Consider the following 288358-nt stretch of genomic DNA (forward strand, 5'->3'; position numbering starts at 1 on the left):
GCAGGCCCAATGCGGATTGGCAGACTTTACACACGCATTACATTAGAAATTTTCTGGTGTGCAGGTTATTGTTCACGATGTTTTTCTTCACCCGACACAAGATATTTAATTTCTTAAAATGCTCACAACTGAAAAGTTGGACATGCCCCGGACCGGATTCGAACCCACACCCTCGGGTCTTAATTGACAGGCTGGTCACTCGCATTTAGGCGATAAGGTAGTTTTCCCATGAATACGCTCAGATTGGCGATTAATCTAGCTACCCAGATTAATGATCTAACGAGAAGAAATAATTAGAACAATAATTATTTACAATGGAATCAGTTCCTAGAACAGATTCCAGTGTTTATATTAGTCAATTTTTAATTAATCATTATTTACATAACAAAGAGTGTCGTCCCTCTGTAGGAAAAAAAATTAAAATTCGATAGTTTCTCAAAATTAGGAAGATATTTAAGCAGTTTACATAATTGAATAATTTTCAAAAATACACTGAGACCAAACCCTTCAGAAGCAACTGAGAAAAATGAAGCTTAAAACCCTTGTACGTTGAGTAGACTCGCAATTAAAAGTCTATAATGATATTATATTAAATATATTTAATAAAAATTTAAAGATTTCAATTCGATATTAAATACATTAAAAACTCATATTCGAGGGCATGGACGCTATATCTTCAGAGGGGCTTTGGCTCGAGCTAAAGGAGCTCAAAGTTTCCCGCGTCTCCTCTTTGATCTTCAAATGTTCTGTGCTGGAGGGAGGCCGGGGCGGAAGCGATTTGTCCTTGTCTTTGTGCTCTTTAGATTTGTCTTTGTTGCTGTGTTTGTGTTTGTGCTTGTGTTTGTGTTTCTTCTTGTCCTTCTTCTTCTTCTTTGCCTGAATGAAAAGACGTAATATTTTTGAAATTCAAATCTATACTAATATTATAAAGCTGAAGAGTTTGTTTGTTTGTTTGTTTGATTGAACGCGCTAATCTCAGGAGCTACTGGTCCGATTTGAAAAATTCTTTCAGGGTTAGATAGCCCATTTATCGAGGAAGGCTATAGGCTATATTTTATCCCGCTATTCCTACGGGAACGGGAACCACGAGGGTGAAACCGCGCGCCGTCTGCTAGTTTTGAAATAATGCTTAATGAACTTTTGCAAAGTAACGCTTCATTCTAATAAATATCGAAAATTACCAAGATAAAATAAACTAAGTAATTGAAAAGTGTGTTTCATGGAATTTCGTTTCCTTATTATAAGATCTTTGGGTTGAATTAAGATTTTATACTTCAAACCTTTTAGCTCAGACAAATTAAATGTTAACGTGTAGAGGAAAAGTACAAGGAAAATTACCTGATCTACAATTTCAAACAAAGCCATTTTATTGTAAAAATAACCGTTTGGGAAAAAAATCCAAAAAACCATGCTTTCGACTTATGACCTTGAATAATTTTTTTGCACGCACGGGATCAATGGGGACTTTTAGGATTTCATTAGAATCCCTTAAGCGCCTGTAAATTTTCAGCTTGTTGTGAATGAATACAACCCTTTTCTTAATGAGTACCCCTATTTTTTGGGCTAAATTGATCCGGATATTTATATTTCTTAGATAATAAATCGGCAAAACCACTTTCCAATCCAGTGATAGATTCGACTCCCTTCGTCCTTTTAAAAGTTCTTGGTACAAAAGCCTAATTGTAATTAATGAATTAGATTTTGATGTTTAAAACACAATGTTCTCACCTTAGGAGCTCCCAAGTCGTCTTTATCGTGTCTAAACATGCCGGGCTCGAAGCCGACCGGACCCAGAGACCCTGACATGCCGGGCAGGGGCACCGCGTTGTCTGACACGAACTCGCGTTTTGAGTAATCCTACAATAAATAAACATAATTATTCACCATCATCACCATTAACAGCCAATGAACGTCCCCTGCTAGACATAGGCCTCTTGCATGGACTTCCAAACAATAGGGTCTCAAGACGACATCATCCAGCAGCTCTCTGCAACCCGCATGATGTCCTTAGTCTACCTATTGAGGGTTGACCAATACTGCGCTTTCCGGTGCGGGGTCGCCATTCCAGCACCTTGGGACCCCAACGTCCATCGGCTCTTCGAACTATGTGCCCCACCCATTGCCATTTCAGCTTTGCGACTCATTGAGCTAATATGTCGTCGAATTTTGTTCTTCTGCGTATCTCCTCATATCTGATTCGATCACGCAGAGATACTGTGAGCATAGCTCGTTCCATCCAATTCCAATTTACCGTTAGCTCACTAATATGCAAAATATAACAAAGAAATGCCATATCGACAATGAAGATTGTTTTTTTTTTTCAGATAACTGTTCCTTTAACTGCAACGTTTCTGTATAATATAATTTTGTCTAATCTTAAACTGCATGAAAATTGCGTATCCCATGTAACAAACAAGACGAAAAGATAAAAATAAAAAGAAAGTTATTTTGTGTATCGCCAACTTAATTTTAATTCTCTTCTTTATAGAAAAACTGGCGGACGCCAGTGACTCGCGGAATTGGAGAATGGAATTCAGTTTTTCACAAATCCCGCGGGAACCATGGATCTTCTGGCATAAAAAGTAGTCTATGTGAAATCTAGAGTTAAATCTATTTCCATTCCAAATTTTAGCCAAATCGCTTCAGTAGTAGTGGCGTTAAAGAATAACAAACATCCAAACAAACATACATCCATAGAAACTTTCGCGTTTATAATATTAGTAGGACATATGTTTAAACTTTAGAATTACTTTGTATATAATTATTAAGCAACAACAACACTTCGAATAAAGTTTCTTTATAGACACGGTAGGACCACTACCACTAACATGCCTGGGCAAAAGGCATGGATGGTTGAAGAAAAAAAAATTGTTGAATAAAACTCACACTGCTATATACTCTGACAGGCAAATCAGGTACAGTAGTGACATCAACATTGTCCTCCTCCTTAATACTGGCTATCGGTATGGGCAGGTTGTCATCCCGGGGCACTTCGGGTTTGGGCAGCGGCTCCATAGGAGCTACGTCCATCTCATACTTCACGGATACCTGTAATAGATCAATAGGATTTTACTGATATGCAGTTACAGGACAATTGAATGATTTTTAAAAAAATATTGTTACGGGGAACCCTAATACTAGAAACATAGGGTTCATGATCGCTCGCCCTTTCGAGTTGATTTGATTGCTTATCTACTGTTATTGGTTTGATTGAGCGAACTCAGTTTTAAATTTCAGCCAAATACGTTCACTAGTTGCGGCAGTTAAAAGTATAAACATCCATAAAAACAATATTAGTAGGATTATACATACTTCATCTATCTCTTGTTTGATTACAGGTTTCGCTTCCAATTCCCTCTCGCGATCCCTCTTTTCTCTGTCCCTCTCCATCCGCTCTCTTTCCCTCTCCAGCCTCTCCCTCTCCTTGTTGTGCATCTGCTTCATCATCGCCTGTATCTCCGGCAGAGGCACGCAGATCGGCCGCTTTAGTCCGTACAGAGTATAGTACAAGTCTACGAGATCGCACCTCAGTCTTGCGTCATTTGACAATTGGCTATTTATTTGGTTCCATAGTCTAAAAGAGAACAAAACAGATATATTTATCGCGTTATGAACAAAATGCTATAACCGCTACTTTTTCGTATTTTACTGTTTCTTTAGCAAACCCCTTGACAGCATTGCAGGTCTAAACCAAGCTAACATTTTACTCCGCAACTATTTAGTCACGGGCACCAGTTCCAGGCTACCTCTTTAAATTGTAAATGGATAGAGCATACGTCCGGACGTCATGCGTGGGACGCGATAGTCACGCACAAAAGCAGCTAAGGATACGACCGGTCGTAACTCTGTAAACCAAGTGGTTTAAGGTAAATTGCTTTTCGGTCATTACTATGTTTATTTAAATGTATAGGGTACATTTTGTGAAAGAGATTTTTAAAAAGTCCTACAGGAATCACAGACATAGAATGAACACGAAAAGAATGAGATTATACTCGGTCTTGTAAGTAAAATCCTAACTGATAACTATTTGAATATTTGAAACCTTTACACTTTTAAGACTATAATTGTTTTCAACATTCTCTGCAAGTTTAAAAGAGCAAGATAAATGTCGATGAAATTTCGTGAGTTTGAATGGTAAATTGGATGATTTAAATTTCCATTAAGTCCTGTAAGTGGGGTTGCCAACAAAGGTTCCCTTTAAAGTTCACGCGGGAGGCAAATCGTACTACGCACTGCCCTGCGTCCTGATCTTATGATGGCGTGGCGAACGAACTTTTTCCATCGCCCACTTTAGATTTGGCCATCTACGTTCACATTCCATATTTATTTCATATTTAGAATGCTGTAAAACGCGCATGCGTGGATAGATTGTTTTGCCCATTCATTACACGATTATCAATTCACCATTCCACTCCGCATCACCTTTTTGATAAACCTTTTATTTTATATCCTTATACAATTATTATAATCAGTGCAGTTTATAAATAAATCAGTTTACAACATCGCCTCATTCCTTTATATCAATATAACAAATATGGCAATAATACATTTTGTTACACTGCATGTGCCTGTGAACATCTTACCTATGAACAACAGCCTCGGTGTCTAGTCTATGCCTCTGAGCACGTTCGAACGGTGGCATAGACACAAGTAGACGAGCCAACCCGTGCCGTACTCCCGGGTCAGGGTCATTCTCCACCGCAGTCAGTAAGGAGGACAAGTCTTCAGGTTTGCCGTCCACCCGCACAAAGTCTACTAAGCACTCAAAAGCCGCCAGTCTTACGTCTAGAACAAAGGTAGGATTCTTTTAATTTAATAATTAACTCTGAATAGATAAAATACTCTACAACGTGCATTGCAGATAAGTTGTTTGAAATTGTCTAGGACCTGTCTCGCTAGACGTTACTTTTCTGTCAAAGTATATGATCAACGATCTAATGCGAATATAAAAACTGTCACTATAGTATCGATGTTTCATAGTTGTAATCGTGTTCGTCGGTTAAAGTGATCCGTAAAAATACCTTTTAGTGTCGTTGAATGGTGTAAAAGACAGGCAAAACTTTTAGTTTAATAAAAGATATATACCAAATTTAAGCTCGTTTTTAGGTAGACAATTTTGTTCGTAAATTTGGGTGTCATACTGGTCCTTCTATAGAATGAGAGGGATTAGGCCAATAGGCGGATTAGCAGACTCCACACAGAGAGAATTAAGAAAATTTGTTGAGCTTTCCTCACGATGTTTTACTTCACCGTTTGAGACACGTGATATTTAATTTCTTAAACACACACACAACTGAAAATTTACAGGTGCATGCTCCAGACCGGATTCGGACCCACACTCTCCGAAATCGCAGGCAGAGATCATAACACGGCACGGATAATGATGGTGAATGATGATAATATGATAGTTACCAATATACTGTCCGTACTGCGCGTACGCTCTGAACACGGCGGGTATGCTGGGCAGGTGCCCGCACTGCTGCAGGCGGCGGATGGCGCGCAGGCAGCTCACCGTCACCGTGTTCTTGTAGCAAGGGAGCACCTTCTCCAGGTTGAGCACGCGAGTGATCTCCTCGAGTACCAGCTTTGTATCCGCTGACAAGGAGTCCGCTGTTATTGGTGCACCCTGAATAATGGACATGCATTACTGTTGTAGGCACATGACGATAATCTGGTAAAAGCTGGAAAGGAAATACCACAGCACTTCGATCATTTCACAAGATTATTGCAATGTCGAGTGTACTGTCTAAACAGTAAGGTTGACAATTAACGTTCAGTCAGATAGTCATTTCAGTCAAGTCTTACAGCTTCGACTAAAAATTAAAAAAAAATCCCTTGGCTGTCAGATCAAGAGTCATATACAGAAGATATAGGTGATTGAGACGCTTACTGTAAGGCAGTTCTTCATACTGAACCCTGACTACTATACTGGGCAACGAATTCCTGAAAGATTTACTAAAGCTCCCGTACTAAGTCATAACTACTAAATACGAAAGGTATTAAGTTAACCCCGTTTTATTCCAAAAATCGAATATGAATGGGTTTTCGACTTTTTAAGTCCCTAGGAAGCGTTTGCGTGTGAGTGTGTGCGTGCGTACTAACGCAATGCGCACAATTAAACTAGACTGTAGGTAGTTTGAAAAAGTTAACCATTCTGATTTATACAATATTTTCTAATTTTAACATATATGTATACTTTTTGTTTTAATTTACAAAAAGATAAGTTGGTAGTTGTAATAGTCTAGTGGCAGTTTACTATCCTATTGTATACTCCTAAAATATTTAATTATTACATTATACTCACCGGCTGTAAAACTGATATAACAGGCGTGATTGTGGCAGCCAGTGCATCCACTAGAGCAGCTTTATAGTAGTTGTCTGAGAAATGGTTCTTTGAGTTGTCGTTATACTTGAAGAGGTCTAGGAGGAACCTGACAACTTCCGGTGGACAGATGCCGTGAATATTCCTTAAACCTAAACAAAAAATACTAATCTTTTAGCGTTCCATAGATAGGTACTAGGTCTATTGTGTAACAGAGGGGAAAACTCCAAGAACAACCCGGGACTTTAGACCCGGGTGTTGGGTTAAGTGTGTAAAGCTTTGGATATCGTCCAAAACACCTGTGTCTGAAGAATAAAATCTTCGCGGAGTGTTGCCAGTGATGCCTTACGGATCTGAGACTCGGTCGCTAAGTATTAAAACAGTGTTGTTGAAAGAAAATTGAAAGAAAGTTTAGTGTATAAAGCTTTGGATATCTATTCAAATACAATTCCAGGAAGACCAAGGTCTTTAAGCAGGTTATAGAGAGATTTTGCTATCATATTTTCTTTAAGCTATGTAATCAGTTCTAGTTAATGCATAACTGACACTTTGGTCCAGTGTATGAGGCTATGGATATTGTCCTGAGACCAAGTATTTTAAGACAGTTTCAGTAACAGTCACCTTATGCCCGTCATCCCACATTTGAGTAGAATGGCAAGTCTAAAAAGCTCCAAATCTCTTTATCCTTTTTATCTTTTGGAATTTGCTGGTTATTATGATGAATTACTTGATAGTAATGATTTTGTGTTAATGTCTTTTATTTCATAATGTATTTCTATTCAAAGTATATTTCACAATATTTTGTTAATTTATATTACTCAACCATACTCCCACAATATAATATGTATTGATTTGTGTTGTGCAATAGATAATACCTGCGTGTTATTCCATGGAATTCGGTTATTATTAGATAATTAATTGATGTCTACATTCTTTTAGAGTTGATTGTTGTTGATTGACATGAAAAAAAATCAATTCAAACCAATAGTTCGAGATTAGCAGTTCATATTATAATCTTGTTAATATATATAAATTTCGTGTCACGTTGTTTGTCCACGACTCCTAAACTACTTAACCGATTTTAATTAAATTTCCACACTGTGTGCAGTTTGATCTGACCTGAAAAATAGGATAACTTACATATCCAGGGTAGGGTAGGGGAAGGATAGCGTTAGGGTAGAAGTAAAGTAAACCTAAATTTTGACCCCTTTAACATAAGCCCCTATTTTTAATAAAGAAATTAAATATCACGTGTTTCAAACGGTGAAGGAAAAAAATCGTGAGGAAACCTGCATACCAGAGAATTTCCTTAATTCTCTATGTGTGTCAAGTCCGCATTGGGCCAGCGTGGTGGACTATTGTCTAACCCCTCTCATTCTGAGAGGAGACTCTTAACAGTGAGCCGATCATGGGTTGATAATAATGAAATGAAGTCAAAACAACGTTTGCCGGGTCACCTAGTATTACTATATATCTATACTAATATTATAAAGCTGAAGAGTTTGTTCGTTTGAACGCGCTAATCTCAGGCACTTCTGGTCCGATTTAAAAAAATTCTTTCAGTGTTAGATAGCCCATTTATCGAGGAAGGCTATAGGCTATATATTATCCCCGTATTCCTACGGGAACGGGAACCACGCGGGTGAAACCGCGCGGCGTCAGCTAGTTGTCATATAAACTCACCAGCCATGGCCACAGGAATAGTCTTCTGCAGGAAGTAATGCTGCAGATTGTCGAAGTTGTTCTGTTTGATGATGTGCGGCGCGGCGAAGGAGCCGAACATTTTGCGGAATATCGTCAACATGGCGGGCGGACCCGCCCATGAGCTTATCATGGCGTTTGCCACCTGCCGACGGAAAACTTTGAAGACCAAATACATAGTAGTAAGTAAATAGAGAGCCATGATAGCCCAGTGGATTCCTCTGCCTCCGATTCCAGAGGGTGTTGGTTCGAATCCGGTCCGGGGCATGCACCTCCCAACTTTTCAGTTGTGTGCATTTTAAGAAATTAAATATCACGTGTCTCAAACGGTGAAGGAACACATCGTGAGGAAACATACGTGCATACCAGAGAAATTTCTTAATTCTCTGCGTGTGTGAAGTGTGTGGGTATGACCACAATATTTAATTAGAGTATCATAAAATTAATTAATGCATTTCGTTCCAATTTCAATTTTTTATCAATAAATCACGGCCTTACATACATTCTCGTACCCTAAATCGAAAAAAACTTTAAACTTTAGCCCCTAGAGGCTAAAATTCTTGTTTAGCCCCGCTGTAGAGCTTAAATATGATATGACAGTGTTATTTATAATATGATAGTATTAATAATATGACAGTGTTTTTGAGCAAGAGTAGCGAAAAATATATTATGGCTTAACTGTCCATTCAAACATTGGAGCAATAAATGCCCTGCGATATGTGGCATAACTTAGAAAAGGGCCCTAACACAGCATTTTGCCACATATTTTTTTTTATTTGGGTCGATAAGATTACATTAAAAAAAATCAATTACTTACATAGAAACTAAATCGCCAACCTATACCGTTAACCAAAGAATATTTCTAATATAGGAAAGAATACCTTCGTCAAACAATGAGCGGCTCTGCATCTGATCTTATAATACGTCTGCTCGTTCTCTATGGTGTCAGTCAAGGCCTTCCTCGTAGCGGGCTCGGGGTAGTTGTGCAGCGCGTCTATGGCCTCGCTCTGCGCGGTGACGTCACGCTCGTGACGTAGCTGGTACTGCCACTGGTAGTCCGGCTGGGATATCACGGTGCTCCTTAGTAAGGACATCTCTGGGTCTAGGCGTATCCAGAGCACTGGGGAGTCACTGGAAAAGGATATTTATTATTCAGCAGTCGAAGTCAAAATTAATTTATTTAAAGTAGTTACAAGCATTTAAGTCAATTTGTTATGAATAGTAAAGTCGAAAATTTGAAATGAAATCACGAGACATAATAACGAATTTTATAAAAACAGCTAGAAACATTCCTTACTTTTAAAACCTACTTTTAGGCCCTGGATAATAATTTTGGTTATGGCTACCCTTTTCTTTATTTTTTATCAGATATTAGTAATCAAGAACGTTGGGTCGCTCTCTGAAATACAGCAATAAGTATTCATCAACTTTCAAAGAATTAAATAAAAGAATCAAAAAATAAAACACATTCATAACTTTAAAAATACGACCATATAGTAAAAATTGACGAAATACGGAGAGAAGGTTATCAATTCGAGAAGTAAGTATATTTTTTACGCGTAACTTTTTACTGAATAGTCCAATATTGATGAATGATTGATTGTATACCCATTAATTCAGGCAAGTCTCTTTTAAAGTGATGGGTAAGTAGAAAATATTACAATGTTATTTTTCGCTTTTTAGCTTCGTTGTTTTAAATATACTAAGTAATTAAAGTCCTTTTCATGAAAGAAGTCCCCCCAGACGCGGCGTTAATGTCCTAATGGCGCTCCACTTGGTAACGTCGGTCTTACTGTCATTTGTGTAAGTTAATTTAAATTCAGGTTTTAGCCGCGAGACTTCTTTCATGAAAAGGACTCTACATTGTTTCTTTCGTTTTGTTATTTGCGTAAAGTAGGCTCGGCCATTCTTATTTGATGTAAATTAAATAAACAAATAAATACTCACTCCATAGCAGATAGGTCCATATCCACTTCCTCCCCAGTACACAAAGGAATCTTCTTCTTCTTATTCCTTCTGCTCTTGCTGTGGCACGTGATGTCAGCCTTCACCACTGTGTTCTCAATTTGCAGCGTGTGTTTGAATGTGCCGTCTAACTCCTGAAGTTGCACCAATAGAGGGCCCACATACTTCCTGATGCCGCGCTCGTGGACAGAGTCTTGACGGATCTCCAATTCTATTGTATTTCTGCATAGAATTTATTACTGACGTTTAGAACTCAAAAACAATTGTTATGAGCAAATTAAAATTACCATAATGGGCAAATGAACAAAAAACCCTAAAATATCATATCATACTCTGCGAGTATTCATAGTTACTATAGATATTTTCGTAATTTTTGATTCTAAGGTTTTTATTACCATAATTGAAAAATCCTCGGTATGCCACTGGTTGTACAAAAACAAAATAACATAAAATTTTGAAATCCCTGAATGTCATGAAATTAATAATTACACTCTCGATCAAGTCATCAATATTATCTTTCAGTGTGCTTTAATTTGAGACCACGCTCGATTATATTTGCAGGCATTCGGTTATTCTTCCCCACTTTCACCCCCACAAGTTTTAAACGGCTCAACCGATTTTCATCAAACATGTCTAAGAACACTCCTTTAATACAAAAAAAAGTGAATTGAAATCGCTTTATCCGTTCGGGAGCTGTGATGCCACAGACAGACTGACAGACAGACAGACATACAAACAGACACGTCAAACACCTCTCTTTGCGTCGGGGTTTAAAAATATTAACTATCTATTAGAAATAAGCAAGGTTTGTTTAGCAAAAATCTATTTCTTTTAAAATAGAACACTAGCACAGTATGCAGGGTATTGAAAAACTAACAAAAATAAATTAATGTGAATAGTTAAAAATTAAAAAAAAAAATCAATATCACGCCGCAAGTATCGGAAGAATGTGTGTATTTTTTAAATCGTTAATTTTAATCGTTTTAAACAAATATTCATGTTTGAACTTTGAGGAAATATTTATATAATATTTTTTTCTGAGAATTCTTTTCAGTGTCGAATATGGTAACAGTATAGTTTTTTTTGCTCATCTCGAAAAAAATGCCTAATACATCTTAAGGAGTTTTAAAATTTATATTAAATAAATTGTATTGTATTTATTTATTACCTAGTAATTAAATGAAATTAATTTACGTACCTTTTCCTATTAAATACAGAAGTCAGTTGAAACTTGGCGTGTCCCCCAGTCCGTACCCACTGATCGACAAAGACGGCCATGTCTTTCCCGGTGACAGTAAATATTGCTTTCACGAACAAGTTGGTGGACAGCAACAGCTGGCCCCAGAATCCACTGCCAATCTTAGTGTTTGCTGCATTGGTGGCCAAAGAGAGCTGTTTGTTGAACACTTGCAAGAGCAGCTCTTGGCCTATCCTCTGTTCTAACATTCGAAGCACTAGGTGAGATTTCTTTCGCATCACCTGGTCAAAAAAGATATAGTTTTAATAATTTCAAATCATTAAGGAAAATATCTGAATTTTAAATTAAATATCACGTGTCTCAAATGGTAAAGGAAAAACATAGTGAGGAAACCTGCATACCTGAGAATTTTCTTAATTCTCTACATGTGTGAAGTCTGCCAATCCGCTTTGGGCTAGCGTGGTGAACTAAGGCCTAACCCCTCTCATTCTGAGAGGAGACTCAACAGTGAGCCGAAAATGGGTTGCTAATGATGAAGGGAAATATCAGGACTGTCAAAGTGTTATCAAAATGCAAGTGCAGGACAAGGCTACGATTAGGATCCGCCGTATTCGTCCCTGTGGAGGTAAATATCGTTTTCACCAAAAAATGGTGAACAACAGAAACCACTGCCAATCTTGGTGTTCGCATTGGTGGCCAAAGAGAGCTGTTTGTTGAACACTTGCAAGAGCAGCTCTTGGCCTATCCTCTGTTCTATGCAGAAGAAGGCAAAGATTGTGACCACCCATATCCTTTAGGTGGAGACACATATTATTTTCACGAACAAATTAATAGACCACAGCAGAGTTGGACAAAGAAACCACTCTTACCTAAAATTAATCAATATAATCTAAATTCTTATCCATACCAAAAACAATCATATTGTTCGTCGCGTTCGTTGTCAAAGAGAGCGAGCGAACAAGAGAGAGAGAGAGTTACGGAGATATTTTTTGAATTATGTGATTAAATATGATTATATTTAATAATCAGTTCATTTTGGTAAGTCATTTCTCCCAAATATCTTCCAAGTGTAAAGGAAAGATAAAAATCAAGATCTAAAGGTTGAGCGCTCAGGTTTATAAAGCCTTCTATGACGACTCCGGGAAAGTTCTAGTTAGTTTATTTATGTCGCCAAACATTGTCTGATATGGTTGCAGATATATTTGCAGGCACCTAAGGCTTATTACCTACACCTCAGATTTCTGGCCGTAGGGCAGTATTTTGTAACCTAGAAAGTATTAAATACTGCCCTGTGTACTAATTGTAGAAAGTATTTCATTTGCTCGCTCTGTCAAAATAAATAGATTTTTCGGCCAAAAGTGAGTCTTAAATAAAAATGGACAAATTTGAAGAAAAGTACCTATTAAAATTCAATCAATCTTACCTCAACATACCTCGGCGACATAGTATGAACATTCCGAACAGGGAAATAATAAACATCTTTGGACTCCACTCGAGCTCCGCTGGCTGGAGGCTGCCACGGATCTAGTACCATCCCACCATACTGTTCCTCATAAGCCACTACCTACAAATATTTATCTGGTTAACTAAGTATATATGTTTAAAGCAACCCAAAAAAAACAGCTCACTCAATCAGAACGTCAGAGAAACATAAGAAAGAGGCATAAGCCAAGAATATAAGAGGATTACAAAGTTACAAAATAAATTTGTTGTATATCAGTTCTCAAGTTAATTTTTTAAAAGGCATAACCAAAAAAAATCCTGAATACCCAAAAAAAAAAAGATTTTCAGACTGTAAGCTGAAATAATAAAAATTGTCTTTAAAATCATCATCATCATCATCATCATCATCATATCAGCCGATGGACGTTCACTGCAGGACATAGGCCTTTTGTAGGGACTTCCAAACATCACGATACTGAGCCACCTGCATCCAGCGAATCCCTTCGACTCGCTTGATGTCGTCAATCCACCTGGTGGGGGGTCGACCAACACTGCACTTAATAGTGCGGGGTCGCCATACCAGCACTTTGGGACCCCAACGTCCATCGGCTCTTCGAACTATGTGCACCGCCCATTGCCACGTAAGCTTCGTAACTCGTTGAGCTATGTCAGTGACTTAGGTTCTTCTGCGGATCTGCTCTTTTTGATTCGATCACGCAGAGATACTCCTAACATAGCTCGTTCCATCGATCGCTGTGTGACTCTGAGCCTTCTTACGAGGCCCATAGTTAGCGAACAAGTCTTTAAAATATTAAGTCTTTTTTCTTTTTCCCCATCACTGAAAGTGGAAATATCATAGAACTATTTATTCTTCTTATCATCTAATCTGTCGAATCTAATAGGTCTCCGCGACGCTTGAGTAAATTAACTCTGCTACCATGCTTTTAAAATAGAATACTACTCACTTCTTGCAACTCCTGGTGTACCAAATACCTGTACTCATTATTACCGAAACATTTCTTAGAATACAGTCCACATAAATACTCAGGTATTCCTTTGGCCAACCACAAGTCTGACCAATTCTGCATAGTTATGAAACAGCCAAAGAATTGCTCGGCCACTGCTTGGGCCATTGCTTTTCTGCTTATGTATGTTTGGTCAATTATAGCTATTGAATGTAGTAAATGAGTGCTTAGTATCGACATCGTGGTGTACGCAGTTGAGTCGTCTTCAGTCTAAAAGGAAAATCCTATTAAGTACACAAGAGATGATAATTAAAAAAAATATTTCTGCTTTGCTGTCGCTCTGTCAGTTTTACACCATAATATGTCTTACTTACAAACTTACATTAATTTGAATGAAAACGTTGTCATAAATATAAGGAGTTGTATTGATAATACTCAGAAAAAAACGTTAATACAAAGAAAAATGTAAAAACAGTTGGGAGTTTTGTTCTAGAGCTCTCCTTGGAATGGACTACTGATATTATAACTACTGCCAAGCAGTGTTTTAATTATTTTACATAAATAATTACTTTTTAAAAACAATCTTCTAAAGTATTTTAAATTTGCGTTATTAAGAAAAATAATCATATTATAATTAAACTAACCGTGTTTACTTTTCAGCTACTATTAAAAATTGCATTTCAAGATTTGATCTTAACAAACAAGTATTGCGTGTCTAAGCGATGCCTTATTAGTGCAGTGTTACGTTGCAATTTCACATCGTCGATACTGCATTGATTTCCATATATTTTACACTAGCGGACACCCGCAACTTCATCCGCGTGGATATCAATGAAAACTTTCGAGCCATATTTCACTACTTCAGACAAGAAATCGAAAAAAAATATTTTTAGCTTCAGTATCTATACTAATATTATAAAGCTGAAGTGTTTGTTTGTTTGTTTGTTTGCTTGTTTGTTTGATTGAACGTGTTAATCTCAGGAACTACTGGTCCGATTTGAAAAATTCTTTCAGTGTTAGATAGCCCATTTATCGAGGAAGGCTATAGGCTATATATTATTCCCGTATTTCTACGGGAACGGAAACCACGCGGGTGAAACCGCGCGACGTCAGCTAGTCGATTATATAATGTAACAACAAACAAAAATTTTCAAAATATCTTTAATGTACAGAATGTACAAAATGTACAGAATTCGTATTATTAGTATAGATTCTAGATGGCGCTGGCGTCCTTTATGCCACGGTAACGTTTGGTGTTACAAATGGTATAAGTAAAATCTCAAATTCAGAAGTATTGTATAGAGTTTGACCAGTTTTATTATATGTATAGATGTCATGCCAAACTAAACGGACAACAGATAACTCATTGATTTTAAATGAATACGTTACAACGACGCAATGCACCAATAAGGCATTGCCTTCAAGTAAAAGCCTTTAATAATGTTTAGAACTCACTTCATCCACAAACACTTGTTTGTAACAAGGATAAGGGTATCTAGTGGACAGTGTCTCCTCATAGAACTCAAACGCCTCGTGTAGATATCGCACTGTGTTCTTCAGTATTTGCATGAGATTCGGCAAACAGTAATGTGTCACCTCGTTCATGTGTGGATCCACATATGTTTCAAATGGTCTGAAAAATATTTTGTTTAATTGTTATTACCATTACATCAAGAAAAAGTCAAATCGCTGGATGCATGAAGAGCCTATATGCGCCGGCTATACTTAGCAGTGGATGTCGAATAGCTGAAGTGAAAATGAAATTTCATTTGAATGACCACGTGACGGGTAGCAGCTACAGTAATTGTACCATCATTTTGTGGTAGAGGAAACACCTCGTGCAGGTCCCAGGACAAATTAACGCCTGTTTTTTATTTTTTACAAGCTAGCCCTTGACTACAATCTCACCTGATGGAAAGTGATGATGCAATCTAAGATGGAAGCGGGCTAACTTGTCGGGAGGAGGATGAAAACTCACACTCCTTTCGGTTTCTACACAACATCGTTGTGACCTTGGATGTAGGTTTAAGGGAATTTTTAAAATGCATTAACACTCACCTCCCCTGCCCGACATGTCCTGCATGCCCACACTAAATAATAATTTATAATCAATAAAACATTATTAATAATTACAATACAATACCTTATTACTTTTATTTTTTTTTTAATTTTTAAACAAAATCACCAATGCGACTAGCTGCGTGACGGTGTTCACACTGTCTAACAAAGAACTACCCAAGCCATTTATACCACTACTGTTGCAAAAACTTTATAGAAATACCTCCATTTTTAACCGAGTTCCAAAAAGGAGGAGGTTCTACGTTCGGCTGTATGTATGTTTTTTTTTTATGTATGTCCAGCGATAATTCCATCATTTATTGACCTATTTTGAAAATTCTTTTTTTGTGTTGAAGGGTTTGATTCCATTTTATATAAAAATACAAATAATGAATGTTAATACCTCCCATATTTAAGGAACTTGTAACACAAGCTGCTCTAATGCAGGTTGGCAGGCTTCCTATAAACAACACACAACTCATGCCTGTAATGGTGTTCCTAATGATTATATTTTATTCTTAAAATGGAATCTATTTATCAAAATTAACTCAGTAAGTCATATAATATTACCCAATAGCCACAGCAATATTCGGCGCACACGCAGGTGTATTAACAACGTAATGGAAAGTCTTCCGTCTGTGGTCTGGCGTGTACACTACGTCCAACATTTCCCCACAAGACACAGCGGTGAGGGCCTCATCCACTGTGAACTCCAGCTTCCAAGTACAAGGCTCAGCAAAACTGTCCACGCATGGAAACCACAGACGAGCTGAGTGACCATATGTGAACATGTGAGCTGACTTCTAAAATATAAATAGTATTTCTTTTAGTAACAGTTAATGGAACAAGGAGTGCCTATGAGCTCTGTCTTCTACTACTTATTACTTTAAATAATCCTTTAAGTTTAAATTAAAGAAACACAACAGTAATCTATCTATATATAAAATGAATTGCTGTTCGTTAGTCTCACTTGAGAATGGCTGAACAGATTTATCTTATCTTGGTCTTGAAATGTTTGTGGTGGTATAGGGAAGGTTTAAAAGGTGAGAAAAATTAGAATCAATAGGGTAGGGTAGGGTAGGGTAGGGTAGGGTAGGCTAGGGGTAGGGTAGTGGTAGGGTAGAGGTAGCGTAGGGGTAGCGTAGGGTAGAGATAGGGTTAGGGATAGGGAAGAATTGCACGAGTCAAAGCGAAGCTTGACTGGGTCCGCTAGTTCAAAATAAAAATGGTTAACAAAGGTATAAATGCAATGTATTCAAATGCCATCTCAATATTTAAATTTTTCCTGTATAAGATGTCTATATGCTCATACATAGCCATAAGGTGTACTGCTTATGACACATAATAATAATCAAGAGTATCAAGTATCAACTTACCTCAGTCAAAGTCCCCTCTCCCTCAGGCACTACAAAATGCATGCCTCCTTGAGGTGACTCTAACGAGAACTCAATTCCTATCCTGAGACCTCTCCCCTCCCCCACCAGATGGGCAGCATCATCTGGCACTTGTATGTGAAGTTCCCCAGAGTTATGGTCAGGGTCAATTTTCTGTGCAGCAGACAGATGGTACTGAGAGAACACCTCAAGGGATCTCCTGTAAGATAATTTAATGAGTAGGAGTATTGCTATTTATTATAGTGTTGCAAAATTTCTTCTGTTCAATATCAAACAACATACATTTGGCATAAAAGTGAAAGTATTTGTATTTGAGGATTTAAACTATTGTGAGTGTTATTCATAATAATTAATTATAAAACGAGGCTAAAACTCACATGACTAAAAAAACAAAGTCAGCTAGAACCAGCTCATGACTAGGGGCCTAATATGGGTTCGAAACAGTGAGTTTTAGGTGTGTTTCATAAGAAATTAGTATTTATATTACTTAAGAAACTAATATTTATATACATACTAGTGGACGCTCGAGACTTTCTTTTTAGTCTTTCAACTACCTCTACCCTACCCCTACCCTACCCGTACTCTACGTTAAAATTTTTCCTGAATTTTCTTTGCTTTAAACCTCACGGAGCCCGAGACCTTTCCGACGAATGCAAAACCGTGGAAATCGGTTCGTGCGTTTTGGAGTTATAGCGTCAGGAAGGAAAACTCGACTTATTTTTATTATATACATATTTACAAATTAACTATTACTATTTTTTGATAATGTACTTTACAGATGGATAAATATTTATGATTTGGTTAATTGAGATTAAGCCAGGGAATAAAACATATACTAAATACTCACGTGTTGGGATCACTTTGGCATATATCCAAGAACGGGTCAAAATATTGAAAGTTAGCTTCATACTGGTCATTTAGACAGACACGATAAATGCGACACTGTTTGGCATTAAGCCTGATGTACCGCAAGTTGTCTGTCAGTGGCACTATAGTCAACTCCACAAAGCCCTAGAAACAAACAAACAAACAAATTTAAAATTCTAGCAAAATAGCAATAATTCCTTTTTAATCTATACTAATATTATAAAGAGACTACTGACTGTGACTGCCACTAGAATGCTACATTATTTGTGATTGTTATAGGCATATATATTCTCAAATGAACTAGAACTACCCGGGTGAAACAATGAGGCGTTGGCTAGTCATTTATAAATCAAACACTAAATTGCTTGACGGTTCATGGCTTTGTACACTTGAACATTTATTTGTTCAGATAATTGATTCTTGCTTCTCGCTGGTAAGTTAAATTACAAAAATTCAATAACACTGTGTTGGCTAAGTGGTAAACCTATGTGGTGAGTCTAGGTTCAAATCATACATCGAGTACTGAATTCTCTTTCAAAAAGCCCACATACCCACTTTCACACATAAGTGTGACCTGACCCTGCAGAAGACCTTTAAAATTAGGCTGCTTGTTAACATGAGTTTTAAGTCAAAGAGATACAATCTTTATCAACACTGAAAATTAGTAGTAGGTAAAACTTCAAATAAAATATATTTGTGATTCATAGAGAAATCTTACTTACAATAACACTTCTTCTCTCAAAACTAATGCCCGTTAAACTGAGAATCTGATGAGCTGTAAAGAAAATTAATAAAAACATGAATTTGATTATTTAGCAAAACAAATTGCTAACATCATATTTGTTTGCTATGATACTTATAATTTGAATGGGCGACAATTGTCGCCTGTGCGCTCCTTTTTCATTGTATTATTAATAACACACTCATTAATTAAATAATCTATAACATGATTTAAAAAATCTAAATTTCAATTTTCAGTAGATCAGCATTTAGCAACAAAACAAAACCACAGATAAAATTACGGAATGGAAACGAAATATTTTGACGTTTTATACTTTTAAATTCTTTGTAGCAATGGAATCTAGGTTTATTATGTTGAGATTTGGAGTTTACAATGGCTTTGGCTTTGGCGAGCTTGTTCTGAAAAAGCTAGAATCCAGAGCGAAGAGCCGTGAAGCGAATTACAAAAATAAATTTCGTTTCATGTGTCAAAATAAATAGGAAAAGAAGTCGGAGATTACGATTTAAATTCGTAGCTTTGGGATTATTGTGCCCCAAATTATTTATTTAATGTGAAAGTTTCAGTCGAATAACAGAACTTGAAATAATTTTCATGTTTACTTTTGACTTTACCAATCAATATGTGGGACTCTCCATACATAACTTGTTTGGTTTTGTATATATTTTCTTTTCAAATTATCGCGACTAATTCTCGCACTTCAAATTTTTGGAAACTGGACGTTGAAGAAGGGCAAATCGTCGACGGTAACACATTGCCACAGGTCAGTTCTGTGCTCTCTGTTTCATAGTTTTATATAATCAGTGTGCAATGGATATCCAATAATGTGGTACATTCTGTCACAGGTCTATTTAACATTTTTGTTAGTAAACTCGTTAGCCTTGAATAGAATGAGTTTCTTATGGAATAAAATACCGTGCAACATCTTAATATTCTAATTCTTTACAAGAAGTCATACTTTCACTTTCAAAGCACAAAAGTTAATACTTAATTTAGTAAATACCTTGCAACATCTTATTATTCTAATCCTCTAAAGAAACAAGAGTAAATTTTAAATTTAGTAGGATGTATTAGATTAAAACCACAGATTATACTTTTGAGATAAATCAAAAAGATGTTATTTCAATTTAATAGCATAGTATAAGTATAAAAAAAAAATATATTAAACTATGACCATATCAACCGATCCAATTATATACTATTATACTCCTTGATTTTGTTCTACATCATTCATAGTTATTTAACCCTAATATAGATAAAGTAATTAACATAATATTATTCATAAATTAAAACACTTGTAAGCTTAATACCCCCTGACTAATTAATGATTAAGTCTCCATTGCTCAAAGGTAAAGGGGTCAGACTCATAACCGAGAGGTTGTAGATTTGATCACCATCCACTGGACTATTGTTGTGCACACTCCTGACATAGTATTTTCTCACTAGTTTGAGAGGAATAAAAATGTTGGTCATATATAAAAAGATATGACAAAAAAAAACATTAATAATGAATACATAAAAATTGGTTCAATATTTTCAAGTGCTGATTAATTGATCTTTTTTAGGATGACAGTGATAAAACCCAGACCAGTGAGGAGGATGCAATATTCAACATAATAACATCAACAGTATACTACGGCAACACTTGGACTAAACATGGCTTTGACATGTTTTGTACTGATTGCCAGATGTATGAACAGCAAAGGTAAAATAATATAGTCTGTTGTTTAAAAAATAAAACAGGAACGAACTAAATGGCTAGAGTGTAAAGTGCTGATTATAATAACATTCAATGATTTACATAGGAGCTGTCTATATTAGCCAAAAATTATACATTATTCTTCTAGTTATTACTTATTTATACTTTTTCTTCTTAATTATTCACTATTGGCAGAGGTTTTGGGTACAGCAATGAGCAACATCTCCTGTGCAATGTTCCTCCTCTATTCTACAAAACAATTTAATCAGATTGGCAGTACTGGAAAAAATCAGTAATGCTGATTTGCATTTGATTTGGTATTTGGTTACACTGTGAGATGAAAAAAGATTATTAGTAAAAGTTCTCTGGTAGATACTGGTTTATAATAGCAATAGAATACACAAAAGTGTGCAAAGGCAGCGTCTTTGCACACTTTTGTGTATTCTAATCCTTGTAGTTTTTTTTATTTTCTTGTCAATGTGCAATAAAGAATAAATAAATAAATAAAAATACTTTTTAGGGCTAATGGAGAAAATGGTGAAGACTCTGCGACAAGAGAAACAAATGGCAGTGATATGGAAGACGAATATTTGGACTGTGGCAAATCTGTCAATTTTACATACTATGACAACTTGGTGGGTGTGCAACGACGACACAGACATCCTAATGTACCTGAACCTCAGGTAACATTATCATTTACTAGCTCACGCCTTGCGGCTTATCCTGCCTAGTTCCTATTCCTGTGGGAATCATGGGGATAAAGCCTATGACACTCACAAAAAATTGCTTGTTTGAGTTGGTAACACCTAGTTAATGCTTTTCTTGTCCCAAACAAATGGCAGTATAGATTTTGTTCTTTAATTGATCCAACATAAGAAACAAATCCAAATCTCCTAATAATAGAGAATAGTGATACATTTGCACCTATGGTGAATTTGGATGATAACTTATCCGGGTGGCAAGTCTGTGATGTACTTATAATAAATTCAGTCCAATTTGTTGTTTGACTCAGTCAGAGGCACTTACTAACTTACACCATTGATTGTCTATAACAAAACAATAACAGTTAAGCCATTTTAACTTATATACAAATTTTAATCTAAGAAATTAATGTAGTAAACAAGTTTTTATTAAAATTGAAAATGTTTTTTTTTAGGTTGCCCTTATATTCACAAAGAAGAAATCATTTAAAAATGGTGTAACAGAATTGGACATCAATGCATTAGAGAAACGGCTGAAGAAGGCCAAAAGGGAGAAACCTAAGTCAGTGCAGCTTTACAACCAAATTGGCAACTTCTGGAGGATCAAGGGTGACACCAGACAATCCATTGAGTGCTTCCGGCGAGCGCTGGCAGTGTCACCATATAACTCTGAAGTAAGTCACTTTAATAACAATTTCATTGAAGACTCAAAGTCATTCAGCGGGTCATGGAGCAAGCTTGGAGTTTCTCTGCGAGATTTAATCAGGAACGAGGAGTCTGCAGAAGAACCAAAGTCACTGGTATTCAGCGAATCGCGAAGCTAAAGTGGCGGGCAGGGCAAATAGCTTAAAGAGCGAATGGATGTTGGGGTCCGAGGATGCTGGAATGGCAATACCGCACCGGAAAGCACAGTGTTGGTTGACTCCTTTTTAAATGAACTGAGGACATCAAGTCATTTTCAAGTCCAAGGAGGCCTATGTCCAGCAGTGGACATACTAAATAAACTAATGTTTTGTTGATTGATAAATTTGCCTTTACTCTTCGGAGTGTTGAATTTCCCACAGTTACACACTGGGATGTCACATGAAGTGGGCGAAAAAGATGTTACTACACATATTAACAACACACAATGAATACAAAATTTATTGTTTACTATTTATAACATTTATTACTTTTTATTCTAAGGTGCTACTAAACCTAGCGCGAGTTCTGTTCACACTACAATACCTTGACGACGCGATCTTCCTGACGCGGCGCTCGTTGGAAGTTCAGCCGCCGGACCGCAGCGCGTGGCAGCAGTACTTCACTCTCGGCGAGATATTCAAGGCGTACGGACACTATCAGGTACTTGCGTCCACGCTACAACACCTAGACATCTTCTAGACGCGGCGCTCGTTGGAAGTGCAGCCGCCGGACCGCAGCGCGTGGCACTGGCAGCAGTACTTCATTCTCAGCGAGATATTTAAGGCGTACGGACACTATCAGGTACTTGCGTCCACGCTACAACACCTCGACATCTTCCTGACGCGGCGCTCGTTGGAAGTGCAGCCGCCGGACCGCAGCGCGTGGCAGCAGTACTTCACTCTCGGCGAGATATTCAAGGCGTACGGACACTATCAGGTACTTGCGTCCACGCTACAACACCTAGACATCTTCTAGACGCGGCGCTCGTTGGAAGTGCAGCCGCCGGACCGCAGCGCGTGGCACTGGCAGCAGTACTTCATTCTCAGCGAGATATTTAAGGCGTACGGACACTATCAGGTACTTGCGTCCACGCTACAACACCTCGACATCTTCCTGACGCGGCGCTCGTTGGAAGTGCAGCCGCCGGACCGCAGCGCGTGGCAGCAGTACTTCACTCTCGGCGAGATATTCAAGGCGTACGGACACTATCAGGTACTTGCGTCCACGCTACAACACCTAGACATCTTCTAGACGCGGCGCTCGTTGGAAGTGCAGCCGCCGGACCGCAGCGCGTGGCACTGGCAGCAGTACTTCATTCTCAGCGAGATATTTAAGGCGTACGGACACTATCAGGTACTTGCGTCCACGCTACAACACCTCGACATCTTCCTGACGCGGCGCTCGTTGGAAGTGCAGCCGCTGGACCGCAGCGCGTGGCAGCAGTACTTCACTCTCGGCGAAATATTAAAGGCATACGGACACTATCAGGTACTTGCGTCCACGCTACAACACCTAGACACCTTCCAGACGCGGCGCTCGTTGGAAGTGCAGCCGCCTGACCGCAGCGCGTGGCAGCAGCACTTCACTCTCGGCGAAATATTAAAAGCATACGGACACTATCAGGTACTTGCGTCCACGCTACAATACCTCGACATCTTCCTGACGCGGCGCTCGTTGGATGTGCAGCCGCCTGACCGCAGCGCGTGGCAGCAGTACTTCACTCTCGGCGAAATATTAAAGGCATACGGACACTATCAGGTACTTGCGTCCACGCTACAACACCTAGACACCTTCCAGACGCGGCGCTCGTTGGAAGTGCAGCCGCTGGACCGCAGCGCGTGGCAGCAGTACTTCACTCTCGGCGAAATATTAAAGGCATACGGACACTATCAGGTACTTGCGTCCACGCTACAACACCTAGACACCTTCCAGACGCGGCGCTCGTTGGAAGTGCAGCCGCCTGACCGCAGCGCGTGGCAGCAGCACTTCACTCTCGGCGAAATATTAAAAGCATACGGACACTATCAGGTACTTGCGTCCACGCTACAATACCTCGACATCTTCCTGACGCGGCGCTCGTTGGATGTGCAGCCGCCTGACCGCAGCGCGTGGCAGCAGTACTTCACTCTCGGCGAAATATTAAAAGCATACGGAATTTATCAGGTACTTGCGTCCACGCTACAATACCTCGACATCTTCCTGACGCGGCGCTCGTTGGAAGTGCAGCCGCCGGACCGCAGCGCGTGGCAACAGTACTTCACTCGACGAAATATTAAAGGCATACGGACACTATCAGGTACTTGCGTCCACGCTACAACACCACGACATCTTCCTGACGTGGCGCTCGTTGAACGTGCAGCTGGCGGACCGCAGCGCGTGGCAGCAGTGCTTCACTCTCGGCGAGATATTCAAGGCGTACGGACACTATCAGGTACTTGCGTCCACGCTACAACACCTAGACATCTTCTAGACGCGGCACTCGTTGGACGTGCAGCCGCCGGACCGCAGCGCGTGGCAGCAGTGCTTCACTCTCGGCGAGATATTCAAGGCGTACGGACACTATCAGGTACTTGCGTCCACGCTACAACACCTAGACATCTTCTAGACGCGGCACTCGTTGGACGTGCAGCCGCCGGACCGTAGCGCGTGGCAACAGTACTTCACTCTCGGCGAGATATTAAAGGCATACGCACTATCAGATACTTACGTTGACGCTACAAATCTTTACAGCCATACTCAACCTTTTTTATCAGGCTCAAATTTTTGGGGGGACGACATCGCTCGCGTCCGTAGGACTACCACCTTTACTTCTTAAAAGGCCCACCCTACACGTGTCCCCCGGGTGGTGCTAAACGAGCGACAACGCCGAGTCACAGGCGGCGGTTAACTAACCTGTTCAAGGTTACCACAAGCCCTGAGGACTTAAATACCCTCAAAAAGTGTGGCAGTAGTACCTTGGGAAAGTGCTACTGGTGATTTTCCCAACCCCTTTTAAAATGAAATGTCGTATAACAAGGAAAGTGATTTGTCATGCAATCCGGCCAACCCCCGGCGCTCTCTGGTACCCGGGCTAGAGAGTGTGAAATCTGTTACCGAAGACACCACTGGAGTGAGTAACCAGGCTCCAGTGCCTGTTAATGTTACTGGAAAGAAACTAATTCAGCAGGCTTTTCATCCCAGCCTATTTGTGAGAACAAGGAGCATGTCTACAGGTAGTGCACCATGCTCTAGTAGTAATAAACCACCTACAGATCTCACGGAACGCAACAACGATCCAAAACCACATAAATCTGTTCATCATCCTGAGTGGCAGAGGGTACCTACAATCAGAAACCCAAAAAGAAAGAAAATGTCTGGCACACCATCACCAGAAGGGAATACTGTGATGTCAAATCAATTCGGATCATTGGACATTGATGTAGATGATGCAGAAACTCTCCAATCTAACAATAAACAACATGTATTCAAACCACCACCCATCATGCTATACGGTATTGAAGATGTTGCGAAACTGACAGAACTAATCAGATTAAAATTAGATAAAGAAGAGTTTACAATCAAAGTTGTTACCCGAAACCAACTAAGACTTAGTTGCCCGACAATAGAGGCATACCACATACTTATGAAAATCGTAAGAGAAAACAATCTTATTGGTCACACTTTTTCTAGAAAGGACACAAGGCCTTATAGAATTGTTATAAAGAAGCTCCATCCGAGTACACCTATAGAGGCAATAAGGGAAGCTATTGAAGAGTCCGGAAACACAGTCTGTGGTGAAATAATAAATGCCCGATATGGACCAAATAAAATACCGCTTTCAACCTTCTTTGTCAATTTAGACCCACATCCAAACAATCCACAGGCTAAGAAAATTTCTCATATATTTAATACAAAAGTTATTATTGAAGATCCAATAAAGAGAACAAATGTGCCCCAATGCAAAAGGTGTCAGCAATATGGCCACACTAAAAATAACTGCCTTAGGCCATATAGATGTGTGAAATGTGCAGAGAGCCATAATACAACAGACTGCCCCAAAAAAGATCGAAATACCCCAGCTAAGTGCTGTCTATGTTTAGGTAATCACCCTGCAAACTATAAAGGCTGTGAAGTCTATGTTGAAATCAACAAAAGAAAAACTTCACGGAGAGATCATACGAAACAAAGAAAACTAACAGCGCACAAAGATCAACAACAGAGTACTGTAATACAAGAAAATGGTCAAAAATCCGATCCACCTTTAGGAGCAAAGGAGAAGGAACATTCATACACTAGACAGCACTCCTCAAACCAATTTAAAACTAGAACATATGCAGAAGCTACTAAAAATCAGAACAAAGATGAAATTTCAACAGATACTAAATTAGAAATACTACTCACAAAACAAGCCGAAAAGCTAGACAAATTAATAGACCAAATGTCAATAATGATGAACTTATTGACCACAGTAATACAAAAGATCATCTAATGGCTACCCTAAGAGTGGCAACGTGGAATGTAAATGGTTTGATTTTACATAAGAGTGAAGTCGAACTATTATTGAACATTCACAACATAGATGTGCTGCTGGTGTCAGAGTCTCATCTTACTTCCAACCACAACTTTACCATAAAAGGCTACATTACATATGCAACACCACATCCTGACGGAACTGCCCATGCTGGAGCGGCCGTAATTGTAAGGAAAAGTTTGAAGCATGAAATCCTCGAGGATTATAAAACACCTTACTTACAAGCCACAACCATTATGTTGTATGATAAACACGGGTCACTTACTCTTTCGGCTGTTTACTGTCCCCCTAAACCAAACCCTAAGGAAACCCAATTCACTGAATATTTTAAAACTCTTGGACATAGATACATTTGTGGTGGTGACTGGAATGCCAAAAACGTGCATTGGGGATCGCGCCTGACACTACCTCGAGGCAGAGAACTTAACTCAAGTTTAATTAAAAATAACCTCAATATACTAAGCACTGGTGAACCAACTTACTGGCCCACAGATCCCAACAAATTACCGGACCTCCTAGACTTCTTTGTATATAAAGGGTTATCAAATTTGTATGTAAGTGTAGACAGTTGCTATGACAGTTGCTCAGACCATACACCAGTACTAGGTACGATTAGTACATCAATAATTTCAAGGCCGACAAAAGAATATCTATATAACAAACAAACAGATTGGCCAGCCTTCAGAAAGTATATTGATACTAATCTATCACTAAAAGTTCCACTCAAAACAAATGACGACATTGACGAAGCAGCCAAAACCATAACAAACATAATACAAACTGCTGCATGGATCTCTACTCCAGATTTAAACTTCACGCCAGGTAGTAACAACTTACCTATGGACATTAAAAATAAGGTGTTAGAGAAAAGAAGGCTCAGAAGAGTTTGGCACAATAGTCGTCATCCGTCGGATAAAAAAGCGCTTAAGCTGGCAGCAGTCAATCTGACATTGTATTTGAAAGAGGTAGAGAACGACACCTTAAAATATAAACTAGTAAACCTGTCTGCAACGAAAAGCAATGAATACTCACTCTATAGAGCTGTTAAAACAAGCAAAGCTGCACCCATAACCACAAAACACCCACTAAAACTGGAGAATGATACCTGGGCTAGAAAAGATGGTGAACGTGCAGAAGCCTTTGCCAAATTTCTAGGTGAAGTTTTTACTCCAAACAACGGTAACCCAGACACTGATAGAGAAGTCGACGAGTTTTTGGATTGTGATCTTCAACTAAGCTTACCAATAAAAAGCTGCACTCCTAGAGAAGTCTGTAGAGTAATAAAAGAACTTGAACTTCACAAAGCACCGGGATACTGTTTAATAACGGCTGAAGTACTACTACAACTTCCAAGGAAAGCGATTGTGTTTTTGACTCAACTTTTTAATGGAATCTTGAGAACATCCCACTACCCGTCTATTTGGAAAATTTCCGAAATCATTATGATTCCAAAACCGGGGAAGCCACCGCATCTAGTTACATCCTATAGACCCATAAGCCTACTACCAACATTATCCAAATTATTTGAAAAATTAACTCTGTCCAGGCTTAAAACTATTATGCATGAAAGGGAAATTATTCCTCAGCATCAATTCGGATTCAGAAGCCAACATTCCACTGTGGAACAAGTACACAGAGTAGCAAAAAAAATTCGAGAAGCTTTGGAAAATAAACAATACTGCTCTGCAGTGTTTTTGGATGTGCAACAGGCTTTTGACAAAGTCTGGCATGATGGATTGCTATTTAAAGCCAAGCATTGTCTCCCACACAACTTTTTTACATTATTGAAATCATATGTAAAACAAAGAATATTCAGAGTAAAAATTAATGACGCGTACTCGAACTTTCATGATATCAAAGCAGGTGTTCCTCAGGGTTCCGTTTTGGGACCCACAATCTATCTATTATACACTGCTGATATTCCCGTCTCAAAAAATGTACTTACCGCTACATTCGCTGATGATACAGCGGTATTGTGTAACAACAAAGACGCACACATGGCTTCAAATATCTTGCAAGAACACCTGAATAAGATAAACTCATGGATGACTAAATGGCGTATCAAAGCTAGTTCTACCAAGTCAACACATGTGACCTTTACTTTGCGAGCGGACGAGTGTACTCCTGTAAAATTGGGACTAGATATCATCCCCCATAGCGACACTGCAAAATATCTTGGGATCCACTTGGACAAAAAACAAACATGGAGAACACACATAGTAAAAAAACGCGATGAATTAAATCAAAGCTTTAGAAAACTCAACTGGCTTATGGGAAGACATTCGCATGTCTCGCTCAGTAATAAATTGCTCATTTACAAAACAGTAATAAAACCAGTATGGACCTATGGCATTGAGCTATGGGGCACAGCAAAAAACTCAAACCTGGAAATATTACAAAGATTCCAAAATAAAGTTCTAAAAACCATCACAAATGCTCCATGGTTCACCAAGATATCGGAATTGCATGAGTATCTAGACATAAAAACAATCAAAGAAGAGGTTGAACTCAGATCAATGAGCTATAAAAATCGCATCATTATCCATGAAAACAAACTTGCTACCGCCCTCAGTGTCCCAATGGATGTTCGAAGGCTAAAGCGCGCATACATATGGGATTTCCTAAAAAAATAAATATCAAAAAATCAATAACAAAGTAAATTAGCCAGCATGACCCTCAATGGAAGGTCAGCTGCACATGCCATAAAGTACTCTCAAGCAATTTGCTTATAGCTGATGCAGCTGATTGCACAATAGAAATTAAATAAAAAAAAAAAAAAAAAAAAAAAGGCTCAAATTTTTTCAGTTATGTTTTACTTTTTGGCTTTTATTACATGACAATAGTGTCGTCATTAGAAATCCAATATGGCCGACTCAAATATATCAACCCAGATATGCACTGCTACGATAAGGATATCTCTCATAACAATTGACGACATAACGGTTTCCAGGAAGCAGCGGTGCACCTCAAACACGCGCTGGACCTGCGGCCGGACTTCGAGCCGGCGCTGGCCGCGCTCAAAGACATCGAGAACACGCCCGAGGCCACCGTGCACGTCTACACGCTGCTCATCATCATTTGTTTGGTATGCTGGCGCCTTCATATGTGCAAGATTTCAACCCCTTTTCATTTGCATTATATTTTACATTTTAACCATAGTAAATGTAATAAATTACTTTTAACATAACTACAAACATGACTTTCACAAAAAAAATTGCATGCTTTGACCACAAAACTGAAATACAATTTCTTTACCTTTTCCTCTCAATGTATTATCGCCTCATACAATTACACTTTTTGTAACACATTCACAAGCTTACAAGTGTGCGCAAAGAAGTCTTACAACAAAAATTTCAACCCCTTTTGTAGCCCCATAGGGAAAAAATTGTCGAAGTTATTTGAAATATTATATTACGATTTATGATGTTCAATCGATCGCCACCTATATACCATATTTCAAATATAGGTACAGGTAACCAATAATGTTCTGTAGAATTCCGAGTCGAGCAAATGAGACATTCGTATTGCACAGACAAAAAATATCGAGCGTCAAGGGACTAGATGGTGTAAAAGAAGCTCAGACCAATGACCTTCTATAGGTACTGCCTCGCTAGAGGTTACCTCTCTGACAGAACTGAACACATATTATGATCATAATCTAATGTGTTCATACAAACTGCGTCTATAGCATCGATGTTTCATTGTGTTAAAATTTTACGTGTGTCTATAACGATTTAAAATTTATAGTTGTGTAAGTGTAAGGGCACAGGATATATTTATTGGTGTTGAATATTTTCAATGTGTGAGTTTACCTCCTCCCTCTCAAAAACAGACAATAAGATAGTTGATTCATATCAAATTAAATATAAACAAAAAGAAGGTAACTTGGTCTGAGCAAATAAGTGATCAAATATGGCTAATCCATGCAGGTGATGGGCGTGCTACTGGTGATACTGTCATCCATAGACTGTGGCAGCGACGCCGACGAACACAAGACACAGCGTCACTTCAACCGCGCAATGGCGATGCGTTCGTTGCGCGGTGTGGCGTTGCCCGGCGCGCGCGGACGAAAGAAGGGCGGCTCCTAAACCCACACCCACTGACCCCCCGAGTTTACAACCTCTGCAAGTATCAAGCAACCATGTTTTTTTTTTGTTAAACTGTCTTTACAGATCTGAGTTCTAGCCCTTTTGAGCCTTCATTATACACCGTGCTAGTTTCACCGTCTGTAAGCCGCCCCGACGTTTATTAGTCCAACACAAGAAACCCCTTAACAATATTAAAAATGACCTCGAGCTAATTCGGTTTAAGACGAAGAAAACTTCAAGGTGTATATTATTTATATTGAAAATCGTGGCAATGGATGTTATGTTGTAATAGACTGTAACAACAGAACAAGAAATTGATTTTTTTTATTCTGGGAGTATTTATAACAAACGACAATTGTAGAAGTTCTGACTCAAATGCTGCGAGGATGATGCATATACAATAAACATTATACATGCTGTTAGCGTTTCGTAATAATTATTTTGATTTTGATATAAAACGTGGTAATGGGTGTTATGTTATATTTTTTTAATTAGCTAAAGACAGTTAACAATCAAGGAATTTCTAAAACCAATGCTCTCTAATGCTGCAAGACCTAACACATCCATTTCGACTATTTGGAAGGGTCCCTTAACAGATATTAAGTTCTAATGGTAAAACAAGTAATATTTAATGACGTTAATCTATACCTTTTTTAAAATTTAGTATTAAAAAAAGGAAAGATTTGATTGTTTGTTTGAACTACTGAACCAATTTGAAAATCCCCGAATATTATATGGCTATATTTTATCCCTACGAGAGTTTAAAAAAAATATAGCGTTATGGTCTATTATTACTTAACATAGCCGTCTACAGTTAGGTACAAAGAACAAAAAGCTAATTTAGAAGACAACATAAGCTCACTGTTGGTTATAGTCTGATGCAATCTATATGACATCTTGAAAATAAGCTGCAGTGGTCGCTACATAATTATAGTACTTTATGTATCTTAATATATAAATGCGAAAGGTCATTCATTTGGCAGGGAGGTAGTTCATAGGGAGTAGACGTCTACTAAGAATTTTGCGGTAGGGCCTAATTAAAGAGGTCTGAGGACGGACGAAGTCCGCTAGTATATACATAAAATCAAGACGCGTGATGCCCTGCCCCTACGTTACCGCTGATATCTAAAATATTGATAAAGATTGCATCTGACAATACACGTTTTAATTGTTTAATTTAATAGTTCCTATCAACGCAACGCCTTGAATATATTGTTTTATTTAAATTAACAAGTTTTTTTTTTATTTATTTTTTTAAGTAAAATAAACCAAAATAATTTATTAAATACATTAATTACTCATCTAATTGTAAAATAATAATCTTACAGTAAATTTATTAGATATACTGGATTTGTAACAAACAATTTTATACTTGGAATCGGAAATTAGTATTTATAGTACTTACTGATTAATGCTCAAATTATGTATTATTATTGTTTATGGCCAATTTAGTTTAATAAGTTTGTGCGCTTATATTTTTCTAGTAAATTAAAATTGTTTATAGTTATGTCTCAAATTATAAGTAGTGTTGCCATTACTAAAATATAACATCTACACGAACACCAGATTTTTAAGCTATTTTAAGCTTGGCTTAGCTTTATTTTTAGTTTAATTAAAAAAAACATCGTAACTAATATAAAAATTAAATTTGTATTTATTTTTATAATTTTTTTATTCAATCTTAGAAACAATAAATTTATAAGCAAAAGCATTTATAAACAAAGAAGGATATGTCCGGTTAACCCGTAAGAATGGCAACACTAATTATAACACGTACCTAACACCAAAAGAAACCTCTATCCAGTTAAACAAAAATGATCCCTTAAAAATAAAAAGGGCGATTTGTTAAGTCCATACTTAATATTGTTATGCCAGTTTGTCATTTGACAAATTTATTCTAGATATTTTTCAAAAAGAAGTACAAAAATGCATTGTTCTGTGTTCCTCTAGTGCCTATTTAACTGAACCAACATTCACAGAATCAATTTGGAATTTGAAAAATTTTGGATTTTGAAAAATAATACAATGTACCTATACTTTGTTCGCTTCAAAATATTGTCTGTGACAGAATTTGTGCTTTAATTTTAGTTTATACTCTTTTGAGGATAAATACTCATTGGCCTCTTATCGAAACAGATTATAAAAATTGTCTATGGACACATATGTACAGGATGTTTCTATTTCAAAGATTTAAAACCTTTCTCGTGTGAAATACAACATTGTATATGATAAACAATAAATAGAACTAGTTCAATATTGATTAGTCTTTTGTCAAAATTACAAAGGGCAATTTATATTGGCTTGACAATGGACTTTAGAACATTCTGTATACTTATGTATTTGTAATCAATTGAGATTCCTAAAGTCCGGTCGCTCAGAGATTGCGTTTCTGACACCTATCAATGAGATATTTAAATATATTTTAATGACCTTAATAAACAGTAATAACATTAAAAATTAAATAATTATGCTAACTTACAATAAACGCATAAATCGTCAACTTAAATTAATAACTAAATTAATTAAATAACAATTATAAAAAGGTGACATTGACAGGTGTCAGTAACGCAATCTCTGAGCGGCCGGACTTTAGGTTTAATTTTCCAAATATGTTGTATTTTTGCTCATTGACTTTTTTTTTGTAATTATGTTAAGGTTGTGACTTCCAAAAGATTTGTTGTTTTATATTTTTACTTGTAAGAGATTTTAAACTCGGGCCATTGATCTAACAACGTACAATGTTTTTATTCGCTCGTTTTAAGCGTTATTATGAGTGGGTTAACGTTACCTACTATGGTATTTATCGCTATTAATAATAACCTATTGGCGAGAACCGAAAGTTTTAGTACTGTTCTGTTAAGTTTTATATTTTACCTTTGTAGAATAACTTCATACGTCAATTTCATGTACTTACCTCTGTTTTGAGCAAGGTTTCACTCTAGAAATAAGCAATTTCAGCTATTCCAAGTCAGTTTGGATGAAAATATTTAAGTCCGTTATAAAATCACACTTTATTACAGAAGTATAAAGACACTAACTCTGGGCTGCTATTGAAAATTTCCGAAAAACAAAAACCTAAACAAAAAGAAAACTCATACACGTGGTATGCGTGGTGGATATACAAGACGGAGGTCCTGGATTCGATTCCCGGCTGGGCCGATTGAGATTTTCTTAATTGGTCCAGGTATGGGAGAGAGGCTTCGGCCGTGGCTAGTTAACCGGCAAATTACCGCTAAGCGATTTAGTGTTCCGGTACGATGTCGTGTAGAAACCGAAAGGGGTGGATTTTCAACGTACTCCTAACAAGTTAGCCCGCTTCCATCTTAGATTGCATCTTCACTTACCATCAGGTGAATTTTAGTCAAGGGCTAACTTGTAAAGAATAAAAAAAAAAATATGAAAGTTGTTTTTTTTTTTTTTTCAAAAAACACACTCCGTCTATAATTTTTTGTAATGTCATTTTCAATCACTAAAGTTGCCCAAATAATAATCCAAGTAAATACATTAAATCAATTCAGACTTTTTCTTGTTACTTTTTAGTTCTTAACATGCATTTTGAATGATATATATTATGTTACTTAACATAATGTTGGTTGTGTTATATTTTATCTGTTATTTAACAGAACAGTACTAGTAAACAGAGGCTAAATGGCTTAATTGTACAAAATAATCTTAAATATGGAATCTACGACCTGAATGGTCTTGCCATGTCTGATTTGATCTCCACTTTTGTAGTCTTCACCATCGTATGATAGCGTGTACCGGTTGTACCTATCTAATTGTGTCCCTTTTAGCAGTTTATAGAACCGATATGTTCATTTCAATGCGAGGTCTCGATGTTCGTTTGTATATAGATTAGACTATAGTGAACTGTTTTATGTCATTGTAAAATTGTAAATGCCGTTAGTTTATAATCTATCTCGCGAGATTGTGAACTGATGATAGGTTGTGAACGTACAAATAAAAAAAAAAACATCCTTACAATCTATCGACAGTTCACGATATCCATCGATCTCCTAAAAGTGGATGCAAAATCAGCGACCAAAAAACGTCCCCACTTAATGAGTGCCAAACACAACTTCTTGGCACTCAATTCAAGTACCTAGTCGCATTTGCAAAATCAACCTTAAACTCAATCCTCAAAGTTAAATTTGGGGTTTTATTGAATGTTGGACTATATTTAAAAGCCTTTACGTATAATTTTCTTTACCAATAATTCTAAAACTATCAAAGCAAAATTGGCCAGTTTTTATGTCAAATTTTCTACTTGATTGTACGTCCTATTATTATAAGAGGTCCATGATAATATCGCGAGATATAGCTTGGCAAATTCGTTAGTAACACTCGATGATCGATGGGAGGAGGGTAGCGATGCCCTGCGTGCTCGACTTTACACCGCGCAATCCTTCCCTCTGCTCCGCACGCACGACTTCACACACGCGCAGTCCTGTCCCCCCGTCGCCCGCATATTATGGAAGTGTCATCTACGAACTTGCCAAGCTATAGATTATAAACTAAGGGTATTTACAATTTTCGGTGACATATACATACTTACAAATCAATTTGTATTGCCGTGCGTGAAATACTAGTCGTAACAACTTAAGCTATTCCCAAGAAATCCACATGAACTACATAATGAATAGAGCGAAAATATGTGACCTGACATTCCGGCGCCATGATTTCAAAGGGACTGGAATACACAACCTTCAGTAACGAAGAGTACAAAGAAAAGAACTTAAGCTAACGTTAGAGGTCTGGCAATTACCTGATGACGCCGTTTGCTAATTTTAAATTCAATTGGCTTTCTTATTTTTGTCTATGGTAATTGTTAACGCTGAAATGACGTCGAAAAAAAATTGACACAAAATGTAAAAAATAATTGTTTTCCTGCAGTAACCCTTCGCTGCGTCAGGCGAACGTCAGCTCTTGTAGTATATTTTCGCAATGTGCTATTCTAAATACATTTTTTGTAAAATGTTTTGATATTACCAACCAAAATACAATACTGTTGGTATGTTAGTCGATATTTCTACCATAGGACAGTAAGGAATTGTTGGGATATTAGGACGAAATCAGTTGGTAGATATTGTGTGGAAATATCGACAAATATCTGTATGTCACACTACCATACGATTGTGCATACGGAGTGCATTTTTTTGACGTGACGCATTTCCCACAAATCAAATATAAATCGTGCGCATTAACTTGAGTACAAACATCAATCGAGCCAGGTGTCAAATTAATCTGCACGAGCTGTTCATAGCTATTACCAATATCGACTAAATATTTGAAATGAATTTTAATCTCTGTTCACTACCGTCAAAGTACCTAATATTGTAGTCTATTGTAAGAGTACATACCTTATTATTGAAAGCTTCTGGCAAGCGTTAGATTACATATCTATTTGTAAGATAATTTCGAAAGCAATATCGGATACTTATCTAAAAACAAACTGCTAATGAATAAAGGAAATGAAACTTATGTATAGGAAGACTCGAAACAGTTTTTGGCTCACACAAGTCTTGCAATTTGCAACTGAGCGTTAATATATTGCAACCTAGTCATTCACTTAAGCAAATGAAGGACATGAGGCGATCAATCTTCCTGCTCAAAAGTGTGGAAGCAAGTAATTCTTCGATGAGGGTGATGGATGCCTACTGTATTCCTTCTTTGACAAGTTCTATTACGCTATTCTGATAGGCCAATCAACATCTGGGAAACAGTTTTAAATACTGATACCGCGAACAAAAATACGTGTGGCTCATACGAATCGCCATGACGTTTAGAAAAATGTGCAAAAATTTCATATCATCACTTATTCATTCCATTCAGTGGTCATTTATTCTTTTGAGTGTCAAGATTATATGTTATTTCTTTTGAGTGTCAATATTATGTTATTTCTTTAAATTTTTTTAAACTTATATTTATTTTAATACACGAAAAAAAATATTACTGGAACCGTCCGCTTTCCTGCGATAACGCGGTCACGTTTAGCGGCCGCACGTATATTTTATTTAATTTATGTTTAAACATAAAATAAAAATTTATTATCAATTGAGATCCAGGTATGTTAATATTATCATTACAAAATTTCCTCTTCTTTAAGAATGTTATTCAATTAGATTTCAATTTTAATTAGATAATATAAATTCTCTAACACCAATAGTTAAGAGTAATTTTCATTAATACCCCCATTTTTTTAAAATCTTTGATTGTTTATAACTTTTGCGATTGTTTATGTGCGGATCTGAAATTTTTGCACATATTTCTAAACGTTATGACTAGTCGAATGAGCTACAAGCATTTTTATTAGCGGTTTCAGTATTTACCACTGTTTCCGAGATGTTGATTGGCCTATATAGATGTTTTTACAAATCAACAGTGTGTCTCTATCTAACACAATACTGTTGATAGAGATAGACAAATTGGAAACTCACACTGTAGAGTTATAAAAAAGGTTACAGAATAGCGTTACTGGTCTAAAACCGGTGTGTATTTTCATGTAGTGCATGCAAAAGTAACTTGTTAAGTGTTCGTAGCGTAAGGATTTTAAAAGTTGCAAGTCTTAAAATTGGAGATTGGTAAAATATGTACCTGTTTTCAATCGTTCTTTTGTTAATTTTTGACTATTTATTACTTAAAACTTAAATACATGATTGTCTTAGCATCTATGTTTGTTTCATTTTTAGTTACCCACCATTATACGATGGTATTTCAGAAAGATGGACTCGTTTTACATTAGCTTGTCTTTGTTAGTACATACATTTTTTAACCTACTTAAAAAAATAGAGGGAGGTTCTCAATTCGAGGCGTTTTTTTTTTCTTATGTTTGTTACTTCATAACTTCGTAATTTTTTAACCAATTTTGAAAATCCTCTTTTGATAGTGTATATTTTCATATCGGTGCCATTTAATTTTCATGAAAATCAGTTCAGTAATTTTATGTTAAAACGAAAAAAACGAAATTACCCGTACTGTGACGCTTTCGTTCACTATGCTAGGACACACTAAAAACAGAAAAATAAAATCTATTTAATAAAAAAATTTAATCGACTTCAAAATCACAAAAATAAACTAAAAAGCGAAAAATAACATCTTAAGTGCTACCTTCTGATCACTTTGAAGGCGGTGTCAACACAGTGATGCATTAACTAAAGCCGATTAAATCATAAAGTTTTTAGTTCTTTCCCGTGGTTCTATTAGAAACGGCTTTTTGTGATTAAATATTTCAAAGTTTGCGCTCCGAGACTCACCAAATCTCACAGAAGTGGGTTATTAGGTATACAAAATGAAGCAGCCAAATAAAAAAGTATGTATTTATTATAAAAAGTACGTGTAACTGATAAAAATGCCGTTACATTTGACTAAAGCCACTGACAATTCATCTAAGCCAAAACGACGGTAAAGTACGTTTGAAATATATTTAATGTGAAACAATTTACAGGTTGCATTTTAACGTGCAGTGATGTTCATACTAGCTTACAACTAGATAACTGAAACGAATTGCATTAATCGCGAGAAGAAACCAATGAATTGTTCGTAATACGATAAAGAATATGTTTAGGAATAGTTTAGGCGACGTCGTGGATGCCCAGGCGGAAAATGTCGTGCTGGACAAAGAATGATTCTCCGAGTGGTTTCAATACGAATGTCTGTATGTATGGATGCGGAGGGTCGTCGTCACACTGAAATGTAAACAAAATATTAGCAATTGCAAAAGGTTTATAATCAGGTGAATGGCTGGTGGGAGGCTTCAGCCGTGTCTAGTTACCACCCTACCGTCAAAGACGTACCGCCAAGCGCTTTAGCTTTCCGGTACGATGTCGTGTCAAGTTAGCCCGCATCCATCTTAGTTTGCAACATCACTTACCATCAGGTACCAATACCAAATTGTAGTAGCTAAGGGCTAACCTGTAAAGAATAAAAAAAAAACAACATTTTGATACATATTATCTTTGTCCACCAAAAACTGTTATTGAAACGAAACGTTATGTAGGTGTAATCTCAATGATGCTTAGTCATTAACTTCCAGTGATGTGGTTCAGGTCCCATTAAGGAGCCTACGAAATTTACACAATCAGAAAGAAAAAATGCAATTCTAGAAAACAAAATGATGTAGCAATCTGAGACCTATATAAATAAAATATTATAGGTCAATATGTCGGTGGTCAAAGTGAAGAAAAAAATCATATGTGCCGTAGACAATGTGAAGTAAAACTTTTTTAAAACGACAAAGCGCCATCAAAGTGTCCAAGAAAAGACTGTTTCAAAGTTCTCTCGTTATCTGAGTTCGAGTCTCCTCTCAGAATGAGAGGAGTTAATGCCAATAGTCCACCACGGAGTCCCAATGTGGAGGGAATTAAGAAAATATTGTGGTATGCAGGTTTCCTCATATTGGTTTTCTTCACAGTTTAAGACACGTGATATTTAATTTATTAAAATGCACATAACTGAAAAGTTAGAGGTGCATGCCCCAGACCTGATTCGAGCCCTTACCCTCCGGAATTTGAGGCAGAGGTCATATCCACTGGACTATCTATTCTATAAGAATCTACATTTACATCTATAATAAACAATTTCACTATGCCTCTAGATGGCAGCACGCATCGCTCGATTACAATTTTCGTAAAGCATTGAGAATTCACCATGTCAAGTGTGTGTAAAGAAGTTTTACTTCAACACAAAAAAAATCAAAACAGTCCGCAAGTACTGGTGGACTATTTAAATTTTATTGATGACAAGTATAATAGATTCCGCGCCACGAAACAAGTCCCGTAGACGCGGCGCTAATATCTTAATGGCGCTCACTGTCATTTGATAAAGTTTACTTCGGACTACTTTATTACCTTAGTCGAGTACGAATGATTTTTGGGATCCAAAAATTGTTCGTACTCGACTAAAATACTAAAGTAGTCTGTACGGTCTATAATACTCAAATGCCATCATGCATTTGTGTAACGCGCTGCCAATTTTAGTTCAGGTTTTAGCTACGGGACTTCTTTCGTGGCTCTGAGTCTACATTTGATTTTAGTGATGCTTCCATAACGCTGCTCTTACAGCTGTTATTTTTGTTTAATATTGTGATGCTACTACAATAATAGGATCAGAGAGCAAGCCTATCTTTTATTTTTGAGCTTCTCAATCTAGATTATAGTTAGCACAAAATACATATCTTAACACCTAAATATAAATGTGAGTTTGCATATAACATTTATTTTAAGAATTAGTATAAGTAAATAAGTTTATGAAATTTTGAATACTCTTCTTTATCAAGGGTACTGATAATATTATAGATATCAGTAGGGTTATTTTTATCTGGATGAATGATCGAGGTATCTCCTATGTTAAAACAAAAGACTATTGCTAGTAGGTATGGTTTGATAGGCAGTTTTGTGGAAAATGTGCAATGGGTAAACTCAATAGAGACAAGGCTTTGTTATTTACAAGCGAGCAAGTAAAGTATTTACAAATGAGTAAATATAAGTCCAGCAAAAGTTAAGGTTTTAATGATTTTCGTTTTATAGTCAAGAAATCTTTTTAGCAAGCAATTGTGAATTTACGCTTAGTAATGAAATTTATTATCAAATTATTTTGTCCCTATTGTTCTATTAAATAATTATTTATACACTTAATTTCGTTATAACTATATATACACTTTGATTTCGTTTAAATTTTAATTATTAAATAAAAATAGCTTTATCATAATTTACATGCATACTATAATTAAACAAAAAAATAATAATTAAAGCATAAAGAGGTAATAAAATACCTTTTTTTATTATTATCAACTCTGGTGCTTGCTTTACTTTTAACAATCAGGCATGATTTTAGTCAAGCGTGAGCTTAGTTTTCATTATCCACATACAATTTATAAATTTTGACAGCATCAAATTTTAGTAAGTATGTGTAACACTTACTAAAAGTTGACAGGAGCAAATTTCAATAAGTAACGATTTCTACAAAATCAACCCCTTTCAGAATGAAAATTGCAATTGTGACCGAAGTTTTTGAAAATAATGTACAAATATCTAACAGTTTTGGAATCCTTATTAAATGAACATGCTTTTAAGCTAGATGTACAACTTTGCGTAGTACATTTGTTTTTCACTGTGACCGCTACAATTTTATACAAAAAAAATCGTTTGACATAAAAAATATAATTAGGCTCCATTTTTGGAAAATAAATTCTTTGTAGCGAAAAAAAATTAAATTTTCTGTAGTTGAAACAACTATTCAAAAATAATTATCAAGTATAAAACCAACGCTTAAGTAATTTTTAGGACATGGCAAGACAAAATTTCACTGAATGTAGGGATTTCTGAATTTTGGAGAAAAGTGAATATAACATGATAACCCTACAGCTAACACATTTCACAATTATTTGAGTAGGCTTTGATGCCAGCTAATACCCTGCAAAGTATGTTGTGCCTGTACGTACGGGACACCCTGTATTCTTTTTTGTTGTATTAGAATTATACAGTAGAATTTATGTTTGAAAGTTCATAGACCTGACGTGATTTACAAAGAGAGACACAGGATAATAATTTTTTTACAGTATTTAAATGTATTTTAAAAAAAAATTTACTAGTGATTTCTTTACTATAAAAACACTGTAAGTGCATAAACAAGACATGCTTCAAACCTTGCATGTATTAGGATTACGTTACCCTTAAACATCATGTAGTGCCAGCCTGAACATGTCATGTTCAACATAGAACGATGTTCCAATGGGCTTCAGTACAAAAGTTTGAAAGTATGCATGTGGCTGGTCTTCATCTGTCTGTGCATTATGTTTTAAGTGAGTTAGTTTGTTTTAATAAACTCTATTAATGTCAACAAATAATATCATTGTAGCTTTTTATTTTTTATTCGTAACACTCCTGATGGTCCTCGCGGGCAAAACCCACGACTGACACACTTTACTTCCCCGCATGCACGATTTCACACCCGCGCAGTCTTTCCCCCCCATCGCCCGCGTATCATGGGAGTGTCATCAACTAACTTGCCAGACTAAAGTTACAGTTTGATTTGAAAAAAATCTCAAGATACTGAATCACAAATGTAGAATCACTTTAAAATAATCTATCTATATTAAATATAATAAAATAAAGATAGATAAATGTGTAACAAGAAATTGTATAAATTATAATGTCATTTCAGTAATTTATGTACTTTTTTTTTTTTTTTTATTTATGTACCTACTTAAAAGTATTTTTTTAATATTTAATATAATAAATAAACCAAGAAAATAGTTACATTACAAATAACCTACCTGCAGTCTACCAAGGACATTGATTAAAACTCCACCGTCATACATTGGTTGGGAATCAACTGATGTTATTAGCCTACCAATCTTTTGAAATGACAGCCCCTGAAAAAAAATTATTCTTTTTAACCATCGTAACATTGTGTAAAATTTTATCTACACTCTTTTATATTGGTGGCTCTCTTATATATTATATATTGGGCAGTGGAAGCAGTTGGAGGAGGCCTAAGTCGAGGTTACTCAATTCCATTACTTTTTTAATGTGTGTTCACGGATAACGTTCATTTATCAACCGATTTTGATGATTCTTTTTTTTGTTGCAAAGATAGTACAATGATAAAGGAAACCTGGATTTGATGATGAACTCCAGAGAAAACGAGGGGAACTTTCGAAAATCGTTTTCAGTATTTTAAAGCACGTTTATGTAAACAACGCTACGAACAGCGGGACATACTGTAAATATAACTCATAACTCATGTAACAAAGGCTGTTTGAAATAAAAGGCTATTTAAATACTTTTATTCAATATTTCAATTTTTAAATTCAACTAACTGTCTTGTTAGTTGAGTTGTCAGTCTTTGTCTAAACCAGGCTTTAGATGTACAGTAAAAATTCTCAGCACAGATTGAGGAAGGATGCCTCTCATTAAACCAGTCTCAGCTCATGAACATCAGTGTGCCTAGTGGGAGTTTTCAATGTTTTCATACTGTTACTATCGCGTTAACGTAGACGCGAATTCATACGGAATTGAAACAGTTGTGCAGTAATGCCACTAGATGGCGCTGTTTCAATTCCTTAGATATTCGCGTTTACGTTAACGTGATTGTCACTGATAGTGATTGGAAAAGAGTCCATCACCTTAATGGCAGGTCTCCACAGATCTACATCATAGGTATTGGACACATCACATTAAACATTTTTTTTAACTTTACTGTACATTTGTGCCGTGCAGATCAGGGGTTACACTTGTATGACATTCTATACAATGAATACTTCAATCCATTTGTTGTGATGCATGCGATATGTATGACGCAGATCTGTGGACGCCTACCAACCCACATTGCAGCAGCGACGTGGATCTAATCCCTTATTGTTACTGTTTGTGAAATCATTGATCAGTCTTATACCAGAACATTAATACAAAATTAATGTAAATTTTATATTTTTACTACACAGTTGGCAGCTGACTTTAAGTCTGGCAAAAGAAGTCCTTTGAAGCTTATTTTAACAGCTCATTATAGGGCCTCGCACCTGATAGGAGGAGATATGGAGCATAGACCCACCAAGCTGCTTCAGTGCGGGTTGGTCGTTTTTATCAACCCATATTCAGCTCACTGCTGAGCTCGAGTCTCCTCTCAGAATGAGAGAGGTTAGGCCAATAGTCCTCCACGCTGGCCCAATGCGGATTGGCAGACTTCACACACAGAGAACTAAGAAAATTCTCTGGTATGCAGTTTTCCTCTCAATGTTTTCCTTCTCCGTTTGAGACATGTGACATTTATTTTTCTTAAAATGCACACAACAGAAAAGTTGGAGGTGCGTGCCCTGGACCGGATTCAAACCCACAACCCTGCGGAATCGAAGGCAGAGGTCATATCCACTGGGCTATAGATAGATAAAGTAGTATATAAATAAATAAAATATATATTAGGCTGCCTTTATATATCACCATTATGTTTCATGTCAAAAGTGATACTTACATTGAGTTTTTCCATTATTTTAACAGCACCTTGAAGTTGTACACCCTCAAAAGTCATAAATGAAGTTTCAACCTGAAATTATGACATCATAGGTTTTTAATCCTCAATATGAAATTCGAAACATATCATTGTAGTAATAAAATATACTTTAATTTAAATATTTTTAGTTACAAATCTTCATAAATACTTAATAGCACATCACAATATTTAAAAAAAAAGTATAATTTTGCCAAAATAATAAACTTTTTTGACAACTTCGGCGGGAGGTTTTTGGATAACCTAAAAATGTTTCAAACTGTCTGCGAACAGCAAAACAATAGCAAAATTAGCGCGAAAGACCTTTTTGCGCCTTTTCGTCGATTTTTAATACTTACATTGTACATATTAGCCAGATTTGGTCGCTGTGCCGGATCATCAAACAACGTATAATATTGCTGTACGAAACCTTTACCAATTGCATCGTACTGTGCGTTTAGCGCCATTTGACCAATTTATTTGTACCAAATATCAAACAAGAGGCTAATGATGGTATTAATGTGAAAATTTAGGCCTTTTGAGGGCCTTCTGCATTACCTTTTTACACCACAGAAAAATTAATTAAAATTTAAATCCTATCACAGATGAAACTTTCGTTCCTCGACCAAAGAATATATACTTGACATACTCCAAGTTGCTCGACCAAAGAACATATTACTTCTTTAAGAGACCTAGACCATGAAGTACATGGACTCGACTCGTAGATAGATGTCATGGAGATTTATGAACTACAGTTTTTTTATAGGGTTTTTAATAAAGCGGGAAATACTCTACCTACACCCGACACCACCCGACGTGACCCGACGCGTGTTGGACTATTTCAAATCGTACTATTTTATATGGCCAGAAAAAAAACATCGAAGGGTTCATATATGAGCGGCAACTCTACCGACGACTGCAGTCGCTGCGGTTGTCAGTAGAGTAGTAATAGCCGCTCGTGTAAAATAGAGATGAGTCCCTCACTCATGAGGCGCCTCGTTTGAGGTACTCGTGATTGCAAAATGAAAGAGTTCCTCAAATTTCAACATTGAACCACCTCACTTCACTCTTCAGTCCTCACTTGAAAATTGACATTGACAAATTGAGTATTGACTTAATACGCGATGTATAGACGCGAGTACGAGTGAGTATTGAGTCGAGCGATTGAATGCACTAAGTGAGCGAGTGACAGTGAATCGCCATTGTTCATATTTCTATTTATCTTATGAACAACCACCTGCTTATTTATTGCGTAGTACATTTCTCTATGTAATAATAAAAATGTTTCTAAAATAAAATAAAATATATAATAAAATAAAATTCTCAAGTAATAATTTATATACAACATTTTTTAATTATTTAATATTATTTCTGTAAGCATTCATAATTTAATTTGACGTATGATATTGAATTATGAACCCTAAAAACATGAGTATTAGATTTGTAATCTGGTGTCATTGATTCGAATTTCCTTTATTTTTGCAGTCAAAAAATAATAACTGAAAGAAAAGATGTGTGGGAGAGAGACGAAAAAATCCTTATCGCAAGTTATAGGAATTGACGCCCCCGTCCGCCCCTCGCCTCGCCTCCGACATTCCACTGAATATCGGCCGTCGGCGAGTTCGGCGCGTCGCGATGCATTGCGTACGACTCCTCGCCTCAAATGAGGGGTCCTCACGAGGTCCTCGCGAGCACCTCACCTCGTCCTCCCTCAACCTCATGTAAAAATAATGAGTTACCCATCTCTAGTGTAAAAGAACACTAGCACCCGATGCAACGTGACGCAGACACACGCCACGCGATCCAGCCGTTCCAGATTTGCGTGTTACCGATAGTGGAGGTAAACACCACTGGAAGTTTAGATACACAATAGGTGTCAAAGACTGGAAGCATGTCACGCAGTGTGGACATGGCAAGGAAGCATGTCCCTAAACAACACGCGCTATCAGAATAGAGAAATTCCGGCAAGGGAATATTTCTCTATGATCTGTGATGTGAAATGACGTGCAGTCTTGAATATTGTTTGTTTCTTTGACACCTAAGGTTTGTTTCTTTTAGGTTTTTTAGGACAACACTACATAAAATATGCATGCGGTTTACTTCAAAGAGTAAAACATGAATCATAATTTACTCTTTGAACATAGAATATGCCATAGAAATGTCGGAAATGTCAAATATTTCATAAGATAAGTTTGACATTTCTATCAAAGATTACAGTGTATTATTGGAAATAGATAGGCTACTCGAACTTTTTTCGGAACGAATGTGATAGCGCCATCTAGTGACTAGATACGGTATTTTTAGTATAGTAAAAAGTATAAAAATAGTAATGCATATTTTTTGTAAAGGAGAGACATTTTTGGTTTTGTAATAGTTGAAGAAACCAATTGAGAAAAAACAAAAATAAAAATACAAAAAGTTTTCCATTGTTACCCCCGGGTTCGAACTCAGGTTTATTAGATCGAACCTTTGTTATGCACCACTAGGCCAAATGACTATGAGAAACATCGTTGAAATTAATGTACACTTACTGTCTTTCTTTGATAATCCCTTTGCTTTAGAAATATAAACACATTCTTCCTATTACGCGTAAAAATTAAAAGGATAAATGATTTTTTTTCGGTTTTTTTTCCATACTTACACGGTTTAAATTTCTAAAAACATTTTAATACATACACACCCTTAGACCATTAATAACTGGACGTGGTTCGCTAACCGTTACCCCTCTGGCAAATATCAAAAATCTATGATCTAATGCGTTTATAAAAACTGTTGCTACAGAATCGATGTTTCATTGTTGTAATCGTTTTCGTCGTGTAAGGAGCTCCGAAAAAATGCCGGTTTGTATAGTTAAATGGCATAAAAAACGGCCAAAAACTTGTAGTTTAGTAAAAGATGGAGTAACGTTTCATTTGAAAGTATTTAAAAATTAATTTTATCAATTTTTTAATAAAAAAAATTTATAAAAAGAATTGATTCTTTTGACGAAACAGCCAAACATCGATCAGTAATCGAATATTCTATGTATTTAATCTGTGGATAGTCTAAGCAATGTCACAGTAAATATGCAAGCAGTAGTTTGACTTTATACTAGAGGTCGAAATGCGAGCTATATCTCAATTTCAATTTCAACTTCTAGTTAAATAGATTTTATTAATTAGAAATAAGACTAACTCACTAACATACTAAACTTAAAACAGTACTTAGTGTATCACTAACAATATACTAACATAGAAAAAAAAAATTAAAACTGTTACTCTTATTAATTGAAAAACTTGTTTAATGTAATAATGTAAGGAATAATAAAGGCTTTGAAATTGAGAAAAACATAAGGGATTAAAGGGCTAACATAATCTACGGAACCCTACACTGCGCGTGGCCCGACACGCACTTGACCGGTTTTTTAATACTTGGTCACGTAGTGTGGAGGTAATACCTAGATGGCATCACCAAAATAAACAAATGAATACGACCTATCCTTCAAGGTCGTATCAGCCTTATTTAAATCTACCAATCAAAAAACAACACGCATTTTATTGATCACTTCCTATTTTACTACAATTTACAAAATATTTTATTTGTTTACATAAAAAAAGTATATTTACAATCACAAAACTAAATGGAAATACAAAGTTGGCAAATGTAATTAAAATGCTGGAGTCAGGCAGCCCTATCACATGTTTACGTACCGCGCACTGTAAGTATTTATTTCAAAAATACGGCCGAGTATACTGCTTGTATATATTTTTACTGTGCACAACGTGTTTGTTAGTGTGTGTAAAAATTACGCGTGTGTGTATTGCGAGTCAAATTTATAGTTGTGTGTAGTGTATGGACACAGAATATACTTAATGGTGTTAAATGTTTTCGATGTGTGAGTTTACCTCGTCCCCCTCAAAAAATGACAGACTTTTTTGTTGGTGAATTTGGGTGCGAACCGCGTCCAGTAATGGTCTAAGTACACACTATATGTAATTGAATTTACTATCCTGGAATCTTAAATCTAGGATGTAGATGGCGCTGCTTCATAAAGATTTCACGTTCTTCTAAGTTCCCATGGCATGATTTCTATTACGGTATTCAATGTACTCTATGGTCAAGAGTCTATAACTCTATAGTGATCTGTGGGTCCTTGGGCCTAATTGTCTAACGCAAACGATTGAATTTGACAATTGAAATCGTACGTTTTTACTTGTCAAACGGCTATTTCGGATTGTGTAAGCCAATGGAAAGCCATCGGTTGGGCATAGTTTGTTCATTACGATTAGATCGTTATTTTTATACGAAGAGTGAATGATTTGATATGTTTTAACAGTTATTTGCGATTGTCTTCGAATTGTGTAAAGTTTTATGGTCATGGCTTATGTCAAAAACTTACGATGGGTCTTGAGTCACCTTTGATCGTAAAACGGACAAATTGTGGATGTCCAAAATTCCAAAATAATAATTTATATTTTGTTAAATATCTAAAATTAATATTTTTTTCCATTCTAAATCTCTCAATTCAGTCTCCCCGTCCACAGTTAGCATTTTTAGGACGAAACTTTGCGAAGTGTTTTGTTTGTAAACAATGAACTCTGTTAAAAAGAGTAATAAATAATATATTCTTTGCAATGAACCTATAAAGTCAAAACAATGAAGTTAATTGAGTGCTATTAATCGATTTATATAGGATGCTGAGACTTGGACTCTGAGAGAAAGTGAGAAAAAGAATATACACGCTCTAGAAATATGTTGAAGAAGAATGCTTGAATATCCTGGACACAGTCTCACTCCTCCAAGAACTGGGGATCAAACAGCATCTTTCTTCCAGCATCCAATGTCTTCTTACACACACTTTCTTTGGACGTACCAGAGAAAGAGACGATAAGTCCATAGAGCGACATAAACTCAATACCTACGATATTTAATACCATACCATGTTTTAGATTTCTGCGACATCTTGCATGTTGTTGTATCCAATGTGTTGGGATCTGTGTTCCAGGGCTTACCTATGTGTGTGGTTTAGTTAAGTTTGCTGGTTATTAAGCAAAAAGGAATCGAATTTCATTTTTAAAATTATGATTATGGTGAACGAACTCTTTCGTCATCGCTCATAGGTACATTTACATTTTCCATTGGTGCATGCCCACCCTAGGAATCCTAGGATTCTGAGCTACCGAATAGGAATAGGAAATAATAGTAGATAAGCCAATGGGTGGGATTAGAATAGGATAGGAATAGGGAATGAGTCAAAGCGAAGCTTGTCTGTCTGCTATATTATCTTAGTACACAAACTACACTTACATTGAGACTAAATGTTGATGTGTGTATTTTATAATATGCTCAATATTAACAATTTTGCTTTACAGGATATTTGGAATATGCCCTATAACTGCAGACTCCAATATTACAAAAAGCACCTGCAATACAATAGAATAACATATTGGTGTGCTGAAGAAAAGATAGCAAAGGCTTTTAGCTGATAGGACATTGTACTGATGACCCTGTTATCTGGTCAAATCATAAATGTGTGTGTATTATCAAAATATTTGCATAGATTGTGAAATGCTGATGATATTTGAAAATAAAAGAATACTTACTTCGCTGAGTTTGTTTTTTGTAGTCTTTTCCAAAACTAAAGCTTTCAGTTTAACATTTTACTATTAATATTTTTTTTACCATTACAATAATTAAATAAATTATTCAAAAAAGTGTAGTTGTAAAAAATACATTTATAATACCTGTGTATGTTCACCCCCGTGCAGTTTCACCCACATAATTCCTGTTCCCGTGGGAAGGAATACATGGCCTATAATACTCAAATGTGGATTTTTATTGGTAAAATAATCCTACAACACCCTAACCCTAACCCTACAATCTCACAAACTGTATCTTTTTATTACAGTATCTTGACTACTAGTATTCTAAGAATTATGAAAATGACACCTCTGAGGGTGAAATAGGGGTTGGAAGTTTATAAAAAAAAGATTTTTTAAGTTTATTTATTATAATAATAATAAATACAGTAAACATAGACTTTCAGTTAGACATTTTTTAAACCCTGAAACCACAAAGCTTAAAAAAAAATCAAATATATACTTCTCATCCAAACAGTAGGCCTGTACAGTACTTGCAGACACTGTTTTGATGATTAGTATATTTTCTTAAATCAGAAAAACGAGTTTTACCAAATTAGAATATAAATCTGCTAAAGCCTAACTAGCTACTCCATAAAGGGGCCAGACTAGACACTGAGGGATCATGGATTCAGCCCTGCCCACTGTACTTGACAACATATTGGCCATACTTAAATGTTAAAGCATGTTTATTTATAAATATGTTTTACCGTAAATAAATTATTACAGATGCTATCTTTCTAACAGCTAGCAGGATAGGTACAATGAAGTTACATACTAAATAATCAAATTTATTTTATAATTAACAAAAATGAGTAAGAATATAGATGGATGGCTGACATAGAGAGCTCCTGGAATTAGACACACACACACACCACATTTTTCTTAAACTGGCTCAGCTAGTCAGTCTTGTTGTCAAAGCACTCATCTTCATGTCTTTGAGTCAATATCAGTGGATCATCATAATGGTCTGTTCATAATAATCAATTTAGTCTGAAATTAAAAAAAACAATTAACATTTCATACTAAAAGTTAGATAGAATCTTTGAGAGGAAAACATTAGCAGTGGTGTCCTGGGTTTGATCCCTGGCTGGGCCGATTGAGGTTTTCTCAATTAGTCTAGGTCTGGCTGGTGGAAGGCTTCGGCCAGTTACCACCTCACTGGCAAAGACCTACCACTAAGCGATTTAGCATTCCGGTACGATGCCATGTAGAAACCAAAAGGGGTGTGGATTGTTTTATTACTCCTAACAAGTTAGCCCGTTACCATCTTAGATTACATCATCACTTACCATCAGGTGAGATTCGTAGTCAAGGGCTAACTTGTAAAGAATAAAAAAAAAACCTGCTCCAATGTGGATTGGTAGTTATGGTGTTAATATACCACTATCAGATGTTAATGATAATTAATGTTCCGAAGGTCCTGTGTCTGATCCCCGGCTGGACCAATTGAGACATACTGCCAAGCGATTTAGCATTCCGGTGTGATGACATGTAGCAACTGAAAGGGTTGTGGATTTTCAGTTTAACTTGTAAAGAATAAAAAATAAAATAAAACAGTAACATTTTGCTCTCAGTAGAGGATTTTGAATGGTATATCTAAATGCCTAGATAAACTAACTCTGCGAACCCATTGTAATTATGACACTGTTGTTGGTTGGTGAAGGAATAAAACACCCTAAAGAGCTAGAGAACTGTTCAAATCCTTTAATAATAAGTCTGTTTGTGAAGTCACTCATCACACACTTAGGTAAACCTATGTATATTAGTGCCGATTCATACGAGACTTAGAGATTAACACTGGGATAAAAATAACATGCGGACTTTTCTAAAAGACAGAGGAAATGCCCACCCTCTCCTTTTGCGCAGCCCGGATGTGCTAAATACTTCCCAACAAAGAAATTACTGCTATAACTAGTGCAGGGACATGTAGTAGACAAGCAGCGCGATCACTTATTAACCCTTAATCAAATGGATTTTTTTTTTAAATAAAATTATGAATTAAACATGGTTTCTAAGTAAAAGAACTTTGTAGATTTCGAAAAAAACATAATTTTTTTTATAAAAAGAGGGGAAATGGGGGTTTTACGGTGGGAAATTATTTCCCATTATCCAGTATGGAAAAGCAAAATATAATTAAGTGGGAAATTATTTCCCATCATCCGGAATGGTTACATTTTTTTGGGACATTTTTACTACAAATTCTATACATATTACTTACTCCTACTTTACTTGTTTATTTTTTTTATATAAAAAATTCAATATAACATGATTGAGTGATTGAATAAAATTATAAAAATAAAATGAAACTAGAATGTTACAAATAATATTTTATTAAGAACTTTTCAAATACTATATGAAAATAACATTACTGAGTAAGAACTGTGTGAAAGGTTTTAAAACAGTTTTTTTGTACCACCTCTTCTAATAGTTTCTTGGCGAGCACTTTACGTTCCTTTCTTGCGTCCATATTTGAATAGCTGAAAGTAAATTATAAAAAGTTGGCAATTATGTAGTTTTATCAGCATATTGCACAAATAGTTACAAAAGTCCTAAAACTTATAAGTGGCTTCGTTTGGAATAAAGCATAGAAATCACATAAACGCAGTCACAATTTTGCAAAAAGCCACTAATTTGACTTACTCGCTATCGTATTACAAGTTCCTATACCGTTATTATTACAGCTGACAAACAATTTTATATATATATAAAGACACTGATGTTTATCAAAGCAGGAACGAACATTGGGAAATTATTTCCCACCTAATTAAACCTAATAAAATCCAAGAAATATCAGTGCAAAAAGCACAGAAACCGTAAAAAGCATTCAGAAAATAAGTCTAGTTTACATCAATATATTGTTTATGTACTTACCAGATTTTTTTTCTACAAAAATTTTCGAAAGTCCTGCGAGAACCGGTTTTGTGCACCAAAAAATTCAAATTGTGACTTTGACATTGATATACGATGACATTACGCAATTTTGTCCAAAATGTTGCCAAGTAAAATATTTAAAAAGTGTGTAAAATTATTTTGTTCCTGGATTGGTACTGATTAGAGTTACCAGTAAAGAAATAAGAAAGAAATATTACGGTACTGTCAAGTGGGAAATAATTTCCCAATATTTGAATAAGGGTTAATCGGGCATTGTTGATTGTTCTTCAGTTGGCTAACTGTAAGTTAACCACTTGTAGTTACGCTAATCACCTTAGCCCTGCCTTGCCTGAGTTAAGGGTTGTTTTAATGAGAAACTTCATAAGAAATGGACATCGACAAAATTAGATAGAGGTAGTTTTCTTTTTTGTTTACTTATATATTTTTGATTAACAATAACACAAACGAAGTAAACTTTGCTCCTAAGATCACTATAATTTAGTAAAACTTTGCTCAATTTCTAAATTCTCTTTAAAACCTGAAAAATAAAAATTTTGTTTTGTTTTGTTAAATTAAAATTTCCAATCCACAGGTTATTAATATGCTATGTTTCACCACAGACTAATAGGATACCCCGTTATTTTGACACTAGCCTACACAGACAACAGGGAGATTACCAAATAGTCCAAATAGCCCTTGGTTAAATTCGTTAATTGCGTTTTGTTACTTAAGTTGCATGTACCATTTTCTCACGCTATTTTCTTCAATAGTAGATATTTTCGTGAAATTTAATGCTTCTTTAATGTTTTAAACAAAAGACATAAAACTTTGTTAAAATATACGCATTATTATGGAGTTTGACTTAAATTTGATAATATTATTAACGATAGTTTCACTATCGTTTTGCATAAACAATACGCAATCTTCATGAATGATTTCAGTTCATCGTTCACCATCCGGTCTTCATATAATGAACTAAATTAGACAATACCAATGTAAAGTTACGATTGATCGTTGATCGTAGCCGATCGTATGAACTTTACGATCAATGAACTCCGTTAGACAATTAGGCCCGGTGTCCAGATATTTTATTTATCTCGATTATCGATTATTTTTATCATTAAATCCTGCTATTCAATATTTTTCTAGTTTAAAGTGATCTGTGGTATTAAATAGTGAAGTTTACAATTTAATAATTTAATTTTTGTTTGAGTCATTGATAAAAAAAAACCATTACTAAATTGTTTTCGCAAATCGCATCTAAACAAAACTATAAAGCGATAAATAATGTCTCTAGCTGATGAATTATTGGCCGACTTGGAAGAAAATGACGATGGGGAACTTGAAGCTATAGTTGAGAATAAAACATCAACTGATCATGAATTCGCTGTGCCTTTCCCGGTTGTTCCAAACGAGGAAGAAATAAAAAACATCTCTATTAGAGAATTGGCTAAATTAAGGCATTCGGATCGCTTGCAAAGGGTATTTTTAATTTTCATATAATAGCTTACCATAACTAATAACTAATAACAAATAAAAAGATCAATTATTCTATGTATTGTATTTTAAAATGTAGAATGTAGACAAAGTATTTAGAGAAGCTGAAAATCATGTGGATATTAAACATTGAATCATCATCCTATAAACCTAGGACTTTTATTTGTAATGTATCCTGGTATGTTACTATACCAGAGTTGTTAGCATTGTCAGTTCATAAAATCCTGAAAAGTTGAAATGTTTTAAATAATTTGTAATTCTGTCTATAAATGCAAAATAATATTAAGTACTACAGTTATGTTTTATTTCATTATAATTTCAGGTTATGACATCAATTGAGCAAAATGTTGGCAATGACAGGAAAAAAATTGAGGTGACTGGTTTGATGGAGTCTGACCCTGAATATCAGCTCATTGTGGAGGCAAACAACATAGCCGTTGAGATTGATGGCGAAATAGGTGCATTATTTATTAAACTTTTACTATTTTTTTTAAATTTTACTATAGATTTACTTAAATTTTTAAGCTTTAGCATAGCTTGTATCGCGGGCCTTGATCGCGGGGACCGAATCCAGAAATTCCGTAACGAAAAAACCTTACGCTCCCCACTCCGACGGGCAACAAATACAATTTACAAGATTCAGTTACGAGACAAACCAATGTGTTACTTCTTACCGAAACTAGCATGACACATTATAATCCGATTGAAATACCTAATTTTAATTGTATTGTTCAGTTCAAACGAGATACTGTTTCAAAAGGTGGGGTAGCTATTTACCAAAATGAAAATGATATTACTAATATTATGACTCCGAATATTGAAATAAATATTGCACACGTTAGCTATGTTAATGTTAGGCGCTCAGTTGTTGGAGATTTTTGTGTGTGCTTATGCAAACTTAGAAATGGCCTACAAATAGTTATGGTAGCAATTTACATTTCTCCGAATCCAAAATTGGACGAGGTAGAGCATTTTATTCATCGCACTTTACTGGAGTACACTGAAGAAGGGTCAAAAATACTTGATACAAATGGTAATAATATTCCACATATCTTGGCTGGCGATGTCAACATTAACTTTGCTGATAATCAGCGGTTGACAACTTTTCTATCTAATTTCTATCAAAAACATTGAATATGAAAATGAATAATGATCCACAAGAGTCCACAACATAATATGGGACCACCATTGATGCAGTATTTTCTAGATATTTAGAGGATATTAAGACGCAAACTTATGTTTCTTATTTCAGTTATCATAAACCTATAGTTTCAATGATAAATATTCCTGAATACCAAACCAACCTACGAAATAATATAGTTTGTAATAATAATATCAACACTGATTTTTCTCTTTTTTATGTGATGTCTTTAAAACAGTTACTGACTACTGGAGTATATACATTTTTATGAATTAGGTAATCCTTGACCTACTAAATGTAGGTTAACTTTAAACAACAAATTTCATTTTCCAGCTATTATCCACAGATTTGTTCGGGATAAATATCAGAAGCGGTTCCCTGAACTGGAGTCATTGATCATAACCCCATTGGAGTACATCCGCACTGTAAAAGAGCTTGGGAATGATTTGGACAGAGCTAAGAATAATGAGACACTGCAGAGCTTTTTGACACAAGCTACTATTATGATTGTATCAGTCACTGCATCCACAACTCAGGGGTATGTATCATGAAGATTACATGATTAGGTATACTTTTTTAATTGGTAGATCTGATAAGTTAAGTTAGTACTAAAATAAAAAATTGTAAATAAAAATCACCCATATGTGAGCCAGACTTGTGCTGTGGACGTCCATCAGCTGTTAATGATGGTTTTTTTTTTCTATACAAGTTAGCCCTTGACTACAATCTCACCTGATGGTAAGTGATGATGCAATCTAAGATGGAAGCGGGCTAACTTGTTAGGAGGAGGATGAAAATCCACACTTTTTCCGGTTTCTACACGACATTGTACTGGAACAGTAAATCGCTTGGCGGTACGTCTTTGTCGGTAGGGTGGTAACTAGCCACGGCCAAAGCCAGACCTCGACCAATTAAGAAAACCTTAATCGGCCTAGCTGGGAATGGAACCCAGGACCTCCGTCATTAAATCCTTCACGCATACCACTGCGCCACGGAGGCCGCCGAGGAGGTGATGATGATCTTATGTTTTTGAGTTGCCGCAATTTTATTTCTCTGAATTGTTGTGTGAAAAAGATTTTCAAAATGAATGGTGTAATACGAGTGTATTTCTTGCAGGAAATTGCTATCTGACTATGAATTGAGTGAGATTTTTGAGGGGTGCGATATGGCAACAGAGTTGAACAATTTTAAATCAAAAATTTATGAATATGTAGAGAGCAGAATGACATTTATTGCACCAAATATAACTGCTATTGTTGGTAAGAGCTCATTTTGAAAATATACAGTTAGACTTAAAGACTATCAACAAATATTATTTAGATTTTAATATAATAATCAGGTTCAGGTCTGCTTTTTTATGTTTTGAAGTCACTAGAAGCCAAACTTACATGGAATGTTTATCAATTACCAAATTAAATATAAAGGTAGGAAACACATGTAATTTCATACCTAATTTAATTAAAATTAAATTATAAATTAAATTTTACACTTCTTAATAATCAAAATTATTATTAAGTGTAAAATAACTAGCAATATATACCCTCATTTTCAGTTTGTTTTTTCATAAACATTTCACAGTTTGTTTTTAGTATAGCTGTATTGGACATGGAATTTTTGTAGGGATTGCTATGATGCTATGATGATCATACAAAATGATGATGATGGATATTTAGATTTTTTCTTTCATAACTAGGTGCATCAACAGCAGCGAAGATCCTGGGTGTAGCAGGTGGGTTGTCCAAGTTGTCAAAAATGCCGGCCTGCAATGTGCTGCCACTGGGGCAGCAGAAGCGGACTTTGTCGGGATTCTCTCAGGCCGCGTCGCTGCCTCACACTGGCTTTATATACTTCTCCCAGATTGTCCAGGATGCTACTCCAGTGAGTGTAAAAATCCATTCAAATTGTTAATCTTTTGTCTAAAATTAATTAGCTTGGATGTTATAAATGTGTTTTAGTATAGCGCCAAGTCTTCATTCTTTAGGAGAAGGGATAACTCTTTAATTCAAAAAATTTCATTTATCTGTTGCTTTTTATCTCTTTATTATACATACATAGGGTTGCCAGGTCGCCAAACCTAATAGCCGGACAGACCAGCCAGTTTGGCCGGACATTTGGGTAGAAAGGCCACCCTACATTATTGAGGATTGAGGATATAGGAGTACATTTTATATGGACGCCAGGCAACACTATATCTGTAACAAGTAGATTATAAAGCACTTCCTTCCACAGGAGCTACGATATAAAGCGGCAAAACTGGTGTCAACCAAATTGACTCTAGCCGCGAGAGTGGACGCGTGCCATGAGAGCACAGACGGGGCCATCGGAAGACAACTCAGAGAGAATATTGAAAAGAAACTTGACAAACTACAGGTATCTTAACTACAACCTCTTTTCTGTTTTAAAACTCGACTTGATGGCATGGATCTTTCTGCGGACTTAGGACATGACCCAGGGTTGAGCAGAGTTGAGCTTTGAATTATCGAGATGCTATTGGCTGCTACTTGGCACTCCATTTTACTTCTGGGTACTTGCTACTTGCTTCCAAGTAGTAGCCCAGTGCCCGGAAGTCCGAGTGTAACACTAATGATTTCCCTTCACTCAGCTTCACTTCACTTATTAACAACTGTAGATTGTAATGATGTTTGGTTTTGTCTCTATCTCTCTCTGTAGAACACAGTACTATAGATAGAGAGCGATAGACAGGAATTCAAAGCTCACACTATCGAGTTCTATCGAGTGAAATTTAATCTGGTAACCAGCATGAGGCACTGGTTTTTCTAAACTCCAAATCTTTTTTCCTGAAACCAAAATGCCAGTGCTTTTCAATTGGCCATTCAAAATAGACTGCTGTTGATGATGAAAGTAAAAAAATATTTTTTTTTTAATTTCTCACCTAGGAACCACCGCCCGTGAAGTTCGTGAAACCCCTGCCGAAGCCTATCGAGCAGAGTCGCAAGAAGCGCGGCGGCAAACGCGTGCGCAAGATGAAGGAGCGCTACGCCATGACCGAGTTCCGCAAGAACGCCAACCGGCTCAACTTCGCTGACGTGAGTGTAGCGTGCACTACTGCTGTTATTATTTTTGCTAGACATCGAGCAGAGTCGCAAGCTGAGGGAGCGCTCCGCCATAACGGAGTTCCGCAAGAACGCCAACCGGCTCAACTTCGCCGATGTGAGTGTAGCGTGCACTTCTGCTGTTATTATTATTAGTAGTCATCGAGCAGCGCCGCAAGATGAGGGAGCGCCTCGCCATGACGGAGTTCGCAAGAATGCCAACCGGCTCAACTTCGCCGATGTGAGTGTAGCGTGCACTACTGTTGTTATTATTATTGCTAGACATCGAGCAGCGCCGCAAGATGAACGAGCGCTACGCTGTGACGGAGTTCCGCAAGAACGCCAACCGGCTCAACTTCGCTGACGTGAGTGTAGCGTGCACTACTGCTGTTATTATTTTTGCTAGACATCGAGCAGAGTCGCAAGCTGAGGGAGCGCTCCGCCATAACGGAGTTCCGCAAGAACGCCAACCGGCTCAACTTCGCCGATGTGAGTGTAGCGTGCACTTCTGCTGTTATTATTATTAGTAGTCATCGAGCAGCGCCGCAAGATGAGGGAGCGCCTCGCCATGACGGAGTTCGCAAGAATGCCAACCGGCTCAACTTCGCCGATGTGAGTGTAGCGTGCACTACTGTTGTTATTATTATTGCTAGACATCGAGCAGCGCCGCAAGATGAACGAGCGCTACGCTGTGACGGAGTTCCGCAAGAACGCCAACCGGCTCAACTTCGCCGACGTGAGTGTAGCGTGCACTTCTGCTGTTATTATTATTAGTAGTCATCGAGCAGCGCCGCAAGATGAGGGAGCGCCTCGCCATGACGGAGTTCGCAAGAATGCCAACCGGCTCAACTTCGCCGATGTGAGTGTAGCGTGCACTACTGTTGTTATTATTATTGCTAGACATCGAGCAGCGCCGCAAGATGAGGGAGCGCCTCGCCATGACGGAGTTCGCAAGAATGCCAACCGGCTCAACTTCGCCGATGTGAGTGTAGCGTGCACTACTGTTGTTATTATTATTGCTAGACATCGAGCAGCGCCGCAAGATGAACGAGCGCTACGCTGTGACGGAGTTCCGCAAGAACGCCAACCGGCTCAACTTCGCCGACGTGAGTGTAGCGTGCACTTCTGCTGTTATTATTATTAGTAGTCATCGAGCAGCGCCGCAAGATGAGGGAGCGCCTCGCCATGACGGAGTTCGCAAGAATGCCAACCGGCTCAACTTCGCCGATGTGAGTGTAGCGTGCACTACTGTTGTTATTATTATTGCTAGACATCGAGCAGCGCCGCAAGATGAACGAGCGCTACGCTGTGACGGAGTTCCGCAAGAACGCCAACCGGCTCAACTTCGCCGACGTGAGTGTAGCGTGCACTTCTGCTGTTATTATTATTAGTAGTCATCGAGCAGCGCCGCAAGATGAGGGAGCGCCTCGCCATGACGGAGTTCGCAAGAATGCCAACCGGCTCAACTTCGCCGATGTGAGTGTAGCGTGCACTACTGTTGTTATTATTATTGCTAGACATCGAACAGCGTCGCAAGATGAGGGAACTCTGCGCCATGAGGGAGTTCCTCAAGAACGCCAACCGGCTCAACTTCGCCGACGTGAGTGTAGCGTGCACTACTGTTGTTATTATTTTTGCTAGACTTCGAGCAGCTAGGCTATTCTGTAACGATATTTTTATAGCTCGCAAGTGGGGGTTCGAATTCACCCCTATCTCTCTATGTTTAACACGATACTATAGAATGGGAAAGATAGCGGTGAATTCGAAACTCGCACTTGCGAATTACACAAAACATCGTTAGAGAATAGCCGTGCAGAGCCGCAAGATGATGGAGCGCCATGACTATTGCTGTTATTTTAACTTTTAAAAAAAATATAGAACTTCATAGTGCTTATGCCAAAAATTAAATAAATCCTGGGCCCCAGTATACTTAGTTTTATGTGTGCAGTACATTCTCCGATCTGTATTAACCATTGGCGACTTTGTTTTGTTTTATTCATTTTACTGCTTCGCCTTAGACATAAAAAAGTAATGGTTTTGTGTTTGGACGTAAGACTTGCCACCATTAAAAGTTTCATCGTAGCTTCGTAAAACACAGACAACTAGGATTGCTGTAAATCCTTTTAAGCACAAATTGGATCGTCGGTTTATATTGTGTACGTAATTAGCATTTATAAAAATATATATTTTCAGGGTTTGGGTAAACCTGACCAGTAATGTCGTTAATAGATTGATTGATACTGTCACATCCATATAATTAACTTACAAATTTGGAGTTTTGATTCCTCCCCTTCCAATGTCCAATTTGTCTCTTCATTCAAATCGGTTCAGCGGATTAGATGTTAAAAAAATTTTAATAAAAAAAATTCAACCGACTTCCAACTCAAAAATTAACCTAAACTAAAAAGCAAAAAATAACATCTTACCTATGTGCTACCTTCTGATCAGTTTGAAGGCGGTGCCAAGCCAGTGATGTTTTAATTCAAGCCGTTTAAATTACACAATTTCTGTGGTTCTTTCAGAAACAGCTTTAATTAAAACATGACACTGGATTGGCACCGCCTTTAAACTGATCAGAAGGTAGCACATAGGTAAGATGTTATTTTTTGCTTTTTAGTTTAGGTTAATTTTTGAGTTGGAAGTCGGTTGAATTTTTTTTATTAAAATTTTTATTTTTTAATTTTTAGTATTAGCACACCTACTGAGTGTGAACTGACTGTCCTCCGTCTTCATCACCAGACCCCCTATGCAGTCACAATCCATATGGGTGGAAAGTTCTCATCAATATAAAATTTATCAAGTCCAAACACAAGGTAGCTACTGTGAACCGTCGAGGAGTTCCCTTAACTCTCCTTCATCTTCATCACCAGACCTCTAATACAGTCATAACTATCCAGGTGGAAAGTTCTCATCAATACAAAAGCTACTGTGAACCGTCGAGGAGTTCCCTTAACTATCCTTCGTTTTCTTCACCAGACCCCTAATACAGTCACAACCCATCTAGGTGGAAAGTTCTCATCAATACAAATTGATCATGTCCAAACACAAGGTAGCTACTGTGAACCGTCGAGGAGTTCTCTTCACTGTCCTTCGTCTTCATCATCAGACCATTAATACAGTCACAACCCATCTAGGTGGAAAGTTCTCATCAATACAAATAAATTAAGCCCAAACAAAAGGTACCTGCTGTAAATCGTTGACGAGTTCCATCGTCTGTGTATCGGCTCCATCATCAGACCAACTCCAGACCTTCATAAAATTGTAGTGGTTTAAAATACCTCATGGAAACACTAACAAACGCACTAGCCGTCTCTACGATTTTCAAAAGTTCCCCTCAATTTCTCCAGGATGCCATCATCAGATCCTGACATGAAAAAAATGGGACCACCCTGGAATCAAACCCTTCACAACAAAAAAATAATTTTCAAAATCGGTCCACAAATGACGGAATTATTGCTGGACATACATAAAAAAAAAAAAAAAAAAAACATACATACAGCCGAACGTAGAACCTCCTCCTTTTTGGAAGTCGGTTAAAAAGTAACAAATGGACTTATAGAGAGACTTACTGTCGCATTTATAATATTAGTATGGATTAGCGCGAATAAACAGGCAGTCAGGCAGACGAATGTAAATGAAAATTTAATAAATTATACATACATCTATATCCTGTTACTCCTCCTTCCTCCTTTATTTCTAATCTGATATTATAGTACGTATAGATCCAGTAGTAGATACTATAGTGTGTAATAACTATTATTAGCTAAACATAACCCACATTTCTACACCAAGCTACCATACATAGCGTGTTCACGTAGACGGAATCACATAAATAATTAAATCGATCCAACTATCGCAGACACGATACAGAGTTATACGCTTTGCTGTAACAAACCAGTAACATGCAAATATTTGTACACATTACTGTAATAATTACCGATATTCGCGGATTCCTCATACATTATAAGCGGGGTTTACATTAGCGCAATGAACGCAGCAGATATTGTTAATGTTTCTTGATATTTGTAATTAGGTACACAGTATTACAAAATATCAAACTTACATTAACTGATTGGAAACGAATATCTATATACAACTTTAATGAAATAGTTAACTGATTGGCATCATATAAGATTTCTTGTTATAAGTCGTTTTTCTAACGTAAAATAATCTTAACCTAAAGTGAAAGGTAATTTTTGATATATTCACACTGCAATAATCTTGAAAGCTCAGTTAGAACTGAGCGTTTATCGTAGTTTCCAAGTCAAGATAGCAGTTGGGTATTGCCCAATTTTTAATTTGTCCAAAGATACTCGTAATTTAAAGAGCATTTCTTTACGTCAATTATTGTTCGAGCGTATTGTAAGAATTGCGCGTCACAATTCTTTAACGCGTTTTACATGCAAACCCTTGTCGGGCGGAACTTACGTTTGTCTGCTTTTTATATAATGATGTGTCCTTATTTTATTTTACTAACACAATATACGTATTTATTATACAATTTTCTTTACGAAATAAATATTTTTTCTCCTTTTACGTAATCGAGACGAGTAAAATATTTTATAATTATTTTCATTTTAATTTATTATTTATCTTAATTAATTATCTCTTTTATACTAATATATTCACTTACGTAACATGCGGTTAGTCGGTACTGTATAGTCCCACTGTTGTAACCCCGGCCTTACGTTACGCTCCGCGAGCCGCAGAAGTTTGCAGATGAGCAGAATTTCAAATAGTGGATTTTTTTGCCGCGTTCAAATAGACCGGAACTCTAACTGGTGAAGCACGGACGTATGGCCTCGTTATCCGAAGCGCCATCTGCATTCATACAACATGGACGTTTAGAAAATATGTCTGTCGTTTGAGAACACGACAGGTGCAAATCGAATTAGCACCTGCATTCAAATGCGGCTTTAAACTCCGTGAGGATTTAAACACTTTAAAGCTAAACTAATGAGGAGAATACAACGTAGATACTATCTCGTTTCACTTGCAACTTTAGATCACATTGTCAGGCTAAATGGTATTTATTTGAGTGTAAAGTAATTTGAATTTAAATTCCAACTTAAATTTCACTTATTCTTGGTGCCATATCTTTTTCCTAAAATTGTCGAATTCGTTAATTTCCAATAGACATACATCCATACTAATAATATAAAAAGTTCGTGGTAAGGGGGTAATCTCTATCCAGAGATTACTATATTATTATAAGTAGATCCCTACTGATCCGATTTTGAAAATTCTTTTACCACTAGAAAGCCACGTTATTTGTGAGTGTCATGACACGCAAACGGGAACTACGCGGGTGAAAATGTAAAGACTGACTGTTTTAATTGCTAACGGATCATAAACCAGATTCTTTTGAGAAGATGTGACAGTAAACTCAACCCTTGTTTTTTTAATGATTATGATTTACGGTATTTACGGATTATATCAGTTACTAATTTTTTTAAACAATGTCTTTATAAAAGCATAAAAACACCCGTAGTGGAGCTATTTCTAGTTTATTTTATTTATATTATACATTATATATATATATTAATCTCATATTGCGTACCTACCAAAAATATTAACTTCAACTTATTATAATTATAAGTATATTTTCGTAATAATTATTAATCTTATTTGTCTTTATTATTCCTTAACAAGTAAATTACATGTTTGGATAGAGACAATTGAAGTTATTTGATTAATTATCTTTTGGCTGACATTTGATTATAACAAAATTATTGTTAGCTGAGAAAGGTGTTTGAAACTTAATTATCTTAACTTAAACAATCGTGATCAAGTATTTTCTAATCGTGAGAAGGGTTATTTATTGCATCTATAGGTGAAGCCTCTATTTCAGACTAATTGCATAAGGACCTTCCGCCCTAGACGTTACTTTTCTGTCAAAGTAACGTCTAGGGATCAACGATCTAATGCGATCATAGAAACTGTCTCTATAGAATCGATGTTTCTTAGTTGGAATCGTGTACGTCGGCTAAAAAGCTTCGTAAAAATACCTTTTTGTGTAGTTCAATGGTGTAAAAAAGGGTCAACAACTTCTAATTATTTAGTACGTATAAGATATAATATATACTTAATCTAAGCTCGTTTTCCTGAAAAAAAATACAGGCAATTTTGTTCGTGAATTTGAGCGCGATACTATAGCTTGGCAAATTAGGTCCGCGGGAGCCGGGAAAGGGGGACCGATGCCCCGCGCGCACGACTTCATACCCGCGCAGTCCTTCCCTCCGCTCCGCGCGCCCGACTTCCTACTCGCGCAGTCATTGCTCTTGAACTTGCCAAGCTATAGTCCTTATGTAATTAGTCTGAGGCCTCAATAGCTCAGCGGTGAAGGGGCCATGAAAGGTCATGGAGTCGATCCCAGATCGCTGGTCTTTTGTCCACTCCGCATACACATTGTTTACGATTCATTGAAGGCGAACGGGATAGTTGGTTATATTTGAAGGTGGAGTTTCTTTATTTTTATTAGAAAAGAAAGAAAAGTTTGGAAATTAAAGGCACTTATATTAAGAAGAAGAAGAAGAAGAAATACTTTATTGCACACAAAAATACAATTATAAATTGAAACATTAAAAACATAAATTAAACTTAGCATGCAAAGGCGGCCTTATTACTATAAGTAATCTCTACCAGGCAACCCCTGACGAGAGAACTTGCGAAGATTATATTATTTACTAATACATATAATATTATGTACGTTTTTATTATGATTACATTATTCTGATATAATATTACATTGAAATAATTATTTTAAAATGACGTCGATGACAGTTATTCTGCTTTTTTTTATCTTTAACGTATAATTTCAGGATCTTACTTTTGTGTGTTAATTAAAACAATTACGTTTTATAAGTTAATTAGAGTCGGAACGAAAAGGAGAACATTTTTACGACATTTCAGCAATAAAAATAATATTAACAAATCTCAAAATTTTATCTACCAAGTTTTTTGATTACCTTTTTGTTTTTTAATAATCACACTTATAAAAACGTGAAAGTGGGTTGTTTCTTGTTTAGTTCGTTACCTATTTTTAGCTTAGCGGCTAAATCGATGTTGATGAAATTATGCTCATATATTTCATCATCATCATCATCATCATGTCAGCCGATGGACGTCCACTGCAGGACATAGGCCTTTTGTAGGGACTTCCAAACATCACGATACTGAGCCACCTGCATCCAGCGAATACCTGCGACTCGCTTGATGTCGTCATTCCACCTGGCGGGGGGTCGCCTTTCCAGCACCTTGGGACCCCAACGGCCATCGGCTCTTCGAACTATGTGCCCCGCCCTTTGCCACTTCAGCTTCGCGACACGTTGAGCTATGTCGGTGACTTTTATTTCTTCGGATCTCCTCATTTCTGATTCGATCACACAAAGATACTCCTAGCATAGTTAGTTCGTTCCATCGCCCGCTATGTGACTCTGAGTTTTCTTATGAGGCCCAAAGCATATTAAATAATAAATATAAATATACTTAAACAATACACATCACTATCTAGCCCCAAAGTAAGCATACAGAGTAGCTTGTGTTATGGGTATTAATATACAATTATATACTACATATAAATATATACTTATATAATGTATAAATACACACAGACACTGGAAAACACTCATGCTCATCACACAAATATTTTCCAGTTGTGGGAATCGAACCCACGGCCGTGGATGCAGAAAGCAGGGTCACTACCCACTGCTCCACGCGGACGTCAATATTATTAAAATTATCTGAAAAATAAGAATTCTAGCAATTTGATTTTCTAATAAAAAAAAACTAAACCGATTCTGTTAAAACTGTATATAAAAAATTTTTTCGTTCAAACAGATTGAAGACGACGCTTACCAAGAAGACTTGGGCTACACGCGCGGCACTATCGGCAAGTCGAGGACTGGTCGCGTGCGGTTGCCTCAGATAGACGAGAAGACCAAAGTGCGCATCAGCAAGACGCTGCAGAAGAACCTGCAGAAGCAGAACCAGCAGTACGGCGGCGCCACCAGCATACGGAGACAGGTCTCGGGTACCGCCTCCTCGGTCGCCTTCACGCCTCTGCAGGTTAGTAAAAAATCAAAATCAAAAATCATTTATTTCAAGTAGGCTCACTTTACAAGCACTTTTGACACGTCAGTTGACTATTTGTAAAGATTCTACCACCGGTTCGGAAGGCAGGTTCTGCTGAGAAGAAACTGGCAAGAAACTCAACAGTTGCTCTTTTTAAAAAATCATACAGTATTATAATTTACAACTGATGATAACAGTAACATTGAATTACTACCGAGCCTTGATATTCCTGTGATATGATCTCTGTCTTCGATTCGTAAGGTGGAGAGTCAAATCCAGGGCACCTACAACTTTTCAGTTATGTGCAAAAAAACAATAAATAGCACGTATGTCAAACGGTGAATAAAAAAACATCATGAGGAAACTTGCATACCTTTAAAATATTATTCTCTATGTGTGTGAAGTCTGCCAATCAAGTCGCATTGGACCAGCATGGTGGACTATTCCCTCTCATTTTCAGAGGAGACCCGTACCCGTACGTAAATATTCTCCACATAGTTTTAAGGTTTAACTCCTGTATACCTTCTCTACATCATTTGAAAGAGTTATTTTGTATATCTTCTCATTCCAAGATCTAATGCCATTTAAAATAAAGTGAAACCAGCTTTGAGGAGGAAATATACGCGTTGAATGGACGTCGGTAAAAACAATAGGTATCTTAACAATAAAATATTATGATTAAAATTATCTAACCCTTTTAAACTTCGGCTTCTATTACGATATACACATAAAACAGTCCTCCGTCGCGTCTGTGCGTCCGCGATGAACTTCAAAACTACTGAAAGTAAGTTTTCACCAATTTATGAAGTGATTCATAAGGAAGCTTTAGATTTAAATTTTGTTAAGGTTCTGTGAAAATTGGTTGAAATATGACAATGATTGTTGGAAGAACTTTTGTTTAAAAAAGCTGCATAAATCCTTTAAGATAAAACATTACTAGTGAGTGTCTAGTGATAGTTTTCAATGATTTTATACTGTGATGATCGCGTAAACGTAAACGGGAATTTCTAACGAAATGGAACACCGCAACCCAGTGGCATTACTGCTCAACTGTTTCAATTCCTGATGGGGATATTCTGCTTTTATAGATGGATTCCACATCGACGAAATCATTGGCATTTGCTAGTGGTTGTTCAGTATAATATATCTAAAATTACACAAGTTTAACATTAAAGATTACCTATCCTTATTAGATAAATCAAAGCAAAGGTTGACTTGTAAAAGTGAATGGTTATAAATTTTATAAGCCCTTACGACCTCGGGTGAAATTAATGCCGATTAAAATCACTGTATTCCCGTAATCACAAACTCGAGCAGAGAATGGGCACGATACCATAATAAAGCCATTCGATAGCATCGTTTATAGAACGAGAGCTTGCGACAGCTAGACTTACCTCATTTTATGTAAGCTGAAAGTTTGTCAGGTCATGCTCCTACCATAGTTAAGTATGCCAATAGAGTAAGTTATACATAGGTATAAATGTAATATATATAAAGAAAAATAAATAATAAAGAAACTGAAAGGCGAAAACTAGTAAACAAAATGTGCTTGAACTTTGCACAGATAAATTAAAGAAGTTTAATCAAAAGTATAATTTAAAATTCAAACTTGGAAGTATTTAAGTGACAAAAATCTTAATAATATTTTTTACGATCTAATAATGAAATATTTAAGAGAGCTTTAAAAAAAGTGTCAACTAGCCTAATTATGGAGCTTAGACTGTGGTATGGTATGTAATGGTATGTGGTATGGTTTGTGGTATGCTTTGGAAGGTAGCAGATATTATGTACAGGATATCATGAGGAATAATTACTTTTGAAAAATCTTTAACGGTGTTTTTATAAAAAATCGCTACAAAAATGGAGGGTTGAGGGACTGGACCCTTGAGACCTGCTTACTTTCATAGGCTGACAAAGAAGAAAGACCATTTTTCACATAATGTGGGCTCAGATTTGATGAATGAACCGTTACAATGTCCAAATTAGCATCATTTATTAAATAATAATATCAGTTCTATAAGACTGGTTATATTTCTTGTTGTTTGACGGTTGCATAATCAAGATATGAGCAAGTACACATTATAAAATGCACGATTTAAACTAATTACACACATTTCAAAAACAACAACAACTCTATTTATATTTGGTGATTCTGATTTGTTATAAAGTCGGATTAAAAAAGGATTTTTCGTATTTTTTTTTGTAACGTGTTGAGTCCAAAATGAGCCATTTCCTTATTCCGCCATAAAATGAGGCATATCTGACCATAGCAGGCTCTCAGTCCATTAGTGGATGTGGATACAACGTGAAACGTTTGCCCTGCATAGTCTGCCGATAAACTCTAACTTTCAGGTATTGTTTTCTCGGCAGTAGACATAAGTACTTAAGGGAGGAGAAGTTAGGTTTATGGAAAAGCTGATTTATCGATTACAGTGATCAGAAGTTTACCGTGTGTCCGTATTTCTGATTGTGTCATAATAATAATAAAAAAAATAAATTATGTTAGTAATATTTGTTACTATCTTCTTTTTAAATATATCTTCTTCCCAGTCTTTGCCAGATTTCATCCATTTGTTCCCGGCTATCTGAGTGATATCATCGGCCCACCGTCTGATTGATCTTTGGATTTGGTTTGTGTCATCCGTGTATCAAAATATAGACAAATTTGTACTAATTTTTGTATATAAATGCTAATTGTAGGGATGAAATTCTTAGTTCTTAGCATTTGTATGATAAAAATCAAATCAGTCAATCCGCAAGGAATTTTCAACACAAAATCGTGCTCCTAGCTAAATGGATTACTAAATGTTTAGAATTTAGAGTGGAGACTCGTGCTCAACTTGGATCCCTAACGTCCATCGGCTTTTCGAACCACGAGTATAGACGAAAAAAAAAATTACTGAATTTGAGTGTTACGCGTTCGTCCGACGAAGCGCCGTGCGCGCGGTGAAGTAATAAGCAATTAATATTATTATCTTATGATATTTATTCTTTATTTAAGAAATTAATAAACAGAATATAATACTCTTTACAATAAACGTACATTGCTCTCAAAAGTTATATGCACAAAATTTGCAGGGAGTGCAAACAAATATTGCTGGCGTCAAAATAAAAAAAAAACATTAATACGAACAATTAATAACCGAGAGGCGACGAGAGCATAATTAGTATATGCCGATATTCGACAAAACCAAAGGCGAATTCGTCGTTCGTCAGGTGAACGTTGGCCCTAAAGCAGACAAACCTATTGCGGGTCTCCGACAGTCTCCCATAAAAGGTTCGGTACATGAAAATGAAGAAGATAATAAACCTCATTCGTATGTTAATATGCAAATATATAAACTATGAAGCAACGTTTTCTTTAATAATGCATAAGTTTAGAAATTTCAAGTGCTAATTACCAAACAAATAAAAAGTTTATACTGTTCGTGAGAAAGACGCGGCCAGTGTTAAGGGGATTATAAATTGCGTATATACAGTTAATTACTGACTCATGAACCGTAACTAGATATCAATGATGTGTAGTGTTAAAAATGCATTGCATAATCCAGGGATAGGCAACCTTTTCAGAGAGAAACGGTACTAAAAACTTAATAAAATTTTGGCTGGTGGGAGCTTTGGGTGGCTTCGGCCGTGGCTAGTTACCACTCTACCGGAAAAAATGCGTACCGCCTAGCGATTTAGCGTTCCGGTACGTTGCCGTGTAGAAACCGAAAAGGGTGTGGATTTTCATCCTTCTCCTAACAAGTTAGCCCGCTTCCATCTTAGACGGCATTGCACTTACCATCAGGTGAGATTGTGGTCAAGGGCTAACTTGTAAAGAATAAAAAAAATCTCGTTTGTAATTTTTTGTAAATTTGTAAAAAAGCGATGTTAAAGTTTTCGTTGCCTTATTTTGTATATTAATTACTAGTAAAACAAACTTAGGCTTCACTTAACTACATTGGATGAGTTGAGGCTATTTATTTTTAAAGATTTTGATAATAAATATTAATAAAATTTTGCGTATGGAACTAAGTGGAACGTAAGTGTTGTTTAGATCAAAACAACCACAGGTTGCCGACCCCTGACATAAACCCATCAACTATCGTTAGAAACTGTGCCGGTGTAGTCGTCTAGCTAATCCCATTGTCGTCAGAACTCCATAATGGAATTTGCATTATCTCATGCATTCTCAACATGCATATACGAGTGTTTTACACAAATGATACGCGAGTTCTTGTCGCGGCAATTTTTCTTTTTGTGAACAATTGCGATTGATCAATTATGACACCGTCTTATGTACGAGTAAAGTGTTTCTTGTGTAAACACGACATTGTAATTTTCATAGGCACGCGCACAAAAACCGTCTGTGTGTCTAGAAAATCTGACACGAAGGACTATCAAACGAATCATCCATCAATATAGTTATTACTTACACGACTTGATATTGCTTGATTTTTGTTGAGTTACAAATTAGTTTTCATCATCATCATCATCATCATATCAGCCGATGGACGTCCACTGCAGGACATAGGCCTTTTGTAGGGACTTCCAAACATCACGATACTGAGCCACCTGCATCCACCGAGTTTCTTTTTTCATTTATTCGCTGGAATTAGTTTTATGCCAAAGATATTCCAAATGTGAATAAAAAAGTGACAATACTATTATGGAATACCTATTTCAAAAAGCTTTAGATAAAGTCAAAGTCAAAGTCAAAGTCAAAATTCATTTATATCAAAATAGGCTTAGTTTATAAGCTCTTTCGAAATCAGTCAGGTAATAATATTAAACTTAAGATAAAGGTGATAATAATTATTCCAAAACTTAAAATTAAAGTTACGAGGGTTCCAAACGCTCCTTGGTCCGAGAAGAGCCCACAACAAACTCAGCCAGGGTTATCTTTTTTTAGTTTATCACCATTTAACAATGGATATAAAAGTAGCCTGTCATGTAATACATTTCATTTCCAAGCAATTTTGTCATTTACGTAATCATTGACACTATAATACGACTTTTCTATACGTACACGTTTAATAAAAACTTTGATACCTATTAGTAAAGTTAGATTAACGTATCTTTATACTTTCGTACTTTATAAAGCAGAAGAGTTGGTTTGGTTGAACGCACTAACCTCAAAAACTAGGTTAGTCCATTTAATGAGGAAGGCTAGGTTAAATAGCCCATATAACATATGGACTATATAGGCTTTACTTCAAGGAAATCTTGTGGTACATTTAGTATTTTATGAGATACAAAGTAACATGGTCTTCAACAGATTGCTATCTTTTAAAACTTTTTTTGTTGCTTGGCAACATGCATGGCCATGCTGCCTGCTGCCAAACAGCATTGCTGCGTTTCGGTAACCGATATAATTACAGACATGAGGTGAGCGATGATTTTCAAAATCAGGTTAACCTTTTGCTTGTTCCGTCAACTATCACTATAAAAAAAATACATTATAAAAGTACTTGACCAATATTTTCGAAACGAGAAGGGCAGACTTTCATGTGTTCATTAAATTTAATTAACTGTTAGTTGTAAACACTACGAAATTGCTCTTGAATTTATACAATATAGCTTATTTAATTGATATTAATTGCTCTATGAGCGGGATTATTAAAATGCACTTTTTCTTTCTTGGGGAAAGTTTAATGACTAAGATACAAAGACAGCGCGCCTTGCAAAGAGATATAAAAATTTGACTATACATCTACATTTTACATGTTAGTTAATTTGTTTAAAATTTTGAATAAAATTATGAAAGGCGCGAGAGCGAGAGCGAGAGCTCGTAGTAATTAATGCGCGCGCGTTCTTGACACAATGCGTTATAATATTATTACAGTATAAGTAATTATAATAATACGTTGAACTCCGTAACAATCCATATTTAGAAACAAGCCACTTCCAGAGGGGTCAAGGTGTTCATAATTTCTCACTGGGCTTCCAAAGAGAATAGTCATCTTTAGGGTTCCGTTCATCAAAAGGAAAATGGAACCCATTTACGATAGTATCACTCTGTTGTCAGTCTGTTTGTGGAGACTTTCAGTCGTAATGGTGGACAAAATACCCTTTTTGCAAGTATATTTATCAAGTTGAAGTTATTAAATCCACAGATCTGTAGTGCATTAGAGCAGTGAAAAATTAATCATCTAAGTCTGCCTAAGTCAATCTTGAAAGATACTACCATTAATGTTGTATTTTTGGAAAACATTCGAAAACAGCAGGCTTTTTTACATCACAAAACATGTCGATAACTGTATAATCGCAACCTATGTCGATGTAATAAAGGGACCAAAACAAATGTCAAAAGTAAATAAGGTTGTCCGTCAATCAATCGAACTTTTCATTCGAGAGACTTTTCATATTTTATAAAAATCAGTAATGTTGTAGTGATTGTGTCTAGAACCCTTGTCGCGAAAGCCTGGCTTGCGCTTGGCCAGTTTTTTCATAATACGTTACGCTGCAATGAAAATGTGTGCGATGCAAACGGCTAAGCCACTTGCGGCTATAATAAATATATGGAAATAACATTAATCTTTTTAGATTCGTAAACAAATTTCATAGAAATAAAGAAATAGACTTTCATACAAAGTTTCCCCACGATAAACCCTTCTCCACCTTCCTCCTCCCCCTTTTAAAGTAATATTTCGACCCGCATCCTCGCCCATATGTCAATCGATATCGACCTCGATCGATCGATATTATCGATATTACGAGTATATGCAGAAAGAATTTTTACAATCTGACTGGGAGTTCAAGAGATTAGCATGCCTAAACTAACAAACATTTTTTTATCCTTTATGTATACCAGAAAGTCCAAAGGAGGCTTTGATAGGAACTTTCGTACTCAATAAAGTAAATATAATCAGTTCATGTTTTAAACACTTGAGCGTACAAATGAATCACTCTCTCAGACAGCCACGTTACTGAAATGAAAATTTATAGACCGTAAGATATAGTCGTAACGATGCTTTCTTCAATGTGGATGGGTCGTATCGTTAATACCATCTTACGCGTACTTCTGGAGCGAATGTAATATTTCAAGTTCATTGAGAAAGTAGAAATCCGGCATTCGGCGGCTCGGTATCTCTATTTCTGTTAACCCCCTACGAAACAAGGGGTGTTATAACTATTCCTTGTATATTGAAGGTGTTAGTGTATCTATGTCAATGACTTTGGTATCGTAACTCCCATCATCATCATCTCCTTACCCTTATCCCACTTAAGAAAAATGTCAATCTTTTCCATTCGTCTCAATTACTCGTCAACTCATCATCCACTGATTTTACACACATGTCCTCTTTCACACAATCCAACCATCTCTTCTTTGGCCTTCCTCTCCTCTTATGACCTTCCACTTGCACATTCAACATTTTTCTAGTAATATGACTTTCCTCTCTACGCATTATGGCTATACCAAGCTGGTATCGTAACTCCCATATGAATAGAAAAGATAAATACGCTCACCCGAAACCTAAAAAAGACTAATTTTAGGATTTTTTAGCTATTTCCATTATAGTCTGAATAGCAATCCATAGATTTTAATATAAATTTCGATTGTAATCATTAAACGATTTTAATTTACAAAGACTTGCAAAAATATAATAAAATGTAATACAAAGAATGTACAAAGGAATTGGATAAAGGGTTATAACTTAACCAAATAGGAAATATACTAAGATAAGTGTTTATGTATCTATATTACAGACGATCTGGTTAGGACTTTCACCATTTAGTTTTCGCTGTTGGTATTTATGTTATGGAAATGACGCCCTTTGCTGGTTAAACGGCTGACATTCTATTAGATGTAGTCGTTAGATGTTATTGGGCTGTATGCAAAATGCAAATGTACTTTAGTTCCATTGTTGATAGAAAATGTAATGTGATACCGAACCTTGTAACTATGAAATCTTTGGATCTGCACTTTCTACTTGTTCTAATAAGCTTGATGCCTTGAAATTGTTCATTACATTTACAACAGTCGTGCGGTTCTGTTGCTATTGATCTAAGATTTGTATTATCTATGTTGTGTACCGAAAAGTTTGTTTATATCGGTTTAATGGGGGAAAATGCTATGTGTCTGTTGACTGTAATCCTTTGAGGCAGAACCTGCCTTCCGAACCGGTGGTAGAACCTTTTCAAATAGTCAACTGACGTGTCAAAAGTGCTATTAAACTGAGCCTACTTGAAATAAATGATTTTTGATTTTGATTATTAGATTTGAGGGGTTTGTTTATGAGCCCTTTAAAACACCATTAGAAGAAAGACAGTAATGAGAATTTACCTAATTCCACTAATTGCATCTGCCATATTTAATTCGGTTGCTTACTTTAAATACTTAAAATTTGTCTACGAAGTTTAGTAACGGTTTATCAATCAAAGGTCAATCTTATAAAATAGTGTTCTCTTTAAAGTTTACAGACATTCCTAATGTAATTTGATTCTCTTAATGGTTTGAATTATTTGAAAAACATGATTAGAAGTTGCGATTGAACTTTACTAATTAACAATTTACGATAGAAAGTGTTTGTATACGGTTAACTTAATTAAAACAATTGATATCTTTAAACAAAACCAAATGTGTAACTTGACGTTGATTTCCATTCATTTGTCACACCCACGTTTATTGATTTATATATGAATCTAAAACGTAATACTCTGCAATAAAGAAAAGTTTCTACTAAGAAACGCTTAGAGCAAAAACCAAAATAAGCCCACACGCCGCGCAGCGCTGTGATCTGCTCAATGAACCGCAACGCGTAAAGTAGCCAGCTGTAGTCTAGCCTAGTTCGAGTTTGCAGTTCTCGAAAACTGTGGTGTTTTTGGGCGTTTCGATATTTTAAATAGTTTGAAAAATAGCATCTAAAGCTTCTCGTCTTGAAGTTTTTTTCTGCCATTGTGTTTTTTGCTATTTTGAGATGAATTTTCGTAGCCCAACAGTATTTTTTTCTTTTTTAATTGATTACGTATTCATCATTTGGTTTATGGTACTACTATTGGGAGAGCCGTCTCTCAGTTCTCCGATGAGTCAAAAAAAGATAGCTAATTGTGAATGTAGTCGTATGTATTTAAACAAAAATTAGCATTTCCCCTCTAAGTGGCTTAGTCTGTTTTAAGTTATTTATATCCATGGGGTATTATTGAATGATTTAGTTTTTTTTGATAATGTGACATCTTTTGTCTTTGCTCTTGTTAAACAGAGGATTCAGACATTTATCTACCTTAGTTATATTTTTGTTACAGTTTGTACTATTAATTAGAAACTAAACAACAAGAACTCGTGCTGAGGGAATTTGTTTATTGGATGTTGGCGTGGGTAGCGAAATTTTAATACACTATATTTTCGTCTGCCTGCACTTAGGACGTGTCTGTTATCTAGATTACACAGAACTTGTAGAAGCAAGTAAACTCAATATACATTAGACATTCTAGGTGCATGAGTATTGAGTAGGAATGGTTGAGAGAAATGCTTGAATGAGACGTTGAATTCTGTCAATTTGTCAAAAGACTTTGTCTTGGTGAGTTTAATGAGGGTTTCGTTAACATTAAAATTAAGCTAAAACTAAAATAAAGCTTACTCAAAAATAGCTGTTCCAATGACGACATTCTTGTTGTATCTTATACAATAATATAATCTTATCACAGCCGTTATGCATGTCTAACAATGGTAGGTTGCAACAAGTCTAGTTTTCACCTTTGTTGCTACCTGTATATCCTTTATAATACTATTAGTTCTCAGTTCCTCATACCTGCGGTTTCCAATAGTATTATTCAGCTAAAGGCACTATTCTTAAGTGCTAACGACCTAAGAGAACTGGGCGCCATTACCGCGTACGCTCGCGACCATAGCCACTTTGCACGGAATCCCGGAATCTTTGAGTGCAACAGGATTACGTTCGATGGTCGCTTTTAATGCATATGGCCATGCATTGGCCAACTAATTGGTTACATCATTGGACACCTGTAAATTATGTTCAGTGTGTACAGTGCATATTAAATATCTTGTAAATCCAGTATCATAGTACACAAATCGTTAAAATAGTGGAATATCTCAAGTTTAGCTCATATTTTTCAGAAATGTGGCTTTATTTATTTTAGTTAATTTTTTTGCTTTGCCTAAAATTGTTAATAATAGCCATTTTTATTTATTTTTCGTCGCTACACTCTTGACACAGTGATCGTGGTCGTCGTTTTAGGGGTGGTGGCAAGCTTTATGATCCGTCTAGCTCTTCTAGTACATTCGTAACGTGGAGTAAACAATTCAGAGGCGGTTTTGAATTGTCAATGTCAGTGTCAGTCCAGCACATTGGTGACCTGCATCGCGGTCTTGTGCTTTCGACCTTTTCCTGCACTACAAGTATTTTTATTGACGTGCCGTCTCGTCGTAAATTCGTATGTCCAAAGAAAGTGAGAATATTATGACTTTGGACGATGGACGGAAGTAAGACGTTGTTTGATGCATAGTTCTTGAACGATTGAGTTGAGACGTTGGTTCGAAACTGTGACCAGGATATAGCAAGCATTCTTCTCCAGCACCAGCATCTTGTTCTTCTTCTTTTATATGTCGCATTTTACATAAATTTTTTTGAAGATTTTAAGTTACACAGTCGTGGCAAAATCTTACCCCTATTTTATTTCACGAAGTTATTTGTGGAATTTGTTGTCCAAAGCTTTGGACAAATATTTGCGCCAATGTCATAGGTGCTCTAGCTAGTTGCTAGAGTAGGTACCTATCACCGTTAGGTAGATGGCAATCAGCTTAGATTATGCGCTTGCGCCGCCTCGGGATATTATGCGGTTCTTACTAGTGTTTATGACCATGCGTGAATAAAGACAAATGTTTCATACATCTGAATTTCAAATTTTAATGTTCACAATGTCTATTGACGTATAATCCCTTTGTTGTGTTACGTAGAATACCTATTGTTGTCTCTTATTTATGCAAGTGAATAAATATAAACTCTAAATGAAATGTAAAATTATGCTTAGTTTTTAACCGACTTCCAAATAGGAGGAGGTTCTACGTTCGGCTGTATGTATGTTTTTTTTTAAGTTAGAGTTTTATTTATCTCTCTCTTATCATACTCGTTTACATGCTGTATATGAAGTAGATATTGGAGTTTAAACTGATTTTTCTGTTTTAAAACCAGGATAATTGGGAAGATTAAGCTTTGCCTTCTGAACCGAGCATAACATTAGCTAATTAGATTGCTTGAATTAAGCTAATTTGACTATGAATTTACATTATCTTCTTACTAATCTATAATCCAATCTACTTTGTATATGTATGATTAATTCAATTTTTATCTGTAACTAGCGGACGCCCGCGACTTCGTCCGCGTGGAATTCAGTTTTTCACAAATCCCGCGGGATGGATCGAATTCATGGATTTTTCCGGGATGAAAAGTAGCCTATGTGTTAATCCAGAGTAAAACCTATTTCCATTCCAAATTTCAGTTAAATCGCTTGAGTAGCCGCATCGTAAAAGAGGAACAAACATCCTTACACACTTACACACACACAAACGTTATATTAGTGTGATGATGTGATAGTGTGATTACTCTCTCTTTTATAATCGCTTTTTTATTTATTATGTTTAATGTTTAATACGTCGAGTGATCTGTTGTCTTGTCCGCCTCCACATTGCTTTTTTGTACACTCCCGCACATGTGGATATGAATGTCACCCTATCAATTTCTTTCTACCAGTTCCAACTATACCACATTCTATCGTAACTCGCTCGTTATTAGATTAGTATGAGTTAAATCAATGATACTTTGTGTAAAATTGTTTAGGGTTAAACAATTTTCACACAAAGTTTCATTGATTGATTGATCGCTTAAACGATGAAGCAGAAAAATCTTTCTTTAGCAAAAAAAACACGTTTTGTCTTTAAATATTATAGGATAGAAACAGGCGTTACTTTGCGGAAGTTCATCATGAATATATAAAAATTTATTTATTTTGCTATCATCCGTGAAAAGCCGACAACGTCACCCAGGTCCGACAAAATACTCTCTACATACGTTTCACCCCGAAACCGGAGCATTCTCAGATGTTGACTCTACAACGTGCATTGGCAAAAATAGTTTTTTCTTCTCTTTTTATATTATATAACAATAAATCTTGAAATAATCTTGCTTTGTTGTTATTATTTTATTAGATTATTCATGTATCATAATCATTTTGAATTTATTAATGATTTAAAACGATTGGTTATCGTTTTATGTAATTTGCCAGATTTCCCCGATTTGTTGACTTTACCTAAGTGAGATTTATCAAAATATGTAAATCACCAATTTACATGTTAAAGGCTATTAAAATTAATGTTTGTTGAGTTAATTATGTTTTAATTGATTTTATAAATGCTGAATTTATATCTAGAAGCTGACAGTAGAACGCTTACCATCTATGTTTAGTTTAATAAGCATTATAATTAAGAACCGTAAATTAATAAAAACAAGGTATTTACTAAATTTATGTCATTTATTGCTTATCAACCTTATAATAAATAGTTGATTTATTACGATTATGTCGTTATCAACCCATATACGGCTCACTGCTGAGCTCGAGTCTCCTCTCAGAATGAGAGGGGTTAGGTCAATAGTCCACCACGCTGGCCCAATGCGGATTGGCAGATTTCACACACGAAGAGAATTAAGAAAATTCTCTGGTATGCAGGTTTTCTCACGATGTTTTTCCTTCACCGAACACGAGACACGTGAAATTTAATTTCTTAAAATGCTCACAACTGAAAAGTTGGAGGTGCATGCCCCAACCGGATTCGAACCCACATCCTCTGGAATCGGAGGCAGTTGTTATAACCACTGGGCTATCACGCTGGATTAATACATAGTCTTCTTTTATAGGATAATCCATTGTTCCCGCGGGATTTATGGAAAACAGTATTTCAAAAAAGCGCAGTTAAATCATAAAATACGAGTTATTTGAACTTATGCATTTTGTCATCATTGTTTCAAAGACGTCGCGTGTTTATAAGACAATGTAGGTTACAAATAACTCGAGTCAAGGCAGAATCATCGTTATTAGATATACTCGCAACGCCCAATCATGCGCCCGCACCGTCCAACGAATGGCACTCTTACGACTTTTACGAACAAATGAAACGTCATTGCCTTACTTATCTACCTGTGTATGACGGAGCTGAAACACCGCGTCTAGCAATCACAGATATGGACGATAATAGCCAGAAATGGCGGGCGCTGAGCGCGGCTTCGCGTATTGCTATCAAATTGTATCGGGTTTGCAATTTTATCGCTAATGTCGTGTACTTCTTTCTCGTGACTGCGGCTACAATCATCATTAAAGTCACCCACAATGGAATGACTTGAGTCAACTGAACATGAGTGTCCTAAAATAAACACAATCTTGACTCTCAGTAGATCTAGTATTTATTGCTTGCTTGGTGTAAATAACCTCTGTGACGCAGTCGTACATCGCGCATGTACAACTTAAAGCTTCCTCATTATATCACTCCTGCGATCGATGAAAACGGCATAAAAATTCGTTCAGTAATTTTCAGATTCTTGCATTCAGTGGTCTGGGTTTTTTATGTAGCGACCTTGATAGGCCCATAGACTTGAGATTTGAAAATAGAAGGAAATTTATTTGACTACGGCGAAGCCAAATAGAAGGGTTCTTCGTGTTATTCTTTCCGACTGACTGGACTTTTTCTGTACTCAGTCATGATGCTCCATTGTGGTCCGCTGTTACTGGTCTAAACCGACTCCAGAAGCCTTAAGAAGGCAACCAAGACGAGTTATTAACATATATTTTTGTTACAGGGTCTTGAAATTGTGAATCCCCAAGCCGCCGAGACGCGAATTAATGAAGCTAACGCCAAATACTTCTCGAACACGTCCGGATTCTTGTCGGTCGGCAAAAAGACAACGTGATATAATAAATTCATTACAAAAAGTCTGAAGAAACAGTAATCTGCTATGACATTATACTGCATCTTAAGGTAATGTTGTGGTAACACTTATAAATGAGTTGTTTAAACACTGGAATTAAAATCTATATAAGGACTTAAAAATACTGAGAAATACATTAATAATGTAAACTATATCTTTAGGCCTCATTCGCACGAGAGTTTTTTAGCGGACGTTAAAAAAACGTTCAAATACATTCCCAAGTATATGTTCACACGACAGCGTTTTTAAAACACGACGCTTTTTTTCGAGCAGTGTTGCATTTACAATTTTGAGCGTTGGAAATAGACCTTCATTTAACTTCATACTATATTTGAATGCTTTTTTAACGTCTGTTAAAAAAACTCTCGCGGGAATGAGGGCTTACTGGTTCTATTTAGTCTAAAAACGAAGTACTGCAATCTTTCGAAAATTACGTTTTTATTTTCAACCGATTTCAAAAAAAGACGGAGGTTTTTAATTGGACGATTATGTTTTTTTAATGTTTGTTACCTTCGTCCTTTATTAACCAATTTTGGTAATTCTTTTTTTGTTTGGAAGAGTATACTTTCAGATTGATCCCATTTCATTTTCATGAAAATCGATTTATCGATTCGAAAAGTATTTCGCGTTAAAATCAAAAATAACTGAAATACGTCTTTGAAGTCGGTTCCATTTTTATGTAAAAAAAGATCATTTAGATACAGTGTTTTGTCATGGCACGGCAGTGGTAAATCATGCGATACAACATAAGTGCATAATTTTGTTAGTGCCTAATTATCGTATAATACCAACATTCTATTTGACAATTGTGTGACGTAAACTGAATTCATTATCAATAAATGCATTATCACTAAATCTACGTTGTTTTTATTGCGCCTGGATTAATCGATTTTTTTTATGCATGTTATCTTAATATATAATTACGAAAGGTCATTCATCACGAAATCTCGAAAACCGCTTGATGTACAAAGATGAAAATTGGCAGGGAGGTAGTTCATAGGTAGAAGACGTCCGCTAAGAACGATTTTGAGATAAGGCCGGATTAAGGAGATCTAAGGGCGGACAGTCACTGGCGCACACTCCGCTAGATAATAATAAATACATTTGAACAGTCTCAGTAAAGCGTTATATAGTGGATTACGGGTTCAATTCCCGTCTGATTTTAGCTTTTAAATTGGCATCTTTACAAAGAGTAAAAGGAAAGTAGTCTTCACACTTCACATGTAGATTATCCATCATTCACAAATCAGATTGTAAGACAGTCGGTCTTCCTCAAATTCTTTGATTCAACTTTTATAACATTAGTCTGTTATTCAAGAGAGCTTTTTCAATCAAACACTAATATCAATGATGTACTCCTACCCTATTTCTTTTTTTTTATTAACTCGACAAGTTAGCCCTTGACTACAATCTCACGTAATGGTAAATGTTATAGAAGGTGGGAGAAGTAAAATAATATTTTCACTGTACACAAATTTATTCGATAACAATTTCAGCATAGCTTCCGCTATAATGTTAATATTACACGCTGATGGTAGTATATCAATGAATCTGCTAAACAACCCTCTATTTTATAATATTTGCAAAGTTAGTGTCTACTCTACTGTTGGTAGCACTAATATGTTAACAATACAAGTACGTTTTAATAATAGTTCCGGAGTATTATTATACAAACCAAACGTTATAATTCTATCTAAAACACATTAATAATTAAAAGATATTTATAACGATCGTAAAATAATATTAAAATATCGAAACACAAAGTTGAGAAATTAAATACAAACTAAATCATAACGTGACGTCATAGTTGTCAAGAGTAAAATAACCAATGATGAATTTATATCATGTAAAATAAATAATTATATTTATATCAATAATTAATAATAACCTCTCCACTGTTCGGATTGATAATCATTGTTACTTAATTAAATTTAACTATAATAACCGGAAGTCATAAAAGTATGAAATGGAATGACGCTACTATACGCTAGGCGGCGGCCGGCGACACTTATCTATACGAAATAGGCGGGAAGCAGGTACTATTTGTAACATAAATCATGATCCAATCGAAGATGGAAGTGAGCTAACTTATTAGGAGTAGGATGAAATCCACACCCCTTTCGGTTTCTACACGACATTGAACCTGAACGCTAAATCGCTTCGCGACACGTCTTTTTCGATTGGGTGGTAACTAGCCACGGCTGAAGTCTTCCACAAGCCAGACCTGAACCAATTAAGAAAACCTCAATCGGTCCAGCCGGGGATCGAACCCAGGACCTCCGTCGTGTAAATCCACATACCACTGCGCCACGGAGGCCGTCAAAAACCTACCCTACCCCTACCCTACCCTACCCCTACCCCTACCCTACTCCGATCCGACCGTATTTGTTGCAGTCGTTCGAAAGTTATGCGGTCACACATTTCGGAGATCCAATTTTATTTATATAGATAGATAAAGCTATAGGTAATGTAGCACCACATCATCTATTACCTTATACCTAGTAGGTTAAATAGCCTATGTTTTTGTCGTCGAAAGAAATTCTCGTTTCACAGGAAATATCTGTATAAGGTATGCGATTAGTATACCCCATAATTTCCTCGAGATTCTCAGATTTCCTCACGCATGTTTCTTTTCAAAGTTGCATTCTCTGATTTGTGTCATTTCCCCGCATTCATCTTCCCATTAAAGCAAACCCCACATTGAATGCTCTGTATGAATGAGTGTTACTTCAATAAACAAATAAATCGTCTATAGGAAGTGTATATACTTTTTATTATTATACATTGTTTACTGAATAATTGAGGCATGATAGCCCAGTGGATACGACCTATGCATTCGGTTCGGAGGGCGTATGTTTGAATCCGATCAGGGGCATGCATCTCTAACTTTCAAGGTATGTGCATTTAAGAAAATAAATATCACGTGTCTTAGACGATGAAGAAAAAACATCGTGAGGAAACCTGCATATCTGCTTTTTTTAAATCTTTAGGTGTGTAAAGTCTGCCAATCCACATTTGACCAGCGTGGTGGACTAAGACCTAACCCCTTTCATACTGAGAGGAGACTCGTGCTCAACAGTGTGTCAAATATGTTAATGATGAGACAATCTTTATAACGCGTCTGAAAGCGTTATTAATGTATTTGGCTGTCAATTGTTAACCAATTTACATTTTTTTCATTTGGCTAATTAATTAGTCCGATTTATACCTATAAAATGTTCGGAATCTTTCATAAAAAATTCCAAAAATTACATTTTATTTCCAAAAAATCTGTACGTCGAGGTAAAACGAGCTTAACAAAAATGTTTGCATGTTTCAATAGTTTTTGTGTAATTTGATAATAATAATGTCATCCTTTTAAAAGTTTACATAATATATACCAAGAAATACATAAAGAGGTTCATAATGCACTATAAATTACTCTGCTATAGGTATACCCAGACTTAGAAAATTTAAATCTAGATCCGGCAAAATACGTATCTTCAACACACGTGTCACCGGCGCGTGGCGTGACAAACAATAGTTAGTACTCGTATGAATATGCACGCAAATGAATGAAACATTGTGATAGAGTATGTTCAAGACGTAGATACGTTAAAGGTAAACGCAGACTTATCGGAGCCGAGCCGAAATTAAGAATTCTGTCTATGAGTCTCATGATAACCTCGCACAATTCCCCACGTCGAATCGTCCGTATCTGCGTTCACTTTTCATGTTCATAATCCTACATATAATGATGAAATTGAAAATTTTGAAAAACTCTCGGTCATGAAGTTATTAACTACACTCTCGATCAAATCAATATTCTCTTTCAGTGGTCTTTCATTTGAGACTCAAGTATTTTTGCCGACATTCGGTTATTCTTCTCCATTTTAACCCCCAGAACTTTTAAGCGGCTCAACGGATTTTCATCAAACATGTCTATGAACACTCGCACGTAAATCACCTTTCATACAAAACAAACTAAATTGAAATCGTTTCATCCGTTCTATAGTGCCACAGACAGACAGACGTGCAGACATACAGAAAGACAGACACGTCAAACTTATTACTTCGGTGGGGTCAACTTAAAATGGACATAATGCACGATAACATTCTCGGTAACAATGTTGTATCGAATCTGAAGACCACGAACGTGATAATTTGTCTCTCGTTAACGAGAAACATGAGACGGCATGCCCTATTTACCACGAGCACACATAATTACGTGCAAATATTGTAGATATAAATGTGTAAGTATGTATTCTGTAAAATTGTGCAGCTCTGATTTTCATTAATTAAGTAGGTAATCGTAAATGACTAATACTTAGAAAGACCGTGGTGTTTCGACTTCTTTACAAGATACCTAGGCAGGTATGTCTAGAAATGGATGTCTGTTTCTATGAATCATCATCATCACCATGATGGCCTATGTCTAGTATAGTATATATGGTAGACGTCCGTCGGTATAATGATGATTATGATTATGATGTGATGATGATGATGATGAAGATGATAGAATGATTTTCTGAACCGGAGGGACACAAGAAAGAAGAATATAAAAGAAGCTACCAACTATTTCATTCCTGGAGTGGGTAGATACTTTAACTTATTTTAGTAGTACGATAGATTCAAAATGCGCTCTCCATAGATAAAAGATGAACTGCCTACTATGAGGATTTATAACGAACCTGAATTACTACAATTCAGGTTCCTTAGAATAAAAATAATAATACTGAATAAAATATAAAATTACGTGCATACCTATATCTTTTCCCCGTGGCCGCCCTAAATAGCGCTGGACTGACATCGTCAACGCAGACATGAGAGCCAACAAAATCCAAAGTCGGATGCCCAACATGCAAAGTGAGTTAGTTTACCAGGCTTGACGCCAAGTAGTAGGCCAAAGCTAAACAAAAGAAGAAGATAATGATCAAGCTAAATAATTTCCTAGTGCTGCACTAAAATCTCCTCTTTCTTAGTGTTACAATAAGAACTAGTCCATCCAATGCAGTTGGTAATAAATTAGTATCGAATATAAACTTTCCGTCTTTCCACTGTATTACGTGATATTACATACTGAACGATATGTGTGCTACCTTAGTTCAAGGACGATACTCTTTTTAACTGTAAATTAAAATTATAGCATAATTACCGTCTTGTCTTTCGCTTTCACAACTTTTTACTTCTACGAGTTATGTAAGGCGGTGTGAATTTTTAATGTATCTACGTAGGTATCCATTATAAAAGACTCTTGTGAATTATCATTCTTTTTCTAGTACATTTAGTTAGCTGAGTACATTTAGTTAGCGAATTTTTAAAGAGGGAGTAATAAAATGTTTTACAATGTTATTTTAGCCATATTATGTAAAAACTTACTGCCTTTCTGCTCTGTAAAAATTTCGTAGCTATTGATTTAGACACACAGCATAGCATTTGACGATATTTGATAATAATTAATTGTAGATTATCTGTCAAGTAAGGACGTGCATTGATAATTGAGTCATAGGATTAAACTTAGTAAATGTAAAAGTATGTGTACAAACAGGTGCGTTCGCTATTCTTTCACTACAGTAGTACATAGATATTGTATTGTAATGTCCAACACGATCGGAAATAACTAAAGCTCTAAACCTATTAGATACTTCACGGGCCCTAGATACTTTATATATTATATTATTGATATTTTGTATATCCGACATATAACATGGACGACGATGGACGATAGACGATGGATAATAACGATTGAGACCTAATTGAAAACAGCAGCTCCTTTTGTTATTAAATGTATTATAGGACTCAAAAAGTGATTACAAATATATAAGAAAACTAATGTCGAACAAAGGTTATGATTCACAACACTTGTCAGGACAACTTAATTAGCAAATCAAACTGTAACCAAAATAAGACCCTAGAATGGCAGAAAATGACCTTGAGTGGAGTCACGTACTTGTGAACGATGTGTGTAGGGTTAAAGGTACCTTTGACTGTATACAAACACTCCCCTTTTCCACTCAAGTCACTCTCCCCGCCTATCCTAAGTAACTCATAAAGAATTACACACAAGAGATGTGGACGGCTCGAACGCCACGAGCACACTGAAGCCAACACGAGATCGAGCGACGTCATATCCGTCACAGACTACTATTTCTAACACTAAACGGCGATAACATTCGGCCATCCTGGTGGCGCATCCGTCCCTGGATCGCGTCCGTGTCTGGTGCAGTTGCGTTTACACTGACAACTTGAGCGTGTACAAACCACTATTGAAGGTCGTGTATGACTCATTTTTAATCGAATGAGTGTGTATGGGCCTTGTGTATCTAGGGTTATGTACCTATAGTTCAAGTCACCATTATGTAAGGTCGTGTATGATTTATTATTATCGAAAAATGGCAGTAGGGTTACTTAATACGGTAACCAAAATTCACAAATTTCAAACAGTTATAGGTAAGTTGCAATTGTTAACACAAAATCTATACGGCAACATTTCGCGTCTTGTCATAATACTAAAATGCAAAATTTCACCGAGAACACCGTGAAACACAATTTCTAAACAATTTCTGTCAATACCGTCAATACTAAAGTTATACCGTCAATACTTAAAATTTGGAATCACGATTCACACACTATTGATATTCGAATTTAACTTTACCGTTATGTGAAACTCATCGGTGTACTTTACTCAATTAATTTATTACCCTCTTTTTATGAAAAATTATTCTCATACCAGATTTAACAATTAAATGAAAAACGATTGGCCTGATTTAGGGTACTTTAAAACTTCTTCGTTATCTTTGTTTACTTTGTGGGCACAAGTTCTTTATCCCACTTCTGATATTATAGGACTCAAAAAGTGATTACAAATATATAAGAAAACTAATGTCGAACAAAGGTTATGATTCACAACACTTGTCAGGACAACTTAATTAGCAAATCAAACTGTAACCAAAATAAGACCCTAGAATGGCAGAAAATGACCTTGAGTGGAGTCACGTACTTGTGAACGATGTGTGTAGGGTTAAAGGTACCTTTGACTGTATACAAACACTCCCCTTTTCCACTCAAGTCACTCTCCCCGCCTATCCTAAGTAACTCATAAAGAATTACACACAAGAGATGTGGACGGCTCGAACGCCACGAGCACACTGAAGCCAACACGAGATCGAGCGACGTCATATCCGTCACAGACTACTATTTCTAACACTAAACGGCGATAACAAATGAATCATAGCCATTAATAAATTATGGTCAGCATCTGTTTAAATTTGAATAACAAGAAAAAACTGGAAATACTCACAATACCATCCAGATGTAAGTATTACGATACATAAATATAAAAGAGCAAAATAATTATGGCAAAGGTACATTTTATGATACTGTTTTGCATTTGAAATTGCCTGGGCGTATATAAGGACAACCACTTTTAACGGCCATTCTGTTGACCGGAATTCATAACCAAGGCAATGTTGATAACTCACTGCTATTTAATCAACGAGCATTTATCAGAAAACCAACAAAAAATACACCGCTAATCGGAAACAACAAGCTAAGCGAAAACAGGTGGAAACTTTTATTTGAAACTAGCTGAAGCCGCGCGGTTTCACCCGCGTGGTTCCCGTTCTCGTGAGAACACGGGGATAATATATAGCCTATAGCCTTCCTTGATAAATGGGCTATCTAACACCTTTTTTAGAATTTTTTCAAATCGGACCAGTAGTTTCTTAGATTAGCGCGTTCAATCAAACAAACTCTTCAGCTTTATAATATTAGTAAAGATTATTAACCAACATAAAGATGATAACTTATTGCTCCACGTTAAACAACAAAAACATGGCTTATCGGAAACAGGTAAAACTTGGGTAAAAAGGAATAACAAAGTGTTAACAGTCGGTCTATTGATCGGAATTCATAACCAAAGTACCCAGGTAATGTTTATAAGTCACTGCTACGTTAATATACTTGCAACTATCTGAAAATAAACAAAAAAATACATCGCTAATCGGGAGCAGGTTACAGGTGTTGATAAAGACGCATCCACAGGAGTATGCGTTAACGGTTCATTGAAATCGAAAGAGTTGAGCGTTGCCAGTACAAATTGCATTATACGTATAGCCACATGGTATAGCTGCTGAGACTTGAGTCCGAGAATGTAGAAACAGGTTTGGGGCGAGCGACACATCCCGAGCGAGCGAGGTTGTCGCGGCTTGCGTCGCGCAGTGTTCGCCCGGCCGCTAATGCTAGCGCGCGTACGCACGCCACGCGCCAAGGATTCCACACCTGCGCATGACAACATATCATTATATGATTTTACAAGTGCTAATAACGTTATAAATTCGTAGAGCTTTTCGCAAGGATTTACGGACGAGAACAGTGTTGTGTGTATGTGCTATAGCATGTTTCTTGTGGACTTGTAAGAAGCCATTGCCATGGCTAGTTTCGAGGACCTATCCTTCGACTGGTCGACGCTGTGCCAGGAGTGCCCGGAATGCTGGACAGCATCAGGTCAGTGACCCATAATTTTACAATCAATCCTAATGTTTCTTGAATCGTTTATACGCTAATTACATGTAAATTTAATTTGAATTTTGACCGGTAAAATTTCGCCGACTACCCGCGATTTCGCCGGGCGCACCTTTCATATTTAATTGTGTGTTTCGAGAAGATCTTTTTTATGGCTTTCACGTGAATCTTAATAATTCACACTAAATACTGTAATAGCTAGTAATTACTGTATTTGCTGACCGTTACGTTACTCTCGAATGATGGCACTCTTATTGACTCACTCGCACATATTGTAACACACTCGTATTTGTAATAGTGTTGAGATTTTTAATTAGTATGCGGTGCCATTGAAATTATTTTCTCACAATATACGCGAATAATATTAAAATAAATAAAGAAATAGAATATGTTTATTTCAGGCCTTGCCCCATACTTGTTATACTAATAGCATTAACAACTGAGTCTTAGGGCCATAAATCATTTCTCTATATCTATCTCGCTTGCACTTATGGGTCTTATGGAGCCGTCTAGTGAAGGGTGTAACAATGAAAGACATATTATCGATAAGTAAAGTTTATTATCGTATCTTGTTCACAAAATTAAAAAAATTAACAATATTTTATTTAATATAATACATATTTCATATTATATAATTATTAACTAAATAAAATTAATCTTCATCTGAGTCTTCATCATCAGAATCTTCGTCTTCTGCCAAATTTATTATATATTAGTATCCATAGTGCGCAACGAGTAACACATGAATGTATTTATTTAATTGCAGTAAACACATTTATAGCAAAAAAAATACGCAATGCAATTACATTAGAAACCGACCAATCAGAATCGTCCAAATCATTATTGACTCATCATTAGCACGTGCGCAGGTAGCCGTTTATCGATAATTAGGGTGCGCAGGTAGGCGCGCTGCACATTCCTATCTTTTTTGACTTTTATGACCGGACGACTCAGATGATAATGCGCATACTATAGTGTACAAAAACAGCCATAACTTATAATGTATGTTAGTAATGTAAATACAAACACAAAAAAATTATAAAATAAAAAGAGAAATGATAAAAATAAATGTTTACGGATAATATTTACTTAATATTATGGTTAGGTATATAATAAATATAAGATTTTTAACGTGATTTGAAAATAGACAAATAAGTGGGTAGGTACCTATCAGTATTTATGGTCGGTCGATTAGTTGGTAAAAAGGTGTCATTATTATACCGAAGTATATCTAGTTAGGTATATAATAATTGTGAATTATTTTTAATGTAAAAACTAGACATTTTATAAAGTTGAGTTTCGCCGTACAGCTTTGCACTCGTTGAATTCTTTTTCATTAATCTAATAACATTAGATTTGTAATATACTCCACGGTAAAGTACTATTCAGGGAGCTACGGGCCATGAGTTTCTGGATCCAATTACCTATGTACCTATTGTTTTTTTGTTAATGTTATTCAAAATATATTAACTATGTATATGTATATCTAATTGTCCTAAGCTTAATCATCAAAGTTATTTTCATTAATGTAAGAACAAGTAATTTATAATTATTATTAGTTGTGAAATGACGATTTATACCTACATTTTTAATTTGTTTGTTAATAAATAGGGGGCATCGTGCTATGGCTTTAGTATAGAGTTGAAAACTCGGTGGGGTTACGACCCCGGATTTCGAAACGCACGATGTTCAGTCACATATTGGTAAAATATTATAGAAACACAAACATCCTTGTAATCTGTCGAAGGACTAACCCATCTACCTGCATTGGAGTTACTTGGTGGGTCTACACTCTTATCTCTTACTCTCTTATAGGAGAGAGACTTGTGTCCTCTAAAATCTCATTAAGGAATTGCCTGAATATGATGACTCAGTATTATTAAAACAGATGTTTACATTACAGTTTTTTTCACATACTAGATCACGTACAGTGTAGGCCATAAATGTTAGTCTTATAAAAATCACGTCCTTTTAACAATCTTATAAAAACCGTTTGTTCGCCGTTTTTTTTTTTGAACTTATTTTAGCTTTTTTAACTTTTTTTAGCTTTTTAAGATATTTTCAGCGTAATGATGATATTATTTACACATTCAACATGATCTTCTATAATCTTAATTATCTAGAATCAGCCCAATTATCTATCACACATACCCAATACTAGTGTGCATTGTGCAACTAAATTACTAATTATATAATTATAAAAAGCGTAATAAGATTTCTTAAATTAAATTCTGATTTAAGAAATAATCTTTATTTTTTATTTGTTTAAATGGTGGATTTTGAATTACATAAAATTATTTTAATAATTATGCACACAATTGCGGCAGAGTGGTCGTTAAGCTCGTCAATTCGTAAAAAGTGTTAAATGTCAAAATTCCACTTTCATTCAAAAGAAATTCCACGTGATAACAATGCACTTAAGTTGCGTAACGTAAAGCCGATTGTTTTGCAAATACGCAGATCATTGTGTGTGTTTGTTAAATATTTGTTCCATCACTTAGCGCGGTGCAGTCACGCTTTCGTATGGACACGAAGTCGTTCAGAGTACTATATTACTCCGAACTACTGTACTAGACTCCGCGCCACGAAACAAGTCCCCCAGATGCGGCGCTCATGGTCATTTGGTAATGGCGGTCTTATTGTCAATTTTAGTTCAGGTTTTAGCCGCGAGACTTCTTTCGTGGAGTACACTTGTAATATATTACTGGTAATTTGAATAGAGACAAAATAAAAACCGCTTATAAGCAGCATTTTGAGTCCGAGCTTTGAAGGTGTTTATATTGTAAGAGGCCGGAAACAGACGATTGAAACCATAAGCAAGAACAGCAAAAAACCTAAATAAATCAAAATTGCATTTTCCAGTCTACATCTCATCACGATATACCTACTCACGATATTCAGTTATTATTTGTTTAAATAACGTTTGTTGTTTAATAAGCGACTGAATGAAATTAAGTCAAATTTCCATACTTTATCCGCGTCAGTTTTGATGCGCTAGTGTGCCATCTGTAATATAAAATATCATTGGTACCACCTACTCTTACATAACAAACATCGATTCAAGAATTGTTTGACCAGATGAAGTTACGGTGTACTAAAGTGTTCATAAAATTGCTCTCAAATAAATGATACACCATTAAAATAAAGAGCGCGTGGGTCTGCACCCGTTTTATTATTCATTGAAACTGTTATTTTATACGGTCTAACTCCATTGCTAATGGTATAAAAAAGTATCGTTAGCGTTTGATAATAAGCATCTCAATAGCTATTCAAACCGTTAATGTGTAATTGTGTAATATTAATCTATATTTTACACGAACTAAGTATTTGAGCTTTTTGCTGGAATTCTTCTTATATAATATGTATTTGCTGAGAGAAAACAGAAAACCTGAGGTTTCTAAAGTGCTTGTTAACTAATCCTCAGTATGTCCCGGTTATTGGACTGATCTAAATCAGAGAGGTTATATGACCCTAGCCGTTAAAAATATAGAACTTAAACGAATCAAAGATTTGATAAGTGACAAGATTGAATACGTTTGACCATTGTAATGTACTTCAGACCACGGTGTAGGTCGACCTAGAATAATTAATTATAGATTCGATAAAATATATATCTATACTAAGCCTTTCTTCATGAGTACTGTTTACCAACAAACAAATTAAAAACGAAGGTTTAAATCTCTATTTCACACCTATCATATATCTATATATATCATAAACCTATATATATATATATATATATATATATATCATAAACAAAGCGATACAAACTATCGAATACTTGTTATATAAGTTTTTATTTTAAAAAATTCCAATTAACCACATAAGTTGGCTAGATCGCATTTATTATGAAAATAACTATTGAACACACTTCGGAGATGGAGTGAATGAAATGTGGGTATTTTGGCAAAAAAAGTGGTTAATAAGTGTAAGTGACAAGTGAGAAGTGCAGAGTTTACTCATTGGTATTAGAAAACAGCATTAGTGTAACGACATCCGTTCTAAATATCACTTCTTCGTGACTAAAGCCTACCGTTGTTTTACTTCTCATCAAACAATATAGTTTCCTTAGCGGGTCAACTGCTTAATAACATAAATCTTGATATTTATATGCGAATATAGTCATCCATCACGAAATCGCGAAAATCGCTTGACGTACAAAGATGAAATTTGGCAGGGAGGTACTCTATAGTTAGTAGTTTTATGATAGGGCCGGATTAAAGACGAAGTCGCGGGCATCCGCTAGTAGTTTTCGACTAACAACGATATATTTCCATGTCGCTATGTAAAAAGCAATTCTAAATGACGGCCGTGTGGCCCAGTGGGTAGTGACCCTGCTCTCTGCATCCACGGTCCTGGGTTCGATTCCCAAAACTTTAAATATTTGAGTGATGAGCATGGATGTCTTCTAGTGTCTTATATGTAGTTTAAAAATATCTATGATAAATTTTGCTATTTTAGTACCCTTTAACACAGGCTATACCATACTTTGGAGCCAAGTAGTGATGCGTGTATTGTGTAAGTATATTTATTTATAATAATAGTAATAATTAGTTAATAAACACAAAGTCACTCACAGATAGCCCAGTGATAGTGACAGTATAGTGGATATGACCTCTGCCTACGATTCGGAGGGAGTAGGTTCGAATCCGATCAGGGGCATGCACCTTTAACTTTTCAGTTATGTGAACTGTTTACCAACAAACAAATTAGAAATTAAGGTAGAAAACGCATGTCATTTCATAACTTATTTATTTTAAATTATGTATTGTTTATTTATAAAATATATTAACTATATCTAATTATTCTAAACTTATTAATCGAATTTATAATCATTAATTTAAGAACAAATTAATTATGATTATTGTTAGGTGTGAAATGACTAGTGATTAATACCCTCAATTTTAATTGTTAGTAAACAGTACACATCGAGTATTTATATATTTCCATGGTATACTCACGTTACTTGAAAATGTAGTTCAAGTAGGTTTGTATTGTATTTAACTGTGCACGTATTTCTGTTTAGTATTTTCTATTTGACTAAGGTCCGACTTCACAAGAGACTATTATATTCTGCACGGACCCTTGACTGGCTGAAAGAGTTTGTAGTTTTGAATAATTAAGGTTACTGAAACCTTATCGAAGTAGGTCAAAAGTTATTGTAATGTTTGACAAGTGTTGTTGCAAATAGGTCTTACCTTTCATCAGCCAATTGACCTAGACGAGCTAGAGGTTATATAATAATATAATATTTCTATTAAATATGCTGGTACTTGACTACAAACATGCAGAAATTAATTATGAGATCTAATAGATTGTAGTGCGCCGACCTGGAAGCTGCCTATCACTCTTGTCTTGAAGGTGTACAAATCATACGTGACAGAAAGCATTGACGAATTGAATTATTATTTATCTACTTGTTAAAGTCTTATACTCGTGTAAGATTACATCTAGAGACCTAAGTGGTATGTAACTGTACGTTAAATCACAAGGGTAGTAATACACCTTTGCCGGGAAGACCTACTACTACTGGCTAACTAAATAGCCATGGCCCACCCAGACCAACACTAATCTAGTTTTATAAATTCTGCAAACTCAAAATTTTAGAAGGTAGTGAACGTAGGATGCCTTTAATGCATACCAATATTATTTAAATGAAATCGTCTTAGGAACAGACACAGAAAACATGGACTTATAGTGCTTTTCAGATAGCATGGGTACAGTGACAGTTCGTTTCACTCTTGAAAGTTTTCCGCGATTCACGATAATAGTACGTATTATGAACGTCATAAGATAACTGTCACCGTACCTATGCTATATGAAAAACACTTTAGGCAAGAAATAGCATGCCAAAAATTGAGAAATTGTCAGGTCCAAAATAAAAACAGCTATTTCCATTTTTTCGACCGTCGCTTTGGGGTTTTCATAGTTTTCTCTTTCATCCATTCAAGAATTTATTTTTAGTCTTAAAAATTCCAGAACAATAATTCTTAATAAGCTTAATTCTACATATTACAGTAGTAGTAGGCATTTCTCAAAAGAATTCGCGGGAATATTCATAGGCAAAGCATGACCGAAGTCATCATTTACGTTGAAGGGAGTCGCAGTCGTTCGTCTTGAATGTTAACGAGTATGACATGGCCGAACAACCGTTAAAACTTTACTGTAGCCGAATTCTATGGCGCCACTTTTCTGCTAGGTATTAGGGCCACCCAAATGTTTCGGCCTTCTTCTTTTCTTTTATGACTTGTGTCATGTATGTCATTTAACTACAAGTTTGTGCGCAGCATGATGCGGGTGACAGTTTGTTTTACTCTTGAAAGTTTGCCGTGATTCACGATAATAGTACGTATTACGAACGTCATACAGGCAATTTTCACCCGCACCATGCTACAGCGCACGAACTGTAGTCAATCTACAATGTTACAAGATTATGATAACTTACGAAAATTCCATTGGACTCTCATAGGTTTTGAAGAATAATAATAATAATCGTCTTCGTCTGTGTTTGAGTTAGGAATCTAAATATATATTATATGTTTTCTTTCACATCATTAAATCATTAGAGTAACGTTAAGCGCAAAATGCTTTAAATATGTAAATTAAATAATAAAAGAACTCAACAAAGCAATTAAAAAAAATATTAGCACTAACCTACTGAATTCATACAATTAGCGTCATACAATACCTATAGGCTTTGTTTTATAGTTCATTGATGTCGAATGAAGAAAATAAAATCATACGAAAAAACGAATTAACTTTTCATCTTCTATTAATTAAATAAATTGAACGCATCCAACCAAATGGCGCTATTATACTATCAAATTAATTTGATTTACGACGCAGAGGCAGATTTCACTAAGATGTATGAGCACATGAATATGCAAATGTAGTTTTCATAAGATCCGTATTTTTTAACTATTCTCTGAAGGTCGAGTTGCACAGCACTTGTTAAATGGTATCATCTAATTTTTACGATGATTGGCAAACAAAAAATCGGCCGAGACGAATAGGCTACTTGCCTCTTTTGTAAACAGTGTTTAAAACTGAATTATGTATTTTAAGCTATAACTGAAGTATTTTAACTGAAGCATTTTAAGCTATATTTTATTTTGTCCCGTCAATAATAACCAGTAAAAAATTTTGATATATATAAAAAATATCTACGTAAAATTTTTGCCGCGGAAACACAACACATTAGCAAGTAACGTCATTCATAGAGATAACAGCGTGATGGGCGTTTGTATCACGTTTGTTGTGATACAAACGCCAAATTTGTTTCGGTGACGTGATATTATATCACGTCACCGCAAGCGCCAATCACAAACGAATGCCTTGTAGCGAATGACGTCACATTTATGATTGGCGTTTGCGGTGACGTGAAAAAACTACAATTTTGTTTTATAAAAATATCACAACGAGATTATTTTCACAAATAAAAATGTGATTAGAGTTTCTAGGCATCTAAACTGCCTATATGCAAAAAATCTTCTTAGTTTTGTACACCAGGTCAGTAGCCTATTAAAACTGCGGACCGACCGTTTTATTTAGAGGGTTTTTTACCTTTTATACATTGTAAGCGCGGATTTATCGTTGTAGGCACGATGGGCATTTTATTATTCTTTACAAGTTAGTCCTTGACTACAAACTCACCAGCCTCCCTAGCTAAGTTGCACGTCGATTCTCTTTCTACGATTGCTAACGCTTCGAAAACTAGAAAGATGTATGGGAATGACATTTGCTATCGACAGGTCACATAATCAAGGTCTGCCATTCCTTTCATTTTTTCTAGTTTTCGAAGCGATCGTAGAAAGAGAACAAACGTGCCACTTGGCTAGGGAGGCTGATGGTAAGTAATGATGCAATCTAAGATGAAATCGGGCTAACTTTTTAGGAGGAGAATGAAAATTCACACCCCTTTCGTTTTCTACACGACATCATATCGTACCGGAAAGCTAAATCGTTCGGCGGTACGTCTTTGCCGATAAGAAAACCTCAATCGGCCCAGCCGTGAGCGAATCCAGGACCTCCGTTTTATAAATCCACCGCGCATACCACTGCGCCACGGAGGCCGTCAAGTATGTATAAACTTTAACTATGTAATATTGTTAGTGTTATTGAAGCAGGTCAGAAGTGTTTTTCCATACATTACAAGTTTAAGAAGAAAGATTACAATAACATCCGTTCAATGTATGTATCCCAGACTGTAGCGTAGCGTGCCTTAGAAGGGTCCCGACTCCTGTATCAAAATAAGTTGGGGGGCCCCATAGACGATCGGCAAATCCCGAATAATCTCTTTAGTTTTAGATTTACTTATTGCTTTTTTACTTTCATTATTTTTGCAGTTTTTTTTTTGTTTTTTTTTTTGCCGGAATGCACCATCAGATTAAGTAATATTGTAAATTACTTTTTACTATTTTTTATAAATTAGTGCTTTTACAAATAAGGGGCCCCTGTATTCCTGGGGCCCCGTATAATTAATACGGCTGATACGGCTAGTAGCTACGCCCCTGATCTCATGGTTTGTATTATTTCAAGTCTACAATTCAATTGAATCAGACAACTGTTCACATTAATATGTATATGTCATTGGTAAAACAGTGGACATCTCATCGTACCGTAAATAGCATAAAACCAAGTGCGAGTGGAAGTATGTGCCGTGTAAAATGTAAAAACATTACACTGTGATGAAGTTGATTTTCTTATGCTTACAAGACTCTGTAGAACTATTTGACTTGCAAAACGGTTTGAAGTGGTTTCATATACGATAAACGAGACATTTACGTTTTGTTAAAGCTGTGAATTCAACTCAATCGACAATAATATGTTCTCGATAGACGTATGATGTCAATAATATTTTTATTGCAACTTTTTAATGAAGATACTTACTAATATACCAATTGGCCTAGATGTGATTAGTTTCTTTAAAAGCTGTAGTATCCGGATATAAGGCATATTTAAAGGGTTTCGAAGTTTAGTGTCATATTTTAAAAAGGTAGGTAGGTATTTATCGAAGTGTTCAAATATATGAAAATGAAAGCAAAAATAAAATTTTTACTTTTACTTCGCCATAATATCTACCGATGCGGGCTGACAACGTATTGAACTTTACATTATGAATAAATAAATAATTAAATGAAAAATAATTCATGCATTCCTTACCTTCATACGGTAACAACCTAAAGGTAAATACATATTTAAAACATAAATATTAAATATTAATTTTCTTAAAGGGTACTTATTTTATATAGGAGGTACTAGGTACATACCTATTATAAATAGAACAACCAGCCTAATTATATAACCTAGTGGTAAACGTCTACCAATAATTAAAAACACTTCGTTTTGAAAACGTCGTTAAATTAACCCAACTTCTACTATACAAGTGTTAGGCCTCACGTACCCGTGACACCTAATTATTAACTTAAAGTTTTAATTTAAATCGTAGAAATTTAGTTTAGAGGTTTCAAGGTAGTTTCTTTTTAAAGCCTGATTCGTATATTAGAGAATTTGAATGCACAAACAAACGCCGTATTGCAATCCGAGGGGTCACTCCACCAAGGTTATTCCGTGAAAGAGATAAAAATTTCTAAACACAATTTGTATACTTTATACCTAGAAAACGTGATAATCTCATTGTAGCCTATCATTAAATATCGCAACATTATAACAAGTAAAATACTATGAAATGTAAAAATCGGCAACTTTCAATAGCCTATCGACTTTGTTCCGTTAACAATTTATATAAAAAGGAAATCTTCTGCAATTCTGTCATGACTATCTTAGGTAATTGAATATCACAAATTACCTTGTTATTATTTCGTATCTAAAGATTATAAGGAGTGAAAATTGCAATGCAATAGCATATTAAATCGGAACTGGCTAGTTTGCCACCTTACTATTTCAAAACCTCGTTAGAACAGATTATTCCACTCTCGCCTTGAGTTTCTAGTTATGGAGGTTTCGTACCTTTTATTTGTACAATTCTTTAAAGGCAATTTCTACGCTTTAGGAGCTTTGTATAAACAGATGTGTCAGCGCATTGTTTGTTCATTTCACAATACTTGGTCTCGATTACTAACCGAATTAAGAATTGGATATTTCTATAATTAGAGACGTGATTAATTTTGCTATTACACAACCGTCTAAAAATGTGTAATATAAATGATATATGGGCTATTGCCATAGAATTCTAACATGAACTCAATGGTAGTGCATCTCACTCCTTGCTCACACATTCGTTGTCTATATGAGAATAAATATAAATTTTACGAGATCTATACGAGTATGTCAAGTGAATCCATAGTGTACAAGTAATGTATGTCATTACACTATAGATTGACATAAATAGATCTCGTAATGTTTTACAATACCTCCTATTTAAAACGTAAATACTTATATAAATCAAAGTTAGATTAGAAACACCATTTAAAACACTAAACAGCTCAGAGATAGAATGATACTTTCGGCTACGTATTTTATTTTAATTGGTTACTTGTTAACAACCCATAGTTAGCTCACTGCTGAACATGAGTCTCCTCTCAGAATGAGAGGGTTTAGGCGAGTAGTCCATCACGCTGGCTCAATGCGAATTGGCAGAGAATTCTCACGTATGCAGATTTCCTCACGATGTTTTTCCTTCACCGTTTGAGACACGTGATATTTAATTTCTTAAAATACAAATAACTGAAAAGTTGGAAGTGCATGCCCTGGACCGGATTCTAATCTACGCCCTCCTGAATCGGAGGCAGAGGTCATGTCCATTGGACAATAAACTTCCTTACAGATTCCTTAAAGGTGTGAAAATAGCTATCGATACAAAAATATGTAAAATATATAATAGTCACGCAATATCAATATGAGAAGATTATAACAACCGAGTATATTATAGTTTTAAATAGGAACGTTGACCGCAGGAGCCGATACTAGCTCGACCGGAAGGAAAATAGATAACGAGATTTACCGGTTGTGTAAATAACTCGCGGATAGTAAAAAGCCTCAGCAATGTGCAAAATGAAATGTAATACGCGATCTATACAATTTTCCCGAGCCGTGGACAGGATGTAATTACACTAATGAATATTTACGTGTTGTTTAGGTATATTCTCGACTTTCGTTATTTACTATTATTTTTTTTAAAGAATATTTGCCATATTTTTTATAATATGACCAATATTCCCATTCCCCTCCAACTAGTCGGGTAAGACTGTGCTATGAGTGGGTACGACAATAGACCAACGACGCGGGGTTCGAATCACCATCCCTCGGTGATGAGTCCGACCGCTCTTACCTTTGAGCTATTGAGGCTTCAAGCTATTGAGGCTTCAAGCTATTGAATTAGGCTGTTTAACTAAAATTATAGTCAGAACGAAGTCTTATGTATTTTTCTACATATTCGACGGCCTCCGCATTATGCATTTACAAGACGGAGGTCCTTGGTTCGATCCCCGGCTTAAGGTTCTCTAAATTGATCTGGCTGGTGGGATGCTTCGGCCGTGGCTAGTTACTACCGTACCGGCAAAGACGTACAGCCAAGCGATTTAGCGTTCCGGTACGATGTCGTGTAGAAACCGAAAGGGGTGTGGATTTCAATCCTCCTTCTTAACAAGTCAGCCCACTTCCATCTTAAGATTGCATCATAACTTACCATTTGATGAGATTGTAGTCAACTTTTAAAGAATAATAATAAAAAAACGTACCGTAATCGTCAATCTAAGTATGACTAAATGAGTTTAATGCCAAGCGCCTATTTGCTAAGCTTCTTCTTTAAAGTGCATCGAATTTTAGTTTTTCAATAAATTATATCTAAGGGCTTAATACCTTCTGTGTTAAGAAGCCTCTCTTACTTAAACCCAAATATCTTGATGCTCATATCGTACTGACTCCTAGAATATTATTCATGTTAAAAATATTGCTTTTTAAACGAAATTTCAAGATTGATTGATTAAAGTATCTACCATCTCTATTGCGATTGTAATATTTTCATTTATTTCTAATTATCATTATATAAGTTTTATGAAATGACAAATATTTCATACTATTCTAATCGTATTAGCGGCGTCTAGCCACAGAAAACAAATGTATAAGTAAAGTAGCTAAATATAAATCCATTAGGGTACTGTTGAGCGAAAGACTAAGAATTTTCAGTAAAATCTTTTAGTTGGAAGTTTATTGTGTTCACAAAGCGCAGGCATACAATACATCCTTAACTTAATCTATGCATTAAACCGTTTATAATTATTGTTATTATGAAACTTGGCCTAACAATTAGGAATCAAACCTTGATTAGTTGCAAGGCGAACAATTGCTCCGCTGCGCAGCTGAGGTCAACGAGAAAGTTTTCGTTAAAGAGCTCATTTTAATAATTTATAAATTAAATTACTTTTTTTTATTGCATATGCTCAGGCGATGTATATTTATGTTGGTATTTGGCTATACTTGCTCAGACATCATATTCTACCGTGTTGAAATAACTTTTATTCAAGAGCCCGCCCGAGAAATTTTACCCGCCTGGTTCCCGTCCCCGTTGGAATTCGGGAATAAAATATAGCCTATAGCACTCGAGAGTAGAATAGCTTAACAACAGTGAAAAAAAATTTAAAATCAGTTCAATAGTTTTAGAACCTATTCAATGCAAACAAACAAACAATCAAATCTTTTTTCTTTATAATATTTAGTATAGATAATTTTATTTAATATTATAGGATTGTCCTCCGTTGCTAATCGGGTGCTTACCACATGGTCGATATATTGGCTTACAGAATTAAGCCACTATACGCAATCTTAATCACCTTACGAGTACTTAGAGATAAAAGACAAGAAGTCTTTTAATTACGTAAAATATACAGTCAAAATATAATAATTAATATTAAAATCTTCATTAAAAATGTTAACTTTCCATGAAACTCGTATTCACGTACGATTTTTGTTTAGATTAAAATTAAAAGAGGTTTTTATTAAAACTTCACATTATATAATTTTTTTTTAAAATTCTTTACAAGTTAGCCCTTGACAACAATCTCACCTGATAGTAAGCGATGATGCAATCTAAGATGGAAGCGGACTAAATTGTTAGGAGGAGGATGAAAATCCACACCCCTTGCGGTTTCTACACGACATCGTACCGGAACGCTAAATCGCTTGGCGGTATGTCTTTGTCGGTAGGGTGGTAACTAGCCACGGCCGAAGCCTCCCACCAGCCAGACCTGGACCAATTAAGAAAATCTCAATCTGCCCAGCCGGGGATCGTACCCAGGACCTGCGCCTGCGCCACGGAGGCCGTCAAAGGTACAGTCACACAGACATACAGTCGGTAGTTTAACGTATTACATAAATAGGAAGATGTGACACTGACGTAACATTTTATATTAATATCTATCACATGTACGTTAACCGGATACTCTTTTACTAGTCAAACTTGTTTGTAATAATGCCAATCTTACGTTACCTATCAGTAAAATAAGTTTATTAATTTGTAAAGTTAAAATAAAGATAATTTGTCAAGAAATTATTTCTATTATAATAATACTTAATTCAAAGAGTATTTAAAGGACATATTACATATTACTAGTGGACGCTCGCGACTACGTTCGCGCGAAATTCTGTTTTCACAAATCCCACAGGAACCGTGGATTTTCCGGAAAGAAAAAGAGCCTATATTCTGCTTCAAAGTCAGTGTGAATTTTGGTACAGTGATAATCGCCGTGACAGCCTGGTGTATATGACCTCTGCTTTCGATTTCGGAGGGTGTGGGTTCGAATTCGGTCCGGGGCACGCACCTCCAACTTTTCAGTTGTGTGCATTTTAGACAATTAAATATCATGTGTCTCAAACGGTGAAGGAAAACATCGTGAGGAAGCCTGCACACCAGAGAATTTCTTAATATGTGAAGTCTGCCAATCCGCATTGGGCCAGCGTGGTGGACTATTGACCTAACCCCTCTCATTCTGAGAGGAGACTCGAGCTCAGCATTGAGCCGTATATGGGTTGATAACGACGAACGAGAGTGTAGACTGTACAGTACTGAAAATTCGTTAATTCAGACGATTGTAGATTTCCCTGCTATGTAGTAAAATATTTCGAAATTACTCGTATAGAGTATCAGCTAACACGGGGTATGTTCGTTTCTTTATTCATTCGAAAACAAAAATCCTCAACAAAAACCCCCTTTTAAAGCGTAACTAGTAGAGATGGTAATTGCGTTTCAAAAAAAAAAAGACTCCAGGCTCATTGTTCATGGTCATTATTGCGAACCCTTGAGGCTTTTAGAAATCCGATATTTGTTACACTCGTGAGAGACCCGGCGCTGTCGCGGAGCGTGACTGTGGCCGTGGTGTCAAGTGCTAAGACCGGCACCTGACGTGTCATTGAACGTAGCGTTAGGTACTTTGAGCATGCATATAGACCAGGCGCTGTGAGGAGTTGCGTGTGCGTAATATAAGAATATGAAGATGAAGCGTGCTAGCACAGTGGAAGTGATCTCTCTGGTTTCGATTCGAAATTGTAGGTTTGAATCCGGTCCGGAGTATGCACCTTAAATTTTTCAGTTTAAGAAATTAAATATCACGTGTATGAAGCATGTATAAAGACTGCCCATCCGCATTGTGCTAGAGTGGTGGACTATTAGCCTAACTCCTCTCATTCTGAGAGGAGACTCGTGCTCAACAGTGAGCCTATTATAGGTTGTTAATGATGATGATAGTGAATATCACGACCACGTTCCGTTTATAGTTTTGAACTCAAAGAAGTATGAAGATTATGATTCTGGATGTTGCCAGGAGCTTAAATGGTTTCTGAAAATTAAAAGATATCTTATAGTAAACAAGATTTAATTTCTTTAATTATGAGAATCAATTGGATATTCTTAATAGAACAAGCAAAGAAATTGATGCAAATCATTTTGTTCAGTCGACTTACTCAGTATAATCAAAATCTCTGAATTCTTTCTGAGTTCGAAACTGTGAACAGAATACGGTCCTCAAATTATGCACATTCAACTCATCGCAGCGCCTAGTCTAACTGTTGGAGTTACTGCCATGAAAAGGACTTCTTACTAGTGTAAACATTAGCGGGCTTTAGATAAATGGGAAATAGTTTCCTTCTCTCATACCTATAGGTATGTATTATGTAGTTACAAAAAATATGAACCTTAAACCACGGGATGGTAAATTATAAGGGTTCCAGAAACCAAGATAAAATTGTTCCACGTGTAGAAAACCTGAGCTATGAACCAATTAAAATTTGACGGCCTCCGTGGCGCAGTGGTATGCGCGGTGGATTTACAAGACGGAGGTCCTGGGTTCGATCCCCGGCTGGGCAGATTGAGATTTTCTTAATTTGTCCAGGTCTGGCTGGTGGGAGGCTTCGGCCGTGGCTAGTTACCACCCTACCGGCAAAGACGTACCGCCAAGCGATTTAGCGTTCCGGTACGATGCCGTGTAGAAACCGAAAGGGGTGTGGATTTTCATCCTCCTCCTAACAAGTTAGCCCGCTTCCATCTAAGACTACATCATCACTTACCATCAGGTGAGATTGCAGTCAAGGGCTAACTTGTAAAGAATAAGAAAAAAAAAGAGAGAGCCATGCCATGCCATGGATTTCAAAAACAAAGATAAAACCATTGCACATAATAATTTACTTGCCAAGTAGAATTTTTTTGTGATAGTATGTATAATGTGGGACATCACATCTTGATTGTTAAGCCTATTGGAATATTTTAACCGAATTAAAATAATTTAAACAAATAAAAATTAATGATATTTTACTTTTTTAAATTATAAATTAAATTGTTATTTCTTGGTCTGTATTTTTTGTACCACTAATAGGTAAGTATGTTTTCAATAATAATACCAAATTACCATATTAATAACAAATTGTTGCCAGACTTAGATGTATATGCAACAATCAATCTAGACGTTGCATAAATCCTCATAATGTAAGTGTAAATCAAGTAAACGAACATATGTATATCAGCGAGCACGTGATATTATAAAAACTTACACATTACGTATGCTAACGATTCTTCCAGTCTCTTGCAGATACATGCATTTTTAATAGCTTGTGTTTTTCTGAACAAAAGTTGAGTCTTTCATTAAAAACTATTTTGCTTTGAATAAACAAAATAATTATTACAAACAGTTACATAAAAACAGTAATTTATGACATAATAAAGGATCCCATTATCAGATCGACATGATGAAAATGGGACAACCTCATACCTTTTCGAACAAAAAAAGAATTATTCATTTACTGTGGTCCAGGCGTCTTCGAGTAATCAGGTAACATACTTCCAAAAACAAATACACTCGAATTGAGATCCTCCTCCTTTTTTGTAGTCGGTTTAAAAGTAATTTTGATTTTTGGTATCAAAACTGAACTATTACAAATTATAACAAAGTTTAATCCAATATTATTTAAATTAAATCAATGGTTGATAGGAGTCCTTAGCCCTTATTCGCACGAGGGTTTTTTTTAACGGACATTAAAAAGCGTTCAAATACAACAAATGCATTCCCAAGTATATGTTCACACAGCAGCGTTTTTAAAACACAACGCTTTTTTCGAGCAGTTCTGCATTTTCAATTTTGAGCGAGCTTTTATAACGCCCGTGAAAGAAATTATCGTGCGAATGAGGGCTTAAGTAAATATATGACACAATATATTCAACATTACCCTTAGATGCAAATGTACGAGTAAAACAACATCGAGAAGATAAAAATGACAAACAGTTACAATATTCCTTTGTTGGCTAACTTTTTAGCTTTAACGTGTTTCAATAATAATAATCGCCGACAAGTCGTTTGTCGTTACACCATATTTGTTTATAGAACAAGTTGTCTATACTCGTATAAATCAAAATGCAATGTAGCATATAGATAAGATCGCACATATCAATTTATTGCAAATCTTTTTTTTAAAGAATATTTACCATATATTTTAAATATGACCAATATTTCCATTCCCCACCAACAGTCCAACAGTCCAACAGACTGTATTTGGAGTAGGTACGTCAATAGACCACCACCCCTCGGAGTTACAATAATCATTCTAAAGAAGTACGTATACCCATTAGGAAAAAGTCTTCATAGATAAAAAATGCATTACAAATCCTGAGGGTTCATTACGAACATTTATGGGCCTATTGTAGAAGGAATTTAACTCTTTTTTTTTCACGGTTTCCACTTTTGTGTATAATGCTTACCCTAGGTAAAAACGTTGTGCACTCTACTGATTTAGTCTACCCTAGGTAAAAACGTGGTGCACTCTACTGATTTAGTCTACCCTAGGTAAAAACGTTGTGCACTCTACTGATTTAGTCTACCCTAGGTAAAAACGTTGTGCACTCTTCTGATTTAGTCTCAACGCAACAGTATAGTAATAAATCAACATCGGGATTAATTGGTGGATATGACCTCTGCCTTCGATTCGGAAGGCGTAGTTTCGAATACTTTTCAGTTATGTGCATTTTAACAAATTAATTATCACGTGTCTCAAACGGTGAAGGAAAAACATCGAGAGGAAACCTGCTTGCCTGAAAATTTTCTTAATTCTCTTCGTGTGTGTAGTCTGCCAATTCGCATTGGGACAGCGTGGTGGACTAAGGCCTAACCCATCTCGTTCTGACAGGAGACTCGTGCTTGACAGTGAGCCGAATATTATGGGTTCTTAATGATGATAATATGATGACATGGTGCGAAGTCTACCGGACAACTAGTCTATACTAATATTATAAAGCTGAAGAATTTGTTTGAACACGCTAATCTCAGGAACTACTGGTCCGATTTGAAAAATTATTTTAGTGTTAGTTAGCCCATTTATCAAGGAAGGCTATATGCTATATATTATCCACGTAAGTTTACGGGAACGGGAACCACGCGGGTGAAACCGCGGGGCGTCAGCTGGTACATAATATTATTGTAACAGCTCCACATACAACGCGATACACGGTGAATATCAAACGGGTTACTCTTGCACAGTTATAACTACTTAACTAGTATAGTACCGTGTACTTACCGGCCACATTCCACGCTGTTGATATATTCCTAAGGATGACGGGATAGTACGGTACCTATCAATCTTCAGTTTTTATTAACACTACACATTTGTAAGCTGGTTTATTAACACTACACGTTGTCTGACCATAGAGTACTCCTTGAATGGTATTTTTTTTATTTAATAATGTTCTGCAATGCTCCTTTGTCATAAACAAACGCCTGTTAAACACCTGTGTGTACATTTTACTACTACAACCAAAGCAAAAGGTTTACCATAAAATTGAATATTAATATAATAATAATTAATAGATACACGACTCATCTAAATTACTTAAGTCATCATCAATAACAACCTATATTCGGCTCACTGTTGATCACGAGTCTCTTCTCAGAATGAGAGGGGAACAATAGTCCACCACACTGACCCAATGCGGATTGGGAGACTTCATACGTAGAGAATTAAGAAATTCTCATGTATGCAGGTTTCTTCACGATGTATTTCCTTCACCGTTTGAGACACGTGATATTTCTTAAAATGCACATAGGTGAAAAATTGGAGATGAATGACCCGGAACGGATTCGAACCTACTCCCTCCGAATCGAAGGCAGACGTCACTCTGCTATCACACTTCTTATTTCCTACCTAAGTAATTCTACAAATGATACTAATTCCCATACAAATTTATCTAACTAAATTTTTTGCACGTATAATAGCAAAAGAAAGATGTCCTCTAAGTAAAATTACGCCTGCAATATGACCCAATATAAACCTGTCATATATCTATTGCAAAAATTATACATAAATTTCATATTGAAATTCAAACTAGAATTATTTCAATTATTGCAATATCTTACTACCGTCGAATTAGCAAGGTGATTTATAATCAAGTCAGACATTCAATACTCGTATTATCTATCTACCAGTCATGACTCAATTTTACAACAGGTTCTTTGAGATTCTCGCGCAATAGTAGCTGTCATCTCATAAACAAAACTGTCAGTACACAGGCGATTAAATATAATACCAGTATATTGATAAGACAGTTCTCATATACCTACTCATAGTCATCGATATCCCATAGCACAGAAAAGAGTAGGTACCAGGAGCGATGGTTCCTAACAACCCGATTCCTATCGGATTACTTTTCACGAACGTGAAGACAAAACACATTAACGGGTTACCTAAAAATTTCAGTCTTCGCTACTGGTAGATGTTACTTTTTTGAAAACTCTACGTTATTTCGACATGATAGCATGCTGTTGATTTCTTACCTATTTGACTATGCGTAGGTCTCTGTTATAAAAAAATTGACGGCCTCCATGGGGCAGTGGTATGCGTGGTGGATTTACAAGAAAGAGGTCTTAGGTTCCATCCCCGGCTGTGGCGATTGAGGATTTCTGAATTGTTTCAGAACTGGCTTTTGGGAGGTTTTGGCTGCTGGCTAATTAGTAATTACCACCCTACCGGCAAAGACTTACCGCAAAGCGATTTAGCGTTCCGGTACGATGTCGTGTAGAAACCGGAAGAGGTGCGGATTTTCATCCTACTCGTTACAAGTTAGCCCGCTTCCATCTTAGATTGCATCATCACTTACCATCAGGTGAGATTGTAGTCAAGGGCTAACTTGTTTAAGAATAAAATAAAAGAAAAAAAGAAATCAAATATTCATAAATTAACCATTTAACTAACTACAATCCATACTTTTATCATAAACCCGGATGTTGAGTTTGTTTGTTACCCTTTCACGCCTAAACCACTGAATCGTTTATCCTTTACCATTCCTTTACCAATGGAGAGCCATATTATCAGCAAATAATATATGCTTTATTTTATCACCATACTTCTGCGGCAACTGGAAGTATGTGGGCGAAACCTCGGAACGCCCGCAAAAATAACTTGAAAAAATGCTATCTATTGAAAATGATGTCCAACGAATGTAATATTTAATTATTCATTCATACTACGCGATTATAACTATATCATAGTGTAAACTTTAAAGTACCTACTTCAAAGCTCTACACCGGTATATCTTATCTACGTCTTTGAAAGGCGTTTGGAACCTATACACAAGGTGAATGTAAATAGAACTGTGTTGAATGATTGCACCTTCGCTGTACTTTGAACCGCATTCCATTGTCCTGATATATTGCTACCCATAGAAGACATTTCAAACGAATTGCGCAGCTTTGGCGCCTTTGTCGTCAGCTTGTCACCTCCAAGGCGGGCTTTAATGTCTACTATTACTACTTTACCCGTAAGATAAATTGCTTTGGGATACAAAACTTAACAGATAGAACGGCATGAAATCCTGGCTTAACTCAACCCTGGAGTGACGCAGTGGTGTGCGCGGTGGATTTACAAGACGGAGATTTTATTTCGATCCCCGGCTAGGCCGATTGAGGTTTTCTTTATTTGGCCGATTTACCGTTCCGGTAAGATGTCGTGTAGAAACCGAAAGGGGTGTGGATTTTCATACTCCTCCTAACAAGTTAGCCCGCTCCATCTTAGATTGCATCATCATGTGTAGAATAAAAAAAACCCTTCTATTTTACTAATAAGATAAATTGCTTGAGTATACGAAATTAATTAATACAATCACTAACTTTTATACAATTTCATAATTAACTATTCTTGCGTGAGCTTAGAACGACCACTCTGCTCCATGCTAGGAGGAGAATCAATAAACCCTAATATCTACCAAATAAATGTTATGGAAATAACCAAATTATTTATTACTCTCAGTTTAATAAAAACTGAAATTTGTATTTGGAATAACTAAAAGTAGATCACAAACAAATGAAAATCACACACCCACACAGAATTCACAAATGTTATCACCAAATAAGCTTCAGTTTATTTGGTTCAAAGATTTCAAACCGTAAGTGTTTATTAAATTTAGAATAAAGAAAGATTAAGTTTGAGATTTCCTATAGATATAATTATAAAATCTAGCCTTGACACGTCTTTACCAATTATGGTTATAGCGGAATATAGCGGCGGAAGTTGTTGTTACAATAGCTCACATTGTATTTTTTAATTACACGTACAGACTAATAGGTATATTCTTAGACCGCTATTTACGTTATGCCGGTTTAGGACATTACATAACGCACTTAACCGTTTTATTCGTTCGTTTTAGTAAATCAGACAACAATAAAAAATAATAAGTGTACAAAGTAAATGGTTGCGAAATATAAACAAATGGATACAAATAGTTACGACGTTGAATTCATTTTTTAAATGATTCACGTGATTGGTACATTAAAAATTACATAAAATGTTCACTATGTTGATTTACCTATAATCAAGATTACGCAAAACGATCAATGGTATTTATTATCAATGTTTTTCGATATAAACTATATTTATTAACCTACATATTTATCCTGTTCTATATAGATATTATTATATTAGGATAATCTGTTTCAATGATGGTGTTGCATCAATAGATGTACAAAAACTAGACATTGAATATTTTATTGTCCTACTAATATTATAAATCTGAAAGTTTGTATGTATTTTAGTATGGAAGTTTGTTTGCATTAACGCCTTTATTAAATTTGCTTAACCGCCGCAACTGCTGAACCGATTTCGCTGAAATTTGGAATGAAATAGATTTCACTCTGTATTAATACATAGACTACTTTCATCCCGGGAAAATCCATGGTTCCCAAGAGATTTGTGAAAAACTAAATTTTACGCTAGTTTAATTGATTTTATGGTTATTGTCCTTCAACTTCCTATACCAATACGAATAAAAACATTTCTTCTTTATTCTTCTTTAGGAATCAGTAAAATAGTTTTGGTTTGAATGCAATAAATAATTATGAAATAAATATCCAGTAAACAATAATAAATAAGACATCGGTCGAGGTACCATTGCTCTTTATTATAATTTCTGATCTTATGTATCGTATTTAGTAAGCAGCTTACAAAAAAGTTAACACAAATTACACAAATTAAACATTTCCAAAAACCTGTGAAAAAGTGAAAATAAAAGCTATAGACAGTACATTTATTTAAATTTATTTTGTAACTTCTTTTTATCAAAAACAATTATTACGATCCCAATTCCCATGCCAAATTAAGTTGTAGCTATAATTCCATCGAAATCATCGATCAAAATGTTAATTTGATCATGATCATGGACATGAGAAATTTTCTCTTAACATCCGGCGCTCTTCCCGTTCCCTGTTCAAAGTTCATCAACTTTTTCTCATCTTAGGTATACGAGTATTAGTTCCGTGTAAGATTAAGATGACTATCAAATTATTAAGCTTGAGAAATGTAAACGAAGATGACAGCTAAAATATGCTTACATTGAAAATTGCATATCAAAACTGAAGGTTGTTGTTTCTTCCTTCATTAGGTATCGATTAAAATTTTGTATACGCATATAGTTCACACGTATCTTTTCCTTATATCTCGGTACAATTTACTATACATTTTAGCAACAATAAATAAATAAATACCACTAAAATGCCACAAATAAACATAGCAAAGGCTAAAAATAGTCTATTAGTCAGTAAGTAGTTGCTTATTTATTATATTAATTTTATCATCAAAGAATGTTACTTAGCGTGAAAAATTGCATAAAGCCAAGGATGAATTACGTATTTCGAACACTTAAAGAAAGGTCATGACACCTTTCAACAATTTAACTGTAGTGTATTTTTATATACGTAACTATAACATAAAACGAAAACATTTTCAACATGTCCGTATACTTCGAAAGGCACGTATTTAAGCACCTTAAAATTTTAAACATTTACTTTTTTATAATATAAAAGCCGACGTCCAGCGGTTTCATCCGCGTAGTTTCTGTCCCCGTAAGAATTCGGGGATAAAATATAACTTATGACACTCACAAATGGTGGCTTTCTAGTGGTAATAGAATTTCCAACATCAGTTCAGTAAATCCAATGATTACCCCCCACAATACCACAAACTATACCTCTTAATAATATTAGTATAGGTTAGTAGGCATAGATAATATAGAAGACATAAAACAGCTATGTATACTGAGTAACAGTCAATATTTGTGTCAAATTCTAGCAACTAAACTTGACACTATTTACTTGTATGACTCTTCAAATGTTTATTTTTACACGGCGTGACCTTGCAACATTAGAGGCGTTAAAGAAATTCTACAAAAGCTATGTTTTTTGTTTTATTTCATTCAAGTTTCAGCGTAACCTATTTCTTTTAGTTTTGAACAATACTATTAGTATTTTCTACCAGTTTTTTTTAACATTAGATACTTAATTTCGTATATGTCAACTACTATACGTCAAAGATAGTGAATTTGTTTCCTGAGTTTGGAATGAATTTATTTGGGTAGGTACTTGACACTTGTTCCTTACTTCATTAGGTGGCGATTAGTACGTTGTAAACGCAGTACGAGTATTCACGTATGCAGTACGAGTATACATGGTTCACTGCACGAAACATAAATTTTTTGTCAGCTTCAGAATAGTTCAATTACTATTTATACAAACACCAGTCAAATATTATTTATTACTAAAGAGTTTCTATAAACATTTTTTTTTTGTTTTTAGGAGTTAGGAATATTTGCCATATCTTTTGAAATATGACCAATATTTATATTCTCCTCCAACTAGCCGGGAAAGATAGTATTAGGATTGGGTACGACAATACTCCAATATAATATAAAGCCAAGCTTGTAGGGTCGCCACCTTGTCCTACGACCGCCATCTTGAAAATACGGGTTCAAATAATTTTTACGATATATCTCTTAAATTACTTGTTTGATAAAAAAAAAATTAAACAATTTGTTGCAATTTAATTTTCTACAACTTTGGTCCAGCAAATTTTTGTCGTTAGAACCACGCGAGCGTGGGACAAGGGTGGCGACCCCACAAACTTGGTTTTAGCTTTCCACTGACCCACACATCAAAAAAATAAAATTGCGTCCTCTAAAAAACGCAGGGTAAGGCCAAAAAACTGTAACATTTCAATGGACTATACAATCCGAGATTTATTCAGGTAGGTGGTCTTTCAACACATAGGTAGGTGCAGCTGTTACAGAGCATGGGTATGGGATTACGTATGCAATTTAGAGGACTAGAAAACAACTGAGATACCTATCTCCATGTGTCGAAACAAGTGCTCGGAACACGAGACTCCCACACGTTGGACCCGCGGGCAGCATCACTAACTAAACAATAACTATTTTTCAATGCGTATTATGTAACTATTGATTTACGACTTGGTACTATTTATCATCTGGCTGCCAAAAAGAGAGGAGGTTAAAAACGGGGTCACTTTGAAGACGTAACTTAAATTATTATGAATCAGCAAAAGTAGACTTCAGATAGAAACATTAATGTTGTTTACATATAATTTTTCAGAGTTTATTATTTGCTAGCCCATGGCTATTTCCTTTAGTTCTACCATAGATAGTATTGGGAGGCAGCTATATGGAGTTTAGATTATGGTCGCTTAAAATAGGTTTTTGACGGCCTCCGTGGCGCAGTGGTATGCGCAGTGTACTTGTACGACGGACGTCCTGGGTTCGATCCCCGGCTGGACCGATTGAGGTTTTCTTAATTCCAGGTCTGGTTGATGAGAGGCTTTGACCGTGGCTAATTACCGACAAAGACGTACCGCCAAGCGATTTAGCGTTCCGGTACGACATCGTGTAGAAACCGAAAGGGGTGTGGATTTCATATTCCTCCTAACAAGTTAGCCCGATTCCATCTTAGATTGCATCATTACTTACCATCAGGTGAGATTGTAGTCAAGGGCTAACTTGTAAAGAATAGCATCTTAAGTATAGGGCGGAATTAAACGGATTTTTATTTTTACGATACGTTGCGGATCAGAAAGAAAACTACGACCTGTTTGATGCGATGCCGATACTTAGGATGCGGATATGTGGACACCTACCAGATGGATCTTGCCTCTCTAGTGGTAGGCGTCCAGATATAGAGTCCAGACTCCCATTCGTCCAAGAAATGAGAAATGTCTAGCCTTTACAGTCTCTAGTAGTGTATCTCATACGGTTTCTATCTATATTTTGTATCTGTTTAACTCTCTTTGCAAGAACCAGCTCACGACGAAATATAATACCCCGTATAGATTTGAAATTTTTTTTCAAAAATTTATTTTTGAAATTTTACTCCGTCGTTGCATCATTTGAGTTTTTTGCCGGTTTTTCATAATAAACTAACGAACGCCCGCAACTTCGTACGCGTGGAATTCAGTTTTTCACAAATCTCACGATGTGTTAGTCCGGAGTAAAATCTATTTACATTCAAAATTTCAGCCAAATCGCTTTAGTAGTCGCCGCGTATTAGTGTGATTTCATATGTATCTCATACATACGAGTATATTTTAATTCATATCCCTTTAAAATCATTTTTTATTACGCTGATAGTATAAAACATTATTTGTAAGTAAAAACTATTACGCACTTATGAAGATTTGTTTTTCTAATCCTATTATTGTATCATAATACCATGGTCGAGAGGCGTGGGAATGGAATAACTCTTTATTACCTGCAAGTAGAGGTGTTGCTGATTAAGTTGCGAGCTTATAAAGCTGTAATGAGATATAAAGCTATATAAAGTACACTATCCTACTATCCTACTAATATTAAAAACGCGAAAGTTTGTATGGATGTTTGGATGTATGTTTGGATGTTTGGATGTTTGTTACTCTATAACGCCGCTACTACTGACGCGATTTAGCTGAAATTTGGATATTGGAAAAATTTTATCTCGAAAAAATCCATGGTTACACGAGATTTGCGAAAACCGATGATTTTGATGATACGAATGTTTGTTACTCTTTCACGCCTCAACTACTGAACCGAATTAGCTGAAATTTGGTATTAAGATATATTATAGCCTGGATTAACACTTAGACTACTTTTTATCCCGGAAAAATCCATGGTTCCCGAGGGATTTGTGAAAAACTAAATTCCACGCGGACGAATTCGTGGGCGTCCACTAGTATACTATATAAGCTCTGAGAATGTCCATTACCGAGTCGATGCTATCAACACCAACGTCGTTAGCCGGCAGATTGTTTCTTATGAATAAACTAATTACTTACGTTGCCTAAATGGCTATATTTTATGTTCGCAGGTACGTAGAATCAGGGATCTAAGTCAGACCACTTGTTTCTTTAGACACAATATCAATTGGTATTACCATAACGTATTTAATGTTTTCAGACTTTTTCGTTTGTTTTACGCAATTTCGCATGTAATGTTAAATGTTCGTTATCAGCCCATATTCGGCTTATTGCTGAGCTCGAGTCTCTTCTCAGAATGAGGGATTTTGGACGCTGGCGGATTGCGAAATTCTCTGGTATGCAGGTTTCCTCAAGATGTTTTACTTCACCGTTTGAGACACGTGATATTTAATTTCTTAAAATGCACACAACTGAAAAGTTGGAGGTGCCTGCTCCGGACCAGATTCGAATTCACACCCTCCGAAATCGGAGACAGAGGTCATATCCACTGCCCAGTGTAAGTGCAAGTGCATATCACGTCTCTGCAAATTTAATATAAACAATATTAATTTCGTGTAGTACATGGAATAAGGCTCCGAAATATATCAGTATTAATTAATTTAAGTTAAGGATTTCTTCTTTATTTAAAAATCATGAATTTTTTAAATTTTAGAAACGTCAAAAACGCTGTCGTCCATTTTGTGACGTCCCAACACAATGTTACGTGATGTACTAAACGTCAAATTATTATTTTTGTCAAACGCTTCGTTTGTAAAGGATTTGTTAAATTGACGTCATGAAACAGTTGAAATATAGATCATCATGACCGACAAGCTTGTATTGTCAAAAAAAATATTTAAAAATTAAAATATTCATGTAATCACGTCTCAAAAATATATTTTTTTTTTCAATTTAGTAGAAAGATAATGAACAATTTAAAACCATTTAAAAAAGTGTTAACTAGCCTATTGATCACGTTAATTTTTTTTTTAATGATTTTGGGTGTTTGGTTTGACATCTTTTCATGTATGATATTAAAATACCAAGTATAAGTACACCAGTATGTACGTAGTCGATACTTCTCATAATAATTGTTCCAATGGAATTTCAATACCGTTTCAAAACAAATCGGTTTTTCTTTTCCAGTAATTATTTTTTCACCGGCCAGTTTTGTATTGAATAGACTTCAATAGCTGCTTATCGTCAACCATGCTGCTTCATATGTATTCACATTTGATTTTTTCCGCTTTTAACTGGATATATAAAAGTTGATTATTAAAAGTAATTGCAATGGCAAAAAATACATCGATTAAATTAAGTAAGTAACAATGCTCCTAATCCATAAAATTGTGGTGAAATTGAATTAGTTGTGGGACATTAAAGGCTGCTGACTCCTTCACGGGAAAATATTTGGTTTTATTTATGTTATTTGGTTGTTATTAATTTATTACGAGGCATTAAGACGCAGTAGTAGTTCTTCACAAGTACCGTTACGATGTATTTCTTGTTAAAACCAATTATCCATCTGTAAATGTTATTGTATTGTTCTCATATAAAACTGCTGGTCTAACTAAAATCTTTCATACCTTGAAGATAACGTAATCCGTGATCAAGTGTTACTAATCACCTGATAGTATCTAATCATTATCTTTGATCTATAAAGGGTTTCGACGAATATATATAATCATATCCGAATCCATTCCATGCGCGATTCTAAAGGTACTAATATTAGAAAGAGGTAAAGTTTGTGAGGTTGTAGGGAGTAATTTCTAGATCTGCGGAACCGATTTAGAAAATTCTGTTACCTACAGAAAGTCACGTTATTTGTGAGTTTTATGCGTATAGGCTATGTTATTACGTTCCCGTATTCGCATGGAAATGGGAACTTTACATGCATATCTATATTTTTAGTTATCTGGATTGTGCTAACAATATATATCAACCATCTTGCAACCGCGGGTCCATTACCAAGACCAGTGCAGAAGTTGACGTATGGACAGCTATGCGGATCCAACTTTGAAAACTATGCGACGAGAATCCTTTTCTGGCAGGCGCAGCAAAGGAAACCATCACTTTACGTGTTACACCAGGGAAAATGCAGAAGGATTTGTCAAATATACGCGCCAGTTTGTGCCAGTAATGGAATAACGTATCACAATGAATGCCAGTTGGAATATGCCAGGAAAAAAGATAAAAACCTCCAAGTGCAATTTAAGGGAATTTGTGCTCCAAAAAAAGTGTTATCAAAACCCAAGCCTAATAATTTCGAAAAGCTTTTCCAATATGATTATTATTTTATTGATACTATTACAGAACACAGTTATGGTAGAAATTGTGTAATACATTGCTAAGTGTGACGATCGAACTTTGACTATTCCCGAAACCGCTGACTTATGAGTCTGAAGCTTTATGTTATTAAGTAGCAATGTCATATTACATCTCTATTAGTTCATAATTCCAGTGGCTAGCCTGTGAAATATTGCGATTTTTTAATATTTTTATCTGGAAACTTCGTGAAAATTCTCAGCCTGGTTTTGGGAAATTTTCATAACTTTCATGAGCTGGGCTGAGCCATGCTTAATTTTCAACTATCATTGTTACGGTTGACGTTAAAAACCCGAGAGACTCGACACCTTTTATCTACCTAAGGTTAACGTACATTCAGCAGCCCATTATAAATAAGAAGTGTTCTCTACCTATGTGTATAGTGTATAGGTGAATATATACTCAGAGGCACAATTATCCACCCAATTTAATATACTCGCGTCATATTAAAGAGAGCGGATACTTATGCCTCTGAGTAAAAGTAGACATCAGTTCTTATCTATATATCAGCATCGTAAGTATCGGACGCATCGCATTAAACGGATTTTTAACCAACGACCATGGTATTGGCCATGTGGACCAAATATGTAGGAGATAAAGGTTGTTAGATAGACAACTACATTCACAACAAATGAACTTGCAGGAATTGATGGCAGAGTAAATGGTAGGCGTCCACATTTCCGCATCTAAAGTATCGGACGCATCGCATCAAACGAGTCGTAGTATTCTTTGTATAGAAAATGTGCGTCAATTGCGTCCACTGATCCGCATGGTACAGAGTACATGAATCTACCGTAAAATTAAAAATCCTAAGTTTAGGTCCTAATGCGGTGTTTTGTGTATATGTGGAGGGCTACCAGTACGAAGCTATTTTATTTAATACTTTTAATTTATCTGCCTTGTCGCATTATTCAAAATAATATTAACATGTTTAAATTTATTTAAGTAGTACTTCTGGGTATTTGTATATATTCCGGGTTTCTTTTAGACTTTAAATTTTCATTTAGCGGTCAGCAAGTTAAAAATTTTACAAACTACCGTAAACCGTAAATCTAAAATAAAATAACTAAAATCGTAAAAACTACCAGCTGTGTGCCGTCATCAACTAAGCGTCTTATCAAGGATTATAAAGTAAAGAAGATTAGGTTAAATTAAATGATAAAAATACATATTAATTTTATTTATAATTGATCTAACTCACGTATATTAACAACAGATTATTGAAGTCATATCATACGTTGGTGCTAAACAATCGAAAAAAATTGTCAAACTGAAACAGTCCCAACAAACGCTTGCGTTGTTTGTTCTTCGTTTGCTTTTCTGTTTTAATGTTATCATGTGAATTATTACTCTTTGAATTCTTATGTCCCATGAGTCGCATTAAACATGGCCCCTCATACAATATTTGTAAATCTCTGTCGACTACCTTAGCCATGTTAAATACACATATATTGTTGTAGGTATGTCCGTCTGTGCCGCAAACTGGGGTGTCCAATGGGCAAGGCCAAGTGCCATCATATATTTGAAGAGATGGTGTAAGAATGAGACTTACTGAAAAGGATTTATGTATATAGTTTTAGCAGACTCAAAAGTGATTACAAAAATAAGAACACTAATGTCGAACAAAGGTTACGATTAACAACATTTGTCAGGACAATTTAATAAACAAATGAAACTGTAACAAAAATAAGACCCTAGAATGGCAGAAAATGACCTGGAGTGAAGTCACGCACTTGTGAACGATGTGTGTAGGGTTAAAGGCGCCTTTGACAGATATCTAACACTCCCCTTTTCCACTAAAGTCACTTTCTCACCCGCCCATCGCAAGTAACCCATAAAGAATTACACAACAAGAGATGTGGACGGCTTGAACGCCACGAGCAGACTGAAGCCGTTCGTACCGCCAGTCGTTGTAACGCGGCGATAAAAATAGTTAATAGATATATATCAAAAAAAGTTTTAATTAGCAAATCAGAATTACGAAAATATGAACATAATTTTTAAACTTACTCAGAAATATGAGTAACATAGTATCCATAGAACAGTTTTAGTTAAAATAAACTGCTCAAATGTTTTGTAGTATCCTGAAATGTGTGAATATAATTTAATTATTTAGTCGGTACGTGAGTCTTGAGATCTGAGTTAGACTAACTAGAGAGGCGTCTATACCGTCTAGGTATTTTAGAATGCGTTGCTAATCTAGACAAATAGCTAACGTTTAAAATTTCAATTAAGTTTTCCTGTTAAAACTAATAGTTACCTACTTACTACAAGAGAGATGTTATGAACTCTAGAGAAACCAATCCCCAGTTTTTCTAAGTCGATGAAAATAAAGTTGGACATGCACAGATGTATTATGGTATAATTATTTTTATTAAGTATATCTACTAGCAAACGGTGCGCGGTTTCACCCGCATGGTTCCCATTCCTGTAGGAATACGGGGATAAAATATAGCCTATAGCACTCGGAGATAGTGTAGCTTCCCAACAGTGGAAGATTTTTTCCAAATCGGTTCTGTAGTTTCAGAGCCTATTCTGTGCAAACAAACAAACAATCAAATCTTTCCTCTTTATAATATTAGTAGGTATAGATATACTTATTACCAAAGTGCTATATAATTATAAAATCTCTACAATTTAGTAATACTCCACAATAACTCATTTGAGAATTAATATCCCTAATGCTGAACCTCAATTTAACAGGCATGACGATGATTTTGTTCTTGTAGTGGTTTAAGATAATAATGTCGTACAAGTACTGAGAAATTCTCACATTTTTTCAAATAATTAACTTCCCATAACACGATTGATGAATCGCGTGTAACCTTCATTAACCATAGCATATGGCAACATGTAATCAAGGTGAAGCCATACATACCTATTACAAAACATTAGCTATTAAATCATTAAGTAGGGTGCTGTTTTTATACCCGGAGAAGATCGGCTGTGTACTTGTAAAAACATACTTTTAATATATCTATCTCACTTCATTCCCGTACGATGGGCAGGGCAAGTGCAGAGCTCACACGTTCTTCCACATGTTGTGGTAAAAATTAAATCCATACTAATTAATTGACGGCCTCCGTGGCGCAGTGGTATGCGCGGTGAACTTACAAAACGGAGATCCTTTGTTCAAAAAATAGATTGTGAACGGAGTCGCGGGCGTCCGCTAGTATTTATATAGGTACAATGTTAAAATTACGACCTTGTATAAAATGGCTAACTTTATACAAGGTCGTCGAATAGGCATCTTCTAGGTAAGCGCGCTCCAACTTAGACTGCTTTCCATCAGGCATTTTCAAGCTTGAGTCTATGTTTCATAAAAAAATGTAAAACGTAAAAAGGTATCAAACAAACACGCATGGCACATTTATAATATTAAATACTAGCTGCCGCCGCGCGGTTTTACCCGCGTGGTTCCCGTCCCCGTAGGAATACGGGGATAATATATAGCCTATAGCCTTCCTCGATAAATGGGCTATCTAACACTGAGAGAATTTTTCAAATCGGACCAGTAGTTAATGAGATTATCGCGTTCAATCAAACAAACAAACAAACTCTTCAGCTTTATAATATTAGTATAGATGTAATAACTATTTTAAGTTATAACCTTTTAAAAAATACACAGTATGGTACCTACTTGTAATGGTCATTTGTACTAAATAATTAATTTTAATGTTTACTTTAGTTTTTTTGGCTAGTTAAATAAGTAATTATTTACAAGTATCTCTGAAATTGCATAGGATCTCCAAAAAAAATAACATGGGAGGTAATAAATACTTGAAATGAAATCCACAGTAAATATGTAATGAAATATATCAAACAATGCGTTCAGAAAATCATTCACTGTGACATTTTTTAGGAAACACGACACTTGTTTGCAGCCTGGTGTTAGATTCCTGAAATTTATAGTTAGAAAAAAAATTGTTTTTAATTCTAAAAACCTATATTATTTTGCATACTATATAAAAACTTAATGTTTGATTGTTTTTATATAGAAATTGATAGCAATATCTTCTTAGATTTCTTTAGTTATGTGTGAACTGTGAATTACTCATGATCATGATATTTTAGGTTTTTGGATCAATTCATCTCAAACCAGAAACCAGTTCTTGCGATTTTTCCTTTTATCGTCTCTTAATATTTATTCAAAATTTAACAAAATCGTTATTCACATTTAATATTTTGTACTTCTTTTCTTTCAAAATTCAAAATTAATTATCATATCGACGTCCACAGCTGGACATAGGCCTCTTGCATGGACTTCCAAACAAACACTTCGAATAGATTTGTAAAAATATAAAAGATGATTAAATTTGAATGCATTTATCTAAAATTTTTATAATTAATTCTTATGTAGGTGATAATAATTGAATATTATGTTTATTGTGTACAATGTACATATATTGGAAACTCGAGAAACTCAACATGTTATTTTTATTTTTATTTTATAGACTGATTTAATTTAAATTAAATTTACATGCCAGAGATTGCCGAATGTATTATATTCTATTATGATTTAATTCAGTAAATAAAGAATTTGAATTTGAAAGGTGAGAGGCACATTGTAGGACGTGTTTGTATATAAAGTGCATGACCATATAAAACGAAAAATAAAATTCACATGAAAAAAAAGAACGTGAAAGTATCTTCAGTTGTTAACAAAGATAAGCGATCATAAAAATTTCTTCAAAATACACTCGATGCGTAAAATTTGAGTATTCCGCAGATAAACGTTACATATAACAGTACGAATACCCTGATTGTATCTTTATTATACAAGCGCATGACCTTTAAAGGTTATGCCGATTGTTGGAATCTGTGGTATGGTGCAATGTCTAATTGTACCATTAGTTCCAACCGCGCTCTGCTTTTTTATTTCTTTTTAATTTTATGTAAAAGTATCGGCCATAAATTGGAATCGGTCACGTTGTTCCGTGATAGCCTCTCCTCCGATAGGATATGACCTCTGCCTCCGATTCCGAAGGGTGTAGGTTCGAATCCAATTCGGAGCATGTACTTCCAACATATCAGTTACTAGCAACGCCGCGCGGTTTCACCCGCGTGGTTCCCGTTCCCGTAGGAATATGGGGATGAAATATAGCCTATAGCCTTCCTCGATAAATGGGCTATCTAACACTGAAAGAATTTTTCAAATCGGACCAGTAGTTCCTGAGATTAGCGCGTTCAATCAATCAAACAAACAAACAAACTCTTCAGCTTTATAATATTAGTATAGATGTGCATTATAAGAAAGTATATATCACGTGTCTCAAACGGTGAAGGAAAAACGTCGTGAGGATCATGCATACCTGAAAATTTTCTCAGTTCTTTGGGTGTGTTAAGTCTGCCAATCCGCATTGCGCCAACATGGTGGACTATTGACCTAACCCCCTCATTCTCAGTCAGCAGTGAGCTAGGTATGGGTTGATAATGATGATGATCAGTCATAAAAACTAGTATAGTGAAGTTCCAAATTTATGGAGGACGGACAACAAAACTTAGCACTTAAGTGTATCTGTTTATTAATTAACTTTTTTAAATTTCTGTTTGTTAATATATTCGCGCTAATCACCACTAATTGGATTAACAGATTTCTAAGCTAGTTTTCAAATAGTTGAATATAACTTGAAGCTGAAGGTTAAATATTTCAATATGTCCTCGTATTTTTTTTTTGGATTTTATTGATTGAGAACACAGCTAGTAAATAAAACCACTTATTAAGGAAAGTCATGGGTCTGCTGGTATACCTAATTAATATAAACGAAAGCCTTCAAGGCTTACAATAAAATATCACTGACATAAATGCATCTAAATAATGAAAGGCTTATTCATATTGGACCAAATGGTTTTTGAAATTTTATTAATATAAGAAAGTATCGTATGATAGTCTCACATGACCCATAGAAATGTAGGTCGATAAATAAAATAACTTCATAAAGGTATTAATATAGGTAAAACTTGCTTTAGTGATTAATTGAATATTATGCAAGTACCTGGAAGTTGTGTATCTTTATATGCCTTTATTCACAGTTCATCGATGCAATTACAACGTTACCTTCCGAGGGACCATAAATTTATATTAACTCGCACATAAAACATGTCCAAAGTAAATCTTTAAGCTTCGTAAAACAAAGCTTACATAATGGATTTCAATTCAATCTTCTTTGCAATTCATGAGATCGGTAATGTTACTTTATAGTAGAGAAAACCAGGAGATCTGTTACGTCAGATGTTTATCAGCAAATATGATCATTGAAATATTCTTAAAGGAGTTTTATTGTGAGACAATGTCGAGAAAGTTGATGTGCTATCAAGATTCGTTCTGTCAATTTATTTGTTACACTTTTTACGAACTTAACAAACCATTTCTGGCTAAATCCGGTATAAAAAAATTTAAATTGCGAAAAGTAGAACTTGGTTTTTTAGCTTTACGTATCTCTGATGTTTACTCCGAATGCCATAAAAAGCATAAAAGCCTGACCTCCTGCATCAGGTTCCTTTTAAGTTTAAATAATAATTAAAAAAAATATTCTCCATTAAACATCAAGGTCTCTGTTACTTGGGATCATCTCTTTAATATATTTTTTGGTTTATTGACCAAAGAACATGGTATTTATCTAGGCTAGGCAATCAAAATAGCTGTACACCTATATAAATTAATTTCCAGTTCTGAAAAAAAAATTAGATAATAATATGAAAATTTAGTCTGTCTGTCTGAGACCATGTTCTGTAACTTGGATCCATCTATCAATCTAGCACCTAAGTAATCATCACTCGAAATGTCATTTCGATAAAACAACGAAGTTAACCTACCTGTACTTAATTTAATATGAAAAGATACACATAAAACTCCAAAATCAAAAAAAAAAATCAAAAATCATTTATTTCAAGTAGGCTCAGTTTACAAGCACTTTTGACACGTCAGTTGACTATTTGTAAAGATTCTACCACCGGTTCGGAAGGCAGGTTCTGCTGAGAAGATACCGGCAAGAAACTCAACAGTTGCTCTTTTGAAAAAGTCATACAGTATTATAATTTACAATTAATAACAATTACTGTTTACATTTTTTATAGTTTTACTTTCTGTGTGAAGGTGGAAGCTGATCCAACGACCTCCAAGCATCTTTATCATTAAGGAACTCATCAATGTTGTAGTACCCTCGACTAAGTAGATGTTTTTTAACACATTGCTTAAAGCTATGCATTGGCAGGTCCATCACAGTCTTGGGGATCTTATTATAGAAGATCCCCAAGACTGTGATGGAATGTGATGTGATGGAATGTGATGTGATCTCCTGTAATCTTTATAATTATAAATTATGTACATTGCACCGTGCATGTATATGTTTGCAAAATTTTCGTTCATTAAATAACATCAACGAAAGTAGAACAGAATGTATCACGACGAAAACATTTATTACTGTGAAATAAGTTCATTTGAAGATGCATGTCACTCGTGTCCCCTAACCTACTCGTAGCATGAAGATTACTTAACTATGAGTTAACAATTTACATAACCGTATCTGTATCGTATCTTAATTCACATTTCATGAACGCAATTACGTGCGTTCAGATGTTAAACGGCTGATCAACGTCTCTCGTGACGTTCGAGAGGGAACTCCGAGGAGCTGGGTCACGATTCCGCTCGATATTCGAAAATGTTAACAAGGCGGGCGCGAAAGTGAACAAATACTAAATACCATTGTTCAGGGAACAGGTGCCTGCGTAATCCGACACCCACACAGCCAATGGGGTTACGCAACCCTTTGAAGTTCTCTTTGTAGTTCGTACATCTGGCGTCCCGGTAAATTGTATACCTTTGCTACAGCCCTACTCGATGTATACTGTTTACCAACAAACAATTAGAAATGGAGGTAGAAAACGAACAAATTAATTATAATTATTATTAGGTGTGAAATGACTAGAGATTTATACCCTCATTATTAATTTGTTTGGTGGTAAACAGTTCCTTTCGAGTAGGACTAGAGGTAGGTTAAGAAACAAATAAAAATAAAAAGAAAATAAATTTATTCATATGTAAAAGTTACAGACAGTCAATAAATACCCTATCCTTATGACAGCATGTATGTCTGTAACGCTTAAAAAGAAAGGGTGTACAGCTCAGCATATGCACTACATACAAGCATAATACACAGCGCTGATTTTCAGCTGAATAATCATCATTATATATAATAGCCTATGGACGTCCACTGCTGGACATAGGCCTGTTGCATGGACTTCCAAACACCACGGTCTCGAGCTGCTATCATCCAGCGGCTCCCTGCAACCCGCTTGATGTATTTGTTCCACCTAGTGGGGGGTCGCCATTCCAGCATCTTATCACCCCAACGTCCATCGGCTCTTCGAACTATATGCCCTACCCATTGCCACTTCAGCTTCGCAACTCGCTGAGCTATGTCAGTGACTTTGGTTCTTCTGCGGATCGCCTCATTTATCCGGATATGTCAGTCAAAAAATTAATTAAAACGGTCTCTTTTTCAAAAATGCAAAGTTTATTCATATTCACTGACCATGTTCGTTCTCTGGGACACATCCTTAACTTTTCAGATTGAAGATTGGATATTTTGGCGGAAAACTGGCAGAATATTTTTATTTACCATTCTTTACTTCTTATTTTTTCTCTTTCATTAAATTTTTATTACTTATATTATTATTTCCAGTTACAATTAAGACCAACGCAATAATTAACAAAATAAGTTACTAGAATGATATATGAAGCAAATACTTGCTTTTATTTATAGATCACACGAGAAATACCGAAATACAACGGTAAAGCTTTGTTCTATTTTACAATAAGACTTGTTTTAACTCAATTACGTACAAGCTAAATGTTGGCTATTATATAAATCAATGTCCGCATAGAACGGTACCTAGAGTCAACACTGCTGCATTTCTGTACTTAATTAATACATAATTGTTATCAGTGACTCGATTATAAATTAATTAGACTTCGACTTTAAACAAAAGCAGCGTGGCTGGTAGGCTTCGGCCGTGGCTAGTTACCACCCTACTGGCAAAAATGTACCGCCAAGCCACTTAGCTTTCCGGTACGATTTCATGTACAAAAGGGGTGTAGATTTTCATCCTACTTAACAAGTTAGCCCGCTTCCATCTTAGATTGCATAATCACTTAATTACTTACCATTAGCTGAGATTGTAGTCAAGGGCTAACTTGTATAGAATAAAAAAGCATCACTTTATTGAAGTTCATTATGAATATGATATAATAGATGTATTTTTGATACTATCCGCGAAAAACCGACGAATCTAAGCGACAACATTATTAATATCCGACGATAAATCCCCTACTTACAGTCCGAGACTTTACTCAGTCCAATCCTAATCAAATGTATCCTTTAGGCTTTACTTATACCTACTTATCTTTATATAAAGAGGTATAATGTTTGTGACATTGAAGAGAGTAATCTCTGGATCTACTCAACTGATTTTGAAAGTTCTTTTACCAATAGAAAGCAACGTTATTTGTGAGTGTGATTGTTTATATTTTATCCCCGTATTCTAACAGGAGCGGAAACTACGCAGATGTAACCGCAGGGCGTCGACTAGTTAGCTATATGCATAATGTAACGAAATAATGAACAAATAATTTCAAGGAAGTTCTAGACACGTCTTCAGATTGAAAAGACTGACGCAATATACTGTCACGGAAATGCGAATTGATTATCAGATGCGGTTGACTTTAGGAAATTAATTTAGGAGAAAATGTGCCTTTACACAGTATCTAAAGAAGCGAATATTAAATTGAATAACGCATGCTATATATATACAGAAAATATGTATAAACGATATTTAAACTATAGTATATGACTTGGATTTTGTTTCATTTATGTGTAGGTACGTAATGGTGATAACAAAAAGAATAATATTAGAGTATGGGTTGATAATGATGGTATATTCAACCTAAAATCAAGCTCTCAAAGTAATTAATTTTAGGTTTAGTATACGTCATCATTAACAACCCATATTCGGCTCAATCCTGAGCTCGAGTCTCTTATAATGTGAGGGGTGAGGCCAATAGTCCACCACGCTGCCCCAATGCGGATTAGCAGATTTCAAATACGCAGAGAATTAAGAGAATTATCTGGAATGCAGGTTTCCTCACCATGTTTTCCTTCTCCGATTGAGACACGTGACATTTAATTTCTTAGAGTGCACATAACTGAAAAGTTGGAGGTGTATACCCCAAACTAGATTCGAACGTATACCCTCGGAATCGGAGGCAGAGAGCATATCCACTGGGCTATCACGGCTCACAATATATGTGAATACACGTGAATAAATGAAGTAATGTAATAAATTCACGACGACGGAACGAGACCTATCCTCAACCCATCGTTATAGATAAAGATATCGATAAATCTCGGCTAGCTGTGACAGACTGGTCCTTTTTTCTATTCATAATTCAATCTATGGTCTTAATGTATATGACCCTAATACGAGTATATTAGTAATGACTAGTTCATGGTAATCACACTTCAAACTTCTAATAGAATTTAATATGACTTTTTTTTATTTGTATTTTGAATTTGGAAAGATATTACCATATTCATGAATATAAATATAAATATTCCTGACAGCTTACCTAATTAATACATAGACGAAACTAAAAATGTTGCAAGACTTAAAATTCACTCAGTTAATACATCGCACTGTCCAACATTATGCAAAAGCAACATTTCATTTATATGTCTTATTGCCTGCAAAATGTAGTAATATGCTAACACTTTTTAAAAGACATAACAAGAAATGAATTACTAAATACATATTCAATTACTTAACGCTATAAAACCAGTAAATAGTAGCATGCAAACTCCTGGTCCCTCAGCGGGCGATGGAGCGAGCTATGCTTGGGATTTCTCTGCGTGATCGAATCAGAAATGAGGAGATCCGCAGATGAACTAAAGTCACTGATATAGATCAGCGAGTCGCGAAGCTGAAGTGGCAATGTGCAGGCCATATAGTTCGATGGACGTTGGGGTCCCAAGGTGCTGGAATGGCGACCCCGCACCGGAGAGCGCAGTTTTTTTTTTATTCTTTACAAGTTAGCCCTTGACTACAATCTCACCTGATGGTAAGTGATAATGTAATCTAAGATGGAAGCGGACTAACTTGTTAGGAGGAGGATGAAAATCCACACCCCTTTCGGTTTCTACACGGCATCGTACCGGAACGCTAAATCGCTTGGCGGTACGTCTTTGCCGGTAGGATGGTAACTAGCCACGGGCGAAGCCTCCCACCAGCCAGACCTGGAAAATTAAGAAAATCTCAATCTGCCCAGCCGGGGATCGAACCCAGGACCTCCGTTTTGTAAATCCACCGCGCACACCACTGCGCCACGGAGGCCGGCAGTGTTGGTCGACCTCCCACCAGGTGGACCGAAGACATCAAGCGGGTTGCAGGGAGCCGCTGGATGCTGGCCGTGTCCATGCAAGAGGCCTATGTCCAGCAGTGGACGTCCATCGGCTGATAATGATGATGAATGATGAAACTCCTGGTTGTAAATGAACAATACGTTAATCATAAGGGTAAATTAATAAAAAATATTATAGGAAAACAGCACATAAGGGCCTCAGTATGTATTCAAATTGTACTTATGGAAGTTTTTTGTATAAATATTTTCAAGGAAAAACCGATAACGTATTATTTGATGATTATCCCGTATTTTCAGTTAAAACAAAAATTACTAAATAGGTTAATAATTGCTTAATAAGAGAAGAAGCAATTATTAATAGGTTAATAATTGCTTCTTCTCTCATGTATAATTATGCTGCTTAAGTTCACATATTGAGTAACAGAAAAACCAGAAATGCAAGAAATCTTATGAAGGCATTTATGAAAACTCGATTTCGCTTCGTGAATTTTCTACCACTTATAATCGTCTGTCCATCAATCCATTAAAGTACATCTTAACGTTTTTAATAATCATTATCTTAATACTTATTATTTTAAATCCAATAACTCAATTAAAGTAAACGCCAGTGACTCCGTTCGCGTGAAAATCTGTATTTTACAAATCCTGTGGAAAGCATAAACTTGCCCGGGATAATAGTCTTTGTAATAGGGTATAATCTATCTTCATCCTAAATGTCAGCTGAATTGGTTCAGCAGTTGCGGCGTCAGGGAGGTGCAAAGATACATACACATTTGTGTATATAATATTTTAAACATTAATAGCACGTGCATATACAATGGCAAATTTAGTTTGCCTTCCATTAGAAAAACGATAAAATTCTGATAGGTTACAAGTTTAACAGACTGCAAATAGGACATCAGTCCTCTCGAGGTATGATATTTAATTTGAAGTGTGCTAGACACAAATGATATAAAAGATAACTGAATTTGCCTTAACAAGTTCGCTGCAGTACGAGGTCAATTCCCCTCGTACGTCTAGCGTCTTCAAGAGTTACGAGGTCGATTTACCTCGTACCGCAACACATACAGTTTTAATATGAGTTTAAAAAACCTTGTAACGTGTTAATAATAATGTGAAACTTATCGTATAAACCTTCCTCTTGAATCACTATCTAATGATGAAAACTGCATTAAAATCGGTCGAGTAGTTCTAAACATGCAGACGGCCTGAGGAGACTTTTATACATAGTATCATAACAAGTATGGATATTGTAATAACACGTCAAAGTTTTGCAAATAGGTGTGAGGTTTTACTGATGTCATAATCACCGATGTTTGGTGTTTGCCCATTGAATCGTTTTTAGTGATCTGCCGGCCTATTTTGGCCTTTATTGGCAACCTATTAAAATAAACATCAAATCAATAGACAAAATGTCGTTTACTTACTGTATGATAACCACCAAGTAGGCTGCGAATGATATTTGTTACATAGAATCTTAATTCCGTATATGTCAACTATCCTGCTGACCTTACATTTTGTTTGCACAACATTTATCTTTCTAAATGATATCTTATAACCACCACTTTCCTGCAGTAAAAGCGACAGTCAATCAAATACTACAAAAAAAAGTAAACAAATGGTAACAAGTACCTATATCCGTGATCGTTATTTCTTGTTTATAATGATTGATGTGTTTTCACGATATATCTAACATACTGGGGGCGTTTAATATGTGGGAGTAGCCAGTAGGTATGCTCTATAGATTGTCAATCAATCAAACTTTATGTATTTATTTATTCAAAGCTGTTATCTATACTAATATATAACAGCTGAACAGTTTTTTGTTTGTTGGATTGAACGCGCTAATCTCAGGAACTGGCCCGATTTGAAAAATTCTTTCAGTGTTAGATAGCCTATTTATCGAGGAATGCTATAGGCTATATATTATCCCCGTATTCTTACGGGAACGAGAACCACGCGGGTGAAACCGCGCGGCGTCAGCTAGTTACAGATAATATTATCATGACAATAAGGAAAGTACAATAAATACACTTTGGTAATTAAAAAAACAAATCGTTTGAGTTACTTTTATGTAGTAGAAACCCGACGCGAAATATATATATTTAATAAAACTATAAATAAATTAAAATGGGATTTTATGTTGACTCAAGCCTAATTTCTCCACGAATTAGAAAAAAATAGAAATAATTCATCATTCATCTTTACACAACATATAACCACAGATTACAGATTGATTTCAAATTAATACATTTATTTCTTTAAATTAAATTAAATTACAAGGAAAAATTAATTAAAATAATAGTCAAAGTCAAAGTTCATTTATTTCAATTAGGTGATAATAATTAGTGTAAAACTTAAAATTAAAGTTACAAAATTTATAGACCTATAGATGATAATACAAGCTGATGTTTTAAATGAAAACTGAAGGGTAGAAAATCGTAATATGTAGAATATATTTAAGAAAATTTATATAATCATGAAAACCTCTCTAGATTTAGACATCTACAGCCCTTTAGGGTATAATTTATTCAGAATAATCAAGTATGTTACACGGAAGCCTCAGGCGAAATCTGTACGCAGTCCCTTTGAAAGTAAACTCAATTTCAACTATGTAATGAAATCAAATAATCTCGAGATAGATTCAAAACGAATGAGAGACAGGCCTGCTGTCAGAGTTTAATTATTAATACATCTTAAAGCCACAGCGAGCAAAATAATAGCATTTAATTAATGCGCCACAAGCAATAGATTTCTTAATATAAACTGGGTGTTTATTATCCGAGCTTTGAATTAAGATATCCAAATAAGGAATGTATTATGTGTTCAAAGTAATCGAATGCAATTTCAATGGTAATAAAGCTTAAGTAATCTGATTTGTGACCATGATTTTAATTTCAAAGGTCATCGACTGAATCCTGCTCTACTAGTGCACGATATAAAAGACTTTCTTAAATGTTGTATTGGGTATTTATTTGGTACAGAATTACATAATTGGTTGACAGGTTACTGATTGACCTCACTTGATCACGAAATCTATAAAGGTGTTTGTGCTTTAGCTAAATCATTAGGTTATAGACGGAGAACCAGCGACAGACAACTTATGCTGCTACTATAGATAAGTACCAACTATGGAGTTTGGACCGTGGTGGTTTTGGCAGATAGCAGGTTTCAAGAATCCAGACCCTCGACCACCTAAGTACAAAGTATTATTTTTTTTCATCCTTATCATCATGATATGAGAAATGATGTCCCCATCCACCAGACACTTGGCTTCATAGTAACCCTTCGCTAAAGAACCTTGAAGTTTCAAATTAAAGTGTTTTTCGAAGAGTTGCCGTAAAACTAAGTAACTAGCTACTGGGAATAACATTTCTAGTATTATACCGAGGAAAACATAAAAAAATACACTTTATACTTAGACGGTTGAGGGTCTGGATCCTTAAAACCTGCTACCTCCCAAAGTCACCACAAGAAATTACTTTGTTTATGTTTATTTTCCATGCTTAAATCTATATAACAACAATACCTTCATCTACCGAGAATTGAATCTAGGAAATCTCGTATATCATTTGAACAATCAGGTCTTAATTATGTTCACTCAACATCAACATAGTAACGTCCATTATAATTAATTTACATTGCATTATCTGAAGCTTACGGAAAATTACTTAGAAAAACATTACATAATAAGTAAACATTACACGTTCAAGTCTTGCATTCTTATCAATGCGCCAACTTCAGCCGGCTTCGCCTTTTGAGACGTTTTTAATTGGAGTACCCTAACACTTGACTGCACGATGTATAATGAGCATAATGTTATGCCAACATAGCGATAATTATAATGATAATTTAAGTAATACACTCTTATTTCATAGCGGTCTATGAATTATGTAAGTTAAGCTAATACTAATAACTTATTTATTACTTGACCTGGAATTAGAACCTTCAGGTATTTGTTTTCAACCTATTAAAATAAACATTAAATCGATTGAGGAATGTCATCTACCCAGTGTTTTTTTTTATTGCTTATAAGTTAGTCCTTGACTACAATATCACTTGATGGTAAGTGATGATGTAGTCTTAGATGGAAGCGGGCTAACTTGTAAGGAGGAGGATGAAAATCCACACCCCTTTCGGTTTTTACACGGTATCGTACCGGAACGCTAAATCGCTTGGCGGTACGTCTTTGCCGGTAGGGTGGTAACTAGCCACGGCCGAAGCCTCCCACCATCCAAACCTGGACCAATTAAGAAAATCTCAATCTGCCCAGCCGGGGATCGAACCCAGGTCCTCTGTTTTGTAAATCCACCGCGCATACCACTGCGCCACGGAGGCCGTCAGAAGAAGAAGAAGTGTATAATATCCACCAGTAGACACCGGAAGACGTTTGCTATAGAGCAAGCTAGCGTACGTCAAAGTGTATTCATAGTGAATTACCTGCTGGATCTTACTATCAGTATGGGAAAGAACAGTTCAAAACTAAATTTTAACTTACATCTAAATCATAAAGAATTTTCAAATTAAAGATTAACAGAGATTAATACTTATTTTAAACGTGAAACGTGAAAAGAGGTCCAACCAGCATGTTGTCGTATTTATGAGTTTATCACTTTACGGTCATGTTATCTGATAAAAGTGTGTAATGGCAATAAATAAGCTCAACATTGCGACTATATTATGAGCTTCAAATTACCAACAATACAACTTTAACTTTAAGGAAACGCTGCCGAATAATAATTTATTGTTTTTAAATCTTGCTATTCCCACAATCAAAAAAATAACTGCGTTATTTATAGAATCGTTAGTGTATTTGAAATATAATGAATTAATATTTGTGAGCCGTGGCAGCGCAGTGGATATGACCTCTGCCTCCGATTCCGGAGGATGTGTGTTCTAATCCGGTCCGGGGCATGCACTCCAACTTTTCAGTTGAGTGCATTATAAGAAATTAAATATCACGTGTCTCAAATGGTGAAGGAAAAACATCGTGAGGAAACCTCCACCCCATAGAATTCTCTTAATTCTCTGCGTGTGTAAAGTCTGCTAATCCGCATTGGGTCAGCGTGGTGGACTATTGGCCTAACCCTTCTCATTCTGAGAGGAGACTCGAGCTCAGCAGTGAGCCAAATATGGGTTGATAATGATGATGATGATGAATTAATATTTTATTAAATACTATGATGTGTACTGTTCTGCCGCCAAAACTGTTCATGTTTTGGCTTGTGGGAGGCTACGACCGTGGCTAGTTATCACCCTACCGGCAAAGACGTACCGCCAAGCAATTTAGCGTTCCGGTACGATGTCGTGTAGAAACCAATAGGGGTGTGGATGTTCATCTTCCTCCTATAAAGTTCGCCCGCTTCCTCTTAGATCGCGTTTTTCACTAATTTATATGAAACCGTTTACTGTTTACTGTTTTATTATTTCGGCTGGTGGGAGGCTACGACCGTGGCTAATTATCACCCTACCGGCAAAGACGTACCGCCAAGCAATTTAGTGTTCCGGTACGATGTCGTGTAGAAACCAATAGGGGTGTGGATGTTCATCTTCCTCCTATAAAGTTCGCCCGCTTCCATCTTAGATCGCGTCTTTTACTAATTTATATGAAATCGTTTACTGTTTTGTTATTGAGATTGAGCTACAATCATATTTATTGAAACCAAATATTGAATAATAATAATAAACCTTGCGTTGCAACACAACAAAAAAGACGGTTGTAATCGGAGGCGAATGTCTTACGCGGTTACCGAAAATACCATATTATGTTTCCTAAACATATCCAGTTATAAATTTGATTTGTGCAATAGTTGTTAAGAAAGGTTACCCGAAATGGTTTTAAAATGTACTACACTCGCAATGTATTTAGTGTAATTACAATCGTATGCTCTAGTTATCATCTTTTTTTTTATTGAAACCTCAACTACCGCGGTCGTTTAATGTACTAGGCCTACAAATCAATGGTAATTTCATAACAATAATCAGTTTTAGCTGTAAATTAATATAAATTTTGTCTATATAAATGTAAATATAGATTTTTTGGCAACCTATGCGCAATACGTATTTTTAATGTACAAAAATTTATATAATTAAAACACTTTTCAATCATTATTATTCAGATACTTATTTACACATCACTACTTAGCGCCAATGCAGGGGCAGGGCAAAGTAAACGTATATATGGCTTGTGTTATGGGTACTAAGATAGCGGATTTTATCAGCAAGCAAAGCGGATTTTATCGGAAAGCAGGGTCAGGGTCAGGGTGAAGATGGGTGAAGATCGTTTCTAATTCGTATACACAGAATAATAGAACCGAACCTGGGCCCTTAGTCATGTGGAACGTCGATTCTCTTTCTACAAACGCTAACGCTTGAAACACTAACTAAATGTATGGGAATGACAGATTCGATCGACAACTTGATCACGTGAAGTGTCGATAGTTAATGTCGTTCCCACACATATTTTTTTATTTTCGAAACGTTAGCGTTTGTAGAAAGATAATCGAAGTGCCACATGGCTACAGACAACGTTCCCGTCAATAGCATACACAAATATCCCATAGAAGTAGTTAAACGGCGGTCTTATTATATTTGTTAATAAGTAGCTATTACTACTACTAACTATTTACTACTACTAATTTATAGCATTTATATTCTAGACGAGAAGATTGAGAGTCTTCTATTTTCCTTTCTCTTTTATTAGCACCGCTTTGTTGTATTAACGAACATCTGAAGGGCGAAAGGGCTATACTGCTGCGTACTCGGAAATTAACACCTATTTGCGAAATAGTACTCGGGAGCGAGTATACTTTCGTTTTCTTTGATAAGTTCAAGTGCTGACGTTTAGTGTCGAATCCCTTTCGCCTGTACCTATTCAACTTTACCTATCTATAAGTTAACACATATTTTAAGTATTTACTATTATGATGATCTGTATGTCTCAATTTTTTTATTTAGAAAACTCCCTATTTTCCCTATAGACACAAAATTTCAACATGAACTTAGTATGAAACAACACAAAATTTCATGGACATTTACGATTTGTGAATCCCAATTTTATGTCCATGCCAACGAAGAACCCTGTATCCTATCGAGTGTCCCGTGAACCCTTGGGGGTCAGGATCACTTTGGGAATCAATGGTCTAGACCTCAAGAGTGTTTGATTCGTAGACAGAGAACAACGTCCTCAGATTTATTACTGAGAATGCTGTTAGTGAAGTTTGTTTAACTTTCATGATAAATATTACCACAATAGCTCCACGGTAAAAGGACTGGATTCACACCAGACGTAATGGGTTCGATCCCCGTCCACTGGACTATTACTTAGTCTTACTCACTCCTAACAAAGTGTTAGCACAGGTGTTAGCGACTATTATTTTAAGAATGTTTGCCATATCTTTTAATTATTTGAAAAAAAAATGGAGGGGAACAGATTATTGTCATGGGGATAGATAGGATTAATTGCGATTATATTGGGATAGGTTTGTTATTTAAAATCCAGGCCATATTAAAATTTGTTTTAATTTCAATGCAGGTCTACGACCCAAGCTTACTAAATCTATATTGAAATTATAAAGAGGTAAAGTTTATGGAATTGTTGAGGGCAATCTCTGGATCAACTGAACCGGTTTTGAAAAAAATCTTTTACCACTAGAAAGTCACGTTATTTGTGAATGTCATATTTTATCTCCGTATTCTCACGGAAACGGAAACTACGCGGGTTAAACCGCGGGGCGACGGCTAATAGCTATATAATGTAGTTAAGTAATATTATTGCGATTGGGATAGTTCTCTGACCAAACCCTAAAATGGTAATGAAAGTTGAGCAAAAACATGCCGTCGACTACGCCCTTTTCAGGGTTGTCATTATAATGATCTTGTTTCTTAAGTGCAGCGAGTGCATTATTAATATTTTTTTTATAATAAAATTAAGAAATTTATAGCAACAGAGTGAAAGAGAAACTCACATGCAAAAATTTAATTTGACGTCTACCGTATTTACCTGGTTTTAATAATGTATTCGTATAGAACCTGAATTCTTGAAGTCTATCATCAGATCTGACTGAACGCATTTGACATTTATTAACTCAATTGATACAAGCTGGGTATCCAACCCAGGGGCTACGAGCGACAAAGCGTCAATTATTTTTATACTTACATCAAAATTTTATTCGCGACATAATTTATTTATGTTCAACTTTTGCCAAAATTGTACCTTGGTCCGGGGCATGCACCTCCTACTTTTCAGCTATGTGGATTTTAAGAAATTAAATATCACGTGTCTCAAACGGTGAAGGAAAAACATCGTGAGCATATCTGCATACCTGAGAATTTTCTTAATGCTCTACACGTATGAAGTCTGATAATCCGCATTGGGCTCAGCGTAGTCAAATTTTAACCTAAACTCTCTCATACTGAGAAGAGACTCGTGCTTAACAGTGAGCCGAATATGGGTTGTTGATTTATTACTTACCTACTTTATCACTTGTAAATTACCTACTTGTTTTGTTAAATTTAATATATTAATTTTTATTACTATTATAGTCAACCCTACGAAAGAAGGAATCGTAACTCAAATAGATCTTGAATCGACACGTTGCGTCTCGCAAAGTTATTGGGAAAAGTTATTTTATAATCCTGTTACAGTTAACGAACGAGCAAACCTACACTTTCCTTAAACAAGTATAACGCATTACTTATGAGCTTTCTTTGTTTGTTTCAGGTACATTGAACTGCCGCTTCGTGATTTCTTTATCTTTGTTTACAATCTTTGTATCTACGTGTGAGTGTTTTAAGTCGTACGTACGTATAATAGATCGGAAAATCTTTTTTTACGCTCGGAAAAACGTTTAAGCATTTCTCCACAAACAAATCGACCTAAGCTTAATAAGGTCGATCAAAGACAGAAACACAAGAAAGACCCACTAAACACCAAATATTTTCCTACGCGAATCAAAGCAAAGGGCTTCTCTACTTACGTTTCTAAAAATGTTTTCCCATGTTATGTAATATATGACATACCTACTATTTTATGATCCTTTGATTACTAGAAATAATTCAATTTTATTTATAACTCATCATTTTTATTCTCAGACCAATTAAGTACCTTCTGCCTCGCTACAGATTACCCCTCTGTGAAAACTATTTGATCATTATCAAACGTTTGTACAGACTTCGTCTATAGAATCGATGTTTCATTGTGTTAATATTACAACGACTTAAAATTTATAGTTCTGTGTAGTGTAAAGACACAGGATATACGAGTATTTATGGTTAAATGTTTTCGATGTGTGAGTTTACCTCGTCCCCCTCAAAAAACGACAGACAATTTTGTTGGTAATTTTAAATTTGAGTGCAATGCTAATAGAAGAAAAGTTAATATAATCCAATAGAAGGTAATTGATCTGAGTTTATATTCAAACTTTTTAATGTTTCTATAAAAAGCCCCTGTAGCCAATTGGCACGTCGATTCTCTTTCTACGATCTCAAACGCTTTGACAACTAGAAAAATGTATGGGAATGACATTTGCTATCGACAGCAGGTCACTTGATCAAGATCTGTCATTCCTTCTGGCTGGTTTCTCAAATCACAAGTTAATTTAACCATAAAGAATGTGATAATTATTGAAATCGTTCAGGTTTCAAAATCATCAACATGCAATCTTTTAATCAAAATAAATGAAGTAATTTAATGTCAATGATTTTATTGGTGTCAACACATGTCTATCAATGTCCCAACATGAGACGGTGTCCAATCACATTAAAGATTTCCGTTGACGTTTAAAGATTCGTACTTTTAACTTTTACTCGGTAGGTCACTTGCTTGACATCATTATGAGACGGGAGCTGTTACAAACTCTACTACTTGTGAGTAATATATGATGCATGTTACCTAACATTGCACATAAAGTGCATACCTATTTTTATTAGTGAAACAATTGGTTTTTTTTTAATTTATGTTAAGTACAAGTACCTACCTATACTAAAGCCATACTCCACGTGTCCTGTTTACCAACAAACAAATTAGAAATAGAGGTGGAAAGCGCATGTCATTTCATAGTCTCTATCATCATTATCAATCCATATTCGGCTCACTGCTGAGCTCGACTCTCCTCTCAAAATGAGAGTAGGGTTAGGCCAATAGTCCACCACGCTGGCCCAATGCGGATTGGCAGACTTTACACACGTAGAGAATTGAGAAAATTCTCTGGTATGCCTCACGATCTTTTTCCTTCACCGTTTGAGACACGTGATATTTAATTTCTTAAAATGCACACCACGTTGGAGGTGCATGCCCCGGACCGGATTCGAACCCACACTCTCTGGAATTGGTGGCAGAGGTCATACGCACTGGACTATCACAGGTCATTTCATATCTAATTTTTTTAAATTATGTAGTGTTATTCTTATAAATGTTGTTCAGTACTTAAATCTAATTGTTCTAAGCTTGGTAATAAAATTATTTTCATTAATTTAAGAACAAGTTAGTTAATAATTACTGTTACCTAGGTGTGAAATGACTACCGATTTCTACCCTCTTTTTAATTTGTTTGTTGGTAAACAGTGCACATCGTGTATGGCTTTAGTATAAGTATAAATTGTAACTAGTACCAAAGAATAGTTAAATTCTTAATACAGGATTCCTATCCACGAGGTAACCCTAAGAATCCTAAAAAAATACGTAAGCACCATTTAAATTTTTAAATATGAAATCCAAGATGATTCACACCAAGACAGAATAAATGTAAATCAACCTAAGCTTACTCTTGCCCTACTCCTGCCCTGAAGCTAAAGCTTAAAGTTAAACACATAAATAACAATTTAGTATGCGGAAACCTTTGAAATATGGCAAACTATTTACCTCCCACGGGGACTGGCATCACGTAACACCAAAACCACCACGATATGGCGTAGGAGCGCATTGTTTACTTACGACTTATGTAACTAAAGATGAATTAAATGTATGGTAAGTAATCTATTTGTACAAACTATAAACCGTATAGTTAGTAGCTTTCTATAAGTTTATAATGCGTAATATGTTATTTGATAGCCATCAAAAGCTCGTTAAAGATATTACGTTTTCATTATATCAGAATCGGATAGCTAAGTGCTATTTTATTGAACTATATAACGTACATTTTCATTACAAACTAGGCATTTTGCTGTCAACTTCTACTAAATGGAAATTTTAATAAATAATAAACAACCGACTTCAAAATCATAATGACGAAAAATAACATCGTATGTGCTACTTTTGGTCAGTTTGAATGCGGTACCAAGTTAAAGATGTGTTAAATAAAGACGTTTCTGAAGGAACTGTCTGAAAATCCTATATCTTTAATTTTCATCAATAAAAAATAATCAAGCCCAAACCTAAGGTAGCTACTGTAAGCCGTTGAAGAGTTCCCTTAGCTGTCACTAGTCTCCATCGCCAGACCCTAATGATAGTTACAACCAATCTAGACGTAAAATTCTCATCGATACAAATTAATCAAGTCCGAACACATGGTAAATGCTGTAAAACGATGAGGAGTTGCTTCGGCTCCATCATCTGATCGACATCAGACTTTCATTGAATTGTGGTACTTTGAAATACTTAATGAAATCACAAATGGACTAATTACCCCTACAATGTTCGAAAGTTTCCCTCAATTTCTCCTGGATCCCATCATCAGATCCTGACATGATTACTATGGGACCAACTGGAAAGTATACCCTCTTAAACAAAAAAAATTTCAAACCTGTTCAGGCGTCTTCGAGTAATCGGTAAACATACATGAAAAAAAAAATTCCGACGATTTGAGAACCTCTTCTTCAATCTTTCAAGTAAACAAATTCAACTTCAAGTAAAGAAAATGTACTAGCTTAAGATATATTATGATATTAGGCATATTACATATTATATACATTTTTTATTGTTCGCACAGTTACGTAAGCTATTGAATTGTATATTTGATTAACGTTTATGAAACACTACCTTATTCAAATTTTATTGGTAACACTTTTTATCTTTTGTTCATTTCATAGTGTTATTAAGTTGTATTGATAAAATCCAAACAGAATCATTTATATCTCGAGAGCTGTCATCGGAAATCAAATACAGCAAATGGTAATTCATAAATAGATATTTTGACAGCGCATTTAACTTATTATTGTTGAAAACAACACTTTCACCTCGCTCTATATCATCAGTAGTTCGGTACTATTTGCTCTACAGTCAACAAAATATGCAGATTTATGTACTAGAAGTTTAGATACCTATTTCCATGAGAGTATTTTTAGAAATAAGTCTGTTACGTTTCACGGTTTAAGCGTCATTTTGTCGCAAAATATGACGACACAAGCGGCAAATGTACGAGGTACTAAAGACATTAGAAACGAGCACATCAAAATTTATAAAACCACCAATTTTGAAAATTCTGGAAAATGAGATTTCATCCATAATAGGTATCATCATTATCATTCACAATCCATATTCGGCTCACTGTTGAGCACAAGTCTCCTCTCCGAATGAGATGGATTAGGCCAACACGCTATCCCAATGCCGATTGGCAGATTTCACACACTTAGAGAATTAAGAAAATGCTCTTTCACCGTTTGAGACACGTGATATTTAATTTCTTAAAACCATTTAATGTTCTGTAGTTATTATGATTAAGGTATACCTATACTTAGTACTAAAGTTATACAATATCAAATAAATAATATAGAACTTAATATAGAAGTCATTAATACGAGTATAATTAATCTCATACCATAACCTGAAAGTCCATTTCATAGTTCACACGCATAGCTAGTGCAAGTAATAAATCATTCAGCTTTACGCATTGACAGATCAATGCCGAGGAAAATTGATTGCATATAACAAAACAACGATCGACTTTGATGTTTAGCGAGTGTTTAACTTTAGACAGTTTAGATACGGTTATTATGATCCGACGCGTGACAGGTTCGCCTTCGATCTTTCAATTGTACGGTACGAATGCAATTCTGTACATTTATCTTGGGATTTATCTCAAACGAGACGGCGAAGCGTTTTGTAGTTGCATAATGGTAACCGGTATGTTGTCTGTAACTCTGTAAGTAATCACTGCTCGTGTTTGAAGCTGCTTATTTTTTGTATCCTTTATAAAATGTAGGGATGTTGTAATCATACCCTACGGTTGGCTAGTGGGTACCCATGAGCCGGACTGTCATTCGTTTATTCATCATCATCATTATCAACCCATATTCGGCTCACTGCTGAGCTCGAGTCTCCTCTCAGAATGAGAGGGGTTAGGCCAATAATAGTCCACCACGCTGGTCCAATGCGGATTGGCAGACTTCGCACACGCAGAGAATTAAGAAAATTATCTGGTATGCAGGTTTCCTCACGATGTTGTCCTTCACCGTTTGAAACACGTGATATTTAGTTTCTTAAAATGCACACAACTGAAAAATTGGAGGTGCATGCCCCGGACCGGATTCGAACCCACTCCCTCCGGAATCGGAGGCATTTCATTCATCGATATAATGATTTTGGATTAATTAAAAATCAAACTCGTTTAAATGTTATCTTGTTTGTAGGTTGTCTCATATGACAATATCTTTGTGTTAATATTCCAAGTAGGTTGGATATAGTTTTTTTTTTTTCATTTAATAAATTTATATAAATTCAAGTACTTACACATGTGTTTTCTGTGGTGTTTTTTTCATGGTGGCAACTAACTGTAGCCGAAGTATAGCACCATACTAGACTGAGTTAATTTACTAAATATCTATGTTAAATTCTACATTTACCCGACCTGGAAAGTAACCTACATCTAGGTTGTAAATCAAAGCAAACCTAACTCCGCCAAATGTCGATGTTATTGGTTCGTAAGACTTACAGGAAAATAATTAAGCAAATTGATTGACATACCTACCTATTTGTAATATGTTTACATGTCTTATGGTTGCACAAGGCGTCACCTAGATTAAAGCGGTTAAAAGTTTACTTTTACATTACTTTTTTTTGTAAAATGACCAAGTTTCAAGGTTGTTTTTAAAGTAAGTTTGTTGTTATATAATGAGACATAACCGTGTAAGTAGGTGATTGTTGTTGATGAATTTTTGCATGGATGAGTTTAAGATAGTGGTCGTAATAAATTATGCTGTGTAGAATTAAACTATGTGAGACTAATTTATCTTAGCATTCCATGTCACCGTGCAGGTGCCGAGTCCATCGTGAGGCAGAGTGATAAACTCCGAGCAGAACCCAGCGGCCTTATTATGTATCGCAGTGTACCATTCAAACAATGAGTCACTACACCGATTTTTGTCGTATTTTCGTTTTTGTGATCATCTAATATAGTTATTTCTATGAAATTACCTTGAATACATATTTGACATCAAGTAACTATGATGATTTGTTTTAACAATCGTCTAATATCAATATTTCAACAAAATTACGTAGGGGTGTAGGGTTAAGGATATCATTGTGATAATTTTCTATAGGTGTTTAGGTAAGTTGACATAGGATCTATTCACTAAATAACCTAAACCTGCTGATTTGTGATAAACTGCATTCCACGTGGACGAAGTCGCGAGCGTCCGCTAGTCGTGTTATAAAAATAAAACATTTAAACCTGTGTGACACAGGAAATAAGCGAGGTTACACATAGTTACTTGTATATTTTACTCAAATAAAAAAAAATACAAAGAAAGAATTTCAGTTTCATTCCAAAATATGAAGCAATGAAGTGTTAACTATGTTTACATAATCTGTGCTCTTCAACAATCATTGCATGCGATATGATGCGAACTCGATGAAAATAAAACTTAATTTAATCAGCCTCTTAATCGGCCGATGCGGTTACAAAATTTCGCAAATTTTACATAACATAGGTAACACTTTTCCGCGTCGTATTGCAATAAACCCACATACCTCGCAGTACTCGATGAATCTTCACCAATTACATGCAAGCTGAATAAATTGTGTTTTGCGAAATTAATAAGTGGCTCTTGTAACATTGATGCAGAAGCCTTCCAAACGCATATTGCTGCGACCAATGATAATTTTATACTATAAACTAGCGGATCCGGTCAAGCTTCGCTTTGACTTTTGTGCACTTCTTCCAAACCCTTACCTACCCTACTCCAACCCTATCCCCACCCTACCGTACTCCTACCCTACCCTATACAATTATACATATTAAAATTCAAATTATTACGAATCGTTTGTATGGAAATATAATTTTTTTTTTAGTTTTTTCTTGCCGTAAAAACCATCCTAGAACTTCAATGAACATTTTAAAAAAAGAATTGGCCAAATTGGTCCAGGCGTTGTTGAGTTATGCGCTTACCAACGCATTTTGCGATTCATTTTTATATCATAGATAGGTTGCGTGCCTACAAAATTAACTACACCACTGAGCGCACACATGCACAATTTTGTCTTTAATTCTATTACATATGTACGAGTAGGTATATATAGTTTTTACACTTCCTCACAACTCAACATTGTATTACTTATATTATTTTATACTATTATACCTAGTTCGAACTACTTTATTGTTTTAGTCGGATGTCAACGATTTTTGGTTTTACCGCCCAAAAATTTCTTGTACTCGGCTGGATTACTGGAGTAGTGCGAACTAGGCCTTATCCTTATCCTTAGTGCATGCTGTGACAACCAATATGTGGGTCTGCAATAATTGCCGTAACTTATATATTTCTTTCAGAGCCGTGATAGCCCAGTGGATATGACCTCTGCCTCCGATTCCGGAGGGTGTGGGTTCGAATCCGGTCCGTGGCATGCACTTTTCAGTTGTGTGCATTTTAAGAAATTAAATATCACGTGTCTCAAACGGTGAAGGAAAACATCCTGAGGAAACCTGCACACCAGAGAATTTTCTTTATTCTCTGCGTGTGTGAAGTCTGCCAATCCGCATTGGGCCAGCGTGGTGGAATATTGGCCTAACCCCTATCATTCTGAGAGGAGACTCGAGCTCAGCAGTGAGCCGAATATGGTTGATAACGATATATTTCTTTATATTTTATTATAAGATTTTATTGTAATCTGTTGGTGTTCTGTTTAAAATAAATAAATAAATAAATAAATTGTAGACGATCTTTAGGTATTATTTGTTTAAATAACGTTCGTTGTTTAATAAGCGACTAAATAAAATTCAGTCCACCTCATTTTGAATGAGCTAGTGCTTATCTCTAGTATAAAATATCATTGTCTGCGATACTAAATGCCGTATACTTTCTCTTAGTTATTATGACTAATATCTAGTATAATCTTTAACCCTAGTTAAAAGTTAACGGATGTTAGACGGCCAATCACGTGCAAAAATTTGATAGCCTGTCAATAGATAGATAGTTAACTAAATACCTAGAATTGCTAGTCTTTCAATAGGTCTTTAGAAGATTGACGTTGGACTTTTTAGAGATACTTCATTTAGAGACACAAGTCTTCATACTATAGCTTGGCAACTTTGTTCGTAACACTCCCAATGTTCCGCGCGGGCTGGGGGGCGTGTAGCGATGAATAAAAAATCCACGATTGATGCACGTCACTTCCCCGCCCCCAACGATTTCACACCCGCGCAGTTTTTCACCCTGTCGCCCGCATATCATGGGAGTGTTATCAACGAACTGACTATAGCATCTAATTTCTTTCATCTAATTAGGCTTTTTTTATCTCATGAAAACAATTTTGCTCTAATTTGATTATTTGCTTTTACATTTTCAAGATACTGTTTTACCTCGTTGTTTCATCTATTTTCATTGTCTATGAAGTTTTATGTTGTCTTAAAGTAAATACTCTTTTGACTAAAAGCCTTTATGAGCCTGTTTCACCGCCTTCTGTTATGTGTCGGATATCTTATTCACTTGACAGTAATAAAGTGGCAAAACTCACATTTAGACGATCCATCACTTACAGAAGGCAGTGAAGCAAGCCCTAAGCATAATAATAATTATTAGGTAAGTATTTATGCATTTCTAGCTGTTTGATGCTATAAAGCAACAAAGTATACGCATTCATTACCTATGTATTGAGGTGTAATGAAAATATCAGAGGTTCAAACGAGCTTTCCCCGACGAATCTCACCAACGACCGACTCTGTGAGGCCAGGAATTTAGAACTGTATACTTATAAGGAATATTAAGATGTGGACAGTAACTTCTCTCGCCGATAAACATACATTTGGGACCGATAAACGTGACTGCACTATTCATTGGAAAAACAAATATAGCTATTTCTTGAGATATACTTACTTAGTTGTGTGTCTTTTTTAATGTTTCATTACGAGTATTTCCAATTCTACTAATATTATAAACGCGAAAGTTTGTATGGATGTTTGGATGTATATTTGGATGTTTGTTACTCTTTATCGCCGCTATTACTGAAGCGATTTGGCTAAAATTTGAAATGGAAATGGATTTACTCTGGATTAACACAAAGGCTACTTTTTATCCCGAAAAAATCTATGGTTTCCCGAGATTTGCGAAAACGGATGATTTTAATGATATGAATGTTTGTTACTCTTTCACGCCTCGACTACTTAACCGAATTAGCTGAAATTTGGTATTGAGATATATTATAGCACGGATTAACACATAGGCTACTTTTTATCCCGAAAAAAATCATGGTTCCCGAGGGATTTGTGAAAAACTAAATTCCACGCGGACCAAGTCGCGGGCGTCCGCTAGTAGTTTAATAATAGCACTTTATATGAAAATATGTTACTTTTTTTCTATTTGATTGTTTCCTTGAAAATTACAAAAGAAAGATGTGCCTTTACAACAGAGGCGGATTTACAAATATGCAGCCAGTAGGCTAAATTTTTACCGCCTCTACTGATCTCGGAAATTCAAAACCGATGTTCGGTAAAATGTTTATTACATTTTTTTCTGTCAGTACCTTATAATCAGTACGTACAATATGATTAAAATATTAAAATTTTCGTTAAGTTTTCAATGGTAGTTTTCTTTATTTCTATAATAAAAACTATTTGAGCCCAATTTGCCGCCCTTTGAAATCTGCCTCCCTAGGCTGCAGCTTACTTAGCCTACTGGCAAATACGCCACTGCTTTACAAGGTGATAATGTACCCATTCATGAGGGCTAGGTAAATATACACTGCTAAAGAAACTATCAAGTGTTTTGTAAAATATTTATTTGAATCTGCAAGAAGGTGGTATCTGCAAGAAGTGATTGTACTTGCACATGCCTTGAAAACGAGTAAATGTTATTTCTTTATTTAGCTAAAATTGAAGATACATAATTGTAGCCTATTATTGCTGCCACATACGAAATAATGGCAGGAAAATGCTTAATATTTTATTTGTATTGTAGATTTTTTTTTAACCTTTGACCTTCACGCAATTATTTGATTTGTATCATACAGAAGAACGGTGTAGCATCCCTTTTTTGTGTATTAATAAGATTATTTTAAAGTTTTCTCATAAACTAGACGACAATCAAAGTTATTAATTACAATTGTATAAGCGTTTCCCGCGGTTATGATAATAAGCCATTACGTTCGTTCCGATAACGCGGACCTATCACGTTTGTGATTCATCTACTTACCACAGTTTGCTATCAGCGTACAATTCGGACTAGGGCTGTAACAAAAAAAACTACATAATATTTAAATTCTGGATACCAGAATTCATAAAAAAAATGTCTTAATAGAAAAACAGAACCACTTTCTGCGATATCGATTTTTTTAGTATGGAACTCTTAATAAAATCTTTTTAACAAAAAAATTTAACCGACTTCGAAATCACAAAAATAAACTAAAAAGCCAAAAATAACAACGTATGTGCTACCTTCTGATCACTTTGAAGGTGGTGCAAAACCAGTGACGTATTAATTAAAGCCCGTACCGCTGCCAAGCGCCACACTACGGCCCAATATTACCACAAAATTACTTCACCGATTTTCATGAAAATTAAATGGGACCAATCTGGAAGTATACTACTCTTTAAAACAAAAAAAGAATTTTTAAAATTGGTTAAGAAATGACGAAGTTATGCGGTAACAAACATAAAAAAACATACGCCACGAATTGAGAACCTCCTCCTTTTTTTGAAGTCGGTTAAAAATGAAATTATTACAATTGATCCCTAATGACGGAGACCCAGGTAAACATCACAAAACAGCCGAGAACCTCCTCCTTTTTGAAATTCTAAAAAGGTTATAAATATGCTATCTCGATTAATAGTTTTAACTTTAACCATCTCTCTAACTTATGAAGCTGGATAGCTAAACAGTAGGTTAAGGACTTTCTTTTGATGATCCCTGCCTTTTAAGGTGCTGAGTTCAAATGTCAGATGTATAAATTCTAGAATCAATTATGTTTCAATAAGTCTTACTAAACTTTTAAGGGCATTAGAAACTTTAACTTTTTTTATTTATTGACAAATTAGCCATTACTGGGATCTCACCTGATGACGATGCAGTCTAAGGTGGAAGTGGAATTACTTGGAAGAGGTTGTTACAAGATTATACCCATACTTCTGATATTTTCTATACTCAGCTTCACTATGGAACGGTAGATCGCTTGACGGTACGTTATTGTCGGTAGGGTGGTAACTAGCCACGACCGATACCTACCACCAGACCAGACGGAGCCTTTAGAAATTATAAAATTCTAAACTGTCTCGTGCTGGGAATTGAACCCATTACCTCTCAGTTGAGGACTTCTGCACTACCAATTTTTTTTTTTTACAAGTTAGCCCTTGACTACAATCTCACCTGATGTTAGGTGATGATGCGGTCTAAGATGGAAGCAGTCTTAGTACGAGTAGGATGAAAAACCACACCCCTTTCGATTTCTACACGAAATCTGGTGGTAACTAGCTACGACCGAAGCCTCCCACTAGCCAGAATCGGACCAATTAAGAAAACCTCAATCGGCCCAGCCGGGGATCGAACCCAGGACCTTCGTCTTGTAAATTTACGCATACCACTGCGCCACAGAGGCCGTCAAAAACTTTCATTCAATATTTTTTTATTATAAATAATGTTTAAGAAAAATGTATACTTAATACGTTAATTTCCATCTTTGCATATCACAGCACATTAGGTACTTCTACTTCGTATATTACGAGTATGTATAATCTGTAATCACCATACAATTACTTTTAATATCTACTTACTTGGTTAGATTAGCATTAGATTATTTGCATTTTACAAAATGACTTTCATATCTCCAGCCTTTCCACTCGTACTCGTGAGATATGGTTACAAACATAGTACAACCCTATAGATATTAAACTGAATAAGAAAGTTTCCCACGTAGTTTTGCGAATATGCATTATAGACTAAAAGCGTGTCACGGCCAGACCTTCCTTGTTTTATAGAACATAAGTTTATCAGTTAAAAATAAGAACTATTTTTACTTTAAGGTGCAATAGGTAATAGGTAGGTAAGTAGTTAAGTACGCTAGGCAACTATACACTTTGTAAGTAGTATTGGGAAGTAGTAAGTATGTTTAAGGATATATCATTTTATAAAAGTCTACCCGTCGCTACGCGGTTTCACCCACGTTGTTTTCGTTCTCGTTAGTATGCGAAGATAAAATATAGTCTATGATTATCAAAAATACGTAGCTTTCTATTGGTAAAAGAACTTTTAAAATTGGTTCAATAGATCCGGAGATTTCACCTATAATAGGTACCACAAACTTGACCTCTTTATAATATTAGTGTTGATAAAACGACTTTTGTTTAACGTTATATCATTATAAATCATGTCCCCATCTTCAGATACTCAGCTATGTGACAACCCTTTACTAAAGGAAAGTTCGTGTTTTTCTATGAAAAACACGAACTAAAATATTTTTTTCATGCAAAAACGCCCTATAAACAAGAACAACCCTAAAAACAAGTTGATGGGTTAGACTTTTGAAACTTCTCAAAGCCACCACGGTCCAAATTTCATAATTATCTACCGTACTTATACGAGTAACTATAATTAATGTATTGGCTAAGATATTTTCAGCTTCTATAAGATGATGCAGATCTGACTGTCATAGGCTTTTGTTCTCAGGAGTGAGCGCTTATCTAATGGCATTATCTCATTTAAGACCAAATTTACATCAATAAATCCTACAATTAGAATTTCGTAACACTCAAACATTAAGTTTAGAGCCCTTTTCCGGTGATTTCATAGTTCAGTTACAATTTAGTAGCTATAGGTGCAAGACAGAGAATTAGGTGAACTTTAGCGTATTAGGAATGCTGAATCGTATAAAATACCTTAAACTTTAAATAAATATGTTGGTTTTAACGGGCGTTAAAAAAAACGCTCGTAAAGTATGAAGTTTAATGAAGGTCTATTTCCAACGCCCAAAATTGAAAATGGAACACAGCTCGAAAAAAAAGCGTAGCGTTTTTAAAACGCTGACGTGTATACTTGGGAATGCATTTGTTCTATTTGAACGCTCTAACGTCCGTTAAAAAAGCGCTCGTGCGAATGGGGGCTTGCATTCCATACACTTTCCCTCAAGCGTAACAAATCCTTTATAAAATGGATGTCAAGATTTCAGCCTGGTCGTGACCGTTCCCGGCGAGTACCACCGAGTTTGGAGTCCCTTGTAATTTCCGTACCGTTCTCGGAATGAGCGTAAAATTTATGATGGCGTCGATTTAAAGTTGGACGACGGACGTGGTGAATAAACTTTATGAGATACTATTGGCCTACTTAATGATAATAATGAATAAATACTTCCTTGCTAATAAATCTTAGGTATTAAGTACTGTAAATTAATTCGATTTTTTTTTAATTTCCTGCGATCTCGCCTAATTTAAATGACGATTCAGTTTAAAATGGTATCATTTGACGGCCTCCGTGGCGCAGTCGTATGCGCGGTGGATTTACAAGCCGGAGGTCCTAGGTTCGATCCCCGGCTGGGCCGATTGAGGTTTTCTTAATTGGTCCAGGTCTGGCTGGTGGGAGGCTTCGGCCGTGGCTAGTTACCACCCTACCGACAAAGACGTACCGCCAAGCTATTTAGCGATCCGGTACGATGTCGTGTAGAAACCGATAGGGGTGTGGAATTTCATCCTCCTCCTAACAAGTTAGCCCGCTTCCATCTTAGATTGCATCATCACTTACCATCAGGTGAGATTGTAATCAAGGGCTAACTTGTAAGGAATTTAAAAAAAACCTTAACTATGATAAATAATGGTCGATTCACACGGCAATAGTATAGCAGCACAAACAAGACTGATTGTGCAGTTTTATCGAACGAACTGGCTGTTTTTTTGCACAGTGTCGTATTGTAACGCTATAACGCCGATCTTTTACATGTGCGCCCTATAACTGACATCGACCAAGATAACAAATATTTAGCAACTAAGAATAGAACTCAGATCTGAGTAATGTACAATTTTTAAATCTACCTGAAGGGGAAATTTTAATCTACCTTACAAAAGGGACCAACGATTTGCAAACCAAGTCTCCAACTCCAGATAACATACAGCATCTTATGACTCCTGGGTGTGTAGCCATATGGCTCGTCGATTTTCTTTCTACAATCGCAAATGCTTCGATAATTAAAAAAAATATATGTGTATGACATTTGCTATCGACGTCACAGGAGGTCACGCGATCAAGTTGTCGAACGAATCTATCATTCCCATAAATTTGTTTAATTTTTGAAGAGTTAGAGTTTGTAGAAAAAGAATCGACGTGCCACATGGCTTTAGGCCCTGAAATAAACTATTTACTATAAACAATAATTGACAAATAATATAAAAATAGTTGAAAGTTCTATATATTTTGTCACTTTTATTAAATAAGAGAGTAATCGAAAGTAAATTACGTACCTATTAGCATTTAGATATTATCTATATATTACATAATATGCATTCAGGATGCCACATTTAATATTATGTATTTAATACTCACAGAAGCAATAAACGAATGAAGAATTACAAGAAAAAGCGATTACTTACCTACCAATTTAAATTACATCAAGTTGTTGCGTTCTCCATACTATCACCACATATCCGGTGTTTAGCATGATTGTTCATGAAATGTAATATCTGATGTTGATGATATAAAACTGCACATATTTGTCATACTTTGATAGTAGTTCTTGTGTACAAGTAAACTACTAAGTAGTAAAGTACAAGTAGTTTACTTGTACACAAGAAATTAAATATCACTTTTCTCAAACGGTGAAGGAAAACATCGTGAGGATACCTGAGAATTTTCTTAATGGGGATGATGACTAGATTAGAACATATTAATTTTTATGATACATTCGGGTAAATAAGGTCAATGTTAACTAATTTATATATATATATATAAAAAGAAATTTATCTGTATATTTGCAAAATAAACAAGATTGTAAAATTTCAAAATCTATTATAAATCTTTTATCGTAATTAGGTGAAAACTCATACAGTTTTAGCTTCTTTACATTAAATGTGACATTTTTTAATATGAGAACTATTAACAATAAACGCAAAAATAACAAAGACATTAGTAATTTTGTGTTAAAGCCCATACAAATCTAACGATAATTATGTATCTACGACGTCATTAATTTGTATCATTTTCTATGGGGCGTATTTCAGGGATCCGCGGCTGCGCCGCAAATCTGACCCCGTAAATACCTGTAGCTGCGAAAGTAATGATCGCAGATACCCTATTTCTTTTACAAAATTGCTTTACTACTAGCATACTCTTAATTTATATACAATTTAAAAAACTGTCATCAAATCATCCCTATTCTCGAGGTGTGTGAAATCTGCTGATCCGCATTGGGGCAGCGTGGTGGACTATTGGCCTAACCTCTATCATTCTTAGAGGAGACTCGTGCTCAAAAGTGAGCCGAATAAGAGTTACTAATCCTTAATACACTCATAGTAGTTGTCAAAAATAATTTTGTATATCCATTCTCTCATGCAACTCTAGGTCATCAATGTTTACTTTCTCTGTTTGTTCGCAACATAAACGAGTAATGAGCATTTCCAGTGGCAGTTTATGGTAATGGTTACAAAGTTTGATAGAGTATCCACGACATCAGTCCCCGCTGTATAGTGTTCATCTGACAGCGAGATAGCCCGCTTTCACGACCATCCATACAATTTGCTTACATTTGTAATGAAACTCATTTGTCCGTGTAATGTTGGGGGACTGGACGACTTGCTATTCACGCTGTATATCTAAGCTGAGCGATACCTAAGAACATTTCTTCTTCTTTGACTTTTTTTATCTTTCAAAATCATTTTTCTTTTTTTTTATTGAGAAGGAATACAATAAGGAACTTAAGCTAACTTATTCTAATAACTAAACAAAATAATGCCCACGTGGAATTGTGAATGCTTCTTTGACTAATTTATTCAATAACTAGCGGACGCGTGCAACTTCGTGTGCGTAAAATCTGTTTTTTTACTCCCTGGATTACTCTGGGAAAAAGTAGTCAATGATTTGCTCCAAGGTTTACCTACTTTGTCTATAACAAATTTCATTCAAATCGGTTCAGCTGTGAAAAAGTCACACAAACAGACAGACTTACTTTCGTTTTTGTAATATTAGTATAGATCTGAAAGCCACAAACAAAATAAATATTCTTTTTAGGGTAATACTAAAAGTCGTAAATTAGTTTTATATTAATTTTGTAACTAAGTAATTTTTTACAAATTATAATTCGTATTAACAGAGCATGGGAATCTGTATTCTTCATATATTGAACATTAATTAAATATAATTGTGCTGTTGCTTATACAAAAACTACTGAACTTAGCATAATATGTACCTACCTCGTCGTCATCAACCCATATTCGGCTCACTGCTGAGCTCGAGTCTCCTCTCAGATGAGAGGGTTTAGGCCAATAGTCCACCACGCTGGCCCAATGCGAATTGGCAGACTTCACACACGCAGAGAATTAAGATAATTCTCTGGTATGCAGGTTTCCTCACGATGTTTTCCTTCACCGATTGAGACACGTGATATTAAATTTCTTAAAATGCACACAACTGAAAAGTTGGAGGGCATGCCCCGGACCGGATTCGAACCCACACCCTCCGGAATCGGAGGCAGAGGTCAATCCACTGGGCTATCACGACTATTACCTAACCTAACCTAACCTACCTACAACTATGGTTTTTACAACAAACCGCCAATTTGGCACATACTTATATTATCAAATTAAGATATGCGTGCCTGGAATTCAACAATTACAAAAGTAGAAGTTATTCTGCTATCGGCACTTCAAAATCAAAATATCCTAACCATAAAATATGCCCTATCTAGTATGTATTGATCTAGTAGCTAATAACTATATTTACGTAGTAGATTAACAGATAGACAAGGACTTACCTAGATGTTAATCTACTAAATTCAGTCCCGCGTATTAACCCCAATCATAATATCTATTACCATTCTTGAGTTGATGAGGTAAACGTAGAACTAGATCCAATAACCTATATAGGTAGCTGTTTAACTTTCTCTCCGCTTACATTCATGTCCATGTTATCTTATCGACGCTTAGGGCTAGCAGTACGTAGCGATGAACGTACCTAACCTTTGGCTAAGTTCAGATACGCAAGATGTCCCATTGTTTCTGGCTAACCAGAAACAGCTGCAAGAATGTTTGTATGATTTTATTGAATGATATTACTCCACACATCAGCTTAATTTTATTCTAATTAATTTCAGTATAATTTACTTAAATGCTTTATTTTTTATTCCAGGAGTTGCTAAACATTTTTGCCTTGTAGTTTAGGCTGTACGTAGAAAATACAATCCCGATCGGTTTTTTTTTATTCTTTACAAGTTAACCATTGACTACAATCTCACCTGATGGTAAGTGATGATGCGGTATAAGATGGAAGCGGGCTAACTTGTTAGGAGGAGGATGAAAATCCACACCCTCCCCCCATTCGGTTTCTACACGGCATCGTACAGGAACGCTAATTCGCTTGGCGGTACGTTTTTGCCGGTAGGGTGGTAACTAGCCACGGTCGAAGCCTCCCACCAGCCAGACCTGGACAAATTAAGAAAATCTCAATCTGCCCAGCCCGGGGATCGAACCTAAGACCTCCGTCTTGAAAATCCACTGCGCATACCACTGCGCCACAGAGGCCGTCAAAAATTAAAATATCTGCTTATGTCGTCGGCTTATAGATTCCGCATTAATTCATCATTTTCAGGATTGAAATTCCGCACAGCACCGCACAGCCTGTGTCACAGCGTTGATATTATAGTTTATGTCAGTCCTTTTAAATAAACAGTAAGTTTTATAAACATGATCTTTCTGATTTCTCTATATTATCTAGTCTATTTTAGCTTTAGTGTATTACACCATCATCATCATCATTATCAACCCATATTCGGCTCGCTGTTGAGCTCGAGTCTCCTCTTAGAATGTGAAGGGTTAGGCCAATAGTCCACCACGCTGACCCAATGCGGATTGGCAGACTTCACATACGCAGAGAATTAAGAAAACTCTCTGGTATGCAGGTTTCCTCACGATGTTTTTCCTTCACTGATTGAGACACGTGATATTTAATTTCTTAAAAGGCACTATAAACCTACGTCCTCCGGCATCGGTGACAGAGGTCATATCCACTGCACTATCACGTTCACGTATCATCAAGTTATTGAGGCTTCAACTTATATTTACCACCTTACTTTCATATATTGAGATTATTTAGATTAAGACTTTTCTTACATCGTTAACTACATTCTCTAAATGTAGCTTATATAAAACCTTAGGTACATGCAACAGTATGGTATTAACATTCAGTCGTCGTCGTTTTTCATGTAATGAACGTACCAGTTCTTTTCCTTGGATTAGTGATACGAGTTACCGTTACGCAAAGACAAATAAGGACTGGCAGTAAATCTGGTATTCACCTATTAAAAACAAAAACCTAAAAAAACGTAATAAACTCTGTAGTTGGAGTAGTCGAATATTATCAGTCAAATAGTCAAATGCTCTCGATGGAATTTTTCGACCATGGCGCAGCGGCCAATCTCATGTTGTAATTAGCCATATACGCAAGAGATATTAGAGTGTGAAGTGCTCCTTGGATTGATTGAAGTGATTCTTAGGTCAAGTGTGTGCGCAAGCACTGGTGCACTCTTTATTAATTCACTCTCGTAGTCCGATGAGACGGCAGACCGACACGACCGGTGAGAGATCAGACGCAGAACCGACGGCTTTACGTGCTCTCCGAGGCACGGGGGGCGTACTAACACCACCAACTTCCCAATTCCAGGCTGCTATTAATATTTTTCTTGTTAGAAAAATCCCAATAACGTATTTTTTGGTTCTGCGTTCGATCCCCGACTGGGCCGATTGAGGTTTTCTTGATTGCTCCAGGGTTAGTGGGAGGCTTCCACCATGGCTAGTTACCACCCTACTGGCAAAGACGTACCGCCATGCGATTTAGCTTTCCGGTACGATGTCGTGTAGAAACCGCAAGGGGTGGGGATATTCATAATCCACTTAACAAATAAGCCTGCTTCCATTTTAGATTGCATCATCACTTACCATCAGGTGAGGTTGTAGTCAAGGGCTAACTAGTAAAGAATACAAAAATTAAAAAACATCTTATCGCTTTTTTAACAAAATATTGGTATAATGCCATTTTTAAGAATTTGAAAACACCCGACGATCAAGTCGTCAATATTCTCTTTCAGCGCGCTTTCATTTGAGACCCCACTCGAGTATATTTTCCAGACAATTGGTTGTTCTTCCCCACTTTCAACCCCCACAACTTTTAAATGGCACTTTTGATACAAAAAAAAAACTAAATTGAAATCGTTTCATCCGTTCAGGAGCTATGGTGCCACACACAGACTGACAGACAGACATACAGACAGCCCTACCCCTCTTGTTGCTTCAGGGGTTAAAAAAACATTAATTCCAAGGTAATTCTTTATAGAAACAACGTTAATATTTACGTTTGGATTGTTACGCCTACGATCACAAGTAACGTGAGACGCTCAACCAAGTTACGTCGGGTCGTATAATATTACCGCATCTGTAGAAACATTATACATCTGGCATCGTGTGTCCGGAAGGCGGAAATAATATGGGCATGTTATCAATATGGTACAAACGGTTTGCCGGTTGTCTTGTTCATGTTTATGGTGTCACGTAAAATGTGCACCGAGAGTATTATTCAATCGTTTGTACTTTTTATTCAATCGTAATTACTTTTAATTTTGTTATTGTAAATTATTGCTACGCATTTGATTCGGTTTTACTATTTTTCTTATAACCTATAATAAGAACCAAAAAAAATTTTTAATTTCACCAAAATAAACACAGTCTAAACGGTGGAATATCATCTGTTCAAATGCTTAAATAATGCTAGAACTGTTATAGACAAAATGGGGTTTTAAACATTAGGCTCGTATTTAAGATAAAATAACGTGAACATAAACTATTTGTAAAATAGTAAATTTATAAAGAAATTCGATTAAAATGCCATCTTTACTCTTCTGGGGACAGATATAATTACTACTAAGTATTTGGATTTCACCTATTATTTACATATTTTACGTAGTATATATTTATTAATCTATTTTTAATTTACAATAATAATATACGTACGTATGTCGTATTACACCAAATAAATGTTAATTTGTAGGCATGATATTACTCACAACCAAGGTTACCATCAACTCTCTTTTTTCGTGACATCTACAATACACAATACAATACAATTCTTTTCATAGTAGTAAAATAAATCCATGCTTTGCTAAAAGTGACCAGTTTAATTATGTAATTGACATAATCCGGCGACATTCTAGTCCGCTAGGATTTCCGTTTGAATGAGATATTGTAGACCTCCTAGATGTAGGTATACCTGCGAACACTGGTTGTGAATATATGAATACATACGTGTATTCTAAAACCACACCTTGGTTTTACACCGTTACCACAGAATACATAATACACGTTAGTAACACGCTACTAAGACCGTTGAAAATATTTTAATTTCTATGCGAATCTACACAAACATTCAGTGGTGGATTTACCAGTAGGCTAAGGAGGCTGGAGCTTAGGGCGGCAGATTTAAGGGGACGGCAAATTTGACCCAAAAAACTTTTTCTTCTACAGAAATAAAGAAACTGTAAAGATAATTTTAAAATTTTAGTCCTGTACAGTCTATACTAAAATATTTAAACTTGCAATTTTATTGACACAATTTATGGCAATTGTATTGATTGCGAACTAGGATACCTATCGAATTTCAGAGTTCAGTAGGGGTTATAAAAATTCAATAGCCTACTGGCGGCAAATTTGCAAATCCGCCACTGCAAATATTATAAAACAAAGTCCTCCGCCGCTTCTCTGTTTGTACGCAATTATCTTGAAAACTAACGAACTGATCTTTATGCGATTTTCATTACTCCTCAAGGGATTCATGACATAACATTGTCATATTACCACTCCACAGCGGGGCTAAACAAGCATTAGCCTCTAGGGGCTAAAGTAATTTTGTTTTTTTAATTATTGTCTGTTACGAGTATTAGCCAAGTACTAGCCTACTTTATATCGAAGGAGGCTATATGGCTCCGCGCGTCAAGCGATTGAGCCAGAGGTAAGGTCCTGACTATTTAATAAAAATAAAACTTGGAATTGGAATAAAATGCAGCGTTCTTGTGTGAACGTAATTTACAAATTTCGCAACATTAATTGTTATGTCTTCATCTAGTGAGAATGGTGACCTTAATTTGGAGATGGATCAAAAAAGATTTACAAATTAAACACCTACTTACGAAAAATTTAATAAGCGGAGAAAAGAACAACAAGTGCATTTTTACTTACAACTTACGCATGGTGTTTTTTAAACAATTATCTAACATGTTTACCCCTCATATTCATTATTCAACTTCACTGTAGTCGGAAATTAAGTTACCGGGTAAAAGCATTTCCCCTAAACATCCAAAGTTGTAGCATTTTGTACCTACATTTTAATTTTCAAATAAAATATACCATTGAATATTGTACTAAACTATTTTATTTTCTCGCAATCGTAGTGAAAAGCAGAGTGTAACACGTGGGGCTTAACCCATTATAAACTCGGTTTCTATTTAGGCGGCCCTCGCCTTCGTCTCAGGCCCTAAAAATACTTCGTATATAATGTCTTTTTAGCCCCTTGTATAACAATCTACTATTTCATTCTGCTAGTCTAGTCTGTAAAATATAAATATTCTATGAATACTAAAACGCGAAAGCTCAGTTTAATTGGCATGGGTCAGGCTGTTTGTACTTTAGACATATTTTATTATCCATTTTAGTTATACTAGATTTTTCGTTGTAATCACAACTTTTCCTTGTGCAACAATTAATTCTGCACAGTATTCGACCTGAACTGCGTCTTCCGTTCATTTCCTGTTGACGTAGAAAGGGCTTTAAGTAAAGCGGAAATAACTTGCGTCATACTTTCGCGGGAAATGTCTTGTAATGGAACTAGTAAACAAAAATTGATATAATAAGTATAATGCTACATTTCAATTACAACATGAAGTTACATTTCTATGAGCTTTTAGCGATCTATAGTATAGTGTAATTCGTATTTACAAACGTAGGCTAATAGATTTCATATTTGTTCCGATCACCGACAGTATTGAGCTTCTAGTATAACAATATCGTCGACCAAGACGGCGACGACGACGAGGACGACGACGAAAACGACGGCGACGACGACGACGACGATGATGATGATGATGTTGAATACTAAAAAATAATAAAGCAGAATCGTAGGTGTTAGGTACTTACTGACATATTAGAACCGTGCTATTTTAAAGTCCCTATTGTGTACTAATCTGACCGCTATATTACTACCACCTCAATAATAACTTAGATAATATTCCTGCGCTAATCGAGCCGTCAGGAATCAGTCGGGATGATGGCAAGAGACCTGATGGATTGACGCTAGTTCCCTGGGAAATGGGGCGGGCCCTAATATGGGACGCTACATGAGTCGACACATTAGCACCGTGTCATATCAGGGAGACAGAATCAAGACCGGGAGGTGCAGCAGAAAAAGCTGAAACCGGTAAGTGGCTCAAGTATGCCTCTCTGACAGAGAGTTACATATTTGTACCTTTTGCCGTGGAGACCCTTCGGCCATGGAGTCGCAGTGCCAAAAAATTTTACCGAAGCATTTCACCGCGGCTGGTTGCCTCGACTGGTGACAGAAGGCCCAGTGGTATGCGCGGTGGATTTACAAAACGGAGGTTCTGGGTTCGATCCCCGGCTGGGCAGATTGAGATTTTCTTAATTTGTCCGGTCTGGCTGGTGGGAGGCTAGTTACCACCCTACCGACAAAGACGTACCGCCAAGCGATTTAGCGTTCCGGTACGATGCCGTGTAGAAACCGAAAGGAGTGCGGATTTTCATCCTCCTCCTAACAAGTTAGCCCGTTTCCATCTTAGACTGCATCATCACTTACCACCAGGTGAGATTGTAGTCAAGGGCTAACTTGTAAAAGATTAAAAAAAAAGGGCTGGCTCATTTTTTGCGCAAAGGATCAGCCTGGCTGTCCAGCGCGGAAATGCGGCCAGTATTCTTGCCACCATTCCATGTGGGCATGATTTGTACAGTTATTAGGATAAGTTAGCTTAAGTTCCTTATTGTATTCTTTCTCAATAAAAAAAAGAGAGATAATATTATTTTCATATTTCACTCGCCTCAAAGGTGCGGGTAGTTAGCCATAATCCAAAGTAGGTTATTTTGTTGGAAGCCTTGCAACAGAGCCCTCCTGAAAATTCCCCTACACGTGTTCATAGACTAGAAATTAACACAGATGTCAACGACACATAACGCTATAAGCCGATAAAAAAATAAAGGCTCGCCCGAGTATAAGCTTATGTCCGCTATCCTCTGAAAGTATTTGTGGTAAATAAGGTTATTTAATCGTGTCACAGGAAAAACGGGAACTATTCAAGATATCCGTTCACAATGTTTTTAGTTACGTATACCTACACCAATAACCAAACGTACATAAACCACCAATTTATGTACGCGATGTGAAGAATGAAACAGCGGATTTATCTATACTAATATTATAAAGAGGAAAACTTTGTTTGTATGTTTGTTTGTTTGTAATGAATAGGCTCAAAAACTACTGGACCAATTTTAAAAGTTCTTTCACCATTCGAAAGCTATATTATCCACAAGTAACATAAATAATATATAAATTTTATTTTGGAAAAAAATAGGGTTCCGTAAGATATTTGGGTTTTTCGGACACAAGGTGTAAAAAATCAACCAGAAAAGTAGGCTAGGGGTAGGGTAGGGGTATGGTAGAGGTAGGATAGGGGTAGTTGAAAGTTTACATCGAGTTTCACGCGGAAGTTGCGGGCGTCGGCTAGTAGAAAATAAAACAATTATTGTTGTAAGAGTCGGAAAAATTCAAGCCGCCCTTCTATACAATGCATGGTTTTATAGTTCTAAGAAGTCCACGATATCATTATTTTTCTTTTAAGAATAACTAACTAAATCAATTCTATCTTCAAAAAAATGGACACGTAGGTTACAAAAAAAGTTTACACCGATTTTGTAGCAAAGGAAATCTCGGGCGTCTGCTAGTAGATATACTACAAACAAAACATAAGATTGGTATGATAGTGTGTCAAAAATCAAAATTGATGTCACAAAATGCACGTAGGTACCGATTAGTTAAGAGAATGTTCAAAAGTAGCACTAGTAGGCCGTGGGACCGTGTTACTTGGTGTTTCGGGCAATTAATAAAAAAAATCTTTTATTATTTCCTCTTTATAAGATAATTATTAAAAACCCGTAAAACCAGTATTACGCAACACAAAAATATGTTTGGATGCATAGTATCCTGCTTATCTCGCTCAGGAAGCAATTTGTAATTGACCACGTACGTAAAAAAGTAGGTGATAATCGTTACCCTAATATACGCAAAACGTATGTGAATAATGTAATAGATTGTATAATAAGTAATGACTGATAAATGTTACGGTTTCCTTATTAAAATGTGATTTAACTGCTTCTTTAGCCTAGTGGTTAAGTTACTCAATTATCAATGTGTAGATATGGTCAAATTAGGAGAGTGTAGTAAGTAGTCAGACAATATATAAGCCATATTTTAATTGATACTGGAATTTCTTGTAAGAATATATGTATTTTGATACTCGTAGATTTGGATTACGGCCATTCTATAGCGCGTTATGTGCATTTTAAGTATCACAAACGATGAAGTAAAATCATCGTGAAACCTGCATACCTGAGAATTTTCTCTATGGGTGTGAAGTCTGCCAATCCGCATTGGGCCAGCGTGGTGGGACAACCTAACCCCTCTCATTGTAAGAGGAGACTTGTGCTCAACATTGAGCCGTAAATGGGTTGTTATTGTTAATGATGATGATGAATTGAATTGAAAATTGTATAAATCGATTATTTAATGTACCGCTCTGCGCCGCTGCTTCTATAAATGTCAAGTAGACTTAGGAACTATTAGTATTATAAACAGACTCATCAGTTCCTATTCAACTTGTTGGTATACTTATCTATGTAGGTTTATGTATTGAAGTTCCGCTGTTGCATCCTCACGTATTTCATCGGTAACTGTTACTCGTACTTTGTAGGTCAATAATGTGTTAGTGTTAACTATTTGTAACGCATTTATTACTGCATCCATCAACAGTTCACGTAACCGAAATCTATGCTAATATTATAAAGAGGAAATATTTGATTGTTTGTTTGTATGTTTTGGCTCTGGAACTACTGAACCTATTAGAAAAATTCTTTCATTGTTAGAAAGCTACACTGTCCCCGAGTGATATAGGCTATATTTTATCCCCGTATTCCTACGGGAATGGAACCACGCGGGTGAATCCGCGCGTCGTCTGCTAGTATAAAATTAATTAAGATTTTTGTTCACTGACGTCTTGCGTACTCGATGACCACCCATGTCGTATCCAAATGAATAAGTCGTATCTTACACTTTCTCAGAGTTTTTGTTTTGTTAGAGGGGAAAGGGCACCATAGATTAGAAATCAAATCCTTTAATTATTTTTTGTTTTGTTCTGTTCCGTTCTCCTTTAATTAGCCGTAAAGACTTTGTTAGGAGGACTACTTTTCATTATGTATTCTGTGGTAGGACTAGGTAAGTAGGTACTTGTCTTATGACAATAATTATACAATATGTAGGTACTCGTATCTACATACTACCGAAATCAAATGTCTGTCTGTGATTTCAAATTAAATATGTATTCTCAAGTGCTTTTAGTTATTTACACGATACTAAAACACAAGTGACCTTTTTTCAAATTTTCGTTTGTATGTTTGTCTGTTTGTCCGGGCTACTAATCTTTGAAAAGGCATAACCGATTTTACTGGAATTTTCACAGGAATATAGAAGACGTTATTGAGCAACATGAAGGCTTTTTATCCCGGAAAAATCTGACTAGGTCAACTAATGGCTCTACCTGCCTAACCTGCTTCAATTTACAAATATTCCTTGACTTATAGCAAGTACCTTATAACAAGCACATTAAAGCAAGTACCTTATAACAAGTACCTTATAACAAGTACCTTATAACAAGTACCTTAAAGCAAGTACCTTATAGCAAGTACCTTATAGCAAGTACCTAGAATAAAAGATAGCATATTTACTTTTCTTTTCACCGAAGGTTTGCTGATAAATTGGCCTGTTTAAGTGGAACAATGGTGTTCAGATCCCACGGAGGCCGGCACGCGACGGCTGTTACAAAAACCTCCGTAACACTCGAAGGTGTTTATCGTTTGATCTGAATGTGTCTGTGAAACACATTCTGTACTTAATTACTGTTTTAAAAAACACAAGACTGCATATTTCGTAAACGTAATTGGATAATTGGAGGCGTTTATAGCAAAACTGTTGTAAATGGATAGAGTGCTATAAATATCTATTATGTATAGTTGACTTAAATGTACACGACCCAGTCGTGTATGTACCTGCTTAAGCTTTTATAAGTACTTTCGGAAGTAAGTAGGTGGTAGATTGGGTAGGTATACAAAAATCTTCAAAAAGTATTTACACATAATCTGAAGTTGAGCGGTCAGAGGAGAGATTATTTCTTAATGTTTGGTCAAACAATAACTATTACCAATAACTTAAACAAAAGCTTAAATAGTCCATTAAATTAAGCAAAATAATATTTTAATATTTTTCCAAATATTTTGTCGTCTTCTCTTCGTGTACTTAAAGTAGCTAGGTACCTTCCAAGCCCTTGTGCTCAGTAGACCATAGAGAGCTTTTAGCGATGTCTGTTCTGTAGTTTAGACTATTTGTTATCTGTCAAGCAGTTATTAAGATTATCATTCATTTGTATAGAAGATTACATAAAATATTTCTAGAGCAAATACTTAGTAGGTAACTGTGTGGAGGATGCATTTAATAGTCATAATAAAGCTAAATGAAACCATGAGCGAACCATTTATCAAGTTTCATTTGATAATAATGTTTATAAAACAAATCTGGGGCCTGTAGCCATGTGGCATGTTGATTCTATTTCTACAAACGTTAACGCTTCGAAAACTAAAGGAAAGACAGATCCGATCGACAACTTGATCACGTGACCTGTCGCTAGTATAGTAGTAGTATGTCAATCCCATATTTTTTTTTAGTTTTCGAAGCGTTAGCGTTTGTATAAAGAGATTCGACGTGCCACATGGCTAAGGCCACTGTTGTCTCTCTCTGTTGTCGGCACCGTTTGTGACGTAACTCATTAGGGTTGTTCATTAATTATTTTCATAGCTGTTAATTACGTAACATGCTTTCGCCAATAAAATAATCTTACTATTGTGTTCTGTGAATGACTCTTTGTTCTCTCACCCCGTAATAAATTGTATCTCTATCTAAACTCTCATTGTCTTCGGCTATCACTTGTGTAATAGTTAATTGATAATAATTATCCAATTCATATTATGTATCGGTTGATTGCCTGTATAATACTTACGTAGGAATGTTATCTGTTACACATTTATCTATGAACATATCGTACAAGGGTATATGTCTATGCTTTGCACACAGATTAATCTATACTAATATAATAAAGCTGAAGAGTTTGTTTGTTTGATTGAACGCGCTAATCTCAGGAACTACTGGTCCTATTTGAAAAATTCTTTCTGTGTTAGATAGCCCATTTATCGAGGAAGGCTATAGGCTATATATTATGCCCATATTCCTACGGGAACGGGAACCACGCGGGTAAAACCGCGCGGCGTCAGCTAGTCAATAATATACAGATGGTGCGTACGGAAAATGACGGTGTTGTAGCCGCTCCTAATACAAAATTCAAAAAGTAATACATTCTCGAGTCAGTACGATACGAACCGTCGCAACAGTAATTTTCAATATAATTCATGAAAAATGGCGTCTTATGTTTTAAAATATTTTAAAATGTTCACAAAAACTAAAGAAATAAGATTTTTATTGATTATTATATTAATTTACGTAATTGTTGTTAGTGTTAAATTTTGAAATACAAATTATGAAAAAAGTTTGTAGATGCGTTATGTTTGTTTTTTTATTGGATTTCACCGGCTTTAGTACGTTGCTTCTAAAGACTCACTCTGGTTACTCTGTGGCTTTGAATTAAATTAATCGACCTCATTTTTAAAATATAACTACTATTTATAGTAGCATAACTAAAAGCTATTTGTTTTTTTTTTCAACCTACTTATAACCGCACCGTTTACTTATAAAGTTTCTAATTTCGTTGTTTGCTCTAACCATAGGAATTTATCAGATAACTGTGTTACTAACTAGTTTTAGAAATTGGTGTGGTTTCCAATTATACCGATTACTGTGCTTTTGTCCAAATAACTTAATATTAACGATTTGTCGTATAAAGATAAATAGAAAGATAGATTTGTATTGTGAAATAAAACGACAGAAAAAATACAATAGAATAATGACAAATAAGTTCCAAGGTACAAAAGCCGCAAAAGCGTATTACTTTTATAATGAACCCCGCACTAAATGTATTAGTATTTTTGTGATGCCTTTGCCTTTGATTCGGAGGGCGTAGGTTCGAATCAGGTCCGTGGCATGCACCTCCAACTTTTCAGGTAAGAAGACTATTAGCCTAAACCCTTTTATTCTGAGAAGAGACTCGTGCTCAACAGTGAGCCGAATAAGGCTTCTTATTGTCTATGAGAGATAGAATAGAATTTCAAGTTATACTACAACGTTTTTAAGTTGAAAAATCAAATAAAAAAAAATCTAACAACTGGTAATCGATCTTAAAAGGTCATAGCAGTAACCTTCGTCTCGTCAGATAAAGATGAAGTCTCCTTGACTCTTCAAAGCCTTTTATAAGCTCGGGGTCATACTGTCATTTGAAGATTGTCGCTGTCCTTAGCAAAGACTAAGTAATCTCAATCTATGCAAGGATAAGGTGGTAAATAAAAGTTGAACCCTCAATAGCTTAGCGGTTAAGGGGCCGAACTTATCCTCGAGAGGTCGTGGTTTGCTTCCCGCCCGCTGGATTATTGTACCCACCCCAGTCAAGACAGTTTGCCGACTAGTTGGAGGGGAATGGTAATATTGGTCATATTTAAAATATATGCCAAATATTCTTTAAAACATTTGCGTCTCGGGATGCTCGAAAGAAGTGATAAATAAAACCTGGTGCCGTATGCGTGAGAGAAATGGAAGCCAGACAAAGTGGTGCCGTTACGCGTTACGTTACGATTACGTTACGCTACCATGACAAGTTATCACTTGACATGGCACAATGCGTGATTCATTAATTTACATATTTGTTTGTACGGCCAATCTGCGATCAGTACTGGGACTATAAATTATAGCTGAAGCCGCGTGGTTCCCGTTTCCGTAGGAATACGGAGATAATATAGCCTATAGCCTTCCTCGATAAATGGGCTATCTAACACTGATAGAATGCTTCAAATCGAACCAGTAGTTCCTGAGATTAGCGCGTTCAAGCAAACAAGCAATTGGTATAGATAAAAAATGGGTTACGAATCATTGTCATGTGGAAGTTGTATTTGCATACAGAATAATTAGGTTAATCGATTTGAAACTTAAACCTGTGCTTTAAGATGAATGAATGCATCAGATAACCGACAGGTTTTAAACCACATCGCGGTTGTTAATACACATTAACCTTGTAGTAGATAACATGTTTTGACACCTTATTTATTGACAATGGTCACAGCTATACTAACTTTAACAGGTTTTCTTTACATTTTGTTATTCGTTTAGTGTTAACTGACATCATCGGCTTAATCTGACCACCGAAGAAATGATGTCATGTTTAAAATTGTCACTTCTAAGTGCTAATATCCTTTTAAAAAACAAAGTGTCAATTTTTTTTATATGATATATTAAATAAATATGTTAATGAATTTTTGAGATTACTTAATAGCTGATATTTATAAAAAAATTAGGTAGGTTTATCTCAATTCTCAGCGCCTTAAATCGTATGAATATATTCCGTTTCGGTAAGAATTTCTCGGATTAATTCATTAGTAAAATCAAAACACAATTAATAATTGAAACAGTGGAAAATCCATAAGAAAAATGACCTACCAGTCAAAAAACAAACCTTAAAAATACTTATTACTTTATTAACTCGCTTGTTATACATTTGTTATAATTTAAAATATTTAATAGGAAACTTACTAAATGGAAATATAAAATAACTGAATGCTGGCCTGTTACTTTGAAAGTCTACAATAGAATATAAAAATACGTATAGTCATCTTATTTGCTTAGACATGCAGGCGCCTACCAGTAATTTATATGCCGTGTATATCTAATAGTATGATGAATTGCTCTACTTATTTTAGCAGGCGTTTGGCGTTTTATGGTGTCATTGAACTAGTAACTTTATTGTTCAATGGAATATGAATGACTGAGTAAAGAAAATGAAAATATTACACATAAATTATGAAGTAAGTATCTTTTATTAATGATTTTTTTTCATTTCTAGTACGAAATAATTTATTCATTTTTATTTAAATTAATTAAATTAATGACGCTTACATTATAAACTCAATATTGTTGTCACAATATGCTATGGTATGGTACGGCATACATATTAGGTAGACGACCTTAAACTTTTACGTCATGATTGCGAAGGACAATGTTCGGAAACCGTAATCAATTCGCCAATTAAGATCTGAGTGAACGCGCCCAGTGGTGCATGGCGCCCCGGCGACGCCACTACGCCTGGCGGTATCGACTGCGCCGCGCAGGCGTGCAAGAACAAAAACCCTGGATCACGCATGCGCCGCCCCTGTTCCGATATTTTGCCGAAGTCCGAGACTTGCGACACGCGGCTTTTCACGCTGTCGCATAATTGATCCAGTCAATACTGACATTGAACGGCCGGTGCACGACTACTGTCGCGTTTGCGTTTATTTATATTCAAAAACGATAACGCAGCGTTAAGTTCCGAAAGAATTCCGTGATATGGCTTTATTTTGTGATAGTGCGTGAACACTGAACAGTGTGTGTGATGCTTGTGTGAAGTGAAACATGGATGTGGCGAAGGAAACTGGTTTCCACGACGAATTCGGGGAAGATGATTTGAATTCGCGACGCTGCATGCTAGACGGTTAGTCATTGAATGGAAAAAATGTATATTTTTTAATATGTTCGCAGTAAGAATGAACTTTGGTCACAACTCACATACAAATGTTTGTTTGTCTCTTATATGCATTGTATTGATTTTCCATGCAAATGTCAGTGCGAACGATGGCGTCAGTTTGTAGCTGTAGCCAGCTAATGTTTCGCCTATTGTTTCCAATCCTTCCGTTATATGACACCGTACAAAAAGTGGATCATAGCGAACATTTGAAAAAGGCTCGCAATGAAATGCGCATGCTTAATCAGCTGTAGCATCAAAATCGAGTTTCAACCACAATGTGGTCGACTGGACCCGAAGGACCATTTAAAATTTACCACATGAACCATTTCTTTTTTAGTTTTTTGTTAGACCAATGACTATTATTTATCTACTTATATTTTAGTGTCAATTAATATTAAAGCGTGTCAGGGTTCAGCTACTATATGTTAGTAAACTTCAATTGATAAATCAACAATTGCTTACAAAAAACGTGCTTCATTACTCCGCTACAGTAAAAAAAAATCGTAATTATCTACGTCTATGAAACGATTAAAAAAAAATCTTATCAATCAGTTAATAAAGTTTTTATTAACGCATAAATCACTCAGGCTCCCAATGCGGGAAAAAATATCAAGTCAAAGTCTATATACGCTATTCGAGGGCTAGTGTGTACCACACAGATGGCATCTCGTTTTGGCAAGCAAGCCTTGATCCACGGATCCTTGTCGAATGCCGCCGCGTGCGTTAACCCTGTCTCCCCTCAGTCATCACATTATAGGGTTTTAAAATCGATACCAGGTCCCCTTATAAAATCATTTAAGCTTATGAAGTGTTTTTATAACGCTTCCTAATCGCCTCTATGTCTGTCTGGCTGCGAATCGATTGCATTGCAGCATAGATTAATTTGCAATCTCATTATTATTCACAATGTCATGTGAATTGATGGCCCGGCATAGCCTTAGTATCAATACTTTTTTCACGATTGAACTTGATTTGTTTAAAGCGGCTTATCAACTTGCATGGCCTCATTATGTTTAGTCTACGATTTGATTTGTCTGTGTAATTTCCAATGTCTGGTTAATGATTTTGTTTAGTTGTATTGGTTTAACCCAGTTTTAAGCTCTCATTATCGAGCAATTTAATCTTCATGTAACAATACACTACTTATAATTAGAGAATTTATCTTCGGCAATTATTCTAGTTTCACCTGGCCTACTAAATTTCTAGTCTTGGCTATACTTGTTTTGTGTTAGATATTTAAGTAATCTACTATCTTACTGTTGTAATCATCACTTTAAGTTGGTCTTGAATAAGTTGCTCCGTAACTTTGATTTTTCCTTAAAACATGAGAGTCCAAGGTACTACATTAACCTTGAAATTAGTTTTTCCTTCCTTTAGTTGAAACAAATGACAACATAGACGGCTCTGAAAAATCTGTTTAATTTATCTACACATACACTCCCACAATTTGGTCTACAATTACCTATTATCCTCTTGAACAATTTTCAGATATGCCGTTACGAGTAAATCTCTATACGGGATAGTCTATAGACTATAGATCTATAGACTGTAGATTATAGATCTCTACAGTCTACATCTATACGGGAGATATTATAGTCACAACAAACCACGGCACAACCTTAGGAGATGATAAAATCAATACGTATATACCACCAAGCAATACTAAAGCACTTAGTTGATATTCAGAATCTCTTAAAAAAACGCAATAACCCTTGTTTTCCATTCTTGAAACTTCTTGATGGACGGGTATATCTTTGCCGGCAGGATGGTGACTAGTCAGGGTCAATGCTTGCGACGAGACCTGAGTCAATTTAGAAATTATTAAATCCTGAATTGATTAGAAATGGACTAGAAATCCAACTATCTATTGAAAACCTCAGCAATACCAACAGAGCCAGATAGGTCATCAAAATTACCTTAACGACTGCACCACGACAAGCCATGAGAAAAATAAAGATAAGCTAGCTACTGACCTATCATGCATGAAAAATAGTATAATGCAGTAGGAATTCTCCACGATGCGTTTCACGGCGTCATTATGTCATGATATGTGATCCATCAAAGTGATCAAACACCGTGTTGCGTAGACCATGAGCGGTTAGTCCCTATCTACTGTTTGAATACACAAGTAGAGATTTGTATTGCATTCATAGATAGATACAAATCTTTATCGAAATATACAAAATCAAATATTGGCTTTGTTTAACTATTTATATAGAATGTTAAGTTAGAATATTGTTCTAACCTAGGAATTGAAAAATACGTTCAATGGCACATCAAGTTTTTAAAATGGAAAATTGTATGGAGCCCAGGATCAGTCATTGTATCCTGGCGGAAATAAAATTGATGACGCCAACGTATGCTTCGAAAGTGGACTGTATTTGGGATTTAAGATGTGATATGGCAGGGCTCGGACAGGAACCAGACGGGAATAATATGGCACATACCTTTGATATCCACTCGCGTTTCCCGCCGACTTCGAGAAGATGACCGGCCAACCACTGGTTTATGAGACGTCACCATATATATGAATTGCTCGGGGAATACAGCAATTAAGAAACCCCGAGACAAATGGAAGGTACAGTTTAGGCACACATTCACACTTTTATATAATGTTCACACTGAACGGATGGCTTATATCATCACCATCCCGAGATGCACTTCGCGTTCACACGTGGCATACTCGATAGTACTTAACGGCTTATATCATCACCGCGGTAGGTTTCGTACTGTCCGCGCGGGCATAGTGTCCACGCAGTGTTGCTAGCCACAATATGGTGTGGCCAGTATATATTGTGCCTTATTTTAAGGTAAGGTTAGGGACTTCAGGTTTAATGGTTTAGGAACAGGTAAGGTATAATATGAGGATTTAAACGCTGGCGTAACCATACGCCCCCCCTTAATGGGTACCCATTAAAAAAGCTCCAAACTAAACCGTAGAGTGCTCGATACGTAATGTATATTAAGCGTCCCTATAATCTATTACAGTACAGTGTTAATTTATTTTAAGTTTTCTTATATTATGTTACGTTACGTTATGTTATGTTATGCTATGCTATGTTATGTTATGTTATGTTATGCTATGTTATGTTATGTTATGTTATGTTATGGTATGGTATGTTATCTTGTGTTATGTTATGTTATGTTATGTTATGTTATGTTATGTTATGTTATGTTATGTTATATTATGAGTGTCTACTTATTAACTACCTACTCCTAGCCACTCCTCCAGCTCAATAAACTACTAATGATTTCATTGAGTCGGTAGAGGGCACGAACGGATCACCGGACGAGTATAAGTACGCCCAGACGTTTTCACGTTCGCCACACGAGTGACGCCGTCCTTCAAAGAGAACACTTTCCCTACTATTTGTCTGTCAGTCAAACTAACGCGTGTATCGACTACAGGTGCAGGGGGCGAATTCAATGGAGCGGTATATAAAAAGTTAAGACTTGGCGTAAGTGCCAAAGGCTCGGACGATCCTGAGCTCAGCACGATCAGCAGGCGCGAACTAAGCAGACATTCTACTTGCGTCAAGACGGTGCAGAGCTCCTCATACGAAAGGATTTGTTGTCCTATAACTTCAAAGAGGATGGATTTTGTTACTTTGATCATGTTCTCCAACGAACCACCGAAGTGTGGAGAGTTAGAACAAATAAACATCCATATTCTATTCTCTGCGCATTCTTGCTCTAACTTCGGGTAATATTTTTCATTGAGAAATCTATAGAGGTCCCGAAGGTAGGAAGCAGCGCCGCGCTTAGTTATTAGGAAACTATGCGTGCTAAATGAGATAGAAACCTCAATATGAATAGATCTCGTAGTGAGACATGTGTACAGCAAAAGATAAATTTCTTTGCCGTGTACGCCCCGTTGACGTATAGGGACGTACGATACAGGACCTGCACAATTACAGCCTGTGAAGTTGGAGGACTTCAACCGTGGACGCGCACGTACATCCGACCACCAACCATCAACGCGAATCAGGCCATTCTCAATAAATGGTCTTAAGCGATTAAGCGCCGGTGAAAAGTTTTTATTATTAATGTATTCATCAGCGTAATGCTGGATTAGCAACGCACGAAGCATTTTATTTTCTGCTAAATTTAAATCTCCCGCAGATACTATTGGAGTACTACAACGAGACAATAATTTTAAAAACCTACAAACGTATGCATTTATACGTAGAAGTTTACTCCACGAAGGAGTGTGAAGAGCAAGCTCGTGCAAAGCATCGTGCTTTGTAACAATACACAGAGCAAGCGTTTTAACCTTTTTATCGAGTAAGTCATTGATCGACTGCCACTCTAAGGTCTTTAGCGGCCACTGAGATGGGTGCAGAGAGGGCCACGGGGGACCGTGGTCACTCAGAGGGTGAGAGATGAGCTTCTCCGGAGTCACACCTCTGGACAAAATGTCAACTGAGTTCTCAGTGCCGGCGTAATGAAAGTTGTCAGGCGAGATGTTCTCGGTAATCTGAACAACACGATTAAAAGCATATGTAGCCTTGATTGGGATGTGTTCATCGTAATTTTCACGTATTGTGTGAATTAACTTCGACAAAACACCTCTTAAAAGCTCGAGACGAGCGATCGAGTATGGTTTTGTCAATGTAAAATTATTATTCGCACAGACAAGGCTTACAGTGTTACCAGTAGGCGAACCCACGTGAAAATAAACTACGGCACCGAAGGCTGTAAGATTAGAATCTGATAGGCCTAAGAATATGACCTTACAGTTTTCATCTACGCCCGCATGACTCGGTATGCAAAGTTCATTCAGGGCTGGCAACTCAGCGCAAAACTGTCTCCACATCTTAATGATGTATATCGGAGTTACAGTATCCCAATCTAGGATTAATTGCCACATTAATTTAATTATCAATTTTGTATATGCGACTGTGGGAGCAATGAAGCACATTATGTCCCACTGACGCACACTAGTTGACAAGATGGAGCGCTTAATGCATGTCGCATCTTTCCTTACACTTATTTTATAATAGAAGTCACCATTCTGTGTGAAACAACGCGAACCAGCTATCTTATGGTGCACGGTTTTTATCACAGGAGGGTGATCTAAGACCCTGCTGGGTATAAGGATTGAAGGCAATTCTTCATATTCCCGAAAACGCCACCCTAAGGCATGGGCGTTTATTGAAGGCAGCGTGGGCGCATTGCCCATGAACACGCAACCTAAAACCCTCCGCAACACTATTGGCGCCGACGGGTCGCGACGTAATGCATGGACACCCTCGGGGACCAGTAGATGCGGAGACGCATAGACACCTAATGAGGCGTCCATTTGGTCAGGGATACCGAAACTTTCAACAGAAGGCGGGATACCTGCCAGGTGTGGTAGACCAGACGTATGTACCACAACCGTGGGTAATTTATCTGTCACTTCATTAATAACAAGCGACGAGATAATACGAATATTATTTTTAATGTTCCCGACAACCTGAGAACAATGTTTTAATTTTAATCTATCGAGCGGCGTAGCGCCGATCTTATAACCTACGCTTGAAGTGCTAAGTGCTACGTCGTTTAGCTCGCCCGCTACGAAAGGGGGCGGAGCTTGCCGCAAGATCGTAGCAGCGCACGGCGTGTGCGCGCGTGACGTCACTGCAGTCGGGCTCGAGAGCTCACGAGTGCTGTCCCCGGTTCGATTCCCCGTAGTTACAAAATGTAGTTTTTTATTATGTTTTAGACCACAAAAGCAATGGGGAGGAGATTGGCACTGACTGACCTTATGCTTAATAGAAAAGCAGTTCACGCAAGCATTCTTTCTTTTAACGCACTTAAGTCGTTTTTGAGGGGTTATTAATTTATTAAATGCATCACATTCATTAATATGTGTATGTGTAATATTTTTACATAAACATTTATTTACAGGCTTATCAACTGTGTCTACATAAGCTTGATATTTCTGCACACTATCAGGAGAAGAAGTGTAGGTATCTGAACATTTTGTATTTGTTATTTTAATTTTATTATATAAAGTTTCGAAAGTATATAAACACTTATTATCCTGAAGTGCATTTGAGTCTAAACTCAATAAGCAGGTGTTATATTCGTCAACTAATGACTTAAATTTATCTCGCAATGAGTCTATTTGAAACGATTGGTCTAGAAAGTGTTCCCTTTTCTCGACGTTCGTGAAAACCTCAGGGTCTCGCGACAAATCATAAATATTTTGCACGAAATTAAATAAGGCCTCACGCTTAGCAAGCAAGAGAGATAAATTGATATGCATCGTGATAATTACATGCGTATCACAAGTACCAAAAAGCAACTATAATAATTATGTTATAATTCGAGTTAAAAGTAAAACCCGAACAAATATTTATGTAGGTATATACGTCGTATGTTATAGTATTCTGTCGTATAATATCGCATAGAATATTATAACCGACTGTGATATTATAGTATTAAAGTTCGATATAAAAAGTTAAACTCAAACAGTTCAAAGTAGATTGCGCTTTGGTATCTATTTTAGACAGTATCGTAATCGAATAGCAAATGATTAATTAATTATGTTTTTATTTTTCAAACGCGGGTAGTTGTAAATTTTACTTCGCGTATTGTAAATGCACGCGCAGCTAGCTGCTTCGTTGATAATTAGGTCAAGTAAAACCCAAACGATTACAATAGGTATACACGTCGCGTACTTAATGGCGCGCGGTATATCTAGTGAAGGTGGCTACAGTATTTTGTCGTATAATATCGCATAAAATACTCAACCGATCGTAATCTAATATCATGATTCGAACTAACAAGTGAAACCCGAATAGGTCGAAATAGATTGCGCGTCGCGTATCGTCGATGGTTGTATAAACGACTACAGTAATCTGCCTTGTATATCGTATAGAATGCTGTTCCGTTTTACTTCCACTTATAGATAAAAGCGACGTATGCGGCGATTTGTTTTAAATTATGTTAGTTTTATATAAATACATTATATATTTATTGAAAATATATACAAATAAGCGTAGGTATCTATTCTGCTAGCCGGGGAGATCAGATAACTCAGTTATATGTGATTCTATGCCGATCTAAACAAGAAAATGATGACAAATAACTTATTTGTTTTTATATAAATAAATACAGAATATGTATTGAAAATATATATATAAATAAGCGTAGGTATCCTATTCTAGCCAACCGGGGAGTTCAGATAACCAAGTTATATGTGAATCTATACCAGTATAGGACAAGAAAAGAATGACGCAATAACTTATTTGTTTTATTAAATTTATATTATGTGTTGTTACGAACAATTAACGTTAATTCCACGTATTAGAGCCTTTAAACTCGTATTCTAATAAGGGATTAGTTGTTAATATAGTTAATAACTTTTGCGTGTGAGTGCGACCAAACCGGTAGGTCATACATAACCTATAATTTTTATTTTACGGCAAGGAACCAATAAATATCCGACTTGTATGGAACATTTATGTGGTGAATCCGATTCGAAAGGAACCACTTATGTGGTATATCCGGCTCGAAGGACCACTTATGATGACGCCAACGTATGCTTCGAAAGTGGACTGTATTTGGGATTTAAGATGTGATATGGCAGGGCTCGGACAGGAACCAGACGGGAATAATATGGCACATACCTTTGATATCCACTCGCGTTTCCCGCCGACTTCGAGAAGATGACCGGCCAACCACTGGTTTATGAGACGTCACCATATATATGAATTGCTCGGGGAATACAGCAATTAAGAAACCCCGAGACAAATGGAAGGTACAGTTTAGGCACACATTCACACTTTTATATAATGTTCACACTGAACGGATGGCTTATATCATCACCATCCCGAGATGCACTTCGCGTTCACACGTGGCATACTCGATAGTACTTAACGGCTTATATCATCACCGCGGTAGGTTTCGTACTGTCCGCGCGGGCATAGTGTCCACGCAGTGTTGCTAGCCACAATATGGTGTGGCCAGTATATATTGTGCCTTATTTTAAGGTAAGGTTAGGGACTTCAGGTTTAATGGTTTAGGAACAGGTAAGGTATAATATGAGGATTTAAACGCTGGCGTAACCAAAAATAAAATATTTTTTTTAACTGTTTTTTGATTATACAAATCTACGAATTTACTTTAATTCTTACGAAATAATATTCATTCTCTCCCAAGAAATGCAAAACTGATACGGGTAATAATGGCGGATTGATGACGTTTTCAATGCAGCAATCGATTTGACGTTTGCTGTCACTTGTCATTGTCATAGTTGCTTTAAGGGTTCCATCTTGGTTTACTCAAATACTTGGGTTTTAATTTTATTGATTTCTTTTTATTTAGTTAGATTTATTAACTTATTTAAATTTCAATAAAATGCTTGTATTTTTTGAATTTTAATGATACGGGGTACACAAGTGGACCTGAAATGGACCATCTCCTTTCTTAAAATGGGGCTTGTAATAATTAGTCCTCAGTAGGTATTAGGTATCTTGTATCTGTGAAGTGCACGTCTCTGGGTAAGTTGTAATTTGTGTTCTGTTGGTTTAATTATAGGGGGAGACGAATATCTTAGCATTCCATGATTTTACCGTACATCATAACAGAGATTAAAATTCAAACGAGAGCCGTTCAAACTTTTGACACGGGTGGAGGGTCCATATTTATGTATTTCTGTCGAGTGCACTGCAGCAGTTTCGCCCTTGCGACGAACCTATAAAGGGTGAGGGAGGGCTGTCACCCTACTTAGAGTTCCGTCTACTCCGTCGCCGCACTATACTAATATAATAAAATAAAGTCAAGAGGCTTTCTGCCCTTTTTATAGATTTTTAACAAAATTTATTCTGTATATCCAGAGACCTCCCTACACACTTTACCTTATTATAATATTAGTAGTAAGCATAGATAGTACGGAACACTTCCTGCGCGAGAGAAAAAGCGTTCAAATACAACAAATGCATACCCAAGTATATATATTCACACGGCAGCATTTTTAAATCACGACGCTTTTTTACCAGCAGCGTTGCATTTTCAATTTTGGGCGTTGGAAATAGACCTTCATTTAAATTCATACTATACCTATTTGAACGTTTTTTTAACGTCCATTAAAAAGCTCTCGTGCAAATGAGGGCTTAGCCGGTTTTTGATGCCATGATAAGTCTGTATATATATGCAGTAGTAAATAATAACATACTATATGTAAGTATATACTTACGTACATTGAGAAGTATGGCACTGCGTTTTCTATAGCCACAAAAAGCACTCGAGTCATGGTGGATAATTACAGGTTTTCAATAAATAATTGAATACACACAAGTAAAACCGGTATGCTGCCCTTGAACCTCCACAGTCAACATCTCGATGAGACGTTACATTTTGATCTTTATCCACAACTACATTAATGAACTAGCTGACGCCACGCGGTTTCACCCGCGTTGTTCTCGTTCCCGTAAGTGCACGGGGATAATATATAGCCTATAGCCTTCCTCGATAAATGGGCTATCTAACACTGAAAGAATTTTTCAAATCGGACCAGTAGTTCCTGAGATTAGCGCGTTCAATCAAACAAACAAACAAACTCTTCAGCTTTATATATTGGTATATGTAGATATAGATTTAATGCAATTTCGAAGTTCACTTTCAAGTTTCATAAAATAAGTTTCTAAACCGGCAAGTTAAAGACGGAATTATATTTGTCTGACGTGTCGTGTCGTGACGCATTAGAACAGAATCGGTATCGTAGATTTTGTATGGCAACGTTTACACTTCTGTGTTGTGACATATCGTCATGGCTTCTGACGTGTCGCATTCAAAATGTATGATACCGATTCTGTTCAGGTGTGTCACGACACGACACGTCAGACAAATATGATTCCGCCTTTACTTAACAAAAAAATTGCAAATATTGGTTTTGAATACAGTCAGTTCCGCAACTTTTGACTTAGGTATTTTTTAAAATTAATTGCGATTGCTATTAATTAAATTAAATAGACTAATGATGGAATTTATTTATTAATTAATGATTAAAGAAAGTATGTAATTGTATAGACATAACTAATTCTCAGGTGTTTGATGGCTTTAGAAAGTTATTACCTATTGACTAATTAGATATCTACTCATTTACGGCCTCCGTGGCGCAGTGGTATGCGCGGTGGATTTACAAGACGGAGGTCCTGGATTCGATCCACGGCTGGGCCGATTGAGATTTTCTTAATTGGTCCAGGTCTGGCTGGTGGGAGGCTTTGGCCGTGTCTAGTTACCACCCTACCGGCAAAGACGTACCGCCAAGCAATTTAGTGTTCCGGTACGATGCCGTGTAGAAACCGAAAGGAGTATGGATTTTCATCATCATCACTTATCATCAGGTGAGATTGTAGTCACTAACTAACTAACTTAACTAACTAAACTAACTAACTAAGTAACTTGTAAAGAATACTCTACTCATACCTAAGTATATTTTAAATGAAGTTATATGTACGTACGTACGTACCAAATTGTTCGCTTTGTCGTGTTTGCGTCTTGTGAAGCAAATGCTGACTTCAAAACGGAAATGAAAATTGCAAAGATCGTTAAGAGATCCATCTTCCGAATTTGGGTCGAATTAATTTTTAGAAAGCAATATTCAACTCAATAAGCATTTAAGTGAACGGTTTGTACCTATCTAGTAATTAGTAAGAATATTAAAGCGAAAAGGTTATCAGCGTGGATTATTTTTAGCAGTGTTTTCATATATGTCCTTATTTTTTTACATACCAATGCAACTAAGCAGGAAAAATTGACTTTGAAAGAAACTAACAGACGAGTCTACTCTAGAGGACTACTTGCAGTGAGTTTCGTGGAAACCATTAAAACCCCAGGATAGAATTTTGCAAGCGTCTGTAATATCATAAACAATCAGAGCAAAATATGTTATTATACGGTACTTACTCGTATATTGATATCATCTACTTACAAGTATTTTTCGACGATAAGTTATTTACTTATTGTGGTACAGGTGATAAATTATAATGAAATTCATTCATTGTCTAAGATGTTAGTTAGCTAACTTAGAAGTAACGGGACGCTAACTGCTCGGCTAACTTATATACCACCAACTCGTAGTAGCTAGCCACAGCCGAAAACTGAGCTTATTTACGAATCTAGGACCTCTCAATCATGAAGCCTGTGCCTGAAAGATCATTGAAGGTACATTGAAAACTATTGTTTAATTTAAAAAGTCGATTATTATATGTTCATATAAAAAAATACTATGATGTTATACGTTTACCTACTTTATTATATACTTATTACAATAATACAAAAGGTATTTTCTGATAAGCTAAATCCGTGAACGTTAATCGTCTTTAACGATATTGTTGCTGATTGTTGAATGTATCCGATACCAATTTTTTATGTTGCAAATGTTCATATTATTAAATATTATTTAAGTATATAACATAAAATATTTACCACATGGTAGATACATATAATATAATATACGTACGAGAAGGTATATTACGAAAAAAATATATATTATTTACCGCGATGTTTTAAAGTTACAAAAACGAGCGATCAAAATTTACAAAAAACTCAAATTATTACAAAATTTTAATGACTTCCTAGTTATATTTACGTACGTAAGTGATGATGTTAAAGATTTATTTACTTACTAATAAAAAATATAATGGAAAAAACGAACATTATTATTTAAGGCTAATGTGAAGAAATAAATTAATAACATTTATGGCAGCGGAATATTATAAAACTAGATAGGAAGGTGTTAGACGTTGGTTTTAACTGTAATAAAAATCAAAATACCAACCACGTTAACTTTCCATTGCTTAAATTAAAGTAAAAGCTTTATATAAAATTCAATTTAAGGTTTACGACTCATATGACCCGAAATCCAATCCAAGAAGTAATAGTTTGAGAAGTACGTAAATGGAATATGAACATATTAAGTATCATCATTATTAACCCATATTCGGCTCACTGCTGAGGTCAAGTCTCCACTCAGAATGAGAGGGGTTAGGCCAATAGTCCACCATGCTGGCCCTATGCAGATTGGCAGTCTTAATATATAATAATTAAGAAATTTCTCTGGTATGCAGGTTTCCTCACGATATTTTTTCTTCACCGTTTGAGACACGTGATATTTAATGTAAAGGTACGTATGAGTAATTATATTCTAGCTGTACCTATTCAAGCTTTTAATTTATTGAAAACAATACAAATGAAAGGTAAAATTTTCAATTCATTCGTATTCATACAATACAGGAAGGCCGCAATGGCAAATGTCAGACCGACGTACTGACAGGGCGCCGGGCAATTTGTTGAAAGTCGAATCAATTTGCTTTAGAAAGCGAATTGTTTTATGGGCTCGCCTTTTCTGCACTAATTTTACAGAATTCTCTGTTTGTGCAATACGTGCTTTATTATATTAGATACCCACTATTTTAAAGCTGAATTCTTGTATAACACTTGCACATATAGGAAAATCGAAAGTTATGTACTAGGACGACAGCCTCAGATAAGAGTAGGTATATCTACATCAATGGATAAAAGTAATAAAAAGTTCGCAAAAGTAAGCATTAACCAGCATGCAAGTAAGTTTCAGCAAATGAATAGACTTAAGACTTATTAAATATTTATATTTAGTAGATATTTCAAACTATTTTTACAACGTATACCTAAACCGATTTAATATAAACAGTGAATCGTGATTTATGTAAATTGATTTAAGTAAGGCTTTTTTTATTTTTATAAACTATCTATAACCGATTTAATTGGCCCAATTGTGATCGAATAAAATAATGTGAACAGTAACACTTACCAGATAACATATTATTCGACATTATGTTGTTCACCTCGTAATAATTCCGTAAATATCGATGACGATTTTTATCATACTCCAGAAGATAGAACTCTTGTAACAAATTCACATCACTGGATACCTACTTGCCTTAATCAAAAGGTTACTTCGCTCAGTTAATTAATGAATCACTGAGTGCGATATTTTGACGTAACAACACAACATGTTAATTGTTATGTTACATATTAACGTGGAAAGATCATGTGAACAAGTTTATATCATGTGTGTAGACCAGCTTCATAAGCTTGCCATGTGGCGCCAAGGTCTTTGTAAATGCAATATATCACATGCTGTGATTAAAATATAATTTTTAGTAGTAAGTTGGTACTCATTTCTTATAGCTTTTAAAATGTACCTGCTGTTAGATGATATTCTAAAGGTGTATTACACTCGTACAACTAATTCAACTGTAGGTTACTATCAGAGGAATCAACTTGTTAATAAGTACAAAAATAATCAAAGATTCAATGACGCTTTTTCTCTCCATTTTCTTGAAGGAATTTCTTGAATTTTAAGTGCTATTAATTTTATTACTATTATTAATATGCGAACTGATGGAATATCTTACAGCCAAATAAATAGATTTTTTATAAAAAAAATTTCGAATCTAAAAAGTTAATGTAGGTAGTATAATTATTTGAAATAATTAATTAAAAATGAAATGTTAATATCGTTTTATAGGTTTGTTTATTTTAATAATTTGAGTTTGAATTTATTCCGATAATGTTTATTATAATCTTTTATTCAATAATTGCTATTGTATAAAATATGATTTCCTATTCCTGCAATCTAAGATTTGTTTTATTGCAATAATAATTTATGTATTTAAACAGGAACTGTAAATATTTATCTAAACCTGATTTAGGTTAGAAAAATAGCTTAGGTTTATATACAGGAAACAATCAATAAGCAAGCTTCAAATTTAATTGACTTCTGAATATAGGTACAAGCACTTTATGAATATGGACATTAGTTCCAACGAGGCAAGACAATGCACCAATTTCACAATGCCTAAGCGATTATTATACATCATAGTGATATGTGTGTGAAGCAAAACATTTTGAAATGCCTTATATAATGGTAGTCATTCCGAGCTATGCGACCCTGATGAGATTTCACGTGAACTACTATTACTTCTTTTTACTTCACTTTTATTATTTTTGTTACTCAAATATTTTACAAAACGTTGGCTTATTATAAATTTAGTGCGTGCAATAAATACACAAATGATAACATTAGTTCCTGTGTCATTCTTCTTTGCTTGCAAAGAAGAGTGTGAATAATTAATTTATTATTTACGAAACTACCCAACTACATTATTTTATTCTAAAGGTAGTGTTAAACATGCTCTAAAATAGCATGCTAAAAACGTGCTATTTTAAGTATGCTCCATATGAGCATGCTTATCATCAGTTTACATTTGCTAGCAATAAGCATGCTATTTTTAAGTATGCTCCTGAATAAGCATGTATGCAAGCAAATTAGCATGTGTAATTTTAATGTTTGCTTTGAGAAACATTAAAATAACACATGCTAATTTGTATCTATCGCTCTCTGTCTATAGTATCGTGTTAGACAGGGAGAGATGAAGGTGAAGAGAATACAGAATAGCAATGCTGATAAACTAGCATACTCAATAAGCTAACCTGTTCAGACGCGCTAAAAGCACGACCCCTTCCACCCGCGCTTCAGCGCTTCAAGTAGCATGCTTATAAATCGCACGACTGTTGATTCTTGAGCAAGCTCGAAATAAGCATGCTCATTATTAGCAATGTTGCGATACACATGCTAATAAGTAGCAACTGCTCAATAGTAGCATACTTTCCTGCTTGAAATGAGCATGTGTAACAGTAGCTTAACATCAATAGTTTTTGCAGCACACGCGATGTAAATAATATTTTAGGTAATTTTTTTACACTTTAGACATTACTGGAGTTTGAGGAAGAATCCTTATTTTTTTTATATTAGTACTCAGGGATAATGTAGCTTTCCAACAGTGAAATAATTTTTCACTGACTGACTTAAGACTTATTAAAAGTTTGAGTAACAAACGTAATTGTATGGCAGTAATCTTATACACTATTATCCAACAGTAATAGCCACTACAAACGTCGCCCATAAAACATTAAACAATCAACGTGGCTCGATTGTTGTGACTAAATTAATGCGAGCAAGAAATTGCTTGCGAACGCGCACGGTACAGGCGTTATAGTAATTATGCAGATTGTAGAAGAACGCAATAAAAAATATGCATTATTACAGCACCTATCTGTACTTCTGTTGTTTCTGATATTCTGTTGATTCTCTATAGCTAAACTTCTATACTAATATCATAAAGAGGTAATGTTTGTGAGATTGCAGGGGTTAATCTCTGGATCTACTGAACTGATTTTGAAATTTCTTTTACGAAAAACCAACATTGATTGTGAGTGTGATAGGCCATATTTTATCACCATATTCCCACGGAAACAGGAATTACGCGTTTGAAACGCGGGGCATCGACTAGTTCTTTATATTTATTTTTAAAGAATACTAAAGTTTTACTGTAGAGACACTCAGTTGAAAAATTCAAATTACGCCTATTTATGTTACAGGATTTTACGATACTGAAACTTTTAATGATAACGCTATATATTAATACCGTATTACATATTTGATTGAATTATATATATCTATACTAATATAATAAAGCTGAAGAGTTTGTTTGTTTGTTTGATTGAACGCGCTAATCTCTGGAACTACTGGTCCGATTTGAAAAATTCTTTCAGTGTTAGATAGCCCATATATCGAGGAAGGCTATAGGCTATATATTATCCCTGTATTCCTACGGGAACGGGAACTACGCGGGTAAAACCGCGCGGTGCCAGCTAGTATTTACTAAAAATACAGGCATTAACAACTGCCGTCTACCTAAATATCAAGAAACTTTAACCTTTTAGACGAAGCGAAGTCGAAGCCGTTAGATTAAAATGAGTCACTCATTGAAGAAGTAACCCCAAAAGATAATAATAACTGTTTTCGTGGGAATCATTGATCATAAAGATATATCAGGCAAAAGGGGGAAATCATATCAGATTACGTGTCCAGAATGTAATTTATATTAATTACTAATGAATACTACATTTTCAGCTTGGATATAAATAATAATAATAATCAGGTATTCCGAGCCTGGTAAATTCCATGTGATAGATCTTAGATCGTAAATAAGCAATGGTATCTTATAGTCAAAGAGTTAAGACTGAAATATCATTGCATAAATAGCTACTGTCGCTGGCTCTCCATCCATTTTATGAAAACTGTTATAGGATGAAAATAAGAAAACCCATCAAAAAGGTTATCTGATCAATTATCATATTACACACACTCGTAATATACCATAATGTAATTAAAAACTAAACTAATCAAAACAAAAAACTAATATTGCTTAGTTAGTTTAAAGGTCAGTACTACTTACAAACAAAGTAATTACTTCATCAAATGCCTTCATCAATCACTTTGAACAATTAATTCTTTAAAATGCATTAATCAAATTATCAACGTCGTGAAATTTTAAATCTGATATTAATTGTTTGTTGAAAAATTTCATAATGTACCTTACACTGATAAAGGTCAACGACCCGCAAACCTTGTCCGTATTCGAAGCTTGTTTGACGACTTTCAACCGAACTAAAATCGACATAGGCACCTTACTCACTCTTATGAATTGATATGTCAATTACAAGTGCCAGTTAAATTTATTGATCATGATATCACAGATCTTAACTTCGTCTCAATCTTAAAATTATTTTGTTACATCTAAATTTAACCCAACCAAGCTGATATCTAAATGTGGTTTACTTTTATATGCATTTGACTCATAGAGATAGGTGTACTACTAAAATATATTTATGTTCTAATGTGATTTATAGTAAAATCAATAAAAAATGTAGTTAAAATGACTATAGAATAAACTCTATGATAAATGATAATTGTATTTGTTGCTATATTCATAATTACCTGATTAAGTTGCTATATTCATTATTACCTGATTAAGTTGCTATATTCATAATTACCTGATTATCAATGTTTGCCACTATTCTATATAATGTTCTATAATTTACTCCTCTACCTATTAATATTCGTAGCCAAAATAACTAATTAGCAATTAGCAGGGTCACTCGTTAGTGGTTCCATCCTGTATCTACAAAACACATCAAAAAAGTTACCTACCTACTAAAATATATTGTATACCTCCTCAACTTATATTAGGGTTGTCTTGTCTCCTGTTAACAGTATTATTTTCAAGAAAAACGCGCACATGCTTACGTTCCAGTGGGTAAACTTATGGGACAAATACAGGATTTTTATAATTTAGTTAATGAACGAGCTGAGCCTAGTGGCAGTTTGATACCGTGACGATCGCGTTAATAAAACGCGAATTTCTAAGGAATTGAAACAGCGCCATCTAGCGACACTACTGCACCATTGTATCAATTCCATATAAATTTGCGTTTACATTATCGGATAGTAACAGTATAAAAATATTGAAAACTCCCACTAGGCACACTGCAGTCTGCAGTTAAAATTTTTAATTAGCCAAGTTTTTTGCCTCCCTTTCAAGATGTCCTTCTTTATCTGTTTTTTTGACAACCCTGATTAACTGCGCGTATAATTACTGAGCGGTGTGAACCTCGTACGGTCGCTGACCTTTGCCATTTAATCTTAAGCAGGGTTCGTTTCAGAGATACGCGTATACACAAGAACAGGTAAGTGACTCTTGCCCTTGCCATATATTTTATCTCGAAACAGGTGTTCAAACAAAATACTAAAAGAAACCTTGCGGAATTTGTTGTGGGCTCTTCTCGAACCAAGGCGCGTCAATTCTGTTAAAAAGGAGAAAAAAAATACGACGAAATCCAAAAGTAACCTGTAATCAATACCTTCTCAGATTATACTCGTAATTAATATGAAATTAATGTGACTCCGCCCTTATAAATTTACACGTTCTGTCTACATGGACTTTACTCGCATCCAACAATGTAAATAGATAGACAACTACTATGTTGTGATGTTTAGTTACTTACTTTAAATATTCATTATTGTTATTTATTAACTACTTGTAATTTTGGTTTAACATCAAGGAAACACACACAGGACATGGACTACGCTACGGCTAACGCTGTATTTATTAATACGATAGAAAAACACTGAATTATTTCAACATTACGGTACAAATAAATTATTTAACCCATTACAAACAAACTTTATTAGTTTTGCAAACAATTTTTCTATCATATGTGGTATCTAAGCCCTATTTATTTAAAGTAAATTTTTTGACTGTCTGCCTGAGTATCTTCATATTTGAATTGGTGTGTGTATGTGCCTGACTGTCATATCGTAGCTTCTAAATGAATAGACCGATTATGATGCGGTTATTTTACATGAAAGCAGACATGGTCCAGGTAGACCTCAGGGGTCTACAGAAGACACGGCGGGTGTCTACGTTGACGTGACATAAAAATGGGGGTTCACGATTCGTAAGAACCACGCAAATTCACTGGTTTTATATCGAATGGGGAGTTATCTAAATAAAATAATTTGGGAATTTTAACCTCTGGTCTGGTTAAGCTTAACTTAGTTAGGACTTAGTTAAATTAAAATTATGAAGATCCGATAGGCCAATCCCAGCGTGTTTCTATAATAGCGATGAATAGAATTTCTGACATAAAAGTCGTTATTCATTAGTGTCATATAAGTTTTATCGTGTTAAGATTTTTTTCTTTTGATTACCTAAGTATTTCAGTTTTCATCTATTTCACCAACCTACAAATTTCTACTTGTCTTACAAGCTCACCACAACTGAAATAGTGTTTTATCTTCACTCCATCCATTATTATTTTAACCCCTGACCTCAACATATAAGAATAGATTGTCTATCTAAACGATACAATGCAACGTCAAGTATAAGATAGAGCAATGACTAAACGTCGAGGGTTGCGCAAATGTTTTTTTTTTTATTTAACGCCAGCCGATTTCGTTGTTTACACGACACATTCTTGCAATTTGTTTTACGAGTTACGACACCGCAAACGTACGTGTTGTGCCGATGTCGTAGCGAATATTTAAACAGTCGCGTATTTTGCGAATGCCCTTTCGAAGTTAAAGGTGGTGAATTTATAGACACTTCACACTGGCGACTCTCGATAGATCAATCGGTAAAGGTCAAACTCGAGAGAACATCTACATTAGGTAACAATTAAAATTAGGCACGTCAATAAGTAGTAAAAACTGTAGGACTTGTATAGTATTACAACCATTATGTCGAAAAAAAAAACCATTACCCTTTTATTCAAGACAAGAAAATGCTTATGCATTTACTTTTATAGGTAAGAAATGTTGATCGAGAATTTGAAGTCTCCCTTACACGAGATATCCAAAATTCCACGCGGATGTTCAGTATTCTTGGTTTATTTGCATTTCCAAATGCATACCTATAATAAAGTCAATATTTTGTAAAGTGTAAAGTGGCAACACACCGAAGGGCGAAGGCGCAGGTATATTATCTCCTTAGATATATGTTTTTGTTCACTGCACAGCCATATGACTCCTCTTCAGAGTGGACTATAGTCCACAACTTTAGGCTTTTTACACAACAATATCACTACTCAAAAAGGTTCTTTTAGGCGACACTTTTTGTTTCGATTCACATACATTTTATTTTTAATAATAAGCTTTACGGCTCTGGGTTCTAGCCCTTTTGAGCCCGGATTCACATACAATTAATTAATTATCTTGGACTAATTATAGAAGGACCTGCCTCGCAAGACGTTACCTCTCTGTCAATCAATCAACGATCTAACGCGTGTATACTTATATCGTATCGATGTTTCATTGTTGTAATCGTTTTCGTCGACTGAAAAAACTCCCTAACCATTCCGGTTTGTGTAGTAAGTAGTTCAATGGCATGAAAAATGGTCAACAACTTCTAATTCACTAAAAGATGACGTGACGTTCGATTTCAGTTTCACCTGATGTTAAGCGATGATGCAATCTAAGATTTTTTTTTTATTGTTTACAAGTTAGCCCTTGACTACAATCTCACCTGATGGTAAGTGATGATGTAGTCTTAGATGGAAGCGGGCTAACTTGTAAGGAGGAGGATGAAAATCCACACCCCTTTCGGTTACGGCATCGTACTGGAACGCTAAATAGCTCGGCGGTACGTCTTTGCCGGTAGGGTGGTAACTAGCCACGGCCGAAGCCTTCCACCAGCCAGACCTGGTCCAATTAAGAAAACCTCAATCAGCCCAGTCGGGAATCCAACCCAGGACCTCCTTCTTGTAAATCCACCGCGCATACCACTGCGCCACGGAGGTCATCAAAAACATAATTATAATAAATAATAAATTTGTAATAAAAACAATATCTAAAAGAAAAATAGATACTATTCTTCTAACGAACGAACAAACAGCAAAACATCGATCCATTAATTTAATATTCTGTGTACAGATTATATTATTCTTGTTAAATATTTTATTATTTATTTTTGTTAAATATTATCGATGACTGAGTTTACCTCGTACCCTTCAAAAAACGACAGACAATTTTGTTGCTGCATTTGGGTGCGATCCATTTCCATTTCTAATTCCTCTATGTTAAATATATAGAGTTTGCACAAAAACAATACAAACGACATAAAAAGAACCCAAGCAGACATGAGTCACAAACCATTATGAAAAATAAAGATATTGAGTTTTATGGGTATTAAATGTGCATTTATAAAATTAAATTATAACTTTAATTATTTTATAAATGTCGTATTTTCATATCAAAAGAAGAAAGAAGTTGTAATTAAAACGATGATTTCTTTTATTTTAATGTGAATTTAACCTTTCATTTATTGCAGAATTACCATATACTATGATAATTTTTTTGATTTTGTATTAATAAGTGAAAGAAGATTTGACATTTGACAGTTCACACTTCACAGCACAGAACACTACTTTATTTGCTGTCTATGACTAATACTCCTACTTATATATCAGTATTCGTTAATGATTCGTTAACTAAATCCAGTCTGTCGTGCGTATTTTCTTCCCTTGTAATTTTTGTTATTTCGTTTTGTTCTCGTTTCGTTGTTATTGTTAATTATAGTTTATTTGTTGTTTGTTTACTGTTTTTACCCGACTGCAAGAAGGGTTATGTTTTTCGCGCGTATCTTGTATGTATGTATGTAATATTCTTTATTACCTCATATCTTCCAAACCGTTGAACGGATTTACGTAATTCAGATAACGTTAGATTTGTTTTAATAACCCAAGTGTTCTTAGATAGGTGAAATTAGAAAAAAAACCAACAAGACGACTGTGAGACGCTATAGAATCGGGGTGAAGTTTTTTTTTTGTGAATATTGCAACATGCGAATCAAATTCAAGGGATTTTTGTGAGAATTTCAAAATAGTATATCATGGCCATGTTAAAAAAACTACAATTAGGAAAACGTTATTTATTAATTCTAATATTAATTAAGTCTATACATAATACGCGAGGCGGACGACTATAAGGTGCGAGGTTTATGAAGTGTAGTTATAAAACACCTAAAATAGACTAAAAGAAATATATTGATTATAAAAATCGGACAAGTGCGAGTCGGATTCGGCCACCGAGGGTTGCGTAGATTTTTTGAATATTTACTTAATTTCGGTTGGACTTAGGTATACATTATCGTACTTTGTAACAAACGTAACAAATAAATCCGAAATTCACCATCTATCGTAACTAAAAAGTGTGAAATAAATTAATTAATTAAACAAATATAAAAACCCGGCATAAATGATATAAAAATTGATCAAACTAAAGTCGGGACCTAATAAAAAATGTAGACGAAAATCATTCTCAATATAATAGGTCCCGACTGTTTTCTAATTGTTTTCTACACTTCTGGACTGAGCTTTTTTTTTCTTTTCAGTTTTTTTATCGGGTCGGGTTTTTTAACAGTTTAATTAATTAATTTTATTTAGTTTAGTACGAAAATTAGTGAACCGGAGCCTGGTACTAGCCGGAGCAGTTATTCCGCGTTGCTATTGTTTCCGTCACCAAAAAAGAAACGCACGAATCAATCACCCTTAGCGTCCTCCGAGAAAACTGTTTTGATTAATGTGTTTAAATATGTCGAGGAAACCTTATGCTTGCTTCTACATAATAAAGAAACAAAACTATAAGAGTTCTTTATTGCCTACGGAACCCTTAATATAAGTGAAGCATTATCTGTTTGATAAATAACAGGATATATTATATAGGAATATAGAATTAAAAAAATATTTGTTTATCACAGGAAGTTTTATTTCATGATAATATTCGTAAATAATGATAAAATGTTGAGCACCCCTGAGTCAGCTGTTTTTGTTTGTTTACATAGTTTAAAATACCTACTCAATTTGACTATAGATGTTTGGCGATATTACGATTCATATTTATCATTTGATATCCAAACTCCTATTGATGATAATATTTGAAATGGAGTTCTTCCTACTATAGTAATATACTGTTTTTTTTATTACCTCATACTTAGGGACTAAAAAAACTTAACGATAATGCCGAAGCGCATTACGTTTTACCTTTAACAAGAAAGCCTTTTACTGCGATCACACCTGATGTTAAGTGATGATAACTAAGATGGAAGCGGGCTTATTTGGAAGAGGCACAAGGTATATCGAAGTACTTAACTAATACCAACTATAGCTTGGCAAGTTCATTGATGACACTCTCATGATATGCGGGCGATGGGGTGAAAGACTGCGCGGGTGTGAAATCGTGATCGTGATCGTGAGGTACATCAGTCGCGGGCTTTTCATTCAGCGCTAAACGCTCCCCGGCCCGCGTGGGCCATCGGGAGTGTTACGAACGAATTTGCCAAGCTATAGGTACGGAGCAGACCACAATTTTTCAGGGCTGCATTATATATTATATTGATAGGGGTACGGCCACGATCCACAGCAATGAATTAATCACAGTTTGTTGGTTTTGATTGATCGTCTAGTCAACGTAAGCAGGTAACAGCTATATGTAGAGCCGTAGGTATATTTAGGTTGCAATTGTAAACTTGTAACAATGGCACACATAAATTACTGATTGATTGTTTGATAAACGGTCAATATTGTTTACAACATGAAGTTTAGTTTTAGCTATAAGCATTGCAGTAAGTATGTTTATTAAACGCAATAACTTGTAGCAATAGCTACAATTTTTAGACTTAAAATAAACACAAAGATGATGATGAGATGAGGAGAGTTAGTAAGGTAAAACTTGGTATTCTAACACTCGTGTTTCTGTTATACTACGTCATTTTATGTGAGATGCAGATGTGGTCAATACATAATTATTTAAAAACTCATATCTGCGCGTCGATTCGATACTTTTTTCCGATACTAAGATTCAAAGTAGTGGCTCGATGTTCGATATCATAAAAAGTATCGAGTAAATACTTATATTGTATCGTATGCACCACTAGCTGTAAACAAAATGGCAGCAAACAGTAACAGGAAGTGAAAATACGTTTATTATGAGATTTTAATACCCCTCTAGTTCACAGATTTCTGTATTATATGTTTCAAAATGATAATTGTGAAGTAGTTTTATTAGATATATGTAGTTGAGAGGCATGGTATTTTTCAATTAACAATCTTGAAACGATTCTGAGACATTTTGAGACATCTCCTTTCGCGTTTGTAATAATATTAGGATAGGATTTAAAAAGATTTGGCAAAATTTGCTTTTAGGTACTTTAGTTATCTGTAACCTTCATTAGCCATAAAATATGTTATTTTGTCTATTAACAGTACCTACCTACTAAGTAAATAGTGTTTAAAGTTACTAACGGCTAATGTTCTATTAATTAGCTAATGTCCTACAAAGTGATAATGGCGACCTTTGACTCAGGATCTTGAATCACGGTACTTGGACATGATCAACAGTGTCAACCAATCGACTTCACTTATTATCTAACTAGAGGAAGCCGGCGACTTTATGCACGATTTTATTTTTTAATTCTTTAGTCCTTGACTATAATCTCACCTGAAGATGATGATGATGGAATCTAAGATAGACTATGGAATACCTTTTTAGGAGGTAGATGAGAATCCACACCCCTTTCGGTTTCTACACGACATCCTACCAGAACGCTAAATCGCTTGGCGGTGCGTCTTTGCCGGTAGGCTGGTAACTAGCTACAGCCGAAGCCTGCCATCAGCCAAACATAGAATTAAGAAAACCTCAATCGGGCCAGTCTCGGTTCGAACCCAGGACCTTCGTCTTTTAAATCCACTACGCACACCACTGCGCCACGGAGGCCGTCAAATTATTTTTGCGTATGAATTAGCGCTTGCTGGTACTAAAATTTTCGAATACGAATTGAATTATTTTATTTCAAGGACATATTAAATGAAATCCTTGAATTGATTTCAAGGATTTCGTTTAATATGTCCTTGTTTTAGTTTTTGAATTAGATACTTAAAATGAAGAACTAAGCTAATCTATCACTTAATCTGGTCTAGGTACATTTTTCTAATAGATAAGTCTTATATAGTATTTCATTAGAACGTCTATCATTCTTGACAAGCAAGGTATAATGGCAAATTGTAGAAAACATAGCCAGTTTGTGACTGGCACAGTATACAATATGAGGTCTTTGACTGTTCGCTAAACACTTTACTTCCTACTAAATGATTCACAGCATGTTGCAAAAAATTGCCGACGCTCGAATTGACCCGTTTATAATTATCTCATATCCGCAGATTTAACTGCCTATTTGGTCCAGTGTTAACCTATATGGTTTCGGATCACGAGGTCGTGGATTTGAGTCCTAGGTCTATATGAGATCAGTGGCGTAGAGTGCCTTTTGGCGAGGGTTCCTACGGGCGAGTTCCTCTTAGATATGTCTGCAAATATACTCGAGTGGAGTCTCAAACGAAAGTGCACTAAAATATTGATGACTTGATCGAGACTGTTATTAATAATTCCATGACCAGCGGGGGTTTTTCAAATTATATTATAAACCATTTCAGTGTTATCTCTCTATTTTGAGGTTATCAAGTTATCTACATTTACATTATCTACAGTCTAAACTTAGGTAGGATAAATAATGTTTCGAAATTTAGATTATGATTAGGGACCATTAGTTAATCTATTGTAATGTATTTTTAATAATATAGACAAATAAACTACAAACAAAACCCTGGTATGGGCGTGATTTGGTTTAAGCTAAAACAATAATAAATAATTAATTCTTCAATCATCATCAATATCAACCCATATTCGGCTCACTGCTGAGCTCGAGTCTCCTCTCAGAATGAGAGGGGTTAGGCCAATAGTCCACCACGCTGGCCCAATGCGGATTGGCAAACTTCACACACGCAGAGAATTAAGAACATTATCTGATGTGCAGGTTTCCTCACGATGTTTTCCTTCACCGTTTGAGACACGTGATTTTTCATTTCGTAAAATGCACACAACTGAAAAGTTGGAGGTGCATGCCCCGGACCGGATTCGAACCTACACTCTTCGGAATCGGAGGTAGAGGTCATATCCACTGGGCTATCACGTCTCCTAATAATTAATTAATGAAAATTAATTAGCAAAAAGTATAACATGCCTAAGTATATATCTAACCTTCGTTAAACCTTGTTATGTATTCTGTGGCTAAACATCATTTTAAAGTAATTTGCACATTTTTAATATAATTCAGCCGTCCAAATGCCGTAACAAATTCGCACGGCTGTTGTTAGGTCATGCATTGTTTTGTTTCAGATTTCCACCATCTTGATGTTTTAATTAAACTCTCGTAAATGCACTCCACGTGGCTATGAATCATTTTTGTATTTTTATCTCTTACCTGCTAGCGGATTCCCGCGTGAAAACCATGAAACGCAACATTATTCTTTAAGGTTTAATAGGTAACTTGATGAAAATACGTTGCGTAGTGCAGAGCAAGTAAAGTATATAATAAAATAAAAAGAAAATATTATTGACTTTTGACATCATTAAAAACTTTTTGCTTGAAAAAGTTTACTATAAAATAAATGACCTTTTGACCGAAAAATTATACCTTAATCCGCCTCTTTAAGTGACTACAGGGTAGGTATCATTGTAATAATTATACAGGATGCTCGTGAGTATCTCCCATAACTCTGGGGCTTTATATTCTTTACCGAAAATTTATTAAAAATGTTCAAGGAACGTGTGTTCTAAAATTTTCGGGGTAAATAATATTTATTTTGTAAATAGATCTTAAAATGTTTACCTTATACGCATCTTTATAATTATGAGGTAGCTAAGTTTTACGTATTTTAAAATACAAGGCAATAACTACTAAATCCTTTTTATTAAATTAAATCGTGTATTAATTACCGAATCATTTCACCGCGGCTCGACTGGTGATAGAAGGGCTGGCTCATTTTTTTGCGCAAAGGATCAGCCTGGTTGTCCAGCGTGGAAATGCAGTATTCTTGCCGCCATTCCACGTGGGCATGATTTGTATAGTTATTAGAATAAGTTAGCTTAAGTTCCTTATTGTATTCTTTCTCAATAAAAAAAAATCGTGTTGGTAAGTGCAAATAATTACCTACTGTAAGAATTGGATAACTGTAAATCCATGAAGCGCGAGAGCAACTAAACTGTAGAGCGATTAGGATCGAATACTTTCTTTGAGATCTTATTACGTATCAATTTAACATGCCGCATTACCATACCGAATAGCATGATTATTAATTTACTTTCTCCTCTGTTAAACCCACACTTAGCTTTTTGGTCGATAACCACCCGTGATAACATACCTACCTAAGTATCTACTCGCAATTGGCGGCATCAGTGCTATCGGCAAGCAGTGTTACCAACTCTCAAAAATATTTATCCCTAAATTTTGTGTCAAAATCCCCTAAAATCGCCTTAATTATTGAGTTGTCCCTCTAAATAATATAAATTCATAATGATTTAGAAATAATATGCTGTAATATGTTTCAAAAGTCTTTATTTAATACATAAAATATTACGTCTTCATCTTGATTTTTTTTGAAATCATGCATGTTGACATTGAATAAATTTAACAATTTTGTTTATTGGATAAAAATTGCTGCCAATCGCCACAGAGTGGTTGTAGAATTACGTATTATGTATATGTCGTTATAAGTGGCTAGGTCAAGAAAGTAATATTAATATTATCAGTTTAAAAATACATATTAAAGAGTCAAAAAATCCCTGAAAATACCCCAAAAAATTTCAGAACGCTAAAAAAATCCCATCTCACTTATTTACCCCCTAAATCTGGGGGGAAAACCCCTACGTTGGGAACCCTGTCGGCAAGAAAGAAATGAGATTGTACGGACAGGCGATGGCGCGTCGCCTAATTGCAGTGCTATTTGCTCCGAACGGCGCTCAGTAGTCACCACTCAGTACTCAGTTCGTTCTGGGCCGCCACGCTGTTCACGTCGCTCGTCTGAACCAAACGAACACGAGAGCAGCGAAATATGGCAAACGCGAACGCTTAAAACGACGCCGAAGTGTGTGACCTTCGTGAACTAAGTGCCCGATGTAATAATGACCGAGGATCACGAGCAGTGCGACTCCTTGAATTCGTGGGAGCTGAACGGACTGAACTCGCTAGATCTATGGGATTACACCGTCGAACTGGAATGTCTGCAAGGCACCGAAGGTTAGTGTTGCGTAAAAGAGAGGGGCGTTGCGGTCGCCGTTGGCGTCGTCGACGCTAGCCGATTTGCAGTAAAAAACATTGTCACTTGCCAGTTTGAGTTCAATTGAGGTGCCATGGCCGCCATATTTAACAACGTGTTCAAATTGGTCGCCTATACTAATATTATAAAGAGGTAAAGTAGGGAATATTTTACCATTAGAATGCCACGTTATCTGTGAGTGTCATTTTATTCCCGTATTCTCACGGAAACGGGACCTACGCGGGTGAAGCCGCGAGGCGGCGGTTAGTAAATCCATATACGTTATGGTAGAATAAATGTCATTGTATGTCACAAGTCTCAATTATTATCCAAAAGCTGTGTACCAAAAGATTCATCATAAAAACTAACGACTTCAAAAAATCGCTCTTAATGGTAACTGTTATACAATTCAAAGTTTATATTAGTTATGGAATAATTAGTTGTCTTCCGCATACATAAACTGCTGAATATTGTGCATGAATATATTTTTCGTGTCGAAGTAGTCACGTTCAGTAATTTTAGAAAGAACTGATGATGGAGACGCGTAACTTAATTACCAGCTTCGCTTGAAAAATCGAGAAAGAGAAATTAGTTTTGAATCTTTTTAGGTTGCCAACTGTCCCGTATTTTCCGGGAGGTTATTATACCGGGAAATCTAACAAATATTTCCTTGTTAACGGTTATGATTTTAGGGAAATTATGAAAACCAACATCAAGACGTCGCTTGATATAATATAAGGCATGATACCCGGAAATCTATTTACAATTAATATAAAAGAAAACCTCGGATAATCCTTTTCCACTAAAATTTCATTTGGTAAATCTGGCTGGCCTATTTTCTATTTTGGTCTTTATTATCGACCCATACTATGAAAAAATGTCATCCACATACTATGATAAAAATTACAAATATCGTCTGGTGGATATTTTAAAGTATGTACCTAGATGACACTTTCTTGTCCACTTCAAAAGATTGATAATAAAGACCAAAAAAGTTGACTATAGACCAGAATAGTAACTAGATCTAAAAGAGCCACTTGGACTATAAGGCGATACTTAATAACCAAGCTATTTTTCTTTCATAAAGAGAGCCTTCGAGTACCTATAAACGTATACGAGACATTAATTAGACTGCTGAATGCTAATAATGACATCAGAATTAGTTCACACTCGTAGCTACATTCTTTGTATTTGTTTCCAAATAAAGTTACACCAAACGCGTAGGTATCGAGCATGACATTTTTAGAAGTACTGACTTCTACATTATTCAATTTATTACATTATATACAAGCGAACGCCCGCGACTTCGTCCACAAGCAAATCGATGTAGAAGATATAATGGGTATTGTAAGCTATCCTTAAAAGATAGTTAAATGCCATCGCAGCCTTTGTAGATTTCTAAGAGGAATATCCCACCATTCATTGTTACCACCAAGGGAATACTGTGTCTTCTATAAAAGCTTCTACACAGGTATTTTCTTTGATACTTCCTACAAATATTGTCATAAATTTCAACCGATTTACACAAAACCATGACAAATTATACATATATTTATGAATCAATATTACCTTCTTCATGAATCACTCTAACTACTGGTAAAAATCGCATGAAAATCCGTTGAGTAGTATTCGAATTAATCGCGAACAGAACAGACAAACAAACAGAGTTTGTTTTATATGTAATATGTATATAGATTATACAAACGCCGAAAATAGGTGGTTACATTATATTCAAATAATGTGCATACGAATAACGTTAATCTTTTTTGAACAAATTACGTTCTCTTTTAAATTACCTCAGTATGTATTATGAAGGTTGAAAAATGTTTTGTATTATAGATAAACTGTAGCAATTCGTATGACTGTTAACGTCGACAATCGTGTTATCAGCGATTTCTATCGCGTATTAAATAATTAACCCATTGTTTTCGTGATTAGCTACACGTCTTTCCATTTCTTATTTAACTACGAGTAGGTATGTTTTTTTTTTATTCTTTACAAGTTAGCCCGTGCCTACAATCTCACCTGATGATAAGTGACGATGCAATCTAAGATAAAAGCGAGCTAACTTCTTAGGAGTAGGATGAAAATCCACACCCTTTCAGACATCACGTTGGTACGCTAAATCATCATTCCTACACGACATCGTACCGGAACGCTAAATCGCTTGGCGGACTGCTGACACCGCGCGTTTTCACCCGCTTGGTGCCCGTTCCCGTAGGAATACGGGGATAATATAGCCTATAGAATTCCTCGATAAATGGGCTATCTGACACTAAAAAATTTTTTAAATCGGACCAGTAGTCGTTCAATCAAACAAACAAACAAACAAACTCTTCAGTTTTATAATATTAGTATAGATTAAACAGTATCTACCAAAATAATAAGAACAAAATATATCAATCCGTATATCTAACTATGTAATTTGTGCCTGTTGCATATAATATAAATGTAAGCAACCACAAAATAAAATGAAAAAGTTGTCCTTATTTGTAGAACACAATATTTATATCAACAGCATAACTCCACATTGTAGCCTTGTATCTCATTTCCTTAAATACTCTTACACAACAGTTTATGTAAAAGCATAAAATGAATATGAAATGATTATAAAAGCACGGGTCATTAAGTTTTCAGTTAGCGTCCACGTTTATTTCACACGTCAAGTCGAAACTACTCGTGAGTTAAGCAACTAACTATGTAACAGCAGCGAGGAGTCTAAACAATCCATAAATAAACAATCACAATCACACACAAAAACAATAAACAATCATTATCAACCCATATTCGGATCAATGCTGAGTTAGAGTCTCCTCTCAGAATGAGAAGGGTTAAATAGTTCACAACGCTGGCGATTGGCAGACTTCATACACGCAGAGAATGAAGAAAATTCGCTGGTATGCAGGTTTCCTCACGATGTTTTTCCTTCACCGTTCCTAAAATGCACACAACTGAGAAGGTGCAAGCCCCGGATCGAATTCGAACCCACACCCTCCGAAATCAGAGGCAGAGGTCATATCCACTGGGCTATCACAGCTCGTAGATAATTATAATTTACTTTTTATGCTCGAAATATGTATTAATATTTTCACAGCATTTTTACAATTTTTACAATAAACGCCTGCGCGCAAAAAACACATTATTGGGTTACCTATTACATATGTACAAAATTTCAGCCTTCGCTACTGCTACCTATGTAACAAATCATGTTTTAACTTTGATCATTCAGCAACATCTAACAGTGGAGTACCTATCTAGAAAAATCACGTTGTACCAAAATCTAGGGGACGCCCGCGACTTCGTGCAAGAGCAGTTTTTCCCAAGACCCCCAAGAAACATGAATTTTTTCGGGAAAAAATTAGCCTATATGTTGCTCAATGACCTCCTCTATCTTCCAGTGAAAGTCCCATTCAAATCCGTTCAGCTGTTGGACGTTCCAAAGATTAGACCGCACAAACAAACAGAAAGACAGATAAACAAAATTTTAAATACTTTTGTTTTGTTTTGGTATCGTGTAAATAACTATAAGTTTATGCACTTGATAAAACACAGTTATTTTAAAATCACGGACATACATTTATATGTAACTCCAAACATTTTTTTTTAATGAAAACATTTTAATACCTATTAATTTATCGCAAGCATTTCACATAATATGCAAAAATGCACAGCCTCATTACGAACCTGTAGGTACCTACTGGAGAAGAAATTTTCCATTTTGTACAATTTGTACAATATAGTTCCTACCCTTATTAAAAGCCTTGTGCATGTCACTGACTCCGCAACATACCAAAGTATGTATTACAAAAATTAATGTATTTAGTTCAAGTAATTTAAAAACCAAATACAAAGATCGAGAGAGCCAAACGTCAAGACCTTTTACATCCTGTTTACATTTCAATTCCATTTTAGGTCTTAACGGAAATACGATCGTACTATCCTGAAATTAATGTTGCAGTACCCACCTGATAAACTCTCTGTCACATTTATGGATGAACAGTTATTCTGCAATTTAACATATTATAAGTATTACTTAGATAGGTACAAAACGCCTCTTTGATTTAGATATCTCGAAAATTACTATTTTACGGGAGGCTATTTTTTAACTTTAAAAAAATGGTCATGCCAAAAGACGTCAAAAGTAATGTTTTTTCGTCGTATTTTAAGTAAATTTAAAATAATTGTATTAAGATTAATCTGTATCTAAACTAATATCTATATAAAACTGAAGAGTTTGTTTGTTTGAATGAATCGGTAATCTCAGGAACTACTGGTCCGATTCGAAAAATTCTTTCAGTGTTAGATAGTCAATTTATCGAAGAAGGCTATAGGCTATATATTTTCCCCGTTTCCCTACGGGAAAGAGAACCAAGCGGGTAAAACCGCGCAGCGTCAGCTAGTATATGATAATACTTAATCACGTTGTTGAAGCAAAAAGACGAAATCATTAATTTGCTAGGATTGTCTAAGTAACAAATGTAGTATGTGTTTTTATATACTTATATCCTATTTAAATACTAATTCCATATTATTATAATATTTACAAGGTATATTTATATTTAAACTAGTTGTTGATTAAACCAGCGTCTTTTCGCCGGATCATCTTTGGTAAACTTGTTAATGATGATACAGCGTTTTTATTGTATAGTCGACACAAAAACTAGCGGTTTCTATATAAAAACATGGAACAAAAAATCGAAATGGTGTGCATACCGGTTTTACGACAGTGTAATACCTACGTGTACGGGTAATTACATCGAGTTCTTCCTTACTAATAATTACAAAGTTCAATCTTATTATATACTAGCAGACGCCGAGTGGTTCTCGTTCCCATAAACAAAGATAAAATATACCTAGCCCATAGTAAAGGCTTGCACTTGGCAAAAGTGTAGCTTCCCAACAGTGAGGGAATTTTTCAAATCGGTTCAGTAGTTTCAGAGCCTATTCAATGCTTACAAACAAACAATCAAATCTTTCCTCTTTATAATATCAGTATCGTATAGATTTCATTATAAGAAATTAAATATCAGATATCTCAAACGGTGAAGGAAAAACATCGTGACGAAACCTGCATACCTGAGAATTTTCTAAATTCTCTGCGTGTGTGAAGTCTGCCAATCCGCATTGGGCCAGCGTGGTGGACTATTGGCCTAACCCCTCTCGTTTTGAGAGAAGACTCAAGCTCAAGTTAGTTAGTTAGTTAAGTTAGTTGTTAGTGCTGTGGTTCTCAACAGAGATCCTGGGTTCGAACCCATCTGTGAGCAAGATATAAGACGTCATTGAAAATAAAATTTACAGACTGTAACGATACCTTTTTCAAATAACGGAAATCATTATTGTTACCTACTGCGAATAAAAGTGAATGATTGAGTTAATTAAAAACAATTTAAGTGGCAATGGGCAGGCCACATAGTTCGAAGAGCCGATAGACGTTGGGGTCTCAGGTGCTGGAATGGCGGCCCCGTACCAGAAAGAGCAGGTCGGTTGACCTCCCAATAGGTGGACCGAGGACATCAAGCGGGTTGCAGAGAGTCGCTGGATGCTGGCGGCTCGAGACCGTTGTACTTGAATGTCTATATCCAGCAGTGAATGTCTATCGGCTGATAATGGTGAGGATAATGACTGCGAATAATGGATGTATTAAAGGATATAATTACAAAGGTATTTATTTTCGTTATCATCCTTGGAATATTCTAGATGAATAATAACGAGGACCTATCGTGTTGTTAATGTAGGGCAATCCAGTTAAGTAAGTAATAGGAGTTAATTGCTTTTATTATGGACTTGCTCGACAATTATTGTCGGAAGTGAATAAAAATAATTAATTAGCCTATTTATCTGTCCTTCCAGAAATTGATTTAAATATACATAAGTAGGTATTATTACACGTTTTGGCAGATTCAGAAGTGACGTTCGATAGTGATTTAGGCAAAATTAAACAAAATAATCCCAAGTCCGCCAACCCGCATTCCATTACCTACATTCCATTTTCCACATTTCGGGGCACGTGGGTACAGTACCAACATATACCTATGTATGTATATGTTTTTATCTAATCTGCATTGTACAGTGCGATATAACAGAATAAGCTATTATAATGTAAAATACCTAATTAAATAACAACATAATATTAGATAATTAAATAACTACATAAAATTCGAGAGTCAATCACTTTATAAATAATCAATTTATAAAAAAATCTAAATTAGAACAATACAATCAAAACTGTATAGTATAGGTCGCGCCCAACTTCGAGTCCGATCAGAGCTCGAGGCGTGGGTTTGGGTTACTTAAAACGTTCGCTGCGGTACGAGGCCAATTGACCTTGTACACCTAGTCTGTTCAAGAGTTACGAGGTCGATGGACCTCGTACCTACTTAAAGTTTTAGTATGAGTTCAAAAAACCTCATACCGTACCAGAGGAAAGTACAGAAAAATCAGTGCCGCAGCGAAAGTGGTAAACGAAAACATACGGCGTATTGCAATTTAAAATAACAGAGCGAATTGCCATATCTTTTATGACCAATATATCCATTCCCCTCCAATTACTTGCAAAATACTGTTAGGAGTGAGTATGACAACAGTCCAACGGGCTGGAATCGACCCTGAACCTGTGAGTCCGGCCCCTTTACCGAGGAGATAAGGAGGATTGGTTTCAAGCGGCATTGTACCTACCAGATCTAAGCAGCGATTACCGAAGATAAGGAACCCTAAAGTTCAGGTCTGAGTCAATTATTGAAATATGCAATTCTAATACGACCAACAGGCTAATTCACTAACTTTGACGTATGTTAATTGAATACGGAATTGAGATTCTATGTAACAAATGTTGTCCGGTGCCTAATGACAACCCTTCCCTTCGTGGCTATAATACGGTATGTAGATGACATTTCTCAATGTTTATTTTTAACCCATGACGCAAAAAGGGGGTGGTATAAGTTTGACGTGTCTGTCTGTGGCACCATACATACCTCCCGAACGTGTGAACGAATTTTTTTCGTTTCGTTACTTCAAATTAGTGAATAAGCAAATAATGTTAAATAGCAGAGCTCACAAACTTAAGCTAAAGCTTGGTGTAAGCCAAGGTCAAAATTTCATCACTTTTGAAACGATGTTAGATAACTATTCTTAATTAATTACTTAATAATGCGTGCCTGACGCTTGCGCGGTGGGGCAAGTAGAATGTGCGTAAATTGTTGCTTGTTATCTCATTTTGTATCCGAACGTGCCACCACAAAGAATTCCTCCGTAACCAGACGATATTCAGAGCGAGAACTCCCGCAATCGACTCTCTACCTTATTGAAACTTACCACAACATCTATACTTACCTATCTACTGATTTTAATCCCACAAATTTCCTATTACCCTTACGCGGAAATCTTCTACTGTTTGTAATTAAAATAATGCGGTTTCCTTGCCGTGGACTTTGTCCAGTAATAAACCATTACTACACTACTACATTGACTTACCTACACTACTACATTGACTTACCTACACTACTACATTGACTTACCTACACTACTACATTGACTTACCTATATTTTTAAACCTAGCTGTTTGACGGCCGCGTGGCGCAGTGGGTAGTGACCCTGCTTTCTGCATCCACGGCCGTTGGTTCGATTCCCACAACTGGAAAATATTCGTGTGATGAACATGGGTTTTATCCAGTGTCTGTGTGTATTTATACATTATGTAAGTATTTATATGTAATATATAAATGTATATGAATTTTATAATATCAACTATCTTAGTACCCATAACGCAAGCTACTCTGTATGCTTACTTTGGGGCTAGATAGTGATATGTATTGTTTAAGTATATTTATATTAATGTACACCTAACTGTTTGTTTGAGTTTAAGATTAAATATAAATTTTATTTTCTCGATTTTATAGTTTTATCTGGGGGGGGGGGGTAGTTACATCATAATTGGAATTTCCATAAATTATAATAGGTACTTAGTCGTTTTTATTTTAAAGAATATTTGCTTTTTTAATGAAACCAATATTCCCTTACCCCTCCAATTAGTCTGAATAGACTGTGTTACAAGTAGGTACAGTAGTCCAGTGAGACGGGGATCGAACCACAATTATATTCGAGTACAAACATGCATTTTAAATAACAGAATTACTCTCTCTCTTACAACTCTCTCTCTCTCGTCTTACAACTTGTAAAAATGACTTGAAGTTGCCTAAGCTTGAAAAGAAACAAAATCATTACTAACTTGAACGTAATGGGGTAACAAACAGACAACAAAAAATGTAGGTATTCAATACAAGTCCAATTAGTATAAGAATAGTGGGCATAGATTACTAAAGTCAAGCTTTTCATCAACTGAACTGTAGTATTGCTATTCAAGACAGTACGAGATATTGCAAGATTGCAACCAGTGTTAGTAGTTAATTATCCATTCTTCATCTCGACAACTACGTATTGGCGCAACTGGCCGGCATTTTTAAGGCCACTTTCAGACTGCAAACGTGATTACATGCAACAAAGTAGGTCCGTAGAAAAACAAACAAAGCAAAGTTGCCGTATTAACCAACCAACAAGGTTTAAGTCTTGAGGATAATAAGTTAGACTATCTCAATATCTTAAATTCACTCAATCAGAACTATAAAAACAAAATACACTACTGAATTGATTTATTTTGCTATTCTCAAGTCACCCAAATAACATATCATCCCTCTTTGGTACGTTTCACTACGAAACGGGAGCATCCTCAAGAAATGTTACTGTTGACAATTGAACATTGTACGGTTATAGTGAAACATGCACAAAGGGTTTTCCGTCAGATTTAGGTCATGTTGTCGCTTTTTGCTGAAAATATCAAAATAAAGTCAATATCCTCATTCCGCAAAATACCCGTTATTATTTAAATATTGTTAGCAATACAAGTTTAATTACTCTAAAGAATGCGGTAGTAATCTAGCGTATCTTTTAGGAGATATACACAGAATGTAGCTTCAGCAGGAACGTAACAATTAACTTTCATCGCATCACTGACGTCGCCACAACTTCCATTCCATCGCGCCGTCCCACAATCAGATCGGATAATTGCATTGTCAATTTAATCCACCGCGTCCGCATTGTTTTACTGTCTTAGCATAATCCACTGTGCTCACATAATGTCTCTAATAATCTCGAGATAATCGCAGTGAAATCTAATGGTTGACTAATCTTTGTTACAGATTTGCAGCTAGCGGCGGAATTAGGGAAAACACTGTTGGAAAGAAATAAGGAGCTCGAAACTGCGCTGCGTCAACACCAAAATGTCATCGAAGATCAGACACAAGAGATCGAAGTAAGATTTTGTCTTTCTAAATGAATCCTCCACAGTCCATAGACCGCGCAAAACTTTTAGTCCATTCTACTGTGGCAAATTACGCAAAAATTACATCGTTCAATTTTTTTTGCGATGTAGGTTATAGCGAGGCGTACCAAACTAAGCAAACTCAAAAAAGCAACCTCGTGCTCTGTACGGACTAGAAGTTTGGTGCAAGATAATAGTTGGCAGAGAATGAGACACAAGTTTAATACAAATATGGGTCAAATCATCCATACCTGCCTATTTTAACGACATTAGATCCTGATTAGGCTGATTAGGCTTGGTAGGCTTAGGATGATAATGTTGAAACTCTTTAACTACTAACAGATGTTAATAATAATGATTGGATCGATGGCTTATCGTGCTTTTCGAGGCATAGAGAACACCACCACCAAATTTCGAAATCTGAGCTAAGAACTACTGAAAATTACTTAAATAAGTAAAAAAAACAGTTCAATCTTTTATCACATCCGACCCATGATTCAATCGAGGACAGAGGACCTCATTATGAGAAGCAACAGCACACAGGCTAACCACAATACCAATGAGGCAGTTGAAATTATTTCAAATGGTATTATTTATTTACAGTATCTAACAAAACAAACAGCGGCGTTGCGAGAAGTCAACGACTCAAGGCTGCGAATCTACGAGCAACTCGAAGTGAGCATCCAAGACTTGGAGCGCGCAAATCACAGGCTAGCCGTAGACCATGCTGCCGACAAGAAACACATTAAGACGTAAGTTCATTGCCGTGACAAATTGAAACATACATCGTTTCCAATATTTCTACTTTAATGACTCTTTCCTATAATACAGATTACACCGCTTTCGACTGACTGAAATGACGACAAATAAATTATACTCTACTTGTAGAAAGTATAAGATGCTATTGTCGTAGTAAGATCTATTTTGTTTTATTTCATCATTATACTTGTCATTGCAACTACATATATTGCAGTAACTAAATTGTATTTATATAACTTACTCGTATGATAATAAAAAATACACTTATCGTTCCAGTTTATGCGGCACCATCGAAACATTGGAAAACAAATGTGAAGAATTTCAAAAGACTGTAGACGATTTGAATGCCCAGTTGGAGATTGTCAGGCGGCGAGCTGAACGAAAACCTGCAAGTGAAAAGCCCAAAGAAAACGATGTAAAAGCTGTGGAAGCTGCAGCGCTGAACACTAAGAACATCATCACTCCACAAAAGTCGATAGCACCTCTTCCAGAACTGACTAAAGAGGATGAGGACCTACTCAGACTAAGCGATGAGTTGCGAGAGAACAAAGTAGCTTTTGCGCAAGAACAAAGAAGAGTTACAGAGCTCGAAGAACAACTGGCATCAGTAATACAAGAGAACAATAGACTGCAAGACCAACTAAGAAATTGGCATCAAAGAGATGATGAACCAAAATCGATGCATGAAGAACTATCTATCCTTGAAGAAGTCAGGTAATATTTAATGTAACATTTTAGGTACAGTGACATAACATATATTGAACATTTGATTTAGATTTGTGAAGGTCTTTTAGATCATCACTATTTAAAAATACATAAGTACAAAGAAATGTGTGTTTAAATATGAATTTTTAACATTTCCAGGCAAGGTCAACTTTGTATCAGATGTCTAAGAGGCGCCGAACGGGATGATATGTCCTCGATTCTCGACGGCGAGGACGACGACAGAAGTGCAATCAGTTCTCTTATCCTCACTCCTGGTCAACAAAGCCCCCGAGACGACCACGTCACTAGCAAACTTGTCAAATTTGACGTAAGTAACTTCTTTATACACACTCTTAATTCTTAACACTTGCAATTTAACCCTTATTTCTAAAGCTTACTTTACTCTTAGCATAAATGTCTGTCTAATTGTAGACATTCTTTATAAATCTAGTTTCTTGTTTCTATTAACATAATATCAGTTTTAACAAATCTTTGCTATTGTATACTAACTTTATTAACAATATTATAAATTCCCAAAAGAGGTGAAAGGACTATCAGTAAATCCTCCAAACATTGAATGTTTAGAAATGGTAGAACCAATTCATAATCCCACCGATCAGTTACAATAGGCTGGTATGTCCCCCTCCGATATCTGATGACACTGTTTTGATCGTTTTTAGGCGACAAAACTTTTCCAACTGCCCCTGATGTTGTTGATCACGCTTTGCATATGCATTATGAAGCGCATTTGCAGTAGTTTTCTTTGGATATATCGCATGTAGTCGAAGGTACGTCCATTACTGACACCTTTATTACCTAAGAGAATGCACGCTAGATATTGGTGAAGGTATTTGGATCAAATGTTGTGTGACTTTTATTTATCTGTATTCAGATGTTGTTTGAATTAAGTCATAGCTAACGATTTACTAATACTCTATATAATGATCGTACTAATCACAAACTACTAATATACCAAACAGTGTGCATATCTCATAAACGTGTGCTTTATCAGCTCAATTTGTCAAAATAATAATTAATATATTATGGTGTAGTAATGGGTGTATATTTGACTAATAACCCTTATGTAATATTCGTTCACATTTGATAATATTCAGTTTTGACATGTTAACGTTTTCACAAACACATATTTTTAAAAGTTGTTGTCTACCTTGAATAACTATGGTTTTTAAAAACAAAATTAGTGTTTTTTAGTTATAACAATCATCACATATGTGTAACTGACATGCCATTTCAACATTAAACAATCATCATAAAATCTTTTTGATTGTTACCTTAACACTATTGGGACGCATGATATTTCTTGATCCAATGTTACAATTTGGTAAATCTTTCCAGAATGCTAAGGAGAAGCTACTGCAGGGCATTTGGGCCAACAAAGAAGACGGCCACGATAACCCATACAGAGAACTAGTGCAGAAGTATGAAGCTTTGCTAGAAGTCCAACTTTCGCAAGGGAAGAATATCAGAAAGAATAATAAACCCATCTGTTTGCCAAATACACAAACTCAATCAGGACCTATATCGCTACAAGACGAATCACAAACATCTGGCGATTATTGCCAATTCAATGTAAAAGACACAGATGAAGAGAGTGGGCACGGTGAAGACGGCCAAAAAGAAAACAATCAACAAAAGAAAGTAGAAACAACATCTCGTAAAAAGATTATTCAAACACCTGACTTTTCTGAAGCTGAAACATCAAGTTCGGGCTTTTCAGATGAAACCAGCAATAAAGCAACGCAAACAGAACGTGAGAGACCCGGCTCCTTCCTTTGCACAATTGCAGACGGCGAAGACTATCGTTTCAGCATTTATGACGACGTAAGTCCAATGGATAGTCGTTTCCGCAACAGACCAGAATATCGCGAACTATTCAAGGAAATATTTACAATATTGAAGAAAGCCGCCGAGAACAAGGATGACGGCGAACAGTTGCCCCTTCTTGACGATACAACCACAGGAAAAGTACCACCTGTGACTCCCGCCACGGAGGAACCTCCTGGCAACTTCACTGATGACACCCAGAGCGTACTGTCGTCTGTGATGTCTGAACAGTCGATTCCAGTATCTGAAATAACTACACCTGAAACAACCATTACGAAAGAAAAGGATCAACCAATCCCCGAGTCCGTAAATACCCCTGTGAAAAATGAAACTAAGCAAAGAAATATTAAAAATAACAAAGAGAAACCAGTGGTTGATAGTACTTCCGTAAAGCCAAAAGAAACAGTAAAAGAATCAGGGAAAGAGTCTGAAAAGGAAGAGGAAAAAGAGAAAGACCGAGTGTTGACACCATTAGTGCGTCAACCACTGGAATACATCGCAGCTACTAGAAAGAAGTCCAGACATCGCAACCGCAAACATAGCCAAGATCGTCAAGGAGCCGACTCCCCGGTATTCCCATCACCGCCAAAAATTACCTACCAGAAATCGTCGAGCAAAAAGAGGAGAGACTACAGACCAATCGAGATAAGTCCTCTTGTGAGAACAACTGAAGCTGAATGGAACGGATCCACACTTCAGTTTTACAATAGGAGTATGAATTCCCCAACCCCCAGTGTCAGCGGCCGGACGGGAAAGATCTATCAAGGCTGGAATTCAGAAACTGATTCGTGGGATATAAAACAAAGCACTGCGTCACAGGAAATACATAAATTAAGAAAATTAGAACTCTCCTACGCCGAAGTGCTCAGAAACGCGGACAAAACTAAAAATAGGCGCAAGAAACATCAGTAAAATTACTGAATGTTTTATTTAAGGACCCCTCTCGCATGTTAGCGAGAGTTGTGTGATCAACCGCCATTTGTCTTTGCCAACTGGACAGATTTAGTTTTAGAGATTTTGTGATCTGCTAGCGTTACTTATAATTTGTACCACAAACCAATTTTGGTTGCCATATATGTTCATACATAGATCATTTGTATCGTATATTTATCAATATATAAAAAACATTATTCATCAAAAAATAGTCCCATATTGAAATTAATTTATTATTGTATATTTGAATTAAAAATATTGTACCCTCCGATGTAACAAAATAGAATAACGTATGTACTTCTTAAAACATAATTATGCATTTAATAAAGTCATGAAAGTATGTATGTATTACAGCTTAATTTGAAAATTATTATTATATCAACTTCGATGCATTTGAAATTTTATTATTTGACATTTTCAACAGAATGAGTTGCTTACTTTAACTCTATTCCGTTAATATTTCAAGTCACTATTTTAATTGTAGGTATATTATGTATTTGAATAGTAGGGAATTTCTAATACACTTAAAGTGGGGTTGGAACGATTTTTTATGTAATACATTAATTAAGAAGATTAAAGACGAAATTCTTTTCATTGTTTAAAAAAATGGTATTGCAGCAAAATATCGTTATTACCCCACGTTTAGCAAGGAATCCCTATTCAACCTATTATGAATTTATTTGTAAATATTCATTTAATTTAATTTTATACTTTAATTTGCCATGGTATCTGCGAGTACTAATTCTTTGTGGAATTGTATGCTGAAAATTTTATTTAATGAGAATGATGAGGTTGAAGGTATGAAATAAAAATTTGCATTAAATATTATCAGTATTTTCATTTGTCCCTTAGTGTAATAGATAGTGGTATATAAACGAATAAATTTTAAATAACACACAGATTATATTACATTATTATAATTTAAGGTTACTTTTTACACTAATCGTCATCACAGTGTAAAAGTCGTGGTCCGAGTGAAGTTAGCTATTTTACGATACGCGTAACAGTTTAAAAAGCTATAAACTACAAAAAATTATTGCTTACTGATCTTAAAGTATGACGAACCAATTTCATTTTTTTTATTTACAAATTGCATTATTGTATGACAATATTTCTAAATCATTTTTTGACTCTGTGCAAATAGGCAATTCAAAATGGAATAGACGTAATAAACACGGTATTTTTTAACCGACTTCCAAAAAGGAGGAGGTTCTACGTTCGGCTGTATGTATGTTTTTTTTTTTTTATTTCATCAATCGTTAACGGCAATTACCAGTTGGATTTAATATGGGCAACAAATATTAATATAATTCCTTCAAATATACAAAATTCAAGTAAAGGTCTCTAATCTAAATTTTAAAATACTTTTTCGAAAACTGTCATGTAAAGAAAAAAAAAGAAAAAGATAAGTGTTATAGGAAGAATAGTCCTAAATGGAATTGAAATTCCCCGAAATTTGGGATAATTGCCACAAATTGGCAACACTGCTTGTAAGTGATAAATGTCGGTAACAAAACATGCCTACAAATGCACAGAGCCTTATAAGTTAATAGAGCGAGTAAGTACAGTCACCCAATCTTTAATGTAACATTAACAACAAAAATTTCAAACAAAAAGAAAACAAACAAAATGAACATGATATGTAAATTATTATATTAAAAATATAAAACTGTAATGGAAGACAAAATCAAACGAAAAATTTAACATAGGTACTTTTTAAATCATCCACAAATATTTTTTTGAATAATTGCAAGGAGATAATTTTGTATGCAAAATGAATAATCAAATCTATGAGGAACCCAAACATTTTTTTTTTGTCTTATCATAAACATATCAACGAATAGTTAAATACCAATGTTATTATTCAAGTAACTACCAAGTACAAGTACTGCGATTTTAATAAGGCGCCTCGGAAATTTTAGTTTATTATACAACTCCTAATAATGATATCTGATTTAAAATTAAAACATCCAACATACATTTACCTAAAAGCGCATTATTTTAATTTATCATAAACTTTTCTGACTCGGTGGCCAAAACTGGAACTAACGCGGCTGGCGGTCGCCATTTTGCAAAACACAAGACAGATTAAAGAATAATAGCAGATAGAGCGCAACGGAACGCGGCAGTGATGCAGCCATTCCAAATACAAATTCAAAAACTAATACATTCTAGCGTCGGTACGACACGAAGCGTCGCATTAGTAATTTTCAATATTATTCAAGAAAAATGGCGACTTATATTTTTAAATATTTTAAAAATTGTTCAGAAAAACAAAAAAATAAAATAAGATGGAGTATTTATATACAGGTAGAAATTGATTATTTATTTTGTTTATTATAATATTAATTTACGTAATTGTTGTTAGTGAAATACAAATTATGAAAAAAGTTAGTACATGGTAGATAGCAACAACAAACGGATGTTAAGAAGACGCATGCGTGACGTTTGTTTTTTATGGGTTTCACCAGCGGCTTGTAGAGACTCATTCTGTATCATTCTCTATTCTGTGACTAAAAGTGCGACAGCAGCGACACCCTCACCGGGCCAAAAAGTTTGGTGTTATATATTACTCGTTATTTGTAATTCTTACTTAGCAGTGATATTATTCCTTTTACCTTCGTAATTTATCCATACTAAGAATATAAATGCGAAACTCTATCTGTCTATTACATTTTCACGGCTTAACTGAACCGTAACGAAGTTAAGCTCAAGTGAAAATATATCATCTTTCAGACAAAATACACAAAATATAGCCAACATACGGATATGTTATTGCATACGACATTTATATGAACACATTATTTTGTAACAAGAATTCTGTAACATTCTTGTAAGTAGCAGCAAAATTTTAAACACACTATTAATGTTAATAAGGCGATAACAATAACTAGCTATAAAGCTATAAACGGATACGCATAATACTGACGCGCTGTGACAAAACACTGTATCTAAAAACATCTAGAAAGATAATTTTTTTAACTTTATTATTATTTAAATGAGCCATAAAGGTTTTTGCAAAATACTATCTAATCTGTATATCTGGTATATCTAAAAATTTGCAGCTGTATTTATAAACATTGATTATAATTGAAAAACTACTTCAAAGTAAAGTGAAGTACAAATAGTAGTGATTAGGTCCACTTTACTCTGAAGTAAAATAAAGTAAAGTAAAGTTTCAATCAATGTTTAAAACATGGCTGTTTTCCGATATCACGGTAATATGCAGATACAGTGTTTTGAAATAACACATTTATCGGAAGATACAATGTTTTGTCGTAACACAGTAATCTAAAGATAGTATCTTGCAGTAACACAGTAACCTGACGATACTGTGGTTTGCTGTAATACTTTCATATGAAGATACATTGTTTTGCAGTAACACATATATGTGAAGATACAGTGTTTTGCAGTAACACAATATATATGTGAAGACACAGTGTTTTGCAGTAACACAGTAACCTGAAGATAATGTGGTTTGCTGTAATACATTCATCTGAAGATAGTGTTTTGCAGTAACTCAATATATATGTGAAGATACAGTGTTCTGCAGTAACACATATACGTGAAGATACAGTGTTTTGCAGTAACACATATATGTGAAGATACAGTGTTTTGCGGTAACACAGTGTAATGTCACGGCACGGCAGTATCAGCCGGGCTCTATGTGAAATTGCTAACTTTACGACGGTGACACGACTTGCTTTAAGTAAATTTTCCTATTTGTTTTGCGCTTCTAGCTCCTTCTCCACAATCTTGCGGTACTCGTCGAATCCGCCCTCTATGCTGGCCACGGAGCCGTTGCCGCATACCCAAAGCTCTTTGCACACCATTCGTATTAGCCTTTCGTCGTGAGATACCAGAATAACACCTCCCTGGAAGATACAATTTCAATAAACCTCTTACGACGGGCTTCGTAGCGCAGTGACCTGTAAGTAGTGGTACGAAAGGTGATTTACGTGCGAGTGTTCTTAGACATCTTTGATGAAAATAGATTGAGCCGTTTAAAAGTTCTGGGGGGGTAAAGTCGGCAATTTTTTTATAGTTTTTTTTTATAAACGAATATTTGCCATATATTTTATAATATGACCAATATTCCCTTGCCCTACAACTAGGAAAGACTGTGCTAGGAGTGTGATCAACTTGATCAAGAGTGGATTCACTCTTGATCAAGTTGATCAATAATCACTTTGATTTGAGTCCGAGTGCCGAATCCGAAATGGATTCGGCAGCTTAGGCTGGGACCGGGTCCTAAGAGTCTTTGGTTTCGTTTATTCGTTTAAAAAGACAAATAGACAACAATATTTTTTTATGTATATGATAAACTTACAGTGTACTTGTTGATGCCTTTGCCCAACGCTTCAATGGTCTCGATGTCCAAATGGTTGGTGGGCTCGTCGAGGACAAGGAAGTTTGGGTTGCCCATGCACATGCGCGAGAACGCAACCCTGGACTTCTGACCACCGGACAGGCTGGCGACAGTTTGCAGCGCCAAGTCACCGCTCACACCGAAACTGCCCAGTTGTCTTCTATACTCTTCCACTGTTTTACCTGTATATTCATCATTCATCATTAACAACCCATTTAAGGTTCACTGTTGAGCACAAGTCTCTTCTAAGAATGAGAGGGATGAACCTAATAGTCCACCACGCTGGCCCAATACGAATTAGCAGACTTCACACACATAGACAATTAAGAAAATTCTCATGTATGCAGGTTACCTCACGATGTTTTTCCTTCACTGATTGAGGTGATATTTAGTTTTTAAATTGCATATAACTGAAATGTTGAAGGTCTATGAATCAAAGGTAGAGATCATATCCACCGGGCTATCACCGCACCTGTATGTATATACAGGTGCGGTGATATAACATATTATGGCTAATATGCTCTTTGAATAGCCCATTTCAGCAGCTTTCTCTCTGTCTGTTCCCCATAAACTCAATAATTACTTAATATGCGATTTTCATCAATAAATAGTTATTCATGAAAAAGATAGAAATATATTAATTGTGAAAATAGTTGATGTGTAAATCGGTTAAAATATGACGATAATTACGAAAACGCTACCTCATCCCTGAGATATATAACAAAACAATGCATGGAGGGAAACACAGATATAGTAATAGAGGCATAGCATACTTATCAGCTTTATCGTTTTCTGTGTCACGTGGTGGGATACCTGGGTAACTCTTCTGCAGCAACTCGACGGAGTTGACGTTCATCTCGAGCTGGTCCACGTGGTGCTGCGAGAAGTAGCCGAACTTGAGGCCGCGGTGCACGCTGCGGATGCCGCTGGTGGGCGACAGGATGCCCATTATGATCTTTAGTAGCGTCGTTTTTCCCGCACCGTTGTCACCAACCTAAATGGAAAAAGTTGCTGTGTTGAATGTAGTTTGCGACAAGCATGCTAATGGCATATCTCATGATGATACGAGAGAGATATTGACGACGATAGAATGAAAATAAAATCTTCTTTTTCTCTCAACACATGTACAACCATCATAGATGGATCAACCCGTGGCTGGCAAGTGTAAGATCTTAGGCCAGCTAAACAATGACTCATGACTACAGACAACACCTTTCTGGGTACACAGATAACCTCTGCATTCCCGCAAATACAAGGTCTTTGATTTCTGACATCACAAGGATGTGGATTTCAATACAATTACAACCCAGCAGCAATGATCTCAAAATGTTTCAAAATCTTATGCGACCCAACAGTCATCCCTCTTCTCATAGAAGTGACAAGAGAAACGTTCTTTCCTTTAGAGTTCTTTTAGCTTTTAGGCTGGAATCTGGCATAAATTCTGCGTGCGCCTAAAAACCCCGCGGCTATTGTAAATATCACTCTCTCTTTCGTCCCCTTGCACAAAAAGAGAAGGATATTTTCGATTTGGTTGCTATTGATCAATATTTTTCTATATCATCTCAAGATATATCTTAGGCCTTGAGGATAGTTAGCACTTTAACCAACGTTTTCACGTACAGACACAAACAGAAATATACTTACTATACATATTCTCGATTCCAATGTGGCTCCTAGATTGACATTCGAGAATATGACCTTGTCCTTTGCATAGTAAAACCCAACTTCATTCAGTTGCAATATTGGAGGAGAAAGTGGTTCTGTCTCTGGAAACCGGAGGACCACGTCTACTTCTTTCTCAATAGGTTTCAGTTCAGGTCTGGAATTAAAAGATTAGTAATTTTATAAATTCACAAGGAAATTTCTGCAAGAGAATCTGACAAGGAATTTTCCACATAGCAATCTAAAAAATTAAATGTAATAAATATTATAGAAAAGTCTCCAGTTAGTTAACTTTACAATCAAAGATTGAAGAGCGTGTATAAGGCAAGGTATTGCGTGTTGTGTTTCTTGCATGTTTGATGCTCTGTTTAGTCGAATAACATCAGCCGATGAGAATCCATAGCTGAAGAAGGCATTTTCTAGGGCATTCTTAACAGAAATCTGCCTGTAAACATGTTTCATGTTGTCAATCCAACTATTCGCGGGTCAAACAACATCTCCGAAGCGCGTTCGCCTATTCCAATACCTTGGTACGCGTTCCACCACTAATACCTCATCATCATCATCATCATCATATCAGCCGATAGATGTTCACTTCAGGGCATAGGCCTTTTTTAGGGACTTCCAAACATCACGATACTGAGCCATCTGCATCCAGCGAATCCCTGCGACTCGCTTGATGTCGTCAGTCCACCTGGTAGGGGGTCGAACAATATTGCGCTTTATAGTGCGGGTTCGCATTCCAGCACTTTGGGACCCCAACGTCCATCGGCTCTTCGAACTATTTGCCCCGCCCATTGCCACTTCATCTTCGCAACTCGCTGAGCTATGTCGGTGACTTTGGTTCTTCTGCGGATTTCCTAATTTCTGATTAGATCACGCAGAGATACTCCTAACATAGCTTGTTCCATCGCCCGCACTAATACCTATAATGATAATAATGGTGTGAAACTCACAGCTTCTCCAGCATCTTGATCTTGCTCTGCACGGAGGAGGCGCGGTTGGCGTTGTAGCGGAAGCGGTCGATGAACTCCTGCGTGTGCGCGCGGTGCTGCTGCTGGGCCTCGTACTCGCGCTGCTGGTTCTTCAGCTTCTCCGTCTTCGTCTTGTGGAACTGTTCGTAGTTGCCTCTGCAACAAACAGTGTACGTAACTACATGGGCGTAGCCAGGATTGTATCTGGGGGGAGGGGGAGGGGCAGGTATACTTAAATTGGGTATCTCAACAATTGAAACTGTCCGACCAAATCTGTTTTTCCCTCAGACCGATTATAGAAGGACCTGTATCGCACGCATAGTCACGAACAAAATTGTCTGTCATTTTCTGAGGAAAATGAGCTTAGATTTGGTATATATCTTATACTAAACTAGAAGTTTTTGCCCGTTTATTACACAATTCAATTACACAAAAAGGTATTTTTACGGAGCTCTTTAACCGACAAACACGATAACAAGTATTTAACATCGATACTATAGACAGTTTTTATAATCGCATTAGATCGTTGATCATATACTTTGACAGAAAAGTAAAGTCTAGCGAGGCAGGTCCTATTAATTATTGGTCTGAGGTTTTTCCGGTCGAAACCTAAACCGAATTTCAGCTTCAGCCTCAGTTTCGCCTTCGGCCGGTTTTCAGCCGAAACGATTATTTCTTAAGTAAACGCCCATGCGTAATGAGATACATTAAGGGAAGAATGATGATGTAACATACCTGTACGTGTCGAGCCTCTGTGTGTGCAGATGCATGATGTCTGTGGGCACGGTGTCGAGGAAGTTTCGGTCGTGGGACACCACGAGAAGCGTGGTGGGCCAGTTCTGCAGATAGTTCTCCAGCCAAATGATGGCTTTGATGTCCAACATGTTTGTGGGCTCGTCGAGTAATAGGAGGTCTGGTCTGTAAACAATTGTCAAAGCATTTCTATATTTTTTTCTATGGGTATTGTTACAAAATCATACAGTAACATTAAAAAATTTGTAAAGTAAGATATGTGGGTCGAGGATACTTTACAGGGACCTTTACTGTGAGGAAATCATTATAGTCAGGGATCCTTAGAACATTTTGTACACCTGATTACAAACAAGTAAATTTTTTGTGAGTAGCTTCATCTCGATGATACCATTATCTTGTTCAGACGCTCTGACACTTTCATTTTCTGGTAACTCAGTTAGCTACCAGAATCAAGAATTAAGTAAAATATTCACGAAAATTAGCTTGTTAGTAATCAGGTGTACAGAATGTTCTAGGGATTCCTGACTATTAGAGATACCAATCTACTAGCAGTATTTTTTAATAAAAAATATGGGCACTCGATTTCTACCTTATCCTTTAGGCCTAATGTGTGACCAATGACTTATCTCATGAAAAAAATAGACAAATATCAACCACGATGACGGCCTACGTGGCGCAGTGGTATGCGCGGTGGATTTACAAAACAGTGGTCCTGAGTACGATTCCTGGCTGGGTCGACTGAGATTTTCTTAAGTGGTCCAGGCCTGGCTGGTGGGAGGCTTCGGCCGTGGTTAGTTACCACCCTAACGACAAAGACGTACCGCCAAGCGATTTAGCGTTCCGGTACGATGTCGTATGGAAACCGAAGGGGTGTGGATTGTCAGCCTCCTAACAAGTTAGCCCGCTTCCATCTTAGACTGCATCATCACTTACCATCAGGTGAGATTGTAGTCAAGGGCTAACTTGTAAAGAATAAAAAAAACCCAATAAAAAAAGGCGTCTAAAGTATTACACTGTAGCCAGTGCATCATCATATCAACTGACTTGGAGAACAGCGCCCGCGCCAGCGCGAGCCTCATCCGCCAGCCGCCGGAGAAGGTCCTGGTGGCGCGCGCCTGCATCTCGGGCGTGAAGCCCAGCCCGCTGAGGATGATGGAGGCGCGCGCGGGCGCCTTGTCTGCCTCGATGTTTTCCAGCTGCGCGTATACCTCCGTCAGCTCTGATGACAGGTTCTGGTCTGTTGATCTGGTGTAGAAGCAAAAGATCAGAAGCAGAAGCAAATGATGACAGTTTTTAAATTGTATATAAATTAAGAGTATGCTAAAGCAATTTTGTAAAAGTTTGGGTACAGACTATCTGCGATCAATACTTTCGGAGCTACAGGAATTGAAAGGGTCAGTTTTGCGGCGCTGCCGCGGTTCCCTGAAAAACGCCCCATACAAAATGGTACGGATTAATGACGTCGTAGGTACATAATGATCGTTAGATTTGTATGGGCGTTCTAACAAAATTACTAATATCTTTGTTGTTTGTGCATTTATGTCTATAGTTCAAATATTAATATTCTCATTCTGAGAGGAGACATTAGTGAACCGAATATGGATTGTTAATGATGATATTATATTAAAGTATGCTATTAGGTAGTGCAATTTTGAAAAAGTGTATCTGCGATAACTACTTTCGGAGATATAGAGAAGTCTTTCTGGAGTTTCCGTGGATCCCTCAAAAACGCCCCATACACGCCCCAATGCCCCATACTAAATATTGTTTTTGCATGACGTCACACTGACGAAAAATCGTTAAGAGACCCCGCTCACTTACAACTTCTAGTTGGTCGACTTAGTCGGCCGATTATAGAACAGGTATAGCGATGTATGACAGCCCGCACATCTGTCCAACTAAATCACGCATAATTAAAAAATCGGCCAACTAAAAATTGTGAGTGAGCGGCCACCCTAACTTGTATGTACAAACAAAATAACAGATATCTTTTCTATTTGTGCATATGATATAAACTTCAAATAATAAAAATGTAAGTGTAAGGAATATTAATATTCCTTACAAGGCAACCATATTTACGCACCCATTATTGATAGCAGTTGTGATCTCCTTCTCCCTCCTCAACAGATTCTCTCTAACTGTGTCACATTCTAGAACACTCTGCAATGCGATTGTGTCATCCCCAGTCACCTCCTGCTCCACATGCAGGATGGAGATATGCGAAGGTATCTTCAGCTGTTTGCACGAGATCATGCGCAGTAATGTTGTCTTGCCCAAACCGTTGCGTCCGACCAAACCGTACCGTCTGCCGAACGCAAGAACTAAGTCCGCGCCCTGTAATAATACTCTGTGAACAATGTTTTTTTATTACTTTATGTATGGCTTAAGGTATAGTTAGATTGAACAGTAAATAATTGTTAGTTTTTGCTTTTTTACATGAAAAAGGGACAATCCAGACAACAATGTTAGGCTGTCAGTAAGGTTTCACTCCAAACCTATACTACAGCCTTTCTTGATGAGTACTGTTTACCAACAAACAAATTAAAAATGTGGGTATATATTGCTAGTCATTTCACACCTAATAATAATTATAATTTTATTTTTCTTAAATTGATAAATTTGATTAACAAGCTTAGAATAATTAGATATGGTTAATATATTTTATATAACATTTTAATAACAAAGCATACATAATTTAAAATAAATAAGCTATAAAATGACACGCGTTTATACCTTCATTTCAAATTTATTTGTTGGTAAACAGTACTCATCAAGAAAGGCTGTAGTATAGATCATACTCAATTTCTTAGTTGTTAGATTACTTTACAGGAGTACAAAAAAGATACAAATCTAGATAAAAATCGCTCCACTTAAGTGGTTCAAGTAGTTATATTCAGTGGACCTGATTAATGTACCTAATAAAAGATGGCAAATCATATATTAATATTGCAATACAATTTGGAAGGGAAGAGGAATGTAGCATTTATTTAAATATATGGCAAATATTCTTTAAAAAATCAGAAATAAGTACTTATAGAACCTTCAACCTACCTACTTGTACATTGTTGCAATTAATTAATTAATTCATATTTCTTGTTGGTATAAACTAGACATGAAGATTTTACAAGACAAACATGTTTTCAATGTTTTTCCTTAGTTTAAAATTCAAGGTATACTAATACGCTAGAGTTAATGTCTACAGCATAACAAAATATATGATGTATGAAATATAGTATGAATGTTCAATTATGACATAATGTGATGTGATGTGATGTGACGGCCTCTGTGGCGCAGTGGTATGCGCGGTGGATTTACATGACGGAGGTCCTGTGTTCGATACCCGGCAGATTGAGATTTTCTTAATTGGTCCAGGTCTGGCTGGTGGGAGGCTTCGGCCGTGTCTAGTTACCACCCTACCGACAAAGACGTACCGCCAAGCGATTTAGCGTTCCGGTACGATGTCGTGTAGAAACCGCAAGGGATGTGGATTTTCATCCTCCTCCTAACAAGTTAGTCGGCTTCCATCTTAGATAGCATCATTACTTACCATCAGGTGAGATTGTTGTCAAGGGCTAACTAGTAAAGAATAAAATAAAAGAATAAAATAATTTGAAATATTTTGTGAAATCAAATGTTTAATATTTTTTTTGCAATTACAAAGAATTTACCAATATTTATAATAGTAAAAGCATCAAAATCTCAAATCGTAATTTTTTTACTTTATTTTGTAACAAGAATCTATTTGTTACAATCAATAGTTTGGTATGATATAACAACAGATCTAGCATATTTCCACCTCTTATCAACATTTTCTTTAGGAAGATAATATTACTGTATTTACCTGTCTCCATAAGCTATATCAAAGTTTTCTATCCTTATGTCTTGAGTCCTGTTAGTTCCTTTAGCTTCGAGTTTGCTGTCTTTCTTTGAGGTGACCTGTGATGCTGTTGCAGTCTGTAACACTGGGATGGAGACCGGGACCTTGGCATCTTTCTGTTTTTGCTGCTTTTGTTGCAATTTTGCCTCAGCCTTTTCCAACTTTCGTGCATCAACCTTCTAAATATAAAATTGAGTTGATGGATGTTCAAAAACTCAGCTAACAATCATAGTAATATTAAAAACAAAATATATGTACAAATTTTCATTACAAACTAGCTCCTAGACCTAGACCTCTTTAATCCAGCCCTTACAGTAGTATTGCTGTAAAAATGCATTATCTTCTCCCATTTTCCCAACATTTCCCTTCACTGCTCTGCTCCTATTGATCATAGCGTGATAAAAAGTATACTATAACCTGCCCAGGAGTATAAAGAATAATAGTACCAAGTTTCATTAAAATCTGTCGAGTAGGTTTTGTTTCTATAATGAGCATACAGACAGACAAAAATTTAACTGATTGTATTTTTGGCATCAGTATTGATCACCCTAATAGTTATTTTGGAAATATATTTCATGTACAGAATTGACCTCTCTACAGATTTATTATAAGTATAGATTATTGAAAAATGGATCAAGCTGCTGGTCTTTTCTGTCACTAAGTTCTTTAAAAAATAAAACCTTACTTTCACATTTTCTGTCTATCAGTTGAATTATGCTACAACATATTCATTTTTGTATCTCTAACATAGAAGAAGCATTTTAAAAAATAAACACAGTGGTTGAATACCACTATGTTAACAAACAATTCACAGCAAGATTTCTAGATATGGATATTAAATATCTGTCTCTGATGGATTCTATCAAAATCACATTTTAAGGAATTAATTTACAAAATAATAGTACTTGCTTATCAGCTAGACTAGTGGACATCCTGCAGTTTCACCTGCATAGTTTCTGTTTCCATGAGAATACTGGGATAAAATACAGCCTAAGTCACTCACAAATAACATGGCTTTATAAAAAGTCATGTTATTTGTGGATATCTATACTTCTATACTAATATCATAAACAGGTAAAGTTTGTGAGGTTGTAGGGGAATCTCAAGATCTGCTGAACCAATTTTAAAAATTCTTTTTCCAATAAAAAGTTTTTTGCAAGTGTTGTAGGCTATATTTTATTACCACATTCTCACAGGGACAGGAATAACATGATTGAAACCTTGAGATGTCAGCTAGTACTATTACCATCATCATCATCATCATCATTACCAACCCATATTTGGCTCACTGCTGAGCACAAGTCACCTCTCAGAATGAGAGTGGTCAGGTTCACTACACCACACTAGACTTCATACACATAGAGAATTAAGAAAATTCTCAGGTATGCAGGTTTCCTCAGGATGTTTTTCCTTCACCATTTGACACACTTGATATTTAAAATGCACATAGCTGAATAGTTGGAGGTGCATACCCCAGATCGGATTCAAACCACAGAGCCAGAGGTCATATGCACTGGGCTATCACGGCTAGTACAATTAAATAGTTACTAATATGATTTTTTGATGTAGTTTAGCTGTAATTACTTACTAAGCTGTCATCTCTTGTTTGTAGCCATATACTCTTTAGATCCTCAGTTTCGATTGCATTAGTACTCATGGATGCCAAATGTATTGGTGCATCCAAAACTTTTCTAGGTCCATTTGTGCTAGCAGATTTTTCAGGTTGTAACATGTTTAATAATTGTTCACATATTTCTCTAAAATAAATGTATGTAATTTTATCAAGGCAAAAAAAAGATATTGTTACAAAAATGTCAGATAGATATTATTAGTGTACATATTAAACATTTTGCTATGTAAAAATGTTGTAATTTTAAAATTCAGTTTTGGAGGTTAAAATCAGCTGCTTTGTCTAGTGTAAGTAAGTGATAAATATTATCTGTAGAAGAAAATATTGTAAAAACGGTTACCTGATATCATCTTCAGTTTTTTCTGATATTCCTTGTAAGATTTCTCCTACTGCCTCGTACACTTCCTCTGTATCTTCAAATTCTCCGGCACTATTGTCCAATATGTCTGTAATAATATACAATCAATGATGTTTTTTTTTATTGCACAATACTGCGTGCGCCCACTACTTTTAAATTAAAGTCCATTTAAATTCAATGCAACGAAGTTTATAGAAAAATAATGTATTAAACAATACGGTAAATTAATTAAAAATTAACCCTAATAAATAAGTACTCTATAACCTTACCTTCAACATATTTTTTTAACTCCTCATCTATAAGAGGAAATTGATTTTTGATAAATTCCCCACAGCTAGCCATTATTACTGGAAATAACTTGGTTAAAACCAAGTAAAACAAGTTATCTCTATCATTTATTTGTCGCGGAAAGTAAGTAAATATCTTCCGATGAATCCGATCCGATGTCACATCAATTCAAGCGAGCAACGTCAATGGCATGCACAGATCACTATAGACTAGAAAATGGCATGGACTGAACCATAGATTAAAACAAAGGTTATAGTTATAGAATACTGTCAATGTCAATTTTAATAATCTTTCAAGAATAATTTATATCAAAAACAATGTATCAGTGACTGTAATGATCATAGTACACGCCACGACCACCCAACTTTAATTTGGACGCATTAATAATTACATCTATTAATCTGTGCCCAAATCTCAAATGCAATACGCTATTAATATTTAGTATAATATTGAGTTGAGAAAACCTGTGCCGAAATTACTCAAATTCAAAGGACTAGAAATCAGAGCTGTAAACCAAATTAAAGCCAATTTTAAAAAAATGTTAACAAATCAATAAAATACAAAGGAAAAGAGAAGAGAAGCCATTTTAACTTTTAGTGGATTTCAATTCAAATTTGAACGAATTAATTGAATTTATTTGTCATTTCACTTTCTGTAATCTAAGTTATTGATAATTATTTGCCATGGATGAAAATATAGATGATAATGTAACCGTTTTGGCTATATTGGATAATGAGGGTAAGTGGATTATTATATATCATTTATTTATCTAGAATGCACTTAGAAATCAATACATCGTAACAATAAAATATATTTACCTAAGTATGCAATACAATAATTGTAACTTATTATTTAATAACTTTATATTTCTTGAATCTTAGCTTCACCTTACAAACAGAACATAAGCATCACGAATTATGACCAGTCACATCAAATAAATCAAGAGGAAATAGAAACTAGTGAGACAAGTAAACAAAGTGAGTACCTATGTTCAGTACAATATTATTTTTGATTACTGCCTCATCGTTGTTATGGTTAGTGTATCCTGTAGTCCTGGGTCAAGCTATGAAATATTTTATTTTATTGATTTATTGAAGCACATATAGCTAGGACACAGGATAATATGTTGTAAATGATAAGTACACAACGATCATGGACAATGTGTCCAGCCACTTACAAGTGTTTATTTTTATTGATTATTGAGCTTTCTTTTTGTAAGATGAAATTGTAAGAAATGATAGATTGATTGATACTGAATCAAACATAATTATCATCCAAAGCCTGCTAACTTGCAGTAGAGCAATGTTGTGGGTCTAAGCTTCATATCCCTTCTCATAATAGGAGAGCTCTGTAATGGGTATCTGTTTATCCTCTTTTTATCAGAGTGGGTATGATGATAGATCAGCAGGCGGGTTTGGATTCACCCTCTTGATGATGAGTCTGGCCTCTTCACCACTGAGCTATTGAGGCTGTATTTTTATTAAGTAGGACCTCTTTATTCATAACATGTAAATTAGAAACTATTGACTAAATAAGAGAGATAATTGTCTTCTGAGACTTCTAAGAAACACCATTTGTACATGCATGTCAAAAGAACTTTATTTAAATAGATAACAGTTGAGTATGTTTATCATCATAGCTAAAATTAACAAATTGATAATATGATATATATGAATATGATTTAGGGTTTATAGAATAAAGTGTTCTTTTATATTTTTAGATATAATTTGGACGAAGAATGCAACATTAATGTTACTGAATTTGTATGCAACAAAACTTAACATGTTAGACAACCCAAAGAAGAAATCCAAAATGTGGATATCAATGGCAGTGGAACTAAAATCGTTTAACATTGAGGTACTTATATTAAATTAATTTATTACCATAAAACATTTATGATGTTATTTTATATTTTATTATTTATCAATAGTAAAATCTACTTAATTTATCTCTTCAAACTATAAATTTCCTAAAAAATACCACAGCTTACAAATCTGCGAATCTTTAATGTGCTCTATTTTTGCAATAGGTGACACCTGATCAAGTCAGATGGAAAATCAATGCCCTTACAAAAAAATATAAAGATTGCATTGATAATGGACAAGGATCTACAGCATTCAAGTACTTCAATGAAATGCATCACTTTCTTGGCAGATATAATGAAGACAGTGGAGCATATAGGTTAGCATCAGGAGTAATACATGGTCAGGACACAGACAAAGACCATAATGCACCAAATGGAAAAATATCTTATAAAAACTCTACACCGTTCAGAAAAATTAGAGCAGAACGCAAGTCTAAAGTTGAATTGGATAAACAATGGATTGAGTATATTAGAAAGCAAGAAGAACAAAAGAAAATAAGAGATGAGAGGTACGAAAGATGTCTAAAGTTGAGAGAAGAAGAATTACAACTAAAGAAGAAGGAATTGGAAATGAAACAGTCAATAGCACTAAAAAAATTACAGTTAAGAGAGAAAATGCAGGAGGATATCCTTAAAATTGAAAGGCAAAAATGTGCTTTGTTAAGAAAATTTTTAAATGATCGCAATAATTCAGATGATATAAAATCATGTTACATGGATGAATAATTCCCCATATATATATTACTGTATCAGAATTAAGAAACTGTGGCTGGGTCAATGTTTGTGTAATAATTTATTAATATTAATTTATATAGTATATTAATAGATAATAGATGACAGTTCATGTTGTATAAATTATTAAAGCTTTGCGTGTATAATTTTGATCATATAAAATCATGTTACATGGATGTATAATTCCTATTAAAATATTACTGTATTAGAATTGAGAAACTGTGGCTGGGTCAATGTTTGTGTTATAATTCCCCATTTAAATATTCTGTATCAGAATTGAGAAATTGTTGCTGGGTCAATGTTTATGTATTAATTTATTAATATTAAATTATATAGTATAATAATAGATGACAGTTCATGTATAAATTATTAAAGCTTTACATGTATAATTTTGATCCTATAAAATCATGTTGCATGGTAAAACAAATTCACCATTTAAATATTACTGTAATATCAGAATTGAGAACGGGTCAATGTTAGCTTCTGGAGCGAGCTCGGCTGGATGGAATAAATCCAGCGGGAACCTACACCGAGGGACCCACGCACAACGGCCAAACACTTGGCTAAGTGCGGAAACGGCCCAGAAGAAAGAAGAAGAAGAAGAAGACGGGTCAATGTTTGTGTAATAATTTATTAAATAATATAATAATAGATGTCGTATAAATTAATTAAAGCTTTACATGTACTACACCTACATTATTTTATTATATCTCAGTTATTCATTTTCACTTAAACAATAATTATGTAATACACATGCTGCTACAATAGTATCAGTTATAAAAGTAACATTTCTATAAACAGTAAATAGCTTTATTCTTCTAAATCTATTTTTTAACAAGTTGAAAGCTTTGTCACTTAATTTCCTAGTAGCAGCATGAAGAGAATTAAATTCTCTTTGATTCAAAGTCAGTCTTTTGTTTTCCCTGAAAGGTGGTACTAGCCATGTTAAAGAAGGATATCCTGAATGGCCAACTAAAAATGTATCATGTGGAAATAGACCAGCTTGGTTTTGTGTTGCAGTATGATAAAGAGGAGACTTTCTCAAAACTCTTGCACAACTTAATGATCCTGGTTCACCACAATATATATTAGTAAACCGCAATTTTGCATCAATAGTGGCTTGCAGGATAATAGAAAAATATCCTTTTGTGTTACAATATTCTGGTGCATCCTTTGGTTTCTCAATTTTCACATGTGTACAATCAATCACTCCTAGCATATTAGATATCCCCGTCTTATTATGGAAGTTGTCGCATATTGTCATGATTTCACTCATGTCTTGTGGCCATTTGATAGCATCATCCATTTTGGTTAAAATCCATGCAACTACTCTTCTTATAACACGGAATGTGGAAGATATTGATATATCAAATCTTGTGGCTATTGGTGTTAGGGGTTCTGTATTTGCTATAAATGATAAGAATATGTAGAAACATAATCTTGGTTCCAATGGCTTTAAGCCAAATTTGTGATTAGCTATTATACCAGATTTCTCTAAATCATCTGAAACAATATAAGCAGGTATTTATTTAAAAATTTCAACATGATTTTCATCTTTAACTCTACAGAATAATTATAAGTAGATAGGTAGATCTTTTTAATGAAGTCTACTGTAATATTTAGTTCTCGATGGACTATAATACTGCTGAAAAAATGTTTATTAGTCGAGTATGCATGATTTATTTACCAATAAGTCTGCAGGCAATTTTTCGACTCAAACCTAATCGGTTTTTAAATTCGGCTTCAGTGTAAGATTCTATGATGTGCAAGTAGTCGTCCACACGTTCTCTTCTTAATCTAATTAGGTACTGCATGAGAGGAAAGAATAGTCTATCCTCTTCATCATCATCATCATCATCTGAAAATTCAGATGTTAAACTGCATAAGTCACTCCAGCTGCTTGATTCATTGTCACTACTATCACTTTTATATGATATGGTATCAGTCAAAAGGAGGGCAAGCGCTTTATTAGCCATTAATTTGAATTACTAAACAACTTCAATTTTGTAAAATAAAATTAAATACTGTAAGAAAAAAAAAACATTTTTCACATAATTATTGGAAAAACAAACAAACAAAGCGTCGCTTTATTTATAACTAGATGAATGGCTCTGAGTTCTTATCAAATCCTATCATAATTTACTCTTTGGTTCTAGTCATGTATTATTCTGTGGTTCTAGTATTCGCTTAGACCATTAATAACTGGACGTGGTTCGCACCCAAATTCACCAACAAACAAGTCTGTCATTTTTTGAGGGGGACGAGGTAAACTCATACATCGAAAACATTTAACACCATTAAGTATATTCTGTGTCCATGCGTAATTTTTACACAGTAACTAACAAACACATTGCAACAGTAAAAATATATACAAGCAGTATTGTAACTCAACCGTATTTTTGAAATCAATACCTACAGCCGCGTGGTACGTAAACATGATAGCGTTGCCCGCCTCCGGCATTTTAATTACATTTGCCAACTTTGTATTTCCATTTAGTTTTGTGATTGTAAATATATTTTTTTTATGTAAACAAATAAAATACTTTGAAAATTGTAGTAAAATAGGAAGTGCACAATAAAATGCGCGTTGTTTTTTGATTGGTAGATTTAAACAAGGCTGATACTAATCAATTACCTTGAAGGATAGGTCGTATTCATAATATGTTTATTTTGGTGATTGCCATCTAAGTATTACCTCCACACTACTTGACTAAATAATAAAAAACCGGTCAAGTGCGTGTCGGGCCACGCGAAGTGTAGGGTTCCGTAGATTATGTTAGCCCTTTAATCCCTTATGTAATGCACAAAAATACTGATAACGATACCCCACACTATAGAATAGACGATGAAAAATTCATCCTGACTTGGCATGTAGGGAAGGAACACCAAAAAAATTTTTTTTAATTATATTTTTAATTTAAATTAATTAATTTTTAATTTAATTTTTTTAGACGTATATTAAATACATACTCTTACTAAATCTCATCTTTCTAGTTTTAACAGACTCTGAGTAATCGTACTGACAACTTTATCTTTTTAACTAACAACGGAATTAGTATGCAATTTTCGATTTCCAATTACGTTTTTTAAGTTGGTCGACTATTTTCCGATAAATAGCAATTGCTTATTAGCCGTTAACTAACAGGCTTAATAGCCTATGAATAACCATTTAGCCGGTAGAGGCTCGGGACACTTGACTCTAACAAAAATTAGCTTAAAAGCTTAATATTTTACAAACGGATCCCTAAATCAAAATATGTTAATGGCCCCTTACAACTTTCAAAGACCTATCCAACGATGGGGACACAGTGTGGGGTACACTGTGAAATAAAAAAAAAACAAAAATAAAATCATCCCCACTTTACATGTAGGGGGAGACCCTAAAAAATATTTTTCAAGATTTTATTGTACGACTTTGTTTACATTTATATATAACATATTCACGCTAATTTACAGTTTTCTAGTATTAATAGTCACTGCCCTAAACTGCGGACGGACGGACAGACGGACATGACGAAACTATAAGGGTTCCTTGTGGACTACGGAACCCTAAAAAATATAAAGCTAAAAAATATAGACTTCCAATAGGTAGTTATTTGATTATACAATATTTTTTCTACAAGTAATATATAAATAATAATAAATCATTATTTAATAATATTATATTATCGTTTTCGTCATTTACCTATTTACACAATTTTACTATTTAAGCATTTTATATATATATATTATATATATATATATTAAATTATGCTTCTTAGAATACAAAATATTAAACAAACTTAATAATAGCCCACCATTTGCGAGGCTATTTTTCCTAGTCGTCATAATTAAAAAATCCAATGCACCGTGCGTTCGTCACTGCGGCACAGTCGTGACTGTCTGCACCCCTCGCACGCCCTGAGTTCGAGGTGCGTAGGTATAGCTCGTGTTTCGACCTCTAGTATGAAGTCAAATTACTGCTTGTATATATATTTACTGTGACATTGCTTAGACTATACACACATACACAGATAAATACATAGAATATTCGATTACTGATCGATGTTTGGCTGTTTCGTCAAAAGAATCGATTCTTTTTATAAATTGTTGTTATTAAAAATTTTATAAAATTAAGGTTTAAATACCATTATGCCATTTAACTACACAAACCGGCATTTTAGGGAGCTCCTTACACGACGAAAACGATTACAACAATGCAACATCGATTCTGTAGAACAATTAGATCATAGATTTTTGATCTTTGCCAGAGGGGTAACGGTTAGCGAGCCAAGTCCTGTTATTAATGGTCTAAGAGTATTCGTATTCCTTAAATACCATAGACAAAAGATTTATTTATAATTTTGATAGGTGTCAAAGTAATTTTGTAATTCAACCGCATGTAGCATGTAGTTTTTTTTGTTTTATTATTTACAAGTTAGCCCTTGACATTGACTACAATCTCACCTGATGGTAAGTGATGATGCAGTCTAAGATGGAAGCGGGCTAACTTGTTAGGAGGAGGATGAAAATCCACTTGCGTTCAAAGCGACATTCAAGGAGCATAGACACGTATATTACATTAGATTTAATTATATTCAGTGAAAAAATTATATATTTATCCATTATTTATCGGATACAAATAAAAATTTGTATTTTGTAATTTTTCAAAGTTTTTCACGCACACGCATTAGGGAAGCTATGATGGTGCCAATTTGACAGTTGCCAACCCCATCTAAAAATGACTGTTTTTATCCGTGGCGTGGTCAGGTGGTCAGGGTCATTTGTCAATGTCAAATCAAAAATTTAAAATGCGTTGTCGATGTGTGTGTGTATTGTTTAATTGAGGTAATTTAAAATTTTTCTATTGTACTCAATGTTGGTACTGCTGTGTGTGGAAGTGAGGAACTATTTGTATATTTACTAATTTCTTATTTTGCGTTGCGAGACTGCGAGTATTTAATTTCGATTTTCACTAATTATAAAATAAGTTAGTGATGAATGAAAGTGAATCGTATTATGTGGAGAATGTTCTTTACAATGGTAAATTAAGTTTAATGTTCTCTCTCTGAAAAAGTAGTAGATGACAATAAGCATAGTTTTTATTTATTTTTTTTACCAACAGAGCAAGACATACCTCCTGAATCAATATGCTCCAACAAAGATCATAAAATTGTAAATTCAACCGTAGCTAATAATGCAGAAAAGTCCAGTAAGTACCTATGTAGAATAAAATATTAGTTTTATAGATTCATATCAGGTATTATGTATGACTCTTAATAATTAACTAAAACATTTATTGTTTATAGGTGCAGTCTGGACAAGCAGCGCTACCCAAACATTATTAAAACTGTATGAAAATAAACTGGGTCTACTGGAAACACCTAAAAAGAAAAAAAGAATATGGCTAGCTATTGCTGAAAGTCTAAAATATTACAGTATTGAGGTGTGTACAGTGATTATTATGTCAAATCACAGAAATAAAAATCATCCAGAATGAGTCTTTACAAGCAGCATGGTGAAGCCGGTGAAACCCATAAAAAACAAACGTCACGCGTCTTCTTGACATCTGCATATACAAACAATAAAAAAAAATACCACAAAAAAATTATACATTTTATTTTTTTAGTTTTTGTGAACAGTTTTTGATATCATAGAAATGTAATTTAGATAAAATTAAAATTTAATTGGTAGGTTTTCAATACAATCAGGGCCGGACCGTCCATACGGCGAACGGAGCGGTCGCTCCAGGCGCCAAATCCTAGGGGGCGCCGAAATGGTAAAGACAAGATCGAAAAGAAATTTATTTGTTTTCGATCTTTGTAGCGAAACATAACATCTACCTTCTAATCAGTTTGAAGGCGGTACCAAGTTAGTGCTGTGTTAATTAAAGCCGTATCTGAAAGAAGTGTCTGAAAATCCAGTTAAAATCTTTATGATTTAAACGGCTTGAATCGAATCGAAATCGAACGGTCGAATTGAGAAACCTCCTCCTCCTTTTTTGAAGTTGGTTAAAAATGTATGACATTCCGATATACGTTAGGCTACGAACTTTTCAAACGTCCTTAGTATATAATGTTAGGAGCAAACAGGAAAGGCGCCATAATTGGATCTCGCTCCATTCTAAAATTTACCTTGGGCCGGCGCTGAATACATCAGAAATAAATATATCAGAAAATGCCCAAAATAAACTAAAGTTATTCTTAAAACTATAATATCTCTGTAATTATATTAATATGTAGGTCCCTACTCTTATCACTATCTAGCACACTGTTAGATACTATTTTAAATAAAAATATTTAATGCAAGATGTTGTTACGTGACTTTTTGGAATCCTTTAGACAATTATTATTGTACAATGTACCTCTAAAACTTTAGATGTGGATTAATTAGCCAGCATTTTCTATTCATAATCACAATTAACAAAAAAAATACTTATATTAATCTCAGTCACCCTTAACAGTCTTAACAATAAAATGTAGTATGAGTTCCCACAAATATAATGATCGATAAATATGCTGTTTAGAAAAGAAGAGCCATTGATAATTAATTAATCATTAATAGGCTACAAGTATTATGCTTTTTGAATGTATTACAACTCTGTTAAAGTTCTTCTGACTTCTTATTTCAGATGACAGCTGATCAAGTCAGATGGAAGATAAATGCATTGACAAAAAAATACAAACAGTGTTTGGATACTGGACAGCACAGAAAATTTAAATATTTTAAAGAAATGGAAGATATTTATACAAAATATAATGTAGATTGTGACCAATTTGCTATAAGTGAATGCTCTAAAAGAAGAAGATGTCACAAACAATTAAGTGTGAATGATTTTAACCTGCCATTACAGATTCAAAATGAAAGTAGAGCTATGATTGAATTGCGTAAAACAAGACTGGCTAACAGGATTGAATCTGAGAGAACTCAAAGTAAATTAATTTTGGAAAAACAATGGCTTGAATATCTAAAAAGGCAAGAACACAACAGACTGTTGAAAGATGATTTATATAATGAGGTTTTAAAATTAAGGGAAAAAGAGTTGGAGTTGCAGAGGCATGAGTTACAAATAAAGCAGTCTATAGAGTTGCAAATGTTAGAATTAAAAGAAAGAGAACAAGGTAACTTATTAAAGATTGAAAAGGAAAAATGTGAAATGCTAAAACAGTTTTTTGATAGTAAAGATATTGTGTAATAAATTGTAATTATCTGAAGGTTAATCTTAAATCCTCAGAATATAGAGTGTTTTTCTGTATGCTGAGGTTAAATTAAAATCATATAATACTATGATTATATACCTACTTAGTGAAACAAGCTTTTTTTTTAATTAATTGGAACTATAAATAATAATGTCTTTTTTCTATTATTTTTTCTCCGTAGGGGGGATATCTTTATGGACACCCATTTGGGTTGTGCCGGACTGGCTAAAAGCCCCTCCTACCGTCAGAACGCTGGTGTACCTGCCAGCTACCTGCCATTTGGCCTACTACCAACATTGCAGTCTATTCTCACTTTCTTTTGTTAAGAGTAGTTAGTAAAATACATTTATTTAGATGAGATTTATTTTCTTTTAAATTTGATAAATGCAAATCACCAAACTTAGTTCCTATAACATGATACTTGGGGCTAAACAGTGATGTATTTTCAAAATATATTTATTAATTTATCTTAGATAGTAATATTATTTTCAAAAGATCAAGTTATTTAAAATAAGAACATACATAAAGTATCGTATATACGTATAAAACAAAGTATCAAGTTAGTTCCAGTTCTGTGTAAGTGGATGACAGAACACAGGGTTACCGAACGACATTAAGTGACTACGGCGCCCTCATTCATTTTCTATTCTTGTGTGGCACTCGTCGCACATCAGATTAAGTGCGGGGTAGGTATAGATTTAAATGGTGCACGGAAAAAGAGGACGTCTGTAAATATGTTCCTTGGTCTGTAATGTAAATAAAGGTCATTAAATTATTTCTCTGTAGTCGAATATAAGGCTAACTAGTAAAGAATTAAAAAAAAAAATCCTTTGGTCCCCAGCCTCAATTGTATTTTTTTTCTGGTCAGCAGGATTATTATGTAACTCGGTGTACCATTCAAGAATCAGACATTAACACTACATCGTTTTTCATCGTATTTTTGTTTTTGTAATCATCATACAGTATTGTGTTTTCAAGGAAATGACACAATAATCGTCATTTTACGTAAAGTAACACTAGTCTAGTAGTGGTAGTAGCAGGTAGTAACGTTATTTTAGCGAAAAACTGATATTTACGCTATTCAGTAATCAGTTGAAATATTCATGTTAGACGAAGTAGTGCCTTTTTTTTTAATGGTACACTGCTAGACTTTTGTAAGGCGGAAGGCCCAGGAAGGCCGCAGGGTCACGCAGGGTTGTACAGTAAACTAAAACCAAAGACCTTATACTTATAACAAGACTGTACACCTAAAATTTTTGCTAAGCTAAAATGAGATCTAATGTTACTGACTTAAGGTAGCTATTTGTTTATAGGTGATAGCTAGCAAAAAACGGTCCTGGCGAGAGGGCTCCCAATGGTTGTGTGTCCTTGTCTGACGTCTTGCCAGCTTAACTATTTATTGGACTTGGTAGAAATGGTAGAAAATTTTATATTTTGCATCTTTATGATTTACCAAAACAAACAATCCATAATCTTTGAAACTTATTTTAATATTTATACGGTTTATATAAATAATAATCATTTCGTTGTAAATATTTAAATCATAATCTATTAAAACTGAGTAAAAGTAATACTTAAAAGTTTTAGACTGGTAATATTAAATGCAAGATGGTGGTTTGTTTTTGTTTACTTGTTTGGTTAATTTTCGTGCTTTGATTTGCGATTTCATAAATTTTCTTATTTAACCTGTATGTTTTTCATGAAAAATGGTAAATTCATATTGTGACAGGGTGCACAAATGAGTCTTATCCTGGTAGCAGCTTTTCTTTCCACGGGAAAAGTGAAAACAACAATAATATTCTTTAGGGTCACCATGAAATAAGTATTAGCCGTGTCAGCGGGAATAAAAACACAACTGCCTTTTTCACCAGAATTATCGCATATAATTTATTGTATTTATAATACATAAGAATAATCAATGACAATACATGGGTATTTATGCACTTTTATATATAATTATTGACTTTTTCCTCACACCGATCTCTTTTTTTGTCCTCTCTCTACCATATATCCTTTCCCTCCAACTCATCGACCCACTACGTCACTCTCTCTGCTCTGATTGGTCAATGTTTCTCTGCGTCGACGCTATTGGCTGATTACAGTAAACTTACGTCTAAAAATCTAACAAATCACATTTAAATAGTTGAAAGAGAATAGCTTAATTAATTTATCTGCTTCCAAATTTACGGAGTATCGACTATGGGATTTGTGGCCATCTTTAACAGAACCTAACAGCTCGGCCATCCTACCTTAAGCGAGTCCCATCGCTTTTACATCAATTTAATACATTAATTATTATTATTCTGAATACATGTTTTCTCTATACTAAATTATCTATCCTATCTTAACATAAACTAGACTTTAATAAGCTAATTAGCTAATTAATCCATAACTTTATTATTATGATTACCAAAGTACTTATACAATTTTCTTTGGATAATAAATCATACTACATTATAATATATGTAAAAAAAACAATATACAAGTAAATAAGTCTGAATATTGTTCGCACGCAACTAGCTCACTGTACATTTAGTAGATACATAATTATGGCTAAATTTGAATGAGGATATAGCTAGATCTACTCTTCTTCGGTATCATATTCAGACGATTCAGAATCAAATTTTATAGTGAAATTCATCCAAGGATGGATTTTGTCTATAGCCACAATACCTTCGTATCTTTGACCTCCTTTTCGAGTAAGAGGTGTGTCCTCAATCAAAAATCTGTCATTATCGAGCAATTTTACTATGCGGTAGGGACCTTTCTATTTTAAAACCTCCATAGTTTCTGTGATTTATCATCATGAGCTACTTGTCTTTCTACTCGCACTAGGTCTCCTTGTTGGTATTGGGTCGCCGTCTTCCTGTGCTTATTATAATTAATGGTATCTTTTATTTGTTGTTTTTTTTTTTTCATTTTCTCCCTAGCTTCCTGCCTTAAATTGTCCAACTCTATTACTGAAATTCTGTTTAGTGTATCTAAAATAACTTTGCTTAGCTTAATAATGTCTTGTTAATAATGTTGAATCCAAACAGAAATTCTCAAGGACTCTTTTGAGTGGTTTTGTGTTTTGTAGTATTGATACCAACCAGTATATCTGTGATATGGTCGTCCCAAGAATTTCCATCCCCGCCGTGAAAGGTGCGTCTAAAATGGTTCTATTGAACAGTTCAACTTGGCCGTTAGCCCTTGGGGTAGCTTGGGGTTGAATATGCTTCAATCCCGGTTAAATTCCTGTTCACTTACCGCATTGTACACAGGATTCCTACTGAGCGCATCTGCACGAGTCATTCGTGCGCCTGGTCGGTATTCAATAGTGCGGTCGTATTGCTGCAGCTGTATCCACCAGCGTACGGGGAGTAAGGTCTCTTTTGACTAACGTTGCCCTGAGAGTATTGCAGTCTGTTAAGATCTTAAATGGTATTCCAATAAGGTATACTCTGAACTCGCTTAGAGAGGCAATAACCGCCTCTCTCTCGGGTCTCTAATTCTTAAGAGTGTAACTTCCGTTCACCACTCATCACATCTTACGACTAAACTATGAGATAGGCTGTAGTGTCCCTGGAAAAGTATCCCCGCCAGACCTTCTTTGCAGGCACCTGTATACAGTTCTACTCACCCCTTTGGATATAGTGCGATTAAAGGTCGGCTTGTAAGTAATTCTTTTATCTTCTCAAACACTATTTCTTGCTCGTTTTTCAAAGACCATTCGACATTTTTATTAAAAAAAAAGTTGTTAGCGGAGCAGTAATGCGTAACATTCAATGAAACGCCTGAAGAAACCAGATAGACTAAGATATTAGCATTCCTCGTGTTGATTATTGGATCGCGGGAACCGCTTCGCTTTTTCTACTGCCGGGTCCAAATGCTATCATACCTAACGTCGACTCCCAGAAAATCTATACAATCCAGAAAGAAATGGAACTTATTTAGCTTCAACGTTAATCCACCTTTTATAACAATTGTAACACTTCTCCCAATCGTTATATCCCTTCCATGAAGGTTTTTAATGGGATTAATAAGTCAACCGTTCTGCACCATAACGATCGGACTTGCGTAAGGTGACGATGACTCTCTTATTATTTTGTTGTGTAACATCTCTTGAACCATATTATTATGAGACTTTCGGCATGCGACATACGGTATGGACGATATACGACAGGATTCCTTGTCAATAGAACTTTGAGTTCTTTTCGCAGTTCTGTGTCTAAATTCGGGTTAAAATTCACAGAAATCATTGGAAAATACACTAAACGAGTTTTTGATGTTAGTTGTTGAAGACTGATTCCTTTTCCAACGACCTAGTCAACAGTCTTCCTTTAACGATGCTCATAGGTTTTGCCGAAATATTATAAATCAAAATTGCACTATGACCTTCTTTAATCGCATATTGGTCGGGAAGTAAATAATATTCTTTACCTTTTGGGCCATGCATAGTACCTTTTATATGCACTTCACCGTATAATACTTGAATGTCAGTTACAACCTGTACTGCTCGCTTTGTGTTACAGGGAATCTCGGAATCATATGCCGCAAATAACTTCATTTTTAAATGGAGGCATCTTTTATGTGTAATCGCGTTTGGAGTTTTGATTATCAGTATATCAGGTTTTTCTGTGAAAGAATGCCCCAGAAGTACAGGTTGCATCAGTACATAATCTTCCACGATATACAAATCAATCGTTTTTGCTACACCTTGCGCCACTACAGAAGCAAACTAAGCGACTATTCCTGAAGGGCTTACTAGACTGGCTCCTATACTGATACCCATACCCCTGAGGGTCGGCAGATTTGTTCCTTTAGTCATTTAAAGGCCTAGAAACTTGACAGCAATTACCTTGATCATACCTTGAAGAGAACATTGACTTCCCAGATCTACGTGACAGGAAACTGTGGAGCCGTTTACTTTTATGTCCATTACATATTTGTCTATTCCAGTGTTTTCAGCGACTACTTCGGGTACCTGTTTTTGTTTTGGATCATTACCTGTTGAAGTCACCGGTCTTCCAGCGTTCCGGTAACAGTTATAAGTAAGATGTCCAATTCGGTCATAAGTTTTTTTTTTCACAACTGGAACTGTGGTGACCTATCGCATCAAGTTATGGCACTTTAAGGGATGTTCTATTTCCTGGCTGTTGTAGCACCTAATTAAAGGATTGGTGGCGTCACCTGATTTATAACAATCAGCTCGAAATGTACTGGGCTCGACTTGACATCCAAATCTCCCTCTCCACATGCTGTCTGGGTTATATCTGATTTGACCTATTTTTATAGATTTGAAATATTTAAGTACCCGTTCCGGGTCCTGAAGTAGAGCCGCTTGGAAGCCAACTTTCATCGCACGTTTCTCCACCATTACACCATTACACCATTCAGAAGACAATTTACGGCCTGTTTTCGGATGATTCTACACCTATTTAGTAAGTTAATCTTCGCATAGTAATAATGCTCTAATGACTATCCATATTTAACTTTTTTTTTTTTTTACCTAGCATTTCGATTAAAAGTTCAGCATAATCCTCCCTACACGGAAAAGATTCTAGTTTTTTTTTTTCCATTCGGACCACGTATACAGTACCGAAGTTAGACCCTTATACCAAATCTTGACAACACCGCTTAATTTTGGCATAGAGTACTGTACAATCTCTCTTTCTTCCCAACCATAAATTTTAGCTCATTCTTCCACCTTGTTGATCCATATTAAAACTGTTTGATCTTTTGATACAGGGTCGAACTCTGGTACCACATTCGTCGGTGTGAATGTTAGTTTTGGTCTATCCGAAACCTTATTTTTTTTTTAAATATATAAAGCCTTGTATCCCTTCCTTCTTCTGTAAATTTAGATGATTTTACTCTTTTCGGAGATGGTGTCTTGCTTCTCGATTCTAACGAACTGTAAGCCGCACATTTTCTCTTTCGTAAGCCTTCCATACCAAATCTTTCCCGTGAATTTTCGTCCCTTTCAAGTTGTGGTGAAGACGAATCGTCCTCGGTACCAGACGATGAAAGATACTGTTGCTTCCGTACTTTTGATCGACCTGTCCTTTTTCTTTCACTTAGACGTTCTCTTTTGTTCACACCACCTTGTATCGACTCTTGTCCCGAGTATGTTTCATATTCATCCCGATCAGCCATATCTCCCACTATACTCATTTCCTCAGATTCACTCCTAGTAATCAACAACCCTCCACTTAGGGTTTCATTCCTTTGCTTAGACCCCCCACCAAGGATTTTCATCCTATCCTTGGACCTACTCCTACTAAGCAACAAACCTCCACCTAGGGTTTCATTCCTTTGCTTAGACCCTCCACCTAGGGTTTCCTTTTTATCCTTATACCCTCCACCTAGGGTTTCCATTTTATCCTTAGACCCTCCACCTAGGGTTTCCTTTTTATCCTTATACCCTCCACCTAGGGTTTCCATTTTATCCTTAGGAAGTAACCCCCCACCTGGGGTTACTTTCCTTCGACGCAACCCTCCACCTAGGGTTTTTTTTTTACAATCATCACCAAGGGCATACTCCTCATTACTTTCCATTATCGCCTTTTCTGAAACTGACAGTTAGCAGTTCAATATTTTGTTACATTGTTTAATATCAATGTTGAAACCATTTTACCATTTTAGCAATAATATTTCTATTTGAATAATAAATATGTTTTTTTTAATTTAAATTTTACAATCAAAAAAAAGTCTAAGCTAGGGCTATAGTTACTTGGTAATAGCCTAATGCTTGTAACAAGCGTTTAATAATAATCGTATTGATCCACCTGTTATACTAAAGAGTAAAAATTTATAAGACCGGAGTCATTATAATATGAATTAATCGAGAGTCGATCTTTATTTATACCTCGAAAATTTTTGTAAATCTAATTGAATATGTATTAATGTAACGAAGATAACTTAAATAATTTTGATCCTGTTATACTTGGTTTAGAAAGCTTAATAAGCCTAACTTAAAGTTATAAATAATAATAAATATACTTAAACAATATACACATCACTACTTACCCCCAAAGCAAGCTTTTAGCCTGTGTGATAGCTAATTCTATTAATTATAAATTTATATACTACATATACTTATATTATATGTATATAAACAAAACCCCCACACACTGAAAAACACCCATGATCATCACACAAATATTTTTCAATAGTGGAAATAAACAAAGTGAACTACTAAACACAATTAAATGTTTAAGGAAAGGTAACCATAAAGTATCATATCAGTATGGACCATTGTTATTTATATGAAAATATTGACAAAAATAAATTTTAAAACAATAACTATAATAGAATAGACAGAAATCAGAATATATTTCATTATGCTATCCTTTATAAAATTGTGAATCTTTTTTTTTTTTCGTTGAGGCAGGTAGGTACCCACATTTGTTATGAAACAAATTTTCAATTTGCCAACTACCGAGTTGTTAGCAAACCAAAAACGAATGAAACCTTTTCTATAACTTGACGAGAGAAAAAAAAAAGAAAGTCTTAATTGAACAGGCTGTATGGTCAACGATCTTTGCCCATCCCCGTTGGGAACCAATTAGAAAAAAAAAACATGCTTGAAAAATTTATTGCATAAAACTTTAAATACTTATAATTTAATGAACTGTGAGATTATGTAATGTAAATGTAAATGCCTTAAATTTGTAATTAATCGTTACTTACGTTTCTTTTCTTTCAAATTGAGGGCGTGACAAGAAAATATGAGATTTTCTCGACTATCCCACTACTGAACTATTAGCCGTGTCAGCGGGAATAAAAACACAACTGCCTTTTTCACCAGAATTATCGCATATAATTTATTGTATTTATAATACATAAGAATAATCAATGACAATACATGGGTATTTATGCACTTTTATATATAATTATTGACTTTTTCCTCACACCGATCTCTTTTTTTGTCCTCTCTCTACCATATATCCTTTCCCTCCAACTCATCGACCCACTACGTCACTCTCTCTGCTCTGATTGGTCAATGTTTCTCTGCGTCGACGCTATTGGCTGATTACAGTAAACTTACGTCTAAAAATCTAACAAATCACATTTAAATAGTTGAAAGAGAATAGCTTAATTAATTTATCTGCTTCCAAATTTACGGAGTATCGACTATGGGATTTGTGGCCATCTTTAACAGAACCTAACATAAGTAGATCAAAGATTTTTCAAGTTTCGTACTGTGGTCTCGTAGTAATAGTTAGGTAGATACTAGATAAGTACCGACTTACTTTAAATTACCTTGAAGATTTAAATCTTGCAACGCCTTTTTCACATAATTTTAATAATAATTGTTACTCGAAAATTAATACGTTTTGTGTTTGTACAAATATAACTTTAGACAAAATTCAGTTTAGATTTTTTTTTAATATTAAATTACGATCTTTGCCTGTCCCCGAATTTAGTTGGGAAAAAATTTAAAAAAAATATTTAACTCTTCACAGCTGATGACAGCAGTTCTAATTTTAAAGTTCATTCCGGCCCTTAATTGCCTTAATTCCGGTGGGAAGTAACTTGTATGAGTTATTCCCTCCCTATGGTTGGAACTGTTGGAAGCAGCATTTTCCACCCAATACTCAGATCAAAACAACACTACTTTCCGAGTATGAGAAATGAAAAAAAATATTACAATTTAAGTCTTTCTTTTAATCCAAGTGTAAGTGAGCACATTCTAAAATAATATATTTTTACTCACAATAAATTAGGTAGCATAGTTATGTAGCATCAATATTTATTAGTATACTTATACAATCGTTTTTACAAGCAATTTGTACTGTGTCCTGTTTTGTCATGGTCACCTAATTAAAAAAGGACACACAACCATGGAGAGCCCTCTCGCTCGGACCGTTTTCTTCGCCATAGTGCACAGTCTAGTTAGTAAGTTTAAGGTCTTTGACTAAAACTCCGAGTTCCAGAATCCATAACAAATATGGCGTCAGATCAACTGTCACTGTTTGTCACTGTAACCATAGTGAAGTGAAACATGAATTGACTACTAGTGTATGAACGATTGAATGAATAATCAACCAACTGCTGCAAATACTAACCGTTTCAATTGTGTTATAAATTACCTTGCGACGTTGTTAACAGCATGTAAATTATAGATCTTTGAATACGGATCTTAATGTTGAAATATTAATATCGTTGTAGCTAGATCTGATCAACCATGGTATGTGGCGTATAAAAATTTGCATCCGATTTGATGGATGTATATTATCACATATTTTAACGAATTGAGAACCTCCTCCTTTTTGAAGTCGGTTAAAAATTTAATTATTTGTAAGGGCAAGACTGGAATAGAAATGAAACTTTTTGAATATCGTTTCATGTTTTTAATGGTATACAGTTTCAATACAGTATGATATTTCATAAGTTTTTGCGCACATCTTTTCTTCATCACCACTCATCACTGTCATCTTCACTGTTACCTTCGCTGTCTGAGACATGAATTATAAATTCCGGGGTCGTATTTGTTTTATCATCTATTATACCATCTAGTCGTAACATCCTGTCTTCTTCCTTTATAATATGGTCTATACATTTTTGCCAGGATACCGTGCCGAATCCCATCATTTATTAATTCTCTGAGCTCAGCCATTTTAAAGGTTTTGTAAATAACAAAACCTTTAAAATGGCTGAGCTCAGAGAATTAATAAATTTCCAACATACGACTTTAGCTGAGCCCATATAAGTTCGATGGGATTTAATTCGCAATGATATGGCGGAAGGCGTAGTACAGTTACATTTTTTAATGCCTGTTCAATTTTTAATTAACCACTGTATTTATTAATATACAAGTAAAGCTTTGTCAATTGCATTCTGTTTTTTTAGCGTTTACCATATTGTATAGTTTTAAGACCATGCAATTAGAGTCTGGCTAATGAAAGTAAAGACTGAAATCGCCCGCTAAATTTAAAAAATCATTTAAACTAATTAAAAAGTTTTCATAATTTCTTTAAATTATTTTTTTTGTTTTTGAATACCCATTTTTCTTAAATAATATTGAAAATTACTGATGCGACGGTTCGTGTCGTACTGACTCGAGAATGTATTCGTTTTTTAATTTCGTATTTGTTGCGGCTACGACAACGTCGTGTTCCGTACGTTCCATCTGTATAATATTGATTAATCTGTGTATTAATAGTAAAAAATAGAAGGCTAATTTATTTTGTTTTATTTCATTAAAAACCACATTAAAAAATATTCGATTTTATAATCGATTTTGATGGTTCCTATCATTCACTCTATGGTTCATTATTAATTTCAAGCCCAAGTACATCTGTCAATTTTGTATGTCAAACTTGTCAAAAGTGTTCAGTTAGTTATTCGTCTGTGACTTCATTTACGGCATGTTTTAGTGTTTCGTTAAAATATTACTTTAAACTACTAATTTTGAGTTACTCTTATGTATAATATAAACTTCAAATGATTCACTTTAATAAATAAGACCTTTATGAGTGATTATTATATGCAACAGTGAAAATTTCGTTTTCAAAGTTAAAGTTCGTATATGGGGTATTTTGTTTACCCTTTTGGAACTCGGATTTTGAATGGATTATAGAGTTGGATTCATTCTTCATTTGTGGTCTGTGGTTGGATTCTCATAAACTACCACAGACAAAACAAAATTATACATCAATAATTGAAAAAAACGCACACCTTCTTGCCATACTCTTGCTTAGTGAATTTGATGCTAAGATTGATTAATAATCAAAATTTTTTTTTATTTTTATGCTTTAAAGAAAAACAGAAAATTATGAAGGTAAAAAGACTAGAACTCAGAACCTTAACGTGAAGGCACGTTAGAAAAAGGAAATCACAGGTGCCAACTTAACAATATCCCGCCGCAACGCAAAAATAAAATAAATTCTAATTATTAAATGAAAAAGGCGTGAAATTTAAGTTATGACGGAGTTGTGTCCTTATAAACGATATGAGAAATCGTTGGGATTACTTACTACGAGATTTGTGTCACTCTTGCAGAAGGCAAAGGATGGTGTCTTGGATTTAAAAGTCGTAAGTAATCAGTGATGCTAAACATCTACTGCCTTCTTGTTTGTCAGTTTGCGCTCGAAAATAAAAGGATTTGAATTCATAGCAGCAGTTTTGATCTTAACCTACTGTTTAAAATATAATTTCAGGCTACTGATTTACTAGCTGTTAGACAAAAAAGAAGAATATACGATATAACGAACGTTTTAGAAGGAATAGGTCTAATTGAAAAGCGTAGCAAAAACAGCATACAATGGAAGTAAGTAAGAACTGTTTTTAGTTCCAGTCTAGCACATATCTAGCTTATTTTCTTTAAATTTCACTAAGAGTTTGTACTTAATTGCAGAGGAGCAAGCCCGGACTGTAAGACCTCAGAGATTGGCACTAAAGTTAATAAATTAAGAAAAGAAATAAATTTGCTGGAAGAACATGAACAGTTATTAGATAAGTATGTTTCATTTTTAAGCTGTCATGATCATGAAGAATAAAGAAACTTTGAGCTCTGAGTTTTTGTATTTAAATGTGAATTTGTAAAGATGTTGTTGTAAAGAAGATTTCAAAGTTTAGTAAAAAAAAAATTAAGTATTAATTGTCCTTATACTTTTTTTGTTATGTGGGAATGGTAGTAGTTAGCAAGTAAGATTTTGTTTAGTCATAATCTTCACCTTCACCTTCACCACATTTGATTCAATTACACATAATATTATGCCGAGTGACTTTTAACCTTTCTTATGCAGCCCATTATTACCACCAGTGTTAGATTTTGTTTATATATAACTATTTTGTAGATTTACGATGCTTATAGATCATATAAACAAGATGTTCAAATTCAAAGAATCATATTCTAGGCAAAAATTTTGGCAATGAGTGAAAATAACCAGCTAGATTTAGATATCTGCTAAAGTACTATAAATTATTTGTTGCATTATTATTTATTTGTACTTGTATGTATTCTAGACAAGTGCATTGGATAGAACAAAGTATTAAAAATGTTATGGATGATACAGATAATGAATCTTTGACTTATGTGAGTGAAGATGATATTAAAAAATGTTTTGAAGGTGATCAAATTTTTGTAATGGAAGCACCACTTGGAGCAGACTTGGCTGTTGGACGTTTGCCTGGCAAAGTATGTTACATTATACAATTCCTTCTCTTTATATGTATGTTTTTAACCCACAACCTATTAACCTAGTAAACTAGACCACCTAAAGGCTGCATACTTAACCCACCACTCAAAAACTTTGACATTATCTGTCATTGTTTACAGTGATCTGTTCAGAGTTTTTATCTCTGTTACATAGTGGACCCAGAATTAGCACAGCAAACCCATGGAATGCTAAGATATTTGTCTTTGTCGGAACATGACACAACATTCCACATGGCGGTAATCTCGTGAACAACATCCAAGTATTTTGATACTTTTTCCTTTTCAGCTTTAACCGTCATGTGGAACAGTGATATCAACGATGATTGTACGGCACATTGACCGATTAACTAGCACTATATCAGATATATTGGCAATAATATAGCTAATAATTGTTTTTGATCCTAGATAATAATTGTTTTTGATCCCAGTAGAGCTATGCCCTGCTATTTTTAGAACTAGCACTGGGTTGTACCTATAATAAGGCATCTCAGAATTTATAAGGCAATCATCATCATCAACCCATATTTGACTCACTGCTGAGCTCCATTCTCTTCTCAGAATGAAAGGGCCTAGGCCAATAGTCCATCACGCTGGCCCAATGCAGATTGGCAGACTACACACACGCAGAGAATTAAGAAAATTCTCTGGTGTGGTGCTAAAGGTTTCCTCACAATGTTTTCCTTCACCATTCGAGACACGTGATATTTAATTTCTTAAAATGTACACAAATGAAAAGTTGGAGGTATATGTTCTGGACTGGATATGAACCTACAACCTCCAGAATCTGAGGCAGAGGTCATGTCCACTGGGCTATCATGGCACAGATACGGCCATACTGAAGAGCAAGCTGTTGGTAAATTATCTTGGCCTTATTATGTCTGTGCAAGTATTTGCTGTTAGCAAAATGAGAACACCCGGATACACTATGCCTGAGGGACTTCCCAGGATGATGACACACTTGAAAGATGTTGATGACTGATTATTATCATTTTTATTATTTGATATATATTAAAATATGTAATAATTTAATCATATATTTTTCAGGAACCAGTAAACAATCATAATTTTTATTTACATGTAAAATCAAGCAACCCTGTTGGAGTTATTTTATTATGTGATGTGGAAAAGGAAAAGGTAAGAATAGTCATTATTTCCATACCACGACATACATACCATTAGTATAGCAGAGTTATCTGGAAACACTGTAAAAGTTATAGGAATAATTATGTATTTATTTTTGTTAGAACACAAGTATTTCAAAATCTATTTTATTTCATGTACTTACACTTGATTTTCATCACCAATGTGAGGTGAACCCATTGATCTATTAATAAAAAGTGGATGCAATATGATGAATATAAAATAGCGATCAAAAAACATCCCCACTCAATGAGTACCAAACATAACTTCTTGGCACTCAATTCAAGTAGTTGCATTTGCAAATTCAACCTTAAACTCAATCCTTGAGGTAGAATTTGCTCTGTATTTGGGATTTCATTGAATATTGGACTATATTTAAAAGCCTTTAGGTATAATTTTTTTTACCAACAATTCTAAAACTGCAAAAGCAAAATTGGACAGTTTTTAAGTTACATTTTCTACATGATTGTGCATTGTTTTAATAAAAGAGGTCAATGGGTGAGCCCGAGGTAAGGCTATGAATATTTATTTTTTAATTGTAATGAGCCTTCAAGGGCAGTCATGTGCATTATCTATGAAATGACTGACTTCTGTGTTTGGTTTCAGTTACTGTTGAGATGAATGTATTTGAAAACTATATCTGGTGTTAAAATGTTCATGATTTTTATTACAAAAAAAAAATCTTTCAGGTCATTGAGGATGACAGTATGGATGATGAGGTGAAAAGTTACACAGAAGGAGCTGATAATATATTACAATGCCCCAGTATGTATTTAGTAAATATATATTACTGTATTAGTAGATATGTTACTGTAAGTATACTGGTAATTCTTAGGTTTTCTGAAGATTCAAAAATAGCTCATCAAATCACTCGTTTCATTGCCTTTACTGGAGAAGGGTTTTACGGAAAGTAAATTTTAGATGTTTTGTACAGAAAATAAAAAAAATCCAGAATCTCAATGACTATTTTATGTTACTTGGCTGCTGCACAGATCTGGATAAAATTAGGCACAGAGACATTCTAATATTTTTTTTTGAAACTCCCACAAATAGAATAATTTACAATTTTACAGTTTATGTATTATGCATTTTTTTTATAAATTACTAGCAGTCTCTAGTGCCAGTTTCAGGCAATACCTGGAGGCAATACCAGGATAAAAATATAGCCCACCTTCTTCAGAGATAATGTATGATTCTAAAAGGTGAAAGAATTTTTCAAATCAGCTCAGTATTTTCAGGCTTATTCCAATTAACGAACAAACAATCTTTCCTCTATAATAGTTGTGTAGAAAACAAACTAATAATACCTATCGTTTAATAATTAATTGCTTGTTTCTTTCATTAATTGCTTGTTTTTTATATTTTCAGATTATCTTCTGAGATTGAGTCCACCCATCACGAAACAAGACTTTTCCTTCTCTTTACGTGGCTCCGAAGGTTTATGCGATCTTTTTGATATTCCTTGTTAGACCAGAAAAAATCATGTTACTTTTTTTGACATCAAGTTTTATGTTATTGAATTATGAAAGACATTTTTACATTCGTTTCGATACTTTGTTTCTCTTTTTTTTGGACTTTGAAAATGTAAATAAATGTTGTAAATAATTAAAAAAAAAACAATAATCATGTATAGAAATGATACTTATAAGAGGACACAAGGAGTCTAAATTAAAATCAATTTTGTAAAAAATGGTGTATTTATTTCTTAGCTTTAGGTTTGGGTACAAATCTATCTAGAACACCAAATGATTGTTTTGGTACATTGTGTTCCTCTGGCTCAGCAACTATCTTCTTGGCTTCTATTACTTGATTTATAAATTCCTAGAAATTAACAAAAGTTATTAAAATGTATATTAACACGTTCGCTGCGGTACGAGGTCATTTGACCTCGTACGTCTTGTGTCTTCAAGGATTACGAGGTTGATGGACCTCGTATCACACCACAAAATTCTAGTATGAGGTCAAAAAAACCTCGTACCGCACCAGAGGAAAGTACAAAAATATCAGTGCCACACCGAACGTGTTAAGCTATTTAACTTATTCTACATAATAGTATATGTTGACAACCGCTGGTGCAGTTGGTAATGCCTTTATCAATAATCCTGGATTCCGCACCCAGCAGTACATTTTTCTATGTCAGAACCTGGGTTTTTGTGTCTGATCTGGTGTCAAGCGATAGCATTCAAAAATGATGCCTTGAAATTATTTTATTTATAAGTAAGTTTGTTGATGACACTCCCATGATATGCGGGCGACGAGGGGAAAGACTGCGCGGGAGTGAAATAAAAGTGAGGCGGAGTCGTGGTTTTTTCATTCATCGCTACACGCCCCCCGGCCCGCTCCCGCATCGGGAGTGTTACGAACGAAGTTGCCAAGTTATAGTGTAATACCATCTTACACTACATCACTTAACCTATGGTGATATTGAAGCTGATTAAAAATATGTATACTTATACATATATACATTTTCTAAATTTCATCAGTCCGATTATGTCAATGGTTAGTTACCATGAAAATTTCCGATCGAAATTAGTTTGTTAGACCGTTAGTTTTTTTTGGTCACGGCGGCCAATCTAATTTTTGAGATTAACCATGTACTCAGATGATTTTATAGTGCACAAGTGTGTGCACAAACGCAGGTGCACTCTCTATTCCCTCACTCTCATACTCCAATGGGACGGCAGACCGATACTAACGGTGAGAGATCAGGACCGACGGTGTTACGTGCTCTCCGAGGCACGAGGGTGTACTAACAACGCTGATTTCCTAATTCCAGGCTGCTATTAAGATTTTTCTTGAAAGAAAAATCCCAATAACATGTTTTTTTTTGTTGGCCTGACCCATTTGAACCCTGGACCTCATTGTCCACCATTGTTACCATCGAGATAAGGTTCGTAGCGTTTGTTCTTGATTCGCGTTGGCAAAGGCATTTACCATACCTCCAGATCAAAAAAAAAAAAGGAGATTACATTTCATTCTTAAATATTTCTTACCTTTCGTACATGTTCCTTAATTATTTTCTTTCTCGCAACGTCCGTTTTTCCCTTCTTTTTGCGCCTCGGCGTTAAATCTACCTTTTTAGGTTTCAGATGCTGAAAAAAAAAAAACAAATTTTCCTTAACTTTCCACACCGGAAACTCAAGTCTTAGCATTATTATCATAATATAGGAACTTAAATACAATGTAAAGCAATGAGACTTTGAAAGCGAGAATTAATTTGATAAGTTCATTGATAACACTCCCATGATATGCGGGCGACAGGGTGAAAGACTGCGAGGGTGTGCAATAGTGCGGGTGGGGTGTGACTTGCATCAGTCGTGGGTTTTCATTCATCGCTACACGCCCCCCGGCCCGCGCAGAACATCGGGAGTGTTATGAACGAAGTTGCCAAGCTATAGGTTTAGGTTAAAAGCACATAATGGGGTTGATGAATAGGTTTAAATGTATATTAATTTTTATGAGACATTCAGGTAAATAAGGTTAATTTAAAAAAAAAAAGCACAGTTGTACAGTAAGTTTTACTTACCAAAAGATTGTTTTTCGCCTCAATTTTATCTTTCATAGAAGGCACATCAACTTCCATAACGTCAAATGGATTAAGTGTTATAAGTTCTGGAGGAATCTTCTCCAGAAGAGCCTTAACCTCAGCTTCCTTCCTTTGTTTCTTCGTTTGGAATGGATTGCTCTCGAGAGCGTCGAAGTTCGGTTCACCAGATCCTAATAAAAACAAAGTTTTATGCTTATTATAATCAAAGAATGTGTATTTGGATAAAGCCTCAAAGTCTGTCTGTCTGGTCGTTCTGATCTCCCAAACAAACAAACATAAAAGGAAATCTGTTTGTTCTAAACCATGGAAAAATCATCATTTCTGTTTTTTACCCGACTGCAATAAGGATTATGTTTTTATTATAGTAGGGTCTTTCAATATTTCATTTTTATACAAATATCATCTGTATTAATAACAAACCTTAGACAACACCGTCATATTAATTTTAGATACCCTTTAAACAAATCTATTGCGATTGGACAACGATTTTATACTATTAGATATGATACGCGCCTACAAAATCACCGCAAATGTGATCCGATTTTTGCTACTCCACTGGCACCTCAGACCAATTATAGATGGACCTGTATCGCACTCATAGTCACGAACAAAATTGTCTGTCATTTTCTGAGAAAAATAAGCTTAGATTTGGTATATATCTTAAACTAAACTAGAAGTTTTTGCCCGTTTTTTACACAATTCAATCATACAAAAAGGTATTTTTACGGAGCTCTTTAACCGACGAACACGATTACAACTATTTAAAATTGGTTCTATAGAGACAGTTTTTATAATCGCATTAGATCGTTGATCATATACTTTGACAGAAAAGTAACGTCTAGCGAGGCAGGTCTTATACAATAATTGGTCTGAGACTGGCACACATGTACAATTTGTGTTTACTCACATTTTAAACGAGTATCTATAATATAATAATGAATGTATGAAATGTGTTGCTAAGCGCAAATCTCGAGAACGGCTGAACCAATTTAGCTGATTCTTTTTTTTAGAATATTCCTTGAAGTACGATAACGGTTATTATGGAGTTTTTTTTTAGGGTAGGGGGAGGGTAGGGTAATTATAGGGAGGTAGTGCACATAAGTCAAAGCGAAGCTTGACCGGGTCGGGGTCCGCTAGTTTATTTATATACAGGGTGCTTGGGAGTATTTCCCATAATTCATAACCAAAAATTAAAAATATTCAAGAAACGTGTTCTAAAATTAATATTTTTTTAAATAATATTTTTTTTTGTAAATAGATTTTAAAATATGTCCCTTATACGCGTCCTTATAATTATGACGTAGCCAAGTCTGGCGTATTTTAAAATGCAAGGACAGATAAAGGCGTGTGTTACATGTAAAGTCGAAATTATTCGAGTCCTATAAGTGGACTCATCACAACACCTTGAAATTATGGGAAATACTCCGGAGCACCTTGTATATAGTTTTTACACTTCCTGAACACAACACGACACTAGACAATATTTAGGTATTATTTGTTTAAATAACATTCGTTGCATAGTATGCGACTCAATGAATTTAAGACAATTAGGTACTTGTTCGCCTCAGTTTCTACGCGCTAGTGACATATCTAATAGTATAAAATCTTTGCGATTGGGTTCAAAAATGTCCTTACCTGGTACTATGATACTTGTGAACCCGTTGCTAGTACCTACTCCTAAAACATCTTCATATGGACAGAATTTGAAATTGTTAACGGATTTTCCCATTCTATGCCTCATATATGGCCTATCTGCTGTCTGTGTGCAACAATTGCTGAAATCAAAAATACAAAATAACATTTACTTAGGTTAAATTCTCAGTATGAAATTTCATCATCCTCACAACAACCGATCGACATCCACTATCAAATGATTTATTATATTATAAGCAAATTACAGGGCTTTTTATAGCCTGTCCAGGGACTCGGAACCCAAGATCTTGTGACCTGATGACACTTAGGCTAACCACTGACCAACAAGTCAGTTCTAATAGTAACTAGAAATAAGTGATTCTTGAGACGGTGCGTATTGTGAGGAATTCCTTCATGACCGCCGGTTGCTTGGGCACTCAAATATTAAAAAGTTGATTAAAATAAAATAAAATTAAGAATGTTTTGTATTATATTTTGTATTAACATTGTTAAAAATTAAAAAAAAAAGGACATAAACAAATGATAGAGAAAAAACGCTCCTCCCTGCATTTCTGTGAGAGTATAGGGATGAAATAAAGCCTTTGGGATTCGCTGATAAAGTAGTTTTCCATTCGTGAAAGAATTTTCAAAATCGGGACACAGTAGTTTTGAAATATATTTGTAACAAACAACCAAATCTTACTATCAGTTTAGATAACAATTGGTACAAAATAATAACCTGTAAATCTCCACAGTGTCCCCAAGGGCAACTGCCAACATATCTTTCTGTGAGAACTCTAAATCTGTAGGAGCACAATGACTACGAAGTTTATAATGTTGTATCGGTCCATCCAGATTTCTGATGTCCCATATTTTTAAGCTTCTGTCGACTCCCGATGTTGCCATATACCTGGAAATTATATTGTGAGTGAGTTATGTTTGTTATCGTGGCAGTGTGCTCGTGGCGTTCGAGCCGTCCACATCTCTGGTTGTGTAATTCTTTATGGGTGACTTGGGATAGGCGGGGAAAGTGACTTGAGTGGAAAAGGGGAGTGTTAGATATCTGTCAAAGGCTTAACCCTACACACATCGTTCACAAGTGCGTGACTTAACTCAAGGTCATTCTCTGCCATTCTAGGGTCTTATTATGGTTACAGTTTGTTTGTTAATTAAGTTGTCCTGACAAATGTAGTGAATCATAACCTTTGTTCGACATTAGTTTCTTATTTTTGTAATCACCTTTGAGTCTGCTAAAATGTTTTAACTACTTAACTAATAATCATAAAATTTAGTCATTGGTATACCTACATCCAGTGGTGTGCACTTCATAGATGCAAAAATGCATTGCCTACCCTAAGGACTCAATACAAACCTATGTTGGACCACATAATACCTAGTTGGACAAGGAATTTTCCAACTTACCCTAGTTTAAAACCTTGTGCACGCCACTACACTACATCCAATCACGTTGGCAGGGGTCAGAAGTAAGAACAAAGGTAGGCAGATTTTTAGGCATTATATGATTATAATAAGTAGGCATACTACAATGTAGGCTTTGTTTAATTTAGTAATAACGTAAGGATTCTTATTTAAAACGCGAAGGAAGTCGCGGGCGTCCTATAGTATATTAATGTAAATATGAAATGAAGACTCTATTTAGATTTTAATCTCAAAATCAATGTATTATAATGGATAATTTTCAAGAGCATGTATAGTGAACGTGTTTATAAAATAATTATTATTTTACTTACATGCCACGGTTATCTACAGCTATTGCGGTCAATGGTGTTTTGTGGCATAATATCTTTGCCAAAGGTTTCCTAATGGTCGGTGACCATAGAGACACTACTCCCTTGGAGTTTCCCAAGCATATAGTAGCATTGTACGGATTCTGTGTCATGACAGGCGTTCGACCCATATTGTTGTTGTAATGTCCAACTATTTCTCCTATAGATATATCCAACCACGACATAAAACCAAATTCATTCTGTAACAATCCATGCTTTGTTTTTATAAATGTGAAAGTGAATTTGTTTGTTTGTTTTTTTCACTGGCACAAGATTTTTAAACTTCTTTTACAAATGCAAAGGTATTATGTAATATATATTATTTGACGGCTTCCGTGGCGCAGTGGTATGCGCAGTGGATATACAAGACGGAGGTCCAGGGTCTATCTCCGGTTGGGATGATTGAGGTTTTCTTAAATTTTCCATCTTAGATTGCATCATCACTTACCATCAGGTGAGAGGGCTAACTTGTAGAGAATTAGAACAGATTATAGGTATTATATCCCTGAATTTTTAACAGAATAAAAATTAGACAGATGAACTAGCTCAGCAATAAATGGTTAAAAAAAAAATTCAAGCTTAATGAACAAATTATGTAATTCATAAGCTGGTGACTAAGTTGAAAAATATTTTTTCAAATCAGCACCTACACCAAAAATAAGTATGAAAGAAAATTATTTTTTCTTGAATTTTTTTTTATAATTTTCATTAAGATTGTATTGTTTTCATCAAAGATACCATTTCCAAAATCCTCGATATTATTTAATTTTTTCTACTGTTTATTATTGTTAGTGATAATTTCAAAGGTGGCGCCAAGTAATGATAAATCTAACTTACAACAGCAGCTAACAAGAAGTGGTATGGCAAAAATTCCATCCTTAATATCTTATCCATCCTTTTTATGCAATGTAATTCTATTCCAGTATTGTCATAAATATATAACCATTCCTTTTGGGCAGCAGCGATCATAGTTTCTATATGTAACCAACTGTAAATAAATAATAATAGGAATTATTTCGAAAAATTGATAATGAGACTACCTGCAATGTAGTATCTAAATATTATACTACAAAAATTTAATTTTGTCGTTTGTTTGAAAATTCCATTAAAAATTAAGACATAACCTAACTTAATATGTATTGATATTACAAGCAGACACTGTTTAAGGTAAATCCTTACCTCCTCTACCCTCTAAAAAGTTAAAGCATGACTGTGCTAAAAATACTGTACCTACCTTATATCATGTATGGATTCCATAACATTGATTTCAAAATGTAACTTCTTTGTCACCCAATCAAATGCTGCTAGATGACCCTTCTTACTGCCCAATAGGAGATGTCTGCCATTGCGGGAATATTTAGCTTGATATGGCCCAAAGGCGAGGTTTAATTCAAATATCTTGGTTGCCGCTGTAATGTCTACATTGTCAGCAATCACTTTTTGTGTGATACCAGTTGTACGGTGGTCTTCGTCTACTTCTAGAAAACTGTAAATGAAAAAACCTCAAGTTTAAAACAATAGTATTATAAATCAGTGTTTGTAGTTTTTATGATTATGAATATTATAACAGTTGTAACTTTACTGTTTAATATAATTTTAGGTCAAAATTAAATTGTTCCAAATGCTTCATCATTTAATATATGCTCAAGAAAATTTGTAATTTTGTATGAAATAAATACTTTTGTACTCAAAAGCCGATTTGACAAATTCTTCCATCAATAAGCTACAATATTAAGGTATTAATAAATTAATATTATCAATATACAGTACCATAGGCTATATTTTATCCCCATATTTCTACATGAACAGGAACTCTACAAGTGAAATCGTGAGGTTCTGTATTCTCTAATTTATGATTATGTATTCTTTATGCACACTCAAATCAATCTTAGTCTGTCTTTTAAAACCCACTGAGAAATTTCAGACAGCAGTGTAAAATATAAATGGTCTTTTATTTTCCTGATACCTTGCCTATGCCTGATGCTTCCCCATTCCAGAATTTGGACATCATGTTAAATATACACAAAGCTTACCCTTGGTCTTCAGTCAACAGAATATCAGCTCTAGCAGCCTGCTCTTCTGCATACTTAAACTTATTTTCTCTTTTCTTTAACTTCACTGCATACAGTGGGTGTCTAACACCTTTTCCAAGACCTTCACCTCTTGAATGCTGTTCTAATTTTTCAGGGTTTATTGGCGCCTTACCAGGAAACTTTTGTACTTGTTTTGTTTCTTTCTTTTCTTTTTTCACATTGTATTTTTCCTGTGTTGTTTACGAAAATAATTATTCAAATAAAACCTACATTGAAACATTGGTTTTTTGTGTTGTCAAATATAATAGAATAATCAACATAACCAAATCATAAGAAGACAGTGATATCCAGACATTTGATATTTTGTAACCACTGAAAGTTTGGCAGCTCATGGCAGATAATAAGTATACTGTATAGTGTATAGTCACTAAGCATTGTGGCAAACATTCGGTAGAGAACCTTAAAATTTGATTGTGAACAGTATTTTACAAATGTTTGCCACAAAGCCAAGGGACGTTTGTGTCTTAGCTTCGACGTGATTATCATGTTATATCTAGGAAAATATAAAAAATACGCTTTAAATGGGTGAGTCTTGACCCTTGAACCTTACTAACTCCCAAAGCCACAATGGTAAATGCTCCAAAGTTGCCTAGTGTATTTATATATGCTAGGAGCATAGGTCACTCACTTTCACGTTTTATAAAATCATAAGTTCTGACTGTTACATGCTCTCAATCTACATTGATTAAAATTTATAAACTATAGCATAAATACCTTATATTTTTGATCTTTAAGAATTCTCGAAGTGGGCTTAATTTTAAAGACTTTTACATTTTGATCGTTGTTTTCTTCTTCTTTATTATTATCAATATCAAAGTATCGTACCTGAAAATTGGTTTGTTTTTAAATAATATAACCTCTGTTTGGTACCATTTTGTGTAAAATTTTTAATGTATTGTATTACCGTCTTTTTTTCCTTCATTATGTATCAAAATCTTAACAAATCAACAATAAATGTTGATAAAATTAAATAATTGTATTGATTGTATTGTATAAAAAATAGGTACACAATAATTAAACATGTGAGCCACCGCTAGCTTAAATTGACAGTTACAATGACAAAACAAAACAACAAACGTCGAATCTGACATTGACATTGACTTTTCTATAATCTGGCTTTACGGCTCTGAGTTCTAGTTTTTTGACCAAAACTCTCATATTGACACTGACAGTAAATAATAGAACTAGAGATGTCAATTCATGTCGATTGTACTGATATCGATAAATATGCTAATATTATTATAACGTGTTAAGTACTCTGTTGTATAACTTCATTATCTCTATCGCTACACAGTATTACAACAAAGTAGCTTTCTCTGTCCCTATATCTCTATATACCTATGCTTAAATCTTTAAAACTACGCAACGGATTTTGATGCGGTTTTTTTAATAGATAAGAGTGATTGAAGAGGAAGGTTTATATGCATAACGTTGTATATAAAAACGTAGCGGCCCGCTCCGGCTTCGCACGGGTATCACATTAATATTACAAAGGCAAAAGTTTGTGTGTATGTTTGACCTTCCTTTACGCTGCCGCTACTGAAGCAAATTGGCTGAAATTTTGAATGGAAATAGATTTCACTCTGGATTAATACATAGACTTTTCTTTTTATCCCCAAAAAATCCATGGTTCCCGTGGATTTTTAAAAACTGAATTCCACGCGGACGAAGTCGCACGCGTCCGACAGTTATTAATAAAACTGAATGTAATTTGGACGAAATAAACATACAATAGTCATATTTTTTGTTGGAATTAAAATTCCCGCTATATTATGAATTCCAAACTATTAATATTATAATTTTTTGACTAAATTATTGAGTGGGTTAGACATTTCTCTTTTGCTAGGGAACTTTCTATCAATCAATCAAGCTTAGGAATGAAAATCAAGTTATTATCTCGGTATTTATTTTTATTCTTTTTAACAACACATACTCAATATTTTACAGAAACGTATATGACAATCAGATTAGTAACATAGTAATAGGTTTAATATTTAAATGCGTATATAATTATCGATCAGTGTACGCGATGCGATTTCCAGAAATAATTTCAGTGAATTCACATAGGTATTTTACAACGTAAACATTACGCATCGACATTAAATATAAATAAGTAATAAACAATAATTGCACATTTTACGAGAAGCACATCAAATTATACATAGCAAAATAACGCTAACCCTTCTCATTTGAGCTATCACATCCTCAAAGGTAACAATAAATAACATGTAACATAATCACAGCAAGTGAACATTGGCTAACAAAGAAATTATTAATTTATCACTAAATTGGTTATTAATTAATGACTGAATTATTTAACTTACATGATCTATTGAGATCGCTTTATTCTCTAATATAAATATTAACGTCCTCACGACGTGACAACTATGTATTCACAATTTATTTACAAAGTGACTAGAGTCTTCTATAAGTTTCTTTTAATTTTCGTTTCATTGTCTCCTATACCAATAATAGTCTTAATACGTCAGTGATCGGGTGCTCCTGCGGAAGCATTTGGCACATACCCAGTATGAACATAAACGCAGTAGGTATAACATTCTTATTTGCTATTTAAGTTTCTTTGTTCGGTAAAATGACCTTACATTTTTCACTAAACACCGGCTACTTTGGCCTGTAATCCGGTGTCTATAAAATAATCTAATTAAATGGGTTACATACATATTTACACATAATATCCATCTTGGTGTGTTTTATGGGTCTAAAATCGCTTAATACAATTGTATAAACTTTCCCTAATGTAAACTTACTATAAGCATAATACGAGTAACAGTGTTTAAAATTCATTTAAATTTAAGTTCGCCTTAATGATAATTACTCGAACTTTTCGAGATTTAACGCGATGACTCACAAAAGTCACCCATCGTATACAACGGTTTATAAAATAGACATCATTATCTAATTAGAACACATAACGTCCGAAGGACCCTTCGCGCGGGCGATACACTGTACACAACTAGATTTTTATCGTTCACTGTATTCGATTTGACATATTTTATGTCAACAGTCTTTGGTAAATAGCTTTACTAAATTGTTTATATTACATCGCACTCACAGAAGCGTTTCCATTTCGAAATAAGCTCCGCCGAGTTTATGTTGGCTTACGAAATCACTGTCTCTCGTTTTCGGCGGCGCTGGGTGACACTTAAATAGGCGTGGGAAGCACTGTGAAGTCCTGAAGTGCATTTTTCACTGTTTCGTAGATTGGCCGATTCTCATCGGGACAGTAGCCATCAGGAGAGCAAAGTGTTTGCAGTTTGGTCAGATATGAATCAAAGTTGTCATAGGGAGGTTTTTCCCCGGGTCCTGGGGCCGGGGGCGCCCCAGGTGTTCCTAGAGCAGTGGGCGCAGGAGCGGTGCCTCCACCAGGGAGCCGGACGGTTTCCAATAAAGTTATCACGTTATTACATAGCCCCTTGTAATACTCGTGGAAATTATTGTTGCTGTGATGCATTTGCTGGTTCTCCTGTAAATAATGACAGTGTTGGGTTATGCAGTCATTAGCATATCATACAATCATGATACGTAAGGTTCGTCATTATTATCCAACACAAAATTGTTATAACATTAATGGCTCTTCTTTAGAGTGGCTACTTTATTGGTTAATAAACAAGTGGTACTCACAAAGTCATGTGATGTTAGTAGCACTCAAAGTTGGATGTTTGGAGCCATGACTGTACCATCTACGTTATACAGACAAAGATAGTTATAGTGAAGTTTTGATCATGAATTAAATTACTGAGAATGTTTTGTGTTTTGTTTAAATCATATTTATTTAACGACATTTTAACTTACTCTTTCGCCATGGCTAAGTTGTGATTCCATTGCATTGATGTCGGATTTTAGACGGATCATTTGCGATTCTACTTTAGCATTCTCACGTTGCAGCTCGGTTATTTCTTGCTCCAAAGTCATAAGATCTTCACCGTTTCCAGTCTGCATGGTTATATCTGTACCTAAAATGATTAGGTATTATAAAATTATGTATTTCAAATAAGTACTTTATTAGGAACTAGCGGACAGCTGCAACTTCGGCTGTTCAATAGTTCCAAAGAAAAGCGAGAGCAGACAGACAATAATTGTGATAATTGGTATTTTGTGTTCTACAACTGTCTTTTTTATCGCCTAATCTCAATTTTTGATAATTATATTCATTGACCATGAAATCGATTTTATTCTTTTATAGTATGTGTTAATATAAATAAAAATTATAACACACCTGAATATGATTTAGGGTATAATGGCGTGATGTCGTCAGGATATTTGGGTTTCTTTGGTGGTGTGGGTGTTGCGGCTCCTGCGATCGGACAGCCGGACAGCGAGCGATGTGTCAGGAAAGAGCCATTCAAATGTCCGGATCCATCGCACCCTGGTGTCGGACAGTTCACACCGTCAAATTTGATAGCGGATGCTGCTGCCGCCACGGCTGCTTTGTGTTGTTCCACTGTTCCGCCGCTTTCTAGGACTCGCATTTTGTTGCGATTCGCAATCGGACACCCGGAAGCGCTGTGAAGAAACAAGTAAATTATTATCAATTATTCTTAGTGATCATTAAAAAAATGTGACGGGCAAACGTAGAGCTATTACTGAAACATCGATATCAAATGTTTAGGCACATCACTAGGCAGCATTTTGACGTTATGAAGTCTATGGCTATGGTTGGATTTTCATTAAGTACACCATTACTGACGATTGCTCGAAAAAGAGAATTCAATTTTTGCCGTTTTGATGATTTATAATATTTATAAATAATTTAAATGCAGCAGTAATATATAATTAGGTATAGGTAACTTTTTTAGGTTTCCACCTAGTAAGAGGTACCTTTGCAACTAATACGTAATACTTTCAATTTTATTAGCCAGGCCTCCTTATGTTAGGGATATGGAGCGTTATGCTATTATTATTATGCTTTGTTATGGCGGGCTATGTTATGTATACTTTATTTATTGAATAAATGTGTTTTTTTACTAAGAAACTTACCTTCGATGTGATAAGAATTTCCCAGTAGCATGTCCAGAACCATCACAGCCCGGTATTGGGCATCTAAGCAGCGTGCAAATACCAACAAACTTATACTTAGACATGAGAAACGGTAAAGGGAATGATTTTATTTGTTATAGGTATACAAGTAGGATAAACAATACTCTCTTTCAAGTTAGTATAAGGAAAAGTAAATTCGCATTTTCTTAGTAATACAAATATAAAGGAAAATCATTAAATAAACACATTAGTCTGAAAGAACTAACGTTTATATTTAATGGTTATAAAAATTATGTATCAATTTGCTATAGCTAAACTTGTTAGTATAACTCGCAAGTAACGATGTTTCGAATTCACCTCTATATTTCCCTTTCTATAGTATCGTGATAGACAGAGAAAGAGATAGAGATGAATTCGAAACTGTAATTTGCGAGTTATGCAAAACGTCGTTACTGAATCGCAATACAATAGTTCAGCGTTTCCCAACCTTTTTCAGCCACGGACCCCTAGGAAATCAGGCACAGTTTTCACAGAACCCCTTAATAAAATAAACAGTAAAAAAAATCCGATTAGGTATTTATTTTTGTTATTACAAATACAAAATAGCTACTCATAACTGTTTACTATGAAAAGTGTGAAAAACGTTCAAGTTGAAGTAAGCAGTAAGATTCGTGTTAAAAGGTCAGATCCTCTCAATATTCAAATTAGTATATTTTTTTTATTCTTTACAAGTTAGCCCTTGACTACAATCTCACTTGATGGTAAGTGAAGATGCAGTCTAAGATGGAAGCGGGCTAACTTGTTAGGAAGAGGATGAAAATCCATACCCCTTAATATTTGTATTTCAATTACGTATGACACTGCGAACCCCCAGGGGTCCGCGGACCACAGGTTGGGATGCAATGCAATAGTTAATCCAGCTCACCTGAGAGGCTCCGAGTCCTGTCCATCTCTCGGCTTGCTCTTCGGTTTGTTCGCTCTAGGACAGCCGGACAGCGACCGGTGCGACGAGTAGTTGCCGGTGACGTGCCCTGACCCGTCGCAGCCGGGCGTCGGACACTTCAGCTCCTGCGAGTGAGGCTGCAGCTGCGAGCGGTCGGCGCGCGGACACCCGGACAGACTGCACATATACAGACTGCTTACAATGGCGTGACGGAACAACTTGCGGCAACTTACGATAGAGGAGATTGTTACTGTATACAGGGTGCTCGAGAGTATTTCCCAAAACTCTAGGGTTATATTTTTTTTGAGGAAAATTAACTAAAAATATGAGTAATGAAGTCAAATGGTAGTGTTTCGTTTTTTAATTATTTATTATATAAATAGCATAAATATTGTTTTGAATAATATAAATCATTCCGTCCCCACTCCAAAAGGTTTCTGATTTCAAATAATATCAAGAAAGAGAAAGAAAGAGTAAAAAGAAACATGAAAACCGGAGCTGTTTCTGAGCAGGTCGAGGGTAAATGTTTTATTGATTCGCCGATTTATAGAACATTTGTGTACTAAAATGAATATTTTCGGTGTAATAAATATTTCTTTTCTAATAGATCTTAAATTGTATCCCTTATATTATTACCTAGCCAAACTTATTCATTGATAAATATCATGAAGTAGCTTACTAGTGGAGTGCGGAGTGCCAGTTGCAATATCTCGACGATATCGACAGTTTTACCACTACAATTAAGTATTTTGAAATTCAAGGATAGATATCTATAGGCGTGTGTTACATGGATAGTCAGTTTTTTTTTTAGTAAAAAAGAAATAGATAAGTTATAAAAAACATGGTCAACATCTTGAAGTTCTGGAAAATACTCCGCAACATCCTGTATAGCGAATATCTATTTAACGAAGCACTTAAAATGTATACTCTTAGATTTGTTCTTGGTTCTCGGCTCTTTGACTTGGTTTACATTGCTGCTTATTGAAACGCTATACAATGTAGAGTCTACAATCTACATAAAGTTCGTTTCATGTAGAATGGTGCAGGTGAGAGTTCTTTTCACTCTTGAAAGTTTGCCGCGATTCACAATAATAGTACTTATTATGAATTTCATACAGGCGACTGTCACAGTGCAAATGCTATTTGAAATACACTTCAGTGTAAGAAGCAATAAACATTATTTTCATAATCTTTGGATTTTTGTTATACATATTTATCTATACTAATATTATGAAGAGGAAAGATTTGATTGTTTGTTGGTTTGTTGGCATTGAATCGGCTCTGAAACTACTGAACCAATTTGAAAAATTCTTTTACTGTTGGGAAGTTAACTATCCCCGAGTGCTATAGGCGATTTTATCTCCGTATTCCTATGGGAACGGAAACCACGCGGGTGAAACTGCGCGGTGTCTGCTAGTATTAATATGTATGCAAAGAATTTTATGTGAGTGTGTGAATTTATTTTAATAATATCAAGCAAATGGCTAACTCCTATAATCTGTGAGTGATCTGATATCTACGCGATTAGGCAAACTAATTTTTTTAGTAGTGTGTTAAGCACGGATTTTGCTTATATTGTAGTGATATGTTAACATATTTTTGTGCAGAAATCATGAAAAGTGCTTTTAAAAATGGACGTAAAGACAAAGTTCTCAATTAGAGTCTATGTTTTTTGTATAGTGACGTAACCTTTATGTTTAACATAATATCAAGATCGGCAAAAGTTTGATTTAGTTATTTTTTTATATTTTATTTTGACCATATTTATATTTTATATTATAAAATATACATTCATAACGTTTACCAACAGTCATTAGTAAAATGTAGCATGTATCATATTCTAAGGGTGCCCACACACGGTTGACAAAACAATATATATTGGATAATATTCGTACAATATGGTGTGACAGTGTGAGGGCAACCTAATAGGAAATAAAAGCCCGGAAAATTCTTCCTATTTTATAAATTATTTACTGAAATTACTACTACGTAGGTAGGTACTTATGTATTGTTCTTATCACAAATTTCAAGTTAAAACTGTATTTAAATATAATAGTAAATTAGCTAATTAAGGAAAAGTTATAAGTTAATTATAAATAACGTATATATATTCCTACTACGACACAAAAAACATGCAATAATACTGTACCTAAATCGAATCAGGCCTGTAGGCATGTGGCACGTCAATTCTCTTTCTACAAACGCTAACGATTCGAAAATTAAAAAAAATACATTCATTATCGACAGATCACGTGATCAAGCTGTCAATGATCTGTTATTCCTATACATTTTTTTAGTTTCCGAAGCGTTAGCATTTGTAGAAAGATAATCGACGTGCCACATGCCTACAGGCCTGTTGTTTTATATATTTGAGCTGTTTAATTATAATAAACTAAACGTGGGCAGGAAAATTTTAAAATTATCTGGTTAATCAGTTTTTTTAATTATTAAGCAAGCGCGCGTTCAACAAATGTACTGAAAATGGTAAAATATGTAAATTACTATGTATATTACATATTATCTACTTGCTTGAAAAACTAACTCTGAAAACAATAAGATTTTTTTATAAAGCAGTCCACCGTAATATTTTATCTTTATTTGCAAGTGATTCTATCCGTTACCTTCTAGTTTAGTTTATATACCTATAAGTGATATTTATTAAATAATTTTTAAATATTGATAACTCTCTAAGATTAACAGATGCATTGATTAAGTGAGAGAGAGCGATCTAAACAATTCTGGCGATACCATGACATGGTGCTTAACGATGAGTTAAAAATCCACAAAACAATAGGTTAAGCAAAGCAAAGTTGCAAATGCACCTATTCGCTACAGATTAAGCAAAGGATTCTAAGATTTAACTATGATCAAATCGAGGGGTATAAAGAATATAAAGGGTCAAATAAAGAATCCTTAGCGTCGCGAGAGATTCAACGCACGAGTTTCGCTGCCGTGTGCAAACCAAAATAATTCTTCATAACACTACTGTGAGTACATACTCGTACTACCTTAACTATAATAAACAAAGAATCTCAATTCGGCATTACGGAGGTACCGTTTTTAATAATGAGAGTTAAATTCACACCCCTGCCACACAATCACCAAGGTTTATAAAAGTAAATTGAAACAAACCAAAATCCGAAAATATTTTTCAATTTGATTGGATCTACGGGCTAGGCAATGGTACAGCTAATTTACTATATTATTTTACTTTTTAAACGATGTCTAAAATGGAGAAGGTTCTACGTTCAGGTATGTTTTATAAAATTAAGGTAGACGTTTTCACAATAAAATAGAAATTTTAACATTAATTAAAATTTTCTGATATTTTCATCAGAATCCTAAATCATATAAACTAATTATAAATTAGAAAAAAAAAACAAAAATGTTACATACCTACTAGACTTGTTAATATTGTTCTAATTATTTCTGTCGTACTTATTGAGTCCAAAATTCGAACTTTGTTGGCTATATAGGAAAATTACTTTTCCTTCATTTCATTTCCTTCATCGAGCAAAAGAATCCGTGCAAATGAGATAAAAAAATGCTTTTAAATATGTTAGGTGTGTTCTCAATTTTAGTTCCTTTCTAAAAAAACAAAAGCTCATCCTTTCTTTTTTTCTAACAACATACTCGTACATATAAACTTCGTTTAATTTAAACATTGATTTATAGTAACTGGGATTATTTTGAGCGGCACTGTAAACATTTTCTTAGCTGTCGTCGGTTACTTTAAGGGGCGTGTGTGAACACTTTAAGGAATGATAAAAATAATCTGGAGTGTGAAGCATCTGTGGAGTGTTATAAGTGAGTTTGAATCTCCACACTAAAATTAGCATACTGTTTATGCGTCTTCATTCAACTTGCATTCAGTTTACTACACCTATCTTATTAACTAAACTTTTTTTTATGATATCTAAATTAAAATGCACGTTTCACATTTTCACTTTGATGAATTGCTTAAAAGTACATTCAATGAACTGAAATGAATGTACAAATCACAGCCGAGGCAATATTGCAAGCTCGAGCCGTAGGCGAGAGCTAGAGTTATAGCGTTTTTTTGAGGCAAAATGACCAAAAACAGTCAGTATTACCCAAAAAGTAAATTAATATTTTTGTGTTTGTTACATATGTTTTTGTGTTTGTTACGGTTGTCATTTATTGTCAAAATTATTAAAATTAAAGAATTAAATGTTTATTTATCATACTTTATTTCAAAAAGTTAATTTTATTCATAAAATGTTTATGACTTTTCTGCCATCTCTTTGCTAAGATTTAAAAAAGTACCGTTCGTTTTTAGACGGATAATAAACGTTTTAAATTATATTACAGCACATGGGCGTTTTACTTAACATTACGGCTCATGTACGTAATGAGATACATTACAATATTGAAATTTGTGAAATAAGAGATACTTTACGAGCAAATGTGCTATAAAATGTATTTTTAAAGTATAAATTATACATTACGAAGGTTAAAGGCTTTTAAATAAATAGATATATAAGTTATTTAAAATTGCTTAAGCTTTACATAACATTACTAGACTCACCTAAAAAAATATTTTTTGTAAAGGTAAATCAAAATTAAAACTCGTTTATTTCAAGTTGATAGGCCTAACATATTATGTCAAGTTTATCTTGTAGTGACTCTATTACTATTCTATTCTACTAAGAGTCGGCTTAAACTCAACAGTTACCTTAGTACTATTATGATATAGGTAATGGTGAGTTTAATAGTTTTAATAAAGATGTTTAAATGTAAGCTTCTCACAATCTAATAGGTACTGTGTTAGAATCAGAAGCCAAAAATAAACGCAAGTAGAATAACATCTAGACGATTTCACATCAGCGTTTCGTCATGCGGTTAGTTTACAGCTAAACCTCGAGCACAGCCAATTGATGTCGGAAATGTGCAAAGTGGAACATATAGCACAAAATTGTCACATTAATATTGTACGGCGAATATTGCATCGTGCCGCTAATATTGCGTCGGGTTCTGAGTAATATTGCTGGTGGCTATAATGTTGCTGGAACATTCCCAATGTCGAATATTCGCGAGTGCGCAAATATTGCCGCTTGCCTGCGGTGTGTCGCGAAGTTGCCTGAAATGTGGCCGGTACCGTCGCAGCTCTCGACCGGGCACTGGATAAGTTCCCTCGACTCTCGTATCCGGTAACCCGGTTTTCCGTAATAGTCGTCGCGGTGGTAGCTATCGTGAATAAATATAACAAAATAAAACAAAAACAATATAACGATAACACAACAAATAAAACAAACGGAACGGAACAAAAAAAAAAAAAAAACTTTACAATACAATATTAATATTTATGTATGAATTGTTATGTATACGTTACGAGCGCATATTCTAATTATAAATACGTAATACGAATTTCCACCTACATTTGTTACGATTGTTCTTATTATGAGTGTCATTAAAGTCATTCACCTATAGCTATGTGGTAGTAAAAAGAACTGGAATCTGTATACGCTGTTTGCGTAAACGTATTGAGTGTTTACTTTACAAAAGTAGCTAATATTAAAAAAAGTTATCAACAAATTGCGTTCGAAAATTGATTATATACGGAACGTTACAAAGTAGGTAGAGGTAGGTATATCTCACCTGTTTCGTCGCATAGTTGGTGGCACGCTATTCTATTGTATATGTTATCTATGTCTTGTCAATTGGAGCGCGCATGGCACACGCGCGCGCGGCCGGCGGTATATTTAGACTGATCCGTCGAGTTAGAGTGTGAGTGTACTACAACTATAGTATGAGATACGTTCGAAATAACACACTATGAAACAATTATGTGATTATATGCTTGTGTTTGTGTTTGCAAGTATTTAGGCCGATAGAAAAACTCTTTTAAGTGTTTAGTATAGAAAATCTCTTACAAATTGTTTAGGTATTACTTAGATGTTTGTTGATTAATAAGAACATTTTTACGCTTTATTTTATACTTATTACATTACCTAATTACTAATCATTACTTAGAAGGAAAATTTTGTTAATTATTTTAGTGTATGTTTTATAAACACTATAAATATAATTTGATACTTTAATTTATAATAACAAATGTTTTAAAAAAGCCCTAACCCTGGAAAAAATTGCGTTTTTCGCAAAGAAGAAAAAAATTAGAGAGCTTTGACTTACTTCTGTAAAATATATAATGTCGATAGATAATAGATTCTTATAAGGATTACATTAATCAATGCTCGGTGCGTCACCGAATCCATCGAAGAAAGACGGTATACTCTAGAGTTTGCCAAGTAGGTACTCCATTGTACCTACTTGTACCTCTCTACTCGATCGAGTAAAGCTTATTGGTAAATGCTTTAGTAAACTGGCGGATGCTCGCGGTATCGCAGAGGAATTTTCTTGTTTGCATGGTGGTATATAGATACTCTCCCCTACCATCTTTTAGTGAGCGCTGAGCACATTTATGTCAAGTAACCAAGCGTATTCACCTGCTATCCTTGGGCTTGTCGTGCGGCGCGTGCGGCGGCGGCATGTAGCAGGGCGGCGAGTAGGGCGGCGCGTGCGGCGGGTAGGCGGGCGGCGGGGGGTAGGCGCCGCACTGGTACTGGTAGCCGCCGTAGCCCGCCGCGGCCGCCGCTGCCGCGTAGTCCGGCTGCGCTAGGCCGTAGCCCGCCACTGGATGAGGGCTGACACCGCCGTAACCTACGCACCAGCATAGGGAACATTTTTATACAAGATTAAAGGATTTATTTCGGAGTGTGCCCAGGGATTTTTTGATCAAGCGTCTCCTTCACCTGCTTGGCGTCGCAGTAATTTACACTTACACAGTCATTAATAAATGCTGGTCCTTCGTAAAAGTACACTCAATATGTTGTGTCCTTCTACTGAGTTTGCGTAACGAAGTAATTCCGTTTTCCTCACCACCTACAACGTGGTTATCGTCAAGTAAAGAGTGGATATATTTCAGTTTTCAGTCATAATTTAGGTATATTTAGATACACACACATGTTTATTTCAATAGATTTTTTTATTTCATTCCATAAGACACAAATTCGTAAACAGTACTACTGTGCCTAATATTAAAGTAAGGTATATGAATAGAAAACTCATTATTATTTATCAGGTCAAGAACGTTGATAATATTAATTTGCGGTAAATTTTAATTAACGCACGTGAACATTTCTCGTGACGCGCGTAACCGCGTTATAATTAATACGCACCCACACATACGCATCAGATAGGGCTGCCAATTAATTTTGAAAAAATATACCTAGTATTTTTTCAGACAAAGCTATAAAAATATAGTACTTTTAAAGATTAGATTTTGTATATTTCAATTTTTTTTGTAAATAAGAGTATCATATGGTTTATGGCATTTGATTTTTTAAATTTAAGAAACCAATAGCTATTTTATTCGTTCGTTTTAAGTTAATACTGTTTTAAAAACGAAGGAATTATTTATTAAATTTCAGTGTTGAAAATATACTATTTTTGCGAATTACTATTTCTTAAACAATATATACGTGCTTGATCTCAAAATATAATACAAAACTATATTTATTATGGCACGGTTGGCAACCCTAGTATGAGAGTAGCTACACACGTGTAAGGAGGAACGCCTGGTGCGTAGAATTAGCATTGTTCCACCAATGTGGCTTGCAATGCAAGCGGGAGACATTAAGGCGGTTGCTCTTAATTTGTATCGCATGTTTTACCGTACCGTACGGTAGAGCTACGGGTAACGAGTGTCTTGCTAAATAGGGCCAATTCGCGCTTATTCACGGAAGTAATGTTTAGGAATTATGAAAATTGCAACAGAAAATTTGCGCTGCATACTCTGTTTTCCTAAGTATGTATGTAGCGAATGCTAATGACCTTTTTAAGAATACTATATGCGTGATACTTCGCTGGGTTTTGTTCTGATGATTGTAGAGTTACCAGAACAATACCATAGCACTCGACAAAATTATCAAGCAGTACCCTATGTAGTGCTTTGTGATAATTTTGTCCAGTGCTCACGAGGTAGAGGCAATGCGTAATACTACCTACGAATTTGAACTATTGTGGTGTGTGTGTGTCTCAACATTATGAAAATTAAACCAGTATATTTTACTTGTTTTTGATTAATAACCCTCGAATTATTTTAATATTCGTAAGTAATATTTGTAATTATTCGTATTGAAATAAAACCCAAGCATTTGGGTTATATCAAGATGGCGCCCTTAAAGCAACTATGACATGACAATTGACAACAAACGTCATATCGACTACAGCAATGAAAACGTCATCAATCCGCCAATAATACCCATATTAGTGTTGGATATCTTGGGAGATGATGAATATTATTTCGAAAGAAATAAAGTAAATTCGTAGATTTGTATAATCAAAAATAGTAAAGAAAACATTTTCTTTTATTTCTACCAGGGTACAATGACTGATCCTGCAATTTTGGATACAATTTTGGATTTGGACCATCTCCTTTATGAGGAATTCTTGCGAATATATTACTCACCAGCAGTGTCTCTATGGTATGCTTCTAAATATGGATGGCTGCCGCCGCTGTCTGGCGTTGATTCTCGACTATACGACACTCCGCCAGGAAAACTTCGACTGTAGACAAACAATATATTTCATCATCATCATCATCATCATCATCATCATCATCATAATCATAATCATAATCATCATCATAATCATCATCATCATCATCATAATCATCATCATCATCATCATAATCATCATCATTATAATCGTCATCATTATCGACGTCCACAGTCTCTTGCAAGAACTTCCAACACACACATCATGGCCTTAAGCTGCTATCTTCGCTAGATGCCCTCAAAGTTTGGTAGAGTGTATATTGTATGGTTGCCACGAAGCTAAGTTTCTGGCGACTGGGAACATAATTTCCCTTTATAAATTAAAAAAAAACATGCATTATAAGATAAGTAGCCAGATAATGTGCGAATGATAAAAGTTCAAGCTATGTCAATGCCTCACCTATGTGGTAAACGGGACACGCTAAGGTCGAGGGTCTGGCCTTGCGGGCTCGGGACCTGCGGACTGGCCGTGAGCTGCGGCGACGCGCCGGGCTGCGGGCTGCCCCGGGGGCCCCCCGCACTCCCGCCCCCGGCGCTCGTGTACACCGGTGATGCGTATGGACCCTGTTGCATAAATCGGCGTTTATAACACTGTGCGGAGCTCCCTGATCCATTGGCTCGTGAGACTGCCAAGACTGAACGCTGTTCATTGCGTCAGAAGCCCTGATCCATTGGTATTTAGTGGAACGGTATTTGCGTACGCGACAATGATAGTTTAAACGTTGTAGTGTATCCTGAACTGTTGGTATTTGTATTACAACATTACGATCTCCATCTTTGCTAAGCTTTATTGTTTGTCTTGACACATAGACTTGAATAGCGAATTAGCGATGAGTTCAATCCGCTTACTTGCATGTCTTTTACTCACCAATGGTTCAGGGCAATGTAACTTTTGTGTCGTCTTCCAAACTCTCAAATTCTCACCTGTGGACTACCGTTAGACGTAGAGAGATCTATGGCCGGGCGAGGGTCTCTGGGATCCCTCGGCGTCGGGCTCCGCGGCCGCTGCGCCTGGGCCGCAGCGATCTTCACCGACAGATTGATCGCCGAGAAGCCGGGGGGTACGCCGGGGCCCATGGCGCTCACGCCCGCCACGCCGCCTACTCCACCAGCTTCGTAATGGTACATCGGTCTGGACGGACAAGTCGGCACCACTTACAACACATCTTTATTTCGCTTATGACTTATATTTAGGTTTAAAAGTCGCGTTAAAAGGATAAATAATTTTGGATTGCGATAATTAGAATCCCGTTTACCACATTAAGGCATTAGAATAGCTCAAAACAATCGTGATAATATACGATGTGGTTCTACGTACCTAGGGTAAATGGGGCCGGTACTGGCTTCTTGCTCGGACTGGTCAGTTTTCATGGGCGTGGGCAGATGGGGGTCGTGGTACCGTTCCTCCTCCCACCCGTAGGGCCGCTGCGGACACTGCGCCGGGTCGTACCGCTCGAAGGCCGGCGCGCCTTCGTAGCAGCGAGACTCGTAGCCGTATCGAGTTTCATTCATTTGACTATGAGAAGAGACATAACGTTTACCTATATGACCTACGTTTATCGAAAAATTATATATTTTATATGTAGGTCAGAAAACGCGTCAGTAGGTCAGTATGCGTAACGAAAATTTTCTGATTAGATATTCTGCGTTTATCTTAATTTCTTTACGGCAAAACTAACATGACTACATAAATTGTATAGCCGAAAAAATTACGCGAACTTTGAGGTATTGCTTTGTTTCTCCTCCTTCGGTTGTGAATAATTGAAACAACTTAAATGAAATTGTGTCAGTAATCGTGCATCGAGTTTAAGATTGTAGATCTGTAGCGGTGCAAGAGGAATTCAATTTATTTCTCAAATTGTTAAAACAATAACAACTTTTTAAGATGCTTTCTCCTGCGGTTTCATGTTTTTGGCCATCGATGTTGTCAACGCTGAGGTTGCCGATACTCGGCGCTGTCAGTAACTCGGCTTATCCCCAGCAAGGAAGCATACTATTATAAGTTCCTCGATTACAGGTGGTATTAACTTGGTATCTACTCTACCACAAAAGTCTCTGCTATTCGTCACGTCACAATAACTTGAGGGTCATACCTTTCCAGATCGATTGGACCTCTATAAAATCGATAGGGATTACCTAAAGTGTTCTTAAACAAGCCATCAATGGCACAAACTATTTTGTTTAGATGATATCAATGTTGGCTTTTCTGAGAACTGCTGTCAGCGTTATTGGTATTGACGGATATGCGTCAGTGACTGTCTTTATGCGTCCTCATATTGGCGCGGGAGCTGCAGGGCACGTGAGCGAAGGTCACTGGCTTGATGAACAGATCGGTTTTATTCATGCCAGCATCGTCTAAGCCTAGCATAATATACTCAGACCAACTATTCTGTAGGACCTGCCTCGCTAGGTGCTACTTTTCTGTCAAAGTATATGATCGACGATCTAATGCGATTATAAAAGCTGCCTCTATAGAATCGATGTTAAATAGTCGTAATCGTGTTCGTCGGTTAAAGAGCTCCGAAAAAATACCTTTTTGTGTTGGTATTTAGTAAATGGTGTATAAAACGGACAAAAACTTCTAGTTTAGTATAAGATATATACCAAATCTAAGCTCGTTTTCTTCAGAAAATGGCAGACAATTTTGTTTGTGACTATGAGTGCGATACAGGTCCTTCTATAATTGGTCTGGGATAATATATGATGGCGCGGCGGTTACCTGTAGGAGCGCACGTGGTCGTCGGGCGGGCGCTCGTAGGGCGAGCGCTGGTCGGGCGGCGCGCCGTAGCCGGCGTGGCGCGTCTCCATGCCGGGGGAGTCGCGCTCGGGCTCGGCCGCCTCTCGCTTGGGCACCAGCAGCTCGGGGGCTTCGCGCTTCACGGGCGGCGTGCGCGGCGCCTCCGCCGGCCGCGCGCGCTCCGGGGGCGCCGATACTGACACCGACACCGACACGGGCGCCGGCGCTATAGCTTGCAGCTGAACTGGAGAAGTTCCTTCAATTTAGCACAACCTAATAATCGAGATTAAAACAACGTCAAGGGGATATCAGGGTGGTTGAAGGAGCCGTTGGATGCTTTGCGGCTGGAGACTGTGGTGTTTGGAAGTCCATGCAAGAGGCCTATGTTCTCTCTCATACCCGTGAAAAATCTTAAAGAAGGTATACATTTCTCTCCGAAACCGAAAGTTGACTCTAAAGACATTATCTCCCTTAACTACTCTCAAGGTTCCATTTTGTATAGAATTCAGAAGACTGCAGCAATAATTGTTTGTCGATATCAGCGGCATTACTGTTAGTTTCAAACCAACGTACCTCGAATTCGATCATGTTATGATTCGATCATGAATGATGCTAGTGAACAACGAACGAACCTGGTGGTCGGCCCCTCTGCGAGCGGGCGGCGGCTTTCCTCGCGGCCGCGGTGTGGCAGCCCGACAGCAAGTGGTTACGATGAAAGTGTACAAGACACAAACCTGCTGGTCTGCCCTTCTGCTAGCGGGCAGCGGCTTTCCTCGCGGCCACGGTGGGGCAGCCCGACAGCAAGTGGTAACGATGAAAGTGTACAAGACACAAACCTGGTGGTCAGCCCCTCTGCTAGCGGGCAGCGGCTTTCCTCGCGGCCGCGATGGGGCAGCCCGACAGCGAGCGGTAATGATGATAATGTACAAAACATGAACCTGGTGGTCAGCCCCTCTGCTAGCGGGCAGCGGCTTTCCTCGCGGCCGCGGTGTACCAGCCCGACGGCGAGCGGTAATGATGATAGTGTATAACACACGAACCTGGTGGTCGACCCCTCTGCGAGCGGGCAGCGGCTTTCCTCGCGGCCGCGGTGTTGCAGCCCGACGGCGAGCGGTAATGATGAAAGTGTACAACACACAAACCTGGTGGTCGGCCCCTCTGCGAGCGGGCGGCAGCTTTCCTCGCGGCCGCGGTAGGGCAGCCCGACAGCGAGCGGTGCGTGCTCCGGTTGGAGCTGACGTGCCCGCGACCGTTGCAGCCCGGTGTTGGACACTTTAGGATTGTCTCGTGCAACGCCAAAACTGTTAGGTACAAATTCTTCATGAGGAAAATCGCGTACCTATACTTTTTTTCACGTGGCACCTCAAGTACAAACACTGTCCTTGTCCACTGAAAAGTTTCTGAAAATGGTACCATCGTTCATTCGTAGACAATACGCAAACACATGTTTGAATGTGTTGAGATGCCACGTAAAATTTATTAAGATATACTCGTACATATAAAACAGTACTTAACCATTAAGATGATAAATAAGTATTCATGATTGCTCTTTGGTCGACAAGACAAGAGGCATTTCCAATTCTTTTTTAATATCAGTTGATAGAAAGTAGCCTTTCCTAGCTAATCTTAACTAAAACAATCATCATCTATTAAGTAAGTACAAGACATCAGCTGCTTCCGTCAATCAACCTCAGAGAATCATATGTCAGATCGAAAACTACGAGTATGCCTTGTGTTCGTAGACTGAAACAGCGAACTGAACAAGCTGCTTAATACGATTAATAGCAAAGCGCAGAGAGACACGAGTAAATAAAAAAATAACTGTGAATTGAAAAAAGTAGAAAACAAGTTTGTTCGTATAACTATGAGCAAGGTTTTAAAACGTTATAAAGGATTTTAAAAAAATGCGAGAAAAAATAACCATAGCCACTTTTGAGTGAATACTGCTATAGTGTTTATGATGTTCTTAATACATGATGATAACTATTTTGCACTGTAAATGAATAAAACTGTATGTTTTTAACTGGGAAATTTTCAATAAGTAAGATTCAGACTAAATATCATAAATTCACATAATAACCTAAGCAAGTATACTAAGGTTACTAATAAGACTAATCTGACTGTAATAATACAAACCAAGGACATTATTACTTCATTAAAATGATTGCCTGATAGATAAATGTTTGATATATAGCTTCTCTTGAATTATCATTAGCTTCAATGTTCGCAACAAAAATATTAATGATATAAATACTAAACATACATCTACACAAATAAAACAAAATAAGTTCTAACTTCTAGCATAGTTTAGGACTTCGATTACTTACTCTCAGGTGTGACTTTATCCTTTCTTGGACATCCTGACAGACTGATGGACAAAACAAGATTTATATGAAACCCAAATATTAGTTATATTATTACGCTTTTTTAAAATATGTACTGTATTGTACACGTATATTGTGAAATTTGTTATAGATCATTTGGAGAATGTAAATTTAACATCATATTGTAATGATTGAAGCAACCAGCTATGTAGTTTGTATCTGGATACTGTTAGACATTGCTACTAGTTAGTGGATACTGATACTCATGTAACTGATAGTAGATATGACGTCATAGCTGAAAAGCATGGAAACCAGCGGCTTACCTGCGGTGGTGCGTATACAGGCCAGTGACGTGGCCCTGCCCATTGCAGCCCGGAGTTGGACACTTGTTGCCTTCTGCGGACAAATCGATGAACAAATTAGTATTTTGTTAATCATCGAGCGGGGCGTGGGAGCGGATCGATACCGGCGGGCGGCGGGCGTGCCGCGGGGCGTACCTGCGCGGCGCCGCCCACGCTCGGGACCCACCCCATCCACGACTTAAAAGAAAAAATAAAGAACGCCAGGCGGCTGCGCGGTCCGACTGACAATTTTTCTTTCAAGAGTAGCGGGGCGGTACTACGCCCCGCCCGCCCTGACCCGTTTTTATTGCATGACGTAAATCCTAAATGTGCGATACGAGGAAAACCGCCACATACTCGCACATTATATACGACAGCGGCGTAGGTGGAGTTTAAACATATGTGTAAAAGATTGAATTATGAGAAACGTCTTTCGAATGAACGATCATTTGTTAACCTTCTACACGAATAAAATTCTCCGAGATCAAACATATTTGTTAAGTTAAAAAACACAAACGCACGAATGTTTATTTGAAAGCTATCTATAGATTAGTATTATAAAACCGTACAAGCACCGTGCATGATTCTATCTGCTATGTGGGAACAAAGCAGCCGACCTTGAAACAAACTTTGTCTTGTTCATAACGCGAAGTCGAAAGTTATAGTGTCGTTAAGAAGTTTGGCAATGAGCGTCAGAGACGAGCGGTACCTCTGGAGACGGGCGGAGAGAGTGCATTGAGAGGCCGTGAGTCTCGCGCGGGCTGGGTCGACGGCACCGTGCGAGCTTCCTGCAGTGCCGTGGCGGCTCGAGACCCCAAGCCGGCGGGCTGTAACACGGTGTACTGTTTCGAGACCTTATGCAGTGAGCTCTTTTCGTGATCATTCGAGTAACCCCCAAATGGTTCACTGGGAAATGACGATCCATGTATTTTGTGCTTCACTTCCGCTGGAGGCTTGAATGCGGACTGGGTCGAGTAAGGCAATGAAGCTGTTGCAGCCTTGTACGCGTTGTATAGTGACTGTTTGTTTACTGTGATTATTTCTCCCTTTCTTCTTTTACTTTCCCGTTCATCTTCAGACATATCGATTTCTAGATCGTTGGAAGAATTATCTACTAATTCATCAAAATTAGGTGTGTCGTAGTGATTCTGTGTTTTATCTTCTCTATCGTAGTTGTATTCTATACTATTTTCTCTTTCCATTTTTGGGTCTCGGTAAGGAACTTCGACGTTTTCTATTCTATCGCATGGATGAGATTTAGATTCGTCGTTTTCTTGTCTCGAGAAACTTCTTTGCGAATGTGCGCTCTCTGATGACTGTGAAGGAGAGGACGGTAACATTTTATCTGAACGTCTATCGTTGAAAAGATTGTCGAAGTCGTTGGCGTCTTCGTTTTCATCACCGTTCGATAGAGTCTCGGGGGGCCAATTGCTAAGGGATTTTAGTGCATTTTGTGTTCGTTGTAAAAGAGATTCTGCGTCTTCACCGGGGTGACGTAGGATGTTAGGCCTGTGTACGGTGAAGTTTCTATGGTAGGAATCGATTTCGTCTCTTCTGTCGTCGTCCAGTAGTCGTCTTCGCCGCTTGGTAGCTTCTTCCTCCATGGACGCGTCGTCCACGCGATCAAGTCTTCTATCGTTTACTCTGAAAGCTTCTATATCTACGCCGAACTCCAGTCGCCTTTTGTTTATGTGTGACAGCGTCGTGTGCGTATTCAACGGCGCCGTCCTGGAACAAACAGTCCCATCAGTGCCATCCTTGAGGGATAACAAAACAACACGAAGTATTTAAAAGAAGTAGTGTACTTGCGATTCGATTTTCCATCCACAAACACAATATTTTTACGCGGAAATGATTCTCGGCGATTCCACTCGACGTTATCACATTTTAAGCACTTCATGATATTTATTTTAAATGCACAAAAATCGTTCCCACGTAAAAACCATTTCACTCAAGAGCTTTCAGACCAATTAGTAGAGGCAAAAAATTTATATAGAAAAGACAACAATTGAGGGCGAAGTTCTATATTTATTAATATATCTACGTATTAGCAGTATTTTTTAGTTCTCTTTCGTCACGCAGCTGCTTGAACTGAAGTGCAGGTAAATGCCAATTTGGGAAAAATCGCTTTAGCTACAAAATAAAATTCTAATTTTGTTTAATGTTTTTGTAATATTTATTATAACGCACCACGCATATTATAAAAGGATTTATGATATTTTCTTTATTATATAATTTTTTGTTTATGTAAAGTTTAAACTTTTAAAAAGTTTTGAGCGAAGTTTATTTGAAATTTCTTTTTTATTGACACATTATATTTTGTACTTTTTGACACATTACATTACATTAGAGAAAGGTTTTATATTATTTTAAAATAAAATACGTACATAAAACAATTTAATGATTTGCAATTTTTTTCCAATTTGCAATCTAACTGGCGCCGTTTATTTAGGAAGATATTTTATGTGTAAAAAATAATGAAATAAGGTAAACTCAGTTCATTAAACATGCCTTCGTACAAGTTTGTAATAAAAACATCAAATTAATAAAAACAAATCAGGTATTAAAAAACACAAAACCAATTTTTCACACACACAAACAAAAGCAAACTATAAATCTATAAAGAAATAAATTATAGTGAGGTATTTTAGTATGGTATTGGAAAATAAATATCGTATCTCAGAAATTAACCACTTTTTATTATTAGTACTTATTTGAATTTATAGAAATGAAGCGCGCGCCGCTTTATAATGTAATACGGACTGAGAGCCTGACATAGCCTGACGTCATTTTGAAAAGGCCTATTGACCTACCAAAGGTAAGTAACGTAGCCAAGCATGGATTTAAATAGTGGTAGCTTTGGGAGGTAGCAATTTACAAGTTAAACCGTACGTTAAGGGGATTTTTTTAAATTTTCCTCGGCTTATTATGATAATAATACCCCCCAATATGTGGCGTGTGGACGTAATAGCCCAGTGAAAATTACCTCTGCCTCCGATTCCGAAGGGTGTGGTTTCGAATCCGGTCCAGGGCATGCACCTAAACTTTTCAGTTGTGTGCATTTTAAGAAATTAAATATCACGTGTTCAAACGTCGAAGGAAAAACATCGTAAGGAATACTGCATATCAGAAAACTTTGTTAATTCTCTGAGTGTGTGAAGTCTGCCATTGTAGTGGACTATTGGCCTAAAACCTCTCTTTCTGAGAGGAGCTCAGCAGTGAGCCGAATATAGGTTGATAATGATGATGGTGATCCCCAATTTAGCTTTGCGGCAAACCACCGTTTCCGTTGTGTTTCATAAAACACCCTTCAAATAAGATTTTTTAAAGGGAACCATAAGGGTCTCTAGCAAAGGGTGTGGCAACTGAAGGAATGCTGATAGTATCCCGAAGAAAATATCAAAAAATATCGTTTATATGGATAATTGGGACTTTGAAAACTGCCTTCCAAAACCACTACGGTCCAAGCTCCATAATTAGCTACCCCAATTATCCATATCATCATCATCATGATGATGATGATGATGATATGGATAATTGGGACTTTGAAAACTGCCTTCCAAAACCACTACGGTCCAAGCTCCATAATTAGCTACCGTGTTAACTAAAGAGGAATCTATTTATTATGAATAAGATTTTTTTTATTATGAAAGCCCCTGAATATCTAATAACATTTTTTTCGACACTTATACAATTTAGTGTTCCTAAATTATTTAGTAACTATAAATATCTAAAAATATTTGTCTATGTCTCATCGCTTGCAAAAATCACCCAAGTTTTTGCATACGCACCCAATAACACGAAGGTTTTGATACAAATCGATGATCCTTGAACAGAACAAGAGTGGCTGCCGGAAGGGCGAATTACCAATACTGCAAAGTACGTAAACATTTACGTACGTGCCGCCCCGGGTTGTATGAAATTCGTTCATAATAGCGTATCTTAGGAATACAGATATCGAATGGACTAACCGAGCGACATGCCGAATGATAAAGAGTTAAGAAGAGAAATTTCTCATATGGTGACTGTAAAATTAACATATGATGCAATAAAAATGATAAATTATCATCTAGATATTTTTGCTAGGCACGTCAACAAATTCACGCATTATGTCTGAGTTTTAATTTTAAGTTTTTGAATGTACCTATCTCCATGATAACATGAGCTGTCGTTTCAAAAGTGCTTGTAAACTTATTTCACTTGAAATAAATGAATTTCAAATTTGAATTGATCGTGATAGTAATATGTACCTAATAAGAAATCATGTCTTCACTCCCCTTTCAGCATTGAAAACCTACTTGAAAAACATCCTTAAAGTTCAAGGGTCGATGATTACGCTTTTTTTGTCGTCGTCGTCGTCATCAACCCATATTCGGCTCACTGCTGAGTTCGAGTCTCCTCTCAGAATGAGAGGGGTAAGGCCAATAGTCCACCACGCTGGCCCAATGCGGATTGGCAGACTTTACACATTAATTCTTTGATATGCAGGTTTCTTTCACGACGTTTTCCTTCACCGATTGAGACACGTGATATTTAATTTCTTAAAATGCACACAATTGTAAAGTTGGAGGTGCATGCCCCGGACCGGATTCGAACCCACACCCTCCGGAATCGGAGGCAGAAGTTATATCCACTGGGCTAGCACGGCCCTATGCTTTTTTTTATACGTAACGCATTTTAAACCTGAAACCTTTTTTCTAAAGCCGGAATGCTGTTGGTTTTTATACGGGTCAAGCATTATAAGTTTTCGCTCTATTAATGTCTATCAGAGAAAGAGTTTTCGAAGAACAACTATAGTGGTATATTGCTAAGAAAGTAGCGATTATACGTCTGTGTAAACGTATACGCACAGGGTAATTAGGTAAACCCTGAGGGCGGTGGATGCTTAAGTTAAACTAGTGCCCTTTATCAGTGGGTGGCGAGCGGCGGGTTATCTCGGGCCGCGTTAATTGTAATGCCTCGAGATTAGGGCGCGATATAAGGACAGCCACGGGTTATATTGCGGCACGAGGATTACTCGAAGACGACGAGACGTAAAGGCCTCTACATACTGTAATTCGAGTGTATCAAGTGTATGAGGATCGTCAAACAGAGGCTTTTAGTTGTTACGAGATTAGCTTTTGTTCATTTACAAAGGACGGTCTGTTGTTGGATGTATTTTTATCATTTTGTCAGTGAATTAGCTGACGCCGCGCGGTTTCACCCGCGTGGTTCTCGTTCCCGTAGGAGTACGGGAATTATACCTTCCTCGATAAATGGGCTATTTAACACTGAAAGTAATTATCAATTCGAACCAGTAGTTCCTGAGATTAGCGCGTTCAATCAATCAATCAAACAAACAAACTCTTCGGCTTTTTAACCGACTTCAAAAAAAGGAGGAGGTTATTTCCTTATAAACTTCATTAGTAATTTTTAAACAACAACTGAAAATCTAAAACTATTAAATGCTACATAATTTACTTATTTATGAGCAGATCTTAGAAACTTTTAGTACCCTTTTCCTTCCAAATAAGAATAGATGATTTTTAGTACATTTCGTTGTAGAAAATTAACTCATATTCAATTTTCACCGTGTTACGAATGCCTAGAAGTTCGGTAAAATTTTCGTTAATTAAAATTAGTCGATGTATTAATAAGTTTTAATACATACTAAAACTTGCTAATTAGGAAAATTGTGTAAAAATTTTTTCATAACACAGAGGTGAAGTTTATCTAGTTTAATAATTTTAATGAGTCTGCTAAACGTATATAATATAAAAAAGTAATTTCAGTAGGTAAGTTCAGTAGGTATTCCTAGAAGAATTAAAATTTAAAATTTGACTTTTGCCAGCAACACGAATATAGGTACTTATGCGAGTCTTTTAGAAGACGTCGTAATTTCTCGAAACTCTATTATAATTCCTCAGAAAATGAAAGGTAAGCCGTGGGACCGGCGACCCTTTCTCGCCCCGTGGCAATAACAAACAGGCAGGCCTCCCGCAGGCCTCCCAGGCCCCCACATCGCGGCTCAAATTCAAATTGCACCTAAGAATTCTTAATTATTGAAATCATAAATCAAAACGTGCCGTCTGGGCGCGCGACCATAAAATAAGCGGGGGTAGAACAGTCGAGTGTGGTAGGATTAAGACATTATCACTTTTCTTTCAAGGAGTCGCGCCCTCGTTGGCTCGAGCCGGCTGTAAATCAGAAGATAAATCCGCTGGATTAGATTCATAGAGTTGCCGCGGCCTGCGGATCGAGCTCTAGTGATAATGGCGTCGTGTGCTTGCGTGATTTTGCTTTTAAATCGACCCTGCGGAAGATAAATACTCTCAAAATTTGATCCGAGCCCCGAATTGAGATTTCCCGTTTAATGGCTTTAACGAAAACTTAACTTTATGGCTCATATAACAACTGCCGCCGCCTGATAACCGGACAAGGTTTTATAATGGTGTTAAGTTAAATTCTTTAGACGTTATATTACGTTTAATGTGATCCTATAATGATATTGAGGGTAATTTTAGATAAACATCGCCAATAATGTTGCCACGAAATCAAGATTGCCGTTTATAGAAGTTTATTTTTGGTTTAAATGGATTTTTATACATGATGAACATTGCCCCTCCCGATAAACTTAAACTTACAATACTATATCCAGATATACGCAGTGGCATGCACTTCGTATATGCAAAAATACACTGCCTACCCTGCAGACTTGCGGAAGTAATAAACTTACATTCATGTTTTAGTTTTTTTTTAATGTCAAATTTGTTTATTTCAAGTAGGCTATATTATACTATAGTTTGCTTTTGAAATATCTAGTTTGTCAGTAAGTACTGACCACCACTTCGGAAAGTAGATCCAACCGAGAAGAGCTGGCAAAAAACTCAGCAGTTTCTCATATAACAGTTAATTTTTGAGATTAGAGGACTGCGTCAAGCACTCATCAATGCATAAGATCAATTTACGGTAGATGTTTCTCATCTTTTTAGTTACATGGTGTTATATCTGCCCATCAAGTGGAATGCTTAGAAGGAAATCTGGGAAATCTGGAAAATATCTCCCACTATTTACACACGTCTATAAGTGTTTTTTTAATATTTTAAGTGTTTAAACAATAGAGTTCTGATTAACTTCATATCAGCGTTTTTTATAAAATATTAAGTAAACAATGAAAACATTAAAAATTAAGCCTGAATAGATCAACGGTAAACTACTTTCATTCTGAGAGGAGACTCGTGCTCAGCAGTGAGCCGAACATGGGTTGATGATGATATCAACGGTAAAGAGTCCAAACTCACACCGAGAGGTTATGTGTTCGATACCCACCCGCTGACTGGGTTATAATCAAATTAATATTAACAATATTATAATTCTGACTAATTGGAGGGAAAACGGGGTATTGTTCACAATTAAAAGATAATATGACAAATATTTTTATAAATTGAATAATATTTCCGGATTATCAACTCGAGCTCATAATTAACGTAAGATCATTTCTCTACAATCGATAGACTTTAGATTCTTCTATAGCAGAGTTTCCTTAACCACCATGTCACCTAATCAGGCATTATGAATGTTATTTAAACGGGTACATACCACGATAAAACGACGAGATTTTTATTGTCGATATTTCGACCCAGTTGCATGGATCGTGGTCACGGCGGGACTGAAGTTGCGAGATGAGAAGTGAAGTCAGCTGTTAGGGGCAAAATCGATCTACCCTCGAAGAAAAAGAACAAGAATCTTTTTCCTTTTTCAACGACCTCGCGTTTTTGGCTGTTTAGGCAAACCACACTCACGACATCGCTTTTGTTATTATGCGTATCGCGGCGCCCTCTTGGTTTGCACAATTCTACCACCGGGTTCCACTCGCTGGCTAGTTTGAAACCATCTTCCCGATTGAAATTTTTGTATTTTCGAATTTCAATGGCTTCTCGAACTACTCGGGGTATATAGTGGCGGTCCGTGGAAATAATGCGTGGATTATGGATCTCAATCCAATGTTTAGTTCCCGGTTGTAGAATGTGATCAGCTATCGCAGACTTTTGCGGGTCGTTGTTTTTTATCGCTCGTATATGTAAGCGAGCGTAAAAATATTGGGCTTCTCTTTGCTACCAAACTTGTCTGTTTCAAACATATCGATTGGCAAAACAAAGAGGCTTAGAAAGCAACAAATGAGTGCTGCAATCAATATCGCAGTAGTTTCACTCAGTCTAAATAAGTAGGGTAATGGTACTGCCGCGGTGCATTGTAACTAGCAACGCACCCTAACCCCTCGCCCGAACTGTGTAGGGCTGTGCACAGTGGTTATACTGATTGTAATACATTTATGGCTAAAAAAATAATAGATTTGCCATCTTGAATATATAAACACTTTCTACAATAACGAACTCTACAAAAATTACAATATTGACATACCTGATTAATAGGTTCATCACGTGATCTATGGCTAACGAATGCTATTTCCATATATTTTTTTGAAGCGTTTGTAGAAATAGAATCGATAACATTGCTAGAGGTTCTGAGCTTTGCACTTTGCACAAAAATAAGTAGAATTTAGGTATATACATGCAGTAATTTTTGTTTTTGTGTATTTTTGAAGTATTCATTAAATCAATTCCAATTAATAATGATACTATCTTTATTCAAAATAAAATATGTAAGTAATCAATATAGAGGAGAATAAAAGAAAGATGAATGAAAGAAAAATATGTTAGACTTTGTTAATGTTGTAATAATGTCGAAAAATCATAATTCGTTAGACTTATTTATCTAATGCCGTGATAGCCCAGTGGATATGACCTCTGCCTCCGATTCCGGAGGGTGTGGGTTCGAATCCGGTCCGGGGCATGCACCTCCAACTTTTCAGTTGTGTGCATTATAAGAAATTAAATATCACGTGTCTCAATCGGTGAATGAAAACATCGTGAGGAAACTTGCATACCAGAGAATTATCTTAATTCTCTGCGTGTGTGAAGTCTGCCAATTCTGCCAGCGTGGTGGACTATTGGCCTTATCCCTCTCATTCTGAGAGGAGACTCGAGCTCAGCAGTGAGCCGAATATGGGTTGATGACGACGATTTATCTAATTCACGAAAGTGCTAAAATACATATAATATTTATATTTCCTTTTATTTTATTTTAAAATTAAGTTTAGGTTAGGTAAGTTACGAGTAATTTAGTTAAATATTATTGTAATAAACTATTACACGGCTATAGGTTCAAGGTAAAAAAGTGTACAGAAATACATAATACAAACTGTGTTTATATTATGGTTGGCGGAGGTTATTATCGGAATATTAAAATTAAAATTTCAATACATCTTCTACTACTTATTAACACTAAAATATCACCAAAAACAAATAATTAATTAAGTACATTAGCAACTAACTGTTTGGAAAAATGCGAATATAGTATTAAAATTATATTTTTTATCTAGCACCTCAATACATGTTGTATTTGTTATTATAGATAAATAAACGAAAATCTGTATTAAGTGCGAATAAATTCACGTTCTTCGCTTTAAAGATACACACAGCACAGTGTTGTGATACCAAGTAGAAATAATTAATATACTATAACTGTGTAACTCCACTGTTCGATTAAAATATACGAGTAGATGACCGTATTTGACTTTATTTAATGCAGTATCATTGTAAACATACCACAAAATTAATGCCCCTGTTAGTAATAACCTCATTTTCCTAATCAGTTTATACATGTTACCGTTAGATTGTACAATACGTTTTATAATCTCACTCGTGATATTATAATCTGCCGTTATATTGTGAACTGAAAATACTGATTACAATTTAATGTGTTGTGTTTGTCAATCAGGATAATTTTACTATAGAATTACAAAAATATGACAGCGGGCATAATAAAAATAGTAAAAAACTGCAATGGACAAATCAAAGAAAAAAGAAAAAGAAAGAAAATCGGAGGGGTGGCCAGTGTGTTTCCTAACTTTTTTAAACACCTGATTATTTAATTACCTTAATTTTGAAACATGATTCAAAAAGATTTATTGACTAAAATGTTTTTAGTTATTGCCAGTTTTAACCTTATTTTTCTTACAATGTACCTAAATAAAATCACGCTATTTAGACGAAAACAATTTCGTGATGTGTGCCAACCCTTACACAAAGGGTGTAGTCCCGGCGAGGGTTATCCGTGTATGGTGTACTGGCCCTCCGCGCGCGAATGGGTTTGTGTCGTGTACTCGTTACTTATGATTTTAAACCAACGTTGTTACTTTGCTGGTTTATTCGAAAAACACTTTTGCACTGTCTTTTTCATTGACTACGAAATGGTTACGAGTTTCAACTACTGTAGTGCTATTCTGTAACGACGATTTTATAAACCAATAGTACGAATATCTAATTGTCTGGAATCTCAGTCAGAAAAGTCACATTCTCTCTCTATCTATAGTACTGCGTTTAAAAGACAAAGATGTAGAGATAAATTTGAGTCACACACTATCTAACATATTTAAAGCACGACTGTATACATTTATGAAAAATAAAAAAAGGAATGAAGTATCAATTACAAATTTTATTGCAAATATTGGCTGACTTTGCGAACAACATATAAACCTTAGATTACTTCATTATCAACCCATATTCGGCTCACTGCTGAGCTCGAGTCTCCTCTCAGAATGAGAGGGCTTAGGCCAATAGTCCACCACGCTGGCCCAATGCGGATTGGCAGACTTCACACACGCAGAGAATTAAGATAATTCTCTGGTATGCAGGTTTCCTCACGATGTTTTCCTTCACCGATTGAGACACGTGATATTTAATTTCTTAAAATGCACACAACTGAAAAGTTGGAGGTGCATGCCCCGGACCGGATTCGAACCCACACTTGTGTGGGTGGGTGGGTATTGTGTAGATTACTTAACCTTACCTAAAATAGTCATTAAAAATTACCATTTAAATTTTACTTTTCCTAAGCAAGCCCAGTCGAAAAAACATTAGAAAACATCTAATTAGTCAACCGATTTTAAAGTTTTAGCACACGTGATAACGTTTTATACATAAACCATATTTAAATAACGAAATAATTTAAGTACAATCTTTATTGTACTTGTGATTCGTTGAAGTATGTGTTTTACGAGTCCTTTTAATGAACATTATCTTTTGTTGAATATAGATTTTTAATGACCCAGATATAGACATTGATAGTAGAGTTCTATAACCTGATTCTTTGTAAACTAAGGAAGGTTTAGAAGGTAGAAAAAAAACATATCGATCAACTTAAGAACCTTCTCCTTTTTGACGTCAGTTGATGTAATTTGAAAACTTCTGTTTTCCGTTTAGGTATAATATAATAAAATACGTCATCTATCGACAAGGACGTTGTTTGTCCATTTGTTTCGCAATACAAGACAGATATAACAAAATTATCTTTCTAGACTTACTTGTATATGTATTCGGTAGAAAGTTCGAGCCTACAAAATAAATATACTTTTTAAATGAATTTTGTTCACAATGTAATGAATGACGATTTTAAAAGAGTACTAGTAGTATTCACTACAAATATTCAAATTTGACGTTTCAAAAGTGCTTGTTGCTTAGTTAACAAAAAATACTTAAAATAAACTAATTTTCGTTTTGTTTTTGATTTAGATCTGTAGAATCTCATTGTGATTGTCTAATACTTTACACGATATTAAAAAGGAACTATTTTAGATGTTAGAGCACTAATCTTAAAAGAGGTAATAGCTTTATTCCACCCTCGGATCTGTATAGATATAGGCACTATACAGATACGCTCAACAGCTTCGTGTTACGTCTTTGCCAGTAAAAGTACAGTGGAAAAGCCTACCAAGAGTAGATCTCAAGAGAAGAAGAGTAGTGATGGTAGAGAAATAGAGTAGAAATCATAAGCTGGGAATCGAACTAAAAAAACCCATTAAGTTAGGTTGTATTATTTGCCAGAAGTCGTTTTATTTACTGGTAACGTATTTTAATATTTAATTTTATCTCTAAAGGTGGGAACGGAATAAAATGGTAATAAAATATTTTGATTTAAAAATATTGTTTTTGTATTGCACGTCCTGTTTGTGTATTTTACGACAAGTAAAATACACACATCTTTCATCAGATAAATGTTACTGACTGTATTGTAGAAAGAACATTATTTTATAATCGAAATCCTCATTTTGCTGTAGCAGCCCTTTAAAAAAGTATCTTTTACAAAAATAACCAATATACGTTGTGTTTAATTCAATTGAAGAATTTCCAGTTTTAGAATCATGAAGAAAGTATTCAATCAACAAGTTATTAAAAAATCTCATCCAAAAACCTTGTTCTATTTACAACTTCCAACATCGAGCATTCTAATAAAATCCGAAACAATTTTGCAGACGAAACAAATCCACATTTGTGTACGAAATAAACCACAATTACACGGGACGCCGTCCCATCAGATAACTTCAGCGGCTTCAGTGGAAACAATTTGTGTTCTTATCAAGATCGGCACACGTGAAATCCGTTTAGTGGCAACCCTACCTGAGTTAAACGGTTTCGAATGGCTCGGTAAACCGCGGCGGCATGAAAAATTTGAATAGTCGTTTTCGTGAGGTAAAGGGATGATTTGTAACTGAGGTTTGAGGTTTAATTATGTAAAATCTTACACATTTTTGAGTAATCTGTACATTTAACAAAATTGTAACAGAGCCAAAAATCTGAACTTTTCATTCAAAAAAGTTTGTTTTCATCTTAACCCGCTTGACAATTTGTCGTATATATTCCTAACACAATTTATCCAAGCTATTAGAAAGGAAATAGTATATAATACGGTTCTTATTTAAAAAATATACTAAATATTTTTTAAAAACAATTATAGTAATGGACACATGCCATTTTGTCAACATCAATTATAATTAAACAAAACTAATAAAAAAATCGGGTATTTTTTTAGGGTTGCTTCGTTGTTTATACCCTACCCCTGACAATATGGGTAGCAAATTTCACGATGATCGATTAGATAACTAAAGCGTGACAGGTTAAAAACAAGAATCCTACTTTTAAGATTAGATTTGGTTGGATATTTAACGATAAAATTGCCTTTTTTTTGTATTATTTTTCTGTTCTATTTTATGTATACTTCATTGTTTTAAAGCACACGGTTTTATCGCATACAATAATAAAGTGTAAATAAAAAGTATAAAACGCACAGTAATGGAATAAAAGTTACGACTCACCACATATGAATAATAATAATTGGAATAGAATAGATTTTTTCTATTAAATGACAAGTCAGATCTTGATTGTAATCTCCTCTGATATTGACTGACAATGCAATTTAAGAGGGAAGTGGGTTTTCTTAAAAGGGGTACACATTTATTTTACCCACACCCCTGACGATTTCTGTATGGCATCGTATTGGAACGCTTAATCATCTATACAAATATTATAAAGAGGTATAGTTAGTGGTATTGTAGAAAGAGGGTAGGGTATAATTCAGTATTGACCTGACGTGAAAATCAAACAGTGGACCTCTTTTTGATATTTATTTATCAATGTATTTATAACAAAGCGATAAAATTCAAAAAGTTCTTTGTTAATTGACCCATATATTTACATCTACATAAAAATAACTCACGATATTTTAAATTAAAGATGCCCACTTCTTATATACTTACTCAAAATTTATGGCAGAGAAGGTGAGATTAGATAAATATTTTAGTAAACAGCTGATATTAGGCGCGGTTAGGTTTTTGTAGCTAATTACAACATAAGTTGCACAGACAGGGGTTAAAGGGAGTATAGGGGGAGATTTAAATTGGGACGAATAATACTAATAATATTTCGAAGGAGTTTTGTATCATAAGCCCGAATTTGTAAAAAAAAATGCTTTTTATGTTTAAAAACTACCTATTTAAGTTTTTAAATCTCAATAGACTGTGTCCCTATTCATAAAGGTCGTATGATGTAAAGGACCTATATGTGACCTAAACTTAAAAATCTACCTACTTACGTTTCGATAATTTAATAGAACGCTGATCTTATAATAATACTAATAATATTTTGAAGGAGTTTT

At 35.6% G+C, this 288358-nt stretch overlaps 12 protein-coding genes and 1 long non-coding RNA gene across 18 annotated transcripts in view; 7 read left to right on the forward strand and 6 right to left on the reverse strand.

The window, feature by feature from the left end:
- Nucleotides 1-579: 579 nt before the first annotated feature.
- Nucleotides 580-18928, reverse strand: LOC112055853 (transcription initiation factor TFIID subunit 2). The gene is made up of 19 exons (XM_052881454.1): nt 18773-18928; nt 18636-18689; nt 17894-18057; nt 17029-17245; nt 16223-16455; nt 15050-15227; nt 13595-13864; nt 12610-12750; nt 11187-11467; nt 9971-10210; nt 8905-9154; nt 8006-8168; nt 6305-6474; nt 5413-5626; nt 4584-4785; nt 3313-3574; nt 2887-3048; nt 1729-1857; nt 580-876 (listed from the first exon to the last, which is right to left on the reverse strand). The coding sequence occupies exons 1-19, from the start codon at nt 18815-18817 to the stop codon at nt 640-642; spliced, it is 3612 nt and encodes a 1203-aa protein (XP_052737414.1). The 5' UTR covers nt 18818-18928; the 3' UTR covers nt 580-639.
- Nucleotides 18929-19094: 166 nt separating this feature from the next.
- On the forward strand, nt 19095-37003 carry LOC112055845 (uncharacterized). The gene is made up of 7 exons (XM_024096119.2): nt 19095-19415; nt 20218-20357; nt 20872-21034; nt 21508-21726; nt 22238-22396; nt 29197-29331; nt 30176-37003. Exons 1-7 carry the CDS (start codon nt 19275-19277, stop codon nt 30332-30334), a joined length of 1116 nt encoding a protein of 371 aa, XP_023951887.2. The 5' UTR covers nt 19095-19274; the 3' UTR covers nt 30335-37003.
- Nucleotides 37004-37636: 633 nt separating this feature from the next.
- On the reverse strand, nt 37637-43934 carry LOC112055832 (probable nuclear transport factor 2). 3 transcript variants are annotated; one of them, XM_052881457.1, is made up of 6 exons: nt 43675-43934; nt 43301-43372; nt 41607-41705; nt 41010-41114; nt 39255-39257; nt 37637-38019 (listed from the first exon to the last, which is right to left on the reverse strand). In XM_052881457.1, the coding sequence occupies exons 1-6, from the start codon at nt 43780-43782 to the stop codon at nt 37906-37908; spliced, it is 501 nt and encodes a 166-aa protein (XP_052737417.1). In that variant the 5' UTR covers nt 43783-43934; the 3' UTR covers nt 37637-37905. The 3 variants fall into 3 exon arrangements, with proteins under 3 accessions (XP_052737417.1, XP_052737416.1, XP_052737415.1); XM_052881456.1 differs by lacking the exon at nt 39255-39257 and having other exon boundaries at nt 41002-41114; XM_052881455.1 differs by lacking the exons at nt 39255-39257; nt 41010-41114 and having other exon boundaries at nt 43675-43933.
- A 3510-nt stretch (nt 43935-47444) lies between these two features.
- On the forward strand, nt 47445-48905 carry LOC128198098 (uncharacterized). Its single transcript, XR_008250843.1, has 2 exons — nt 47445-48015; nt 48667-48905. It is a non-coding gene; the product is annotated as an uncharacterized LOC128198098 (long non-coding RNA).
- A 3760-nt stretch (nt 48906-52665) lies between these two features.
- LOC112055825 (U4/U6 small nuclear ribonucleoprotein Prp31) lies at nt 52666-80345 on the forward strand. Its single transcript, XM_052881599.1, has 9 exons — nt 52666-53289; nt 53627-53762; nt 54779-54983; nt 55562-55704; nt 56139-56323; nt 56675-56815; nt 57343-57492; nt 65338-65565; nt 79362-80345. The coding sequence occupies exons 1-9, from the start codon at nt 53095-53097 to the stop codon at nt 79470-79472; spliced, it is 1494 nt and encodes a 497-aa protein (XP_052737559.1). The 5' UTR covers nt 52666-53094; the 3' UTR covers nt 79473-80345.
- A 7326-nt stretch (nt 80346-87671) lies between these two features.
- On the forward strand, nt 87672-209201 carry LOC112055333 (cerebellar degeneration-related protein 2). Of its 3 annotated transcripts, none has more exons than XM_052881728.1 (6): nt 87672-87974; nt 204010-204122; nt 204735-204883; nt 205167-205604; nt 205755-205923; nt 206952-209201. In XM_052881728.1, the coding sequence occupies exons 1-6, from the start codon at nt 87899-87901 to the stop codon at nt 208350-208352; spliced, it is 2346 nt and encodes a 781-aa protein (XP_052737688.1). In that variant the 5' UTR covers nt 87672-87898; the 3' UTR covers nt 208353-209201. The 3 variants fall into 3 exon arrangements, with proteins under 3 accessions (XP_052737688.1, XP_023951165.2, XP_023951164.2); XM_024095397.2 differs by lacking the exon at nt 87672-87974 and adding an exon at nt 166838-167260; XM_024095396.2 differs by lacking the exon at nt 87672-87974 and adding an exon at nt 194546-194799.
- LOC112055334 (ATP-binding cassette sub-family F member 3) lies at nt 209192-222488 on the reverse strand. Its single transcript, XM_024095398.2, has 12 exons — nt 222266-222488; nt 221979-222084; nt 221597-221765; nt 219973-220187; nt 218215-218478; nt 217176-217376; nt 216114-216296; nt 215361-215534; nt 214387-214561; nt 213556-213736; nt 212704-212924; nt 209192-212248 (listed from the first exon to the last, which is right to left on the reverse strand). Exons 1-12 carry the CDS (start codon nt 222336-222338, stop codon nt 212093-212095), a joined length of 2118 nt encoding a protein of 705 aa, XP_023951166.1. The 5' UTR covers nt 222339-222488; the 3' UTR covers nt 209192-212092.
- Nucleotides 222489-222718: 230 nt separating this feature from the next.
- On the forward strand, nt 222719-225448 carry LOC112055336 (uncharacterized). Its single transcript, XM_024095400.2, has 4 exons — nt 222719-223022; nt 223166-223261; nt 224005-224141; nt 224314-225448. The coding sequence occupies exons 1-4, from the start codon at nt 222968-222970 to the stop codon at nt 224872-224874; spliced, it is 849 nt and encodes a 282-aa protein (XP_023951168.2). The 5' UTR covers nt 222719-222967; the 3' UTR covers nt 224875-225448.
- Nucleotides 225449-225497: 49 nt separating this feature from the next.
- On the reverse strand, nt 225498-227015 carry LOC112055335 (putative nuclease HARBI1). The gene is made up of 2 exons (XM_024095399.2): nt 226568-227015; nt 225498-226383 (listed from the first exon to the last, which is right to left on the reverse strand). The coding sequence occupies exons 1-2, from the start codon at nt 226854-226856 to the stop codon at nt 225596-225598; spliced, it is 1077 nt and encodes a 358-aa protein (XP_023951167.2). The 5' UTR covers nt 226857-227015; the 3' UTR covers nt 225498-225595.
- A 2744-nt stretch (nt 227016-229759) lies between these two features.
- On the forward strand, nt 229760-232173 carry LOC112055337 (uncharacterized). Of its 2 annotated transcripts, XM_024095401.2 has the most exons (4): nt 229760-229902; nt 229985-230071; nt 230169-230305; nt 231491-232173. In XM_024095401.2, exons 1-4 carry the CDS (start codon nt 229857-229859, stop codon nt 232052-232054), a joined length of 834 nt encoding a protein of 277 aa, XP_023951169.2. In that variant the 5' UTR covers nt 229760-229856; the 3' UTR covers nt 232055-232173. The 2 variants fall into 2 exon arrangements, with proteins under 2 accessions (XP_023951169.2, XP_052737689.1); XM_052881729.1 differs by lacking the exon at nt 229985-230071 and having other exon boundaries at nt 229766-229902.
- Nucleotides 232174-242684: 10511 nt separating this feature from the next.
- Nucleotides 242685-247025, forward strand: LOC112055668 (transcription factor E2F4). Its single transcript, XM_024095860.2, has 7 exons — nt 242685-243080; nt 243206-243315; nt 243403-243504; nt 244014-244185; nt 245251-245340; nt 246036-246111; nt 246715-247025. The coding sequence occupies exons 1-7, from the start codon at nt 242970-242972 to the stop codon at nt 246813-246815; spliced, it is 762 nt and encodes a 253-aa protein (XP_023951628.2). The 5' UTR covers nt 242685-242969; the 3' UTR covers nt 246816-247025.
- Nucleotides 247025-255456, reverse strand: LOC112055667 (WD repeat-containing protein 46). Its single transcript, XM_024095859.2, has 11 exons — nt 255310-255456; nt 255120-255230; nt 254346-254575; nt 253547-253798; nt 253150-253300; nt 252277-252512; nt 251265-251435; nt 250529-250668; nt 248873-249063; nt 248340-248438; nt 247025-247167 (listed from the first exon to the last, which is right to left on the reverse strand). Exons 1-11 carry the CDS (start codon nt 255325-255327, stop codon nt 247045-247047), a joined length of 1722 nt encoding a protein of 573 aa, XP_023951627.2. The 5' UTR covers nt 255328-255456; the 3' UTR covers nt 247025-247044.
- Nucleotides 255457-256294: 838 nt separating this feature from the next.
- Nucleotides 256295-288358, reverse strand: part of LOC112055666 (uncharacterized) — a gene marked incomplete in the record, with an annotated part of 347646 nt that continues 315582 nt past the window's right edge. The window contains 15 exon segments of the mRNA XM_052881727.1: nt 256295-257889; nt 258219-258379; nt 258643-258929; nt 259404-259466; nt 260329-260523; nt 266814-267027; nt 268838-268935; nt 269326-269489; nt 269850-270057; nt 270244-270441; nt 271645-271906; nt 272805-272963; nt 273990-274030; nt 274310-274382; nt 275037-276055. Coding sequence (XP_052737687.1) covers nt 257569-257889; nt 258219-258379; nt 258643-258929; nt 259404-259466; nt 260329-260523; nt 266814-267027; nt 268838-268935; nt 269326-269489; nt 269850-270057; nt 270244-270441; nt 271645-271906; nt 272805-272963; nt 273990-274030; nt 274310-274382; nt 275037-276055 — 3463 coding nt within the window.

The sequence above is a fragment of the Bicyclus anynana genome, chromosome 5 (assembly GCF_947172395.1).
Source record: "Bicyclus anynana chromosome 5, ilBicAnyn1.1, whole genome shotgun sequence".
Taxonomy (NCBI): domain Eukaryota; kingdom Metazoa; phylum Arthropoda; class Insecta; order Lepidoptera; family Nymphalidae; genus Bicyclus; species Bicyclus anynana.

Excerpts from the sequence above, each read along its gene's own strand:
- LOC112055845 (XM_024096119.2), top strand. The coding sequence starts at position 19,275 with ATGTGGGACTCTCCATACATAACTTGTTTGGTTTTGTATATATTTTCT. Across the intron at positions 19,416-20,217 it reads ACGGTAACACATTGCCACAG|GATGACAGTGATAAAACCCA; the intron begins GTCAGTTCTGTG and ends GATCTTTTTTAG. Across the intron at positions 21,035-21,507 it reads CTAATGTACCTGAACCTCAG|GTTGCCCTTATATTCACAAA; the intron begins GTAACATTATCA and ends GTTTTTTTTTAG.
- LOC112055334 (XM_024095398.2), bottom strand. The coding sequence starts at position 222,338 with ATGGCTAGCTGTGGGGAATTTATCAAAAATCAATTTCCTCTTATAGAT. Across the intron at positions 214,562-215,360 it reads ATCAAGATGCTGGAGAAGCT|ACCTGAACTGAAACCTATTG; the intron begins GTGAGTTTCACA and ends TTTTAATTCCAG. Across the intron at positions 213,737-214,386 it reads TGGAATCGAGAATATGTATA|GTTGGTGACAACGGTGCGGG; the intron begins GTAAGTATATTT and ends TTTTCCATTTAG.
- LOC112055832 (XM_052881457.1), bottom strand. The coding sequence starts at position 43,782 with ATGGCGCTAAACGCACAGTACGATGCAATTGGTAAAGGTTTCGTACAG. Across the intron at positions 41,706-43,300 it reads AAATAATGGAAAAACTCAAT|GGGCTGTCATTTCAAAAGAT; the intron begins GTAAGTATCACT and ends ATTTTTTTTCAG. Across the intron at positions 41,115-41,606 it reads ATGTCCTTGGTAGACTGCAG|ACAGATGAAGACCAGCCACA; the intron begins GTAGGTTATTTG and ends CATAATGCACAG.
- LOC112055336 (XM_024095400.2), top strand. The coding sequence starts at position 222,968 with ATGGATGAAAATATAGATGATAATGTAACCGTTTTGGCTATATTGGAT. Across the intron at positions 223,023-223,165 it reads GGCTATATTGGATAATGAGG|CTTCACCTTACAAACAGAAC; the intron begins GTAAGTGGATTA and ends CTTGAATCTTAG. Across the intron at positions 224,142-224,313 it reads TAAAATCGTTTAACATTGAG|GTGACACCTGATCAAGTCAG; the intron begins GTACTTATATTA and ends TTTTTGCAATAG.
- LOC112055668 (XM_024095860.2), top strand. The coding sequence starts at position 242,970 with ATGACGGAGTTGTGTCCTTATAAACGATATGAGAAATCGTTGGGATTA. Across the intron at positions 243,316-243,402 it reads AAAAACAGCATACAATGGAA|AGGAGCAAGCCCGGACTGTA; the intron begins GTAAGTAAGAAC and ends ACTTAATTGCAG. Across the intron at positions 246,112-246,714 it reads TAATATATTACAATGCCCCA|ATTATCTTCTGAGATTGAGT; the intron begins GTATGTATTTAG and ends TTATATTTTCAG.
- LOC112055335 (XM_024095399.2), bottom strand. The coding sequence starts at position 226,856 with ATGGCTAATAAAGCGCTTGCCCTCCTTTTGACTGATACCATATCATAT. Across the intron at positions 226,384-226,567 it reads AATTGCCTGCAGACTTATTG|ATGATTTAGAGAAATCTGGT; the intron begins GTAAATAAATCA and ends ATATTGTTTCAG.
- LOC112055667 (XM_024095859.2), bottom strand. Across the intron at positions 251,436-252,276 it reads GCTGTAGATAACCGTGGCAT|GTATATGGCAACATCGGGAG; the intron begins GTAAGTAAAATA and ends TATAATTTCCAG. Across the intron at positions 247,168-248,339 it reads TTAAGGAACATGTACGAAAG|GAATTTATAAATCAAGTAAT; the intron begins GTAAGAAATATT and ends GTTAATTTCTAG.
- LOC112055333 (XM_024095396.2), top strand. The coding sequence starts at position 194,685 with ATGACCGAGGATCACGAGCAGTGCGACTCCTTGAATTCGTGGGAGCTG. Across the intron at positions 194,800-204,009 it reads ATGTCTGCAAGGCACCGAAG|ATTTGCAGCTAGCGGCGGAA; the intron begins GTTAGTGTTGCG and ends TCTTTGTTACAG. Across the intron at positions 204,123-204,734 it reads ATCAGACACAAGAGATCGAA|TATCTAACAAAACAAACAGC; the intron begins GTAAGATTTTGT and ends ATTTATTTACAG.
- LOC112055853 (XM_052881454.1), bottom strand. The coding sequence starts at position 18,817 with ATGAAAAAGGAGCGCACAGGCGACAATTGTCGCCCATTCAAATTA. Across the intron at positions 18,058-18,635 it reads TTGAGAGAAGAAGTGTTATT|GGCTTTGTGGAGTTGACTAT; the intron begins GTAAGTAAGATT and ends GTTTGTTTCTAG. Across the intron at positions 1,858-2,886 it reads CTGTCAGAGTATATAGCAGT|GATTACTCAAAACGCGAGTT; the intron begins GTGAGTTTTATT and ends TATTTATTGTAG.
- LOC112055825 (XM_052881599.1), top strand. The coding sequence starts at position 53,095 with ATGTCTCTAGCTGATGAATTATTGGCCGACTTGGAAGAAAATGACGAT. Across the intron at positions 54,984-55,561 it reads ACTGCATCCACAACTCAGGG|GAAATTGCTATCTGACTATG; the intron begins GTATGTATCATG and ends TATTTCTTGCAG. Across the intron at positions 56,324-56,674 it reads TTGTCCAGGATGCTACTCCA|GAGCTACGATATAAAGCGGC; the intron begins GTGAGTGTAAAA and ends TTCCTTCCACAG.
- LOC112055337 (XM_024095401.2), top strand. The coding sequence starts at position 229,857 with ATGAATGAAAGTGAATCGTATTATGTGGAGAATGTTCTTTACAATG. Across the intron at positions 229,903-229,984 it reads GGAGAATGTTCTTTACAATG|AGCAAGACATACCTCCTGAA; the intron begins GTAAATTAAGTT and ends TTTTACCAACAG. Across the intron at positions 230,072-230,168 it reads TAATAATGCAGAAAAGTCCA|GTGCAGTCTGGACAAGCAGC; the intron begins GTAAGTACCTAT and ends TATTGTTTATAG.